Source organism: Meles meles, chromosome 9 (assembly GCF_922984935.1).
Source record: "Meles meles chromosome 9, mMelMel3.1 paternal haplotype, whole genome shotgun sequence".
Taxonomy (NCBI): Eukaryota; Metazoa; Chordata; class Mammalia; order Carnivora; family Mustelidae; genus Meles; species Meles meles.
This window is the reverse complement of record NC_060074.1, coordinates 37216943-37505300: the sequence shown is the minus strand read 5'-3', so window position 1 is coordinate 37505300 and position 288358 is coordinate 37216943. Positions and strand designations below refer to the sequence as shown.

At 37.8% G+C, this 288358-nt stretch overlaps 1 protein-coding gene and 1 pseudogene across 4 annotated transcripts; both read left to right on the top strand.

Annotated features, from left to right (window-relative positions):
- Positions 1–17194: 17194 nt before the first annotated feature.
- LOC123950602 lies at positions 17195–17669 on the top strand (annotated as a pseudogene).
- A 92479-nt stretch (positions 17670–110148) lies between these two features.
- On the top strand, positions 110149–285500 carry LOC123951053 (SPHK1 interactor, AKAP domain containing). Of its 4 annotated transcripts, none has more exons than XM_046019682.1 (13): positions 110149–110621; positions 146014–146119; positions 165493–165600; positions 237570–237629; positions 239234–239368; positions 250964–251219; positions 252533–256313; positions 270966–271151; positions 271482–271508; positions 272959–273045; positions 275178–275230; positions 275321–275505; positions 283615–285500. In XM_046019682.1, the coding sequence occupies exons 1-13, from the start codon at positions 110590–110592 to the stop codon at positions 283756–283758; spliced, it is 5160 nt and encodes a 1719-aa protein (XP_045875638.1). In that variant the 5' UTR covers positions 110149–110589; the 3' UTR covers positions 283759–285500. The 4 variants fall into 4 exon arrangements, with proteins under 4 accessions (XP_045875638.1, XP_045875639.1, XP_045875641.1 ...); XM_046019684.1 differs by lacking the exon at positions 110149–110621 and adding an exon at positions 110912–110953; XM_046019683.1 differs by lacking the exon at positions 271482–271508.
- Positions 285501–288358: the final 2858 nt, after the last annotated feature.

Sequence of the window (288358 nt, the reverse complement as noted above, 5' to 3'; positions counted from 1 at the left end):
AATTTAGCAGAAATAAACTTTCTTTTGATATTTGATTGGCATTCTAAACAATTAAACGAATCTAAATAATTAGTCAAAGATTTCAATTTACAAATTATGTTATCTTGAGTCTTTTGTTGAGAACATTTATCCCTCACCTCCCATTTCAATTTCTAGGCATTGAATGTTGCTCCCAAGGACTTCAGGACTGTAAAAGACTAAGTTTGTGTCCTCCCCAAAATTCCTATGTTGAAACTCTAACCCCCAGTGGCACCATTTATTTAGAGGTGGGGTCTTTCAGAAATTAGTATGCTTACGTGAACTCGTGAAGGTGGAGTCCATGTGATGGAGTTAGTGTCCTTACAAGAAGAGGAGGAGACTATAGAGCTCCTTCTCTTAGCCATGTGAGGACACAGGAAGAAGACAACCCTTCACAAGCCAGGAAGCAGGCTCTTACCACAACCAGACCATGCTGGCAACAGCTTCCAGAACTGTGTTGTGTAAGCCAACCATTACATACAGTATTATGTTACAGCAGCCTGAGCTGACTAAAAAAGTAAATGATGGAAAAACCACTTTTGATTTTTGCAAACAAGCAAAACTAATATACCATAAAACGTTGTTAAAGAAAATCCAATTTGCTGTGTTGGCTGAATCCCAAATAAACGTTCTATTTTAAGCAACAACTCAGTGAACCACTTCACCTGCAAGAAAAGAGACTCAAGTAAATTTTTGTGGTAAGCATAATTACAGTATCCTGTTGTTATAACTCAAAAAAGAAAAAAGAAGAAGAAGAAATAAAGAAAAAGAAGTTAACCACAAAATGCTACCATTACTGTATTCAGTCTGATAATTTTAGCTGCAGATTCAGTAATGATAACAGTATGACAGACAATTGCTGAATAAAAATAAATGGACTTCTTAGGTTAATGGAAGTTTCAAATTAAATACTATTTTTTGTCCAGATACATAAAAATGTAGAAATTTTGCTTTAAATAATCACATTAAATGTATAACAAATTTTCTTCCTAGAATGAGCATTTATGTTAACATTAAGTGAGGGGATGATATGGAATAAAAAATAAGATGAGGCACAGGAACAACTGAGACTCAAAAATGAGGTGATTTCAGGGGGAAAAAAGTGAGTCATAAATGGGGTGAGTTCCTCAGATAGGACAGGTGAGGTTAAGGGGTAGCATGGAGTTCCTGAAGGTGTAGTTCAGCCATGGTATGAAATTAGGGACCTGGAGAAAAAAAAAAAAAAGGGAAGCAAGAAGCTCTACCAAGAGGCAGGAGTAGTGTGGGAGAAATCCTCATTTAACTGTTTTCTCTTTTTACTCTCTGGACCTGTCCTGAGGCAAAGCCCAGGCATAACACTCGTGTGATGTCAGTGGTGGTTGTTCAGCCTTCTGAAACTCTCTCGCACAGACTGAGTTCTGGTCTGAATCTTAAGTTCTGAGAACTAGGAGAGCCAATGATGTAATTCTAGTCCAAAGATCAACAGGTTTGAGACACAGGAAGAGCCATATTTCAGTTCAAATCTAAATGTGGGCCGTGGGGGGGTGGGGTGGGGAGGAGTTGATGCCTCAGTTTGAAATTCTTTAGACAGGAAGAATTCTCTAATGTGAGGCAGGGTCAGCCTTTTGTTCAATTTGGCCCTTCAGCTGATTGGATGAAGCCCACTCTCATCATGAAGGACAATCTGCTTTATTCAGTCTATCCAATTTAATGTTAATTCACCCAAAACCTGCCTCATAGAAACACCAAGAATAATGTTTGATCAAATATCTGGACGCACCCTAGCCCAAAATGACACATAAAGTTAATCATCACAGGTATAGACCAATGTTCCAGTCCCAGAGAAGCCTGAGGACATGCAAATGAGGCAGGTGAGAACAACACTCTAAAGAGTTTTGTGAACTAAAATGACACAGGTATGCACAAGATATGTAGTCTGAACTGAAAGTATTCATTGCCTGCCAAAGAAAGAAACAATATTTTACAGAAGATTCAAAGGTGCCTGAGTTTCATTACATAACATTCACAATGTCCAACATTAAAACTTTTTAAATTAAAAGTTACTTGACATATAAAGAACCAGGAAAATATCTCAAGGGCGTAACTGTCAAGGGAAATGGCAATCAACAGACAGACATCAGGCCCAAAATAGCCCAGAGAGTGGAATTATCCAACAAAGACTTTGGAGTAGCTGCTATATCCAAGTCCCATGAAGTAAAGGTAAAGCATGATATGCATGTAAAATGGTGGCTCTCAAGAAAGAAATATAACTATAGAAAAACTGTTATAGAAAAAAACAAAATGACAATTTATGATTGGAAAAAGATACATGCTAGAAATTGAAAAATTCACTGAGAAGGATCTATAGCACACTGGAGATAACAGAGAAAGTACTCAGTGTCTTTAAAATATAGATCAATACAAATCATTTAACCTGAAAAAAAAAAAACAAAGTTTGGAGCATATTGGAAAGAGACTCAGAGACTTATAAGATAATATCAAAAGACCAAATGTGCATGTGGGCATCAGAGTCCCAGAAGAAGAGAAAGAGATTAGGATGGAAAAAATATATTTCATGAAATGATGTCTAAAAACTCCCCAAATTTGGCGAAAGACGTAACCCAGTGGATACAGGAAGCTCATCAAATGTCAAATAAATGAAACTCAAAGAAACCACACCCAGGTGTATCATGATTGAACTCCGGAAAATAAAATATAAGGAGAAATCTTAAAAGCAGACCAAAAACTGACACATACTACATGGAGAGAAATGAAGATTGGGAGATTTCTCCTCAGTCACCAAGGAGATTTCTTTAAAAAATAAAATAAATAAAATTTAAAAAAATAAAAAATAAAATTTCACCCAAAAGAAAGATGAAAATTTAAAATAACAATATGAAGTACAAACAAGGATCTGTAACAAATGGAATTCCATATATTGCTTTGGGAATACAAAATGTTACATTCACTGTGGGAAATAATCACTTTGACAAATTCATCATAAAATCTGTGCATATATATGACCTGGTAATCCCAGTGTTGGTTATTTACACTAGGGAAATGAAAACATGCTTTTACAAAACAATATACTCAAGAGCATAGTAGTATAAATATTTGGAAATAAACCAAATGTCCTTCAGTGGATCAATGGATAAACAAAATTTGGTACATTCATACAATGGAGTGCTACTCAGCAATAAAGAGGAACAAACCATTGATATATACAACAAAATAGATGTGAAATAAGTCAGACTTAAAAGGTTACTTACTATAGGTTTTCATTCTGGAAAAAAAAAATCTCTAATGATAAAAAACAGATCAATGGTTTCCAGGGGTAAGAGTTGCAGGTAAAATTTGAAGACCAAAGACTCCGTGAAGCAAACTTTTTGTTTGAAAGAACTGTTTTGTATCTGGATTGTATTGGTGATTACCTGACTCTATATTTTCATTAAATTTCATAGAACTCAACAACAAAAGTGTGAATTTTTAGTATGTGAATTTAAAAAGATTGAAATAAAATGTTAGTCATTAATACTAGATGTCAGCTTTTACCCACTAATGTCACACCAGGGCCTTTTCTCATACTTGATTATATTCCTGTGGGACTCTAAACTCGTTGGGTGGCCATGATCAGTAAAGAAGTTTTATATACACGCATCTTTACATATCAGAGAGTGGAGCCATTTAAAAAAAAGCTCCCTTATAAGGCTCACATGCCTGAGTTTGGAGGAATAAAGATTGACTCTTAAGCATAACAGCATGGACATTTCTAATCTATTTCTAATCTGCTATAATCTAGAGCATGCCAGAATGCAACAGTTATTAACATGCTGTTGTTAAACTATTTAAAACTTCTGTAACAATTGGCAAATACCATCTTCTCCTAATTCTTCAAGTGTTCCTCATCACCTGTCACCTGACTACTTCTCCAGATGCTCCTTGCAATCCAGCAACTAAGAAGCTAACTAATGTCTGACATAGTAAGGAACCCCTGACGACTGCTCCAGCAGAAAGGCTGAGTCTACTGGGTCAGTGCCCAAGCCAAGCCAGGTGTTAATTACTTTCATAATGACTCCTGGCTCAACCTCTGTCAGGTGTATCTTAAAGGTCCTAAAGCATGATAGATAGTTCTTTTTATATTGAGCAGTCTTTTCTACTGGACATGGTGCAGAATAATGTTAGCAGATGAAGCAAGTTGAGGTCATAATCTGCTATAATCCTGAAACACCATTCTCTCTGTAACAGTTTGGTTATGGTGGTGTCCTAAAAGGAGAGAAAGGTGCCCAGCAAATTCTGATTACTCCTCTGTCAAATTCAATACTATGCTGAGGATGACTGCCTTATTCTTCGTCTTCAGTCCACACCCATCAAGTATTCGGCTAATAATGCCTATTGAGTGAACTAATTGAAAAATATTGAATAGAAATATCTGTACTTTTGAAAATACAAAAACATTATAATAGAGACATTTATAAGTAGCAGAAACACACTGATCACTCAAAATATGCAAATATATAAAATTTTATTATATATACTATATATTACACAGAAAAATAAGTATCTTTGTGGTGCTACTAAGAAAAATTATTCAGCACATTATTTTTTAGTCTGTATCCTAAATCTGCTTTAGTAGAATAAAAGTTGTCATACAAGAGAATTTTACAAATATATTTTCATGTTCACCTGTGGTGTTTATATACAGAAAAATCTATTTGTTGTTTAAGATTCTTTTAACAGCTTTGTATAATTGATACACAAAGAACTGCATATATTTAATATGTACAATTTGATGAATTTGGGCATTTGCAAATACCCACAATACTATCATTAGAATCAAGGTAACAGACATAGCCAACATTTTCCAGAAGTTTTCTTGTGTCCTTTGCTGTTTTGGGGTGGGGTGGGGTGGTGGATTTCATCTTGTATGTGTGGTAAGGATACTTAACATGGGGATCTACACTCTTAAATTTTAAACTGTACAACATTGCATTGCTAACTGTAAGCACTATGTTGTACAGAAGACCTCTAGAAATTAGTCATCTAGTGTAACTGAAACTTTAAAACCATTAGGATTTAAAATGAATGCTCAATTTATTTGTTACAAATTCAAAAATTTAATTTTCTTTGAGCCTGGAGTGTACTGTGCATGTAGTATTCTATTTATAAATCTAGTAAATTTTAACTGTTAATTTCAATAGTGGTCCTTGGTTAATATTTATCAGTTCAAGTTAAATGAACTAAAGTTGCTTAACTAATTGTTTCCATTTATAACTAATTTACATTTCCTCCAACCTGAGTTGCCAAGCGAAATCTGTCAATATTAAAAAAGAAAAAAAATCATATTATCTCATAAATTAAATCAACTGTAAAATTCCAATTCTTCCATCATTCTAATATCATTTAAAAATTTAGTACAATTCTTACACAACTTTCAACTAAATGTCACAAACTTAAAAATCAGTCAGAGTTTACACTGGAACAGTAAAGCTAATTTATTAGACATTTTGTTAGGCCCATTTATCTCACCCATTTTAAATGCCAAATATATGCAAATTATTCCCAGACTTAGGGTAGACTCATTAATGCCAAGATTTTTAAGATTTTATTAACTACATTTACTTCTAGTACTTTGCCTGATTTGACATTCATTCACCCCCTAAGCAAAGTGTTATCATTTCAAATAAATTGATGTCACCATCCTAACAATTGGGAGCTATCATCTTAATTTGGCTAACTGCATATAATAGCCATATATATTCAGCAAAGTAACGAGGTTAAATAAAGGGTTTTTATCCAGAGATTCTTAAGACCCATCAGTGTTTGCCTCTATAGTTGCTATGAAAACATAAGATTTAATTTTAGATTCTTCAAGGGCGTTTGGTTCCGCAACTCATCTTCTTGTTCAATTTTTGCCATAATCTGATTTTTTATCTGACCTTTTAAAACAAAAATCTGTGACCTCCTACTCACGATGTTGAAAACTTCTTTCATCCATTCTCTAAACACACAGCCAAATATGGTGCTGGCATAATGATGGACATATAAGCAAAGGAATAGAATTGAGGGTCAAAAAATAAACCCATACATCTGTGGTCAAGATATTTTTAACAAGGATGCCAGACCATGCAATGGGAAGGGCAGTCTTTTCAACAAACTGTGTGAGGAAAATTAGGTAATCATATGTAAAAGAATGAAGGTATATTCCCTACTTCACAACATTTTTTTAAACTATCTCAAATTAATCAATAACATAAATGAAAACAGAGGCATAAATCTTTGTAACCTTGGATTATTCAATAGTTTCTTTTGACATCACCAAAAGCACAAGCCACCAAAAGAAAAATAAGTAAAGTAGATTTCGTCAAAATGTAAAGCTTTTGTGCTTCAAGGAATACTATCAAGAAAGTGGGAAGACAACAAAATGGGTGACAATGATAACATTTGCAAATCATATACCTTATAAGGTACTTGAATCTAGAGTATAAAAAGAATACTTCACTACTCAATAATAAAAAGCAATTAACCCACTTAAAAAGTGGACAAAGAATTTGAATAGTCATTCTTCTCAAAGAAGATATACAAACAGTAAATATATGAAAAGATATCTGACATCATTAGGCATTAGGGAAATGCAAACTGAAACCACTATGAGATACCACGGTACTATGAGGTACCATGAGATACCACCAGATACACCTGCAGCACTGGCTTTAATCAAAATGACGTACATTAATTGTTGGTGAAGATATGGAGAAATTAGAACCCTCCATCATGGCTGGTAAGAATGTAAAATTGCGCAGCTTCCTTGGTTTGACATTCCTCCAAAAGTTAAACATTGGAGTTACCATATGATCCAGTGGCTCCATTCCTAAGTATATACCCAAGAGACTGAAAAATATATGTCCACACAAAAATGTATACACATATGTTCTTAGCAAAATCACTCTTAAAAACACAAAGGTAGAAAAAAACCCCAAATGTCCATTAACAGACAAATGAATAAAGCAAAATGTGGTAAATCCATGAAACACAATAATATTTGGCAATAAAAAGAAATGTTGATGCATGTTACAGCACAGGTGAACCTTGAAAACTTCATGCTAGTAGGAAAAAAAACATGCAAAAAAGCTATATATTGAATTTATATTTATATAAATTTATATGAAATGCCCAGAATAGGGAAATCCATGGAGACAGAAATTAGATTTTTGATTGCCAGAGATGTGGGAAGAAGGTGGGGCATTACTCCTCATGGGTTACAGAGGGTCTTTTTTGGGTGATGGAATGTTCTGGAGTTAGATAGTGGTGATGGTTATAAAATTTTGTGAATATAAGGGGAAAAAAACACTGAATTGTACACTTTAAAAGGGTGGATTTTGTGGCATGTGAACCATATATTTCCATGGTAAAAGAAAAAAAAACCCATAAACTAAACTGAAGAAGTTTGAAGACCAAAGGATAAGAGAAGCCAACACTGCTTGAGTGGTTCAAGGTGACCAGGAGCAGAGTTATCCACGGCAAAAGGTAACTATTATACTGGCTCTACTTTTTGGAAGCACTGAGCTTCAGCATCATGGAAATGGAAATTTCTAGCTAAATATGTATCCCTCTGGCTGTCTGTACAAAGGAAACTTAGGTCCAAAGCAATTTTAAGTTCAGCAGACTACAGTTAACACTGAAATTTGGCCATTTGGAAGCAAACTGCTGTGACTTTAAAAATACCTCCGTGGGAGTGATTTGTAATTACACCCAAACATATTGTCATCAAGCCTGAGAAGAACTATAACACCTTATAACCTAAAGGTTAAGTTTAAGTTATGCTATAAATATTAAAGTACTTCCATTTTTTCCTGTGCACTAGTGCAGGCTTTACTTATTTTTTGGCACTTCAACGACCTAAATTATAGTAACTATTTTGTTCCAGTTGTCAAAGATATGCCTTTATGTCTATCTTCACTGAAATGTATTTAGACAATACAGTATTTCCACTAGCCACAATGTTAATTATATTTTTGTCTTCATGTAAATGTGGTTTGTCGACTTTTAATCAACCAGAATATTTTATCCTTATCTTAAAACCGGAATCTTAAGTTCAAACAACTACAAGAAACATCCGTATGCTAGTAAGGTTAAAAGAGAGATAGAGAAAGAGAGAGTAGGCAGAAGTTAAAGGTAGAGAAGGATGAGGTCTGTGATGGAAGGGAGAACTCAGGCCCATCCAGGGGAATTCCTTTACTCAGGTGCAGCTAAGTAAAATAAATTTTGCCGAGTATAACCAGATTTACACTTTTTTATTTTCAGGACGGAGGAAAGGAAATCCAGAATTATAGTGTTTTATATGAGAAATCTGCTTGTTTTTTTAACATTGGATACAGCTTTTGGAAACCGAGCTAAGAACCATAACTGTCGCATCTTATTTTTTATTTCAAAAAATATTTATTTTGTTTAAGGCTCTTATCCTTTCTCAGAGAAAACTGGTATTTGTCTCTGGTGCTCCAGATTCTAGATTACCATATTTCTGTATTAGACTTCAAAGACCTCTGCTCATATTGCTATATCATTCAAAGCGAAGTCATCTAACTCTAGATGACTGCTCAATTGTTTACCAGATCAGCATCAGGCTTTATATTTCCTATGTGATTAAATTTACCCAAACAAGATACTGTCAATTGGCTGTTATACTTTAAAGTTAATTCCTTTTTATTTTTCTTTCATTTATTTTTTTTATGGCAAGAGCTTAGAATATTTAAGAAGTAAATTGTTACTATCATTCTGAATTTCCAACTAACCAGTAATTCCCCTCTGGTAGTCTATGAAGTATCCCGAAATCAAAATGTATAAAGAATAATTAATGTCTTCATCAGCATGTTCCCCATTTCCGTTTGACTCAACATACGTCATAACCCCCTTTAACTTGCCTTACCCACAGTGCTGTTAGGTCCCATTTAATCAGCATGGTGACATTGTCAGTAGTATCACAATCCATGTTTTGTTTTGTTTTGTTTTCTAACCTTATATGTGAACAATTATAATAACCTTCACGATCTTCTTTCTAACCCCTATCCAGCTATCTACATTAGGAAGACTAATACTCCTGAATCATTACAGCAATTGGTTTACTCTCCTACTCTAAAAATTCAAGGAGTCTTCTTGTTCATAAAACAATTAAATTCTGTACATAGGGGAGAAACATATTCTATAGGTGTGGATAATAAATTAACCTCTGCAGTCTAGCAGATATGGGTTCAAATTCTGGTTTCACACTTCCTAGAATACCTTCATTGAGATACATCCCATAATCTCAAACTCCTTAACTATAAATATACACTTAACACCCCTCAGAAGAGGTGTTGTAAGCATCAAGTGACATAACCTCTGTGACATAGTTAACACATTTCTGGTTCTTCGAACTGAGCTTCCAGTAAGAAACCAGATCTTGAATCTTAGCTTCTTGCTTGGCTTGGTAGGGATGAGAGTCGGTTTTCTGGTTCCAGGGCACAAAGGTCAGAATCATGAACAAACGTCTACTGAAGACAAACCAACAAGATTCTGTATAATGTGGCATTCATCAGTGCAACAGTGTGGATGTCACTCCTCGCTTCATCTGGCAAACCTGAAAAACCACAAAGCAGTGCCCTCTTGCTCTGAGCATGCTTACAAATCATGTTCCAAAGGAGATACCTCTTTTGTGGAACCTGTTCACCTGGAAAGCAAACATTTTTAAAAGCAGAAATGGGGGGTGCCTGGGTGGCTCAGTGGGTTAAGCCGCTGCCTTCGGCTCAGGTCATGGTCTCAGGGTCCTGGGATCGAGCCCCGCATCGGGCTCTCTGTTCCGCGGGGAGCCTGCTTCCCCCTCTCTCTCTGCCTGCTGCTCTACTTGTGATCTCTCTCTCTCTCTCTCTGTCAAATAAATAAATAAATAAATAAAAAGAAAGAAAAAAAAAAGATTTAAAAGCAGAAATGGGGCGCCTGGCTGGTTCAGTCAGTTATGCATCTCCTTTCAACTCAGGTCATGATCCCGGGGTCTAGGATGCAGCCCCACGTCAGGCTCCCTCCTGAGCAGGGAGCCTGCTTCTCTCTCTCCTCTCCACTTGTGCTCTCTCTCACTATCACTGTGTGTGTCTCTCTCTCAAATAAATAAATAAATCTTAAAAAATAAAGTAGGAATAACTTCATAAGGGCACTAACAAGAACAAAGCAAATAATAAATACGTCATTAGAAGATGGAGTCCTAGAATATTGGCAAAGATTGTTGAGTTTAGCCTTTTTCCAATTTCTTAGTCTTTTATCTCTACTACACATTAAACTTACTACTTCACAACTTTTTCCCGAGTTTGCCCAACATATGGATGAAAAACTAAAATAGCAGTTTATTTTCTGCAGTTTCTATGTTGGAAACTTTCAGTAGGTGTTGGAATCTGCATTTGCATTTGCTGCACCAACAGTTTAAGATTACTTTTCCACATTTCTTTGCTGGCAAACAAATGCCGTGTGGTAATAATAATGTCAGATAATGTCTCATTGTTAATGTCCCTTGTATTATGTTATGGTGCAAGTAGAAGTTATGTTCTGTTCTCTTGCTCTGAGAAATATGCTAAATAGCCTGCCTGACTTTAGAGGAAGATGCCATGGCAGAAGACAAATGTGCAGCTCTCTCAGCTTTCATAAGAAAACTAGCCAAGCTTTTACAGATGTAGTTTGTGGCCATGTGACAGAACAATGATCATCAGGTCCTGTTTACTGCCTTAAGCTGGGTTTCCTAGAAACAGACCCTGAGAAAAGAACTATGCATAAATGGATTATTGGGGGAGGGGTGCTCTTGGATGTTACAAGGAAATAAGAAAGGTAAGACTGGGCAGACTGTAAAGCTGACTTGAACTTCTGTTGCAACCAAGGATTTAGCCAATTCTATGGGGAACTCTGAAGCTGGGATAGTATTGTCCCAAGTTAAAAAAATGTGGCTGGACCTTTGTATTTTTGCATTGGCCAGTAACTATCAGCAAGATACCTCCTGAAAGAACCTATAGCCCTGATTGAAGCAGCTCCTTATGGCTGAGGGAAGTTCCCAGTAAAAGATGATGTTGTATCAGGTGTTAATATTTCCAGAGGTTGGCAGGGAAAGGGTATAGGGAGGACGGGGAATGAGTGTGTCATCTCTGAAGAAGAGATCTGGAAGTTAATGTAAGTACCCGGAGAAATTAAACCATATGTTACCAACTCATTGGGTCTTGTCTACTGAGCTAACCAGTCATGAAACTTGATCACATTACAGAGGGAATGAAGTTAACCAGCTTGTTTTACTGCTCAGAGCACCACTTAATCTAGTTGAATTATACAATTCAGTGAGAAAAGAAAAACATGAAGAAAATTAAACTCTTGGGGCACCTGGGTGGCTCAGTGGGTTAAAGCCTCTGCCTTCGGCTTAGGTCATGGTCTCAGGGTCCTGGGATCAAGCCCCACATCCAGCTCTCTGCTCAGCAGGGAACCTGCTTCCTCCTCTCTCTCTCTGCCTGCCTCTCTGCCTACTTGTGATCTCTGTCAAATAAATAAATAAAATCTTTAAAAAAAAGAAAATGAAACTCTTGAATTTTTTACGGACATAAGGTGTTAGGGAGTAGCATCGGTCTGTCTTTAGGTAGTCTAAACACAACTTTGTTTGATAAAACAAGCAATCAATATGAATTAATCCAAAGTGCTTAGGCCTCACTTCAGTGTGGGGATTGATTTCAATATTTTGCTCACCAGTGATGCAGTATCAACTCTAATTTGAAGCATGTAAATAAACAAGATTGCTCTTACAACATATGATTATTTCAGATTTTGGTAAGCAGTTTCTTTGCATGGAAGAATCTTACAGATGAGTGTTCTCAGGAATAGCACATGTGAGGGACAGGAAGCTGGATTTCGCACGAGTAGAAGTTATACTTCAATGCAGTTGTAGCAAAGGCTTTGGCTGATACCAAGAGAAGCTTGTGGCTGAGATGCTATACAGAGATGTATTGAATTTAGTCAGAGGAGTAGGCCACATACACCGACCAGCCATCGTATATGGACTGTACTCAGCAAGAAAGTGTAACTTTGAATGAGGTATTTCCTTTAAGCCATAGACAATTTCTATGGATGGACTCAGCTGAGAGCCATCAGCATGCGATGCTTCTAGCAGCTGAGGAAATGAGTTCCTTAGACTTGGAAGAGGAATCTAGATAAAACAGGGTAGTGTCTGCTAGAATCACACTCGTATCACTTGGATCTACTTTTTTTCCTTCACCATCTTAAGGATTTTGGTTGACTGATTTTCCTGGAGAAACTTGCAAGAGTGTTAGTGATACTGGTCCTTCGGCTGGTACCAATCACTTTCTCTTCTGTACTTTTTAGGTCTCCCTCAACTTTAGCTAGCATTTCTGCTTTCCAGGTGAGACAATTCAAATCTTCAATGACTAAAAGGAATGAGCCCCTGCTCATAATCAGTACCCTATACAATTTTACCATCAAAATTTGTTAGGCAAGAACAAGAGATGTTCAAGTAGATGCCCTAGGTAAAATAATGACTCTTGTGTCCTTTGATCTCTTGGGAAACAGCTCAAATAAACCAGGTGGCATCCATAGCTTCTAGTTTGAGGAAACTCTTGCTACGTTCCTTGATGAAATCCTTCCAACTCTGAGAACAAAGAATACTAGACTTGCAAAGAATTGAGGACCTAGAATTAAAAAAGTAGGAAACACAAATTCCTTACATGGTTCTCTAGGAGTGATGATATCTGGAATACATCAGACTCCTTGCTCAGTGGGGAGCCTGCTTCTCCCTCTGCTCCTCCTCCCACTTGTGCTCTCTTTCTCTCTCTCATATAAATAAATAAAATATTTTAAAAAATGATAATTTATTATTATATGCCATGTTTATGAGGATTGACTGGGCCCAGCAGGGTGGTTCTCATTTGTGTCTGTCTTTCACTTCACACAGTTACAATCACATAACAGATGAAGCTGTGGTCATCTGAAAAGTAGACTAGGCTGAAGGTCTAAGAAGGTGCAATCACATGGCTGTCTGCTTTTGCTGGAGGTCTGTGATCTTAACTGGAGTTGTTGTCCAGAGATCCTACACACTGTCTCTTTATGAACTTGTGTTTCCAACAGTGGGGCAGATAGGTTCCAAGAGGGGGTATTCCAAGAGGCAGGGAGCTGAAGCTATCAGTCTTCTTAAGGGCTTTGAAATAACTGCATTGTTCACTTTATTCAATTCTTTTGCTCAAAGGAGTTGTGTGCCCAGATATCACAGGAGGTAGAGAATTAAACTCCATCTCTTAAAAGGGAACAGTAAGTTTACATCACTAGAGACCATGTGAATACAATCAGTAACAATCATTTAATTCAATAAAATCTGTGACAAATAGTACTTAAATTTCATGAGCTAATTTCATGCAAGAAGCAAATTTCATGACATTTGCAATCTGTTTGCACAGAGAAACACTTTTCTGGTATGGATTTTGACATATTTCACAAGAATCATGAAATTAATTGGTAGATAATTGAAAATGTTGTCATTTAAGAATTTAAAGAGCTATAGTTTCCTTTAAAATCAGTATATTTCAAATGCAGAAGCTCCATATTTAAATTTTTTCCCTGTGAAATGTTCTCTGAAACAAGCTAGGGCCTGAAATGACTATGAGAGGCAAAAGGCTACATAAGCTGAATAAATCACTCAATGAGTAGAAGATGCAAAAGTGCTGTTATCTTAGGGGCGCCTGGGTGGCTCAGTGGGTTGAGCCTCTGCCTTTCGTTCAGGTCATGATCCCAGGATCCTGGGATGGAGCCCCGCATCGGGCTCTCTGCTTGGCAGGGGGCCTGCTTCCTCCTCCTCTCTCTCTCTCTCTCTACGCCTGCCTCTCTCCCTACTTGTGATCTCTATCTGTCAAATAAATAAATAAAATTAAAAAAAAAAAAAAAGTGCTGTTATCTTAGAGAAAACACATAGATCATTACCAAAGCAGCACATTGTGGTTAGGAAAGCAGGCTTTGCAGTCATTCAGAATTGGTTTTGAATCTCTGTATGCCCTGAGACAATTCCCTCTTTTGAAAAATGTGTATATTACTTTAACATATCCTGGCAAGCAATAAATGACACCATTTTTCTTATTTACATCTTTTATTTGTAGGAGAGGAAAAAATCACCACTCCAAAATGAGTCTCTTTGGCATGTGGATTATCTTAGGCTAATTACGTTTAAGAAACAGAAGGCTCAGGAAGAACTTTTGACCCTTCCGCATAACTGCCTAAAATAATTTAGATGGAAGATCTGCTCCAGGAAAGGTGCTATCAGATTACGATAGTATATCAGAAACTAAGTGTCACAAATGGAGGAACTTAGCAAAGCCTATTTATAAAAAAAATTCCTCTCTATGTCTCATTATTTTTAAATTTTTTACTCTACCAAATTCTTTCAAAATTCTTTACTCTCCCAAATTTTTACTCTTTTGCATCTTCCTATGAATTGCTTTCACTCTCTTTTAAGTCCCAGACCACTATTCCCTTCTCCATAGTTCAAGATAAGATACCTCATTTTGCCTGTCCTTAGAATCTCTCATATTTGTGTGGATTCCCTATATACACATAATTATATGTTATTTACTCCAGTTAATCTAATGTATCTCATCTCGATTTAATTCTTAGACCAGCTAGAAGAATCTTGGATAGTCTAGAAAATTTTTTTCCTCCCAGACACATTATAATGCTTTTTTTCAAAAATTATGTTTTCCATCATCTTTAGTGAAGAAGTAGTTCACTCATACACAGAACACCATTTTGTCTATTCCTTATGTGCCTTTTTAAGCAGTTTCCTTGTGAAAACCATTTTTATGATTCTATAAATAGACGTCTATTTCTAAAGAGTTTATTTTAAAATGGAGAGTATAACATCATTGCATTTCTCTAACTAAAGCTAATATACTTATGAGATAACACATTCTATATTCTCTTTATTTCCAACACTGCAATACTTCTTAAGGCAGGACTCACAAGTACTTGGTAGATATTAGACCTTATATAAATATTTATTAATTTAATAAATTTTTAATACAATAACATTCATCACATCAAACTGTACACTTCAAGTGACCATTTTGTTGCTTCTAATGAAGGACAGAATTATGCTGCTAAAAGAGTCATTACATCTGAATCATTTTAATATCTTCTAATAATTCAAAGTTAATTTCATCTGTGTCATTAAATTACCTTAATGGTTTCAGTCACTAATTGCCTCACCCCTGTTCTGCTGTCATTCCTTAGCATTATCAATCAGGTAACTGACCTTACACTCAGACAGAAATAACACTTGCTAAAATTGTGACTGGCATGTCTTAGTGCTAATGAGGGTTCTATAGCCCTTTGGGGACAGCCAAATTTCAGTTCTTATTACTGAAGAAACAAATCCTATATTGGTCTGGCAAACTATATTTTGGTTTGAAATGAGAATCAATGGTTTTATTTATATAAGTATTAGCAAAATCTCTTTCAGCATATGGCAGGCAGACTAAGCTTGAAGAAAAATCCTCTCCTATGAAAACCTGGTACAAAATTAATAAGGTGAATTTCAATAGCATCATATGGATAATCCTTCATTCAGATTCAAAATAAATCCTACAAGATGATTTAAAAAGAGATCCTTTTTAAGATCAACTCATAGGAAAAAAATACACAGAAATTTAGCTACAGTCAAGATGTTATCAACACATTGAAAATTGAATTCTTAGGCCATATACCAAGAAATAGACCCTTGCTTGCCCAGCTTTTAAAAACTTAAGAATGTTAACATAACTTTATAACTTTATAATTTTATAATCATATTTTATATAGTATATAATGTATAATATATAAATAATAATATAAATTATATGTATAAATTATATATGTGCATGTGTGATATATAATATATTATAAAATTATAATTATAGATATAATTATAATTATATCTATAATTATAATTTTATTAATTAAACTTTATAATCTTATAATTTCATGAATACAGACACATAAACTTATGCAAAGGAGAACAAATGAGAATGATAAAGCCAGCAGTAGGAGGGTTTCCTTTCTGACCCTGATAGAATAGTTGATATCTGACCTGCCATGCTGCCACAAACAACTAATACACCTGACTATACACATGGCCCTTGAACAACACAGGATTAGGGGTGTTGAACCCTACACATATAGCTTTGACTCCCCTAAAATTAACTACTAATAACTTATTTTTGATTGGAAGTCTTACTGGTAACCCAAAGAGTCTATTAACACATGTTTTGTATGTTATAGGTACCACATACCATATTCTTATAGTAAAGAAGTTAGAGAAGATAAAACATTAAGAAAATCATAAAAAAAATGTAGTTATAATATTATATGATATTTATTGAAAAAATTGCACATAAGCACACCCATGCAATTCATATCTGTGCTGTTCAAGCATGAGTTATATATATTTGTGATACCATTTGAGTGTTTGAAGGCACTGGACAGTGATCAACACTAAGATCTTTGAGAGAGGAGACATGCAACAGGTGATCCACATTCATTTTGGCTTTTCCCCTCAAAATGTTTTTCAAAACTGTGGTGCAAGGAATTAGGACACAGACTAGAACATAGACTGAGCATAGAAATCTTTCAAGGCATTTGGGGGCAGATTACTACAGAGGACAGACCTGTAGAAAAGGAGCCCCGAATATTTCCTGAAAAATATTTAGTTCAGTCCTTTGGATGACTCCCACCTGCACATGCACAAGAAAAGGCTTCAGGAAGGCTTAGCAGGGAACAACCCCTGGGAAACTGGAGAGATGAAAATAGATTTCAGAGATCTCAGCAGGATGGGGAGATACTGAAATTTGGATATAGCTAGATGGGGAGACCTTGGTGAACATTCTGGACTTCCAATTGAGGTTCCAATGGAACAAGTAATGCCCTCCAAGAAAAACCATCATCTAGGGGAATAAAGTCTGTTGTGAAAGCACCAGGTGAAAAGCAAAAGCTATAATCTTGTACATTGAGCACTGAACACAGCAGCAAAATGTCCTTGACCATGGGGTCTAAGGAGGTTAGGTTGGGGTCTTTTGAGGAAGTATCTTATGGTGGCTAGTGTGGTTTACAATACATTATTTGGCTTTCCAGAAAAGGGAAATAAGACTTCAAACTATTGACTTTTATGAAGATGGTGCCTAAAGTTAAGAAGGAAACCCCTGCCCCTCCCAAAGCCTAAGTCAAAGCAAAGGCTCTGAATGCCAAGAAAGTGGTGCTGAAAGGCATCCACGGTCACAAAAAAAAGAAGATCCACACGTCACCTATGTTCCAATGACCCATGATTCTGAGGCTCCAAAGGAAGCCCAAATATCCCCAAAAGAGCACCCCTAGGAGAAACACGCTTGATCACTATGCCATCATCAAGTTCCCCCTGACTACTGAGTCAGCCATGAGGAAAATAGAAGACAACAACACACTTGTGTTCGTGTGGATCCAGTGAAGGCCAACAAGCACCAGATCAAATGGGCTGTGAAGAAGCTCTATGACTTTGATGTGGCCAAGGTCAACACCTTGATCACACCTGATGGAGAGAAGAAGGCAAGTGTTTTCGACTGGCTTCTGACTATGATGCTTTGGATATTGCCAACAAAATTGGGATCATCTAAACTGAGTCTAGCTGGTTAAATCTAAATATAAATTTTTTTCACTATAAAAAAAAAGACAGTGCTGTCGGTCAGTTCAGAGAGAATTTAAGGTTTTGCAAGCATTTTGATTGAGGCAAGGTTTGAGGGGCAAGTGGTTAGGATTTTAGAAAAAAATAGTACATTATTCTACTAGGGTACAAAGGATAGATTAATTTGAGACCTTTTTGCAAATTTTCCCCCAGGTTGACAGTCACCTTAGTCATTTCTCTTCTGGTGGGCAGGGAACCTGAGGCAGAGAGAGGAGGATTTGGAATATCTAGTAAGGTTGGGGTTCATTGTCTCCCTCATTGTTCTTTTGGGCTGGGGTGACAACATCTGAGACACTGGTGTACTTAGGGGTAGTGGAGGCCAGCCTAGGTTTGGGGGGCAATGTAGCCTTCCCAAATGGACACCCATGAAAGGCAGGAGTGGATGGATGGTGTTAGATTCTGAGCACATATGCTATAGACCTGGCTTTATGTTAGAATTACACAGAGGGGCTTTACTGGTAGTGGTCTGTAACTGAGTTTTATGGGGACACCATATGTATACATCCATAATATATACAAATTCTGAGAACATTGATGAGTTCATTATAAGGACATTTTTGTGGATGGCAGTTTTACAATCTTGAAATTACGTCATTAAAATTATAGTAGGATCATTAGCACACAAACCTGCCAGCCAGATGAGTCTGATTTGGTTACATTGGGAGGGCCATTCTGCCTGGGATATAATTTGAGGCATAATATAAGGAGGGAACAATTTATTTAAGCATCATTCCCATTTGCATCATTTAATGTAGAGGGAGGTGAGCTCTGGTACAGCGTCCACACCCAGTGATACTGTGGCTGAAATCCTTCTCATAGAGCCTGCCAACACCAGCCATCCTGCAGTCCAGTTATATACAGGCTGAGCTCCTTCCAGCACATCTCCTGGGACTGGATTAAGCCTGAGGGGTCTACTAGCAACCTTTTTAATCCAAGTTGTACACAATAACAGCAATAGCCACAACAAAGAATGACATTTGCATTTGACTAGCTTGCAAGGGCTACCTTCAGAGTTTGTAGCTGGATACTAACTAAGGCAGGAATGTGGTTGCTTCAGGGAAAGGGAGCATTTGGTAGGAATCTGGCAGCACCTCCTCATAGTGACACCAGATTCTGGGATAGGGGAGAAAAAGTAATTTTCCCTCTACCCTTCAGGCTCTTGGCTGAGACACCTTAGTAATAAAAGACAGATTAACAGAAGAAAAACAAGGGTAATAACATATATACTTCCTGTACCAATGAGGGATACCAAGAAAAACTCACAAAATGGCTCAAGCCACCACTTCCAATACCATCTCCAGCTAAGGACAAAAGATGTTGGGATTGGGAACCAGTTATGGGAGGTTTCCAGGAAAAACATCATAAATGAGTATATGGTTGTACAGGTTTAAGTCTCTCCCTTCCCCATTGATGATAGTTCCCAGACATGTAGTCATCTTTGCTGGGTCGGCGGCTCCGGGAATGCAAGAGGAACAATAAAAATGGGCGGTCATCTTCCAGGCCACCCTCTTCCTTAACCCATGACTCTCCCACCTGAAGGATGTATGTCAAGGACACATCACCATAAGTAATCCAATACCTATGTAAGAAACAGGAACATCAGGACTCCCCCAACCCTCCAATCCCCGAATACCTTACGTTACCTTATATGGCTGTGAACCTATGCCCTATCTTAACCCAGATAAAAGATCCACTTTACCCCAAAAATACAGATGTAGTGAAAAGAAGAGCCATCTGTACCCCAATGTTTATTGCAGCAATGGCCACAGTCGCCAAACTGTGGAAAGAACCAAGATGCCCTTCAACAGACGAATGGATAAGGAAGATGTGGTACATATACACAATGGAGTATTATGCCTCCATCAAAAAGGATGAATACCCAACTTTTGTAGCAACATGGACGGGACTGGAAGAGATTATGCTGAGCGAAGTAAGTCAAGCAGAGATAGTCAAGTATCATATAGTCTCACTTATTTGTGGAGCATAACAAAGAACAAGGAGGACATGGGGAGATGGAGAGGAGAGGGAGGGGAAGGAAACTGGAAGGGGAGATGAACCTTGAGAGACAATGCACTCTGAAAAACAACCAGAGGGTTTTGAAGGGGTGGGGGTGGGGCGGTGGGAGGTTGAGGAATGAGGTGGTGGGTAAAAGGGAGGGCACGTACTGCTTGGAGCACTGGGTGTGGTGCAAAAACAATGAACACTGTTACGCTGAAAATAAACAAACAAACAAAAAGAAAATCAGTTAAAAAAAAAAAAAAAGACCCACTCAACCCCCTTCCGGTGCCACTTCCCTGACTCTCCTCTCCTGGAGTTCCTGAACCTTGCCCGAGGGCGCCTTTAATAAACCTTGCCTTGCGCTGGCCTCGCCTGCTGTCCTGTTTATCTCGCCTGAAAAACCTTACAATCTTCTTCTTCCTAGTACAGAGGAAGACACCTTACAAATGGAGATTTCCTTCCTATGTAAATTTCTCTTACAAAAAGGTAACTTCTAGTCAGTTTTCAGAGCTCATCCTGTGTCTGCTGTTTCTTCAAAATAAGCCTAAATAGCCCTTATGCCAAAGGGGCATTATTTTGGGGTGGCAAATTCTGCTCACCTTCAGTGGATTTCATTTCTTAACCTGATGAACATCCTCCACTAGGCAGAGGACCTCTTTTCACCCTCTCTGAGATCCGCATAGTTCCACTAATGGGTTCTGGGGCTAGAATTCCAAACTCTTGCAAAATTTTTTGATGAACTTGGTTTAATTAACCAGGCTTTATAACCTGGTTAGTGAGGCAGAGCTGGTTGCTTAGTGGGCCATTGTCTGAGCCAATACAATCTGCATAATCATGCTTTCTAAGCAATTTGGAAGCTGTTTGTCATCCCCTTGAGCCATTATAAAGGGGTCATACTGCACAAAGACACAAGTCATAAAAGATGTGGTCTTTCAAATATAGATGATGTTCAGTGGGGTGAAGTCCAGAGACAATGACCAAGAAAGAACTCTTGAGGTATCTTTGGTGCAAAAGACGGTTTATTAAAGCATGGTGACTGGACCTGTGGGCAGAACCAGCTGCTGCATGGGACTGTGAGGGGTTATATACTATGCGAACTGATTATGTACTATGGGGTTGGAGGAAGTAAGAAAAAAGGGGGGTTTCAACAGAAGTTTCATATGTTAAAGAGAACCTACAAGATAATGGAGGCCTTGCCATTGTCAACTTCAGGTTGTTTTTCCTTCTAGTGAGGCATTTAAAGATAGTTGGAAGCTTCTTGGAGGAACATTACACTTTGGCTTGCTTTAATATCTGTGAATGGGCTACAGATTATAAGGATATTTAATTGTATTTACATTCCCTTCTGGAAGCTAGGCCATTGATAGAAACACTTTGTTCTTGTAAATTGCTAAGACTTTTGTAAACTGAGGGAGATTCATGAGCAGCAAGATTGTGATCTCTGTAAATGAACTATTTGTTTTTCCTTTAGGGCAGTCAGAAGTGCCTGAGGAATGTCACCTGTATCCCATTGGCTAGGGGGTGGGGGGAAAGTATCAGCTTCTGCCTGTCTTCAGCTAGTCTTCTTCTCCCTCATCACTAAATATCTATTGTAATAGTTTCCTTTTAATGTTATGCTGAATTACAACAAATTCAGTGGCTTAAAAATACACAAATCTACTATCTTACAGTTCTGTAGGTCAGAAGTCCTAAAATCAATAGGGCTAATATGCTAAGCAGTGAACACAGCAACAAAAGGTCCCTGGCCAGGGGATCTAAGCAGGTTCAAAATCAAAATCAAAAGCAATTAGCAGGGCTGTGTTGCTACTGGAGTCTCTAGGAAAGAATCCATTTTCTCACCTTTTCCAGCGTCTGGAGGCTCTCTTCATTCCTTGGCTCATGATCCACTTCTGTTAACACCAATTTCTGCTTCTGCCTTGGCATCTTTTAACATGCCTTGAACTCGACTGCCTTGCTCTTGTAGGACCCTTGTGATTATGATGGAGATATCTGGATAATCCAGGATAATCACCTTATTTCAATATCCTGAATATATTCACATCTGCAAGGTCTTTAGCTTATTCACACATATATATATATATATAGGCTCTGGAGAGCAGGACAGCAGGACATGAACTTTGCAGGCTGGTGGGGGGAGCATCATTCAGCCTGCCACACCTTGTAAGTCGAATAGTCATAAGAGACACAAATGATAGTGTAACAAAACAATCAGCAGGTTCTAAGTGTGGCAACATGAGGGTATACCACTAGGATCTCCCTTCAAGAAAGAACTTGCAAGATGGGCCCTGAGCTGGAAACCTCTAGTTCCATCTTCTCTGCAGCCATAACAGAAATAACATTTTGAGCAAACGTGAGGCTCCTCCTGGATGAACTCCAGGCAATGAGCACAGGGAGGATCCCAGAGCCTTGCCATTTCTGCCCAATGCAAAGTTCTTCTATCAGGCATTCTTTTTCCTGATTCCCTTTTCTGCTGGCTGACAGTGCCAGATCTGCACCACAGCCCGGATTTCCCTGTCCTCTTCTGATTCTCCCTCTTTCCTTTCAGAGATGTCAGCTCTACATCACAATCTGAGGGCTTTTCCTGCCCCACCTTGCGTTCTTCCTCCATTATCTTTTCCAGGCATAGCCCCATCCCTATGTTCTTCACCCTATCTCTGTCTTCTTGCTCAGCCAACAAAAATCAGTATAGTAGGAGCCCCTGATTGACCCCTGGACTTCATGTGGTTTAGAAGGTGAAGGAACAGAAACTTCTAGAATGGAGGAATCTGGTAGAACTTCATGGGGGGACACACTGGATGCATATGTAGAGGCTGAGAGAAGATGAAGCAATTTTAGTGGAGGAACACAAGAAAAAGTGGGGAAAACAAGATATTCTTGGAAGACAGGAAATAGGACCTTCCTGAGGTGTTCCATTGCTGAAAGTCAGAAGTGGATAGGCTTTACAGTAACTGTTATGGGAGTCCTGATACCATTGTCCAAGATGTGACAGACATCTTGGACTATGAGCATCATTACGGGATCATCCTCGGGTCCAAATACATTTATTTATTTGTATTTATTGCAACCTTTGATTTTGTTAATTCAAAAGAGGAAGCATACCTGTTTGTTTTTAGGCAAAAGTGAGTCTACCTTTTTCTTAGCTATTACCTTGACTGGAGAACATTATATAATGTCCTTTGAACTCCCTTTTCTATGGAGTCTTAGACTGAGACTTCATTGTGTGGTTATATATTTCCCTCTAGCAGGGCACAGGTAAAACTTTTTTTTTTCCATCTCTTTTCACTGAAGTAAGAACATAGCCAATCTAACCTGTAGGGCTTTAAACTGTGAGGGAAACAAAAATATCTCACTGGGCTAGGAATTCACTTCTTGGATATTCCTTTTAAATTCAGGAGTTAGGTTCACAGCTATGTTATAGATGTGGAGGAAATAGACACTTCTGTTTGAGTCTGAGCTTTCCTATTCATGGATTCCTCTCAGACTATATTTTCAAACCAGTATATTCCCTGCAGTAAAGCATCCTTTTTAATTGCTTTTTACTTTGTATAAGTGTCAAATGTTTGCATTCTATCATTCCCTGCAAGCATAACCAACCCCCCAAAAATGTAAAATTATCTTCTCACCCCAATAATTCTTACTGCTAGTGAAAAAGAGAAGGAATTCAGAGGCAAGCAGGAGAAGTCTTGGTGAGTTACAGATTTCATTTTAACCTTAAGAACAAGCCTGAAAATTATTCTCCAAGTGGATAAATCGAGTCCCAAAATAGTAACACACTTGTGCTGACAGATGGAGCTACAGATAGAGGAATGTGTACAGCAATTGCTGCTTGGAGCGCTTCCATCTGTCACCAGGTCTCTGCTCTGTCTGTATAATCAAAACGACTCTGTCCACTAACGGGCAACTGCACATGCTTTCTTCCTTCAGTTTGCTATGATGCAGACCAAATTGTTCACAAGGATCTCTGAAGCAATAATAATTAAACTATAGCTAGAGGGTTCTATCTCTATGGTACTAAAATGTTATCATTTAAAGACACCACCACCTCTTGCAGTTTTCCCCAAACAACACATCTAGGAAACAAGGAAGCAGAAGAGTGGAATGAGAAAGGGAAGGGGAAGGAGAGAAAAATCTCCCACTCAAGTGTCAAGAAACTTGCTTTCTTTCCTTAAAACAAAACAAAACAAACAAAGAAACAAAAAAACCAAAGTACTTTCCTCATTCTCTTCCTCTCTATCGAATAAAGAGTAGCCATATGCATGTTAAGACCTCATTTATTGTTTTGGTTTATAGGCAGCACAGTAAATATGAACCCAGAGTCTGAATCCAGACTATGTCAATCCAAGTTCTCCACCACCAGCACTGGAACTTGGGCAAATTTCTGAACACTTCTGTGCATCTATTTTTTTCTCCTGTAAAAATAAGGGTTAATAAGCAGAATTATCCCATTGGTTTGATGACAGTTAATATACATGTAAATCTCTCAAAGCAGTGCCTGCCACATGATAAGTTTTGACAAACCTAACCAGTGCAGACTTGTTTGGGCCCATAACCTTTACCGGGACTTGACATAAACACAGCTTCTAGTCCCTGTAACCTCAGGTCGCTCCCCATGACCACAACAGAGCATCTCCAGCCTTTCTGAACACAGGCCCTATTGTGGCCAGTTAATCAGCAGCCTCCTGCAGCTCTGCTTTCTTAATACAAGATTTTCATGGCCTTCCGACCTTGAAACACCCACTTCATTTCTCCTGCCTGGAACTTCATCCCCATGGTCTAAACTCTCTCTCCAGGCTCCAAAGTAAAACTGCTCCACTCAGCACTCAGGCTTTTAACCCCTTGGTATTTATTTACTTATTTTAAAACTAAATAAAGTGTTAGCTTTTATTATTTGAAGATCTATGGTGAAAAAAATTATTAGGATCAACAAAATTAAGAGTAACTGGAATAAGTAGATTTGAGTTTCTCACCTGGGAAACACTGATCACAACAAGTAGGTGGTGGAGAAAACACCAAGATATCTGTGCAATTCTCAATCTATTGAATTATATATAAATGAATAAACCCTATAGTAGTGTTTTGTATTTAAGAAATATTTTTAGGGGCTCCTGTGTGGCTCAGTGGGTTAAGCCTCTGCTTTCAGCTCAGGTTGTGGTCTTGGGGTCCTGGGATCAAGCCCCGCATCAGGCTCTTGGCTCAGCAGGGAGCCTGCTTCTCCCTCTCTCTCTGCCTGCTTCTCTGCCTACTTGTGATCTCTGTCTGTCAAATAAATAAATAAAATCTTTTTAAAAAAGAAATATTTTTAGAAATAAATTTGGTTTATTTATAATGTGTATTGGGTTTATTTCAAGAAATTTTTTTAAAGACTTATTTATTTATTTATTTATTTGAGAGAGAAAGAGTGCAAATTGGGGAGGGCCAGAGGGAGAAGGAGAGAGAGAATCTCAAGCAGACTCCACACTGAGCACAGAGCCCAACTCGGGGCTCAATCCCCCAACCCTGGGATCATAACCTGAGCCAAAGCCAAGAGTCAGACAATTAAAGGATTTCACCACCCAGGTGCCCCAAGAAAACATCTTAGAAGAAGCATTCCCACTGATTTCTTCCAATGAATATTAGATGTATTTTTTAATATTTGAGTTTTGATCACCTGTAATTTCTTTTAATGAATCAAATGCAATAAGAATTTTTTCTTATTTTTATAAATGGCTAGTTACATATACAAGTGTTAAAATTGATTAAATTCATGTTTCACCAATTATTTAAAATATCGGTCTTTATATGTAAAATTTTCATATAGTCATATAATGGTGAGAAGTTTCACTTTGTTCCACTGATTTGTTTTTGTTTCTTCTTTCCAAGTATCTTCATTAATGTAAAATTTTAATATACTTTAATATCTAATCAAACCAGGGCCCTGTGCCTATGGCTGCTTATTTTCAGAGCAATTTCAGACATTACTGAATGATTCTTTTTACAAAAAATTCTACCTTCAATGTCATTTTCTGAAATCCCACAAAGCAAATAAACCTCTATAGTCACTTTAATTGGGATGGCTTGAATTCCTAGGCCAATCTAAGGAAAATTACATCTTTACAAAAGAGAATTTTCTAGTCTATGATCGAATACATTTCCCTGTGATTTCCATAATTCAGTAAAAATACCATTTAAGGGGCACCTGGTGGCTCAGTCAGTTGAGACTGCCTTTTGCTCAGGTTGTGATCCGGGAGTTCCAGGATCAGGTCCCACGCTGGGCCCCCTGCTCAGTGGGTCTGCTTCTCCCTCTGCCTCTGCCCCACACCCCGCTCATGCTCTCTCTCACCCACTCTCTGTCTCTCTCAAATAAATAAATAAATAAATTCTTTTAAAAAATGCCATTTAACTACAGCCAAAGCGGACTTCCTTGTGTCCATCTCTGATTGTGTTTGGGGATGAAATGAGCAACAAGAGCCTGGAAATGTACCTACATATGAGATGCATTCTGTGAAGACGAAGTTGGTCAAGGACTTTTCTAGGGTTGGCAAAATAATTAATGAAAGTAGATTGAGAAATATTTCAAAGACAAATTGTGGTATAGGAAGACATGGTTTCTCTTCATGTGTAAAGCAGTTACTCAGTCCCATCCCTAAAGTGTGGGGAACTCCTCCCTTCACAGTTGGTTTGAATGTCACTGAATTATCCACACTTTGCCACTTGATTCCAATTAAGAACAAAATGCTGTTGTCAAGAGGCTGCTTGTGGCTTGCCTGGGCAGGCAGCTTGAGGCCATGGAACTGTTCCTAATGGAATGGCCACTAAGGAATTAAGCTGATGCCCTGGCCAGCAATAACTCTATTCTCTAAAAAGCTAAGCCAACCAGCCATAAGTACCTTCTATCTAATTTTCTTCTCATTATTTTGATACCACCTAGAATTTTCTAAAATAGGATGGATGCTGAACTCCTTTGATCCATATTCATGTTCATTCAGAAATGTAAAGGTCAGTAGATTTAGGAGGATGCACTGAAACATTTTTAAAATGCCACTCATCGGAATTAGAAAAGCAACACATGCTTATTTTAATAATTTAATCAATAATTTGAACAATGCCTTAATAATGAAGAAGCATCCAAATTAATGCCAGCCCTCTGAAGTAAGCATTACTATATACTTGATTTAGATGCCAAAAACATATAAACATATATGTAAAGCTGTGGATTTTCTGTGGATTTTATGGGGCAACTGCCTGGTTTCTCACCTCTGAACCCTCATTTTTGCACACAACTGAGGCAACCACCTTTATCCACTGCAGTGCTGGGCCAGCACCTCAACAGAACATTCAACATGAAGTCTTCTATGGCATTTTCAGAGTACAGAGGAAAGGTATGCATTCTCTTCTTTAAAAGAAATGACACAGTTGGGGCACCTGGGTGACTCAGTCATTTAAGCAGCTGCCTCTTGATTTCATCTCAGGTCGTGATCTTGGGGTCCTAAGATCAAGCCCAGCATGGGACTTCACACTCAGTATTGAATCTGCTTGAATATTCCCTCCCTTTCTGCCTCCCCCTGTTGTCTCTCCCTCCCAAATAAATAATTTTTTAAAAAAGAAAGAAAGAAAGAAAAAATAACACGGTCAATCAACAACAGCCTTTCTTTTTTTTTTTTTAAAGATTTTATTTGCTTATTTGACAGACAGAGATCACAAGTAGGCAGAGAGGCAGGAGGAAGCAGGCTCCCTGCGGAGCAGAGAGCCCGATGCGGGGCTCGATCCTGGGACCGTGACCTGAGCCGAAGGCAGAGGCTTTAACCCACTGAGCCACCCAGGCGCCCCAACAACAGCCTTTCTTATTGTAGAATCATTATTTTCCCTCCAGGTTGGGAAAGTACTGCAGAAAAGCAAAAGTATAATCCTTGCTAGTGAGAAAACTAAAACCCCCCTCTTGCTCCTTCCTTCTAGAAATTCAGGCGCAGTATTTCTGAAGTTTGACTTGATTCTTTCCACCCACAGGAACCCATGACCTTTATTGTCTCTCCCAACCATTTGACGTTTGTTCTCAGTCTTTTGGAACTGCCTGCATTATCAATTTTAATGTTATTTACTACTCTGCATATCTTGTCTCTTTAACTAGGATACAAATTCCCTGAGAAAAGGGACTTTGTATTTTATTCATTTCCTTATATCTATCACAAAGTCCAAGATGCCATTAGGATCATAACAGACACTCGATTAAAAGATGCAAACAAGTAAATGGTCTCAAAGTTTTACACACACACAGATACACAGCTAGGTTTGAGTACCACTTTGGCCAATTATGAGTTGTGGAATGTTGACAATTTCCTCCTGGATAATATTGGGATAAAATACCCACTTCGAAGAATTGTTGTCAAAGGTAAATAAATATTACATGTTTTTTACACTTTACTACTTATTATATAAATGTGAGGCACAAATAGTGTTGATAAATATTTGTTGAAAAAATACAGAGATCTTCGTTTGTAATTATTAATATAAAAAGAGAATGAGATTTGAAAGTGATTTTAGAGATTATCTATCCTAACCTTGCTTTAGAGACGAGAAAACACACAGAAGTGATGTGCTTCAAGACTGTTCAACCAGGCTATTACCATACAAACTTAAGAAAAAAAAAATTTTTTTTTTTTTATATTTTATTTATTTGACAGAGAGAAATCACAGCTAGGCAGAGAGGCAGGCAGAGAGAAAGGAGGAAGCAGGCTCCCCGCGGAGCAGAGAGCCCGATGTGGGGCTCGACCCCAGGACCCCGAGATCATGACCCGAGCTGAAGGCAGAGGCTTTAACCCACTGAGCCACCCAGGCGCCCCAAGAAAAAAAAAAATTTTGTTGAATAAAGCCTTACACCTTCAAGTGTAAGCATTGTTTGGATAACTAATATGCTTCAAGGAAATCTTTTATTCATAATTAGCCTATAGTTGATGATTATAATCACTTTAGTAATCTCTCTGGTTAAAAAAGACCTTTGTCTTTAAGCTGTTACATAAATACATCAGGCTAGGAAATACGAAGTTACCTGATAGTGAGTTGAAAACTGTGTTCTCATAACATCTAATTTATGCAGATTTAAACATGTATACTGTGAAATCAGCGGTATCTACCTGATGTTGAGGAAGAAATACACGAACAGGATTAACAATGCCCTATAGAATACCCAGCTCCTCGTTATATAATAATTACACAACTCATTATAATACTGAAGTGAAAAAAAAAATGAAGAAAACTAGTGTTCATTTCTTCTGAATTTGAGGCTGACAGCCCTAGGCAAGGCATGCCGGCCAAGTATGGAGATGCTAGGCCCACTGAAGGAGGGGCAACTGTCCACCCATCTTCACAATTATCTTCGTTCTCTTGCTTACCCTGTATTTAAATCTGTATGATTAAAGTACAAGCCTGACAATGGGAAAGGGGGGGCCAGGAGTTCTGACAACCTTGCTTTCAACCAGCCAGCAGTGATGGTGCATGCCACTGTTCCTGTCAGCAATGTCGCATTTGCCAAGAGAAAGGGCAAGAAAACTGCACTTTAAATACCAAGCTCAGAAATCATTAGGCCATCAGCCCATTTTAATAAAGAATAAGCATGCTTTTTCCAAGGAAAAACAAAGCCCTCATCTTTGAATTTGCATTTTAAAACTCTAATGGGATCTTTATAGGGAATCTGTTACAACACCTCATAATGCTGGCTTCTGAAATCAGACAGAAGGGAGTTACTGAGAGAATCACTACCATGTGAATAATCTTGCATAAACCATCTCTTCCTGGAGAGTGAGGCTGTATTCTTCAAACCCGTACACTTTGAACACAAAAGGCATAAATGCAGTTAAAATCCTCCAAAGGAGGGGCAGCTGGGTGGCTCAGTGGGTTAAAGCCTCTGCCTTCGGCTCAGGTCATGATCTCAGGGTCCTGGATCAAGCTCTGCATTGGACTCTCTGCTCAGCGGGAAGCCTGCTTCCTCCTCTCTCTTCGCCTGCCTCTCTGCCTTCTTGTGATCTCTGTCTGCCAAATAAATAAATAAAATGTTTAAAAAAAAAAAAAAAGAAAAAACTTCCAAAGGATGACCTTGAGGAAGAGTCTCCCAACCAAAATTTGCTTCCTACCCTAGCTTCCTGCTGCATGACTATGGAAACTTTTTGCTTTTTCTTTTCTTTGTTTGCATAATTGAACTTGAGTACACTCAAGTGATCTTTGGAGAAGAAAACAATCCAACTGTTGAACTGGAACTGGACTAAGGATATGAATAACTGATAGCCCATCTACCTCTCTCCCCCACCCCTTTTTTGAAAGACAGGGCAGTTAAGGAAGCACTTAGTGCTGGGAGCCTGGCAAGGAAGTAATGGTTTCCCAGACAGGAGAAACAGCTTCTGAAAAGAACCGCTGACAACCAACCCCACAGTCCAGTGTTGCCCTGTTTGGCTCACAATAACTCTCAGACCTGTTGATAATACTTACTTTCCTTCTATAGAAGAGTCTTCTTTTCTGTGTTGAACTGAGGCTGAAACGATCTAAAAAAAGTGGATAAAGGCAGCTGCCCTGTGTTTCAGTACCATGATTTCACCTTCCAAAAACAGGTGGTACTTACTAACTGCGGCAATCTCTCTTTCTTTAGCCAGAGACAAATCCGAAGTTCAACAGCCAAATCTAATTGAAAAACATAGACTTTCCTTCATTACAAATTTGACAGATTTATTACATAAGCAGGTAATCTTCCCTGTTGTAGTTAGAGTCATAAATATCCAGATGCTGATATTGTGAGACTTCCAAGTCAGAAGCTTAGGGGGTTATTTCTTATGGAAATAGCAGCACACCCGTTCCTTTCTGCATTTCACTCAATATGAATTATTTATAAGTATAAAATACTGAGATTTATTTTTCAACATGAACACACACACACAAAAAGAGGGAGGAGAATGTATCATAAGCCGTTGAATTTACATATTTACAAATAGCTTGAGATCTCAAAGGATTCTCAAGTGAGAAAAACAAGACAGTTTTAACATGATTTTTTTTATGGAATCTTTCTACAGAAACTTCTGGGCAGCTCATCGGTGTAAACAGATTCACAGAGGAAATTAGTTCTTTGTACCAGAAGTGAGATCAGACAAGTGTCAGAAAGCATGGCAGGGCTTTTCATGTTTGTGTGGATGAGAGAAATAGAAAAAAAAAAGAGCGTCTGAATCCTGTCACTCACTGTTAAACCAAATTCTTCTTTTTCCAGTTATTTCATAGGGTTTTGGTACAGGTCACATGAAAAATTCCTCCTTACCTGCCTACCACCTGAGATCCTGCCTCAATACTTCTGGAACTGTGCCTGGCAATGTGTTCCACAAGGGCCTCCAGTAATTTTGGTGCAGTGGACCCTGGACCAAATTCTCAACACCTCAATAGGCTAGGAAGAGCTTGAGACTTGGGTACTATTTGCCACAGTCTTTATTTTAACAAGACTTCCTGGAGGTTAACACAGATGGCACATTTTGGCAAAAGCCAGGATCAGATCCAACTAAAGTGAGGGGAAATAGCATCACAAAGTTCTCTGCTGGTTGCAGGGCCAGCCATGGTCATGGTGCTGGCATTGGCTGGGGGGAAGGTGCATCACTGATGACAGTGATTGTGAACTGAAACACCACTCCTCCTACCTCTCAACACTCTGTCACTCTGGCCAATGGCACACGTTGCCTTATGGGTAGAAATGCTTACATTGGTATAAAAATCCTTTATAAATGGAATTCTGCAAAGCACTGTAAAGCTGTCTTAGACTTTGTGTCTCTGAAGTACCAAGGTCAAGGGATCAAGCCTTAAAGTTTCAATATCTGATAATTCAGAAGTCAATCAGAAATGAATTTAGCATATTAAACACATGGGAAATTTATCTTGTAAAGTAGCAGGACAAACTTGCCTGGAGAGATTAGAGAGTTGAGAGGCACTTATTTGTAGGCTTAAGATTCACTTTATAGACTTCTATTTGCTGCTCAGGCAGTGACTACACTTCGAAGGAGATGCCAGTTACCTAAAGTTTTCCTTCATTCTGGCTTCTTTGAGCCATTTCTTTCCAAGATGCCTGTATTTCTAACCTGACAACTGTGTAACTCTACTTGGGATCTGAAATAATCAGATGAAGGTTAACAGTAAAATTTCTCTGCCTGGATTATTTCTTCTTAAACAGAAGCAAACAAGGTGGTCAAGAAGGTAGGTGGCACAGTCAATTAATGGCATTTCTGTCTTTGAGTTTTGTATTTAGGGTAAAAATGGAATGGTACCCCCATGAGAAAAATTTAGAGGAACATCATCTTTAGGTCATGGCTGTCTTATTAGGGGGGCATTTGAAAAATTCAAAAACCTGTTTAGCAAAGTAGGACGAGGACAATGGATGTCACTGTTCAAGAGCTGTGTGCAGCTGTGTGGAAGGTAAGGAATAATTGACACAGGTTTTGTTTTATGGTTAGATGGGACTTTCTCTCCTCTCCCTACAGTTTGATTTCCTGAATAAGAGTCGATATATAAGGTAGTAGAAAAAAGCACCAATTAAATTAATTAATGCTTTAGTACACTAAAGGTGCATTGGGTCCTTGCTACGAGCCAAGGACTTTCTAAGGACTAAGATTGTATCAGTGAAGAAAGCAAGAAAGAAGATATTCTTGCTTTTGTGAAATTTACATGTTAGTATAAGGATACAAAAAATACATATAGCAGGTACATGCTATGCTATGTGAGAATGTGGTTAAGTACCATGGAAAAAAATACAGCATAGTTATGGAGACTCCATTTAACCAATAATGCCTTTTGACATTCTCTGTCAGGTGCCGTGTTATATATAAGAGATCCAACAGAGTCCTGATCTCTAAGGAGTGAGAGCCCCATGTTGTGACTGTCATACTCCAGTGCTGGCCAAGAAGAGGACTTGTGGATTGCCATTCAGGCTTGCCTGGCTATGGAGTTTATTCTTCATAGACCATGGCACTATTTCTCACTGGGCTCTATAGTTCATCTCAATACAGTGTTCCAGGCAGTCTCTACTGGTGAATCAGAGCTGGCCCTCAAGGGGAACCAGTAATGGTATGAAATTAGACATGTAACCCAACTATACTTCAGCCCAGCTTGCTCCTCTTTAAAGGAAGTGAGACAATGTTTTGAAAAGTTCTTACTAATTCTGAAATATAGTACTTCTCAGGAAGCATATGATATCTACCAAATGAATCATATAGAAACTATCTAATATAGGACATCAGAATAAGGAAAAAAATCCTCATTTGCAGTTATAAAATTAGATTATCTCCTATCACTGTTGTTCTTATAATCTGTTTTCTAGAATATTCCTGCAAGATATTCCATGGAAAATGTCTAAATTTTATCTCTTAGGGTTCCACACAGCACTTTAGTACATAAACAAAAACAAAAACAAAAATAAAACTGTGCTTATTCTTATTCTTCAACTGGGTTTCCTGAATACAACATAGATAAGGTAGGATGTGATTAAGAAGAGGACATCAGGAAAAATCAAAGTACAACCTAGAGGTTCTCTAAAGACATCTGGGAATAAAGACTTAGAAAGCAGAATAGCGGAGAAGATGTAATGTTTCGTCCTCATGGCATTGTCATAGTCTGACCCCATAAGGCTAATACTTTGGTTTTTTTTTTTTCTTTTCATGTTTCACTGATGAGTTTTTATTAAAATTGTACCTTGTTCTCATACGTAAATTTAAAAAATTTTCTCTTCTCTTAGTATCCATATTGTTATCTTTTAAAAATACCTTAAAAGCTTTCCTACAATTATTTTGTTACATATTAAATATTCTCCCAAAAATCTCAGTAATTTCTCTATCTCTCTGTCCTAGATTCATGACTTGCCATCACTACCACTTTTTATGCATCTTTAATCCTTTATTCCAGAGAAGCATTAAGACCAAAAAAGATTTTCCTAGATCCACCATTTTAAAAAAAGATTTAAAAAGGAAAAGCCAGTGGCAATATTTGATATGATATCAAAGATTCTTACTAATGAGTCTTCCCTACAGTGGTACACATTTTTAGGTTAAAAAATAGACTGGAGGAGGCGCCTGGATGGCTCAGGCCATTAAGTGACCTTCAGCTCAGGTCATGATCCTAGAGTCCTGGGATTAAGCCCCACTTCAGGCTCCCTGCTCAGCAGGGGGCCTGCTTCTCCCTCTCTCTCTGCCACTTGTCCTGCTCTCTCTCAGTCAAATAAATAAATAGAATCTTAAAAAAAAATAGATTTATCCTCCTGCCTAAACTAACTAAAAAACAGGACAAAATATATAAAGCAATGGTTTCAAATATTGGTATGGGGCAAAGTAGGATAGGGGTCACTGAGGGGAAACACAGATGTTCTATAATTGCCCCAAATTACTGTCAAGTCATAGCATGGGGTTGAAGGGTGATGGGATCTCACCTAGTGGTTTCCCTGAGTTGAACAGGTGGAATAAGCAGTCAAAGGAGATGAAGGTGCTAAGAATCTGCCAGTGAGAGTACCTGAAAAGGAGAGAACTGCACAGAGAGGTCCAGGGGTCTTCAGTTTTCCCTTCAGTTTTCAGTTGAGTATGATTAAGTCCATGCCTGTGAGTGAAACCTCGTGTGGGCAGACAAAGAGCCACTCATAAGGACTAGGTGAAACAAGAGCCAGAGATCACATCTGCTGGAATAGTTAGCGTCCCCATCAGCCAGAGTGGGACAACTTCACAATTCTCAGGGCATGAGCTAAAGTGCTCAGGAAAGTAATGACCAAGCATTGGGGTAAAATTAGCTCCTGGATAAAGACAGTTCTAATCCCACCTGACAAATCCTTTAAAGCAAAAGATTAAGTTATTTGCATGTAGCTTAATTGCAGAAGAGTTAATGAAGAGCAGAAAAATATTTATAGTAGTAAAAAATTATCCAGCAAAGAATAAGGTAAATTTAACAACGTCCACAATCCAATAAAAAATTCTAGGCACACAGAGAAAGAGGAGAAAAGTCCATCAAAAATGATCCAAAAATGATGGGTGTGAGAATTAGAAAAGGACATTAAATGTTATAATAATTAGGGGCACCTGGGTGGCTTAGTTGGTTAAGCTCTGACTTCAGCTCAGGTCATGATCTCAGGGTTCTGGGATCAAGCTGGAGTTGGGCTCCCCACTGAGTGTGGAGTCTGCTTGTCCCTCTCCTTCTCCCTCTGCCCATCCCCCTGCTCATGTTCTCCCTCCCTCTCTCTTAAACAAATAAATAAATAAATAAATAAATAAATAAATCTTTACAAAAAAGCTATAATAATTGTATGTTATATGTTAAAGAAAGTAGATAAATTATGGAATATATTAAATAGAGACCTAGAATATTTTTGAATATTTTTATTTTGAGTTAAGTTTATATACAGTTGTAAAAAATAACACAGTGAGATCCCATAGAAATTTTATCCTATTTATCCCAATGGTAACATATTGCAACACTATAGTAAAATATCACAATCAGGGCATTTGAGATTAATGTGGTCAAGTCTATCACCACAGGGTTATAACAGCATGTTATAGGCACCTGTTAATAGTCACACCCATTTCCCTCCCAACACACCCTCTTTTAGCCCTAGTAACATCTGTTCTTCATATCTTTAATCCCATGTTTCAAGAATGTTATATCAACAGAATTCTATAGTTTTCACCTTTTAGAACTGGCTTTTCTCACCAAACCTGATTCTCTCAAGATTATCCAGAGTGTTGCTTATATCATTAGTTCATTCCTTTTCATTGCTGAGTAGTGTTCCATGGTATGATTGTTAGAACAACTTAACCACTCATCACTGAGGAGCATCTTGGTTGTTTCCAGTTTGGGGTTGTTATGAATAAAACTGCTACAAACATTCATGTAAGAATTTTGTGTGACTCTAAGTCTTCATTTTTCTGAGTTAGATGCCTGACAGTACAATTACAGCATCAGACGACCCAGCTGCCTGTTGTATGTTTAGTTATTTTAAAAACCTCCAAACTGCTTCCTGAAGAGGCAGTGCCATATTACATTTCTACTAGAAATAGGTGAGTGATCCAGTTCCTTCACAACCTTATCAACTTTTGGAGTATTGATAGGAATTGTATATCAATTTGGAGAGAAAATCTTTGCCATGTTGAGTCTTCCAATCTATGAACATGGTACGTCTCTTCATTTATTTAGATCTTTGATTTCTTTCACCATGATTTTATATTTTTCAAGATTCAAATTCCATACATGTTTTATTAGATGTACACCTATGTATTTCATTTTTGTGTGATTGTAAATGGTATTTTAATTTTAATCTTAGTTCATTGTTAAAATATAGAAATAAAATCCTGTAAATTTGCTGAAATTAATAGTTCTAAGAAAGGAGTTCTAGGATGTTTTTTGACAATTCCTTCTGATTTTTTATATAGAAAATCATGATATCTTGAAATAGAGATGATTTTATTTCTTCCTTTCTGATCTATATGCCTTCTCCCCCAATTTCTTTTCTTACTTTATTTCACTGGCTAGAACTTCCAGTCTCTTGATGAATAAGAGTGGTGAAAGCAGACACCAAAATTATGAGTTACAATCTTAGGGGAAAATATCAGTTTTTCATCTTTAAGTACAATCTTCTCCATAGGTTATTTATAGGCTTTTTATCAATTGAGGAAATTCGTCTCTATTCCCATTTTTCTGAGAGTCTTTACCATGAACATGTACAATTTTGTGGAATACTTTTCTTACATCAATTGATATATCACATAGTTTTTCCTCATTCGAGGGTTAAAATGTCTTCTTACACTGATCGGCTTCCAAATACTGAACCAGGCTTGTATTATCTGAACAAACCTTAGTTTGCCATGCTGTTTTTTCCTATTTTATATATTTCTCAGTTTTACCTGCTTAGATTTTGTTGAGGACTTTTCTGTCTTTTATTCATGAGGTATGTTATGGTTGTCTTTTTGTAAGGCATTTTGTTTTGGGGGGAAATACTAGCTTCATAAAATAAATATTCACTCCCTTTCTATTTTCTGAAAGAGATTGTATAGAGCTGGTGTTAATTTTTCTTTAAAAATTAAATAGAATTCTCCAATGAAACCATCAAGGTTTTGAGATTTCTTTTTTTTTTGAAGTTTATTTTTATTTTTAATCCACTTTCCTTAATATTTATAGAGATACTCAAATTATTTCATTTTTAATGAGTTGTGATAGTTTGTATTTTTGAGGAATTGTTTCATTTCATCTAAATTACCAAATTTACTTGTACTTAACTCTTTGTAATAATCCCTTATACCTAGAAAATGTAATAACCACAAATTAATACTAGAAAAGTAAAGAAACTAATAAAAATACAACGTCAAATTCCCTGAACAAACATTACACCAAAGAAGATCATTGGGTGGCAAAAAAACAAAAACAAAAACAAAAAAACATGAAATGATGTTCAAAATTCTCAGTCATTAAGAAAATACAAATTTAAATCACAGGGAGGCAGCATTTAACCCTCAGCAGCTGGCTAAAATCAAAAAGACTGACTACACAAAGCATTGGTAAGAATATGTAGGAGCTTAAGAGTGGGAATGCTCATTTACTCCTACTGAAAATGTAAGATGGTACAACTACTTTGGAAAACAGTTTGGCAGTTTCTTATAAATTTGAACATTTATCTATCATATGACTCAATTATTTTACTTATAGATATTCATCCATTAGAAATGAAAGCGTGTCTCCACACAAAACGTTGCACACAAATATTCATAGCAGCTTTGTGTGAAGCAACCCAAATATCCAGCAACAGAAGAATGGATAAACACAGAGTGATATGTATCTACACACTGGAACACTACTCACACACAAAAAATCCACTATTAGTCCATACATTAACAAAAATGCATTTCAAGTTAATTATGTCGTATAAAAGAAGCCGGTTTTAAAAAGTACATATTGTATAATATTATTTATATAGTGTTCTAAAATCCAAATTAATCTCTACAGACTGAAAGTACCTCAATGATGGTTTGTGGATGATGGCAGTGGGTGGGGGAGATTAGGGATGGAGGGATTACAAAAAGATACAAGAAATTTTGGGTGATGACTATGTTCATTAACTTGACTGTAATAATTATTTCCTCTGTGTGAAAATATTAAATTAAATTTTGTCAAACTGTGCACTTTTTAAGTGTATGCTAGTGGTGGTGAGGGGTGGAGGGGAGAAGGGTCAGGTGTAGAGGAAGAGAGAGAATCTGAAGCCAGCTCCATGCCCAGCACAGAGCCCATGTGGGCCTCTATCCCAGGACCCTGAGATCATGACCCAAGCCAAATTCAGGAGTTAGAAGCTCAACTGACTGAGCCTCTCAGGCACCTCAAACTGTACAATTTTAATATGTACAATTTATAACATTTTAATTATACCTCAATATAGCTGTTAAAAACACTAGAAATAAAGAAGAGTACTTCAGGAAGCTTGCATCAATTTGTCCTAGTAGCCGTTCATAGCCAGATTCTTTTCTTCATGGAAAATTTATGTAAATTAGGAGCTTCAAAAGTTATTAATAAAAAAATAAAATGCAAGTATTTGTCCTTAAAGATTAACACTCTAATCATCCTAAGACAAAACATCATGTAAGTAACACCTACAAGAGAGGCTGGTCATACTTTCGTTGAGTATTGTGATATTGTGATATTTGCTTTGTGGGTCTTTTTTTTTTTTTTTTAACTTGGATAACAGCAAGATACAAATATGAGGATGGAGGGTCTTGAAGAAAATTTTTACTGAAGATGATATTTTTATAGTCTGGCATCAGACATTGACACATATATTCTCTGTCAGCAACTTAACAAAGTTGGTAACATTCTTAACACACCATGAGTGCCTTGTCAATCAGTGTTTCAAAGTATAGGGAAGGCTGAAAAATTTCAGATGAGATAAAAAAAAATGCAACTGAACTTGTGAAAGCAGCATTATCACATTTTTATTTCAAAGATCAGCCACGAAAAAAAACTAGTCTGTATCCGAAGGGTTCTATTAACTAGGTTTCAAAATGATATATATTTTTAAATAGCCCATAAAACTTCTACCTTTAAAGGCTGATGGGGAGTCCATCTCACATTTCTATAGAGAATATTTTTCTTTTAAAAGGAAAGTTCTTTTGAAATTAGATATCATATTGTTAACTGAAAATATGAATATGTATTTTGAGTACCCATAAAATAAATAATAGAAGAAAAGCCCTGTTAGCCAAGCTCAATACTATTCATGCTTTTGAGGATAGACTTTAAACTAAATTTCTTTGGAATCATGTAGAATAAAGTGATTTCCTCTGCCAAACTGACCCCATATTCTCCCATAGTGCATTTCACTGGCTGTACATTAAAGCTGCCTAATAAATGTTTTTCCTTCAGTTATTAGCAACTTCACTTTCTTCCACAAAGATTTTCATAAGTCCCTAAATCACTGCCCTCACCTAATGGCTCCATCTCTTCCATTTCCAAATGGTCTCTGTATTAGACTGGAGGAATACAACCCTAGCAAATTAAATGAATCTTAGTTCCTGAAGAAGTGATTTTATGCATATCAGGACTCCCATAATCCATTCTCAAGGTGATAGCCCTCTTCATACATCAATGATTCAGTGGGATTCTCAGTTTTTTAACCCTGTGTAAACAAAACAAAACAAGGGGTGCCCAGCTAGCTCAGTTGTTAGAGCACTAGGCTCTTGATCTTGGGATTGTGAATTTGAATCCTATGCTGGGTGTAAAGATGACTTAAAACAAAACAAAACGAAACGAAAAGAAAAGCAAAAACAAAAACAAACAAACAAAAAACCCTCTCTAACATTTGATAGCTCCTTGCCCAAAGGCAGCATTTCTTAAAGTATACGCTAATCATCTACATCAGTCTTGATCATTTCTAATCACAATATGCTGATTTTGAGATCTATCACTGGTCTCAAAGTCATTGCCTATTTTTAAGTAGGATGGAGGTGATTATTGGGCATGCTCAGGTCTGTTGTCCTAGGAAGCCGAATTCATTTTCTCACGTTCTCACTCCCACCTGATTCTACTGTTGGCCACAATTACTAAGGGCATTTTAATGTCAGAGAGACCACTGTGCATTTCAGTGCCAAGGATATTAATTCAATTGAAAACAAACTTGAGAGGGGCCCTTGGATGGCTCAGTGGGTTAAGCATCCTACTCTTGATCTCAGTTCAGGTTCTTGGTCTCTCAGGGTCATGAGTTCAAGCCCCACATTGGGCTCCATGCTGGGCATGAAGTTTACTTAAAAAAATAAATAAGTAAAATGTGGCAGCAGGAAGGAAATCCATAGTTCTTAACATAGTTTTGAATGAAGTAAAACAAGAACATGATTCTTTAATGTCCATCACATTTTTGAATGTGTTCCAGATAAGTGTGAAATGATAGTAAAACAGTGCTGGACTATGAGTTGTCTCATGTATGAACTGGATAATGCTGTAACAAAGGAGAGAAAATGTGATAATGGGTGGAAAGATAATTTAGAATACTTTAAGACTTCCAAAATGACACATTTTCAAAGAGTGAGATTTAAAAATGTCCTTTTCCCTGTCTTATTCCAAAGATTAATTTTTAATCTTCATATTCATTTTTTTTTTTTAAACACAAATTCTGTTTCATTGATAAAATGGCAGGTCTCTGCACTCAGCCACTGTAGTTAACAAAAGCTTGGACTATGGATTAAGATTATGACTTAGTCTCAGCTCTTCCACTTAAAACCATATGAACTTTGGCTTTTTATTTCAACCAGTCTAGTTCTAACTTTTCACAATAGTAAAAGAAGGGTGTATATTGTTTCCTAGAGTCATGGTAAGGACGAGGTATGTTACTATAGAAAAGCAACTACAACAGCCCTTGGTATTGTAGACACTCATTCACTCTTAGTTCCTTGCAGAGCTGTTGTCTCTTCCTTTGTGCAGCATCCTCTAATGACAATGGAGAGAAGCCCTTCATGACTGCTACTTTTATCTTATATGAAAATCTGTGGTTGTGAATTAGATTTCAAAAGATAAACTGAAATAATGGCTTTTTTCCCCTCCTGATAATGATACTGAATATGCTGCAGATAAACATGAAATGATCGCAAAACTGTGCTTGACTATTGGTTGCTTCATGAGTAAGTACCCAGTGAATGATGGTGTCTCCATAACTTGTGTTATATATTCCAGGATCACAATTAGAGCTGAGGTTGAATATTTTAATTGGAGAATTTGGAGCTATTCTAGACTCTCTCTGATATTTAGTGAATAAAGATACATTAAGAAATGTTATGGTTTTTTTTTAAGATTTTATTTATTTATTTGACAGAGAGAGATCACAAGTAGGCAGAGAGGCAGGCAGAGAGAGTGAGAGGGAAGCAGGCTCCCTTCAGAGCAGAGAGCCGGACGTGGGACTCGATCCCAGGACCCTGAGATCGTGACCTGAGCTGAAAACAGCGGCTTAAACCACTGAGCCACTCAGGCGCCCCAGAAATGTTATGGGTTTAATTCATGTTCCTACAGTGCCCAATTTCAAACTCAACCCAGCAATCAGAGTTTATTATTTATACAATAATTCTCACACTTGATACCTAGAAGAAATAGCTTTTCTTCCACTGAATAGGGAAAAAAAATAATTTTTCTTTTAAGTATCCATGGCCTTTAGGCCTTGGCTAGACTTGATATAAGGATGTACAATTTGGAAAGTGGTTATACTAATTTAATTTTGTAAGCACCAGGTAAAATTTATCTTCTGCTTGTTAAGTGCATTCATTATTTTTGCAAATTGAGCAACACCCCCCTTAAAAAAAAAAAATAAAGGAAGCAGTAATTGCCTTTCCAACTTAAACATGAGGAGTCCTTACACCACGACTTTACAATATTAACCAGTTTTGTTTTAAAATAAAACAAAATACAAATTACATTACTGGCTTTCATCATAGCACTACCTCCATCTCCTTTTTTTTTTTTTTTTAGGATTTTATTTATGTATTTGACAGAGAGAGAGTCTAAGCAGGTAGGGGCAGAGGGAAAGGGAGAAGCAGGCTCCACACAAGGCAAGGAGCCCAACGTGATCCTTGGACCCTGGGATCATGACCCAAGCTGTAGACAGCTGCTCAGCTGATTGAGCCACTCAGGGGCCCTACTACCTCCATCTTCTGAAATACTTCACCTCAAGTTCTGACAATTTCATGTCCCTTTTCTATTAATGTTTTACTTTTCATTAGCCTCTTACACACAATGCTTTGGCCAAATGTCATGACCATCACCTCTTTACACTGATGCCAGGTAAAATAATGTTTCAGAATTAGCAAAATGAATATCGCTCCCTAAAGTTAATATATTGTTCTAGCTTTTTAGTGCTTCTCCAATGTCTGATAGAGATACTAAAGTTTTGTCAGTGTTTTGTCTTATTTATTATACAAGTCATAGTTCAATGACTTGTATAATACAAGTATAGTATCATGTTATATGTAATATATTATATATAATATAATGTATAATATAATATAAAATCACATACAAATCAACCTGAAATCATTACAAAATAAACTTGAAATATTTTGACAAACTAAATATGTAACATGTAAGAATCACCCTGGATAGTTTTATTATTTACATGGTAATCTACTGTTATTTACATGGAAATCTACAGAAAAAAAAACACAGCAAGCCTGGGCTGCTAAATTTCAAAGAGGTTTCTTTCAAGGTTGGCTCTTAGCTAACTCTTGGCTAGCTTCGGAACTTTCCCTAACTGATAAGGTTATTTTCTTATGCTTGTACATACAGCATGATTTATCATTAACATTTCCTGGAAGTCTGGAATTTTCCTAGTTGCTAGCAGAGAATATGGTATATGTGACCTGCCTCAACTGGGCTTCTCTGGGCAGAAACATCACACACACACACACACACACACTCTCTCTCTCTCTCTCTCTCTCTCTCTCTCTCTGCTACATTTTTGCTACTAGAGGCTAGAGGGAGAATATGCTCTGTGTGACTGCTTATAGGAAAGAGAGAACATGGGACTGTGACTGTGTATTTAACCAGACAACTCCTGTATTCTTTTCTTTTACAGAACCAGCTGTGTCTGTGTACTGTGTTGATGTAATTTTTACCTCCTTGCTGACTTCTGACTTTTTTCTAGCAAATCACTGAACACATGGGTAGTCTTGGAGACCCCCCAAAAGAGTCACCTAATTATATAAAATACTAATTGGTATGAAATAAAATAGTAAAATTTGCCTTTTTCAAACCCTCCAGAAACAACTTCTCTTTTCTCATAGCACATATATTACTTTGCGCTTAAAAATCTGTCATCACTATGCACTGTGTTTAAGATCCTAATTCTTCATAAACATCTACCAATTTCCTCCCCAAACTCCTCTAATTCCTTTGTTCCCTTGCTCCCTAGAATTTGGACATGTTCTCCACCCCAGAAGAGAATCATGCATTATATCCAGTCACCAAATGGGCTGCTTCTCTCCTCCATGCTCCTAATGCCATTACAAATCTATTGCTGGACCATAGCTCCTAAAAATCACTTAATCTGAGGCACAGAAATGTGGGCATTGGATAATCTCCAAATGTGGTACTTTCCTCATAATTATTTATGAGCCATTAGATGCCTAAAACTAAGTTGAGCTGGCAATTCCTTTATAAACCATTTAATTGGGTATGCTGTTTGCCAAAATTTCAGTATACACAGTTCTTATCACTTAAGGTGTGTTGACTGAAAATAAGGTCACCTTTGACTACCTATGACTGAAACTACAAGGATATTTATTACAACTTACCTACCAAGAGCTCTGGGATAGGCAACTTCCAGGTCTGCTCAGGAGCTCTGCAGGATCAGACCACTAAGGTGACATTTCTGCATTTCTCTTAGCCTTCCCCTTTTAGCTGCAATTTGGCAGCCGCTATCACAGACATCACACAACTAACTGCATTCACACAGAAATCAGGGGTTAGGTGATGTGTTGGTAGTAAAATAGATTTTTCTTCACAGGCTGGCTCTCTCTTTTATCAGAAAGCAGAGTGCTTCCCACAAAAGAACAGCTGGCTTCTCTTATAATGCATTATTGGCCAGAAGGAGTTGGCATGCCACCCCCTATAGAAATCCTGGTGAAAATAAATAGAAGTCGCAAGACCAGCTCAGACCAATCATAACTTGATCCCAATGACGGCAGGAAAGACTTCAGCAAGCTGCTACTAAATGAAGCAGGAATTAGTTAGCAGTAACTATTGCATAGGCCAGTGGTTAATCCAGAGTACTAATTAGAACACAGATCTGGAGGGCCAACCACCTATTTCCGCTTTAGTTAAGTCTCACGTGGAACCCGAGAACCTACATTTCTAATGACTTCCTAGGTGACAGCGCTGCTGCGTTGATAGGCAAACGTCAGCCTCTACCACACAGCTCCATGGGCTCCAGCTGTGGTCAAGTGTTACCAAGTTATTTACACAGTTAAGTAAGGATTAGTACTGGTATCATATACTGATAAAGACAAGGTTTACACTTTGATCTCCCATACTAATGTAGACAAGAGTTAGTACTAGCCCACCAATCAGAGTAAAAATATAAATTGCATCAATTCCCGTTTCATAGTTTTTAAAATCAATTTTGTGATGTCTTTCATCATGTCAAACATATAAGGGAATAACTATTAAAAAACCACACTCTTTCTTTGTGCAAAACAAATCAACTCTTTAAGTCAGAATATTGGCCAGTCCAGATCATTCAAAATAATAGGAATTCTCTTATGAAATTTAGATGTTACATAGTATTGTATTTTTCTCCAAACACATGAATGTATAAAAATGGGAAGGTTAAAAATGTTTTACATTTTCTAAAAATATTACATCCTAGGAAATAGAATCTTGACATGGATTAATGTCAAACCGGCTGGAAAATTAGCCTGTTGAATACATTTTTATTGGTGGAGTTTAAGAAAATTGACATATCATGTCGAAGAGACCACAGAACATATGCAAAAAAATGATTTGGATACATTATGTAGAATAAGTTTTGAATTACAATAGGCAGATATGGAGGTAGCAGGTAACATTATTGAAGAATGTCTATTGGTACCATATGCTATCAATATGGACTCGTTGATTTATTATGTATCTAGGGTGGCAATAATGTCCTGTTATATGTTTGTAAGCAATATATAGAGGCAAAAATTTTATCCACATGAAGTGTCTAAGCAATAAAGAAAGGTACAAGGAAAGGGATATTTCAATGGCCATAAGCCCAAACACTATGATAAAGAGTTTACACATGACCTGAAGTAGATGGGAAAGACTCCACAGAGGAAAGTTCTGTCTCAGGTTATTCAGCATTAAGGGAAAAGGAAGGATTTTTAAGTTAGGATAAAGGGGGGTGGGGGGGGTAAGATTATTAAAAAGAAAAAGTTGGAGAATAAGAAGGAAGTTTGATTCTAGGGTGAGAACTATAAACAATTAAGAAGTGTACTGGCTTTTGAACTCATTGCTTTATATTGGTGACCTTCAAATGTGAATAAACAAGCCTAGGGCAAAAACTGATTCAACTAAGCATTTTCACAGGGTAGATTTCTGAGGTTAGGATTTCAAGATTAAAGAGCTACTGAGTGTAAAAATAAGTTCTGTATAAAATAGAGAAATACTTTGCCATGCCATAAGGGATAATCTTATAAACACACATCACATTTTACGTGTATGAGGAGCCAAAAAGGCCCATCTGTGCTTCAGATATTATTTAACCATCTAGAAAGAACTCGGGCTCTTCCTGAGCCTTATATTTGGATCAACACTTATGATCTCATATAACTCATTGCTCTTTTGTCATGAGTACTTTCATCTTCCTCTTGATAAGTCCCATATTTTTGTTAATTTTTACCAGCACTTCCTACACATTGCCCGTATTCTTTATGTAAGAAATCTGGGCTAATATCATAAAATTGCTTTAAATGCTATTTCAAAGATAAGAATTTTTGGAAGAGTACAGTGAGGGGAAAATGCTTTCTCTTTTTACTTCATGCACCTCTGTTTTACTCAAAAATTTTAACAAGGATTTACCATTTTTGATAAATGTTTAAACTAATAACTTTTATTGTAGTAAAATATGGATAGCATAAATTTATCATGTAACAAATTTCAATGTACAATTCGCTGGCATTAAGTACATTCACTTTGTTGTGCAGTCATCATTCATGACTGCACATCCAGAACATTCTCATCATCCCAAACTGAAACCCATTAAATAATAGTCCTGCTCCCTTCTCTTCTCAGCAACTAGAAACCATTATTCTATTTTCTGTCTGTATGAATTTGACCACTCTAGGTATCATAAGTGAAATCATACACCATTTATCTTTTTTTGTCTGGTTTATTTCACTTAGCATAGTAGTTTCAAGATTCATCCATGTTGGAGCATGTTGCAGAATTCTATTCTTTTTTTAGGCTGAATATTCCACCGTATGTCTATACCACATTTTGTTTATTCATTCCTCCATCAGTCCATTCATCCATGCAAGCAACACCTGGTTCACTGCTATGAAATGGGTGTTCAAAAACGTTTATGTTCGGGACGCCTGGGTGGCTCAGTTGGTTAAGCGGCTGCCTTCGGCTCAGGTCATGATCCTAGTGTCCTGGGATAGAGTCCCATATCGGGCTCCTTGCTCGGCAGGGAGCCTGCTTCTCCCTCTGCCTCTGCCTACTTGTGATCTTTCTCTCTCTGTCTCTCTCTCTCTGACAAACAAATAAATAAAATCTTTAAAAAAAAAATGTTTATGTTCTTGCTTTCCATTCTTTTGAGTGTATATCCAGAAGTGGATCTTCTGGATCCTATGGTAATTCTATGTTTAAGTTTTTGAGGAAGTTTGAAGAAGTTTAAGTTTTGAGGAAGATCCATACTGTTTTCCATAGCAGCTGTACCATTTGACGTCCCCACCAGCTAGGCATAAAGTTCCAGTTATTCCACATCCTCACCAATATTAGCTATTTTCTGGTGTTTTTTTCTGTTTGTTTGTTTGTTTTTATCAGTAGCCATTCTAATGGAAGTGAAGTGGCATCTCATTGTGGCCTTGATTTGTATTTCATTAACAGTTAGTGAAGTTGAGCATCTTCTCAGGTGCTCATAGGGCCATTTTGTATATCTTCTTTGGAGACCTGTCTATTCAAATTTTTTGCATATTTTAAAATTGGATTGTTGGCTATTTTGTTGGTTTTCATCCTTTTGCCTGTGGCTGTTTGTTGACAAAATACTTGGCACCATTGTCAAAAATCATTTGACCATGTATGCAGACATTTATTTCTGCACTCTCTATCCTATTCCATTGGTCTGTAGGTATATCTTTATGTCATTACCACACTGATTTGATTACAGTAGGTTTGAGGTAAATTTTAAAAACAAGAAGTTTGAGTTCTCTTAGTTTGTCCTTTTTGAAGATAGCTTTGGAAAGTATATATTTCTGCCATTTTGCTATTTGTTTTCAATATACTTTATAGCTCTATCGTCCCTCATTTCCTGCATTACTTTCTTCTTAGAATTTATCTGATATTTTTATAGTGAAATTTTTAAGTTCCCTTCATATTTTCCTTTTAAGTATATTCTCTAGCTATTTTCTTTGTGGTCACACCAGGGATTGCATTCCTATTTGAATTTACCACAGCTTGATTTCAACCACATACACAAACTCTGCCCCTTCACAGCTCTGTCAGTTACTCCTTCTGTAACTGATGTCATTAAATTCTACCTTTATGCTTTCTATGTCCAAAGCATATAATAATAATTTTTAATCTGTCCTTTAAATCATGCGGGAAACAAAAAGTCAAATTACAAAAACCAAAATTATAATAACACTAGTTGACTCTAATATTTATGCTGAGGATAAATCTAAGCATCATTTATAAGTTTTCTAATTTAGAAAACATTGGTATGAATATATATATATATATTAACAATTAAATATGAGATGGCAGCTGGGTCTTATAGCTATTTATACATTTAGTGTTTCACTTGAAGTTATACATGTAATAGAAAAAAATTAAATTTTATTTACAGTATTTCCATAGAACATATTTTTATATAAATAATGGTTGGGCAAATCACTCTATTAAGGTAAATTGATATATTTTAGTTTTAAATCTCTTCTTACAGGGTAATTGATTTTTGTGTTTAAATTTAAGATTAAGACCTGCAAAATGTTTTCAATTCTGTGATAAATGTCTTCAATATGTTTTGAGGTCTTAGGAGCAAATAATAGAAAAATATATTAAATAAAAGTCATGAGGAAAGCAGAAACACTGAAATACATAACATATTAGAGCTCGAACTCAGAAGGACAGTTCTGCTTCAGGCCAAAGTATTTCCACCTAAAATAAGCATTTTTTTTTTAAAGAAGCCCTAGTTTTAATTTACTTGCACCTTTTGAAAAGCCAAAAAGCTTTGTTTCACAGTCTTTTCACTGTATTTTAAAACACAACAGTATCTATAACTTAAAGTGTTTTTATAGACTTCTGGTTGAAATATGTTTATTTAAACCATTTTTATTTTTGCAAACTGCATGGTTTGTGGCAAAGTAGAGAACTGAGTCCTAATTTTTATTCAAGCCTTCCTTACATGAGTAGAATTGAAAGTGAACTAGAAAGTAAAATCCTAATCCAGGATGAAAATATGAAAGGAAAAAGAAAAATATATAAATACATTTTTGAAGGGAAATGAAAACAAATGATTCTATCACCAAATCAAAATTTAAAAAATCAAAAAGCAGCTAAAAGTTAAATAATTTTCACACATAGTATTCAAATCATATTAAGATTGTTAATTTTAAAAATTCTTAAATTCAAAAAAAGAGAGCAAAATATTAGTGGCACATAGAAAAGATTATTACCCAGACCCACACTTAAATATAGTAAGTGGTATGCCAGCCACAACCACAACTGCTTTCTACAGCTGAGAATTTTGCATGAAGGGAGAAATACATAAATGCAGTTAAGGTTCTGGGACCAAATTCCACCATGAGTTAGGGAGGTTTCCACACACATCCAAGCAATTCTCTGGACACCAGCTAGATAGCCTATAATTCAAGTCAATTCTAATACTATCTAATTGAATATAGCATCAGATCCCAAAGGTTAAGGTCTCAGTCCTACAAGATTGACCCCCACTTCAGACAGGAGTCACAAATCCTGGTCATCATCTGTGCTTGTTTTTTTTTTTTTTTTTGTTTTGTTTTGTTTTGTTTTTTTGTTTGTTTGTTTTTTCCATTTTATTTATTTTTTCAGCGTAACAGTATTCATTCTTTTTGCACAACACCCAGTGCTCCATGCAAAACGTGCCCTCCCCATTACCCACCACCTGTTCCCCCAACCTCCCACCCCTGACCCTTCAAAACCCTCAGGTTGCCCAACCTCCCACCCCTGACCCTTCAAAACCCTCAGGTTGTTTTTCAGAGTCCATAGTCTCTTATGGTTCGCCTCCCTTCCCCAATGTCCATAGCCCCCTCCCCCTCTCCCAATCCCACCTCCCCCCAGCAACCCCCAGTTTGTTTTGTGAGATTAAGAGTCATTTATGGTTTGTCTCCCTCCCAATCCCATCTTGTTTCATTTTTTAATGGAGGTTTCATTACATAGACATGATTACTTAAATCATTGGCCAATGGTGATTGATTCAATCTCTAGCCCTCTCCCCTTCCTGGAAGTCAGGGTATGGGACTGAAAATTTCTACCCTCCATCAAAATGTTGATTCTTCTAGTAACCAAAAGCTGTGTTACAAAGTCACCTCATTAACATAACAATAAGCCTCACTTTCGAAATTGCAAGGGTTTTAGGAGCTCTGTGAGGGAAATGGAACAAAGACCAACTATGTATTCCTTATTATAAACCATGATATCATAGGGTTACTGAGTAGTAATTAAGAGCAATTAGCTGGAGCCATTGGCAAGTGTGGGCCTTTTTTGCTCTAAGACCTCAATCAAATTTCTTAACCATTTTGTGACTTAGGTTTCTTGTTTATCAAACAAACTTGACAATAGCACCTCAAAGATGCGAAAGGTATTGAGAATTCATTAGTCAATATATGTAACATACTTAGGTGTGTAGTACACATATTAATGTTTTAAAAATGTAATTTGTAGTGATGATCATGATGATGATGATGTCTGAGGTAGGGGAGAAACACTAAGAATGGAAGGGTATACACTGTTACAGGTTAAATTGTGTCCCCTAAAAATTCATATATTGAAGTCCTAACTCCTGTATGTCAGAATATGACCTTATATGGAAATAGGATCATTGCAGATAAAATGAATTCATTTGGTAAGTCATACTGGAGTAGGGTTGGATCTACTCCAGTATGACTGGTATCCTTTTAAAAAGGAGAGATGTGGACAGAGACATGTACACAGGAGAATGCCGTGTAAAGATGAAGGAAGACATTGGGTACTGTTCTGCAAGCCAAGTCATGCCAATTATTCATAGCAAACCACCAGAACCTGGGAGAGTCATGAAACAGATTCTCTCCCGCAGACCCTAGATGTCACCAACTTTCCAACACCTTGATCTTAGACTTTTAGCTTCCAAAACTGAGAGAGGAAATTTCTGTTGTTTAAGCCATCTAGTTTGTAGTACTTTGTTATGGCAGTTCTATTAAACTAATGTGCTGGTATGTTACTGGTAATATATAAATCCATCCATATTCTTGATTTTCTGAAGTAAGGGTATAGGGAACAAAAGGAAAAATCTCCCTGCCCTATTCCACCTGTGTTTTTACTGTTTGGTAAATTGTTGCACACAGCATGTTGTTTCATGAACCTCACAGAGCTGTTGAGAGGGTCTCTAAGTGAATCCTTGAAAGAGACTGTGATTACCAGGAGGAAATGAATATTGGCCTTTATCTACTGGCTGAAATCTGGAAGGACTGCAGAAGCACATCCACCCCTTGAAGCTGCTATGGACACAGCAGTAGGTGTGAGCCCTTCTGAGAAGCCAATAACACTTTCTGGAGTTTGAGGTTGCACGTGAACTGTAGATTCTTGTCTCTTTCTGTGGAGGACCCCCTGGTATTTTACTACTTTGACGTGTTTTTTATTTTTTATTTATTTTTTAATTTTTTTAAGATTTTTTTAATTTTTTTGACAGAGAGATCACAAGTAGGCAGAGAGGCAGACAGAGAGAGAGGGGGAAGCAGGCTCCCTGCTGAGCAGAGAGCCCGATATGGGGCTTGATCCCAGGACTCTGAGATCATGACCTGAGCAGAAGGCAGAGGCTTAATCCACTGAGCCACCCAGGTGCCCCACTTTAACGTGTTTTTTAGAGAGGCAGTGTATTAAAATGTTTAAGAAAAGCTGGTTCTGGGGTCAGATTCCCCCACATTGAAACTAGAGATGTTACTTTGGGCAAGATACTTAACATAAATTTCCACATTTTGCTTAAGTGGGGATTATAATGATTGCACTTCTTTAATAAATTTTTGGAAAAATTAAATATAATGTAAAATGTGTAGGATAGTGTCTGCATATAGGAAGCATTCAATAAATATTAATTATTATTATTATTCTGTAATATAATTTTTAAACATGTCTGTATTCAATAAAATGTGAAAAGAATCTCACAGTCAAAACTTAGTCAAATAATTCTCATGTAGATCTTTTGTGTTCAACATGATGGCTGAGTAGAAATACAGTCTCGTGGCAGAAAATATAGGATCTGCATAGTTTCAAAAGAGGTAAGAAAATTCTCCTCAAAACCTCCCCCTCACTTCATCATATCCATTTTTTTTTCCTAATATGATCTGGAATCAGATCAAGGAGTTGGGACTGAACAGTGAACAATCAGGGAAGCAGTGCTATCCTTAGGGAAATGACAACAGTACTTAATTATGGAAGAGCCCTAAGAGATAGTTTATAAGGAATTTGAGTCTTAGAATCCCATACTGTGTCACAGTAGAGAGGAAAGTAGAAAGAGACCCAGATTGAGGATGTTCCTTGTATTTACAGAGCACAGAAAGCACTTTTTAGAGAGGAGTCATCACAATTAAAGCTTACAAGTCTTCCACAAATGAAGTCCGAACCATAAGTCCACAAACATCAAGTACCAAGGAAGAAAAACTACTATACATGTGAGCTAACAGAAATATAAAATGATGTTCTTATTTCTTCAAAGATCACAGATATTGGAATTGCCAAGTTCAGCTATGTGTGCATATATTATGGAAATAAATGATTCAAAGATAAGCATCCAACAGGAGATCATCAAGAATATAATAAGAGGAGTTATTTAAAAATAGAATCTAGTGAAACAAAAAATTAAATTTTGAATTAAAAAATTCAATAGATAACCTAAATATCAGTTTAGAAATAGTTGAAACATTTAGTGAATTAGAAAATACAAAACTAGAAGATGTATCAGAAATTATACAGAAAGACAAATTCTGGATGATTTCTCTTATATGTGGGTGTAACATCCCATCCCCTCAAAAAAATAAGCACATAGAGAGAAAAGATTGAAGATTGCTAGAAGCAGGCTGTGGGGGTGGGAAAAATAGGTGAAGGGGGGCAAAAGGTAAAAGAAAAAAAAACTTCTAGTAGATAGAATAGAAAGCTTAGGAAAAGGAAAACTTAGCTACTGAGAACACATAGCAAATGTGATACTTAGTGGTGTAAAAGTAGTATTCCCACAAAGATAGGTGTCAGATGGTATTATCTTCTACCTCTTGCTATTCTGGGGACTACCTAAAGTGTTGCTAATTCAATAAATTTGATATAAAAAGGAATATAAATTTTGAAAGAAAAGGTTCGATTGAAATTGAATTGAACTCCAATTCAAATACAGTTATTTATTAACAATATCATTGTCTAGACAGAAAATGCAAGAAAGTCAAATGAGAAATTATCCATAAGTATTAGACTAACAAGTGAGATTAAAAAACAACACCAACACCACCCAGGATCCCATTCATCACTGACACACACAAAAATTCTAAAGTACTTAGGCATAAATTTCAAAAACATAAAAGATATAAAGAAAATTATAAAAGTTTATTGAAAAACTAAAAGAAGACCAAAAGAAATGGAAAGGCATTTCTGAATGAGGTTTGTTATTGTATAGATTTTCCCTCAAATTAATCCATAAATTCAATTCAATCTTAATCAAAATTTTAATGTAATATTTTGGTAGAACTTGATGAATTTGTTTTAAAGTTCATGATTATGGACTACTTAGAAGGGCAGATAAGAAACTGATAATATCAGTTGCCTCTCAAGGACAACTAAATCATTGACTATATGGGAGGAATACTTATTTAGTTATTCTTTACCCTCCTGTGTTTTTGTATATAATATCATGTATGTTTATTCCCTAGACAACAAACTAAATAAAATTTAACTATAGGCTTTGTGTGGGGCAAATCTATTTTTTTAAAAAAATAAGGCTTTTTAACAAAATGTAATAATGGCAAATAGGAAAATATATAACAAATAAACCCATAATTAAAGGTTTTGGTATTGAGGCAGAAATAGTTGAATATATCAGTGGAGCAGAATAGAGAGCTAAAAACAGAGTCATGTGTATATGGTGATTCTCATTATGATAGAGGTGGCATTTTAAATCAATGGGTAAAAGAATGGACTATTAAATAAATATTGAGCCTCTCAGTTCAACGAAGACAGTAACTTCATAGGATTCTTGGGAGAATTAGTTCAAATAATGTAAAAAAAAAAAAATGACAGAGAATGCATGACATACAGAGTCAAGAAAATGGCAAATGTGAATAAATCTTAAAAGATATGGAGGATAGACTGAGAATTAGGTACATATATCCAAGAGCAGTTTCATAAGAAAAGAAAAGATAATATTTGCAAAGAGAAGTAATATTTGAAAAGATAAAAAATGCAAATATTCTAAACTGATGAAAAACACAAATATATGTATGTGATAACTACACACCCATGATGATAAATTAAATCCTGAAACTAATGACATAAACATTGGAAAAGAACAATTGGAAGCTACTTAAACTTTTAATTTACAGATGATATAATTACCTACATAAACCTCCTAAAGTCTACAAGTTCTTAAAATAATAAATTTTATTTTAAAAGGTGGCTAAATATAGGATAAATATGTAAAAATTAATTACATTTCTAAATTCCAGCAATAAACAGAAACTTTATTTTATTTTATTTTATTTCTTTTTAGAGAGGAAGAGAGAGCAGGTAGGGTGGAGCAGAGGGAGAGGGAGAAAAAGAATCTTAAGCAGGCTCCATGCCCAGGGCAAGCCTGATGCCAATCTCCGCCTCACAAACCTGAGATTGTGACCTGAGCTGAAATCAGATTAGATGCTAACAGACTGAGCCACCCAGGCACCCTAACAAAGAGAAATTTTTAAAAAGATCCCATTTATAACAATAATAAATGAAATGAAATGAATCAAAGAGTTCATCAAATAAGTGATAGGCATCACTTATATCAAGAAAGTCATATAATTTTATTTAAATATATTTAAGAGACTTAAACAAATAGATATTTTATTAGAGAGGTAGAATGACTTTTCAATTCTCCCCAATTTGTCCAAAGCAATATAATTTCAATAAAAACTCAAATGCATTTTATGCAAAACTTGACAAAAATATTTGAAAATGTATTTGGAAAAACAAAGGGCAAAATATACTGAAAGCAATCCTAAAAAATAAAAATAACAAAATAGAACTTTCTCTACCAGACATAAAAATGTATATAGCCATTATAATTGATAGAGTTAATTTTGGTGTAGGGACTCACAAATGAATCACAGAGTCCAGGAAAGGAATTACAATATAAGATAAAAACAGCATTAAAGATCATTAAGAAATGAGTAGTTATTCAATACATGAAAAGTAGATAATAGGATGCACCATAGAAAAATACATAAAGGACATGAAACATGTCTTATGTAGAGGAATAAATACATATGGCTGACTATGAAAAGATGTTCAATCTCATTAGTGATCTAAGAAGTGCAAGTGAAGATCACAGTGGGATGCTATCTCACATCCATTAGCCTGATGAATACTTAGGAACCGGACAAACATCAAATGTTGCTATGCATATGGAGCAACAAGAGAAACATATACTCTTGTGGACGTTGTAACTGGTACAACCACTTTGGCAAACAGCTTACTTTCCATTTTGTGGAAAATGTAAAGAGAGACGTATCCATAACCCAGTAAATTCCTATCTTAAAGAAACCCCTGCATATTATACACCATGAGAAGTGTACAAGAATATCCAAATGTTTAGGGGAGATAAAAATCCATCTACTGGAAAAAGAGACAAGTCAATTTTTGTAAAATCAACATGTAGTATTATACAGCAGTGAAAAAAAATGAGTCTCATTTCCAAATGACTGAGATGAATTTTAGAAATATCAAATTGAGGGGTGCCTGGGTGGCTCAGTGGGTTAAAGCCTCTGCCTTCCGCTCAGGTCATGATCCCAGGGTCCTGGGATCGAGCCCCGCATCGGGCTCTCTGCTCTGCGGGGAGCCTGTTTCCTCCTCTCTCTCTGCCTGCCTCTCTGCCTGCTTGTGATCTCTGTCTGTCGAGTGAATAAATAAAATCTTTAAAAAAAAAAAAAAAAAGAAATATCAAATTGAGTTTAAAATATTACACCTGGAAGACAACATATGAATTTCACAAAACGTATACACACACACAAAAAAACCTAATTATTGTATTGTTAAGCATAGTTACATATGTGCTAAAATTATTTTTTAAAACAGGGAACTAATTAACATAAAATCAAAATATTATTACATGTAAGAAAGAGCCAAGGGAGTGAGATGAGGATCCCACACAGAGATGAAAGTTGTTATTCAAGCATATTGATTATATACTTATGACTTACCAGGAAAAAAAAAAAAGCCTCTCAGTTAAGAAAACTGCATATTGAATTCCTATCCCTCAACATAGAAAATAGAGTTAGTATTTGGTCCTTATTAGGCACCCTGGGAATCTCAGCCAAATGTTACAAAAACAAGAAACCATCCTATAAAGTGGATAAATCTGACCAGTCCCATTCCATTATATGGCAAATAATATAAAAATAACAAAAAATTCAGGGAAAAAAGTCTTTCCTTCCCAGAGAACCAACTTAAAATCATAGCATTTTCCTAGTGATTTGGTTGACTTTCTAATTGGAGGCCATATGGTTTTAAATGGCAGTTAGTTTTGTCAAAGTGTGCTGGTGCAAGGCTGGCATTATGAAGGATTACTTGAGGATATGTACATTGTGATGAAAGACAAATAGAAAAACATGTGGTGACTCACTGGGTTGGCCAGAAACATCTGTCACTGAAATAATAGAATGTGGGGATATGGAGTTCCTCCAGAGTTACAATTAAAGTTTTCTATGGCCTTAAACAGGAATGTGTTTAGAACGCAGTTGAAATGTCAATCTTTTTTTTTTTTTTGAGAAAAATTATTTAACCTATTAATCATTTCTGATTCAAGATCAGTATTAAAAACTAGGATTTCAGGGAGAGAAAGGGAACAAGGGTCTAAGTATATATGTGTTGAAGACACTGGTTGATCCAACTTCCTTGTATTTCTCTCATAGTTGAGGTCAATTTCTTCTTCCTCTGTTATTGCTCAGATAATCATCAGGGATTGTCCCTTAGTGAACATTTAGGCAGATATTTTGTTAAGCAAATAAAACAATAAAAAGTATTATTAGTCTCAAAAAAAGCACAAAATTTTTAACAGTCAACAGTAACCATAATACAGAACAACAATTTCTTTTTAACATAAATTGCTAAAATTAAGACTAAATTGTTGAAAGCTGGACACCTTACAGGTGGTGGATTTCTTACCTGTAAAATAGCACTTAGAAGTCATCCCACTTTATAGACAAGGTAACCCAAGCTCAGAAAGATAAACAACCTATGTTCAAAGAGTTTATGAGTATAAAAATGTGGTTCAAAACTTATTTGTTCCAAAATTTAGAATGGTTGTCTACATTACACATGCTCACCCAACATAAGCCTCTGTAGGACTCATTTCCAACTCTGCTCATTCCCTGTTCATTCATTTATTTGTTCCATAAATACTTATTCAGTACTTTCTCTCTGTAAGGTCTCCATGTCACGGATTGAGTTAGAGAATCAAAAATTATAGTCTTTAGGATTAGAGAGTAATTCTGGCTAACCACTGGAAAATTGCTACAGGAGGGAGACATCTGTACATATAGTTACCCAAAGACAATAGGCCATGGCTGCCCAACAGATGTCGGAGGACTGGAAGCAGGTATTCTCCAGGCAAGGCAATCAGCTTGAATAATGGCTGTATATACCAATAAACAATAACTAACTACTAAGAGCAGAGGGATAAGGAAGTTAGAATGGCTGTGTTTGGAATCAGAGCTCTGTCATTCACGACCTGTGCAAACTTGGGAAGTTTTCTGAACCTTCCTATGTTTGTTTCCTCAACTGCAAAGCAGGAAAATAATAATAACCAACTTCTTGTAAAAATTAGATGAAAACATATAAAGTGCCAAACATACAGAAGATACTCAAACACAACATTTACTACTATCATTTTCATGGTACTTAAACTTCCCCATCACATACACCAAACTTACTCTGATATAGAAAGACATCATCTATTAATTTAAAAGGACAAAAATTATAATAAATAGTAGCTACCAATTTAGAATTTTCATTTTGAAAATTTAACTGTAAATAAATATTAACTGTAAATAAATTTACAGTTTATTTAACTGTAAATAAATATTTCTTGAAAATTAGTTCTCTTTTAGAAGCTGCAAAGCACAATAAGCACATTCAAAGTGGGTTATTGTCTTTTAAAAAGTGTAAGAGCTCAACTAAGTTGGATTTTGTTCTTTCATTCTGCTGTCATCAGTCAGGTCCCATACATGGCTCACCTCCAAATTGATGTGAAGCTGAGGCCTCTCCCTTTCCTCTTGCCAGAAATCCTCACAATTGGCTTCTCAATGAAATCATCTGCTGAAGTTTAAAACCTACTGTTGTCTAGTTCCTCATTCCCAGATATTCTAATTAAATTGTCGGAGATGAAGGCTCAACATCAGGATCTTTAAATCTCCCCAAGCAATTCTATGTGCAGTCAGGGTTGAAGGTCACTGCCTTGCCCATCCCTAAATAGCTTCATGATACATCTACCACTGACTAATTAAAATTCGATGTGTGGGTTGGAGTAGAAGAGAAAATTAATGAACCATATAATATGGCTGAGGGAATTACCAGAATGAAGCACAGAAAGAGAGAGCAGAGAATGAACGCAAGATTAACAAACATGGAGGATAAAATGACAGGATCAACATGCTCTGTTTCAGAACAGGAAAGAAAAGATAGTAAGTAGGTATCAATATGGCTAAGACTTGTTCATTCTTGAAAGGAGAATAAAAACCCTCAATTTGGAGAAGCACATCAAGTTGGAAGGGGGAGGTGCTCAAAAGGACAGGATTTGGCATCCCAAGATACATTTATATCCAAGAGGGGTCAAGATCTAGATAATAAATGGAATATATTTGTAATTTAGTCATAAATGAATGATATACCATTAAATTCAGTAATAAAAATGGTAATAACATCTGTGACAGACACGGCATTAGATACTTATATTTTCATATCTAGTAAAAACACTATGATAAATTCATTATAATTCCCATATAAAGCTGAGAACACTGAGATTAAGAAACATTAAATATTGTAGAAGTTTGAGGTTCAACATGGCAGAGGCATCACTGAAGCCTATGATTATCTAGCTCCTGCAGCAAATGAACCAAAGAATTAACTTCACACTGAGTCAGGGAATGGACAATGTCCTTTGGGAGGCCATTGGTCACATGAAGCAAAGAAAAATTGTATTTTCTCATTAAGTCACCCACGCAACTCTTGGAAAGTGGGCAGAAAAGCAAGCTTCCACTCTTCTTGTCATATATGCTAATCTCATATATGATTGGCAGAACCCACATTAGGCAGATAATATCATGATGCAGTAAAATTAGGATTGCATATTTTACTCTGCTTATTTATTAGAAAGTTACATACCATTCAGGAAACACATGTGGGTTTTATTATGATTTTTTGGCAATTCTTGCAAGGAAGGTGACATGTAATAAAATGTTCTCATTTTAATACATCAAAAGAATTGAAAGTAAAGTGTGAATAAATAATCTCAACAAAAAAATACAAGAAAATAATTCAAAACATTACAGAGAGGCTGTCTGTTAGGTTGTAGGAGTGGTTGTGAGGTTGGTTTTATTTAGTTTTGAGAATCCACTACATCTAGATTCTTTGCATTTTTGTAGTCCTGAGGACTGGATTACATGCATAAATGTTTTTGCATGTGTTAAAGTAAGTCCATGTGTTGGAATTTCCTGTTGATAGCGATTGCTAATAATGTGTGCATCCAGAACAAACAGATCAACCACAAACAATGGTAAGCATGAAAACTTTGCCTGTAGTAGCTTAGCTATCTGTGAGATTTCTCTCACAACAAAATTCTTTTTCCCTCATTTCCTTGGGTACGGAGGCAACCTAGAGCTCTTCCTGCCTCTTCATCACCTGTCCCAGGGCTGCTGCACTACAGAGCCTAATCCGGAGGAGGGAGGGGCACTACTTACATTTGAGTTGTGCTCCAGAGGTTCCCTTTTTATATAAACCATGATGTGAAGGTCTTTTTTGGGATTGTGCCACCTATTAGCCCTGACCTGGCCACCGGCTTACCTTCCCAGCCTCTTCTGGTACCACACTAGCTTGTCAAACATTTGCCATATTGGCCTCCTTTTAGTTGTCCAAACATGCCATGCTTACTCTTCCCCATAGGTTCTGCACTTAAGCTCCCTCCCTCATTCATTCAACAAACACTTTATTTTTTTTTTCATTTTTTAATTTTTTTACTAGAATTCAACATCCATTCTTTATTAATATATAATGTATTATTTGCCCCAGGGGTAGAAGTCTGTAATTCATCAGTCTTACACAGTTCACAGCATTCACCATAACCCATACCCTCCCTGATGTCCATCACCCAAGCACCCCATCCCTCCGACCCCCTCCCTCCAGCAACTCTCAGTTTGTTTCCTGAGATTAAGAGTCACTTAGGGTGTCTCCCTCTCTGGTTTCACCCTGTTTCATTTTTCCCTCCCTTCCCATATGATCCTCTGTCTTATTTTTCAAATTCCTCATATCAGTGAGAACATATGATAATTGTCATTCTCTGATTGACTTATTTCGCTTAATGATACACTCTAGTTTCATCCATGTCATTGCAAATGGCAAGATTTCAGTTTTTTGATGTCTGCATAGTATTCCATTTATATATATATAATATATACATATATATATATATATATCAAGATACTATATATATGGTGTGTTTGTGTGTGTATGTGTGTGTGTGTGTGTGTATATATATATCTCACATCTTCCTTATCCACTCATCTTCAACAAACATTTTTTTTTTAAAAGACACATTTATTCAGCGTCATGATCAGACTATTACATTTAGCAATCAACAGCATGGGTGCAAAAAAAAATCTACATTAAAACCCTTTGTTGGAATGCTTTACACTTTCCACAGAACAGAAACTAAAATAACCTGTTATACAATTAGTCACAAATACAGTCCTCGAGTTTTTTTGCCCATACACATGAGTATTGTCTAAAACATGTCTTCTTTGTAGCAGCGAGGCCCTGCCACCACTGTGCTTGGCTGAGTTCACAAATCTGCTGTAACCTGTAGCTTCCCTGTCACTTCTCTGGCTCTCCTCTCCTGCTAAGCTTTGTTTCCTGGCAGTAATTAAAACCTTCTGCCACTGCCGTAGCAACTGCTACTGCTGGAACCACCATAGCCACCTTGGTTTAGTGGTTTGGCGAAGTATTGGCCTCCACCACCATAAGAGCCAGAGCTTCTGCCTCCAAAATTGCCTCCTTTCATGGGTCCAAAATTTGAGGATTGATTGTTGTAATTGCCAAAATCATTATAGCTTCCGCCACCTCCAAAGTTGCTTCCATCATTACCAAATCCGTTCTAGCCATCCCCACTGCCACCATATCCACCACCGCCTTGACTGCCACCAAAGCCACCTCGACCACTGAAGTTTCCTCCGCGACCAAAGTTGTCATGCTCACCAAAACCACCTCCACGACCACCACCAAAGTTTCCAGAACCACTTCAACCTCTTTGACTGGATGAAGCACCAGCCATCTCTTGCTTAGAGAGCGCTTTCCTTACTTCACAGTTGTGGCCATTCACAGTATGGTATTTTTGAATGACAATCTTGTCTACAGAATCATGGTCATCAAATGTTACAAAAGCAAAACCCCTCTTTTTGCCACTGCCTCGGTCAGTCATGCTCTCAGTCACTTCGATTTTCCCATACTGTTCACAATAATCTCTTAGATGATGTTCTTCAGTGTCTTCTTTAATGCCACCAACGAAAATATTTTTCACAGTTAAGTGGGCACCAGGTCTTTGAGAATCTTCTCTTGAGACAGCCCTCTTTGGTGCCACAACTCTTCCATCCACCTTGTGTGGCCTTGCGTTCATGGCTGCATCCACCTCCTCCACAGTGGCATATGGGACAAACCCAAAGCCTCTGGAGCGCTTGGTGTTTGGATCTCTCATGACCACACAGTCCATAAGTTTCCCCATGGCTCAAAATGGCTCCTCAGACTCTCATCGGTTGTTTCAAAGCTCAGACCTCCGACGAAGAGCTTCTGCAGCTGTTCAGGCTCTTTGAGACTCTGACTTAGACATAACGGCAGTGGGAGGGGAGACTTTAACGATGCTTACTCGGCAGTGTCCACAGGCAGAAAGCTCAACAAACATTTTTAAAGTGATTTTATTATGTTTTGGTCTGTGCTGAGTTGTAGTACAATAACCAGGCATTGATAAGTTTGAGAAGAATTATTATTCATTTCTTGCTTGTGTGGTAGAAGTATTGTCACCATGGAAAAGCAGAATACTTCAAATAAAATTAAACATCACTCATACCATAGAATGGAACATTGTGTACTTTTATATTTTCACCTGTGTCCACTGAAAAAGAAAGAGCATATATGATCATCAGAACTCTGAGTCTTTAGTAACAGAAATCCATCTTAAACTGGCTTGGCAAAAGTGTTGTGGTGAAATGTTTAGATAAGTGGGAAACCAAAGACCATATCTGAGACCCAAGAAGACCCAGAAGTTCAAACCTTACATTCTGAACTTCCCTCTTACTCTTCTTTCCTTTTTATCTATGAATTGCCCTTTGGGTTACCTTCCCTTTTCCTGTTGTATTATTCCTTTCTGCTTCAGGCAAGCTTTTGTGGTTTTTTGTTTTGTTTTGTTTTGTTTTGTTTTTTAGAACTCATGATCTGCATCGTCAGAGACCATGACCCAGAAAGAAGAGAAAGGCTGTCTGTCAGCAAGCATCTATCAAATGTATGGCTAGACTGCTTGATTCAATCACTGAGTGAAGGGGGATAGGATACCATGCTTAATCAGGCCCAGGCCACATGCTTACACCCCTAAACTAGAGGTTGACAGTTCTTTCAGAAAAACTGAGGTAGAACATGAGGGGCTTCCTTTCAGAAAGTGGATGTTTTATCAAAAGTAGGAAAAGGAAAATGTGTACTGGATAATGAAAACCATAGCTATCTGTCCTTATTCTAATTACCCTCAAAAAAGAATCTAAGACAAGGTCTTGGGTATGGACTGTACCAGGAAACACAAATGAGGAAATGTAGAAAGTAGGAGATGAAGGGAGAAAAGCTGTAAAAAATAAATTAATGACCAGGTTCCTGCTAATGTGATTAAGGCTTCATCCCACTTAAAACTCTCCAGAAACCAAGTGGAGTATACCTGAGAATTGGCCTCTAGAAGAAAGTGGGTGTGTTTATTCACTGATGAACATTCCCCTTTGATTGAAGTTTGTGCTGGTGGGGTGTTAACTCTTCTTACTTTCAGTGGAACAAGAAGACAAACAGGAGACAGGTGGGCCCTGCAGTGAGCAGCTGTTGCATACCAGGAATGGTGTTGCAGGCAGCCACAGGGATATGGGACAAAGTATCAGCAGTGCCCACTGTGCTACCACAAACCAATACAACATAGGAAGAAACATTCAAACTAGAGCAGGGTGTGTGAACATTTTAAATTTGCAATAAGATACGGGAAAAACAAAATGAGAAAATTTTAATGTTTTTCTTTTGGGGCCCACAGAAAAAAATAAATTTTCTTCTCTGTCCATTCTTTAAGAAAATAAGAAATAAACTAGTCTCTTCTAATATTTAATCTATAGGCTACCACTGTGGCATCCCTCAGTCTCCTGTGGTAAGCAAGGTCCACTGTGGGAGGAGAAAGGAATCACACAGAAACAGTTTCTCAAGGTGCCTGCTTATTTTCTCCATGCACTGGGCATTTGAAGTTATTGCAGTTTGCATGTGTCCAGCTAAGAGGATCTACAGATAATATTATTAACTAAATTGACACTCAAAAAATGGAAAGTGATTTATAGAGTTTGCTTTCTTGCTTTTTTGAAAGAACATCAGATGGAAGATCTCGACTATAACAATGTAACATAGGAGAGCAAGGAAATGCAGACGTGAGAATTCTCTGGAGTGAGACAACATATGCTAGCATACATATGATTTCATTCCCATGCAATTTATTTAAACTTATATTAAATGTGGTAGATTTTGAACCATTTTGTGGATGATTGAAAAAAAAAAGTTGTGAATTTCACCTTTGCTCATGGCACTATTCTGTTTACATATATTTACTCAATCAGATTTTCCAACCAGTTCAAACCAGTTTTAACTTCCTAATTTTTTGACCCTTAATTCTGTTGCCACTGAGAGAAAGCTTTTTAAAATCTCCCATTAAGTTTGTGGAAGAATGTGTGTGTGTATTTGTGTGTGTGTGTGTGTGTGTGTGTGTGTGTGTGTTGTGTGCATATGTGTGTGTATTCAGATTTTTGGCACATGGCCTAAAATATGATCTGATCCCTACCTCTTCTGACATGAAAATTAATTCATCTATTTGACTTCAAACATGCTAAATATGTCATGAGATATAATTACATTTATTTTTTCATTTAATTCTATTTCAAAATGATCTCCTGATCCAGTCTAGTAGATGGATACAGTCAATTCTCATTAAAAAAATGTTTCATCTTGGTAAACAAATTTCCTATAAATAGATGTTCTCAATGTATTTTTGTATGTAATATAATTGTTGATTCATCAAGTCTCAGTAGCAGGTTTAAAATAATCACCTTCAACAAAATGAAAAGTATCAAAGCACTTAAAGAATTATTGTGCATATTAAACTTACAATTTGAAAAGAACATAAGAATATAGCTTCTAGAAAGAAATATAAAGCAGAAGTGAGAGGGAACAGGTAGTAAGAAAATACATTGGAGGATAGATAATTATCTTCTAATTTTCCCCCAAATATATTCAAAGTTGTTTAGCTTCAGCATAAAAAAATCATTTTGCATTTTAAATTTGAAAACCTAGGAAAAAAAAATATTTCTTTTTTTTCTTTTAAGATTTTATTTATTTATCTGACAGACAGAGACCACAAGTAGGCAGAAAGGCAGGCAGAGAGAGGAAGGGAAGCAGGCTCCCTGCCAAGCAGAGAGCCTGAAGCAGGGCCTGATCCCAGGACCCCAGGACCACAACCCGAGCCGAAGGCAGAGGCCTCAACCCATTGAGCCACCCAGGCGCCCCTATATTTCTTTTATTATACAAAATATTTGATTATTCCAAATGCAGGTGTATTCATTAACTATGAGGCAAGACTAAATAGGCATTTAGTGGAATCATGATGACATAGAATGGGCACTCAATAAGCATTAGTTGAGTAAAAGAAGAGCCAGAATGAGAATAATCTGATGGTTGTAGTAAATAAAAATTGTTTGTAGTAAAATCCAGAAGTATCTGACTACATTTTGGTGAAAGTTCAAAATTTTAAATGTATGTCTAATATTTGGACAAATGTTTACCATCATTCATAGATAGGAACAGTGATACTCACTTCCAGTTTCTTTTTTTTAAGATATATATATATATATATATATATATATATATATATATATATATATATTTATTTATAGCACATGTGCACAAAGGGGGGAAGGGCACAGGAAGAGAGAGAATCCCAAGTGGACTCCAGGGAGCAGGGAGCCCAAAGTGGGGATCAATTCTATGACCTTGATATCATGACCTGAGCTGAAATGAAGAGTTAGATGCTCAACTGACTGAGCCACCCAGGCACTGCATCACTTCCAGTTTTGACATTCTACTCCAACTTTTTCAAATCATCAACATGTCTGTAAAATTATTGTACTTGGACATCCCAACTACATTTTACAAACTATTTTACTGTATAAAAATATTTATTTGGATACCCCCAGTATTTGTTTTTAAAAGGTTGATCATTGCTTGGATATCAAGAACAAAATCGTAAGCCCCTTAGTAGAAATATAGATGAATATCTGTTACATCTTAAGTAGAGAAAGATTTTTTAAGCAGGACACAAAAAAAATTGACTAAATGGAAAAGAGAAATTGTTTGTGTTAAAATTAACTTCTGCTCATTGAAAATGCTTTAAAGAAAATAAAAGCACAGTTTATAAACTTGTACTCACAACCGAGAAAGAAATAGCTGTAAGAACTCCAATACTCAATTTAAAAAGCATAGATGAACCAATAGAAAGGAAAGATACTTTGAAAAACAGTCTTTTCAACAAATGCTGTTGGCAAAATTGGACAGACACATAGAGAAGAATGAAACTGGACCACTTTCTTACACCATACACAAAAATAAATTCAAAATGGATGAAACACCTAAATATGAAACAGGACTCCATCAAAATCTTAAAGGAGAACACAAGCAGCAACTTCTTTGACCTCGACCACGGCAACCTTTTACTAGACAAGTCTCCAGACGCAAGAGAAAAAAAAGCAAAAATGAACCATCAGCTCTTCATCAGGATAAAAAGCTTCTGCACAGCAAAGAAAACCATCAACAAAACTAAAAGGCAACCTGTGAAATGGGAGAAGACATTCACAAATGACATACCAGATAAAGGTCTAGTATCCAAAACCTATAAAGAACTTACCAAACTCAACATCCAATAAAAGAGAATATCCATCAAGAAATGGGCAGAAGATATGAACAAATATTTTCCCAAATTAGACATAAAAATGGCTAACAGACACATGAAAAAATGCTCAGTATCCCTTGACATCAGGGAAATATGAATTAAAACTATGATGAGATACCACCTCACACCAGTCAGAATGGCTAAAACTAACAACTCAGGAAATAGGCGTTGACGGTGATGTGGAGAAAGGAGAACCCTCTTACAGTGTTGGTGGGAATGGCTGGAGCAGCCACTCTGGAAAACAGTATGGAGTTTCCTCAAGAAGTTGAAAATAGAGTTACCCTATGACCCAGCAATTACACTATTAGGTATTTTTTCAAAGCATACAAAATAGTGATTTGAAGGGCCCCTGTACCCCAATATTTATAACAGCAATGTCCACAATAGCCAAACTATGGAAAGAGCCCAAATGTCCATTGACAGATGAATGGATATAGAAGATGTGGAGTGTGTGTGTGTTTATATTTATATATAAAATGGAATGTATAATGTGTGTGTATATATATACACACACACATATATATACACATATATAATGGAATATTATTGAGCCTTCAAAAATAATGAAATCTTGGTATTTACAAGGGCGTGGTGGAACTAGAGGGTATCATACTAAGCGAAATAAGTCAGTCAGAGAAAGACAAATACCAAATGATTTCACTCATATGTGGAACTTAAGAAAGAAAAAGTGAACATACGGGAAGAGAAGGTATAATAAAATAAGATAAAAACAGAGAAGGAGACAAACCATAAAGAGATGCTGAACTCTAGAAAACTGAGGTTTGCTGGAAGGGAGGTGGGTAGGAGAATAGGTTAACTGGGTGACGGGCATTAAGGAGGACACGTGATGGGATGAGCACTGGGTGTTATATGCAAATGATGAATCACTAAATTTTACCCCTGAAAGTAACAATACACTATACACTAACTAAATTGAATTTTAATTTTTTTAAAAAATGAAAAATGTAAAATAAAATAAAAAATCAATTTCAGAAAAAAAATCATCCCACTATGCCAAGAAACGAGTGGATTTTTAACATCATTAGTGAAAAAAGACAATATAATTGCAATGACGTGTAGTCATTTTACCAGGTACAAGTCCATGCCATCTGATTGGCAAATTTTAAGTCTGAAAAAACACAAAGTTTGAATAGGATTTTGAAACACAGACTCTACTCAGTATTGCTATTAGAAGTGCTAATTGGTGCAAGCACTTTGGAAAACATGGCACCATTATCTCCTGAAGTTTCACATTCATATATCTGAGGCCCAGAAATTTCACTTTTAGGAATATCCCAAAAGAAACTCTTGCACAAGAACAGCAGGAGTCAATAAGAGATTATTGATAATAACACTGTTCACATTGGCAAAAAATCTGGAGACAACAAAAGTGTGCACCGAAAGAGGGTGAGTGAATAAACTATTCTTAAAATGGGATACTACAGAATGTTCACAATTAATGAAACATAACAATATGCAAAAACATGGAGGAATCTGGGAAAAATAAAAGTGGGTAAAAAATAAATGAATCCCAAAAGATCAAAAGATTTCATACCATTTTCATAAATTAACAAGTAAAATAGATATGCTTATTTCTTAAGGAGTGCATATAGATGCAATCAGACTAGACAAAAATGGAAGCAAAGCAATGATGAAAATGACACCCAGGGTGATGTTTGTATCAGATGGATGGAGGCAGGATGAACTAGAGGGTTACATGTAAATTTCATCAAGAACTCTGCTTCTATTTGAGTGGTGGGCTTAAGGATGCTGACTACGTAAATAAAAGGGGGCCATGTAGTGACCAAACAAGGAGAGGGTATCATGACCATGGAATATATGATTACCCAATTCCATGGACCTCATTCCAAAGAAGAACAACAAATCAACGTTATGGTCCCTGGAGGGGTGGAAGAGACTAAATCTATAAACAAAGAAATGGAGTAGCCGTTCCAAACTGAGGACAATGTAGGCTGCTGAGGATGGCTCTTCCAGGTTCTCTGTAGTAATATGACCAGACAGCCTTTTGTTCAGTATTGGTGAAGTACCAGCCATGCGAATTCACATGTTTACATACACTATCTCATTCGGTCCTTGTTATTAGATGTATTTTCCATTGGACAGAGAAGAAAACTGATGTTCCAAGAGTTTATCGTGTCTAAGGATCCAGCCCAATGTAGCAGAGTCGGCATCAGAGGGGCAGACAGGCAGAGCAGCCGTCTTGTAAAGGGATCGCTGAAAACAAACTAACAAACAAAAAGGGACTGAATTAGAGTCTCAGCAGGAGACAGAAGGCATTTTCAGCTGAGACTGTGGCTCAAACTTGATAAATGGGATACTAACAGAATTATGGGCAAGGTCAAGGAAAACAACAGGGGATGTGCCGGGGCCAGCCTCCGCAGGTCCAGGTATCCCCAAAGGAGGGGCATTTTTGGCGAGAGGATTGAGCCACACAGCGAGTTCTGGTCAGTAGTCAGGCATCTCCATCTTTATTCTTATTTTAGATCTTCTTATATAGGCAGTTTACTTGGGGTAGGGGGTTACATTCATGCAAAGGACATTAAAGGACTTAAGCACTCATCAAATAATTTCTCTTTGTTCAGCACATGTTATTCTAGTTAAGCTATAATGGGTACAGACTGGCGCCTGGGATGGGAGACAGGATCTTGCTTCTTGAGTAATCATGTCCCTCAGAAAGCCATGGGAGGTAGCACAAATATGTACCTTTTGGTAACTTATTCTGGGGTGTGCAGGAAAACAGGATATAGGTTAATGGAAAATGATAAGCTTTAGGGATAAACTAGATAGTAAAGAACTGTAAGAAAACAAGATATAGGTTAATGGAAAACAAGAAGCTTTCTGAAGAAACTGAGTATATCGGAGAGAAGTAGGAACTAGAAGGCGTTACCTTTGCAGGATGCAGGGTGAATTTTAATAGCTCGGCTTGTGAAAGCCTTGGACAAACATCAACCTAGGGAGGAAACGTCTATTGCAGTACACATCTAAAGTTCTCCATTGTCCTAGGTACAGAATACTTCATCTCCTTGAAGTTGCTCGGGCCCATAAGCCTGAGAGATGTTTGCAGCAGATTAGGAAAGGGCTCTTTATTTGAGAGAGATAAGGGGATCAGAGGAAAGGGCAAGAGACTGTCAGACCCTGCCTATCTGTGGGCTATCCTGCCCTCGGCAGGATTAGGCCTGCATTAGTTCAAACCTTAACCTAGTGGGGCAATGCCCTCCACCACGCCTCATGGCTCCCAACAGGGATGTTAAGTTTCTCCGGCCTTGCAAGTTCTCCCCCTGGGAGGGGGAAGAGGAGGAAACTCTGACAAGAGTAGGAGCCTTGGAAGGGTGGGGCCATCTGACTGGCCTTGTGGTCAAAGAGAGACAGCTACCACAGCAGGCACAGACCTCTCCCGGCAGCATCTCCTATTAGCTGAACGTAACATGAAGCAAGGTCCAGAGATGTGGATCCAGCAGTACATAGATGTCAGTCCCCTTGGGGTCCTGGTCTTTAGAGATCTCGGGAAGAGGGGAGAGCAAATGGAGAGGAACAGCACAAGCACCTTTACAAAGCGGCCATATAGACCATATTTCGAGATTCCTTTTTTGATGACTATGACAAACACATAATGTTTGTCCAGAAGTCAGTCATTGGTGAATCAGGCTTATTCCCTTTCTTTCTCCCAGGCACACACAAATAGCATGGTCTATTACTTGAAAATACATACTCAGTTCATAACACATATTTCAGCAATATTTTCCCTTTTACTTTTTTTTTTTTAAAGATTTTATTTATTTATTTGACAGAGAGAGATCACAAGTAGGCAGAGAGGCAGGCAGAGAGAGTGAGAGGGAAGCAGGCTCCTTGCCGAGCAGAGAGCCCGATGCGGGACTCGATCCTAGGACCCTGAGATCATGACCTGAGCCGAAGGCAGTGGCCTAAACCACTGAGCCACCCAGGTCCTGACTCTAAAGAGCTCTACCCCTTCTTAAGTTCTCTGATTATCCTATTACTAGACAACTACATGATGATTTACAGCATTGCACTAAAAAAGGGAAGACTAACGTGTGACAAAACATCATTGGTGTATTTTAATTTAGGCATTTATTTTATGCTTTGGGGGGGAGAGTAATTGATATGAAATTGGAAAATACTTTGCAGCTTTTGAAGCCATTGTGTTGAATAATGATCATTTATATGAAAAGGCATCATATTTTTCCATTCATTGGGTGCAGTCCTGCTCTGTCGTGTCTTTCTTTTCCATCTCTTGGTGAAATCTCCAGTGGATCCTTAGCTGCCGGTCACTTCATGTTACAGTGGTCTTCCTTTGTGATTATGCCACTTTTCAGATACAAAAAGGTGCATTCATCTAAATCAAAACTTTCTTTGCACATTCAGTTCAGCCTGGTAGAGGGCAGAGGCAGTGGAATATTCTGAGCAAGGAGATGGGAGCAGCCTGCCTGAGATGCGGGCAGTAATGAAATGAACTAAAGGACTATCACTGTCCATAGGCAAATTTAAACAATGTCAGCAGTGAAACAGTCCTCCCCTCCAAAAAATATTTTATGTAATCCAACTTGTAAACAATTTCCAAGGTTACTGTTAAATTTTAAGAATACCATCTAAGTTTCAAATGAGCACATTTATATTACTTTCCCTTTAATAAATGTGGTATTCTACACCAAGGCTAATTTTGGGAACTTCCAGTAATGGAGTTGACCCTAAACACACAACATTAGCCACACATTAATTTCAAGAGTAAGTTAGCAAAGTCTCCGAATCATTCGAACTTGATAAGGCACAATTCATGTTACCAGCCTCTACATACTCTTGGATGTACACAGGATGTAACAAACCAAAATGGTGAGCAAGCAGTGATACTGTATACAGTTTTTCCTTTCTGAGTTATTTTTTTTGTGATGTGAAGTCTTAGATGAAACTAATCAGACACAAATTTGCAAAACAACCGGAATCAAACTTGAACAATGTACAATGAATGATACACTGGGCTTTAAAATGGTTCATTCTAGAGAATGTCATTGACTATGCAAAAATAAAATGTAAGGAAATAGACTTTAAATAGTGAAAAAAATCAAAATTTAAGGAATACTATGAGAAATGACAGAAGACAATGGCTTTGTAATGCCAGAGACAATAAAAAGACAGTATTTGAGGGGCACCTGGGTGTCTCAGTGGGTTAAAGCCTCTGCCTTTAGTGTGGGTCATGATCCCAGGTTCCTGGAATCGAGCCCCACATCAGGCTCTTCTGCTCAGCAGGGAGACTGCTTCCTCCTCTCTCTCTGTCTGCCTCTCTGCCTACGTGTGATCTCTGTCTGACAAATAAATAAATAAAATCTTAAAAAAAAAAAGACAGTATTTGAATGTTTTGATCATTTTCACCAAGAAACACACTTTTAAAAAATAAATGAATCAAGTAAAGCTATTTGGCCATTTACTTTGACTTTTCCAGAAGAAATAAATTTCAAAATTTCTTCCAAATATAACAGAAGTCTGTGTTGAATTTTCTGGTGAAGATATTTTTGTGGAAATATTTCAACTGTAGAGCTATTTCATTGCCTCTAGAATCGACTCAAGAAATAAAGATCTAAACAGTGTTGCAATTTCTCGAATTTATTATGAAATGATATTTTTATGAATTTCTGCCAAACTTAACCTTATGTTTAAGACTTTAGTTAACTATATTTAGATCTGTTGCCACATGTGAAAGAAGCATTTCACAATTAAAATGAATAAAATTTTTCATCAATCAGATACGAGCATATCAATGCAAAGAACAAATTTAACAGTCACTGAAAAATTTGGAGAAAATTGAGATTATATTATTCATGGTTGTGGTAGAATAATATATTGGCATAGGTGTTTTCTTTTAGAAGTACAACAATGTAATTTAAAAGTATCAATCCATTATATTTTCTTCTTTTTACTTTAACATTTATGTTATTTTTTAAATATTAACTTTATTTTCATTTTAAATTTCTTTTAATCTTTTACTGGCATGAGTGTATATATATGTGTGTGTGTGTATACACACACACATATATATATAAGTTCAATTAACTTCATATATATATACATATATATATATGAAGTTCAATTAAAGAAAATTTCCACCATCTGTATTTCTTTTCTTGCCATAATAATTTTGTCAAGATGATTACTGAAAGTAATCTTTTCATATAAAGAATGGTGTTTAAAAAAAATGATCTGACCCAAGTGTTAGTATGCCAGTTACATCAAAGACAAGAGTGTGTCTTTCCATTCAAGAATTATTCCTCCTTGCTGTTTCTCCTTCCATCCTTTAATTTCTAGTTCCTCCAAGGGGTGAGAAAGAGGGCTAAAGAAAAGGGCCAAACATCACTGTCTGGATACCTGCACTGCAGTTGGAGTCCCTGCTTGATGTTTGATGTCCTCTGGAAAATAATGGTATTTTATGGGCTCCAGGACTTGGTATCCTTGAGGAGACCCTCTGGGAGCTCTACTCTGGAAAACTCCCTGATGTGGCTGTTGTGATTTTACCACTATCCCATCTTGGCTTGTATTTGGAAATAAATCCTACAGACTTGCGGAGTGGCATCTCCTTATGCTGGCAGACCACTCTTGGGGAAGGAACCAGTTGTATTTTATTGTGTCCATCAAACCCAAGGAAAACCCACCAATTCTTGCCATTCGAATCAGCAGGAACAAGGGCTGCCTAAAAGTTACCCACTTCTCTCTTACTTAACAGAATTCTCCAGAGCATCAGGTATGTGTCTTGCTGTTCATGCATATCCCAACCCAAGGATGTGCCCTACATTCCATACACAACACGTTTCCACAAGGCAGTCCCAATGGGCAGAGGTGATTTCCTATGGCTTGAATTTTTATGTGGAGTGCAATCCTTGTCTCCCATTCTTGCTTGCAATTCCAGTCTTGCTCAGTGTTCTGTTGTGACCTTAGCATTCAGAAGTGCAGAGAAGTCCCTTCCTCGGGGACAATAGTGGCAGTCTGGACTCAAGCAGACTTGCAGGTTTTTCTAGGCAGAAATAGAGAAACCCTACTTTCATTATTTCTATTTTGTCTATGAAATAAAAGATGAGACTATGAGAGGTACAAGAGAAGATAGAAAGGGAAAAATAAAATAAGACAAAAACAGAGAGGGAGGCAAACTATAAAAGACTCTTAACTATGGGGAACAAACTGAGGGTTTCTGGAGGGGACATAGGGGTGGGTGGGATAACTGGGTGATGGGCATTAAGGAGGGCACATGGTATACTGAGCACTGGGTGTTGTATGCAACTCATGAATCACTAAACTATGTCTGAAACTAATAATAGAGTATGTATTAACGAAATTGAATTTTAAAAAACATTTCTAAAAAAATAAAAAAAATAAAATGCGTAATACATTTACACATAAAATGTGTAAAAATGGGAGAGCAAGCTAATATGGGAGAACAGATCTAATTATATAAATTGTTGAGCATTTACCACATATAAAATACTATGCATCAGGGAGGGAGCACACAGGCTGAAGGATGACAAAGATAAACCAACATTGTCTGTATAGACGGGTTGATCATTCATGTAACCATATATGGAATTCCTGAGATTTTTCACTCAAATTATCTCCAGACACTTCATTTTTGAAATTAGAAAGATAGAACACACTGAGGACAATAAAATTAAGTTTTAGTGCTCACTTTCAATAACATAATTTTCTTTATCCTTCAATAATAATATGGGTTCTTAGATACCTTTATATATGTGTCTTTATATATTTGCATAAGTTTATGTTATACATTTATTTGTTCCTATGTGCGTATTTATATATGGTTCTCCTACACTACATTTAAAAATTAAAGTTTCATGGGCACCTGGTTGGCTTAGTGGATTAAGCCAGCAACTCTTGATTTCCACTCAGGTCATGATCTCAGGGTCAGAGTTTGAGCCTATCAGGCTCTGAGCTGGACGTGGGGTCTGCTTGAGATCCTCTCTCTCTCCCTCTGCCCCTCCCAACTCTACATCTCACTCATGCACACGTGCATATGCTCTCTGTTTCTCTCTAAAAAAAAACTTTAAAATAAATAAAAAATTAAAATTAAAGCCTCCAATATGTTTTAAAGAACATATCACATAGCTTAAAAACAGAAGTTAAATGGATCTTAGGCAGATAATTGGAAGAAAAGGCTCTAGATTTTCAAGTCCAAAGGATAATTTTCACATAGACCTTCCATTCTGCTGCCTCAGAGGTATTTACAGGATACATCATGATCTCTTCTTAAACGAAGCCCTTCGCCTCCGCTATTTTTAGTTCCCTAATTCTCCTTTCAGTTGCTCAGTCCACAGCTTGACACATCTTTGGAAATGATCCCTTGGTGGGCTCAGTATATTCTGTAAAGGAGCAAAAAAGGCCTGTGCTTTCTTGCTTCATGTGTGAGTTTCCCACATCTCACCTCCGAGCAAAGAACAACCACTTTGCATGCTTTCAATGCACATGATAGTCAGTGTTGTCCTCATTTGCTTTTCATTAACCATCAGCATGGCATGTTTTCGAAAGGAGAACTATCTTATTTTCACACACTAGGAAGGATACACAGAACTTTGATGTTGCTTTCTTAAGTGACAAACGTAACTGTTATAGAAAGGCTATTTGTTCTTGGTTGACTTCCTTTGATTTACAGGGAGAATTTTCCTCTGTGAGACATCTAAAATGCCCCGCACATTACTTTCATTTGACATCTCATGTAAAAGACTATAATTCCCATTTTCACAGAAATAATTTGACCTATCCTAAGGATAGGTCAGCAGTCTGCTTGTAAACCTCCTACTGACAGGTATGCTTTCTTTTACAGGGGGCAGGAGCATCATCACAATTGCCTGTGGTTTCTCTTTCTAAAATTGTCTGTTACATGGGTCTCCAAACAGGAATAGATAGAAATGAGAGAACCGACCTTCCTTTAAGGAAGGAAGGCAACCAGAGCTATTCAGTTGAAAGGAATGATATAATGTATGGTGGAATGAAGAAGTGGTGTCAGGGGTTAAGGCTGAGGAAACAAGTGCAAGAATATGGGCCCAGAATGCATAAAAAGGGGTATTGCTTCCTGGAGGCATTTAGGAGGAAAATGGCACCATGGCCTTCCACCAGATGGCCTTGCTTTGCCACTTGCTTTGAATCAAGGGGTGAGTCAGTGGGCAATTTGAAAGGGAAATGCCAGAGAAGAATTGTGTCAGCTTGGCTGGATTGGATCAACTACCACCCAAACATCCATGTCTCCATGTGGTTCCCAGAACCTACCTTCAGGGATTGAGCTCTGGTCCTGGATGGTATAGTAAAAAAAAATTAAAGATGAAAATCTACTTCTAATGTTTTAGATCTTGATTTGAGAGGTGGCTGGAGAGCTGTATATATTTGTTAATACTCATTGAATTTAACCCTTGAAAGGAGTCTATTCTTATTTGTGTATTAGAAACTCAATAAAGGTAATGTCAAACCTACTAACTATAAACATAACAGATTTTATGGAACATTTTTGTAATACAGTGCTATTTTATGACTTTTTATTAAGATACTATTTCACCTTTAGAGTGGAGAAGAGTTGCTTGAAAAAGTATACCTGAAAAATGCACCATATTCCTGATGTAATCTAGAGTAATAAATTTATCTCTTCTGGGGCACCTGAGTGGCTCAGTGGGTTAAGCCTCTGCCTTCAGCTCAGGTCATAATCTCAGGGTCCTGGGATTGAGTCCCAGTCGGACTCTCTGCTCAGCAAGGGAGCCTGCTTCCTTCTGTCTCTGCCTGTCTCTCTTCCTACTTGTGATCTCTGTCTCTGTCAAAAAAAATAAATAAAATCTTAAAAAACAATAAAATTATCTCTTCTGGTAATTAAAAAGTTTTAATATTAAGAATTTTTTAAAAAGCAAAACTAAAGCTTGATTCCAGTTTTGGTATCACCATTGAAGTTACTTTCTGACTTTTTCTTTCCCCATCCACAAAGATCACAAGGTGGTTGTGAATATAACAAAAAATAATATGTTATGAAACAACTTTATTAAGTGACTTATAAATGTTGAAGTTTAAGTTTGTAACCCATTTAATGCTCTACTTAGTCTCAAAGTCCTTCCTTGTTGTAGGCTGGATCTTATCCACATTGTAGCCTCCAACAGCTATCATAACACGGTGAGCATTCACGAGGTGCTTAATAAATATTTGTTGATTGAGTAAATTAGTGTGAGTATCAGCTATTACCAAAGGTTATAGCAGGCCCAAAAGAAAATACACATATTCATCAAATGAAGATCCAATGTGAAAAAAATAACACATATACACATAATTAACAAGGTAATTAGTCCTCCGAAGGAATGTCACTCGAACAACAACAAAAATTCATTAGCATGGAAAGGAACTGGATCTTCTTGGTTCTTGGGTAGAAAAATAATCTTTAGAGGAAAAATGTAATAATATAAAAGGAAAGAGGATTGAGTTACCCAAAATGAAAATCGATTATAAAGACCAGAATGACCATTCACTTGTTCAATACTAGGGATAAATCTCTTTCTCTCTTTCTCCATACATACACATACACTTATTTTCTCTGTATCACTGAATCTGTATATTTTCTTTGTATCTCTGAATAATACTGAGAAACATGGACAGGAAAAAACACTTAATTGAGAAAGTATTAGTAAACTATTGATTTAAAACCTTTTCGATTTGCCAGGGTCTTCAAATCTCATATAAATATTGTCAATAGGTTTTTTACAAATAGAACATCAAGAAAAAATTACCTTTCATTTCCATTAAAAAACAAAGCATCTGGGTGCCTGGGTGGCACAGTTGGTTAAGCACCTACCTTCGGCTCATGTCATGATTCTGGGGTTCTGGGATCGAGTCCCACATCAGGCTTCCTGCTCAGTGGGGAGCCTGCTTCTTCTTCCACCTACCACTCCCCCTGTTTGTGCTCTCTTTCTTTCTCTATCAAATAAATAAAGAAAATCCTTTTTAAAAAGCATCTTTTTCTTTTTCTGGGAAAGAAGGAAGTCCTTCTGGGACAGAAGGAACATTTGTCTTGTACCTAACGTGTCCAAATGTTGGGATCCTTTGCTAAGGAAGAGCTGAGGGCTTGCTGGATGTGGCTGAAGTCATCTCTGTTCTCTTGTGATTAGATTCAGAGAATGGCTTCCTTGAAGTCACCAGATAGGTTTCTACCAAGGAACTTACGATGGTTTAGAAACCACAGAAGAGTGTTCTGGCATACAGTAACAAATTTCAGGGGTCCATAAGCTCCTTTTTTTAGTGTATTTTCTAAACTTGAAAAAGTGTTATAATCACTCTAAATGTTGCTATACCCAGAGCAGTCACTCATTATGTCCTACGTTTGGTGCGGCCAATTAGTAAACCTAACCCATTATGCCCAGTGGGGACTCCAGGGCTAAAATTACTTCTCAAATCATGTGATGAGGTTGCTATATCTTTTCGATCTTTGTAAAGCTGATTCATTTTTCTCACTAAAGATCAATTTACCCGGTTACCCTATCAGTTTGGAGGAACCCTTAGATATATCTGCCTTTAAAGTACATAAAACTGTGTAGCATATGTTGCATTATATCAATAAAAAATGTTCCGGGGCACCTGGGTGGCTCAGTTAGTTAAGCGGCTGCCTTCGGCTTGGGTCATGATCCCAGGGTCCTGGGATAGAGCCCCACATTGGGCTCCCTGCTCGGCAGAGAGCTTGCTTCTCCCTCCCCTCTGCCTGCCTATCCACCTACTTGTGCTCTCTCTCTCCTCTGTCAAACAAATAAATTAAAAAAAAAATCTTAAAAAAAAATTCCCAAAACCAGTGGGAACATTTATCCATTTCCTCTGATTTTTTTCTACATAAACTGAGGAATGCCCTTATTACCAAGAAGATCTAACAGCAATTGTCCATGGTTAGCTGTGATATGAGCAAAACTTTTATGTGGATTACAAATGTTTGCATGCTGATCTTCTAACAATTGACTGCAGGGTGAAAAGTTCTATCACTGTTGTCTCAACAGACTACTATCTGTGCTGGAAGTTTTTTTTGTATTGGTCAGCAGGTTGTGTTCCCGAGACAACCTATTTATGTCAGCACAAATATTAGGAATATCTCAGACAGCTATTGAAAATCTGAAACTGTATGCAGGATGAGGCTATGTCATTTGGTCTATAACCCTCCTGCCTCATGGAAATTATTTTCCTTTGTCTTCTTTTCCTTTAGTCATAGAAGGCAGTTTTGAGGCTCTGGTATCATTTCTTTGTCAGAAAAGAAACTAAATCTGGGATTTCACAGGTTGTTCTCTGAAGCAAACCTGTATTGTAAATTAGGGAATGAAAGTGGTTTACAAATATGCTAGAGCTGACACTGGCCTTTTGGGTCCCCATCAGGGACCTTGGGCTTAAACATAAAAGCCTGAGTTGAATGAATTCTCTAGACTTCTATTACCAAGTATCCTGCTATTCATGGAGATTAACTCAGTATTTTGTAAAAACATTCTAGCATGATCACTCAGAAGACATTTTAAAGTGTCAAGTGTGGTGATTTACAAACACTTTTCACTTGAAGTCTCCTTTTCATCCCTCTCCTCCAACAAGAGACAAATGGCAGAAAAAAATGTGTATTGGGCATGCGGTTATCTCTTGGGAGTAAATTTGACTTGGTTAAATGTTCATGAAACTGAAAGTGTCACAAAATGAAATGTGTTTACAAATTAGGTTGGAAATCTTTCAAGGATAGAGTTTGAGCAAAGGCTTCTCACACCTCCTGATTTGAATAAATTGGGAAAATCTGCATGGGCTCACAAATCTCATATAAGAACGGTCTATTATACTCTCTTTTCTGTGGAGTCCATATTTCTTTACAGTGGACTATGTGAATTTCAGAGTGGTCAACACAACCTTCTACCTTGAGTGACCGAGAATAATACTCTCACTCAAGTTTCCATCTGAAGACTTTAACCTGCTTAATAGGTAATATCTTATTAATTTCCTTTGAAGGGGAAACCATTTCAAGGAATTTGAGAGATGTCTATTGTGATAATTTGGGGGGCAAAGAGTTGAAGAATCAACATTGTACTGACTGTTCCTTGAGACTCTTATTGTCTCCACGGTCTCTTCTAGTTGATTCTACTTGTGCTGGATATTCTGATAGTAACCCCAGCCTCATCTTCAGCCTCACAGAAATGCCTGTACCCTCTCTCATCCTGTCACTGACCACTAGGCTGTACAGTCCAGTGACACAGAAACATCATTACATATAAGGTGACTTATTTTCTTTTCTTTTTTTTTTTTTTAAAGATTTTATTTATTTATTTGACAGAGAGAGATACAAGTAGGCAGAGAGGCAGGCAGAGAGAGTGAGAGGGAAGCAGGCTCCCTGCCGAGCAGAGAGCCCGATGCGGGACTTGATCCCAGGACCCTGAGATCATGACCTGAGCCGAAGGCAGCGGCTTAAACCACTGAGCCACCCAGGCGCCCCAAGGTGACTTATTTTCTTATGTCCACTGTTTACCAGGTGCCAGAAAGTAGGTATTTCACCTAACCACTTTGATATTCAGTTTTCTCATTCATTCCTTTGTTCCTTTATCTATTAAACACATAGTCATTGAGTGTCTACTCCAGGCCAGGTACAATGTTAGGTAATTACAATAAAACAGCTACTCTAAATAGATTGTAGTTGCTGGCCCCGAAGATGGCCAATTTCTTCCCTCCCCATATGTTCTATCCTTTTTCTTATCGTAAGCAAGAGTTGATTTCCCCTCCCTTAATTTTAGGTAAGGGACTATTTGACCAATCAAATACAATGGACTTGATATGATGCCAGTTTCCAGGATGGCTTTGAGGGACCACAGGTTTCCATTTCCTGTCTCTTGGAACACTAGCTTGTGTGGAATCCTGAGTTCACCGTGCAAGAATTCCAACTATCCTGAAGCTGCCCTCCGTGAAGAAGCCCAAAGCTAGCCATGTGGAAAAGAAATGGGTGGGGTGGGGGGCAGGCAGTTCAGGCTTGGTCAGTCTCTCACAGTTCCAGCCCCGGCACCCTATTATATGACATCTTAAAAATGAGTCCAGTCTCACTTGACATATAGCTTTAATTATGTAAAGGACCCAGGTGTCAGTTTCCCAGTACAGCCCATCAATTCTCCAAACTACAGAGAATAAGAACAAATAGGTGTTCAAAGCAACTTAGCTTTAGGATGGTATTTACCTAACAATAGATATGGAATACATACTCACTGCCATCCGGGAGCCTAAAGTTTTATGCAAACAGAAGACTGAGCAAATGATCACAAAATGAGTATAAAGTTACCCTGCAATTAATGTCATTGAGGGAAGGTATATGGGGCTGTATATATAAGAGGGACGCAGAACCACATTTGGGGACAGGGAAAACTTCCATGGGCAGTGAAGTTGGGCTGCAATCCAAAAAAGGTACTATGTAACTGAGCAAGGAGAAGAGGATCTTATTTGTATGAGGATAGTGTTGTATGCAAAGGGAGTGCTATGTGCAATGGCCCTGACTTGGGGAAGGCCATGATGTATTCACTGGGCAGGAAGATGGCCAATGTAGCTAGCTAGCAGTGAGTGTCAGATGATAAAGTTAGCAAGAAAGGGTGGACCAATCATGCCCCAACTTCCACAGAGTTAGGAATGTTTCTGAAGCATCTGACTGATTTTTTTTTTAATATATATTTTATTTATTTGACAGAGAGAAATCACAACTAGGCAGAGGCAGGCAGAGAGAGAGGAGGAAGCAGGCTCCCCACGGAGCAGAGAGCCCGATGTGGGGCTCGATCCCAGGACCCTGGGATCATGACCCGAGCTGAAGGCAGAGGCTTTAACCCACTGAGCCACCCAGGCGCCCTGCATCTGACTGATTTTAATGGGAAAGTAATAAAATCTGTTTGGTCATTCATTGAAAAGTATACTTCCCTAGAAGGATTGCTGCTTGCCTCAAGTATTATAACATATGGAAACACTTTAAAAAACCAAAAGCATTATTAAAATGGAAAACATTGTAATTAATTATTACAAAAATAATTATGACAGAAAAATTTTAGTGAGTTCACAAAGAAAAAGCCAATCTAGAGGTTTTTGATCAGTACATTTTCAAGAAATATTCACAGTGAAGGAAAAGCCTAGTATTAACCTAATGGAGTATGTGGTTAAAATGTATTACAGGAAAAGTAAAACAAAACTACAAGTAAAACAGTTTAATAATATTTTCTATTTGGTATGGTATGATCAAGGAATTAGAAGTCACAAATTGTTGTTTGTCATGTCAACAATTATCCGTGTGACCTTGGGCCAGTCTTTAAACTCTATAGACATCAGTTTCCCATCTGAAATAAAGAGATCATATTAACTGATATTTTTCCAGCTCTATGATTCAAATTATATCTACTGTCTATAAATTTATTGCATGTCTAAAAATGTGTGAATATATAAAGAGAAAACTCTTGTATTATATATTTTAGAATTTCTGACAAATCTTAAGTCAAAATTGTATATTGATGACAGTATTTGCAATAGTTTATCACTCATAAACTGTTTCTTTCAAAGACTATCCTTAGCAAAGTTACCAAGTACTTTGTTCTTTTTTTTTTTTAAGATTTTATTTATTTATTTGACAGACAGAGATCACAAGCAGGCAGAGAGGCAGGCAGGCAGAGAGAGAGGAGGAAGCAGGCCTGCCCAGCAGAGAGCCCAATGTGGGGCTCGATCCCAGGACCCTGAGATCATGACCTGAGCCAAAGGCAGAGGCTTTAACCCCCTGAGCCACCCAGGCGTCCCTGTTCTTTATTTTTTAAGGAAACACATAAGAATAATTGATCACCCTGAGTCTTATTAGAGTAAAATGTTAATGCAGTTTATAAAGGGTTGGTTATTTCTGCTGAAACTAACTCAGTGTCACATTCTGGGGTTAATTAAAAAAAACTTTAAAATAATCTATTGTTTATATCTACTATTTGCAAGTCTCATACAAACTCTTTAGAGATCTTTTTGTGAAGGGAGATGAGAGTTAACAAGCTACATTATGTAGCTCAAAATTTTGTGCGTTTATAATATCCCCAGTTTAGGTGAAATTTCTGGCTCACAGAACTCCACCATTAGAATTCACATGAATATTTATGAATAAATAGAAATGAATTTCTGTAGCCGTCTATGTTCAAGTCTGCTAGCTAGATGAAAATGGGATATATATGAATACTTGGTCTTTGTCTCAAGTAATTTGTACTTCACTTAAAAAGCAAAAACCCACACAAATAAGTATACAGTAAATTTGATGGTATTATACCATGAAAAGAATGAAGTGGATTTCCCAGCAAGATAGCATATTAATGACAGACTTCCAAAGACTATTTCCCACGTATCACTTCTGAGTAATATCTTTAGACTAGGAAGTTATCAAAGCGGAAAAAAAACAATAGATCAAGGTGGTTTTTAAAAATATGTTTTGTGTTATACACAAGTAGGTTAGTTTTCCCACTTAATATCCCTGATAATAATAGTAGGTCATGTAAATATTCTATGTCTGACTTCACATCTGTAAAATGTGAATGATGGATATCTCCCTCACTGAGTTTTTGGGAGGTAGTTGTATTAAGAAAATAGCTGCATCACAGATATCACAATGCCTGGAACGTAGTAAGTACTACATAGATCTTAACTACCAGGATGCCAATATTGGTAAAATTTCTAACTGGTGAGAATTAACAGATGCCGGTGTCTGTAAGCCAGTGGCAACAGTACACATACATAGTCACTGTTTTCATTTCTCAGGCAATACATAAAGAAGCATGTTGTACAAGCAAGCCCAGGGATGCAAAATACCTCCTGAAATAGAGTCTCACAGGTAAATCATGAAAGAGTGAAGATTGTATTCCAGATCGCCACATTACTGATAAGGTAAAATTTTTCTCCCACTAGTTGTAGAACAACTTCTCTGATACCAAGTCTCTTCACAGGAATTCTACTTTTCTCCAATTAAAGCTTTCTCTCAGATATCAAATTGAGAGTACGTATAAAAACCTGCAAACACGTTATAGAGCTACCCTTTCACAGAGATTCCCTTTATAAAGGACTCCAAAATTCTGAACAAAATGAACAAATCTTTTGTAGGCACCAGTTACTGAGTGAATAAAGACTTTTCCATGCTGAGAGGAACGCAGATTCTCCTTCACATACAGAAAATTATGTCTATTTATCTATGACTAAAGCCAAACTTACTTTGAGACATTTGTTTACAATATCTGAAAAGTTAACTGTCAATAGGGTATAAAATATGGAGACTATAGAAGCTAATTGATGTATAATTAAAGTATAAAATTGTCTAGTTAATAAATATTCATTGATCATGCTCTTGTCATTGCGTGAATTCTTAGTTGAAGGGACATAATTATGCAAATAGTACAGGTTCCCAGGTTCTAAAACCAGTCTAAAAATAGAAATTCATGCACCTTCTGACATTTTGATTTATATCACTGTTTAGGTGAAATCCAAAAACCTGTACAACAAGGTGCTGTATTTCATATCTCTCTGCTTTTTTTTTAAGATTTTATTTATTTATTTGGCAGAGAGAGAGAGAGAGAGATCACAAATAGGCAGAGAGACAGGGGGAAGCATGCTCCCCACAAAGCAGAGAGCCCAATGCAGGGCTCGATCCCAGGGCCCCGAGATCATGACCTGAGCTGAAGGCAGAGGCTTAACCCACTGAGCCACTCAGGCGCCCCTCTCTTTGCTTTTTAATGTAAGTAGATTCTCAAAAAGCCTAATTCTTTATAAAAATGAGATAGGGGCACTTTGGTGGCTCAGTTGGTTAAGCATCTGCCTTCCACTCAGGTCATGATCCTGGGGTCCTGGGATGAGTCCTGCATCCAGCTTCCTACACAATAGGGAGTCTGCTTCTCCCTCTCCTTGCCCTTCTGTCCTTTCCCCCACTCATGTTTGCGCTTGCTCTCTCTCTCTCTCTCTCTCAAATAAAAAAAATAAAATAAAATGTTTTTTTAAAAATGAGAACTACACACTCAAATGCCAGAGAGAAGATACAAATGGGTGTCCTGCATGCTAAGTCATTCATCTGGTGGAGAACTAATAACTGAGTATGAGTGCACACAGAGCTGCATATAAAGGGGCACAAATGATTGTTAACCTAATGGTTGTGACAGTAGAAAAAAAAAATCCATTATTTATCTATTCCCTAACAGTTAGATGGCACTGATGTCAGCTATTTTGCATACATTTGTTCTCCACTTTACTAACCACCTGGAGAGGCAGATATGACCTAGAAAGGAACTGAGGGTGAGAGAAATTAATGAACTCCCCCCAAATCACACAGCTAATGGGGTCCATATCTATGACTCAAACCCAGGGTCTGAGTTAGTCTGGGCTGCTGTAACACACGATCAGCTGAGTGGGTTAAATAACAAAAGTACGTTTCTCACAGTTTTGGAAGGTGGTAGGTCCAAGATCAAGACAATGGCGGATTCAGTTCCTGATGAGGACCCTCTTCCAGGTTTGCAGACAGTCTCCTTCTCACTAGTTGTCCCAGGACAGGAGAGAGAATGAGAGAAAGAGAGGGCACTTGGTATCACTTCTTACAAGGACACCAATCCCATTCATGAGGGCTGTATGAGCTAATTACCCCCCAGAGGCCCCATCTCCAAATACGATCACATTGGGGATTAGGGCTCCAACATATGAATTTGGGGGAAAGGGGACACATTCAGTCCATAGCACCTAGTTTGAGTAATTCCATAGTCTGTCTCCTCCTCATTCTGCTATCCCTCCTCATTATTCCAATCTTTAACTACTTTGGTTATAAAAGAATAATTACATACTTTTTATTTATAAAATATACATTTCCTGTATGTTGCACTATCGTTTGAAATCTTAATGATAAGGTTTCACCTTGCTGTATTTTTAAAAGGTCAGGAATGATTTCCTTGTGTCTAGAAACAATGCTAATGTTGACGTTAAGAATCTGCCTCACATTCCTGGTTAACTTTCAGTCCTTTGTGTCTTATCTGATGAAAGATCGACATGAAAGCCATTGGGTGAGACTTAGCTTTGTTCAAGACAGAGCTAGAGCAGTAATTACATAATGTCTCATCTCAAATAAGACAACAATTTCAAATGTATCATGTCAAGGTTTTAATTTTTTTTTTCTAATGTGGTTTGTTTTACAATACAATTGACATATAACATTGTATTTGTTTTAGGCATGTGATATAATGATTTGATATATGTATGCACTGAGAATAATTGCCACTACAAGTCTAGTTAACACCCATCACCACACAGAGTTAATTTTGCTTGTGTGTGATGAGGATTCTTAAGGTTTACTATCTTAACAACTTAGAAATGTATAATATAAAACTGTTAACTTGAGTCATCATGCTGTGACTTCCTCATGCCCATTACATCCCCGGGATTTATTTATCTTATAACTGGAATTTTCTACCTTTTGCTGGTTGCTATTTCTGAGACAAGATTGAAAGTGGATTAAATAAAAATTGTGTGCTGACAGGTGAGAGCAATTTAGTAATGGTGTCAGGGTAACTATAGGAAAGCAAAGCCTGTGTAGGGTAAGACAATAGTAGTAATCACAAAGACTCCAAGAGGGGGCCATCATGCATGAACCATGAGGAGCCATGTTTCCTGTGAACCTTGCTGTTGGCTCTATCTATGTCTGTCCTGGAGCCTGATTCTTTAGGTGCTGTTTTCTTCTTTAATCCAAGCTGATTTTCACTCTTTCAGTCCAGAATAGATATTTATCTTTCAATACTGATTCTGATTGTTGAGGTTATGGATCATTTCTATTTTATTGCCCTATACTTTCTAAAGCATATTCCATATTTTATTTGATTCCTTTAAAGATCAGAAAAAATACAGAAAATCCTCGTGAAGGAATAGTTGACCATCAGTAATGAGCATAAAATCAATTTTCAGGGGTGCCTGTGTGGCTCAGTGGGTTAAAGCCTCTGCCTTCGGCTCAGGTCATGATCCCAGAGTCCTGGGATCGAGCCCCACATCGGGCTCTCTGCTCCGCGGGGAGCCTGCTTCCTCCTCTCTCTCTGCCTGCCTCTCTGCCTAGTTGTGATTTCTCTCTGTCAAATAAATAAAATATTTTTAAAAAAAATCAATTTTCAATCAGTACTCCTGAAAAATAACTGTGCTTACATTTGTTAGTTGCCATTTCTTACTTCCTCAAGTCTCCCATTTGCATCATTAAATAATAAATTTACATTTTAGGTAATATTTGTGTAAACTAAATGATTCATATATTTCAATCAAAACAGTTTTCTAGATTATTTTATTAAAAAAAAATCAATGGAAAAGAAGAAAGAGTGGAAACTCACAAGGAATGATGCTTTGTTTGTTAGTCCAGAGTGGTATGACTCAAGAGCCGTTAGGGTGTATTTTGTCAATAACTCCAATGTGAAAGACTTCTGAATAGCACGGATGATTGTTACTCATGATGGTACCTTGTGTATTTAGTAGCACTTTCCAAATCTCAGGTGGCTGAAGCTACATTTGGGGGAATTCCAAGAAGAGCTATAATCCAAGTTTCATTCTGAAGGTGTTGAAAGAAAATGGACTAAAGCAAATCTGTTTTTTGCATCAATGAGTCATAATTGGTTTTAAATTCAATTTTGTCTTTTTAGGTCCAGCTCGTAGCACTGAAATGTGTAAGGTATCTGGTGTGCCCACATGCTGAGCAGAACTGAGGTTTCTGATGGGCAGTTCCTCTTGTTGTGTTTGGTGTCAGCAGGCAAACTGGGCACCATGAACTTCTCAATGCCACCAACACCATCACTGTTTTAATATCAACAAAAACTAAAAGATAGGACCCTGCATGTTTTCCATTGCAGAGGAAAGCTAAAAGTGCCCTGCTTTTTTTTTCTGTTATATGCCCTCACTTTCTTTTCTGTCCTCTATTTTCTCAAAGGTTTGATGTGAAAAATAAATTCTGATTGTAGGACTTCCAGGAGCTGAAGAAATGAAACAAATCTTGTTATCAAGATGTCCATCTAATTGGAAATGTGGCAGAAACATAAAATCCCAGTTCTTTACCTCCAAGATTCAGTACCAGGAAATGTAAACCTAACTATTTTTTTGTTACAAGCTTCTGAGATGGACTCAGGCTTATTTTTTTCCCATAATATATTGTATTCCTCTTTGTATTTATATACATATCAATATTGATTTCTTTAATACTAATCCACTTTCTTTTGAAAATTTGTTTCAAGATGCTTATTTGTCATTTGGATTCCTGTGTTAAAGCTGCTTTCCCCATTTTCATTAGCATGTGCTGTATTCTCTAACAACTAAAGAATGTATACAGAGGTCCCATTATTCTGAAATCTATCCTTTACTTTGCATGTTTAAGAAAACACTCCTGTTATCAGTTTTCCAGAAAAAAAAAATTAATAATGTTTGGTATTCTCATTCTCCCTTTTACGTCAATCTACTCCAACTTCATAAGAAGCATATTTGGAGTTTGACTCCATTCTAGAACATTCTAATTCACAGCTGGAAAGCACCTTAAAGTATTTTCTATTTCTATTACTGGTTGTGGTCTATTTTATGTTCTATTTACTTTGTATTCCTCCTAAAGGGAGTCCTAATGTGCTATCTGTATCCTAAGGAATTGGAATTGAGTTCAAGAAACTTTTAAATCAATTGGTTTGGCAAGATATATAAATTTTTCACAGTAATTTCCCATTCTTCTCATGGATCAACTTAGATTCCTTCAGCTATTAATAGCAGAAAGATTACTTGTGCTAAACCAATCTTCATGGTATAGTGCAAGCAACTCACATTTTCCAATGGCACCTTATCTTCCTCCTCTATCTAGTGCTCTCACCAATAGTTTCAAAGAAAGTCAAAATCCTAGAGAAGAAAAACCTTTGAGTTTTTACCGAAGCAATCACCTTCATTTGAAACTGTTCGTTGAGACCCCACCTCTTTTTCTTTGAAGTTAAACTAGAACATGTTCCCTATTTTATTTTTTTTCATGTCACTTTAATATTTTATTCCAATAATGCATGGCATGGCATCAACAATCCATAGGGTACAATGATGGTCCCAAAACCCATACCTCTTGATACCCAAGGTAAATACTTCAAATTATTTTACAGTTTTTCCAGTACTTCCTCAATATTTTAAATGATAGGCTCGTCTTCTAATCCTTGATTCCTAGATCCCAAATATCAGGCCATGATTTATAATTCAGGTCACTGTGGATGAAATGTCATCCCCTCTCTACATCATCAACCTTTTCCCCTCCCCCATAGTTCTATCCCATGTTATGTTTGAGGACATGCATTGATAGCTTTCTTCCATCTCCTGGAATGTATTGTTTGCATATAAAATATATAACACTATTGTAAAACATGATGTCATTTTATATACATTACTGCATATATTTCTTCTCATATTACAATAATTTCTCTCAAGGAGAAATTAGAATATTGGTCTACCTGATATTGAGGATTATCAAGAAATTATTTTCAAGACAGTAATTAGTATTTTCTTTTTCTTTTAGTACCAGCAAAGTATTTATTTACTTTTTTAATAGACTTTATTTTTTTTAAATTTCTTTTCAGTCTTCCAGCATTTATTGTTTATGCACCACACCCAGTGCTCCATGCTATATGTGCCCTCCTTAATACCCACCACCAGGCTCACCCAACCCTTCACCCCCGCCCCTCCAAAACCCTCAAATAGTTTTTTTCAGAGTCCATAGTCTCTCATGGCTCATCTCCCCCTCCAATTTCCCCCAACTCCCTTCTCCTCTCCATCTTCCCATGTCCTCTGTGTTATTTCCTATGCTCCACCAATAAGTGAAACCATATGATAATTGACTCTCTCTGCTTGACTTATTTCACTCAGCATCATCTCCTCCAGTCCTGCCCACGTTGATACAAAATTTGGGTATTCACCCTTTCTGATGGAGGCATAATACTCCATAGTATATATGGACCACATCTTCCTTATCCATTCATACTTTGAAGGGCATCTTGGTTCTTTCCACAGTTTGGCAACTGTGGCCATTGCTGCTGTGAACATGTTCCCTATTTTAAAAGAGATTGTCCTGTTTGTTTTTGGGCTCTTTTCCAGAAGGCCATTTTGTTCTCCATTGCCTCCTTGGTTCATTTCTTTCTTTTTAGCCTGGCAGGGGATAGTATAATCATCTCCGCTGCCTCACCTCCATTTTGTAGAGAACCGGTTTCCTGCACGCCTATCCTCTTGTTTGTTGCTTTCATTTTCCCACTTCCAACATGTCTGACATCCTTGAACATTCCAGGTCCTTGCATGATTGCTTGCCTTTGCAGAGGTTGTTTTCTCTGACAAGAATGCTCATACTGTCCATCCTTACCCCAGTTTAATCACCTGAATGCCACTTCCTCAGGGATGCTTTATTGTCTCTTTCTAGTAAAATTCATTGTTACTTTTCCCACCTAACTCTTGATCTGCAACCTGGTTTGAAGCCCAACACATTGTACTGTGATGCAACTGCTTTCCTGGCTTTTCCCTCTTTAGTCTGGGAAGGGTAGTGGGAAAGAGGTACCCTGAAGGACCCTGTTCTGCATGCCTGCCTGTGTCCACATTGTATTAGGGTTCTCCAGAGAAACAGAACCAGTAGGATGCCCATATATATAGAAGAGATTTATTCCAAGGAATTTGCTTATATGATTGTGGAGGCTAGCAAGTCCAAAATCCACAGGGTGGACCAGCAGGTCTATGGAAACCCACAAAGAGCCAATGTTGCAGGTCCAATTTGGAGGCCTCTTGCTAGGAAGAAGTCAATCTTTTTCTGTTTAGGTCTTCCATTGCTTTGATGAGGTCTACGTACATTGTGGAAGGCAATCTGCTTTACTCGGAATCCACTGATTTAAATGTTAATCTCTTCCAAACATACCCTCACAGGAAATATCCAGAATGCTAAACCACAATATTTACAATGGTCCAGCCAAGTTGACACAAAAATTAACCGTCACACAGATTATTTTTTAAAGATTTTATTTATGTATTTAAGAGAGGGAGGGGAATGAGCGAGGGGAGGAGCAGAGGGAGAGGGATGAGCCGGCTCCATACTGACCATGGAGCCGGACTTGGGGCTCAATCCCAGGACCCTGAGATCATGACCTGAGCCAAAATCAAGACTTGGATGATTAACCAACTGAGCCACTCAGGTGACCCCATCACACAGATTATTTACATCTGTTCATGCACACCCTTGGCATCTTTCTGTGTGTCCTGATCCCCTCTTCTTATAAGGACATCAGATTGGATTAGAATATACCCTAATGGCCTTATTTTGCCCAATGAGCTCTTGAATAGTCCTATATCCTGGTCACAGTGATCCTAAGGTGGGTAGAACTATCTGACATACTGAACAACAGCTTCCAAGTGTTCACATCACCGTGTCTTCTGTTTGGGAAACCCACACCCAGAAGCAAGTGCAGCCTCAAGTATAGGGGCATGAAATGGTTAAATATTAAAGTCCTTGCCACTTCCAGGGGATTGAAAGATCATTTTCACCTTTCCAGGTTGGAAATAATCTTCCTGCTATAAAAGTGTAAATACTTTGGCATTTCCACAGGATCCAGAGAATGCCCAGACTATGTTGTTAGACACACAAACTAAGGACACACCAGGTACTAATTAAGGAGGAAGTAAAAGGCTGTGTGAGAATAATATCACATAGCATTATAGTGGCACAGAGTCTCATTCCAGAATTTGGGCTGAGTCATTCTTAAGAAGTCACATTAGGAAAGCCTTCTACTTGCCATCCTATGTCACGTGCAGATGCTGGTACTGGCAAGACCAGGCAAGATTCTTCACCAGTGGGAGCAACACCATGTAGACTTCATGCTGCCCCTCACAAAATCACATGCACCCATGCACACCCATATACACCTTCAAAAAAATTTGCCTTTTAAAGTCATATCTATGTGGTACACAGATCACCAAACAGCCATCCAGATGTGGTGAATCTTGAAGGATCACTCCATTAAAGAACATTGCATGTAAGGGGACTTCAAAGTCACATACTCTCATTCCCTCATTTTACACATGATTAAACTGGGAAGAACATATGAGGTCACTTGAGGCCACACAGTTTTCTTTAATTACCATTCCTAATGCGACTAAGACACATTATAAAATACAGTAAAGTTCATATTTACCATAAGATCTCTGGACTTTGTGTGTAGCTTTCTGGGGGAAAAAAGGAAAAGGAGAGAAAACTATGTGTAAAGTCAGATATGTTAATGATGTCCTCTGGAGTCCAGAACTGAAGAGTTTTTTGTTTTGTTTTGTTTTGTTTTACAAAATGCCCTAGGTAGATGGGAAGGAGTTTATGACAATGATATGATAATGTAGAGTAGTTAAACCATCAAAACCTTTTCTTTGAGCGGAAAAATAGGTACAGCTTATTCCTCAAGCAATCCAGACCTTTCTGCTGCTATTTATCTATACAAAGTTATTTCATCCTAAATCAAATCAATTGATCCTCCTCAGTCAGGAGCTTTGAGGGGAAGAGAAATTACAAACAGGAACTTGCTTCATGGGGTTTGGGGGGAAATCAATGGCAGTTAGGAAGTCCACTGCCAGCAAAGGCACCCATCACAGATTCTTGAAGTGTAGGCTGTAATGAAGTCCTGGAGGGGTTTAAAGAATGCTCTTTTCTGCTCATAAAAAGATGATCTCTAATAATAGTCATTGTTGTATTTAGCATTTCTTAAGCTTTTAATATATGTCAGGCACTGTGAGAAATTTCATGCAGCATCTCACTGAGTCTTCACGGAACTCCTATGAAGCAGCCACAGGGAAATTAAAACCCATGTCAAGAGGTTGGCAGTGGGAAACAATGACTCAGAAAAGAAAAGAAAATGAATAAGCTTGTTACAGCTGAAGCCATGTAACTAGCTGATTTGAGAAAAGGTTTCCATGAACATTATAAAGAAGAAAGAACACTCCATTCTCTATGAGACAAAGGATTCATAAGCAATGAGAGTTGCAAGGCATCCTGTTATCCATGACTAGGAAGAGACATTTCGTGAAAGTCTGTTATCCATATCAAAGTGGCCATTTTCATACATGTCATGAAAAGTCAAACTGTCCTGCCAACTCCCATGTACCTGTTAAAAATGTATAACATAGTAAGCTGATTTTTTTTCTTATCCCTTTTTTATCACAGTTTCTGCCGTACAAGGGCTCCTCTTTCTTGTGTGTTAGTAAGATCATATTTGTTTCTGAAGTTTGGTTCATTAGTTTTTATGTCCTCAGTTCTTTGAAAAACATATGGTTACATAAATTATTCAAGCTTGTTTTCGTTTTTAGACCAATAGCAGCATTCTCTTGCAATTTTCCTCATCAGGAGCAGAAACCCTTTCCCCCTCTACCATATTATTTTATGATACAATTACTCTGTATATTAGTATTTACTAAGTTTCTTTCTCTAGGTGTTGTCTCATCTTTCAACAAAAGATGTTTCAATGCTTCTAGGAAGTGGGGTTTCAAATGTCTAGGATGTGGGGTTTAGGAAAGTTTCTTTCTTCCTTTCTTCCTCTCTTTCTCTTCCTTCCTCTCTCTCTCTCTTCCTTCCTCTCCTCCTCTTTCTTTCTATCTTTCTTTCCCCTCCCCTCCCCTTTCCTCCCCTCCACTCCCCTCTCTTCTACTCTTCTTTCCTCTCCTCTTGTCTCCTCTCCTTTCCTTTCATCTTTCCTTCTTTCTATTCTGGTGGAAATATTTGTATTTAAACCTTTTATACTATCTTTCTTCTTTTTTCGTACATAATCTTTCACTCTCTGATTTGTCCTAGTATGATTTGACCCCCCCATCTGTTAACAGCCAAATACTCAATGATCTTATTTTACTTCCCCTTCACTTAACTTCTACTCCTATTTTTTACTTGCATTCATTCCACTTCTTCAGAACAAATAATGTTTATTTGCCTATTTGCCTTTTTCCCATTCCTGTTGCTGTTCTTATTTTAGTCATAATTATACAACTAAATACATTAAATGTTCGCCATCAATCTTCTGCTCAAGTTTCTCTGTTTATCTCTTAGTATAAGATGAAACATCATATGGAATGCTCAGGAAAGGTCACTGTTTCATATTCCATGAGTTATTGCATATTTAAAACTGCTCTTCTGTGACCTCGATATTTAAAATATAGGTTGGCAGGGAAGTACATTTTTGCCCTATGATCTCTTTCTTTGTGTTTCTTGAAAATTCTACTTTATTGTCCCCTTGCTCTACATTCAATTCTTATGAAGTCAGATGCCAGCCTAATTTTCTGACTTTTGTACCTTGATTTATTTATTTATTTATTTTTTTGTCTGAAGATTCTGGGATTAAAAAAATAATCCTTGAAGAATAACAGTTTTGCTAGAAGTCTTAGAGTTTATTGCGAAGCCAATTTTCTCAAATGGATTCTTTCAATACCTATTTCCAAAAAATGTTTTACTGGGGTATAATTTTGGATATTGGTTCTGATGGGCTTTTTAATACGCTCGCTTACATTTCTTTTTCAAGGACTCCAATTTCATGTATGTTGGAATATCTTTTCCTGGCTTCCTTCATAACTACTTCTTCTCTGACCTTTTTTGTTCCTCTTTTATCTAATTTTCATTCTCTGGGCTCTTTTCCTATCTTTCCTCAATATGTCTTATTAAATTTTTCTTGGAATCTCTTTCCCTTTGAGCATAGTGTTTCTGAGATAGTTTGTTTTCTTTTATTCTTTTCTCAAAGTTCTTCCCTACAGCCTCATTAAGAACACTCTGAAGCAAAGGGAAATATAAAATGAAGGTAATCAGATTGCAAAGAAATAGAGGACTTCAAAAATTGCATTTAAAATATTTTATTATTATGAATTTTGTCTAAAATATGACACGAACACCTTACTAAGACCTCTGCAAGGATGCATAAAGACCCATCAGTGTAAGGCTGCCTGAAGCCTAAGATTTACTAACATCACATTAATTCCACTTCTGGTAACAAATGGACACCCAACTGCATACAGAGTACTTTGCATACATTATCACCCCTGATAATTTTATCCAATATCTACAGAGCAATTCTTTAAGATAAGCAGTGTTTTAATGCTCATTTGATGATGAGGGAAATAAGACAATAAGTGGAAAATTCTAGACTAGAAGGTAGTCTCCCATCACTGGAGGTCTGTGTCTTCAGCCACTTGCCTTTGATGCCCCTCTGAATTACACACTGAGTACCCCCACTATATCCAAGTGCATCTCATTCAGTTGTTTCTGCCCAATTTGCTTCTAACTCCACTTCCCTTCCATCAATCTCTTCTTTAAAATTCTTTTTAAACATGTGCATTGCACTACCTCTTTGAAGTCTCTGGTCCTAGTTCAATTTCCTGCTTACTCATCCTATTGCAAGTCCTTAAACAAGAAACACACAGGACTTTCCCTACAGCCCTTGTAGCCATGGTAGATGTCCCTAGCACACTCACCGTAGAGCTTTAGGAAATGATGAGAACAGCATTAACACTATGAGCATTTTGGCATCTCTCCCCCTCTTGAACTTCCTGGCTTACAGACCACCCCCTATCTATGAGTATGAAGAATTAAAGAAGAGAGAGGGTGGGGCTCAAGGATGACCATTAAGATGTTATCTTGAACTTGTGGGTAACCGGGTAACTGTGGTATGATTTTCTGAGAGGTAGAAGATTGGTTGTTTGTAGTTTGGGAATCTTTAGTGACAGTAGGCCTCTTTTTAAAATGGAAGCATTAAAAATGGAGCTCAAAGTTAAGACAGGTATCTCGGAAGAATGAACACACCACAAGATTTAATTTCATGCCTATTGGATAAAAAAAAAAAATTTAAGTGTTGAATTGTAATGCCTTTAATAATCCTAACAACTCAATTTTTTTTTTTTTTACCCTGAGAGAATATGGCAACAGTTTTAATAATGGGACTTTAACCAACATATTTATTTGTATATACAGACCTTTATTTGATCATAGTTTGTTTTGGTTTATTTGTTTGTCTGCCTTTCAAACTAGGACATGAGCTCCATAGGGAAATGAATCATGACTTCCTTGTTCACTGATACATCCACAGTACCAGTTGTGATGTATTTGCACATATTAGGCAGTGATAAACTCATATTTAATGAGAGAATAAGACAATAACTTCAGCTATGAAATGCTGTAATTAATATAAAATATTTATCAAAAATGGATTGGATTCTGGATTATTTTAATATTGATATTGGTAAGCACTTTTATTACTGAAATTAATATTTAAATTAAAAAGTTCATTCCCAGCAATAAAGTGATCATTCTTTGCTACAGCTCCCTGTCCAATTACTTACCAATGCACCACCAGAGCAGCTGCTGAATTGCTTGGTGTCTACAATAATTCTAAAAATTCCTGTTTCTTTGCACATGGCTTCAGCTTTCATTTCTTGGGCTGTAGATGTGAAGAACAATAAGATAACAAATTGTTCTCACTGAATCCTGATGATGGCAGCATCTTTGGCACACACATATTAAACCACCTCCGGTCTGCTTGAGGATTTTTCTCCAGAAAGAATGAGTTGCATTGAAAAGATGTCAAAAATCCACAACATCTGCAGCACCATTGCTATGTTTCTATGGGAAGCACTTGTGCGTAGAGGAAATATAGCCCTTCTAGTACATTAATACAATAGCTTATGAAGTCTCCCAGAACATGTATAAGCTATTGTCAGATGCCATGTTTCCCTTTTCCAGAATGTCTAGAAATATCTGGAATATGCAAATATATATTTTAGTTCTATTTTTTAAATTACAATAAATTCTATAGTTATATTTTTAAAGTTTAGTTATATTTTTAAAATTACAATAAATTCTACAGAAATAACCTCCTGTGGCAGGCTAAATAATAGCTCTAAAGATTTTCTTGTTCTAATCCCTAGAATCTATGAATAAGTTACTATATGTGTCGAAAGGGACTTTACAGATGTGAGTTAGCTATGGAAATAATCTTGAGATGGAAAGATTATTCTAGATTATCTGGGTGAGCTCAAAGTGTAATCACTGGATTCTCATGAGAGAGAGGGAAGAATGTCAAAGGAAGGAGAGGGTGATGTGACATCGGAAAGTAGACATAGGAGTCACCTAGCCACAAATCAAGGAAAACTGGCAGCTTTTAGTGGTATATGGCGGGGAGTGGTATATCGTGGGAAGAAATAGGGAATGGATTCAGATTCTTCCCCTGGATCCTCCAGAAAGACAAGCCTTGCTGACACCATGTTTTTAGCCTCATGAGGATCTTATCACAGGGCTCCTGGGTGGCTCAGTGGATTAAAGCCTCTGCCTACAGCTCAGGTCATGATCCCAGGGTCCTGGGATGGAGCCCCACATCAGGCTCTCTGCTCAGCAGGGATCCTGCTTCCCTTCCTCTCTCTCTGCCTGCCTCTCTGCCTACTTGTGATCTCTGTCTGTCAAATAAATAAATAAAAAATCTTAAAAAAAAAGCATCTTATCACACTTCTGACCTTCAAAAGTCATTGTGTCTAAAACCTAACTAATGGCAGAAGTGGGACATGGAAAGGGGGTACAAAGGCATAGAGAAGAAAGAAGAATTGCTTAGACACTTCTTTATCTGTGTCATCTTGGTTTGATGTGCTTGTTGACTAAGTTTCTTCTTAATTTCTGCTTCCCAGGGGCCTCCTGCTTAGTGCACCTGAAGCAGGAAGAAACTGAGCCACACACACAGATCATGTTTCCACTAGTGGAAACCACTAGTCTTGGGGTAGGGATCAGACAGTTCCTCAGTTTTAAAATTAAACTGAATGGTTAATTAGTCTGTATGTCTGAGGAGCAGAATTTGATCATCTTATAAAATAGATTCATAGTCTTCCACTTAGCACTTTTTAAACTTTTGCATTAAAATAATGTTTTTTGGTCTCTTCTGATTAACAAAGTGATATCACTCAAGACAAAGTTTAGAATGCACAGATCAACACATAGAAGAAAATAGATTTTCTACAGTCCCTGTATCCAGGAATAACTATTGTTAGCATTTTTATAGAAATCAATCTAGTTTTTTTTTAAATCTAGTTTCATATTTTTTGCTTAGAAAGTAACAGCAGTTTTCCTACTTGGCATATAGTAAGCTGAAGAGATTCTCATCCCCACTCTAAGGACAGCAACAAAAACACACAGTGAGCTTATGGCTTTCTTTGAACCCATCAGAGATCTGAGGTCTCTCGGGGATGATCTGGCCTGAAATCTAGGTAGACAGAGGGACCTGAGAAAAAGATAGGGACAAAGCAGTTGTTTACCTACAAGACACATGTAGGAAAAAATCAGCTAGAATAGTTAGACATTGATGGAGGCTACGTGGGGTTTGACAACAGAGTGTACAACCCCGGCACTGCAGGTCAGTTGAGAGTTCTCGCATCTTATAGGATTTTTCTCCATGGATCCCACAAAAATGTTTTGTGAGGGTCCTGGGAACATATCCTTGTGGAACAGGCCTGGGTGACTGGAACAACAGCTGCTACAGGAGGGACATGAAATGGGTTCACCTCTCTCCCCATCTACTCTAAGGAACGAAAACCTTAATGCTGGGACAGGGAAGTGGGGAGGAGGCCAAACCCAGTATCACCTTTAGGAGACTGCTGAAGCCCATTGCAGCTAGGGAGTGAGCAGAAAAGGTATCTACCCTGGGGAAGGAGCTGGAATACCTTGGCCTGTATAGAGCTACAGCTGGGGGGAGCAAGGAGAAAGTCACATCGAAGAGATCCAGGCACACAACGTGTGCTTCAGTCTGAGGTTTAGCGAGAACTAAAAGAACACGATATACCACTCCCCACCATATACCAGCAGAATAGCAAGTGCAGAGTAACAGGTAACAGTGGAATGCTGCTTGGACAATGACCAGAGCCTCGAGACACATCCAACATAGGTAAGGAGACTTTTTAAGAGTGAATGTGGAACAGACACTGAATAAAACCTTCTGGCAAACCAGCCCACGTCCTAACCATACATCATCCTAGGGTTTTGAAGACTATAGGTTCTCCAGAAAGGGAGGAAGGCAGAGGATGGGGCCAGAGTCTGCAGGACAGGGCCAACTGCCCTTCAACTGATGAGAAGTTCTCTCACAGAACTGCTAGGAATACAAGAATCTGACCTCCTAGGCATTGTGAAGATACTTTAATCAAATAGGGCAATACAACCTGTTTGATTAAACAGCTTCTTAAACAACTTACCATCAGAACACAGGGTTTGTGAACTTCTGTTGGTACACTTGCCACAGGTCCCACAAATGTCATGGGTATACCTGGGTGAAAGGGCACTTGCCTCGTGTCCTTCAGCATTTTAGACATGGAAGGGAAAGATCTCCTGGCTTCTAATTTCTTGGTTCTTTTCCTGTGCTTTTCCTACAACACCATGTGCTCTCCCATAATTTACTTCATCTATTTTCAATGTCAGTAGAGAAATATTATTGAATTTCAGTAAAGATTCATACAGACTTCGCACATTAGAATCACCCCAGAAACTTCTATAAAATGCTGATGGCTTGGCACCCTGTCCAAAGATTCTAATTTAGTGCATCTTCCTGAGGCTCAAGTTTTGATATACAGACAGGAGGAAAGCACACTAACTCAAAGATCCTGGTTTAACCATGTTCAAGACCAATCTTCTACAGGTGTAAGTTAATGTGTTCAGGTATTTACTGACAAAGTGGAGAGTGGATTGAGAGTTGTCTTGCTGAGTTTATCAATATCACCAATGCTGCTGCAGACAGAAGGGAGGGATACTAAGAGGCTACCAGAAAGAGTTGCCATAGATGGGTTCTCTGCGTACTTCTTTCCATTTCATTGTTATTCCTGAGTTCATTATTGACCCTTGATTTCCAGACTCCTTAAGCAGATGAATAAACCTTATATCCCACTTCTCCTCTTCTATACCTATACCTTGCAAGCTAAGTAGGTCTTCGCTTAATGCCAACTGAGACAGATCTTGGTCATTGTCAAGCACTCAGGAATCATGCAGGTCCTACACAATATTCTTAAAATCCTATGACTACCATTGAATCTTTGATATGAAACTTCTGAGTCCTTACATTCTAGCTTCTCAGACTTGTTCCAGAAATCTGAACCAAACCAAATGATTTCTGACTCTGTTTTAAGACCAGATTAAAAGTATAGTACCTGGCACCCACTCACACCCTCAGGAGCTCAAATTCTGATGGCCACCATCCAGAAACATATGCCTAATGACACCTCCCTCTTCCTGCTCCCATAATTGGTAGAAGCCGACATTTTGGAGAGCAGTGCCACAGGCACCAGAGTTGAGAAGCCTGGCGAAGCTAAGAAATTGAAAATGAAAATTTTAGTCAAACTAATATTTTGGAGAGTTCCATGATGCCATATTCTCCATCTGCTTTTTTTTTTAATCTAAATTTCCCAACTGTTTATGTTAACATGATACATAAAAAGTTAGAAATATCCTCCGTTAATTTTTTTGAAGCATCGTGGCTTAGTTGTTTTGCAGTGTGCTGTAATCATTGCAATTGCGAAACACAAGAATGTTCTCCTATATTTTGTAAATTAAGTCTCTGAGTCTCAGGGGGTGCCTGGGTGGCTCAGTCAGCTAAGCATCTGGTCATGATCCCAGGGCCTTTGGATAGAGTCCTGCATCCGGCTCCTTGCCTAGCAGAGAGCCTGCTTCTCCCTCTCCCTCTGCCTGCTGCTCCTCTTTCTTATGCTCTCTCTTTCTCTGTCCAATAAAAAATCATATTTAAAAAAAAAGACTCTGAGTCTCAGTAATCAAGAAATTTTTAGGACTTTGAATGCACACAGATATTTTCTGTTTCTTAACAAGTACTATACCCTAATGTGTGACGTATAAATTACAAACTGAACCACTTCTCTGCAACAGTGATTTCTTCCTTGATACTTTAATTTTTTTCCCTTATTTTTAAATGGAGAAATATATTATCATGCCTGTCACATATCTTGGAAGAAAAACCTCAATGTTTTCAGTGATGGGTACAGTCAGTACAGATAGTTATGAGGACATGAAGAAACTGACAGGAGAAGGGAAGGAAGGGGAGAGGGAAATATTACGTTGCTTACTTCTTGGATTTGGCTTTGCCTTTGTACCCAGCCTGAGAATGAATTGCGAAGTACAAGCTTTAGCGGGCCAAATCCTACATAGAGTAGAGGGAAAGCCAGCACAATGCAGAAAGTGTGTTCCTAGATTCAGGAGCAATTTCAGTAACTGTTTCTTCTGTCTGTTGGCTGAGATCATTCCTCTAGATCTCTGCACGTTTAGCTCCTTCTGGCCTGGTATAAACTTAAATGTTCCCTTTTAAGAAATATGTTCCCTGAGGCACCTAGGTGGCTCAGTGGGTTAAGCCTCTGCCTTTGGCTCAGGTCATGATCTCAGGGTCCTGGGATTGAGCCCCGCATTGGACTCTCTGCTCAGCGGGGAGCCTGCTTCCTCCTCTCTGTCTCTGCCTGCCTCTCTGCATACTTGTGATCTCTATCTGTCAAATAAAAAAAAGAAAGAAAGAAAGAAAAAAGAAAAAAAAAAGAAATATGTTCCCCAATCATTAAATCCAAAGTTATCTTGTTGTATGTAATGTATATTGTGCCTTATCATCTAAAATATCTCATTTTGTCTGTTTCCTCCCTCAGAATGGAAACTCCATGGGAGCAAGCAGGAGTCTTGCTGTGTTGGTTTAGCTTGATTATGCCTAACACCTACAATTGTACCTGGGTCACAGGACCTGTTCATTGGTATTTATCAAATGATGAGAATGTGAAGAGTCAGAGGAGAGGAGTGAAAGGAAGTTAACAGGTACAAGTCTGACTTTCTGGCTGCCTCTCTGCCTACCTGTGATCTCTGTCTGTCAAATAAATAAATAAAATCTTAAAAAAAAAAAAGATAGAGAGAAAGAGCCATGATCCATGAAATACGGCAGCCTCTAGAATTGGGAACAGCCTTGGGTTTACAGCCAGAAGACAAAGAGGCACCTTGGCCCCATAACAATAAAGAACTGAATTGTACCAACAACCTGGATGGCCAGGAAATAGATTCTCCTCCAGAATCTCCAGGACAGAATGAAGCCTGCAGACACTTCAATTTTAACCTAATGAAACAGTAACTAATTTCTAACTGCCAGTACTGTAAGATAACATCTTTTTGTTATTTGAGGCTGCTAAGTGTGTAGTAATTTGTTACAGCTGCAGTAAAAAACTGATCGCAGAAGCCCTAGATCCGAAAAACAGAATAGAGTGAAATGCAGGTAAAATCAGTGTAAGTTGTGGTGATGGTGAATGCGCACCTGAGCCCTCACTCTGCCTGCCTGATGAGTCTTGTGATCTGTGGTTCTAGATACAGTGAAGCTGATCTTTCAGAGAGACCTGCTCCAACAAAATAGTCCAAAATCATTTTATTCAAGACCTACTGTAAAGTATTAAAAGCCTTTAAAAAGTGTCCCAGAATGTTTCCTTAGTGGCAAAGTCATGATAATGCATCTCTATTCCATTCTGGCTAAGACGGCTTTGTATCAGTCTCTCTTTTCTTCCCTCCCTCTCACTTCCCCTCTCTTCCTCCTTTCCTCCCTTTTTTTTGGTCTCTACTTATCCCTAAATTGCCATTGATTATGGACACTTAGAAGGCAATCATTTTCTTTCTTTAGTGGAGACAGTATAATCTTGAGAAAAATTTCTAAATTTGTCTATAGGTTCTATACTAATTACCCTATGGAATATACCAGATGATAATATTAAAACAATATTTTCTTTTTCTTTTTTAAACTAAACTTTTTTTTTTTTCATTTTGAGTCATTGTCATTTCACATGCAGTTGTAAGAAAGAAAAGAGAGTTAGCCTATATACTCTTTATCAGATTGTTTGTTCACACCTTCACACTCTCTGGAGCTTCTTGGGTGAAGTCAGAAACCAGCCCCCAAATACACAGAAAAAAGAGAGACTGAGGAAAGTAGCAGGCCATTCCAAATTGGTAGATGGCAGGTTTAATAAGCAAAGGAACTTACTTACAAAGTTTATCTTGCATGGCTGCTAAGTGAGTAGCTTTCCAAACTGGTCTCCAGAATCCTAAAAGTTTATATTGAGGTCTTAATGGGGTCCAGGTACATGTCTGTCCAGTTGGCCTCAACAACACATAATCTCAAGGCTAGGTCTCTGGGGCACCTTCTAGCACAAGGAAGACAAAGTGCCATGTACATCTCAAGGATATGGAGGGGATGGGAGCTTCCAATTGCCTGGGTCCAGTTGGCAGGTCAACCAACAGAGAGAAGCTCTCCATGACTACCTCCAACACCAATTTACCCAAATGATAACATGTTGCAAAATCTAGCATGCAATATCACAACTAAGATACTGACATATGTACAGGCAAGATCCACAATATTTCCATAACCACAAGGATCTCTCACGTTGTCATTTTGTATGTACACCCACTTCCTTCCTGCTCCCAGTCCCTCTCTGGCAACTGCGTTGTTTTTCTATAATTTTGTTATTTCAAGTTTATTATATAAACACAATCATACGAAAATGTAACATTGAAATTTCTTCTTTTACACAACATAATTCTCTGGAGAGTCATCTAAGTTGTTGCCTATACTAATAGTTTGTTCTTTTTTTAATTTATGAATAGTATTCCATGTTATGGATATGCCAGTTAGTTTAATCATTCACCCACTGAAGGACACTTGTATTGTTTCTAGTTTTTGTTATTATAAATAATCCTGCTATAAACATTCAAATAAGGGTGCTGTGTGAACATAAAATTTCATCTGCCTCTGAGATAAATACTCAGGAGTGAAATTCCTGGGTCATGTGGCTCCTAGAATATTTAGCTTTTTAAGAAACTGCTTAAAACTGCTTCCAGAGTGATTTTTACATTTTCCATTCCCACCAGCAATGGATAAATGATGAATGACTCATTTTCTCTGCATCCTCACCAGCACTTGGCCTTATCAGTATATTTTATTTTAGCCATTCTGCTAGGTATACAGTGAAATGGCATTGTGGTTTTAATTTGCATTTCTCTAATGGATAATAAAGTTGAACATCTTTTCGTGTGTTTGCCATCAGCAAATCCTGTTCATTGAAATGTTTATGTCTTTTGTCCAAGTTCTAGCAGATTTTGTTTGTTGGTTGTTGTTTTTTTTTTAAGATTATATTTATTCATTTGAGAGAGAGAGAGAGAGCAAGTGGGGGCAGGGTCAGAGGGAGAGGGAGAAGCAGACTCTGCACTGAGTGCAGAGCCTGATGCAGTGCTTGATCCTAGGACCCTGAGATCAGGACCTGAGCTGAAAGCAGAAGCCTAACCAACTGAGCTACGATGGTATCTCTGTTTGTTCCTTTGTTTGTTTGTTTATACTTGACTTTTGGGAGGTTTTAAAAATATATTCTAGGTACTAATCTTTTGTCAGATATCTGTTTTGCAAATATTTTCTCCCAATGGGGAGCTTGTCTGCATTCTTTTACCAGGGTCTTTCTCAGAGCAAAAGATTTTAAATTCAATGTGATTTTTCAAATTTTCTCTTTATAGATTGTGCTTTGCCAAGTCTAAGAACTTCTGTCTAACCACAGATCCCAAATATTTAGTCCTATGTTTTACAGTAAAAGCATTATTGTTTCATATTTTACATGTCAGTCTGAGATTAATTATAGGTTAATTTTTGTATATGGTGTAAGACTTCAAGGTCCATTCTTTTTTAACATAGCACTATTTTCCCAGCACTATTTGTTGAAAAGACTGTCTTTCCTCCATTAAATTCTTTTGCAAATTTGTTAAAAATCAGTTGCACATACTTGTGTGGGTCTATTTCTGGTTTCTCTATTCTGTTCCATTGATCTATCTATTCTTTCCCCCATACAAACACAGCTTTAATTAAAGTAACAACATGTTAAGTCTTGAATTCAAGTAGATTTATTTTTACTAAAAACAACTTAAACCATCCCAGTTCCTTTGCCTTTCTTTGTAAGATTTTACAATAATCTTGTCTATATTTGTCTGTATATACAAAATAAATGACAAAAAAAAACAACAACCCAAAACAAAAAACTAGCTGAGTTTTTTACAAGAACAGTGTTAAACCTAAATACAAATTTGGGGAGAACTGACATTTTTACTATGTTGAAACTTCTAATTCAAGAGCACAGTATGTATCTTAATTTATTTATAGTTTCTTTGATTTTTTCAGTATTTTGAATTTTCAGCTATAAGAGCTGTATATGTTTTATTAGATTTATAGCTAAGTGTTCCATTTCTTGTGTAAATTTAAATGACATTGTATTTCTAATTTTGATGTTTATGTTCTCATTACCAGTATATAGAAATTGATTTCTGCATGTTGACCTTGTATTTTGCAACCTAGAAATTTTTAAGCTCTTGGATCTGCAGAGTTAATTACATATTCTGAAGGCAGGAGCACTTTTATTTCTTCCTTTCCATTGTGAATGCTTTTATTTCCTTTTTCTGCCTATTACACTGGCCAGAAACTTCTAGCATGTATAGTTGAATAGAGCTCATCACATCTGTCAGGTTGCTTTGCCCAATGTAAGCTAACAATAGTCACAGGCATTTTGGGGACTGGAGCATGAATGAATTTGAGGGGCTCTCAGTCTGCCTATGAAAAGCTTACCTTGTTTCTAGCCCTAGGAGAAATAATTTAGTCTTTCACTATATATATAAGTACAATGTTAGCTGTAGGGTTTTGGTAGATGTTTTTAATCAAGTTGAGGAAGTTCCTATTTTTCTGAGTTTTCCTTATCATAAATGGTTGTTCGATTTTATTTGATACTTTTTCTGCACTCATTGATCTGATTTTTTTTAAATAGGTTAACATGGTGGTTTATATTGGTTTTCAAATACTGAACTACCCTTGGATCTCTGAAATAAACTCCAGTTGGTCATGGGTGTGTTATTTTGGTAAGGATTTTTGAATCTATATTCATGAATAATGCTTGTACATAGTTTTCTTTTCTTTTCTTGTTAAAGATTTATTTATTTATTCAACAGAGAGATCACAAGTAGGCAGAGAGGCAGGCAGAGAGAGGAGGAAGCAGGCTCCCTACTGAGCAGAAAGCCTGATGTGGGGCTCGATCCTAGGACCCTGGGATCATGACCCGAGCCGAAAGCAGAGACTTTAACCCATTGAGCCACCCAGGCGCCCCATAGTTTTCTTTTCATCTCTCTAGTTTTGCTATCAAGTAATAGGGACCTCAATAAATAAATCGGAGGAGTGTCTGGTTATGTTACCTCAGTTGCTTAAGATTACAACTCTTAATCATTAAGGTCAGGAACACGGCAGGGATGTCCATTATCACCACTGCTATTCAACATAGTATTAGAAGTCCTAGCCTCAGCAATCAGACAACAAAAAGAAATTAAAGGCATCCAAATTGGTAAAGAAGAAGTCAAACTATCACTCTTCGCAGATGATATGATACTATATGTGGAAAACCCAAAAGACTCCACTCCAAAACTGCTAGAACTTGTCCAGGAATTCAGTAAAGTGTCAGGATATAAAATCAATGCACAGAAATCAGTTGCATTTCTGTACACCAACAACAAGACTGAAGAAAGAGAAATTAAGGAGTCAATCCCATTTACAATTGTACCCAAAACTATAAGATACCTAGGAATAAACCTAACCAAAGAGACTAAGAATCTATACACAGAAAATTATAAAGTACTCATGAAAGAAATTGAGGAAGACACAAAAAAATGGAAAAATGTTCCATGCTCCTGGATTGGAAGAATAAATATTGTGAAAATGTCTATGCTACCTAAAGCAATCTACACATTTAATGCAATCCCTATCAAAATACCATCCATTTTTTTCAAAGAAATGGAACAAATAATCCTAAAATTTATATGGAACCAGAAAAGACCTCGAATAGCCAAAGGAATATTGAAGAACAAAGCCAAAGTTGGTGGCATCACAATTCCGGACTTCAAGCTCAGCTCCACTCTTGATCTCAGCTCAGGTGTTGATCTCAGGGTCGAGAGTTCAAACCCTATGTTGGGCTCCATGCTGGGTGTGGAGCCTACTCAAAACAAATAAATGAATAAATAAATGAATGAATAAATACATAAATAAATAAATATTCACTTCTCTTCTATTTTTTGGAAGAGACTGCATTGAACTGGTGTTAATTTTTTCTCTAAGTAATTACAGAATTCTCCAGAATTCTCCAGTGAAACCATCTGGGTCTGGAAAATGTTTTAGGAAGGGTTTTCTTCTACTGCAAATATCCTTAATAGTTATAGGGCTCTTCAAATGATTTGTTTCATTTGGTCACTTCAGATGGTGTCTTAGTTTCCTAGGGCTTCTATACCAAAATGCCACTAACTGAGTGGCTTTGAACAGAAATTTATTGTCATAGAGTTCCAGAAGCTAGACCTCCAAAATTAAGATGTTGGAAGAGTCCCTCTGAAACTTGTCAGAGAAGGATCCTTTCTTGGTTTTTCTAGTTTCTGATAGCGCCTTATGGTCCTTTGCTTACAGAAGTACAATTCCAATCTCTGATTCCTCATCACACGGCTTTCTCCCTGTCTCTTCATATCTCTTCGCTCCGTGTGTGTGTGTCCAAATTTCCCATTTTTATAAGGACATCTGTGATATTGGATTAGGGCTCACACCAGTGACCTCATCTTAACTTGCTTAAATCTACAATGGCTCTGTTTCCCAATGTATTCACATTCTGAAGTACTGGGGATTAGGAATTCAACACATCTTTTTTTTTTTTTTTTTTGAGATCACAATTCAAGACATAAGAAATATTTTGTATTTTTCAAGGAAATGGTCCTTTTCATCTGAGATGTCAAATTTATGTGTACAGAGTTGTTCATAGTATTCTCTTACTTACCTTTTGATGACTGCAGGATCTGTGGTGACACCCCCTATTTAATGACTAATTTAGTGATTTGTACCTTTTGACTTTTTGTTCATCTTGATAAAAGTAGGCCAATTTCACTGACCTTTTTAGAGGCATATCTGTTTCACTCAATTTTTGTTTTTCTGTTACAATTTCATTGATTTCTGCTTCTGTCTTTTTTATTTCCACCCTTGTTTTTTGTTTTTTATCCAGGTTTATTCTGTTCTTCTTTTTGCTAAGTGCTTGAGGTGGGACCTAAGATTATTGATCTGGGAGTTTTTCACTTTCTAGTATGTACATTTAGTGTGATAAATTTCCTCATCTGGCTAATTATGTCCCACGTATTGTGATAATGTTATATTTTCAACTTCATCGAATTCATTGTGTTTTAAATTATTTTTTGAGACTTCTTCTTTAGCCCACAGATTATTTATAATTGTGTTATTTGGTTTTTAGGTTTGGAATATCTTTCTTTTATTTTTCTGTTCTTGATTTCTATTGCAGTTAGGGAACACATTGGATATGATTTCAATTCTTTTAAATTTGTTGATATTTGCTTTGTGCTCCAGGTTATAGTCTATCTTGACATCTGTTCCATAGTTTCTTAAAAAAATATGTATTCTACTATTTTTAGGTGCAATGTTCTGTAAGCTCCATTAGATCCTACTGGTTTATGATGCCATTAAGCCCTTCTATATCCTTGATGAATTTCTGTCTAGCTTATCAATTGTTAAGAAAGAGTGGTTGAAGTCTGCAACTGTAATTGAGGACTTGCCTGTTTCTCCATTCTGTTCTACTAGTTTGTTGCTTCACATGTTTTACAGGTCTGTTGTTTGGCGTGTACATATTTAGGGTTGCTATGCCTTCTTTTGGGTTAAACTTTTTTACCCTATATAATCTCCCTCTCTTTCTCTGTCAATTTTCTTTGTTCTAATGTCTACTGTATCTAATGTTAATAGGGTCACTAATGCTTTCTCTTGAATAATATTTGCATGGCATATCTTTTTCTACATTTTTACTCTCAACCTTCTTATGTAGTCATATTTGAATTCCTTATAGACAGGATACAATTGGGTGAGTTTTTAATCTAGTCTGCCATTTTTTGTCTTTTATTTTTTGTGTTTAGACCATTTATATTTAAAGTAATCATCAATATATTGGGGCTTAAAATTGACATTTTATGGGGTTTTTTGTTTGTTTTTTCTTTTTTTCTTCTGTTTTCTTTTGTGTGCCTTACTGTAGTTGCTTAACATTCTTATTATTTTAATTTTATTCATCCATAATGTTTTGAGCATTATCTATTTACATAGCTTTTTTTAATGATTTCTCTATCTATTGCATGATATATGCATAACTTATAATAGTCTCCTGGTGTTGTCAATTTACCAGTTTGAGTAAAATGTAGAAATCTAAGATCACATATGTCCCTTTATATTCTTTCCTTTATAATATAATTGTCTGAAATGTTTTCTCTAAGTTTAGAAATACATCTGACTAGGGTGCCTGGGTGGCTCAGTGGGTCAAGCATTTGATTCTTGACTATGGCTCAGGTCAGGATCTCATGGTTGTCGAATTAAGCCCCGTGTCAGGCTCCATGCTCAAATGCGGAGTCTACTGGAGATTCTGTCTCTCTCTCTCTGCCTCTCCCCACCACTTGCACACCCTCTTATTATCTCTCTCTAAAATAAATGAGTAAATCTTTATTTTTCTTAAAGAGGCACATCTGACAATATTTATAATTTTTGCTTTAACTGTCAAATGTAATTTGTAAAATTCAAGAAGAGAAAAAAATTCTTATGTATTTGCCATAATACTGTTTATTGTGTTCTTTCTTCCTGATATTCTAAGATCCCTTCCTTATAACGTCCTTGGTGTTTAGAGAACCTTCTTCAGCCCTGCTTTCAGGGTAGGTCTATTGGTGACTGATTATCTTATTTTTCATTCATCTGAGAATGCTCTGATTCATTTTAATTTCCAAAGAATATTTTCACTGGGTAATAGATATTTTGTTGAGAGTTGTTTTCCTCAGCATTTGTTCTGGGCAGGTGAAACTTCTGACTCTCCACTCTGCCTCCTCTTACACTCCCCCAGAGCAGAATGGAAACAGCCTCATTACTGCTGTGCTGCAGGAAAATACAGGCTTCATTGACACCAAGGCTACAAATGGCTAGCTCCCTACTTAGTCTTCAAGGACACCAGCTAGGTTAGAGGGTGGGGGTGCTTTTTTAGAGCCTAGACATAGTAGAATCTGGGTTTCCCACTTGTCTTTTGATGGTGTAGGTAAGGTGGAACCACAGGAATTTTTTAGTGTTCTGAAATAGCATAGCCATTACTGTCTGTAAATTTTCCGTCTTGTTAGGTTGTCTCTTTTCTGATCCTATAGCTAGAAAGAGGAAGTTTTTCCTGTCTGCACCCATTGACATTTCCAGTTTGCCAGCTTCTTCAGCCCCAGGCTGGGATATGTGTGGCAAAAAGAAAACCCAGGAAGTCACTGCTATGTCAATCCTTGTGTCCCAAGGTCCCTAGTTTGTCTGCCTTCTTCTGTGTCCCTTCTTGTTTTCTCATACTTGTTTTATAATCTCCAGTTTTTAGTTGCCCAGGAGGAATAGGGCAAAATACAAATACTCCACCTTCCCATTTTGGGGAGTTCTATGGTTTTCTTTTATATAAATATGTAACATATATGTCTCTGTAATGAAAAAGGATCAGAGTCAGTAGTACACTCTTAAGAGTCATTTGCTACTACGAATGTCTTTCTTCTTTTTTTTTTTTTTAAAGATTTTATTTATTTAACAGAGAGAAATCACAACTAGGCAGAGAGGCAGGCAGAGAGAGAGAGGGAAGCAGGCTCCCTGCTGAGCAGAGAGCGGGATGCGGGACTTGATCAGGACCCTGAGATCATGACCTGAGCCAAGGCAGCGGCTTAACCCACTGAGCCACCCAGGTGCCCCCGAATGTCTTTCTTCTTAAAACAAATGTCATCTTTGCTCAAGGAGATATTGAAGCAGGCACTGAGGAATTTTTGTTACAGCCCTTCCTCCCAGGGCCTGGGGGCTGGTCTCTGATGGATGGCCAGTGTCATGGCTTTTGAGATCTCTGTGCACACAAACTTCTAACAAGCAAGGCATAAGTGAGTCACAATTAAGCAAAATGAGTTAGATGAATTGTAAGAACCCGAAACAGGAAAGAGAATCTATGTAAAAGGAAAATAGTTGGGGGATCAAGGAGAGCATTGCATTGCCCTGAGTTATCAGCCACTACATTGCGGAAGATAACAAAAAACTCCCCAGATCTAGAGAAGCAGCCAGAGCGCTGCTGAGCGACCAGTGGGGAATATGGGCATTGCCAGTAGAGCGTCAATGTGGGAAACTGGGTGAACAACTTCGGGGCTGAGACCTGTTATACCCCAGAGGTAGAGGGAAGAAGACGCTGCGGCGGGGCGGGGAGAGATTCTATCGGAGTCACCTCTGCTGGGCTCCAGGAGAGGCAGGAAAAGCTCAGAGGGAGCCTGCAGCAACCTTGCCTGGGGCTTCAGTGGAGAAGGGCAGGACAGGAGCAAGGCAAAGAACTGCAGCTTTGGCCCAGCTCTCCATCCAGATCTGAGGAGGAGACCTTCCAGCGGTCGTGGCGCGCAGCGCTTCCCGGCCGGGGCGGAGCGTGTCTCGACAGCTGTCCCAGCCTGCGCGCCTCTATCCCCGCGCGCGCCCGTCCGTGCGCTCCGGGAACCAGATCCTCGCGCCACAGACTTCCGTCCTTCGCCCGCGCTTTCCGCCTCTTCTCAGCGCGACCATCGACAATGGATGGCAACTCCCTGCTCTCCGTACCCAGGTAAGACCTGCTCTCCCCGATGCCCCACCCAGTGGCCCTCAAACTCCGCCTTGCGCCTCGGGTGCCTCTCGAGCTTGCGGGGCGCTAGGGTCTGCGCTTGGTAGGGTCTGGCCACCCGGGGGACGGGTGACCCCCGCCCACTGCCCCACAGGGCGCCGAGCTGGGTGCGGCCTGCGCGGCGGGGCGGCTCGGGGTTAGGGTACAGCTCGGGCCCGCTTCTGGGACCGGGGCTGGGGTGTCCGGGTGTGCTTTCCGCGGCGAGAGCCAGAAACCGCACTTTCCGTGGACGCAACCTGCACGGTTTAGCGCCTTGAGGGGAGACCCGCTTCAAGGTAGGGATGAGAATAGGAGGGAGCAAGACCAGGGCAAAGTACCCCCATCCCTGCCCATCTGGATCTGAGCGAGTGTCCGCTGTTGCCGGGGTAGCAAGTGGTTGGGGAGAAGGGTGGGGGAGTGGGGTGGTGAAATTGCCCCTAATCCCCGACGACACCTGGTCTGAGCCCCACTGAGACCTGGGACAGCAGGACCTGGGCCGCTCCAGTCCCACCCGCCTCATGCGCTCCCATATCCTAGACAACCCTGCGCTGGCCGAGCACGTCCCCTGCTCCGTCCCACCCTGGGGTCCACACGGGGTAATTCAGGGACGCCACCTTCCACTCAAGCCAGGTGGGAGCAGCGCGTTTCCCCGGTTTGCGTCTTCTTCTTCCCCCTTTGCCCCCGTTCCGCGCTCCTTCACACTCACTCCTTTGTGAATTTGAGAAACTGAGATTTTTATATTTTAACCCCCCACAAAACGTTTAGGGGTAAATTGAGGTTGTAGCACCGGTTGTGTTCCCTCAGCTGGGCAGGTGGCTTTTGTGTTCTTTGTGCAGGTCAGAGGGTCCACCCAGAGAGCGGGAAATGTTGAAGACCCTTGGGTGCGGGGGTCTTGCTCCTGCCCTCACAGCCCCACCTCTGCTGGGCGAGGGGCTTCCTGTTGCTCATGCTGTCATCCCTTCCTTCCCCCTTTCCTCAAGCTCCCATCTAGGCAGCTTCCCGCCGAGATCATCAGGCACAGGAATAAACATTTTTCAGCTCGCTTTCTTGGAGAGCAGCAAACCCCAACATCCACAGGCTAGGGCACACATGTAGCTGATACTATATTGCCAAGTAGCCAAGATGGGGGTGAGAGTGGAGTGGAGGTGGCAGAGGAGGACGAAACTGCTTTTCAAGCGCGTTGAAGGCTGCCATCTAGAGACTTGAAGTATTTATATTCTGTAATGAAATAGAGCTTTCCCAGCTCCAAAGACAATTTCCTCTTTAAGCATCCCTTCTCTGTGAGGGTAGCAAAGGGTTCTGAAAAGGCCCCTGGTGGTTTCTATGCCTGGCCTGAAGCTGCTCTCCAGCGCAAAATCTCTAACCCTGGGGCCAAACGTGGTCAAACTGCCACGAAATCTTCCCACCCTGCCCTAATGCCTGATAAGGACAATAAGAATCGCAGGAAGTTTTTTGTTTTGTTCTGATATGTGTGTGTGTGTGTGTGTGTGTGTGTGTGTGTGTGTGTGTGTGTGTTTTGTTTTAAAACTTAAAAAAATATTGTCACTGATTTTTAGGTAAAAGTGGAAAGAAAGAAAGCCCAGTGGGGCTTTACTTTCTACACCTCCTATTCTACTGCCCAAGATCTTTGGAATTGAAATGGTAAACTGTGATTCCAGCCTTCCCATAGAGACATCCCTCTAAGATAAGACATCTCTTGCCTTACACGCAGGTTTGCAGATCAATAGTGTGGTGCCTGTGTCAGGACTATATTCCTATTCAAAAACTGGGACATTTTCTAAAATACTAAAATTCATTATGCCAATAATTCCTTAAAATTATTTGTATTGCATTTCTGTAAAAATGATTTTATAAAGAGTCGACCAACTGCTATGATATTGCTGTGTCTTGTAGTATCCTATTAAAATATTAATACAGGTTTAGTAGCAGCTGCAACAGATTGAATTTAAATTTAAATAGTATTGTTTGTTTACCAGAACACATTTCCACAAATCAGCATAATTCAGCTATTTTATTAACATCTTTTCTTATATAGGACATATTCAGTTAAAGCTTATAGAATAGCTAATTTGATCCTCTATTTCAATGAATACAAGAAACATGATATTTTATTGGAAACCAGAAGCACTGATATGCAAAAAAGTAAACTAGAATTACCAAACAGTGTGTGGAAATATTATATTAGTCATACCACTTGTCCAAAGAACTTTGAACTTAAGGAATTGATGACTGAGAACTTTTACAGGTTTTTTTCAAGAAACTGGCAATCATCAGGAAAAATCAAGTTGTGTCCATCAATATTTGTGCTAAATCTGAATGTTTTCAGTATCTAATATAATTAAGTTGGTGATTATAAATCAGTTTCTCTTAAGAATTATAAAGCAGTTGAAGACATTCTATCACTTGGGTAGGAAAAACAAAGTGATTTAGTAATACATTGAGTTAATTATAGAATTTTTCATGTGTTGGCTTTTACAGTTTCTTAACATTTTCAGTGAATCAAAGATATAAATAAAATTTTATTCGAGCAGTGTTCTGCAATGATTGATCTCAAAATTGTTGATTCATACAGTTTAGATACTTGAAGCATGTTTTTTTTAAAAAAGGAATTGTTTTGTTTTGAGATGTATTACATTTCTTCTGTGAAAGCTCCAATTAGTTGTTAATATTTTCATTTTTAAATGCACAAAAAGCTATGTGGATTATAGTAGACAGTTCTTTCAGTCCAAGCTGGAAGGTGTTTCCAGACATGGGGCTGAGCTATGGAAAGACAAAATGTTCCCATGTTAGTTGCATTAAAAATCCAGAAGCCAAGTGTGTCCCGACTAGTACTCAAGTTCAAGAAAAAAAACATAAAAAAGGGGGAAATTTTTTAGTTATCTATTTTACAAAAAGTTCATTTGATTTGCTAAGGTCACACAAGTAGCTATTTTGAAAATAAAAGAGTATCTAAAGACTCCCACCCAGCCTGTTTTATTTCTGTAGTTCATGGAGCTACAATACAATAGCTACCCCTGAAGGAGGGAAAGTCTCACTTATATAGGTAAGTAGTATGTATAAAATAAAGTTTATATTTTATGAAGTATTAGTTTATTAAATTGTTTGATCATGACATCCTGGTGAGTTAATATGATGGCAATAATTATCTCTACTTCTTACTTGAAAAATTTGAAGCAAAAGGAAATTAAATGAGGAAAATAATTAGATTTAGAAAGTTACACAACAGTAGCAGAGCTGGGTCATCCACAGAGTTCTTCTGGCTTCAAGTGAGGCTTTCTTTCTTGTACTGACTGAAAATCCACACTTCCTTCCAAAAGAGATTTTGGTGCACAGTTTGGACAAACACTGATATCTTTGGAACACATGGGGGAAGCCTAAAAGCAAGATCATCTTTTAAAATCAACAAATACTGAAAATGCCATTTTTGTAAACAGAAATAATTTGTCAACTTTGTCAGATATCTAAGGTTCAATTTGAAGTTTAAGAAAGGCGCTGTCTCATTTCCTAAATCACTTGCATTTTTATATATTTTTGGTTTTTTTTTGCCTACTGGATTCTATTTTAGTAATTTAGTTTTTATATGACACTTTGAGAAAATTATCAAAGATGAACTTTTGAGAAAATAAAGTGTTTTGATATAGATTTCTTGTGGATTTATTTTAACAAACCCAAGATTAACCTAGCAACATTTCACCAAAATCTCAATATTTTTTCCTCTAAGAATCCTAGTTCTAGGGAAAAAGAAAACAACTGGATTTCCTTTCTTTTAATGGAGCAAACAACCCAGTACTGTAAACTAGACTATGGTCTTCTGTCAACAAGTTTTTATTGAAAGGTTACCTGTTTTCAGATTCGTATGAAAGGAAGTATTCAAGAGTATTACACTTATGTGTACTAAATTCATACAAAATTCCGGAAATATTCAAGAGTATTACACTTCTGTATCCTATTTATCTGAAACTCTCAGAAAAGATTAATCTATCACTTAACAAATAGAGGAGAAGGGACAAATGACAGATAATGTCTTAAGTATAAACCACAACCATTCTCTATCCTGAAAGTCATGCTGTCTTCAAAAAGCAGCTCTGACTTGACCACATTCTCCAACTCAGAATTCACAAGGAAATGTTGCCCAAGAGGTGCTGTTTCCTACAAAGAAAGAAAGTGAAAATTAGTCCTGGTGCCAAGCACTCTGAAATCCACATTGTCTCAAGGTAACAGGTATCTGGAGAGGAGATGGAAACTCTGAAGGCATTCTGGTCTCTCTCTCCATGTGGTTCCTGTGGTAAAATATGTATCTGATACCAAATAATCAATTTTTAAATGAACTGTTAGAGCTTGTCTCATTCACAAGGCGTTGGCTTTGTTTGGTACTAATTAATGGGGTACCATTTTAATGGGGTTTTATTCTGTGCATAAGAGTCAACAGCTACAGAGACTTGTAAAGTGAGAAGGAAGAAATAGTGATGTATTTGATGGCAGGAGACCTGGGGTTTAGTCCTGTGCTGAAAGTGATGGCTGTGAGTGTCTCAGCATGTTGCTTGACTCCTCTGTCATCTCTTAGATGTCATAACATCATATACCCTGAATATTCTGCTCTTCTAGGTCCCTTTTACTTCTAACTTCTACTGCTGTAGGCTTTATTGTAGCAGTGACCTTCGGTTGGGCAGGATACGGATGAACATCTCATTCTTCTGAAAGAGACACATGAAATTAAGGCATTTGAAAGAACAGAAGCAACACTCCACCCATCCGATTGAAAGCCCAGCTTAGAGAATGGGTTGGCTTGTTTTTAATTGTCCTGCCATAGGGAGAGGAGCATATGTTCATAGAAGGTACAATAAAATCTTATTTTCTGTAAAGAACACAGTACAGTATCTTGGTTTTACTACTTAGCAGTTTGCCCACACTGGGGCAAACATTGGAAGACTTGAGATACCATGTGTGAAGTACAAGGAGCAGTGAACTTTTAGCTGTTTCTGCTTATCATACTTGATAAACTCCTCCAAATTTAACTGTTACATGATAGATTTTTAAAATCAGTGCTGGTGAATAGCACACATAACTCAGACATGAAGCACACTTTAGCTGACCTTGGAATACCTACTGCGGCTTCCTCTTGGCTTAACTTTTTCCATTTTTTTTTCTCCTAACCTAAGTCTTCATGTTGAAAGTTGTTTCTTATAGATAGGGTTTTGTATCTTACTTTTTAAAAATCCCATCTGACAATCTCTTTCTTTTAATTGGTATGTTTAGACCATTCACATTTATTATGATTCTAGAAAGTCTGGATTAAAATTCACCAACTGACTAGTTATCTTCTGTTTGTGTTATGTGTTATTTGTTTCTTTTTTCCTCTTTTCTGCCTTCCTTTGGGTTGAGAATTTTTTTTAATGATTCCTTTTATCTTTATTAATTTATTTGTTTATACTTCTTTTTTAAAAAAATTGTGATAACCTTATGGTTTATAATTTATAGGGGTTTCTGTGTGGATTAATCAGTTAAGTGTCCGACTCCTGATTTCTAGTTGGGTCATGATCTCAGGGTCATGGGATCAAGCCCCACATTGGGCTCTGTATTGAGCATGGAGTCTGCTTGGACTCTCTCTCCTCTACCCCTCCCCTCCATGCTTTCTCTATCTCTCTGTAAGTTAAATAAATAAATCTTTTAAAAAAGAATTTATGTATATCATTACTCGCTTTCATTATTTACCTTCAAATTAAAACATACCACTTCATACCCAGTATAAATCTCCAAATAAATATCCAAATTCATGCTATTGTCATATATTTTGTTTTTGTGTATGCTATAAGCACTATTTATTGCTACTATGTTTGCTTTTATAAGTAAGATATTTCTTAGAGTAATTGGAAATAAGAAAATAATAAATTTCATTTTACCCTCATGTATTCCATTTCTGACACTTTATCTGTGTAGAGCCAAGCTTCTGTCCAAAAAAACTTCCTTTAACCTTTCCAATAAGGAATCTGCTGGCAATGAATTTTCTGTTTTTGTTTGCCTGAGAAAGGCTATTTTTCCTTTACTTTTTGAATCATATTGTTTGTACTATAGCTGTCTGTGTTGGCAAGATATTTTTTCTTTCATTGTTTTAGAGCTATCATTCCATTGTCTTTTGGTTTTTATGGTTTGTGCTAAGAAACTGTTTTCATTTTAATTTTTGCTCCTTTCTATGTTACATGACTTTTTTCCCTGCCTGCCTTCAAAATTTTCTTTTTAATCTTTTATTTAGAACAATTTAAATGTGATTTGCCAAGGGGTGTGTGTGTGTGTGTGTGTGTGTGTGTGTGTGTGTTGTATTTATCCCATGGTATTCTCTGAGCTTCTTAGGATCTGTGGTTTAGTGTCTGTTATTAACTCTGGTTAAAAAAAAAAAAAAAATCCATGATCTCTTAATATGTTTCCTATCCTGTTCTTATTCTCTCTTTTCCTTCAAGGGTTTCAATTGTGCATGTATCAGAATACAGTTCTTAAATACTCACTTCTGTTTTTGTTTAGTTAGTTGGTTTTTTATTCTATTTTTTCTCCTTTTGTTTCAGTTTAAGTACTTTGTATTGGCCAACTTCAAGTTCATTGATTTTTTTCCTGAGCTAACTTGATTCTACTGAAGAATTTATTAGAGGCGTTCTTCATTCCATTACACTGGTTTGCATTTCTAACATGTCCATTTGATTTTTCTTATAGTTTTATGTCTCTACAGAAATTACCCATGTCAGCTTGCATACAGTGTACTTTTTTCATCAGAGTCATTAAACTAATAATCATTTTGAATTCTTTGTCAGACAGTTTGAACATTGGTGACAGAGTCAAGTCTGGTTCTGTTGGTTGCTTTGTCCCTTGAAAGTGTTTTTTGTTTTTGTTTTTTAATTTTCTCATTGCCTTTTAACATGACTTATAACTTTTTATTAAAAGTCTGGTATCGTGTATAGGGTAATAGAGTTTCCTGCAGTGGAAACTCAGTGGAAACTGGAAGTCAGTGCAATTATTTTTTCCTATTTTAAAGATGAAGAAACTTAGGCTTAGAAAAGTTAAATGACTTGTCCAAGATGATTCGACTAGTGAGAGACGGAGTCAGAAATTGAACACTGCTTTTCAAATTCCAGTGTTTGAAGGTTGCCAAACTACATCATTGTCCTTTTCTGTTTCCTAATACATGCACCTTCCTACTCTGGAGGCCTCTAAGACACTTATTCATGTCACATGGCTTCATGTATTTCAGGTATTTTTGAACTTCTGTTCTAGGAAAGTTACTGAGGCATATATAATGGTGAATAAGAAATGATTCTTGCCCTCCATGACCATAGTGTATAATTTCAACATGTATTTCTTTTGTTAAATGTCTTTTGATTCAATTTTTCTCAAACTATGGCCCCTAAATCAAAAGCAACTGTGAAGACAGTTGCATGTTGCAAGAGATTTTGACACAACAACAAGAAAGCAGTGGAAACCCAGCACATGACTGCCAATAGAGTCAAGCACATTAATGAAAAAAAGTTTGTATCTGTTCCCAAAGAGGTGTAAGAATCCAGGCACCAAAAACTCTACCTGCATATCAAGCCACACTCTGTAGGAAATAGAAGAGAAGACATATTAGACCTATGGTTTGAGAGAATTTCTCTCTAAAGAAATAATATGCAGACCAGTGTGCTTCTTTTTATTCCTTTAATTTAAAATACATATTGCATGGCCAAATTATTGAAATAGTTAACAGAACTTCTTAGAGTAGCCATGGTTTTAGAAGTACAAGTTAGTTTAAAAAATAAAGGTATTATGTTAGTTTTTCTATTTTGCTTTAACAAATTGTTGCAAAATTAGTGGCTTAGATCAACATAAATTTATTATCTTACTATTCTCTACATTGGAAGTCTGCTGTGGGTCTCACTGGAATAAAATCAAGGTTTTCCCAGGTCTGTATTTTTTTCTGGAGACTTTATGGAGGAATTTGTTTTCTTGCCTTTTCCAACTTTCAAAGGCTGCTTATATTGTTTTCTTGATGACACCTTTACTCCATCTTCAAAGCCAGCAATGGTGGCTTGTGTTCTTACATCACATCCTTCTGGCTTCTGACCTCTTGTTCTGCCTCCCTTTTGCACTTGTAAAAATTATAAAATTGTAAAAATTACATTGGATCCTTCCAGATGATCCAGGATAATCTCCCTACATCAAGGTCAGCTGATTAATAACCGTAATTCCATCTTGAAACTTGATTCTACTTTGCCATATAACAACATATGCGCAGGTTCTGGGGATTTGAAAATGGAATCTTTGGGGGTCACCACAGGCATTAATTTAACTAAAAAATTCATCACGTTGACTCTGAAATGGCACTTGAGATTCTACTAAGAGTACCCTTTATCTCTCTCTCTCCCTCTCTCTTTTTCTCTCTCTCCTCCTTTTTCTTAAATAAAAGGGAAAAGTGACAGGATGATTTGTTTCTGCTATATGTGAGTTATTCATTGTAGCTGAACTGACATAATGACCCAGTTCCTGAAGTTCATTTAAGAACAAAAGAGCAGGGGGCACCTTGGTGGCTCAGTTGGTTAAGGATTAGACTCTTGGGTTTGGCTCAGGTCATGATCTCAGGATGTGAGATAGAGCCCCATGTCAGCTCCATGCTTAGCAGGAAGTCTGTCTGGGATTCTCTCTCTCTATCTGCCCCTCCCCCTGCTTGTACTCTGTCTCTCAGAAAAATTAAAAAAATAAAATAAAATCTTAAAAAAAAAAAGACCATGAAAGCAGTTCAGAGTAGAACTGGAGATCTTACAGAATTCATTCTTTGGTGCATCTGTTTGTTGCAATGGCTATTAATGTTTTTCAGCAAGTATTTCTAGTTGTGTTCCTAAGCATGGGGTAGGATTCCAGTTGCTCATGTCTGTGGTGCAAGCTATGGCCATATGACTTGCTTGGGCTGATGGTGAGTGTATAGAAGGGACATATGTCTTTTCCAAGAGGAAGGGTTAAAGAGGGCATTTATGATTGCTTCATTTCTCCTGCTTTCTGCCGTGATGAATAACAGATTTCACATACTGCATGCTCCACCAGCCTGAGTTTTAGAGTGACCACAGCTTGAAGCAGAGCTCTCAGCCAATCCATGATAGATACATAACATGAGCAGGACATAGACCTCTGAGATTTTAATTCTCCGGGATTTTGGAGTTGTTTGAAACTGCAATAAAACCTAGCACATTTTGCCTGATCTAACAGAATTCTCTCTTTGCTTTGGACTTCCAAAGATCCTCATCTCTAACATGCAGTGATGTGAGGATGGGAATGGAGAAAAGGAGAGATGGAACTCACCTCGACTAGTTGTTAAAGCAGTCAGGAAGCAGGCCCTATGCACCAGCTCCAGATAATAACAATGAATACTGTGGCCTGCAGGTCTCTCCTCCTGAGGACATGGAGTGTGAATGGGGAATCATACTCATCCTGATGTCAATTCACACCTTGCCCATTTCACAGTCCCCAGAGCTACTGCTATTTATGATATAATGGCATACCATAAGCACATTTAACCCATGCAAATTCAATGCTACACATTCATTTTCCTTTTTTCTTTTTATTCTTTCATTCTCCAGTTCTTTCTCATTATTAAAAACATGGTCAACTTATATTTATTTGTATTTTTATTTCATAGTATATATTTCTATATAGTATATACACACAAATAATGTTATAAGACTTTTTTTGCAAAAGCCAACATGCCATAATTTATAAATTTTTTAAGGAATTTTCAAAGGTTACTTTGACGCCACACCATTTTCAATTTAGTCAATCACATTGGACCTCAAACTCTGCGTTAGATGCTTCTAATTCTGCACAGTGATTCTGGTAGCATGTCAACAGAAGAAGAGGAAGACTAGTGAGTCAGATAACAAGCAACAATTATTGATCAGACACTCACTTCTGGCACCTTCAAGATTCTGTAAGACTGAGTTCCTGTCCTCCTTACATGTCATAGTGGGGGCAGGTGGCATTGCAGATGGAGGCAGACATACTAGGAGGTAGATACTGAGCACATGTTAACTCTAGTTTCTCCTCATTTCTAGGAGACTTCTCTCTGGCTAACCAAGCTGATTAGTTCTCTTATATGATTGAGATTGACAGATGACCCCTAACTTCTTTAAACAACCATTTAAAAACAACTTCTTAAAACAATTTCTTCCCTAGTAAGAAATTTACCTATAAAATATGTTTTTTTGGAAGGTCAAGTGTTTGCTTTCTGTGCTGGAGAGGTGGGAACCCATCAAACATGGGGTATTAGAACTACAAAGAACTTCTGTAAAGGTCATCTTGTTCAGTGCCCTTCCTTTACAGATAAAGAAATTGAAATCACAAAAAGTTAAATGAATTACTCAAATCATACAAATATTTAGATATGAGGCCAGTAATAAAACCCTGATTCTTATACTTCCCATTGCATGGGATTTATTTAAAATAATCCTAACAATAAGCTCCAAAACACAGAAGCTCTTGGTATTTTCTGGTGCAGCAGAATTTGTCTATCACCCACATCTAAATACCTTCTTTACGTTTCCTCAAGAAATAGAATATCTATAGAACAGCCCATGTCTCCACTTCAGCTGCCACAAAGCCCAGAAACAAATTCAAAGTTCATGTATAACAACCATGTAGGAGTTTATTACCTGAATATATGTGCTGTTTTTAACCATGATACTGATCTTTTGCTATAATTTCTCTTTTTTAAGTATTTTATTTATTTATTTGACAGGGAGAGAGAAAGCACAAGCAGGGGGAGCAGTAGAGAGAGAGGGAGAAGCAGGTTTCCCCCTAAGCAGGAACCCCATGCAGGGCTCCATTCCAGGGCCCTGGGATCATGACCTGAGCCAAAGGCAGACACATAACCATTTGAGCCACCCAGGTGCCCCATGATCTTTTGTTATAATTTCTATTTTCCTTAGCCTTGAGTTTTAACTTATGTTTTACCATTTTATTGTATATATCTTTTCTGTTAGCTGTTACAAATTCCTAGTGAAACAAGATGGAATATCCATTATTAAATGACTCACATAATCAGTTTCTTTATAAACAATGCAAAAAATAATTTTCCTTTGTATTGGAGGAATTAAATTGATCTGTGGCAAATTGGAACTCATATAAAATAATGGTCTATTCATATTTAATTAGACTTTTAGACTTTCTTTAATGATAGCCTGATTGTATCTGAAAAGTTAGAAGCAGTTTCTTTAAAATGATATTCAGATTTTTAAAAAAGATTTTATTTATTTATTTGATGGAGAGGTAGAGAACACATTAGGCAGAGTGGCAGGCAGAGGGAGAGGGAGAAGCAGGCTTTCCACTGAGCAGGAAGCCCAATGCGGGGCTCCATCCCAGGACCCTGGGATCATGACCTGAGCTGAAGCCAGCCGCTTAACCAACTGAGCCACCCAGGTGCCCAATGATTATTAGATTATTAACATTAAAGTAAAGCCAACTGCTTCAGAACAAACATAAAATAAAATAGAATGCTAAAGTTTTGTGAGATATATTTTTAAATTATTTATTATGATGTTATACATAAATTTTAAAAAGTATGTGTGTATATAATGCATATCAATTTGTGTCAAATATCTGTGCCTTAAAGTGCCCTTTTTGTTTGTAAATTTTACATTTCAGCATACTTTAAGTATTAAAATGTATTCAATAAAAGGAGAAGAATTTTAAAATATTTAATTTTGCTTCCATAAATACTAGAAGAATTGACAATTTTCTCTCTTTATACTTTATAGCATTAACATAAGTCAAGCAAAACACTTAATTGGTTTTTGTCCTAAAAATCTATCATTTTTAACATAATAATAACATAAGAATGCAAAACTAACTCTTGATAGATTATGCCTGTGAGTAGATTTATTCATTCATTTATAGTTTGAGTAGCCAGTACTTCCACTTATTTATACAAACAAATAAAGAAGGTATCTCATTTATTTAAACCAAAAAAAAAAATTTTAAGTAAAAAAGGACCAGTTAAGTCATTTTTGCATTGTGAAATCTTGGCCCCACCTGATGTGCTCATTGCTGGCTCATGCACTCAGTATAACCTGAAGATTTTTAATTTCTACTTTTTTTTTCTGAATGAATTAACAGTGCTTCAAAATAGCAATTAAAAAGGTGCACACACTTCACCCACCTAATTGTCAACAGGTCAGTGATCTGACCTGGCATTCTGTTAAACCATTAGCCTTCTTTTCTTGCAAAGGTGACAAAAGGTGGTGACGTCATTGCAACCTTGTTAGAAAATGAGCTATAATTTCGTCATATGAATCACTATTAAAAAAGTGTCCAAGAAGGTGATTCAGTATCCAGAGAACATGCTATCCAGAGAAGCTGTCATCCCAGACTTAATCACACCAGCCCTTGTAGATCATAGTCATCCTTCATGAAGGAGAAAACAGATCATGATACAAAATATTAACAATGGCACTTTTCTTAGTTTTTCCACTGGATCTGAGATATTTTCCATAGGATGGATAAGGGCATATATAAAGGGGAGGCAGAAAATGTGGAGATCTAATCCAAGTTTTAACCTTGAAGATTGTATGTGACTAGTATGGTTGGTTGGGAGAGGGGGAAAAAATAGCTGGGAGGACTTACTTGCTTTACTTGAGAGGAGAAAATGAAACCTAGTGACTTGAATGCCATCTTCATCATGGGAGAATGACAGGAACCTGAAAAAAGGCAAGTGAAGTAAATTCACTACAAAGAAGAGTAAATGTCATTAAATAATGAAGACAATATATTTGACTAGAAATTTATCTGAAAAATCATAAAATTTCTAAAAATTAGTTCATTTCATCAATATTTTTAAAATAACATGAGTTATATAATAAGACAGCAATGGGTTAGGTGTTGATTAGATTGGATGATCATAATTTTCCCTTCAAAATTGTCTGTTAATGTGGCACTTTTGGCCACAATATCATAAAGAATGTTAGTACTATATTCAGCAGCCTCATCCATTTTGCCAATGCTCCCTTTAATTCTTTGATTCTCAAGTCAGTCTCTTGTGAAAATATCTGTCACGTTATCCCACTTACTGATTTTCTCTTCTTCCAATGTTAACTGATCTCACTCTACCAGTTGCTGTTTGGAGATGGTTTGACATGTGATAAAGAGTTTCCCAATATCGCTTTCTTTTCCTTTCTGATCCCTGCATCCTTTGCAAGATTTATTTCAATCGATTAGCATTTGATTTAGATAAAAGTCACAGTCTTTGAACTCATCAACAGAAAACAGCCATCGAAGGTGTTGATGCAATGCACCGAGAAACACCCAAGTGGGAAGGATCTTCACTGGAGACTGATTGTTATCTGTCGGTTTGCTTTCTTACACAATTTTGAAGCTTCAGGGACTGGCTCATGAATAACTAGGACACCTGCTCTTTGGGGGGATAAGTTCCAATGACTTTAAGTTTACCAGATTTTCTCCAGGGAATGGCATTGCTGAAAACCTTTCCTATTTTCACAAATATTGTCTGCAGATGAGCAAATTATCTAATGAAGTCATGCAGGTACAATTGAATATTTCAAAAACTCAATCTTCTGGAATCTTCACTGTAGTTAAGATTACAGAAGTCTTTGTGTTTCCAAAATATCTCATAATTATTAGTCATTTTTAATGGGTAGGTAGTAATTTAGATTGAATATATGAGAAGGCATCAAGAAAGGTGAATATATTAAATATACATTTTACCTGATAATTCTTGAGCCAAGTTTACCTATGAGTTCAGAGAACATAGATGTTAATATCTCAAAGGGGAGACCAGGAAAGTCCATGTAAGGGAAGGGGAACTGAGTCTAGGACCCTGGATCCAAACATATATTACCTTACAAATATGCAAAGATTTAGAATATGTTGAAAAAGTGCACGGAAAAAAATATTCATTGTCCCATCAAAGTACCCTTGACCAGTATAACAAAAGTCTACTCTTAACCAAATAAATGTATCAAAGCATTTGATTGAGAGGGTTCACATAGTTCTAACTAAGATCATTTGAATATCCTTGTCGTTGAGAAGATTTACATTCCACAACATTGCACAACTCCTGCTTCTAGCCCACAAATGCCACTGACAACATCACCTCTCAGATTCATTCAAAACACTGAACTAAGCTGGAAATTCCAACTAACACCACAACCATCTCTGCTCTTAAAAACTGTCCTACTCTTTGTTTGAAGGGAGTTGAATTTAGACTACATTCTCTCCTTTTGCCCTGAATAAAGTCTTCCTTACCTGGTTAACTTTGGTATAATTTTTGCTTTCACATCATGTTTAGAAACCTGGACTATTTCCAAGTTGGTTAGCAAGACAGTGGTGGGAGAGCTCTGACCGGGGGTTCCCACAATCTAGACTAGAATCCTGATTCCACTGCTCCTCAAGGAAGTTGGTGGGCAATTGGTACAATAACTAGGAAGTTGTTCTAATGGGTGATCGACCCTGAACATCCACACTGATTAAATTCACTAGGTAATTGCTGCATTTTCCCTGTTGCTTGCAAAGTCATGGATGAAATGAACCTGTGAGTGTGGTGTCCATTCTGCTGTATTATTCCTGACTTTCTGCAAACATATCAGTCATAATTAGCGTCACTGAACTTGGCATGCTGTTTTGCCCCTGGCATTTGCACATCAGTCTTGTGCATTCTGAAGTAGGGGAATACAGCTTAATGAATAATAACATTATTAAAATTTTGGTTCCTTGTTTTTCTTGGTAACTTTACTTTCAAGAATCATAATTATTCAACTTAAGCAGAACAACTACTGAGCTTCTGTGGCCATCCAAATAATCCGTGAAAATATTGCAGCCGAGGTGTTCATTTTTGAGACTCTCCAAAGAAGGCTTTCCTAGCAATTGTAAAGCAGTCCAACTCTTCCAAATTCCAGTGGTCTCCGTGGGCTATCCCTGCCTTTAAGAACATGTACTGCCCTCTTTCTTCCATTGCCTTTCCACCAAAATGATGTCTCTTCATTTCTATATTAATAGGCCAAAGCTATAGAAACACCTGTAAGGAGGCAAATAGATTCTGAATCCCTCTGAAAGTAATTTCTATAAAAAACAAATAAGAAAAGGAAATAACAGGTGTTCCCTTGTTAATTATCCAGCTGCTTCATTCTATTCTCGTCAAGTCCTGCTCCCTCTGAGCCTGTGAGTGGAGAACCCGGAAATATTCAGATTGCGTATTTACTCTTTCAGATCATTTGGATATCTCATCTCCATGGTATTCAATACACAACTCTTTGGGAACATCTAATTTACTTTGGGTACTGTGTAGACAGTGCTTTGTAATGGAAAACAACCCTAAGGCATGGAATTGGAAGACCTGGGTGTAAGATGTTCTTCGATGTGCTATGTGATTTTGGCCAAATTATTTAACTATCCTGAACTTGTGTGTTAATGTTTCTTGACCCAATTCTCATTGGTTGTGTGCAAAGGAAACCAAACTACATGAAAATATTTAGCTTCATCAGAGTAATATTCAAGTATTATTTTCCTTAATCTTTTACATGTCCTACTTTTATATATTGTTTGTTTGTTTGTTTATTTCTCTCACCAATGCAACATAAATGCCATGAAGGCAGGGCTTTTGGTTTTATTCCTGTAGTGTCTTGACCGCTTCATACAATGCTTGGTGCTCAGTAGCTATTTATTGAAGGAAATTTAAAAAAAGAAAAAAAAGGTGCCTGCAGATTTCTATTTAGTTTTATAATTGCTTAGAAAGGCTTGTGTTCCATTCTGCCCTTTCTGCTTTTAGAACTTAACACATTGTTAGAAAGGAATGTCATTTTGATTGAGCATTTCAGGAAAAATTAAATGCTTGTGTGTTTCTCGAACATCTTGTCTAAGAAAATGAGAGGCTCAGAGGTAAATCTGAATTGGTGGGTCAAATGATTGGGATATATAACTGACTATTTATTGACATTAGCCCTAACTCTTGTAATTTTTTTGGAGACGTAAACTTCATTCATCTACAGGGGGAAAGAATTGAGCCCTTTAGGCAATCCTACAGTGCACATCAAGAACACTGATATAAGTCAGATTTCCTTGTGGTTGCTGTTTGTAGATCTGTCACAGTCAGGATGTAGCTACATTTGAGACACGCACATCAGATTCTCTGAGAAATCAAAATGTAGACACTGTGAAGCTATACATAACAGATAGTAATCTTATCTCAAAACCGGTGTTGAAGAGGAAAGAAAAAGTCTTGTTCTCTTAGTTGGCATATTTTAGCTTAAATCTTTCAAAAGGGAAGATCTTTCTAAGCGGGATGATCCCCTGTCTAGGACACATTCATTTCACTTTGCTGAGAACCAGTCTAATAAGCTGGACGGTCTGCTGCTTTCTCTCCCTGAGCTATAATTAACGGCAGCTCCTAAACTTTGAGCTTCTGTTTTCCCCTTTGCCTGTGCCGCATAGCTATTTGATTGCCTGTTTGCAACTGTAACTTGCCATTAAATATTAAATCACAGGATTTGTCTCAGAAGTATGTTTATTGTACTTTGAACACTTTGGAAATAAGAGGGTGAGTGTTTCAAGGAGCCAAACAGCCTGGAAATCTCTTTACATAATCTCCCTAGTTGGATTTGCTGACTGCTCTGGTTCACTTTTCTCAGTGGCATCTAATGAGGCAACAGCCTCAACCTGCTGTGACAATGGTTGTATTGTCCTAATAATGATGAAACATGTTCATTTGCTCAGCCTCAGTAAAATTCCGTGCTCCGTGTCCCCTAAAAGGATAAAATGTGATTTCCAAGAACAAGTCAAGGTGCTTGAATCTTGGCTATTTGGGAATCTGTGGAGTTATACAATGTGAAATGCATATTTGTATGCATTTTATGGTCTTTTTACTGGGTGAACTTTTAGGTTGCTGTAATTCATATATGGCATAATACTTGAGGTTTTCATCAATAAGAGTTGCATGTAGATTCTAACTATTTAATCATTTGTGTTCTGATTGCTCTGTTCTCATTTCTAGCTTTAGAAAGCAAATGTCAAATTTTGTCTCAGAGATAAGTACCACAGAATAAGTGACAAGAGTATTCATTGCCGACTTTCCAACAGAGATGCTGGACTTAGCTCTAGGCCTCGATTTCACCTCCCCAAAGCAGAAGGATTGGGCAAAGTTAGCTTTAAAGATGAAATAAGAAAAACGTATCATTTAAACTTCAATAATTGTGATTAATCTAGATGAAAAAATACAATTGGGACAGTTCAATGATGCCTCATGGTATCTGGTAGAAGCACTTGGAATCAGGAATATGATTTACACAAAAAATGAAGAATGTTGCTATACCATTAAAAAATGCTTTTTTAGGTGAGTAACCTTATAAATGGAGAGTTGACTTAAAAATAATTTATCTAAAATTGTGCAAAGATATAGGTTACCAGTAATATCAATTATTCCAATTTCTTATTTTTTTAGTTGCGTGAACCCCTGAGGAAAGAGTAGATGTTTGATTCTTTCTTGATGTCTACATCTCATTCTAAAACCTGATCATTTTAAAATTGCTTTTTTAAAAAAATTAAACCAGAGTACAGTGATAGAAAAATTGATCATTCTACCTGTCACTCTAACATATTGGATTGTGCTACTCAACTTCCATTAGGGTAAAAAATGCATTGTGGAGAAAGCAATTTAGATCTGGTAAGGAGATAGCATGCATCCTATCTGAATTCTGTATGTGAGTCACTTACTTAAGCTTTTTCTACAAAATGAAATCTATACACACAATGACAACATATTGTTACAATGAATTTATAACACAAAAATAGAATATTCAATGATTATCAGTAAATTCGGTTATTGTGTGTTCTGTGCCTTGGCATTTTGATATATTGTGTAGAGGTAAACTTGCTTTAAAGTATGCTTGCTTTCCTAGAAAAATATTGTGTGCTATATTTATCTATATATGAAGACCATATTTTTCAAACATTCCAAACTTTTCAACATTTAACCTGCCAAATATTGCTTTTGAAGTACAGTCCTATAAATGATTTGAAATCAGGTCCATCCTGAAAAATGTAAGTCACATCAGCTGTATATTAATCTTCATAAAAAATGAAGATGGTTTTATTTAACTTCTAAGGGGTTGACATATAATAAGCACTATTGCCATTGTTGTTTCTGCTTTTGTTATAGTGTGCTGCTCTTCCATGAAATTTCTGAGTGACTAGATATCTTTAGGTCACTTAATTATCTACTCCCTTCTCCATTCCACTGCTTCTAATTCTTCATGAAAATCTTTTCAGGAAATGGGTTAATTGTTTTTAACCTGCATTTTTCTCATCCTTAAAACCTGTTGGTACTATTTTCCTCTCTCTGTGTCCTTCCCCACACCATCAGATAAATTTGAAAGGCCTATGAGTTCTAATTCCAGGAATATAACAAAGTTATTCATCAATCCTCTTGCTGAAAATGACTGAATTTTAATATGACATTTAAAATTTACTAGGAGAATTTACAGGTTGATATAATCATAAGATTTTATTAGCTAAATATCACCAGCCCATCAAAGAAAAACAAAATCTTAAAAGTAGCTAGAAAAAAAGATACATTTCCTTTAAAAGCTAACAATTAGATTGAGAGCTGATATCAAAAAAGCAACAATGGAGCACTGGGTGTGGTGCAAAAACAATGAATACTGTTATGCTGAAAAGAAATAAAAAAAAAAAGCAACAGAGTGAAATAAGTCAAGCAGAGAGAGTCAAGTATCATATGGTTTCACTTATTTGTGGAGCATAACAAATGACATGGAGGACATTGGGAGATGGAGAGGAGAATGAAGTTGAGGGAAATTGGAAGGGGAGGCGAACCATAAGAGACTATGGACTCTGAAAAACAACCTGAGGGTTTTGAAGGGGCAGGAGTGGGAGGTTGGGGGGACCAGGTGGTGGGTAATAGGGAGGGCACGTATTGCATGGAGCACTGGGTGTTGTGCAAAAACAATGAATACTGTTACGCTGAAAAAAAAAAAAAGCAACAATGGGAACCAAAGATAATGAGGTGATGTCTTCACAATATGAGGGAAAGAGTTGCCAGTTTAAAAAATCTATGCTTTGTGAAAATATCTTGCAAGAATAAATAAAGATATTTTCTCACAGGCAAAAACTGGGAGTGTTATTAAGTAAAATTATAAAGGATTTTGTACATATCAGTAATTACATTAAAAGTAAATGGACTAAATGCTCCAGAGAAAATGCAAAGATTATCATTTGAATTTTGCAAAATCAAAGAAAGTAAGACATATTTAAAACATAAAATACTAAACGAATGGAAAAAATACAGAATTAAGTAGCTAACCCAAGAAAATTGATGTTGCTTTATCAGACAAAATAAGCTTTAAAACTAAAGAGGATTGCTGGAAGTTATCTATGTCACTGCATTATGAGAAGGGTTGAATAATCAGCATGGCATACCTGCATTTTAAATTTGTATTCATATAACAAAATATCCTTAAAATTAAAACAAAAAATGGACAGAAATACAAAATAATTTATCCAAAAAATACCAGTATGTACTTAGAAGATCTATCATAATCAACTTAACTTAATGTACATACCTAGACTATGATAACCCAAACCTGCAGACCACATATAACATTTACAGAAATTGGCTATATACCTGGATTACAAAGCAGTTTGTCATACCGAAGATCAGTGTTATCCACATCATGGTATCTGAGTTAAACGCAATTCTACTACAAGTCAGTAATGAAAGATAAATTGAAATTTTCCATATAAATAGAAACAAAATCAACAAAATTATAATGAAAATTATAGTCTTTGAAAGTCTTTGAATTGAAGGATAATAAACATACCACATTTCAATGCAGGTAAAGCCATCGTAAGAGAAAAAATTCATGTCCTTAAAGACATACATTTAAAAAAGGGGAAAGCCTAAAGATGATAGTAAATATTGATCTCTTGACATTTTAAAAAGGAACAACAAAATAACCTCAAAGAAAGTAAATAATAATAAGATCTGAAATTATATGATCGTAAATAAACATAGATTCTAAATCAAAAGATAGTTCTTTGAAAAGGCAAAAATCTCTGACACATTTAATTTAAAAAGGGGGTAGGTGAAGCACAAAACCATGATTTTAGGAATGACAAAAAAACAAATGAACAACAACAACAACAAAAAACTACAGATACTATAGACAAAATTATAGTAATAGTATAAAACATCATGTCAATATATACATATATTATGTGTATATATATATATATATATATATATATATATATACACATCTATACATACACATATATACAACTAGGATTAAAATGGCAATTTTAAATAAAAACAGAACCTACCAAAGTAACTGAAAAAAAAATAGGAACCATGATAAACATTAGAAATACTGATTTTAGTTAAAATCCAGCCAACAAGAGAGCTCCACTCCCAGATGGCCTCACTGGAATAGTTAATTCCTGTATCACGTGAACTCTTCCAGCAAATAGAAGAGAAATACCCTAAATCTCTTTTATGAAACTGGCATAATGTTGATACCAATCTGACAAGGGAAGAAAGGAAATACAGTCAATCTCATTCATGATCACAGAGGGAAAAAGAGTTTTCAACCAAATTTCTAGCAAGCTAGGTCCCACAACATATAAAAAGGATAATATATTTGTAATCAAATTGAGTTGATCTCTGGATTTAATATTACCAATCAATTATAATTCATCAAATTAACAATCTAAAGGAAGAGAGCAATATGGTTATATCAATAAATGTAAAAAGACTTTTGATAAAATGCAACATTCTTTTATGATTAATAGGATAAAAACACTAGGAAAATATGAAAAGAACTTCCTTAATAAAGAACTACAGGAAGCATAATACATAGTGGTGTAACTTTAAGGAATTTTGCATTACTCTATTCAACATTTCACTGAAGACCCTAGCCAATGCAGAAAGACAATAATGAGAGGCCAAAAGAAAAAACTGTCGCAAAGAAGAAACCAAAATTCTCAGCATTTGCAGTTTATTTGCTTATGTGCACGGAAAACCCAAAATAGCTGAAGATTAATTATTGGAATTAATAAATTAGTTTAGCATGCTTGCTGAACATAAAGCACACACATAGGCACATTTTTTTTTTCATATGAGCTACTAACAAAAAGTGAAATTTTAAAAAGGAAATTTTTATGCTTTCAATAAATTGGATTTTTTTTAGGACTAAGTCTAAAGAAAGCAGACAAAAATCTTGCCAGACTTTAGTGAATGGCATAGATTGGAAGTCTTATATGACCACATATGCCGCTACCCATGCCCCCACATCAGGTATCTCCTGTTTTTATAGCTCTGATATCTTACTGTCTTAGTCTTCTCTGGCATCTTTATCTGTACAATAAATTTCTTGAATTCTTTTCATGTACTGCTAACTACCAGCCATGGAGCTGCAAAGATAAGTTCACTGTCTCCTTATACATCTGTTATATATCTGATGCTCTTATAAATCTGATGTATTAGATATAGATATACATCGTATCTGATGTATAAGATATAGATATATTATTGTTTTTTCATAGTTATAGTGACTTTCTAGCTTTTGAGATTTGAAGTATTAACATATTAACTTGATTAAAAAGAAAAAAGGACTAGAGAATACCTACAGGTAAGCATTGTATAGAAACTTGATTACAAGGCATTCAATTTCCATAAAAATCGGTTGCCCTATTTTTCTCCTACTATTAATCTTAATATTAAAATATTAAACTTAAGAAGCACAAAATGCTCCTGACCTATAGATACCCAAAAACTAAGGAGGCTCTGAAATTCTTATCTACAAGATGTGGGTTACCCTTTGATGTATCAAAGACGTGAAGGCCAATCACACATCCAGCACATTACTCAAAACAGAGGCTATCTGGGGGCTCCTGGGTGGCTCAGTGGGTTAAGCCGCTGCTTTCGGCTCAGGTCATGATCTCAGGGTCCTGGGATCAAGTGCCATATCGGGCTCTCTGCTCAGCAGGGAGCCTGCTTCCCTCTCTCTCTCTCTCTCTCTGCCTGCCTCTCTATCTACTTGTGATCTCTCTCTGTCAAATAAATAAATAAAATATTAAAAAAACAAAAACAGAGGCTATCTGAAAATATGTATGCAATCTTTGAACCCTTTTCTGAGGTTTTTTTGTTTCGTTTTGAATTATTAACAACCTCATCATCTAGCTACTTTTGTTCTTTTTAAAGATAGTCTTCTTGAGTGTGCCTTTCTCCTTGAATGACACTAAAACTTCTGTTTCTTTTTTTCCCCACCCTGTTCCTCTCCTGCCTCCTCTTCAAATCTACTGGTGTTTGTAACTCCTTTATTGTGGGTGTGGTCCTCTCCATCAGCCATGTGGGTAGTTGAACCAAACTCATCTACCAGCCTCTCTGCTGCCTTGTCCACCAGGAGATACTCCCAGGAATCCAGGTTGGTTGTGGGATGTGGGGTCCAGGGGATGTATGCAGCCAAGTCATAACCAGGGCCTCCTCTTTCATTCCAGCATCCCATGGGTCCCCTGGGCTTCCAGCTCTCAGAGTTTGACCTGATTGCAGGCTTTCTGGATTGCAACACTATTTCTGCCAAACTCCAAACTGCAGTGCATGTGATCTCTTTCTTACCATCAAATTTTACCCTTTCTGTGTCCCATCCTTTTGGAGTCCTGCTCCTTTTTCCATTTAAATGACTCAAAGGCATTCACAGGGACTCCAGCATCCACATTTGCTAGGTGGCAGAAATTTTTGATTAGGCCGGAGCTTTCCTCATTCCTGAAATCACAAAAGGAGGTTGTTTTTCTATTCCACTTTCATGGAGGCCTGGAGCTGGCAACATGTTTGGCTGAAGTGCCCATCTCCCCTTGGGACTGGTCATCCAAGCTGGTGCAGCAGCCAGAGACATCCTCTCGGGCATACCCTCACCTCTTGTCTGCAGTTTTCTTCTCTGGGTCCAAAGATCCCTATAAAATGGGAGCATTGGAAAGAAAAACAGTTCTTAAGGCAGTTAGCATGTGACCAAAGCAAGTTATGCTACGTGAAGACAGCTGCAAAGACAGCCGGGCACCTGAGAGAGAGCATAGGCCAAGGTTCATCTAGATTTGCATGTCATATTGTGCCACTTAATTAACTGTGTAACTCTGAGAAAATTCTAAACCTCTGAATCTTAGTCTTATGAAGATAATGGGCTAATAGCCCCTCCCACTCTCCTGAGGCCCTGAGGCTATGAAGTGACAAAGGTAAAGGTCCTGTCATAATGACAGGGGTAGAGTGAATGTCAGTCCAGTGGATCTGCTACTATTGGCTGAGATTTTCTCCCTTCCACAGCAGCAAATCATGAAAAGTAACCAGTATTGGGCACCTGGGTGGCTCAGTTGTTAAGCGTCTACCTTCGTCTTGGGTCATGATCCCAGAGTCCTGGGATCAAGCCCCGCTTCTCCCTCTCTGGCTCCCCCTGCTTGTGTTTCCTCTCTCAGTGTGTTTCTCTCTGTCAAATAAATAAATACAATCTTAAAAAAAAAGAAAGAAAGAAAGAAAAGAAAAGTAACCAGTGTTGGTCTCATTTCACAGATGAAGAAACTGAGGCTCGGGAAGATGAAGTAGCTTTCCTAAGCTCAAATTAGTAAGCGTGACATTTGGGACCCAAACTCAGGTCTTCTGACTTCCACCACACAGTCACATTTTCCCTGTATCACACGGCATAAGAAGTTTTTCAGTTTGGGCATATTTGTATTAACTGCTTGTCTTCTCATCTGGCTTATTTGTTTAACGTGTGGGTGTTGTCACATCTCTTCATTTATTGGGGTGGTTTCAAATACTGCAATTATAATTTACACGAGTTTCATCTTGACAAAAACCATGATATTGCCCTTATGGTTTATATGGATTATTTCTAGCTATCTGATAGTTTCATTAGCATTTGTATTTCAGGACTGTAGACCATCAGAGACAAAAGCATGAAGTGAGAACTGAAAGCCTGTCTTTATTTTTATCTGACAAAGACAAATCACTAAGATTTTAAGTGGCACCGTTTATTGGCCCTACCATGTTTACTGAGCACTGACTAATTGTAGGTGTTGCGCTAAGCACATTCTGAGGTTCAGTAGTGAATTAGATGTTCTTTCTCACCTCAAGAGCTAAATAACAAATTGGGAAAGAAACTAGCAATTTTAATTGAACCTGAACTAGACTGTAGAACCCCTGTTCACTTGATATAAAAATATAGATGCGCCTTATAATGGAAATTGATACATATTAATATGATAGGTGAAGATTTGTTTCCTGAATTGTGATTTCCACAGATGTCGTATCATGAAAGACCAACAAAGAGCCCTGCATTTGTGCAGTGTATTGCCTGTGGGGTGTGTCGAGATTCATAACAAATAATGAACAGTAAAGAAATATGTTCTGTGGAATGTTAGAAGATGATACTGATACTGAGAAGAGCAGAGCAGGATAGGAAAGATCAGAAGCCAGGGACAGGGAGGACTGGTGGAAGTTGTAAACAGGATAGTCAGGGGAAGCCACATCCAGAAGAGGCCTTGGAGAAAGACCTGAAGGAGGTAAGGAAGGGAAGTGTGCAGGTCTCTGGGCAAAGAGTATTCCAGGCTAGGGAAGGCACTCAGACAGCAAAGCAAGTCGAGGGAGACCAGGAGAGCATGAAGGACATGAGGTCTCAGAGGCGACAGGGAGATCAGGCATTAGGGCCTTACAGCCCATGGCAATGACTTATGGCTTTCTTGGAAATAAACTGCAGTAATACTGCAAAATTTTGAGCGCAGAAATGGCCTAGAATAACATTTTGTGTTCAGCCATGTTCATTTAACAGAGCAACATTTTCCTGCACCTTTTTCTTTTGCGGGGGCGGGGTGGGGGGAGAAGAGACATTATCGTAATGTCTGCATACTAAATTCAGCAGTATATCTGCTGGTGAACATATTATTTGTTTTCAACTTTTTCTGTTAGTCATACTGAGCTGAATATCTCAGGACATACTTCATCTTGCTATCCGTGCCCTAGAACAGATTCCTGTAAAGGGCATTTCTGGGTGACAGGTGTGCATGGATAAAAAAAACTTGAAAAGCATGTGCAAATTGTTTCCCTTAGCAGTCATTACAATTTACATATTCCCAGAAGCAACATGCATTATATCACACATCGTTGTTTTTTTTTTTTTTTCAAAGATATTATTTATTTAAGAGAGAGCACACAGGGGGAAGGGTTGAGGGAGGGTTGACAGAGGGAGAGGGAGAAACAGACTCCCCACTGAGCGGGGAGCCTGACCTGTGGCTCACTGCAGGGCTCCATCCCAGGACCCCAAGATCATGACCTGAGCTGAAAGCATATACTGTAGTGACTTCACCACCCAGACACCCCTTCATATAATTGAATTTATATATAAATGTCCAGGGTGGTCTGGGTGGCACAGTGGGTTAAGCATCCACCTACAGTTCAGGTCATGATCCCAGGGTCCTGGGATTGAGCTCTGCATTGGGCTCCTTGCTCAGCAGAAAGTTTGCTTCTCCCTCTCTGTCTGCCCTACCCCTGCTCATGCTCTCTCTCATTCTCTCAAATAAATAGTCTTAAGATATATATATCCAGCATGCATGGTTCAAATCTGGATCCCACCCCCCTAGTAACAGTTCTTTAATTCAGATCCATGATGTGATGTTTGTGATAACTGAAGCAGGGCTCCATGAAAGCCTAACTTCCAGTATCTCCAGAAGAAAGTGTTTCCCAAGCAAATGAAGAGAGCAAACAGAAACACAGAGGGAAAATATAAAATGCCTTAGAAAAATTACTCCTGTATATTTATTATGGTGATCTTATTGAATTTTTTTTTCAACTAAAGTGGCATTTTGGCAATACAGCTACTTTTCCCTAGAAACACTTTCAAATCAAATTTTCAACAATATCAGATGAGTCTTTTGTGAGCTTTGTGACTTTGCTTCAATTTTCTGGATATTTTCCCATGTTGATAAATATAAAAGTTAGTAAATATAGAAACTATGCCTGAATGGGTCAAATCTTTGTACAGAGTTCAATGAATTCTGTGTTTTCTTGGATTTTAAAAAAGCCTTAATTATTCTTCATTTTATAATCTTGTGATAATAGTCAAGAGCCAGTGTAAGTATGGAAATCTTTATATATTTCCAAACCCACGTCTGAGAACAGGAAAGAGAAATGTCAATGCAAGAAGTATTTATGCATTTATTCAAAAGGTTTGTATATTTTTTTTTAAAGATTTTATTTATTTATTTGACACAGACAGAGATCTGGCAGGCAAAGAGGCAGGCAGAGAGAGAGAGGAGGAAGCAGGCTCCCTGCGAGCAGAGAGCCCGATGTGGGGCTCGATCCCAGGACCCTGAGATCATGACCTGAGCCGAAGGCAGAGGCTTTAACCACTGAGCCACCCAGGTGCCCCAAGGTTTGTATATGTTTAATTTAATATGAAAAAATGTACTGAGGGGTACCTGGATGGCACAGTTGGTTAGGCCTCCAACTCTTAGTTTCAGCTCAGCTCGTGATCTCAGGGTCGTGAGATTGAGCCCTGCATTGGATTCCACGCTGAGCTGAGCAGGGAGTCTCCTTCAGACTCTTTCCCTCTCCCTGTTGAGCTCGTCGTCTTTTTCTCTCTAAAATAATAAATAAATCTTTTTTTAAAAGTGCCAAAACTCCAATAGGGAAATTATCATGAATAAATTAGTTTATAGGGGTTAATGTGATATCATTTCTCAATTTTTTTTTTAAGATTTTATTTCTTTATTTGACAGAGACAGAGATCACAAGTAGGCAGAGAGGCAGGCAGAGAGAGAGAGAGGAGGAAGCAGGCTCCCTACTGAGCAGAGAGCCCAATGTGGGGCTTGATCCCAGGACCCTGGGATCATGACCTGAGCCGAAGGCAGAGCCTTTAACCCACTGAGCCAGCCAGGCACACCTCATTTCTCAATTTAATATTGAGTGCTAACCCTATGCCAACATCACATTACTGGTTTACAAGAATAACCCTATTTAACCACCAGAACAGTTCTGTGACAAAGCTTCTATTATAATCTGCATTTTACAGATGAGGAAACCAAGGCTTAGAGAGGTTTCAGTAACATGTCCTTTTCTTTTTTTCAGAGAGGGAGGAGGTATGTGGGAGGGCCAGAGAGACTCTTAAATAGGCTCCACGCCCAAAGTGGAGCCCAATGTCACAATCCTGTGGTCATGATCTGAGCTGAAATCAAGAGTCAGACACTCAGCTGCCAGCCACCCAGGAACCCCTCCAGCTCCATCCAGGGAGTAAGTGGTAGAGTGGAAACATGCATCTGGGTTTCTCAAATGCCAAAGCATTGGGCTGTGGCTGCATTAGAACTCATTTGTATGTCCTGATCATAGAAGCAAAGGATGAGATGGAATATGAGAGATCATAGTGCAGAAGAACATGGTAGAGTGCTAAGAGAAGCAGGTGAAATCTTAGATCAGTTATTTACAAGTAATATAGCCTTGGATCGACTATGTTAACCTCTAATTCTTTATTTCTCATCTATAAAAGGGGTATAATTAAAAGACTAAGTAAAATATTTCTTAGAGTTCTAAGCACCCACTGTATATTAAATGATAATAATTGTTGTTAAAGGTAACACAGAGAAGATTTTATAAAAATACTTGGCCAGGTGGTTTGGTGGAAGAACAGAAATCCTTGGGAGCTGAGGTGGTTCCTGAAACATACATTCTGAATGTATCTGAAAAGTCTAGATATAGTAGAATGCAGTGACATACATAAAGTGTTTTGATGATGGAAACAATAGATGCTTAACACTTTTTCTTTTTCTTTTTCTTTTTTTAAGAAACAGCACTTAGGGATTAATACTTCAGTAGGAAGCATCTACTAATCTTCATGGATAAATACATATTCATCCAACACTAAATTAGCAACGGTGATGTGTGTGATGTGTACTTTTTGCCTTACATTAAAATGGTCTTTTTTGCAAACACCATTTGCACAATATTTGCCTTGCAAAATTTCCTTATAGCCCTCATTATCAAAAAGAAAAAAAGAAGCTAAGTAAGCCATCATACTGTTTTGCTTGATCCTCTTTTCTGAACAAGAAGATATAATTTTAAAATGATTTCTTGGGGTCTTGGTGGAGCTTGAGATTGTGAAACAGCTTTTTAAGGTCCAAAGCTAATAAACCCCATATTAATGATTAGATTCATGAGGACATTACTTGCTGTCACCTCTTCTTAGAGATAATATGCAGACTTGCAAAGCATAGCATCTGACACACATATATTAATTTTCTATTTTATATATATATATAACCTATGTATATCTGTAGCTATATTTCTATTTTTTTATTATCTATATATATTATGTAATATATATAGATATAATCTTCAGTAACACTGTATTCAACAGTATATGCCTTTTCTTTTTTTTTTAAGATTTTATTTATTTATTTGAGAGAAAGAGATCACAAGTAGGCAGAGAGGCAGGCAGGGGTGTGGGGAAGCAGTCTCCCCACTGAGCAGTGAACCCAATGCAGGGCTCGATCCCAGGACCCTGAGATCATGACTTGAGCTGAAGGCAGAGGCTTAACCCACTGAGCCACCCAGGTGCCCCTGCCTTTTCTTATATAAAGAAGTTGTTTGTCTTTTCTATTGTAATCTACTTATTTTGCACAGAATCTACATATGATGAGATTTATGTGAGGATATATCTGACAGATTTTAGAGTTGTCAGAATAAAAAGTCTCTATTGAGTAATTTTCTATTTAATTTCTCAGGATAAAGACTTCAGCCTAACTAGTATCAAAATAGAGAAATCTCTAGCCATTGGTGTACAAATTGTATCCCAAACGTATTAACTATGCTATAGTCATGTGTCTTTTTTGTTTATTTTTATTTAAAAGATTTTACTTATTTATTTGAGAGAGAGAATGTGTGCACAGGTTTGCCTTTGGGAGAGAGAAAGAGAGAGAGAGGGAGAGTGAACACAAGCAGGGGGAAAAGCAGACTCCCTGTTGAGCAGGGATTCCCAACACTGGGCTTGATCTCAGTACTCTGGGATCATGACCTGAGCCAAAAGCAGACACTTAACCAACTGAGCCACCCAGGCACCCCTGTTTATTTTATTTATTTATTTTTTTAATAATCAAAATTAAGTCAGTATATCTAATTTGAAACCACTATTTTTGGTAAGAAGAAGCTACTTGTTTTATGATTAGTAATGAATGACTTGTTTATATTCTGCTTAATATCATTTGCTAGTACCCAGACTTAGGTCTTCAACTACAGTTTCACTGATTTGAAGGCAAAATGATTGTGAAATGTATGAACTATCTTTTCTTAAAAAGAAATATTCTTCATTCTTAAATAACCTATCATAGTTTTTTGTTACATTGTTAAGTGTCCTTTATTTGAAGAATTATGGTGAAAGCAGAGGTAGGAATTTATTTTTAAAGTTCTTATTGGGAATACAGGGATGATCGCTTCATAATGTTATTGCTGTTTTTATTGTTATTCCACTGGTCCAGGAGATGGGAAAATCTGAATTTCACCATTCTATAGTTACTAAGTTGCCTTTATTTTTTTTTTAAAGATGTTATTTATTTATTTATTTATTTTCCATTTTATTTATTTTTTTCAGCGTAACAGTATTCATTGTTTTTGCACAACACCCAGTGCTCCATGCAAAACGTGCCCTCCCTATTACCCACCACCTGTTCCCCCCAACCTCCCACCCCTGACCCTTCAAAACCCTCAGGTTGTTTTTCAGAGTCCATAGTCTCTTATGGTTCACCTCCCCTCCCCAATGTCCATAGCCCCCTCCCCCTCTCCCAATCCCACCTCCCCCCAGCAACCCCCAGTTTGTTTTGTGAGATTAAGAGTCATTTATGGTTTGTCTTATTTATTTATTTGACAGAGATCACAAGTAGGCAGAGAGGCAGGCAGAGAGAGAGGAAGGGAAGCAGGATCCCTGGTGAGCAGAGAGCCTGATGCGGACTTGATCCCAGGACACTGGGATCATGACCTGAGCTGAAGGCAGAGGCTATAACCCACTGAAGCCACCCAGGTGCCCACTAAGTTGCTTTAAATATTGAAATAAGACATTTAACAGTGTTTCCAAGTATTTTCAAAATTTGGATAGTTCTTCCCTCTGAAAAGCTTACTGAAGTCTCACAAAATTAATGAGGACCATTTCAATCTGCTGCTGATGAACTGGGGACATATTTAATTTGTATGGGTGGCATGATAAGAAAATCATGCTCTGAAATCTCCAACCTAGAAAAGAAAAATATGAGTATGGAAGAAAAAGAAAGAAAGAAAGAGAGACAGACGGAAGGAAGGGAGGGAGGAAGGGGAAGGAAGGAAGGAAGGAAGGAAGGAAGGAAGGAAGGAAGGAAGGAAATGAAAGAAGGAAGGAAAGAAAGAAGGGACTTCATACCTAGGAGATAAAACCAAAGAACGAGCAGAAAAATATAAGAGCATACATTGTAAACAAAAACTTTTGCACCAAACACTTGCTAAAAATGCGAGACAGATTTTATTTGAGTTACTGCAGTAGGGGAGAAAGACATCAGGATAGAATATTGAGCCCAGCTCCACATACAACAGGGACAAATGGGTACTTACAGCCAATAGGCAGAGTGAGGGGGTCAATGTACTAATTGGAAATACTGAGAATAGAGAGACTCTTGCCAAAATGGCCTAATGAATATTCTTGCTAAAGGTCAACCAAAGATGTAGCTATCAAGAGTGAGGCATGAGAACAGATGTCAGGGGTGGAGAGATTCTTGTTTAACTAACTTAGCAGGATTCCTTGCTGAAAACTGGGCTCAGTGGGCAAGGATAGAACTGCAGTTCAAGGTCAAGATCTAACTGAAAAGATGCTTGGGGGAGCCTGACTAAAGTTTGATCCAGAAGAGAGCCTTTGTTAACAGACTGGTCAGAAGGTGAAGGTAATGTTCACTGATTTGTTAGTTGCGTGTATCACCCAGGGCTCATCACATCACGTGACCTCCTTAATGTCCGTCATTGAACACTACCCCCAAAACTAATGATGTACTATATCTTGGCTAATTGAATTTAAAGAAAAAGGAAAAAATGATTTTTTTAAAAAGAAGATGAAAGCAAGAGAAACAAACATCATGTGATTTTAAAAACAAATGGGTTTTCGAAAGATTGACCTAAACCTCTGAGCTTCAAGTAACAAGTTAATCCGTTCGGGTGAGAGTAAAATAAGGACATCCACTTGAGCACACTTTCACTATGAACCACGTGAAATTGTGTTTTAAAGTCTTCTAAATTCTTAGTTGGCATGCCATTAAATTGAATTTAATGAGACCATCTCAATTCCTTTTTAAAGATCTCTTCTGATAGATGCAAGCCTTTATTTTTCTTCCAGTGTTGAGACGAAAGGATTTAGTATAAAGATCACGAATAAATATCCTTAATAGGAGAGAGATAATCAAAGGAATGGAAACTGCTCCATTTTACTGCAAATATTCTATAAGTGGGCAGGAGATAAGAACAAATCTTACCTTTAGGAATCTGCTAAATTTAATTTAACTTTACACTCTTGTTTACTTGAAATTTGAACGACAATAGCAGCAGGATCCCTTTTCATTAGAACTATCCTGGGAAACCCTTTAAAGGATCTCCTCAGATGTGGCTTATCTCACCATCTGTCACCACTGCAGAAAATTTAACATTGAATTCAAACACTCTTTTCTGCCTGATCTGTTAATGTGCACCAGGATGCTCAGAAAGGTAAGAACAAACAACATGAATAAGTACTAATTCAGCATCCACTCCTGCCTGGTGCTGTTCTCCATCCTCCTAACAGGTCTCTGTTCTTTTAGTATGTACAGCCTAAAGGGGAGATAAACAAATATTTAAAAATTATATGCCATTTGACAAGTGCTGTAACAGGACATGGTACAGGGTGCTGTTAGAACACATGAGAAGTGTGCCCGTCCCATTTCTTGGGTAGGGGTAAGGTTGGGAATAGGAGGAATGGTAAGAGTGTGAGTGTGTTTGTGTTTGCGTGAGGCACTGGTGAAACGCTGGAGAGAAATAGTGGACTCCTCGGGGAGGAGGGAGGTGCAAGAGGTGATTTATAAATGGAAAAGGTAGAGTAGGCATTATTCAGGAGGAAGGAGGGGGCCTGGGATGGGTGTTCTTCAAAGAAGAAACACCATGTGCCAAAGATTTAAGGGCCAATGGGAATGTGTATTTAATTTAACATGTCAGATAAATGATTCTCAAAGTTGAACAGACATGTGAATCCCCCAGGTTGAATGTTAAAATGCAGATTCTGATTCAGTAATTCTAGGGAGAGACCTGAATTCCTGGGTATACAGCTCCTAAGAGATAGCAATGCTGTTGGTTCACAGACCAAACTTTGAGCAGCAGCATACAGACAACTTCATTTCCCCTAACAGGACACTTCTCTCTCTGGAGAAGTTACTGACTATTCCCTAAGCCATTGTTACTACTGATGGTGACCTACTTATTCGCACTGCATGAATCCTTGATGATTGCCCTGTGGTGGTATCTCAGCACCTCATTCACAGAAGATATTTTCTGTAAGGGAGCCTACTTCTCGTCCCATAGTTTTGTTAAAGTCACTACTTCAAACTCTGCTTTTATACTTCTTTTCCACCTTGATCTACCTCCTCATTGAAACATATTTAGCAGTTTCACCATGAAACCGGCTCAAAAGGATGTGCTTAAGAAATATTGTCAACATTTGTCAAAATCAAAGAAAATGTCCCAGGGAAGAACTTGCAGCCTTCCTCATTAGGAGCAACTTATAAAGCTGTACTGTATCTTGACAGCAGTTCTTTTAATGCCAATTTGTACTCATTTTAATAAATGCATGAGTCTCATCTTACTGTCTTTGCCTCATCCTGTAGCAGACAATGTTCTGCTTCTCCAGAGAACCAAGGAGAGAATCTTTCAAATACTCTAAAAATCCCATCTCCCTCCCAAAGGCATGAGAACAGATTGGGCTGCATTATCGAGTTACTGGGAACTCACACCCATGTCACGTGGTCTAAATAAGAATCCTCTCTATGTATAGTTTTGTATATTAGGCATCACCAAATTGATTTTAATGTGTTTCTGGGGACTAGAAGTTGCTCTTGCTTTGAATATTGCTGCAGTGGTACTGTGTCAGCTTTATCAGCAAATGCACTGATTTCACTCCCACTAATATGAGCCTACTACCCTGTTTAATTTTCATAATAATAGATAAAATAAATTAATTCATAAATAAATACCCACATAGATGCAGATATATATTTAAAATCACTTTCTATATTAGTGCAATACAAACTTAGCATTAGGACAAAGGAGTGAAACTTACAGGCAAGCAACACTTTCAAGGTCCTTCCTCACCTTCATTTCCAGCTGGGATCTCAGAGTCATCTCAAAGGCAGTCGGGCTCTCTTATCAAGGTATATGTGGGTAGACTTGTCATTTTGTCCTTCCACTAGACTAACACAGGAGTCCTTAAACTTTTTTTTATGCAGAAGATTACCATAGCACCTTGTCTACTTGCAGTCATATACAACGTGCTTTATGGGGAAACAAGGAATTTCCATGGGTGATCTTTTACTTTTTTCTGTGTTCCCATTAACCCTTGCTTTGGACCTAGGTAACTCTCCCCAAGGTAGATGTCATTCCCCTCTAGAGCAATCAGAGATTGGTGAAGCTCTTTTCCTACCCTGTTTTATATTAGATCTGTCTCAATCTCACTTCTCAGTCACTTCCTTCTCAATCCTAAGTTTGTGAACCCTGTAAAGAGAAATGTGAGATGTCCTAACCCTGGAAAATATTATTTTTTTGACTCATGTGCCAAGTTATTGCAGACCCAAGTTAGCTTGGTCTTATCTTCCACACCTACCAATGATAAATGTTTGGCATTTGGGTAAAAGCTGAACTGTCCTCAGGTCAGGAAAGCATTCACAGGGCATCTGGGTTTGGGTGTGAGGCATAGTCACATTTAAGTGTCAGTTCAAAGTGACCAGCCCCACATTGTGAGACTCCCATAAAAATAAGGCCATGGGCTGTCCATGATGTTTTGCAAGTGATTTCTTATGCCAGAAAGGACCACAGACTTTACTCCCAAAATTCATTTAAAAATGAAGGGACAGATCCAGAGAAGAAGGAAGCAGAGCCCTAAGAATCTGGAGCCAAGTACAACCCTCCTTTCCTTTTTCCTTTCATGGCCTTTTCCTAGTTAAGCAAGGATTAATGTGAGTGCGCTCCTTTCACTTAAATTAGCTCACTCTAGTCCTCAAGGTAGCAATTACTCAGAAAATAATAACGAAAATTTAAAGTAAAACAGATTTTGCATGAATTAATCTGTGTAATTCTTAGCCAAAGCTGTGATCTGTTATACACACCATCCTCAGTTATTAAAAAAAAGCCATTCGTAGTAATTAATAATGTAAAAACTAATAGACTACATTTATGTATTTCTGACTTGTGTTTAATTCTAATGGAATGAAAATGGACTAATTTAGAACTTAAAATATGAGGGTTATATATTAGAAATGCATTAACTAATCTATTTGCTGTTTCTTTTAAGAGAAAATTGTTAAATGTTGGCCTGATAATTATGTAAAGAATTATTAGATCATATTCCAAAAAATGTATTTTGAGGAGTTGTTCATATTCTATGTGGTCAAGAACAACAAAAATAAAATGTGTAGACTTCAGATACCCATACCTTTTTTTTTTAAATTCTTAGTTTTCATAAGAGAGATATTTAGAAATCCATAAAATCCAGAGGGCTTTTTGTGTTATAATTGGGCCAAATTCAAAATCTCCCAGCCATATCATGAAAAGCAGGATTGACAATGATTTCAACTAGATATAGGGAGAAGGGAGATAAGTCTAAAATTTTGGAGACAGAGAATTTGAGGTAATGCTTCTAGCCAGAGAGATCTAAAGAGATGATGTGACTTTTTGTAAAGCCTACATTCTTTTCATGGTACTGCCCTGTCTCCTGATTAAAATTACGTTAATTTGGCACTCAAAACATTATTTGGCTTTTAAAACTGCTTGCTTAAGAAAAACTAGCAGGACTGGAAGTCAGACAGATGCACCTGTCCACATAAGCCATGAGAAGTCACTGGATTACAGTGTCCTGTTCCCAAGAGAATAGCTCACATTGGTTCTACCAATTACGGGAGCAAAGCCAACAGAAAGTGTCAGCAGGATTTGCAGTTTCTGTGCACTCTGAAAAGATGGCTTTTGCTAAACCACATTGTGTTTCTTCTCTTCTGAATATGGGGATGGCTCACCAAAATGTGTTCTCTTTTGTGTTTTGGGCACCAACAGCAACTTGGAGTCACCACTGATGTACGAGGTGTCAGAGGCACAGGAGGGCATTGCCAGCGGGAGCTTGAGAGGTGGCCTGGGGAGCTCCATCACAGCCTGTAAGAAGGTAACCTTGCCCTGTTGAACTTGACTGCTAGTGTAGTTTGACTCTCCAAGTACTTTTTCTAAAGCAGAAAACAACAACAACAATAACAAACAGTGGAGTGATCCACAGTTTGCTTGTCGGGTTAACCTCTGATGCTACTAAAAATGTAATTCATGAGAATGATCAGAAAACTCGAGCAGTTCAGATAGTTAGGACTTGAAAACTATAAGCCTCTGCTGTGGGTTCACCAAAGCGTCCAACTCTTCCCTTCACAAACTTGGCCATGGGTAACAGCTTCTCATTGCATCTCCTTTCAGAAAAAATCTTCCCAGGCTTTGAGTGGCTCCCCTTATAGGAAACACCTAGGTCTATATCTAAGAAACACTCTTGGCTGCTCTTCTGATACTTTCTTAAAGAGAAGAGTGTGCTTGGCTTATTTTATTATGAGACACAGAGTTACATTTCCTAGAATATAGACTTTAGAACTAATAGACAAGTCTTGCTTTAACACACTTGCTGAAAGTTGTCATTTGAAGAATATAAATTCATCTACTGTGTTTTTCCAGTCAATCTAAGGCCCAGAAACTTAAAAGGTCCACTTTCCCACCCAAAGCTTTTGTTACTATTTGCTGCAGAATTCCAGAGGAAGATTTGTTGAATCTCATCTAACCTTAGATGAAATCACACTGGATTATTTCATTAATTATTTTAAAAAGGTTAAATGATAAAAAATACTCATACTCATAGGGATAAATCAAGACAAATTCTCTTACCAAACATATTATATAGTGTGTGTGTGTGTGTGTGTGTGTGTATGCAATTATGTATACATATTGTAACATTATGTATGCATATTAATTGATTGATACTACACCCAGTTAAGCAGTCTTATTTATTCTCTGCTTGTATGGTGTTTATATCATTTTCAAGTACCAAAGAAAAAGAAACAAACATATCTGTGTTAGAGAAGATATGCTGATTATAGAAAAGTAGCATTAAACATAATTTTACAAAAGTATTTGCATGCATACGTTCATAGCCAGATATAAAAATAAACTGGTCTAATCAGTTCAAGGCTCTAATGTTCATGTGTTGTATGATCTATTATTCATTCTCCTCTAATAAAATTCTTATAGTAGAGTCAGTGCTATAAATGTCCATGTTTCATGCAGAAAACTGAGGTAGTATAATTCAAAATGATTTTGAGTTACTTGTATAAGAGAGCCCAAACTGCAGGTCTTCAAGCCTTGGTATATGTTCTGTTCAGCTCTGTAACTAAATGATAGTCTTCATCAGATGCTATACATTTCCCAAAGCTAAATGATTTTTCATTTATTTTAATTTTAAATAACTCCATTTCTATTGATTAGAGTCCATGTGGTATTTAAATTAAGGATTGAAACCAGACTGCTTGAATTTGACACCCAGTTCAATCATTACTAGTTGTGTTATCTTGAGCAAATTATCTTACCTCGTCATGTCTCAATTTGCTCATCTAAAAAAAGGAGGTGACGGGTGAGGATTCAGTGAGTTAATAGATGTGAAATGTTTAGAATGGTTCCTGGCTTACCATAAGCACTCAAAATGAAGACTGTCTATGAGTAACGTTATTCTACAGCATAATTTTTCAATAAGTACATGGTGCCAGAAAAGAATTCAATATATGCATTGCCATGCTGAGAGAGTTAGCATTTTATGCTCTGTTACCTCGACTACATTTTCCCCCCCCTGGGAAAAAAAGTAATCATATTTGTTTCTTAAAAATCATGTCTGGAAGCTACTGAATAGAGCTCTTTGGGGCTAATGTCTATTCAAAAAATAAAAACCCAAATGCAGTCATTTATTTTATATATCTATCTATATTTCTATATATATGTATATGAATTTAAAGTTTTAAATATAATTGTACTCTTACCACAGGTGTTTCTAGTACTGTTAGCAGGTTAAACCATATGAAGTTTTCTTTTTACAGATTAAAAATGATCAATTATAGGCAATTTCATATGGCCTGGTACAGATACATTCAGAATTCTGTTAGTCTTGGGGAGAGATACAAGAATGCATGTATATTTATAGGCTAGTTTGGGAGGTAATACTGGTTTCTCATGTGAAAAGTCAAATAGTAATTCATATGTGAGATAACTAGATAGTAATATCTGAAGATAGTCTCAATTATGGGAAAATGAGTATTGTGAGCATTTATAGTGAAGAACAGAGAGAAACTCTGGACATGAAACAGACAATAACAGTCTTCAGAAAGAGAATTGGATCTTAATTTGGGCTTCCAAGTATGATTGAGATTTGAATGAGTGAATTAGTTTGATTATCCAACCTAATTTAGGAAGGGTTGCTACAAATTAATGCAGAAGTTAAAACCTTTGTGTCCTGGAGTATTTTTCTAATGTTCAGAAGTGCATTCCTTTCATTTTAAATGTTCTCTTAAGCTTACTTAATAATTGCATTTAAAGAAAATTTAGTAGTCTTATATGCCACATGTTATATTCCATGTGGCTCTGTTTTCCTACCCTTCAGAAGAGTGGCTCACTATTGTTTCCTTTTTTTAAATCTGGAATGTAGGCCGTTAATAACAAGACATTGAATATCGAATGAGTTCATGCTTTCATTTTATTATTATATACTACTGCAAACTGATTTAAGTGATCATTGATCAATTTGAAAAAACAAATCCTGTTAATCACAGATAATGGGCTGGGCAAGTGAGAATCTATAAATGCACATATAGTGTGTACTTGAAGAGACAAAAATACAAGGAGAGCTCTATCTTAGAAATAGCAAGTCTGTCCAGCTGAATCACCACAGTTCACAATCAACCTTCAGTAAGAGTACCATGGATAATTGAAATCTATTGGTAATTCCCCAAACTGATTTTATGTAATAGCCTCATCTTCTTCCCCATCAAACCTTCTTATCAGAACTGACATATTGCTAAATTAACTGGTGGATGAAATAAAACAAGGGTCTGGAAGATAATGCACGAGTTGGATTATCAGCCTCTGAAAAATTGCAAATTGACTGAGTTTCTCTCCTGTGTGTCACATTGAATCTCCAAGGGTTTCAGGAATCCCACCCATGTGCAATTGCTTCAGTTCCTCTTTGCTGTTGGGGAAATACAGTTGCTGGGAGCCACAGCCGTGAAAAAGCCATGGCATCAGGAAAACGATTTGGGTGGACTTATTTGAAGAAAGAACTCCTTAAGGGACTGCCTTTCCCCAGAGCTAAGATGACTATACTACCTAGCCATAGTTTACATATATTGTCCTTGCATTTTGTTAATAGACCCCCTTTTGCTGTCAGAAATGCCACAATAAGTTATAGGATTCTATCAAATGAGCTCAAGCTTCGGAATGATCCTTTCTCAGTCTTCTTCCCGTCCTCTAAATGCTAGGAAAGTTATCAGATAAACTCTCACTAAGGTAGTAGTGATTGTGTAGGCTAATGTAGTTGTGACAAAATGAAACCTGTTTTTACTTAATTCTGCTACTGCTGAACTAGTTCTGTTGCCCCCTCCCTTAACTTCCATTGGTAATTAATCCTATTGAACCCGGAACTGAATTCAGAATTCTCCTCATCTTGAAGTTCCAAGCAGACACCATCCATCCATCCAAGTTGGAATGTGAGATCTCCTCTAGGTCACAGTAATTTACTGAGCTCCAAACTCAAAGAAAGTCTTAATGTGTGCAATGGGATGGTCCAAAATCATGTGTTTAAAAGGATGGGATTTCAAAATTTTACAGAAAAAAAAATGGGAGAGAAAGAGTAGTTGGTGGAGAGTGAATGCTAGAGCCCTGTGGGCTACCTCTTGAATCTTACCTCGCACAGATCTTGTCTGATGTTCTCTTCTCATAGGACTAGTCTTTCCTATAAGACCAATACGATCACTGTTGTTAAACTGAATCTTAAGGATTTTCCATTAAATGAGTTAAATGATTATAAATGTTATAATTTTATGTCTGTTAGATGCAAAGTGAAAAAAGCCTTTGTATTCTCTTTATAATAAATCAAAATTTCTTATCTCTAGGAAGCAGTAGGATGCCACATTAAAAAACAAAAACAAAAACAAACAAACAAAAAAACTGGACCTAGAATCCAAAGATCTGAGTTAGATTGCAGATTTCTCTTTTACTGTGTGATCTTAGGCTAGTGACATAACTTCTCTGACTCAGATATCTTAGGATTGGTGTGATGTTTATATACAAAAGAGTTTGTGGGGGCGCCTGGGTGGCTCAGTGGGTTAAAGCCTCTGCCTTCAGCTCAGGTCATGATCCCAGGGTCCTGGGATCGAGCCCACATCGGTCTCTCTGCTCAGCGGGGAGCCTGCTTCCCCCTCTCTTTCTGCCTGCCTCTCTGTCTACTTGTGATCTTTATCAAATAAATAAAATCTTAAAAAGCAAAAACAAAAGGGTTTGGGCAAGTTCTTTAAAAAAAATATATTTATTTATTTGAGAGAGAGAGAGAGAGAGCATGTGTGTGTGATTTGGGAGAGGTGCAGAGGGAGAGGGAGGGAGAATCTTCAAGTAGACTCCCCAGTGCAGGGCTCAATCTCTTGACCCATGATATGAGATCATAACCTGAGCCAAAACGAGGAGTTGGAGGCTTAATGGACCGAGCCACCCAGGTGCCCTGCTTTGTGTAAATTCTCAGTACACACAGCTGATGCTCAGTAAATATTAGCCGATTCCAAATAAATAATCTTTACACAGGGCAGATTTTATTTATGTAGAATTTAAAAGCTAATCTGAAGTAGCATGCACTGTCTGTTAGATGTTCTTCTGCTTTGAAAGCATCATACTCGATGTCACATTTTCATAGTAACTGGACATTTTCAGTCCTTGCTTCACTTCATGGGACTGAAGATTTGGTCTTTAGGGTATCATGGAATCAAGTCTCTGAATAGGATTCACGTGATGAAAGAATTGTTGGGGGAAAATGAACCCCCAAATATCCTTCTTTTTTTATGTCATGTTAATTAAATCCACATTAAACCTGGACCTACCAAAGGCAGCAGAGGGAAAAGACTTCAGTTTCCCAGAGGTGGAGTTTGATCTTCATAAGATACCTGGTATTCTCTTTGAAGTTTCAAGAACATTCTTTGCCATGACAGGCCTCCTTTAATCTGAGTTAAATTTGTTGTCAACAGTGACACAGAAACCTCTGAAGGATTGTCGGAATGGATGTCCCTGGATGCTCCATCTTACTCTGTAGAATACACTTTCATCTAAGCTCATATCGTCTTGATGGCATGTAATTAACAAAACCAATTCAATTAATGCATGTCGGCACAGACATATAAATTGGGAGGCTTCCTCGGGATCTGATCTCTATCTCCAAAGACATTTTTATTAGTCAGAATTGTATTGCTCTGGGCCAAACGCCCCATTAATACTTCTAGGAAACACATGATAGAAAATAGCTATAATATTCTGTGCTTCTAGAAGCTGATTCCTTACCAGAAGGAAGGACTTTAAAAAAAATGTAAATACATAAATAAAAACTTAAAAATCAGCATAATTGGGCATATTCACGTTCTATAGAAGGAGGATACCAGGCTTTTCATCCTGGAGTATGCCGTGCTCACAGCTTTATAAACACTCTCTTCTGATCAAGCAACCTGGCAGTGATCTTCAGATCCAGCTCCTTATACCATAATGGCCTAGTTAAGTTTTGTCAAATGGATAGGTGTCCTGTTTTATCATCATTCTGCAGGAGTCATAAGAGGCATTGAAGAAATAGAGAGCTCTTAAAGAAAACATAAGTAGAATTGTCTTCCTAAAAGTGATATTTGAAGAGAGCTCATTTATAAAGTTGTAAAAAGAATTCCTTAGAGCCAAGGGAGACTGGAATCTGGAATGCCAGGAGAGGCACACTTGAGGTAGGTAGGGGAGTGGGGAGGGGAGAGGCCGAACCTGTATCCAGGCAGTGGGAGGAGACACGTGCGGAAGTCAAGATCAGGACTCCCTGGCAGTGAGAGTTAAACAGGACCCTGAGCTCTGTCTATTTAAGCCAGAACATCCATGAGTGGTGGTACCGCTGAGGTCACTGGGAAGACGAGCGAGGGGACTAAGTAGCAAAAGTAGTCCTTGCATTCAGATTCAGCCAGCCACAAGATTCCTTGACCACCTGAGGAAACTTCTTTAGGCACTGACCACACTGACATCTGGGAAGTCACAGTTGCACCGAGACCAGAATGCAGCTAAGGAGGACTGTGGCGGGACGGATTTCCTCTGTCTTCAGCAAAAACAGGCCCGAATCTTGCACATCTCTTGGCATGAGAGCAGCCTGATTCACACTGAGATGAAGATGAATACTTCATGGACTACACACGCGAATTCCTTCTATGGAAAATATCAATTCGGTAATCTGTGGGAGACTTTGTGTAAAACTATCAATAATGCCTTATGTTGTAGTTTGAATGTGATTTAGCTTCTCATTCCTACGTTGGAAGATGTCTGTTCACATCTCTCTGTCTCCAGCAATTGCTCTGCTGTGCTTGAGATCCCAGTAGGCTAGTCTTCTGTCCTCTACAGCGTGGTTCCTTGAGCATCCTTTTTGCTATGTGTGAAGAACTCCTGGAAGGAGCTTGCAATGCCTTTTTCTTTTCTTTTCTTTTCTCTCTTCTTTTCTTTTTTCTTTTGCTTTTTTTGGAACCAAAAAGTATGACTCTGAAAACCCAATATAGCTTAGAACATTTTGTGGAGTTGAGGATGATGCTGCATGGTGGGAACTAGGCAAGTGATCCTTTTTTCCCTGAATTCTTGCAGTTTCTCCAAACCTTTATAGTATGTATTAAATATCCCAAGTTAAAGGGGTCTAAAGTTAAAAAAAAAACAAACAAAAAACCTCATATAGCATTCAAAAGTCTCTTCCTTTCTATTTTGGGGTGTTTAAAAAAACACCTGCCATCCCTGCTCCCTACTACTTACCTTAAGGGTTACCCTCCTTCCAGTCTCCCAGATAAGCAGTCCTCTTGATTTTGGAGTCTGGAGTAAATGGTGGATTCCCCACCAGCCCTAAGAGCTTCTGCTTTTCCTGTATCCTGCCAGGTTTGCTATTCTGATTGAAATGCCCAATTGTCACTTCCCCCAGTGTCAGAGAAGGAAAGAAGGATATGGCCTGGATAAATTTGAACCTTTGGCTCATGAATCCCAGAGAATGAGCCCCCTCATTTCTGTGTCCATATTTAGGAGACTTCTCTCTGCATTTCAAAAACGAGACCCACCCTGAAAGACCCTTGGGAGGGCTCATACTCTCCAGGATGGAGAGCATCCAAGAAACAGGTGTCTTCCTTAGCAAATTATGTGTCCATCTACTTACATCTTAGAAGGTAGATGTTTCCAGTAGCTTATTTCAAGCAAGAGAAGAGTCAAGAAATGAGAATTGCCCCTTTCTTATAATTGCCAAAGGCCAAAGGCATGCATCCATTCTCAAATAATAGATGACCAATAAATCCACTGTCCCTTTGACAATTGGTAAATTTTGCATTACCTATGCTTTGGAAGCCTATACAAAACAATCCAAAATCAATGATAAGCCTTGATGCATGTCATATTTTCTGACAGGTGTGTTTTTCTTAAATTTTGCTTCTCCTAACATTAAAAATCACATTCCCCTTTCTGATCATATCTACATTACTGCATTATACTGCTTCTAAATAGCAATTAAATAGCAATCAGCTGTCCTCTATTTATACATCTAACTTTATTCTGTTTAAAACATTGCTGACCATTCATAAATTATACTATATTTGCATTTCCTGAGCCTGTTTCTGTAACTCTTGCATTTTGTACTTGAGACTCAAACTCAGTTATCACTTTTATACAGAAAAAGCTCTGATCAACTTTCAAAGCATTCTTCAGCCAGCTGACATCTGTGTGATGTGGCAGAAGTAAACAAGTATGGCTTGATAGTTCTGAATTGTCTTCCATACTCTTAGAGTATTCCATGACTCCACAGAGATACAGTGTGGTTTGCAGGAAACAAGTAATTGTGTAGCCCAAGAAAAGCAGGGAGATATCCAGAACTGTCCCCGAGGCTCTGTCTAGTTCATTTCTTGCCACATTAGGATGCACTCTAGCCCAGGTCAACACACAGAGTCTCTAAATTACATACACGAGGACATGAATTTCGAAGAAGAGACCCCTGTTTGTTCATGAAAAAAATCTCCATTTTAGATTCAGACAGGTCCATCCATTTGTGACATTTGTCAGAGATGGACACTCCATAAATCAGTTTGTTCCATGTGTATTTATCAGAGGCAAGTTTAGTTAGACCAGGTACCTGTTGCTAAAAGCAATAGGGTAATGACTATCCTGCTATAAAAATACAGTTTATCAGGGCGCCTGGGTGGCTCAGTAGGTTAAAGCCTCTGCCTTTAGGTCATGATCCAAGGGTGCTGGGATCGAGCCCTGCATGGGGCTCTCTGCTCCGTGGGGAGCCTGCTTCCTCCTCTCTCTCTGCCTGCCTCTCTGCCTGCTTGTGACCTTTGTCTGTCAAATATATAAATGAAATCTTTTCAAAAAATACAGTTTATCTAGAGATACGTTTATGATGAGGTATGACAATGTTGCCTTCTTTCCAATCTCGGGGTACTGCCTCCCACCTCTTACACAGTAAAGACAGAGAAGGAGGTACAGATCTTGGGCTTATCATTTCCTTTTTTAACCTTCCCAACCGACTATGATCTGGTGCTTTCTAGGCACCCCCCTCCTCAATAATGGAGAATTGTTTTATTCCAGGTCCTGAAAGACTCCCTTATTTTCCAATGTTTTAAAAATAATTGTTGACCAAGAAGGAGAGGCTGCTGACCAACCAAAAGCCTGTATTTGGGGTCTTAGACGCACAGTGGACAGAAGTTGAATGTGCTCGGAATTGCACGTGTGGAGTACAGGCTTATAAAGGCAAAAGCCACCAGGTCATGTAACTCATTTTGAAGGAATCATGATTGGTGCTGACAAAGTTAAACTGACTGACTAATGTAGAACTGGCCATTTAGCCAATAGTGTTTCATCATTTCAGTCCAAAGCAGAAGGATGCATTTCAGGAGGTGGTCCAGTCACTATTGACAAAAAGTGAGAAGTTCATGGTGTTTCTAGAATTGAAACAAGGGAGGGCATAGGCCCTACTTCCTCCATGCCCTCACCACCTTATTTTGAAATGACGCTCTTAGCAATGCTTAGTTCACTTTGGAATCTTCTTTCATGTCATCAGTTACAAGATTTCCAAATGGTAGCAGTTGTCAGTGTTAAGTGGCAAGAACGCTTCACATTCAACCAGCAGATCATCGTATTACAGACTATGTCCAAGGGATAATCAAACATGCCTTGGATAACAGTTTCTCCTATTTGTCAAAGGACACTAAGTAGACAAGAACTCAGGCAGCTGGCCACTAGAATCATCATTAAAAGGAAAATGTTATCTTAACATTTAATGAAACCTTCAGAGAAATTAAGACTAAACCACTGAGTTTTCTATGCTAGCTTGTTTTTTTTCTTTCACACAGTTTGATTTCTAGTTTGTATACTGTCTCTTCTTAGATTCTCTGTGTGCTTTAAGTAAGCATTATAGTTGCTTCATGAAGAAATGCAAAGGCAATAATTTTCCAAGGTAGAAACAAAAGATTTCAGAATTCTCAGAAAGTTTGTTAAAACATAGATTAAATTAGGGGCGCCTGGGTGGCTCAGAGGTTAGGCCTCTGCCTTCAGCTCAGGTCATGATCTCAGGGTCCTGGGATCGAGCCCCCGCATCGGTCTCTCTGCTCAGCAGGGAGCCTGCTTCCTCCCTCTCTCTCTGCCTGCCTCTCTGCCTACCTGTGATCTCTGTCTCAGTCTCTCAAATAAATTAAAAAAAAATAGATTAAATTAACATGAAATTACATGTGTAAAATTATACAGAATCTTCTGACCTCGTGTGTGTAGGCGGTGTGTGTGTGTGTGTGTGTGTGTGTGTGTGTGTGTGGTGGGCCTTTAAGCTATTATAAAAATTTAAGTTAGCAGTTAAATGCTATTTAAGCCAGTGAGTAAGCGTTCCAAAATTATAATGAAATAATTTTATGGAATCTTAGAGTGTGTCGAGACAGTAAAGACCACGTGGCCAAGCTTAGCACTGGATTTCTTTTCAGTGAAAGCTGAAAGGTTCTTTCTCAGAACTTCCCTGCTTTCTCTGCGCAGCCATGATCGTGTGTCTGCTGTTTGTCCAGTGCAAGCAGCACACTCCCGCTTTCAGCCTTTGTCTTTGCTGACGTTCTCTGCCTGGGCTGCTCTGCCCCCTTGACCACCTGTGCCTCATTTCATTCAGCTCTCTGCTCAGCGTCACCCTCACCAAGGCCTGCCAGGAAATACTTTCCCACGTAGCATCCCTTACTTTGTGATCCATTTCTCTGGCTTTATTTGTCTTCACATTGCTTCACAATGATGTTCACATCATTCCCTCCCTCAATTTCTCTCTCTTTCTGTAAAATTTATTTGACTATGGTCTGCCTTCCCCCAACAACATGAGAACAAGATTGTGACTGTTTTGTCTTTATTCTTGTTTTGTTCATCCCCGATTTCCCGGGTAATTAAGCAGCACCTAGTAAAACCAGCAGGAGCGCCCCTCCTCCATGTCCTTGGCAGCATTATTTACAGCAACCAAGACATGGAACAACTGACGTGTGCATCCGTGGATGAATGGGTAAAGAAGAGGTAGCATATATACACAATGGAACACTCTTTACCTATAGAAAGGAATGAAATCTTGCCTTTCACAAGCACATGGATAGACCTTGACAGTATCAGTCTACGTGAATAAATCAAACACAGAGAGACAAATGCTAACATAGTGTTGCATCTCGGATAATTGTACTATACACTTCATGTACATAGCAAACAGAGAGAGACATAAATTTTGAGTATCTATGTATATACTTTAGAAGAGTTTAACAGATATAATATTATGACATCACTTCCTGGACTCCCATGTCTACACACTCTTAATTGGCTTCTCCATTGAATAAAAGCATTTTATGAAAAAAAAAATTTAAATAGCAAAACAACAAAACAAGACTTAAAAACCCTCAAACCCAGTATGTACTCCACAAGTAGTTGTGAAATGAAGGTGTGAATGAATGAAAACTTATGGTGGGTGACATTACCTTTCTCTTAGAGATGGCATCCAAAGTTAGCATCAAATATTGTCTAGGGGCATCTGGGTGGCTTAGCTGATTAAGCGTCTGCCTTCTGCTCAGGTCATGATCTCAGGGTCCTGGGATCCAGCCCTGCATCAGACTCCCTGCTCAGTGGGGAATCCTCTTCTCCCTCCCCCTCGAACCCCTTTCCCTGCTTGCTCTCTCAAATAAATAAATATTTTTTTAAAAACTTAAAAATAGGTAGTCTAATTTATTCATTATGGTTTTATGAATATGGTTTGCACCAAGATAGAATCTAAATTAAGATTTTAATTTTAGAAGAAACTTAAAAAGGAAGAAAAATCATATCCTTACAAATTAAAAGGAAAATAAGCCAAGACAGAATAGCACTACAAACCTGGTAGAATGTCTAAAATAAACTGAGAGCAGAAAATGACAACATCAGATAGTGTTGAGGATGTGGAGCAATTGGGGCTCTCATACCTTGCTGGTAGAATGGAAAGTGGTAAATCCAGGTTAGAAACCAGATTATCTGTTTCTTTTTTTAAAATTCTTTATTTAAATTCAGTTTAGTTAGCATATACTGTATTATTAGTTTCAGGGGTAGAATTTAGTGATTCATCAGTTTCATGTAACACCAGTGGTCATTACATCAAGTGCCCTCCTTAATGCCCATCACCTAGTTACCCCATCCCCCCACCGACCTCCCCTCCAGCAACCTTGTTTGTTCCATATAGTTAAGAGTCTCTTATGGTTTGCTTCAATCTCTGTTTTCATCTTATTTTATTTTTCCTTCCCTTTTCCTGGGTTCATCTGTTTTGCTTCTTAAATTCCACACACGAGTGAAATCATGTGGTATTTGTCTTTCTCTGACTGACTTCTAAAGTTATCATACTACCTATTAACTTCATTCTTGGGTACTTACCCAAGGCAAGACAAAAACCTTAATTTCTGACAAAAATCAGTAGGCATATGTTTATAGCAGCTTTATTGATATTTACCCAAAAATAAAAATAATCCGAATGCTCTTCTCCTGGTAAACGGGTTTTTATTAAAAAAATCTGTCTACATCCATACAGTGAAACACCACCCCACAATAAAAGAAGAAAAAAAAATGCTAACACGCAACAATGTTGATAACTGCCAAACACATTGTGCCAAGTGAAAGAAACAGGTCACAAAAAGGTACGTGCTACACGATTCCACCTATATGACATTCTAGAAAAGGCAACATTTTAGAGGATAGAAATCAAATCAATGGCTGCCAGGGGCTGGGACTTAGGAAGCATTTGACTACAAGGAGCAGGAAGGAATCTGGGGAGATGGTGGAGTTGCTTGTGTTCCCCCTCTCTCTTTCTCTGTCAAGTAAATAAATAAAATCTTAACAATTAATTTTAAAAAAGTCATAGAACTTTCCACCAAAAAGGGATGAATTGTGTGGGATCTCGCTATCTCCATGAAGCTACAGTAGAGATGTCATTAATTATACCACAGAGCACAGAGTTGACGCATCTATGAGCAGTTGCCTTCATCCTAATCAGCTCATTGCCGTCTCTCCCGCTTACTGTTCAAATCTGATGGACCTGCTCACACTATAGCCTGTTTCTGTAAGAAACATTTAATTAAGCTTCTTAGAGTCTACAACATCAATGGGGCCTGGAGATTCTTCTTGGAATGATGCCATGGCTCTTCCAATGGGCTTCTTTTGCTCCCTTTATTTTATAGCTCTTGCTTTTTCTTTCTTCCGTGAAAATTGTGCGTCACATTTGTAAGAACGATTTATTTGGACCGTCGTTTCCAAAATTTTTTTTGTAGTATGACTTATTTTAAAAATAGTATTTGTTTAAAACTCTTGAGTGAGCAGATGACCAGGCTTCCTTACCCTGGAACGGTCACCCAAGCCCCTGTTCACATTGATGTCTTAAAATTCCAGCACCCTTAACTTCTCTGAGTCTCCTTGTTTGGAGGGGCAGGTGAATGTCTGCTTTTGAAGAAAAATGAATCTATTTTTCTGATGACATTATTCAGTTAATTTTAAGCAGCATCCCATCATTAATCACAATGCATACATTAGGAAATTCCCTCTCTTAAAAGCTTCGCAGCTGCTTTACGTCTTTACACTTACAATTATCAGAAAATGAAATTTGATAATGTTTTGATAGCAGAGCACTACGAAAATGCAGATCATGCTCTAATTTAAAATTCTTTGTTACCTTGGCATAAAAACCTTGAGCGAAATAAAAGCCTTGCAGAAACATAAAATATCATTGTGTGCCTAGATTTAACTCTTAAATTTTCTTTGTATTGAATAACTCACTCACAGGTTTTCTTTCTGAAACACAATCATTGGAAAAGAAAATTACAAATCTACATTACATCAAATACAAAAATGTTCTGGTGCCAAGCAACAAGCAGTTTCTTAGTATCGGCTATATGTCAAGAGATAAGTGTGGAAAACAAATTGAGTAAGATACTCATGCACCTATATCAGAATCAGAAGGAAAAGACACACATGCACATTCTAAAATTCTCATAGAAATATCATTTTCATTATAGAGATTTCACCAGAAAAGGGAAACGCTTGCTATGGGGAGAGGAACCTTGGCTCAATTAGTTCTTGATGGCTGAGGAAGAACATTGATGGAAAAAAAATCAGGGGGCATATGAAAGGATATGAGGAAAACCCCATGCATCATAAAGACTGGGCTCTTTAGTAAACTGGTAAACTCTAGCAGGGTATGTGCAGGAAAGTAATTGGAGACAAAGCTTGGAAAACAGCTAAATAGGGTATAGGGCAATATCTTAAACATTGGAGCTTGATAGATGTCCATGAAATGATTAACAGGTGGGAGCTGAATTAGGATCTGTCTATATGTAATTATATTATATTTATATTTTATATAAATATGTATATATTTATATATTTAAATTCAGTTAGCGAACATACAGTACACCATTAGTTTCAGGTGTAGAGTTCAGAATTGAAGGCATTGCTTCAATGTGTCCAGGTTACTAAGAGTTTATTTCTCTTTCCCCATTTCATATCAAAATAAATTTATGTGAGTTGGATCTCTCTATAAGAAAGAGAAATTACTGTAAAATAGAGCGGACAGATCTTTATTGTTTAGAACACTTGTTCATTTTTAAGAGAATATATGTCATTATTACTTCAAGTTTGTGAATACACAGAATATTTATTATTAGCTCTTCATCTGAAATATATAAACCTACAACAAAAATAGCAGATGAATAGATGAGCTATTGAGAACCTGGTGAGTTTTTCTCTTTTCCCCCTCAGAAAGTGACTCAGCAGGGAGGTCATATTCATAAGGCTTCAAAATCATTAGATTTTCAAGTATGTATTCTTCCTTCTAGCATTCCTGTGTCTCTAATTGTTTGTCTAAAAGCTCTTCACAGGTTTAAATTGCCTAACATATGATGCTAAGTGGTTTATTGAAGGCTGCATTTTTATTCTCTTTGCTTATTTGGCCTTTCAAATATCTGGAAGAGGAGGAGGCAGAGGGAGGGCAAGCAGGAGGAGGAAGGGGAGAGTTATATGCTGCTTAGTGTAGAAGTTACATGCCTTCAGATCACATGAATTAATTACTTACAAAAACTGAGGCTGGAAGCTAGTGAGTGATTTAAGCAAACAGACAGTAGGTTTGGAACTGGGACTCAAACCTCCTTATCACCCAGACCAGAGCCCTGAGAGAGAGAGAGATGAATAAACGCATAGACTGGGATTCCTTAAAACACAAGGACAAGAAATGTATTTTACCAACTTGCAAAGGAGCACCAGCAAATGGGGGCTTTGGATTTGAAGATCCCGTCTCAAATCCTGGTTCACCACTAACTAGGTAAATTATTGACTCCTCTATCTACCTTGTATGTCTAGAGGTTTAATTCAGGTAGTATATATATTAGGGCCTTAGTCCAGAACATTCTCAGTAAATGTAGTATTATTTAGTCAATAGTTAAAGAATATAGGTATTATCTCTATTAATGAAATGTATGGGGCAACTTTATTTTCACTATTAACATAATCGAGTGTGCTATTTCTTTAATTATGATGAATAAAATTCAAATTTTAAGGTTACATAGTGAGTGAATACTTTCATCAAACAAAGCTCCTTCAAAATATTTCTTCTAAGGCTTTGAAAGATTTAGGTTTCATTTTTAAATGCGATTTCTTTTCTCCGACATTTCTCTTTCCTCTGAAGCAAAGATGTACCATAGAGAAGGCACTCGGTATCCCAGAGATATAGAATAGCCAAACAGGAAGTCTTTCTAGCATTTTCTACTGAGTAAGCAGATCCAAAAAGCTGTTTATTTTCCTCATATGGCTAGGATAGGACAGAGCAAGGTCTTTGCATATTTTTGGTTATTATTTACTTTAAAAATAGGTGCAAAAATACACTTAAAGTAGAAGACTTGACAGATTCATTGTTCTGCCCTCATTTCTCTGTTGAAGAAGTTAAATGCAGGAGAAATCCAGCACGTTAGCCAGCTCTGGTCTCCATCGGCCTCGTCATGAGACAGTGTGTATCATAGCTGTGGGCATCTCACAGTGGGAGGTGTCAAGCTGAGGCCTTTGAGTGTCTCCATCTCTGCCTCTCAGTGTTTCACCAGGAACACATGCCAACCCAGCTACCACTTACTGAAAGACCTGAGTGACTTGTGCCTGACTGAACTCTGTCCCCTTCCTGAGGCTGACCTTGGACAAAAATAGTTCATATGCTCTGATAAATGACAGTTGCTTTCATTTGTTGACATATTTTGTTGCAACCATAATTCTATGTTCTTTGAGTATATGGAAAGTAGAAGATGTCCAGTGTCAACTTTTTGAGGACTGAGCTTTGAAATGACTCAGCAGTGATTATAGTCGGAGCGCTTATTATACTGCACCGTGAAGTGTTATTAACTGGTATGTTCATTTGATGTCTCCATTTTAAGTCTCTAATGTTCTTATGGTTCAGAGTGAAAGACAGCTTTATTCTAAAACCATGGGTGTTGTAAATTTAAAGATCACAGAAAGGCAAAGAGCAGAAGCCTGACAATATGGATTTCTTTCAGTGTTAACACAAATAGATGTAAAGCCATGTTTTTTTTTTTTAATTTTTAATTTATTTTTTATTTTTTTTATATAATGTATTTTTATCCGCAGGGGCACAGGTCTGTGAATCGCCAAGTTTACACACTTCACAGCACTCACCATAGCACATACCCTCCCCAATGTCCATAACCCCACTCCTCCTCTACCAACCCCCCCTCCCCCCAGCAACCCTCAGTTTGTTTTGTGAGATTAAGAGTCACTTATGGTTTGTCTCCCTCCCAATCCCATCTTGTTTCATTTATTCTTCTCCTACTCCCCTAACCCCCCATGTTGCATCTCCACATCCTCATATCAGGGAGATCATATGATAGTTGTCTTTCTCTGATTGACTTATTTCACTAAGCATGATACCCTCTAGTTCCATCCACATCATCGTAAATGGCAAGATTTCATTTCTTTTGATGGCTGCATAGTATTCCATTGTGTATATATACCACTTCTTCTTTATCCATTCATCTGTTGATGGACATCTAGGTTCTTTCCATAGTTTGGCTATTGTAGACATTGCTGCTATAAACATTCGGGTACAGGTGCCCCTTTGGATCACGACGTTTGTATCTTTAGGGTAAATACCCAGTAGTGCAATTCCTGGGTCATAGGGTAGTTCTATTTTCAACATTTTGAGGAACCTCCATGCTGTTTTCCAGAGGGGTTGCACCAGCTTGCATTCCCACCAACAGTGGAGGAGGGTTCCCCTTTCTCCGCATCCTCGCCAGCATCTGTCATTTCCTGACTTGTTAATTTTAGCCATTCTGACTGGTGTGAGGTGATATCTCATTGTGGTTTTGATTTGTATTTCCCTGATGCCGAGTGACGTGGAGCACTTTTTCATGTGTCTGTTGGCCATCTGGATGTCTTCTTTGCAGAAATGTCTGTTCATGTCCTCTGCCCATTTCTTGATTGGATTGTTTGTTCTTTGGGTGTTGAGTTTGCTAAGTTCCTTATAGATTTTGGACACTAGCCCTTTATCTGATATGTCGTTTGCAAATATCTTCTCCCATTCTGTCAGTTGTCTTTTGGTTTTGGTAACTGTTTCCTTTGCTGTGCAAAAGCTTTTGATCTTGATGAAATCCCAAGAGTTCATTTTTGCCCTTGCTTCCCTTGCCTTTGCCGTTGTTCCTAGGAAGATGTTGCTGCGGCTGAGGTCGAAGAGGTTGCTGCCTGCGTTCTCCTCAAGGATTTTGATGGATTCCTTTCTCACATTGAGGTCCTTCATCCATTTGGAGTCTATTTTCATGTGTGGTGTAAGGAAATGGTCCAATTTCATTTTTCTGCATGTGGCTGTCCAATTTTCCCAGCACCATTTATTGAAGAGGCTGTCTTTTTTCCATTGGACATTCTTTCCTGCTTTGTCGAAGATTAGTTGACCATAGAGTTGAGGGTCTATTTCTGGGCTCTCTATTCTGTTCCATTGATCTATGTGTCTGTTTTTGTGCCAGTACCATACTGTCTTGATATGACAGCTTTGTAATAGACTTTGAAGTCCGGAATTGTGATGCCACCAACTTTGGCTTTCTTTTTCAATATTCCTTTGGCTATTCGAGGTCTTTTCTGGTTCCATATTCTTCTGCCATTTTTTGACATGATTATCTAGTGAGAAGAGGAGTGATTTCATTTTAGAATTTAGCAAATCGCCTTAATGTCTCACTTGACATAAGACAGCCAGACTCTGCTGTTGGCTTCTGCATGCGGCCAATTGTGCCCTTACACTGTCGTGGGTCCTGGAGAACTCCATGGGAAACTTAAGAGACAATGATGGTGAAATAGACAAATAAAGTCTTCCTGTTATTATAAATATAGTTTGATGGCTGGCCTCCTTGGAAGATCTCAGGGACCCCTGGGGGCCCAGTCTGCAGTTTGAGATCTACAGTTCAAGTAAAATGTGCAAGAGAACTGAGAAGGTCTGTTGTCAGTTTTAGTCCACAGTCATAGCCTAAGTTCATCATTCAAAATTACCTGCTTGTCCACTGCATGGCTCTTTGTATTCTTCTAGAAAAAGACAATGGAAATCTGTCATCTCTAGTAATAATAAACATTGAGTGGGAAAAGATTTAAAGGTAGTAATATTTCTCAGCGGGAAAAAAAAAGAAGAATTATGGAAAGATGTATGAGAATTATATTTGGTTAACTCGGACAAAAATTCACGTTTTTATCTATACAGCATAACAATCCTTTGTTATGCAGATGGAATGTAATTGAAGTGTCATTCTATTTTTGTGACAATAACCCAACTAATTAAATGTATTCTATTGTTTAAGTGAAGGTAGTGAGTCAAATATTAGCAGACGTGTACCTTAATAGAGTAGAGGGCACCAGGGCAGCATTGGAAATCTGGCATAAGTTGGGAAAAATCTTATACACTGTTTGGGTAGTGTTAAGACACATTAGAATTTGAATTGTTTGGTTATTCATGAGATTGCAACTTCAAAATGTCTTGTCACAGAAATAAAATTTTTCTTCCTTGCTTTAAAATCCAAGCCCAGAAACCAGTCATTTGTTAATCATACCTGTTTTTTTTTTTTTGACTCATGAATTCAAATTTGTTTTGCTTTACTGTGTTGTTTCAACATGGAAAATGACTGTCATGATGCACTTTACTTATTCTTAATAATTTTTGAACTTAACAAAGTACGTTAGGTATTCTGTAATAGTTGAACCCTATTAAAAAAAAAAGAATTGAACCCTGTTTTACAGACATGTTAGCAAAGCTGAAGCCGAAAGCATTATCATTTCAATAGCAGTACCACACCAAAAGGAAAAACACTACATTTTTTAAGATTAAAAATATTCCCAGAGTGCACCAACGCTACCACTAAAATGAACTTTGATCCCTATTGTCAATTGAACCATACCCCAAAATAATCATTTGAAATTTCCACAGGTTGGACATCATTGAAGTTTCCAGATACTGGATTTGGTGACAGAAGGAACATCAGTATTAACATCAATTTATTCCTCTAAAAACAACAACTGGCTGAATATTTTACACATTCTAGAGGTGCTTTTATCATGTACGTTTTTTTCCAGTATCCAGATGCTCTGAAGTGAAGAAAACACCTACAGATTCTTCAGAAAACAGCTGCTTGTTGAACTAGAAAATCTGCCGTGTAACACTAAGAAGGTTTTCTTGATTCCCTCCAGGTTCTTTGCAGCAACAGCCTGCTCGAGTCTACAGACTACTGGCTACAGAATCAGAGAACTCCCTGCCAGATCGGTTTTGTGGAAGACAAGTCTGAAAACTGTGCTTCTGTAAGTAAACACAACTCTCTCAGGGTATAATTTGAGAAAGCAGGAAGTCCGGCGCGTGTGTTCATGTTAAAGATGGAAGTTTCATAATTCATTAAATACAAGGTTAGGAAAGTATCGTTTTGAAAATGCATAATGGGTTTATAGGGACCATTAACAAAATGGCATGCTGAGCTCTTGTTTCTATTCTCATTTTGCTCATTTCAACGGGTAAATTAACCTGATCAGTTCTCTGAAAAGGAAAAAAGATGTTTATATTTTCAAAACTGACTAAAAAACAGATTCAGAAATAGAACTGGATGATGAGAAATAAGAGACCATTCAAGTGCTCTCTTGGATTCTTTTCAATATATTTTATGATTGCTGCTGGTAGGTTATTTTCTTACATGAAAATTGTATAGAAATTTTCTACCATTCTTATGTTATAGTCATTATCTGAAAACCTTTTCAACACAAGAACTATGAAGCCATGAATTTTAATATACCGGAGCTGAGCTTTACATACAAAACCTTCCTTTTCAAGGCACATTCTTATAAACAAATGTTTATAAGAAGAAATGTTCTTATAAACAAAATTATTATCTTAATATGTGGGTACATATTCTTGATAGGAGAAATCAATAATATGATTTATTTTTCCTGTTGAAAGATGCTCCTTCCTGTATGTTCTACAAAGTCACATATTTCATTTTAATTGAAATCACCTAGCCCTTATGGGGTCATAATTACAGAGACTGGGGTAGAGCATTTCCAGAGTGGAGAGAAATGTAATTCTCATGACTAAACTGAGAACTTCAGCTCTGAGCTATTCTTGGAGGTAAGTCGAATGCCAGAATTTCTGTTAAAAGAAAAAAAAATTAAAACAAAAAAAGAAGGAAGCTGAAAATGGGATGAAGAAGCTTTTTATATAAAATAGGCAGAACCAGTACTGGCAGACAGAGGATGTAAAACATTTCACACTGCAGAGTCTCATCGTGTAAGGAAAGCAGAGTCAATTCAACAGACTTATTTCAATCTCTGTTTAGGCAAATGATTTTAATCCCACTACTTCTAGAATGTTTAATCCTTTATCCAAGTAACTGGTTGCTGTCCAGAAATCTTTGGGGAAAACAAAGGGGATTAGGTGGCAGGTAATTTAATAGTGATAACCTCCCTTTACAAATTCACTTCTGAGGTAAGTTAGAAAATGCAGGCATTTGTGGATACAGGCTTCTAATCACACAGCTGTCCATTGTAAAAGGGAGAGAAATGGAGGGTAAAATCTCTCCAGCTACATTCTGGAAAAAACTGTCATCTGAGCAGCTCCTGTATTAAGAAGTCTCTCCGGGCCCCTGGGTGGCTCAGTGGGTTAAAGCCTCTGCCTTCGGCTCAGGTCATGATCCCAGGGTCCTGAGATCGAGCCCCGCATGGGGCTCTCTGCTCAGCAGGGAGCCTGCTTCCCTATGTCTCTCTCTGCCTGCCTCTCAGCCTACTTGTGATCTCTGTCTGTCAAATAAATAAAATCTTTAAAAAAGAAAAAAAGAAGTCTCCCACTCAGAGGGACACCTTGGCTGGCTCAGTCCGTTAAGCATCAGACACTTGATTTCCGCTCAAGTGGTGATCTCAGAGTTGTGAGATGGAGCCCTGAGTTGAGCTCCACACTCAGCTGGGTGTCTGCTTGAGATTCTCTTCCCCTACCCCCACGTCAATTAAATAAATAAATAAAACCTTTAAAAAAGTGAAGGCTCCCACTTGGAGAAAGCATGAAATTTGGGGCACTAAAAATTGTGCCGTGGAAGGTGAAGAGGTCTTGTTGAATCTTTTTATTTTGGGATCTGGTTTAAATATCTGTAATTAGAAATGCTAAATTTATAGCCAGATTAAAGATTACCATCGGATCTCCCTAAGTGAAGAGAATTGTCCTCCCACTCCCCACCAATCCCAGTGGATTCAAATTCGGGTTTAAAAACCATATGACTTCCTTTTAATTCTTTGTCCCTTTGTAGTGTCAGATGACAATAGTGAGGTTGAGCTGATTCATCCTGCCTTTACAGTTCTTTCTATTCTTTCCAAAAGGAGAAAAACCCAAACACTAATAAAAGGTATACTGGAAATTTTGTTTTCCCACATGTTTATAAAAATTACCTATGACTCTAAAGCTAAAAGAAATTTTGAAATCCCTATTTTGTAGTCCTAAATTGTCCTAATCTCTCAAAAGTATCCTTTAATTCCTTTTTCTTAAAGTGTGAATCCTTTCTTTTTGACTTGGCACAGATTTCTAGGATGAAAAGAGGAAACAGCGTCCAGAGCTGAAGGGAAGCAATTCTAGAGGGAAAACAGAGGTGAACCATGGAGATATCTGGTCAGGACCAGGACCTTTTAATCAAAACAATACATAGGAATGACCAAAATGGTCAGGATTTGGGGGGGGATGGGTTTTTTTTTTTTTTTCAAGATTTTTATTTATTTGACAGAGAGAGAGAGAGATCACAAGTAGGCAGAGAGGCAGGCAGAGAGAGAGGGGGAAGCAGGCTCCCTGCTGAGCAGAGAGCCTGATGTGGGGCTCGATCCCAGGACCCTGAGATCCTGACCTGAGCCGAAGGCAGAGGCTTAACCCACTGAGCCACCCAGGCGCCCCGGGATGGGTTTTTTTTTTAGGGTTTTATTAATTCATGTACTTTATTGCCTTTCAAAAACAAGTTCTCCATGGCAGGATGAAAATGAAAGGTATAATTTAAGGGAAAAATTACTGTATTTTAAAATAATGTCTTTATCCAAGTTTCATTTAAAAATTCAGTTTAATAAAATCATCCCAAAGCAAAATCTCTTTTCAAATAACCAGAACAGAATCTGAGAAACCTGTAGCAATGTTAGCTCATATTTTATCACTTTGTGCTCTATTCATAGCTGTGTTAATCATTGCTTCTTTAACTGCTTTCTTCCCGATCAAAATTAGCAGCAAACTTTTTCAGATCCAACTTCTATTGGCTTAGGATCCAACATACTTAAGTCCAAGTGTCTGGACTTGCAGTTTCTTAGAACTCAGAACCTCCGCATACCAACATTTTCTGAATTCAAGGTATCCACTTAAAATTTTTATTGAGGGACAAACTCAGACTTGGAAAACCTTCAGGGTGTGGTACTCATGGGTCAGTATGACTGCTCTCAAGCGTCAAGCAATGAGTTTTTTTTTCTTTTCTTTCTTTCTTTTTTTTTTTTTTTTTGTGTTACTATTTCAATAGAGAACGTCATTCATTTCACAGTTAAAATGAAGAGCCTTAATGAAAAGTAGTTTGAAGCAATCATATAGGCACACCAAACAGGAACAGCTTGGGAGGAAGTCTGGCTCGAGCAGCCCCCTAGAGGTCACCCTTGAAAGTTTTTCACTAGGTATCAATTATAAACAACTTGCTTGGGGTTTTGTTTTTGTTTTTTTAAGATTTTATTTATTTATTCGACAGAAATCACAAGTATGCGGAGAGGAGGGCGTGGAGAGAGCGAGAAGCAGGCTCCCTCCTGAGCAGAAAGCCTGATGCAGGGCTAAATCCCAGGACCTGGGATCATGACCTGAGCCGGAGGCAGAGGCTTTAACCCACTGAGCCACCCAGGCACCCCCTACTTATATTTTCCTAAATAGAATTCTCCTCTCAAACTACATAATTTCATTTTCTTTCTGATTTGTCTTCCTGGAAAAAACAAACAAACAAAAAAACAAAAAAAACCATACACCAAACTTAACCTTCAGAGTCTTCTTTTTAACCTGATTTTTAAAAAGATTTTATGTATTTATTTGAGAGAGAGAGAGAGAAAGCAGGGGAAGGGGGAGAGGGGGAGGGAGGGAGACAAAAAAACCCCGAGCTGAGTGTGGAGCCCAACGCTGGATTCCATTTCACAATCTCAAGACCATGATCTGAGCCAGAATCAGGAGTTGGATGCTTAGCTGACTGAGCTATCCAGGTGACCCTAACCTGATGATTTAAAAGAAGGAAATGTGGATGAGGTTAATGGAATTGGAAGCTAATTTCCAAACCCAACAGCTGAGACATTATCTTAATAGAGATCCTTAACACAAGGAGTAGGAATTGGACTTTTCAAGTCTCTTGACTTTTTTTTTTAATTTAAAACTAATTTAGTTACTTTTTAATCTGATATTACCCTTTGCTATTTACTCACATTTAATTTTTTTTATTTTTCAGAAATCTCTTTTGTTTTAATGCTTCATTAAAATTACCTTGACAATTCACATTATTTCTACTTATAGTTACTGTCAGAATCTTTCCTTACTAGTCATTTTAAGACTTGGCTATCGTCCTGCAAATAAATTACACCCTCCAGTGTGCATCTTAATTGACGAATCACAGTATTTGAAAATGTGTTACATTTGCCTTCAATTCTTTTTTTTTTTTTTAAAGATTTTATTTATTTATTTGACAGAGAGAGATCACAAGTAGGCAGAGAGGCAGGCAGAGAGAGAGAGGGGGAAGCAGGTTTCCTGCTGAGCAGAGAGCCCGATGCAGGGCTCGATCCCAGGACCCTGAGATCATGACCTGAGCCGAAGGCAGAGGTTTAACCCACTGAGCCACCCAGGTGCCCCTGCCTTCAATTCTTAAATAAACAAATTAAATTCTCAGGCAGGCTTCAACATCCCACACATGATATTGCAAAACTATGAAGATATTTGACAGCTGTTCAGCGAGTCTCTGATGTCAATGCAGCCCAGTGACCAAAATGACAAAATGGTATCTTGGATGACTGTTCTTTATTCTATATTATTTCTCAAAATATTTCTATACAGGGGCGCCTGGGTGGCTCAGTGGGTTAAGCCTCTGCCTTCAGCTCAGGTCATGATCTCAGGGTCCTGGGATCGAGCCCCATATCGGGCTCTCTGCTTGGCAGGGAGCCTGCTTCCTCCCCTCTCTGGCTGCTGCTCTGCTTACTTGTAATCTCTCTTTCTCTCTCAATCTGTAAAAAAGAAAAAAAAAAATTTAAAAAAAAATATTTCTATACCAAGTCTATTACAAAATTTTTAAAAAAGGTAAGTTAAGGAAGAGACAAACACTCCACTTGATATGTTGGTCTATGGAAAAATCTAGACTTCCATGATTCCGGAAAAATATAGTAGAACTATGAAGGGATATTTTACATTATCTAGTCCAGGTGTTTACCATGCTTTCTAGCAACTTTAATGTTTTTTTCCTTAAAAAATCAGGTTTGGAACTTATTTTTAAAATTCTTTAATTTTAGACTTATTGCAAGAATTCCTAGAATTCCCAGATTCCCTGCATACTTACATTTTACTGCCTTTGTTTATCATCCTTCCCTTTGCGTGTGTATATGCATCTATGTGTAAGTGTCCATATAGGACTTTTTTTTTTCTAAAACTTTTGAGAAGGATCTGCAGACACAATGTCCCTTTACCCCTACATACTTCAGTGTGGAATATAAATATTTATTTATTTTTTTTTTTAAATTTTTTTTTTAAGATTTTATTTATTTGACAGAGAGAAATCACAAGAGAGGCAGGCAGAGAGAGAGGAAGGGAAGCAGGCTCTCCGCTGAGCAGAGAGCCCGATGAGGAACTCAATCCCAGGACCCTGAGATCATGACCTGAGCCGAAGGCAGCGGCTTAACCCACTGAGCCACCCAGGCGCCCCGTGGAATATAAATATTTAAAACCAGGCTTGAACCCGGAGCTGCAGAAACCCTTGTTCAGGCTCATAATTTGGTACCAACTGCACAATAATGTTCTTTAAACATTTATTCAACAATTTTCAAGGAGAAATTAATGCTGCCCCCATAAAAGTGAAAAATCAAATGCTGAGTGGAAGTCAGCCAGACTGAGCAGAACAAAAGCCTTGTATTTAAGGGAACCCACTCTCAGGAGGCAGTGTAGGGACTCTCAGGGGTCACTTGCCCACCTGAGAGGGAGCTCTTGACCCTCAGCCCTGTAGGTTATTCCTGCCAATTTCATCCAGGACTGCTCTTGAGCAGAAGTTCTGGTAAGTTACATTTTGTCTATGTTGATTTCCAGGGGTTTTGGTACCCACCCCCCAAGCATGATTGATCCAGAAGAACTTTTTGGAGACTTGCTTCTTAATCCAGCCCTAGATGAAACAGAGAAAGCAAGGCATCTTGGGGTACAGTCGAGCAGATGCCCACAACTGGTCTGTGTGGCCTCACCTGGCCCTGGGCAGTAGTTCCTGAGGCTTTCTGGGAAATCCACAGGTCCCAGAGAAAAGTTTTGATTCTCAATGAAAAAAGTTCCACTAAACTTGACCAAGCTTCTAGAAGTCCATGAATAAGAAAGAACACTTTATGGTAAAGCATGACACAGAGGGGTGATAGATAAAAGAACCACCACCAAAGCAACCAGGTGGCTCTAAATCCGTAAGGTCACATGTGGGAAACTGACACTTAGAAACATGATAAATTGAACTGAGGTAGAGCTTTTCTTTTTCTTTTTTTTTTAGATTTTTAAATTTATTTATTTGACAGAGATCACAAGTAGGCAGAGAGGCAGAGAGAGAGGAGGAAGCAGGCTTCCTGCCAAGCAGAGAGCCCAATGCGGGGCTTGATCCCAGGACCCTGGGATCATGACCTGAGCCGAAGGCAGAGACTTTAACTCACTGAGCCACCCAGGTGCCCCTGAAGTAGAGCTTTGATGTAACTTGAGGTCTACACCTACAGTGTGTGGCCAAATAGTACAGTAGTAATATGGGTGTAGACGTTAGACCTAGTCCGTACATTTATCAACGCCATGGATCCTGAAACTAGGAGGGAGTTTTTACAAGTTTATTTGAATCGAAAATTGAGTTCATATTCTATCACTATGTTGTAGGTAAAATGGTGCACAATAAAAATTAAGATCCTTGATTATCTTTAGTGGCTCAAGGAATTACAGTGTATATCTAAGGATTAGTTAAACAGGTGGAATAAGACTTCCAATAATTCATAATATGAAAAGGAATTAAGAGGGAAATCTAGGTCATTATTTGTATGACTATTTAAGCTCAATGCAACTCCAGAAACCAGTTTTTAAATGCTTACACTTCAGTAAACAATAGAAACAAAATGAAAAACAAAGTAACAAATGTGTGTGTGTGTGTGTGTGTGTGTGTAGATAGCCTCATGGTGTTAGTCTCAATGCATAAAGAATGATAAAGAATGGCCAGAATTTATTATGAAAAAGTGATATATCCGATATCAAAGTTGGCAAAAAGCCAAACATAAGAAATTCACTGAAAGGGCATCTGGGTGGCTCATTGGATTAAGCAGCTGCCTTTGGCTCTGGTCATGATCCCAGGGTCCTGGGATCCAGCCCCACACTGGGTCCCTGCTCAGCAGGGAGTCTGCTTCTCCCTCTTCTTCTGCACTTCTCCCCAACTTGTGCTCTCTCTCTCTCTCAAATAAATAAATAAAATCTTTAAAAAGTTCACAGAATAATACAATTGTTAATTTAGACTTGAAAAAATAATTAACTGTTCTAATAACCAAGGATAATCAACTATAACTATTATAGAATTTGTTTCCAATAAGGTGGTTAAGATTGTAAAATTATTATATCGACTGTTGATGTAAGCACAGTTAAGAGGGCCCTTTCAACAGCTGACATAAGGAGTGGAAATTAACAGTTAGTATAATATTTCTGAAGAAAATCTTTGTAATGTGTACTATCTAAAACATTTTAAATATTTATGACTATCGATCCACTTCTGGAAATATATTCTAAAGAAATGACCAGAGTTACATGGGGACTGATGTAAAATACAGTCAACTTGCAAAGTAATGAACCTAGCACAACACACCAGACTGATTTAGAACATGGACTCTGGAGTCAGTTGCTTTGATTTGAATCCCACCTCCCTTTTCTAGCTGTATAATCTCAAGCAAGCTGTTTAGTCTCTCTGTGTCTCAGATTTCTCATTTGTCAAAGGGAGATGTTATAGTATTTCTCTTGTGGATTGTAAGGATTAGATGCATTAACATGTTTAAAGTTTTAGAACGGTGCCTGCACATAGTAAACATGATTAGGTATTCAGTGAACTCAACAACATGTGATGGCAAAAAATAGAAAAATCTTGCATGCCCCATAATATAGGAATGGTTAAATAAATGTTGGACATTTATACCATGAAAATCAATTCATTCTTTATAAAGGTTTGTGAATAAAAATATTTCAGCACATGAAAAGAAAGGCTCATGATATAATTATGTATAAAAAACGGCTCCAAAGTTGTATGTAATATATATTAAATAAGACAGGTTAATAAGTTGATTGAAGGAAAGAGAAGTCAAGAATAAGTACTATGGTGTGTCTGTTGGCCATCCGGATGTTTTCTTTGCAGAAATGTCTGTTCATGTCCTCTGCCCATTTCTTGATTGGATTGTTTGTTCTTTGGGTGTTGAGTTCCACATCACTTGGCATCAGGGAAATACAAATCAAAACCACAATGAGATATCACCTCACACCAGTCAGAATGGCTAAAATTAACAAGTCAGGAAATGACAGATGCTGGCAAGGATGTGGAGAAAGGGGAACCCTCCTCCACTGTTGGTGGGAATGCAAGCTGGTGCAACCACTCTGGAAAACAGCATGGAGGTTCCTCAAAATGTTGAAAATAGAACTACCCTATGACCCAGCAATTGCACTACTGGGTATTTACCCTAAAGATACAAACATAGTGATCCAAAGGGGCACCTGTACCTGAATGTTTATAGCAGCAATGTCTACAATAGCCAAACTATGGAAAGAACCTAGATGTCCATCAACAGATGAATGGATAAAGAAGAAGTGGTATATATACACAATGGAATACTATGCAGCCATCAAAAGAAATGAAATCTTGCCATTTGTGATGACGTGGATGGAACTAGAGGGTATCATGCTTAGTGAAATAAGTCAATTGGAGAAAGACAACTATCATATGATCTCCCTGATATGAGGATGTGGAGATGCAACATGGGGGGTTAGGGGGATAGGAGAAGAATAAATGAAACAAGATGGGATTGGGAGGGAGACAAACCATAAGTGACTCTTAATCTCACAAAACAAACTGGGGGTTGCTAGGGGGAGGTGGGGTTGGGAGAGGGGGAGGGGGTTATGGACATTGCGGAGGGTATGTGCTATCGTGAGTGCTGTGAAGTGTGTAAACCTGGTGATTCACAGACCTGTACCCCTGGGGATAAAAATACATTATATGTTTATAAAAAAGTAAGAAATAAATAAAAAATTAAAAAAAAAATAAGTACTATGGTTTGGGCTTGAGCTCCTGGAGGGATGGAGGTTTCATTGACTGTAATGGTGGAGCAATTTGGGGTGGAAGGAGGAGGATGGTGCTGAATGTCTTTCAGTCATCCAAGTAGAAATGTCAACTTGGTAGCTGGGTGTACAACTTAGTGTTGCTGGCAAGATCAGATTAAGAGATAGGAGTTGAGGGTCTTCTCGGGGACCCTCAGAGAGTAGAGAAGATCAGTTAAAACAGAGAGGGTGTGTAGGTAGAAAAAAGGATTTGCAACTGAGCATGGGGTATTCCAATAAGTTCTCAAATGGTGATCCCCATGTCCCAGGGTCCCCCCCAAAAGAAAGAGATTATTATTTAAGCATGTAAACCTGAGTTTCAAATACAAAATGGAGCGTTTTATGTATCCTGATATTTTTGTGCTTAAAGTACAGTCAGATGAATAAACCTGAGAGTACTTTTAAACCTTGATATTCATACCATTTCTTAACTGTTTCTCTAAAATTCATTTTGACAGAAGAATGCATTATTAAAATAGCTTAGAATAGCTTTCAGTTTCAAATTTCATACAATTCCTGCTATTATAGCAATTTTCCTCTGAGTGGAAAGCCTATCAATCAAGAGAAACTGAAAACAATAAACAATGTTCCTCATTAAATACCTTTCAGCTTCAAGGATATTGACTATATAATTTCTATTTCTTTTTAGTAGAATTGTTTGTTTGGATCAACATGTCTTTCTTAATCAGTTCTTCCAGAATCCCAAGAAAACTAGTTAGAAGTAATAGCATTTCTTTTTTTTACAACTTAGAGCATCAAGTTTAAAAAAAAAAAAAAGAATATTTAAAAAAACATTTTATTTATTAATTTGACAGAGACACAGCGAGATAGGGCACACAAGTAAGGGGAGTGGGAGAGGGAGAAGCAGGCTTTCCGCTGAGCAGGGAGCCCCATTCGGGACTGGATCGCAGGACCCTGGGATCATGACCTGAGCTGAAGGCAGACACTTAATGACTGAGCCACCTAGGTGCCCCAAGAAGAAGAAATTTAAAAAGTGGGCCTCACTAATGATTACAGTAGGAGGTAGGATGTCTGCTTTTTAGGTCAGAGCCTTTGGAATACTATTTCTCTCTTTTGTAACCACATAAGCTCAACCTCCAGGTTTATTAGGAAATACGAAAGTAGTAAGAGAAGAATTTCTGCCCTTCCGTATTTGAATATTACTCTTATTAAGACCAGAGACAACGCTTTCCTTACATTTCAGCAGTACCAAGCACAATGGCTGGTCCATAAAATCTGTCATGATGAAATTGGGTCGGATTACCTCAAGGCATTCAGTGTTCTTTTCAGAAGCATCTGAAGTGGCCAGAAGGGACTAAAGAAAGTTTGCCCCTTGCTAAGCTGTGCCTTAGGTTTCGTTTAAAACGATAATTCAGCAGACAACCTAAGTCAATAGTGGCTCTGGTAGCTTTATTAGGCGCACAGGGATGATTTCTTCTTAAGCAGGATCAATCAACTTTGACCCTATTGTTGGATTAGGCTGGATGATTCTTTGTTGTAGGGGCAGCTTTTCTGTGCATACAAGGGTATTTAACAGCATCCCTGGCCTCCATCCAGTAGATACCAGTAGCATCTACTCTCCAGTTGTAACAACCAAAAAATGCCTCCCGATGTTGCCAATCTCTCCTGGCTGGGGTGGTGGATGAAGGGCAAAATCTAACCTGGTTGCAATTGCTGCTCTAAAGTTTCTCCAACTTAACCCCTAGTCTCTCCTAAAGTATCTGCTATTCATAGGCTTCAACTTGAGTTGCCCCTCATGCCTGCAGAGCCACGGAGGGAAAGTAAAGCCTCCACTGCTCCCAAATGATCCTCGCTCACCTGTTACCCCCACCCCCATCAATGGCCATATGCACTGGGAGGGAGGACTGAAAAAGAAAATTCATGGAACAGTCAAAACCAGTTCAAAATACCTACCTGTGGATCAAGGTCCATTAATTTATGACTGCTGCTCTACCATACATAGAATCCAGTATCACTGGAATATCCCAGACAACCAATTTTTAGATCGAGGTGTATTACATTTATTTACAACATATCTTGCTTCTTTTATCAAATACAATGCAGTTACATAACAGATAACATGAAAGCAACAAGAAAGAAAAGCACCCTAATTCTGATGCCTAATGGATCCACTCTTGGTACCCAGATTATTTCTTTGCACCCTTTCCCACCACAAACCAAAAAGAACAAGCATGTCAGCCCATCTCAATTCCAAATGAGAATATGGACCCTGGGTTGAAGGTCTCATTTTCAAGAGAACTCAGAAATTTTGTTATCTACATGAAATCTGATTTCTAAAAATTAAGCAGTTATAAAATTTTCTTTCAACGTTGTATGAACAAGACAGAGCACATCTATGGGATAGAACGAACCGGTAGGACTCATTTCTGACAGCTGCCATTTCATCTGGTGAACACCTGGTGTCATTCTTGTTACCTGCCAGTTTCTATTTGCATTTGAATTGAGGACTTCCTTCACTGAACAATCCCTCAAATGCTTTCCAGCTCAAAAATTGTTAGTGTAGGACCAAGTACATTATTACAACCCTCTTTCTCACTACCTAAATTAGCTTGTCCAGGTTTTTACCACTCTCCATGAATAGACAACACCATCTTCTTTACTCTCTGAAAGATGATTTGGAAAATAAAGTCTTAACTAATCCGGAAAATAAAGGACAGTGGATGTCAATTACGTCAACTTATTTCCTTTATTCATATGTGTGCATATACGTGCATATATTCATGTATGCATATACATATAATATATACTATATATTTTATATATAATAATATTATATAGAATGTATTTCTGATGAAAGTGTTGTTCTAGTACATAAACAATTCACTTCATGAACACCCAACCAAAAAAGAGTGGTCCAAAAGAAAAAAATGAATCCAATAGGTATATTTGGGCCCAAGCATCCACTTCGAGACGCTTCACCATCTGCCCTGTCCAAATTTGTCTTTTGTTCAGCCCTCACTCCTGGCTACCATCTTTCCCCAAGTTCATTGGAATACTTGGCCATTCTTCAAACATCACTGTCCCTTTGCCCATGCTATTTCTTTGTGCTAGACTACCCTGGAGCCAGTCTCTTGCCTCAAAAATTCTTACAGACTTTTTTAGTCCAACTATGTTCATACAAAACAGTCATTTCAACTTTTAAGCATTGCTTATTCATGACAGCTTGGGAAAAAATGTTGCATTCTTCTTTCAGATTAATTCCTGGGAAACTCACTGTAATTTCCTGCATTCCTTACTTTATTAGGAACCGACAGCTAGTTTGTCAATTACTTCAATATTGCGTTCTTTCAAAATCACTTTCTCTTAAAGAGAACAGGTGGTCATCGTTCTTAATAAAAGTACTATTCACCACTGCACTGTTATTACTTAAATATACTTTCCACTCTTACATATACTTATGTTACTCCAAATCTTCCTTAAAAAGCACATATTAAGACAAGCAAAAGACACTTTCCTAGCCTCTCTCTGCCTGTGAAAACATCCCATCATATATTCCATGATCACCAAACTTAAAAACTAATAAAAAGTATACTACCTCTGCTATCTGTCTACTACCTGGCTGTCTCACCATTCTGTTGAAATTGCTCTTATCAATGTCACCAAATCCACTGATGTATTTTCACTATTTATATTACTTAGCAGAACATGCTGAGCTCATACCACCACCCAGATTCCGAAAACTAGCTCTTTTCTCCATGGCTTCAGGAACATTATTCTTCTAATTGTTTTCCTGCCTCTGGGGTCATTACTTCTTTGTTTTATTCTTGAACTTTTGCTCACCACCACTTGGCACTTGGTGGTGGCATTTTCCAAAGGTCTGTGCAAAAGCCTGGTCCCTTCTTGATGACTGCTTTCACTGGATGTTCATCCATACCTCATGACTTTAGTCAAATCTATATGCCAGTGAAGCTATCTGTGTACTATAGACTTATTTCTAGCTACTTGCTGGATACACCCACCTGAACATCTCGGAAATAACTCAAATTCAGTATAACTAGAGTTAAGTATCTAAAAATATGTTCTGCCCTCCAAATTTTCAATTTCCATTGATGGTTTTGTAACCTACACATTTCCCATGCTATGCTCCTTAGAATCACACTCACTTTGTGTTTCTCCTTTACTTTTCATTTCTAATTGGTTACCAAAATCTGTTTTGATTTTTCAAGTCTGGCTGTGCATTTTCATTCTCACTGTCACTAGTTTATTGCCTAATGCCCCACATATTTCTCCCAAAGATTTAAACATGCAAAAACCAAAAGCAAACACAGTGGGGGGGGGGGGCAAAAAACACCCTGGTATCTTTTTCTCCTGAAATCTTTTGCAGCAACAAATTCCTAGATTTATTTTAAGTTTCTGGTGGTAGGAATAAATTACATCTCCAGTCCCCACTACCACCCTCAGCATCACAGAATACCTCCAGGGGCTGGTGAATCAGTTCAGTGTCTAATTCAAGACCATGGCTCTAGTTTGCAATTGAAATGAATATGAATTCCAAAGGAGCTAATTCACCATCACTATCCTGATTTTTAAAGTGCTACACTAAATCACAGGCCAGGGAAGAAACACTTTGACGTTGGCTAACTTTGACATTGGAAACACAGTATTTATTTGCCAGAGCCGACTGGTAGCACCAAAATATAATATTAGCTGGAGCACATATTTACATCACATGCTAAGCAAACAGAATGCACTGGTGTTCTCCTATTATGCCCAACTAAGTAGCTAAGCTTCCATTAGCAACGTCATAGAATCCAATGGTTGGAATAAACCTAAGAAGATATATTGCCCATCCCTCTCACTTTTCAGGAGAGGAGAAAAATTTGCAATGAGGAGAAGGAATTACTCAGGGCTATGGAGTGAATTAGTAGCAAGGCCAAGTCTAAACCCCAAATCCACCAGCTCTTAGTGCAATAAGTCTACTTTTTCAATATTATGGTAGGTCCCCATCTCTGTAAAATATAATTATTGTATCAAAATGTCATAAAAAGTATAATTTCTTCATTATAGGATTGGCATAAGAGATTTGCATTAGTAATCCAAGCTGAAGACCTTAAATTAGTATTATTGAGAAGTTTCAAGATATTTATCTTTTTTGGTTGTTTTTAGTAAATTTAAGATTGTAACATGTTTGAATATAAATTACTGTCAATTATATCTGACATAGCTGGTTATATCATCATTCATAGGTATAAATGTCATTAAGATCTCATCTCAAGTGGCAGTTGCCTACACTTACTCATCCATCTGGCATTTATTGGGTCTTACTAGATGCAGAGTACTCTACCAGACCCTCCGAGGGGTATGGAAATACAAGCAAAGAATCTCTGCATCTTAAGAAGCTCAGAAAATTGGACATTTTAGATAATATAGCAACTCTGAATACTGATCCCCTCCCTCTCCTGGGCTTGTTGTGTTGTTATTTGACTTTTTGTACTTTGTTTTTGATTAGGCCAGGTTGCTTTAGTGAAATCTATTTCCCCATTACAGTGTAAAACCTTTGGTGTCACTCCTCAGAGATGCACAGCCTTGAACCTAGGCACAGTCACCTAGGATGACATGGTCTTAGCAAGTCTCTCTTTGACTGTCTTCTTCTGATCTTTCTTTTAAGCTGCCTGCTTCATTTGATATTATATCCCTGCCTGTTTGACTTTACTATTTTACCAGCTGACTGCTCTGTTGCTTTTAACAATGCTCTGGAGCATACATTGCTCAGCTGTCTGATCCAATTAAATTTAGGCAGGCATAATTTTTGAGACCAGTTTTGAGTTTTGCTCTGACCCCGTGAGGGATCTTCTTAGCTATTTCTTTTCCTGGTTCCCTCTAGTAAACTGGCTGGCCTGCAGTTTAGCTTGTTGCTTTTAATTAAGAGAAGCTCCTGTTTTTGAGAGTGCCCTTATCTTGAACTTCCACAGATTCCATTTCAGATAATCTCTGTTCCTTTGGGGAGAGCTTCTGAGCTCTCCTTGTTCACAGACTACATTTCCTCCAGGGTACAAACTCTCTGAGTCCATATTCTAAGTACTGGGTGGGGCAGTAGCCTCTAGAGCTCTGAGTTCGGGGTGCCCCTTGAACCTCGGTTCTGCAAGCAGGCTGAGTGAGGGTGGTCACGTCCCCAGTGTTGTCGGTCTGTCAGCTCTGGGGTAGTCCAGATGGAGTGGGGCCCATGGAGAAAAGAAGCCCCTGACTTCTTGGCTTTACTCCCCAAGAATTTAACCTCTTCAATTCAGAGTTAGGCGGGTTGAGAAATTCTGGCCATCACTGACTCTTGTTAAGAGACAGTAACCCTTGTTTGGGCGGGGAAGGGGAACCCAAATGGCCCTGTCAATTTGAACTGGGCGAAGGGGAGGCAGGGAAAGAAGAAAGTGAGCTGTGGTTTAAATCGGTTAAATGCTACAGACTCTCCCTGTTCTGAGTGTTAGATCTTAAAAAATATTTCTTTATTTTCTATATGTCCTGAGGACAATTTCTTGAGAATTAAGATGTTTGCTTTTATGGTTTTTGCCAGCTCTGTTTCACTGGGCAGTTGGTCCCTGGAGTTCCCCATCCTGTTACCCCTGGCCTGAAACTCACTGTGGCTTCTTTTTCTAGCCCATGTTACTCTATACCATGGAGGCTGGTAACCCAAGCAGGGTCTCTAACTCTAGAGTCAGGAGCTTCTGGTCTCCAGTGAAAGGTAGCTTAATATCCTTTCACACTCAGACTTGTTGAAGGTAGAGTTGATATTGTCCCTGAAGAAGAACATCTCATTTTTAAAAATTTATTTATTTTTATTTTATTATTTTGTTAGTGAAGCATAGTCGATACACAATGTGACGTTAGCTTCAGGTGTACAGCTTAGTGATGCGACCACTGTATACAAGTTCACCACAGGTGGAGCCGCCATCTGAGAGCATCTCATTTTTGTGTAAAGTTAACAAGCGAATGCTTGTCAAGAGAGAGCAAGATTTTCCTGGGGGTGTGGGGGGGAATGGGAGTTTCCTGTAATACATGGAGTCCAACTTCAGAAGACGCTTTTGTTTATTTTATTCTGAAAACATTTAACAGGGCTCACTCGATGTCCAGAGCAGCCATTAAAAACTTGTTAAATAGTATTGATTTTTTTTTTAATTTTAAGGAATATAATTTCAAAGTGAACCCACAAAATAAACATTGTTAAAATGTTCCCCTAGATATTACATGAGTAGATTTGCCATCTAGTTGTTGGCTGGAAGGTGATTAAACATTAAATGAGATCTGGCAAATGATGATAAATGTCAAATAGCTAAAACTGAGTCATTTCTCTGTAGTACTAATTGCACAGAAGGCCCAATTGTCTATTTATGCCACCGTTTGTTCCTATATAGTTGTTTTACCAACCTACAAGACTTTAGTCGTGTATTCTTGAAAGACACTAGAATTTTTTTTTCCAACCAGAAATTCATGGATAGATTTATCTGTAGCAAAGATAATTCTCTGGTCACTGCATTTTTTTAATCTAGGAGCATTGATAATAATATGAGGTAGGTGCAGGCTAAAAAGCTGATCAGAAAATTAAGGCTTGGACTTCATTTATCACCCCAAATTCCCATGTCACCTTGGTCGATGTGAGTTCAAAAGTTTCTTTCAGTTTTAAGACTTTTCAAATGCTTATTCATTGTTCTTGACAAGGAAGTATTGGAAGAAAGGGATATGTTGCTCAATTAGTGAGAGCAGCATAATGTTTCTGCCTTTATTTTATCTTACTTTTTTATTTTACACTGATCTTCACCATGGTATTCTGTTAATTTAGCAGATTTGCTGTTGCTATGATGCCTCATCTCTGAAAACACATTCTGTCTGAATGATCTAAGAGGCAAAAGAAATAGGGATATATATTTTTGGTTTACCTTAGTAACTGCAAAAGGAATTCATCAATCAAAGCCACTGACTTCAAGCTATTCTTAGGACAACTCCGTTTTATTGACTATTTTTCTTCCTTCAGTAAGCTTGTCGGCGAAGATGCCCTTTTTCCTCTGTCCATCATAACCCCTTCTGACTCGTCTTCTAGGCAGTGATTCCTTTGGTCTAAAGAGAAGTGATTTGAAAGAAGAAAAGCACAGAATTGGACTCAAGCCCTGTTTATGTGCCTGGAATCTGAAGGAGGAATTAATTTGTTTAAGCAAAGTCTACTTGGGTTACAGTTTTGAAAGCACTTTTCAAAATTAATCAAGGGTGAACATTTTAGAGATTGCCTAAAACAAAGCTTCACATCTAAGCTGGTACAGAAGTAATGGATTCCTATGGTGCATGAAAATTGATGTCAGCTCATTCGTTTGAAAACAAGATCAACGAAAAACTTGACTAACCTACAATAAACAATATTTATGTAGGAATATATAAAAATGGGAAATGAATGGACCTGATGTTTTCTTAGTGTATTGATAATGATGGGAAAAATTCATGCAGGTGTTAAGCTACTTTTGAATCTGTGTAGTCATTTATTTACCTTCCTATTTGTAAGGCTACTCTGTTATGAATATCATGCTTTGTTTAAAATTTTAAAAAAATTATATTGGGGGTGTGTGGGTGACTCCGTCAGTTAAGCGTCTGCCTTTGGCTCAGGTCATGATCTCAGGGTCCTGGGATCAAACCCCGTGTCACGCTCAGTGCTTAGGGTGAGTCTGCTTCTTCCTCTCCCTCCACCTCTCCCTCCTACTCATGCATGCTCACTTGCTCTCTTTCTTTCTCCCCACCATCCACTCAAATAAATAAATAATTTTTTTTAAAAAAAGAATACTAATTATCAATGTCAATTAATAACACACCCTGCCCTTACAAGATGAAATGAGCAGGGCTTTGCCAGCCAATCGTGGAGAGGCAGGTGAAGGAAGGTTTCCTAGCCGGTGTTGCATTCTATAGTCTACATCTGGCGGCAGCCATGCATTAAGGTGGTAAGACACTCTGTATTGTTTTAGGGCTTAGATGTGTGTAGGAGAAATGAAAAAAGGCACTAAATCTAAACACTGCTTTCTTTTTCCTGTGAAGAAATAAATTTCCTATAATAATGATAGAATTAAATTTGTTACCTATACTGAGTTCTGTGCAAAGTAATGAGCTTTCTCATAAGTGTTCAGAGATGGGATGAACACGGAGCCACAACATAATAAAGGTGATTCAGGCCTCTGGTAAATGACCTCTACAGGCTCTTCCATTCTAGACTTACATGACTTGGTGAAACTTTTCAATAAAAAAAGGACTGATATTTATCGAATACTTCTGGTCTGCCAGGCAGCTCTGCTAAGAACATTATGTGGATTCATTAATTCGTATAACATTTCTACAGAGTAGGGAGTATTATTTCCTCCAGGCGAGGCTGACGTGGGTGGTGTATCTGAGTCACACAGCCAGTAAAAGGTAGAGCCAGGAATAAGGCACAGGCAATCAAACCAAGAGTCTTTTCTTCCAGCACTTTCTGCATAGTCTCCATACTGTTTCAAGCCATTTCTAGCCCTCTAATTTCATGGCAACTAAACAATCTGTCTGTTGCATTTTATACAAAAACAGAGGGCTTCTGAAAGTGATTATTTAGTGATTCCATAAATTTGCATCTGTTTTATTCCTACAATCTTAGGTTCCTATCTAACAGTTTTTCTGCTCACTTATCCCCTGTAAGTAATGAGAACTTTATAATACTTTAGTTTAAAAAGTTTTTCCACTAGTAATACTATTTCCCTGAGTTTTTATAGACACTTTATGAAGTACCCAGAATAGGTATTGTTATGAAGGAGATGTACATGGGTGTTAAAAATTTTAATGCTAGTCCAGGATCATGAAGTGATGGAGTTGGTGCCTCAAACCAGATTTTCTAATTACATTTGCCCACCAGTCTCTTCCTGGCCATGTCTTTTGCCAACTAAAGGATTAATTAGGAAAGTAAAGTCTTATGATTTCATAAGTTTGATTTTCTAGAGCAGTAGTTGGCAAAATACAGTCTGGTTCACTTCCTGTTTTGTAAATAAGGTTTTATGGAGTCACAGTCACGCCCATGCACTTAGGTATATACTATGGCTGCTTCACCACCACAGTGGAGTTGAGTAAATGCAAACAAAAACTTTATGGCCTGCACACCTAAAATATTTACTATGTGTCCCTTTATAGAAAAAGTTTGCCAACCTGTATGCTAGAACAAAGAACTAACTCTTTGAAAGGTAAATACTACTACTCTGCCTTATTGTTTAGTATGGATAAAAACAAAACTATGTCTGTTCTATTTAAAGAAACTCCCAGGTCTTCTTTGCATCGAGTGTTTGAAGGAATTTATTTTCCACCATCAAGACATTAATTGCCTAATCTCTGCTTCTCATTGCATAAAGCCGTGGTATGATTTGGAATCTTTATCAACGTGACTTTTCGTAATAATTTCCCACAGATTTTTTATTCTTGTTTCATGTTAGTGACGTCTTTTTGTTTTACCTCTTAGCTTCTCCTTTTTTGCCCCCCTCTTAGCTTCTTCTAATTTAACTACTCAAACTGTCCTAAGAAATTACATGTTCCATAGCATTTCCCCTGACTTACATCTGAGAATTAGACAGAGATATACTGAGTTTTCTTTTTTAAGTGAAGAGTAATTGGGCATCTTTGGGAAGAACAATATTGCTTCCTGCATAAACCTAGACTTTGTTTTTCTCAAAGCTGTAATTACTAACAGTATTTTTAGTCCTGTAAGCCTTAATTTGCCATCCCATTTTACTGTCGCTTGTTAATCACAACCTACCAAAAATTGCAAAAGCCATGCTTCCAGTCATTGAAAAAATCTTTGATGTGTGATTTGCAATTCAGAGAGAGAATCAAACACTGATCAGCTCTTTAGAAAAGGAAAGTAAGTCCTTGATAATTCAAAGGGGGTTGGGATCAGAGGATATGTTTCTTCATTTGTGGGCCTCACATTTCAGGAAGTTAACAGGGCTATACACCTGAGCTCAAACTAAGTCATTATTAATTTTGAAAAACAGACACATCCGTGTATACCAGAAAACAATGTGCTAAAAAGGTATTACACACATGACACAAGAGAAAAATGTAGGTATTATAAAAATCCTTTCATTTTTGAAATCCATTTTTTGTGATAATATTCTGTAATTTTAATTTACTTCTATAATTATGTTCTTCCTACCTCCATAGGCCTTGTGCTACTCCCTGGAACAGACTGTGTCGTCTGTACTTTTGGACCCAAAATTTTCTTGGCTTTGAAATAGGATGACCTCATTTTATCTGTGATAACATTGGTTATCTCATGCTGAACAGAAATTTGATTGGCAGGAATGTATGTTGAGAGAGACTGAGAGAGATGTAAGGAGAAGGAAGGAGAGAAGGAAGAAACGAAGAAAGAAAAATAAGGAAGAAAAAGAAGGCAGACAGGCTGAAAAAAGTCATATACAATCAAGGGAATACTTCTAATGACTTCAATAATTCAAGATTAAGGGGCGCCTGGGTGGCTCAGTGGGTTAAAGCCTCTGCCTTCAGCTCAGGTCATGATCTCAGGGTCCTGGGATCGAGCCCTGCATCGGGCTCTCTGCTCAGCAGGGAGCCTGCTTCCCTTCCTCTCCCTCTGGCTGCCTCTCTGCCTACTTGTGATCTCTATCTGTCAAATAAATAAATAAAATTTTAAAAAAACTTAAAAAAATAATAATTCAAGATTAATTTTTCCATGGGTTTAATATAAAGTACACATAATGGTTAGATTATATCAGTTAAGTCCCATTACAGAACAGTTTTGTCTTTAAATACACTTTTTAATTATGGTATATATTTATAGTAACTTTTGAATTGCTTACACCTCTTTTCAAATTACCAAAAAATGCAACCTACCTTGCTTGGCTTAAGATCATAGGGACACATGATGGAAGTTTGACCTTGAGGTTAATTTCCAGAAGCTTATCTTTGCTCTCCTGTATGGGAATTTTTGCAAACTGAACATTGAAATGGCTTTGATATTTTTTAAAAATTTTGTCTCATATTTCACAGAGTGGTCCTATCCTACATTAACCATAGGGAGTCATTGGGAATGATTCTTTGGTCTTCCTCACAGCATCGTAGCTCTGGTAATCTCTGATTCAAAGTCTTTGATTTTATGCTCTAAAAAAAAAAGAAAAAGATATTAAATCATAACAGGAATAGCTGCTAAAGTAACTTTGAGCAAACTTAGTCACAGAGGGGCTGAGATATGTAAATCTTCAGTCCACACTGTCCTGAGGGCAGTAGTTTTGTCCCTTAGCAGACAGAGTGGAGTGACCAGGTGGCTATTTGTTAAAGAGTTCACAGTGCACCAGAAATTATGTGATTGCTGATGTGCTGCCTCAGTTTGGAGAGCACTGTGGTACAGCTGAAAGTATGGGCAACACACTCACATGTGAAGATCTCAGGAGGGTCATCTAATAATTCTAGGCATGCTCCCTTGGTGTCATACTTCTGAGTCAAATGAATCAGAGTTGGAAAGATTCCCATATCCCCTTAACCCCTATGTAGCACCTATATATTCACACATATGCATACAGTAAACAATTTATTTGGACTAGTTGCCTAGTATATTAGAAGGCACACAGTAACTTTTGGGAACCTCAGTGCCATTGGTCTTGCTTTATCACCCTGAGTATCTGGAGCTGTATGAACAATCATTTAAAGAGAAGACCTTATCCCAATTCACTAACTCATGTAGGGCATTCCCTACCAGACCAGGACTCTCCTCTCATCACAAGGTAGGAAAGACGATTCTTTGCCACAAATAAGGTGTTCGATGATGAGTTAATTATTCTGCCCCTCTGAGCTAGTTTTATTATACATAAAATAAACTTTTACTAGATTTTCTCAAAATTCTTTTCCATCTCTAACAGTCCATGATTCTCCAATTATCTGTTCCAGTTAATGTGGATGCACAGCCAATCATCCCAAAACTTAGTAGCACTAAACAAATTTTCAATATGCTCATAAATTCTGTGGGTCAAGAATTCAGACAGGGCACTGTCTGTTTCTCTGTTTCTGCCCTATACTGTCTGGGCTGGGACTCAGCAGGACGACTAGAAGTCTGGCTCCACTAGATATCAAATAAGTTGGCCAGAAGTCTGGAGACTAGAATCATCTAAAAGTTCACTTATTCACATGTCTAACATCTGGGCTTGAAGGCTCAAACAGCTGTGATCTCAAACAGTTGGGCCTTGCTGTGTATATCTCTTTATTTCAGTGTGTGTGTGTGTGTGTATGTGTGTGTGTGTTTAATCTCTCTATTTCTCCAAGTGATTTTTCCAGGATGAGGTTTTCAGAGTAGCCAGACTTTTTACATGGTGGTTCAGGGTTCCCAAGTCATATATCCCAGGAGCCAGATAGAAGCTATAATGTCTTTTTTGGCCTTCCTTCATATATCATCAGGGTCTCTTCTACTGTAGACATGGGCTAAAAAATAATAAAAGATTAAAAAAAGATAAAAGGTAAAAAAGGAAGAAATGACCCCACCATTGACTGGAGGAATGTTTGTGTTCTGTTGTAAAAAAGAGGATGTAAAGTGATATATATTGGTATAACTACCTCTGGAAGTTATAGTATCATGTCATGCAAAAGTAACTTTTTAGTATGTTTAGTATAGATAGAAGTAATATGCCATAGTTTCCAGTTTCTTGAATTCTCATAAAAACACTGCCATCTGACAATATGCTGCCTATACGTGACTCACTTCAGCCTTAAGGACACACAAAAGACTAAGAGTGAAGGGATGAAAAATATATTCCAAGTTAATGATAAAGGGAAAAGGGAGTAGCTATACTTAAATATTTAAAAAATAGAATTTAAGTTAAAATTAGTCACAAGAGACAGAGAAGTTCATTATAGAAATGATAAAGGAGTTAATTCGTCAAGGAGATATAACAAGTCTAAATATTTATGCACCCAACATTAGAGAACCTAAATATATAAAGCGAATACTTACTAAACTCAAAGGAGAAATAAACAACAATACAATAATAGATGGGAATTTAATACTCTACCCTCAACAATGGATAGATCATCCGGATAGAGGATCAATAAGAAAACAGCAGATTTGAAGGGCTACATCACCACACTGAGATCAATAAGAAGATCTGCAAGATTGTCCAGGGATACCTCCTCAAGGATGGCAAAATGATCAAGAACAATGCTTCCACTGATTATATCTGTCTGACAAGAACATTAACCCTCTGGGTGGCTTTGTCCACTATGATGAAGTGACCAGTGACTGTCATGCTGTAAGCCTGTGTGCTGGGAACCAAGAAGTGAGTGCTTGCTCTCTGCAAGTCCTCAGCAGACCCTGGAGAAGATTGACCTTAAGTTCTTTGATATCACCTCCAAGCTTGGCATAGCCAATTCCAGACTATGGAGGAAAAGAAAGCATTCATGGGACTACTTAGGAAAGAATGAATTGCAAGGAAGAAGCTTAATGCCCAGAGCAAATTGTGCAGCTGGTAGAATCTCAATAAAAATTCTTTTCTAGTGGGAAAAAAAAAAGAAAACAACAGATTTGTAAAACATCATAGACCAAACAAACATATACAGAACATTACATCCAACAGCAGCAGAACACATATTTCTCAAGTGCACATGCAACATTTTCTAGGATAGATACATGTGTTAGGCCATAAAACAAGTTGTAGCAAGTTCAAGAAGATAGCAATTATATGAATTATCTTTTCTACTAAGATGGTATGAAACTAGAAATCAATTAAAACAGGAAAGCTGGAAAAATCACAAATACACATAAATTAAATAACATACTTCTGAACAGCCAATGGATCAAAGAAGAAATCAAGAAAGAAATAAAAAAAAATTTGAGACAAACAAATATGGGGGAAAAAAAAACTTGTGGTATACAGCAAAAAAAAATTCTGAGAGGAAAGTTTGTAATTATAAATAATTGTATCAGGAACAAAGAGAGATTTCAGATAAACAGCCTAACTTTACATCTCAAGGAACTAGAAAAAAACAAACTAAGCCCGAAGTTAGAGAAAGAAGGAAATAATAAAGAGTAGAGCAGGAATAAATGATAAGGAAAATAGGAAAGCAATAGAAAAGATTAACAAAACTGAGGGTTGATTATTTGAAATAAAGATAAAAAAATTTACAAACATTTAGGTAGAGGTAACCAGGGGGGAAAAAAAAGAGAGGAGCCAAATAAATACAATTAGAAGTGAAAGAAAAGACATTACAACTGAAATCACAGAAATATGAAGGATCATAAGACACTACATGAATAATTTTATACCAACAAATTGGGCAAACTTGAAGAAATGGATAAATTCCTAGAAACATATCACCTACCCAGAGTGAATTATGAAAAAATAGAAAACTCAAACAGGCCAGTAATGAGTAAGGAGATTGAATCAGTAATCAAAAATCTTCCAACACAGAAAACCCAGGAAAAAAATGGTTTCCCTGGTGAATTCTACTAAGCATTTAAAGACTTGATGTCAACCCTTTCAAACTTCACCAAAAAATTGAAGAGGAGGGAACACTCTCAAATTCAGTTTCTGAGGCTAGGATTTAACTGATACAAAGGCCAAATAAAGACACTACATGAAAAGAAAATTACAAATTCCCTGATGAATATGGAGGCAAAAATTGTCTAAAGAATACTAGAAAACAAAATTGAGCAGCAGGCTACAAAGTTCATACACCATGATCAAGTGGGATTCATCCCTGAGATCCGAGATGGTCCAACACAAGCAAACCAATGATTGTGATACATAACATTAATAGAATGAAAGACAAATATCATATGATTAACTCAATAGATGCAGAAAAAGCATTTGAAAAAATTCAACATTCTTTCATGATAAAAACTCTCAAGAAATTGGGTATTGAAGGAATGTATTTGTATGTAATTAAAGCCATATACCACAAGCTTCCAGCTAACATCATACTCAGTGCTGAAAGTTTGAAAACTTTTCCTCTAAGATCAAGAACAAGTCGAGGGTGCCTACTGTCACCACTCCTATTCAACATAGTACTAGAAGTCCTAGCCAGAGTAATCAGACAAGAAAAAGAAATAAAATAATTTCAAATTAGAAAAAAAAAGTAAATGTGTATGTTTGCAGATGGCATGATATTATATATAGAAAACCTTAAAGTCTACCAAAAATTGTAGAACTAAAAAACAAAACCAGTAAATTTGTGGAATTCAAAATCAACATGCAAAAATCAGTTGCATTTTTAAATACTAGCAATGAACTATCAGAAAAAGAAATAAAGGAAACAATCCCACTCACATAGGATCAAAAATAACACAATACTTTGTAATAAATTTAATCAAGGAGGTGAAAGATCTATACTGAAAACTATAAGGCATTGATGAAAGAAATTGAAGAAGACACAAATAAATGGAAAGATATCTCTTATTCATTGATTAGAAGAATTGATACTGTTAAAATAGCTATACTGCTCAATGCCATCTACGGATTCAGTGTAATTCCTATCAAAATTCCAAAGGCATTTTTCACAGATATAGAAAGAACTATCCTAAAATTCAAAGAGAACCACAAAAAGCCCCTAATAGCCAATGCAAATATGAAAATGAAGAATAAAGCTAGAGATATCACACATCCTGTTTTTAAACTATACTAAAAAACTGTAGTAATCAAAAGAGTAGGGTATTGGCACAAAAACAAAAACCAAGACAAATGCAACAGAATAGACAGCCCAGAAATAAACCCACACATAAGTGGTAAACTAATAGTTGACAAACTATTTTTCTATCTGTTTTCTGGGGAAAACAGAGCCTCTTCAGTAAATGGTGTTGGAAAATGGCATATCCACATCCAAAAGGATGAAATTGCACCCCTGTCTTACACTAGTCACAAAAATTAATTTGAAGTGGATTAAAAACTTAAACACAAGACCTGAAATATAAAACTTATAGAAGAAAACAGAAAAAGCTTCTGGACATTGATCTTGGAAATGATTTTATTGATATGATACCCAAAGCACAAGCAAAAAAAGCAAAAATTAATAAATGGGACTACATCAAACTAAAAAGCTTCACACAGCAAAATAAATGATCAACATAATGAAAAGGCAACCTAAAAACTAGGAGAAAATATTTTCAAATCACATCTGTTAAGAGGTTAATAACCAAAATATATCAGGAACTCATACAACTCTATAGCAAGAAAATAAAATAATCTGGTTTAAAAAATGGGCAAAGGACCTAAAGAGACATTTATCAAAAGAATACATACAAATGGCCATCAAATATATGAAAAGGTGTTCACTATCATTCATCATCAGGGGAAATCAAAACAGTGATGAGAAATTAACATACACCTGTAAGAATGTCTGTAATTGAAAACACAAAATATTGCAAGTGCTGGTGAGGGTGAGAGAAAAGGGAATCTATGTATTCTGTTGGTAGGAATGTAAACTGTCAGTCACTATATAAAACAGTATGGAGGTGCCTCAAAAACTTAAACACAGAACTACCATATGACCCAATAATCCCACTCTGGGTGTATATCCAAAGGAAATGAAATCAGTGCCTTGAAGAGATACCTGCACCTCATGTTCATTGCAGCATTATTTATAATGGTCAAGACATGGAAACAATCAGCGCATCCATTTACAGATGAATGGATAAAGAAAAAAATATATATATATTATATATGTTTCAGTTATATATAATATATATTATATGTAATATATATAATATAGACAATATATAACATATACCACATATATGAATATGCATACTGTATATATACACACACATGATAGACTATTTTTCAGCCAAAAAAAATAAATTTTTTCATTTGCAACAACATAGATGAAACTTGAAGGCATTATGCTAAGTGAAATAAGTCAGAGAAAGACAAAAACTGTATGATCTCATTTATATGTAGGATCAACAACAACAAATTATAGAAACAGAATACATTGGTAGTTGCCAGAGAGTAGATATAGGAAATAGATTAAGGTAGTCAAAGAATACAAACTTTATTTTCTCAGGATCTAATGTACAGCATGGTGAATATAGTTAACAATACTGTAAAAGGGCAAAAATACTGTTTTATTATATAACAATGCTATGTTATATAATAATACAGTATTATATAATAATACAGTACTGCATTATATAACTGGAAGTTGCTAATCTCTTCTCGAAACACCCTCACAGACACATCCAGAAATAATGTTTAACTTGCTATCATGACCCAGTCAAGTTGACCATAAAATTAACCATCACACTGCTGTTGAAGTTTCTTTGGCTGCTTAGCGTATGAAATTCCTTCCTATATTTAGGGCATTTATTAATGGTTTAATTCTTTTAGAAACTGAAAAAGACAGAAAAGTACTCACTCTCCAGCTAGCACATGGGTGTCTGACTTAAGCTTGGCCAATAAACTTCTCTTGTTCCCAACTGGGACAGGAAGTGGGGACAGTTCAGAACTCGTGCCCTGCTGGTGGCACTCAATATTAAGTGGTAAGAGTGCAGGTCACAGCTGACTAATGAGACAGTGGCAGTAGCACCTAATCAATCTTCCAGTGGTCTGATCTGGAGTGGATCCAGCCACTTAGCTTCTTGTGGCTTCTGTATGTTTTCCAAGCTTGACTCGTTCAAACTGCTTCCCTCTGGTTCTGTAAGTTACTCAATATCTGTGCAGTAGATTTCTTTTCCGTTTGCGTCTGCCAAAATCCACTTCAGTTGCTTATCAACAAGAATTCCGTTAGTTACAGTAATGAAACATTAAATTATTTTAATAAGTTTAATAAACATCAATGGAGCACTTTCTATATACCAAGAACAATGCAAGGAGCTGGCAATCTAATGATGAATACAGATCAGAATATTCCCGGAATGAGGTGGCTTCATGGGTCCCACATCATTTTTGCACCCAGCTTTCTCTCTTCCATCCAGCTACTTCTCTTGAAAGGGAGACTCTGGGTTTCCTAGACTGACGAGGCTTGGACAGTACAGAGCACTTAAGGAAACCTACTCATAAGACAGAAATGAATTCTTAACATTGAAAACCATTCCTTTTTAAACTGAAGATTTCAAGAGATACGTTGAATGGAAGACAATTTCTATAAAGATTCAAATTTCTAGGCCAGGAGGAAAAGCAAAAGAAATATTCCAAACCGCTAATTTTGGAAAACAAAAACATTCAATAGCGAGAAGATAGATGTAGGAAAGTGAACAGGAGAATGACAAGCTTCTGAAGAAGAAAAAGAAATGTTAAAGAAATGAAAGGAAAACTCTAAATAATTTAAAAGAAAATGATTACTTGAACTTTAAAAAAAAAAAAAGACTTGAGTCTGCAGATTGCAATGGTTCACCAAGTAGCTGGAAAGATTAATAAAAATCGAAATAGCAAAATAAGGGCATGGGGACTAAATTCTTCCATTAAAAAAAGAGAATGAAAAGAAAAGGGAAAAAAAAATAAGAACAGAGGTGATCCATGAGCTTCATCAAGGCAACACATTCCAATTTTAGGCTTCTTAGTAATAAGAAAACCCTATATTACTGACATGGATGCAGGAAAAGAATGTTCTCCCGTACTGTTGAGGACATCTAAATTATTACAATGTGTTTAGATAAAAAACTGAAACATTTGTTAACATTTAAAATACATGTGGGCGCCTGGGTGGCTCAGTGGGTTGAGCCCCTGCCTTCGGCTTGGGTCATGATCTCAGGGTCCTGGGATCGAGCCCCGCATCAGGCTCTCTGCTTGGCGGGGAGCCTGCTTCCCTCTCTCTCTGCTGCCTCTCTGTCTACTTGTGATCTCTCTCTGTCAAATAAATAAATAAAATCTTTAAAAAAAATTTTTTAAATACATGTGTGCCCTTCAACACAGAAATCCCACTTTTGGTGTGAATCTGTTAAAGTAACTGAAAATGAGAATCTATATATGGCATTCTTCATAGTGACAACAACAGAAATAAACAAACCAACAAACCTGGAAGTAAAGCGACTCCCTTTAATAAGGGAGTGGTTGGATGGATTACACTCTGTTGGCCCAGAGAACAGAATGCAGTTAGTATAAAGAAGGCCCTAGAACTGTGTTGCTACACTTGGAGGGATTACCAAAATACACCAATGAACAGGAGAAGTCAAATATAAAGAAAGATGTATAATATGATCTCATTTTTATAAAACAATGTCCACATCCCCCGTATATATATGTACACACACAAACACATGTACACACATGAATACATATACCAGGTTCTTTACCATAGATCTGGGTGCGGAAGGAATAGGGATTTCACATGGAAATGACAAATAAAGGAGTACAGCAAATTAAGTAAAAAGGAAAAGAATAAGAGAAAGATCACACTTTTCCTCAGTAACCCTCTGAAATATATTCTCACATCCTGTGATGAAAAGCCCATCATGTAGTATATTATTATCCCATTTATTGAAAACTACAGTGCATGTATGCAAAATTAGAACAAATATATAGAGATATATGGGTGTCCATGTGAAAGGCATGTTGTAACACACATAGTAAAATTCTATTCTCACAAATAAAATCCTCTCATTTATGCATACATACATGTATATGTTGATAGAATTATATATCTAGATAATATAGATGGGTTGGAGAGAGATATGGAAGGACATACCTTATGCTGTTAAAATTTATTACTTCACTGGAGATCCATTTTGTCTTTACTTATTTTTTGTTTCACTTATTCTAGTGACCATCTAGTGACCAAATGGTCATAGTGACCATTTACAGACCTATCTGTAAAAATAAAAACATTTTTCGAACAAATTAAATAAAGCTAGGTAAGTCATGTCTATGAGGCACTCTGGAGATGGGGAAAGGTTGACATTCTCTCAGCTCCCCTTCAGGGTGATGTATTAGCAGCCAAGGTACTAATGAAGGGAAGTGGGATCACAGGGGAGGTAAGAGTTATTTCAGGTCAGAGAAGGTGATGGGAAAAAGCTACACCTGAAAAGTTGTTTCCAGCGGAGATGTGATTATGTTTTTAAATTGTAGCATGAAAAGTAGGAGAACATTATTTAGATAGAAAAAAAAAAAAATAGGGAAGAGAATTCTAGGCAGGGGCAGAAGTATGACCAAAGGCAAATACCTAGAATCATAAACTAGGTTTGATATTTACATTTAAGGAATATCCTAATGCATCTTTGAAGGAAAGGACTGTTTTAAGTTGCATGTTTTAAGACCAGAACTCACCACTTCATAGCTGTTTGGTGATTAATTTTCATCAAAAATGAAACTCTGTAATATTAAAATCCAAAGGAATAAAAACACAAAATGCTGAAGTGAGAGGAAATGTTTGAAACTAAATAATAACAAAGATGTTTTAAGAATAACTGAAGAACCAGTGCTGATCTACTTTAACCTCCTTTAGTTAACATTTTCAAAGTGTATTTGGTCCCAAAGACAAATGCAAATTTCTATCTCCTTATATATTTAGCAACTGAAGCCAAAATTTGTGACTATACATGTGTATTTGTAAGAAATTCATATGAATCCCCTGAATATCCCTAGCATCGTGGTCTCTTGTTTTTTTTTTTTTTTTAAGATTTTATTTATTTATTTGACAGACAGAGATCACAAGTAGGCAGAGAGGCAGGCAGAGAGAAGAAGAAGCAGTCTCCCTGCTGAGCAAAGAGCACGATGCAGGGCTCGATGTGGGGCTCGATGTGAGGCTTGATCCCAGGACCCTGGGATTATGACCTGAGCTGAAGGCAGAGGCTTTAACCCATTGAGCCACCCAGGTGTCCCAGTGGTCTTTTGTTTTTTTAAGCACAAGTCTTTTTCAAATGAGATCTCACCTGTCCCCCAGTATATAAAGAGAAAATAGAAATGTCGAAATGCTTATTTGAAGTCTTAGGGCCCTGATTGGAATCAAACTCACTCACAGCTCTGAACTAGAGACCCTTGAAAACCTGATCAAATGACAGTTTGTCTCTCTAACCATCTGTCTGTCTGTCTGTCTGATAAATGGCTGACTCAGCCTTCAAGAGGGCCTGTCAATCACAGAGTCAAAATGATTGTGCTAGAGCATATGAAATCTCAGCTTTCCCAGATTTCTGGCTCCACACGTGTAGTTCATAGTTTAATTCTTTGCAAATTGCAAGCTCGATATTGATCTTTATCAATTTTTATTTCATTGTGTGATTTTAAGAATAAATCATTTTTCACTGTGATTGGAAACACCCACTAGTATTTCCAACAGGTACTAGTGAGTCTCTTGATTTAAATTACTTGGCATCAGTAGTATACAAATAAAAAAGGCAAATACTCCTGCCACTCAGTTCTTTTATGGCAAGGCTGAAAGAGAGAGGCAAAAAAGCCAATGTCCTCAATGAAAAAAGCCAAGGTTATTGGGTCTTTCAACACATATTCAGTGGTTTGTGCTTTTCAAGTCATGTCTATGGTGCTGAATTTTCACGTCATGTGAAGGACTATCCTGAATATGTTTTGCAATAAGGAGTAAACACAATGAAGCAGGACAGATGAATAAAGAAGTGAAAGGAAGACTAATAGACAGGATAGTACATCAAAAACACATTTACAGCCTCTGAAGTATTACCGCTTTGGTCTACTGGCTTTGTTTAAAGGGGTGCTAAAAACAATGGGTGAATTTTAAGAGATTATCTGCTCCAGTAAGTTTGTGCTATGAGAATTTATTATGGAAGAGCGAATGCTCCTGTTGCTGCAAACAGCTCGACTAGCTGAGCAATGTGTTCCCTCTCTTATGGACACTGAAATGAGTGTGATTTGTCACCATCTGAGCAATTTGCAACCTGAAACTGTGTGCTCATCCCAGCCCTGGGCTCTGGCTCCACTGCCCCCACACAGCGGGGCTGCCAACTCTTTTGCTCTTTCTTCTCTCCGGAAGGTGAAGGGGAGCTTTGCATCTGCGGATTCAAACAGCTTGACTCTAACTTGAAAGGAGACAGAAGGTAATTGGATAACCTTTTGAAAAGAGGATAAACTTCAAAGAGGCACAAATTACCATTTTATAGAAAATGAATTACTTTGTGTCACTATGAGACCCGAAGGAGAGCAACAAGAAGGGGAGGTGCAGGAAGGGTGTAGCTGTGGCTGACGATGAGGTCAGACACAGACCCTGGCATCGCCAACCTTTGAAGTTTCTGAACACAGACGTATTTCAGCTGTAGTATAGACCACATTTTATTGGGAAATGAGAGGCAAATCCAAGGGAAAAATGAGAAAAAATAAACAACCACTTGGAGCTTCTCTGGCTCTTACTCAGTTGTCTAATCATTAGAAAAAGTGAAGCATACCTCTTTTCTTCTTTCTGGGACTTCTATGGTTTCAGTTATATTCTGGCCTCTGAAGGTGTATTTAAGTTCCACTGTGAATGATGCCCTTCCAGTCTGAACCACAGGGGCCCATGGGATCCATGCCATCTGAAGCTTCACTCCACTCTTCCTTAGCCCCTCCAATGTGGATCATTCCAACTCAAATCTGCACAAACAATTCTCACTCCTCCAACCTCTCTGCTCCCCACTTTGGTGGCTGATGGCTATTCGTTGTTCATGCCTCAGTGGTCAGTGTCTATTTCTCCCTGAAATGTTTCTGGAAACTTGAGGGCTGGAACCATGTCTTGGACACCCAGGTATCCTGACACTTAGTTGACTCATGATAAAGGCTTTGTTGAATGCAGACAGGGAAGCCATCTCTACAGCCTGAGAAAGCTCAGTGGCTGAGAAAGCTCAGACACTCGTCTGAGTGTCTCCTGAGGCAGCTTTGCTATACGTCCAAATGATGTGGTTTTTGGAATATAGGAGAGGTTTGCTGGGGTGGAGTCCAGAGCCAAGGACCAAGAAAGAATTCTTGAGACATCTTTGGTGCAAAATGGTGGTATATTAAAGCACAGGGACAGGACCGTTGGGCAGAAAGAGTTGCTGCCCTGAGGTTGTGAGGGGTGGCTGATTATATACTACGGGGCTGGGGGAGGTAAGATAAAATGGAGGTCTTCATGTTAAAGAAGATTCACAGGATCCTGGAGGCCTTGCCATCATCAAGGTAAGTTTGTTTTCCCTCTAGCAAGGCATCAACATGAAGATAGTTGGGAACTTCCTGGAGGAACATTACAGTCTACCTGCTTCAAGTATCTGTCAATGGACTGCAGACTATAAGGACATTTAATTGTATCTACATTTCCTTCTGGAAGCTAGGTTATTGGCAGAAATGCTTTATTCTTGTAGATTGCTAAGACGTTTCTAAACTTGGGGAGGCTCAGGTCCTGCAGGATTGTGATTCTACAATAACTATTTGTTTCACCCTTGCTTAGCTTTAGGGCAGCCAGAAGTGCCAGAGGAATGTCTTATATATCCCAAGGGTACAGGGGGAGCATTGTGAGGTGTCAGTTTCTGCTTTGTCCTCAGCTTGCCTTCTGTTCTCTCATCACAAAGAGCACAGCTTCTTCAAATCAACATACTACCTCCTTTCAGAAAACTGTTAAAATAACCCTGCAGTTCTACCTTGACTAGAAAGTAAATGGCACTCCCTAGAGTTATAATGGCTCACACTTGCGCAACCAAAGGAAGCAGTCATAAGTTGAGTGGGAAACCAAAGCCTGGGGCAAAAATGGGGAGGGAGGAAGACAGAATGAAATAATTGAACAGAATTCTCTTTTGACGCCATTGCTTCTTTCAGCTGTTACTCTTCTCTGTACCTTCATTTATAAACAAACTTTTGACAGCGACTAGGCTTGTCTTTTCAGCTCTCAGAACTCCATGGAAACTACTCTTACCAAGAGTATGGAGGACCATTAAGAGCCTTCTCCCTTCCTTATCTCTCTTGACCTCTCATCAACACTGATGCCTCCTTTACTGATTTAAGTGTCTGTCAAGGACTGTGAAGGAGCTGAGATTTTGCCCTGGGTTCAAGCTAATAATCTAGCCTGTTACTCTTAGGCCAATGCGGAGAAAAGGCATGACACTGCTGGGTCGGAAAAAAAGGACTTTACTCCTCAAACCCAGCAGTGGTCGGAGTCATTATGCTTCTGTCAGATTCTCTTGCCCTCCAAGAACCACAGGACCAACACTGGTGGATCCCAGGTATAGTTTATGCACAGTGTGCATTTGCAGCACAACCAAAGATGATGAGCTCGGAAAAACCATTGCTTTTACAGTGAGCCATAAACGAGCCTGTTCTTTTGTCAGTAAGGAGGGGAAACATTGTCTCACCATGTAAAAGCTTTTGAGTTTGACATAGTCCCATTTGTTGACTTTTGCTCTTGTTGTTTGTGTTTTTGGCATCATGTTCACAAAACTCATTGCTAAGACCAGTATTAAATTTCTTCCCTGTTTTTTTTTTTCTAGAATTTTTTAGGGTACAAAGTATTGTGTGTCAAGTCTTTGATACATTTTGAGTTAATTTTTATATGATATGAGATAGAGGTCGATTTCCTTGTTCTGCATGTGCTTCTCCACTTTTCCCAGAGCCATTTGTTAAAGAGACTGTCCTAACCCCATTGGGTATTCTTGACTCTTGTTGAATAATAGTTGGCTAAAACACCAGGATTTAATTTTGGGCTCTCTGTTCTGTTCTATTGGTTTATGTGTCTATTCTTGTGCCAATGCCATACTGCTTTTATTACTATGCCTTTATAGTATAGCTTGAAATCAGGAAAGGCAGAACCACAAAGGCCCTGAATAGCCAAAGCCATCTTGAGAAAAAAACACCTCATCCTTATCCTTTTTGCAAACTCAAGGATAGGAAATGACCCTGCTAAAGACTAGTCAGGGCCTTGTGTTTGTGGCATGCCCAGCAGGAATGTACAAGGATGCACAGAGTTCCTGGTGGATTGTCTCTGCCAATGCTGTCTTCTCTCAAGTTTCGCAGCACTGTATTTTCCTAGATTCCCATCTACTTCTCTGGCTATCCATGTCCTTTGTCAGTTCTCTTACTCTTCCCGCATGTCAGAATCTGAAGAGTTCTGTTTCCTCCTTTCTTCTTCTTTGACATTCTCTTTCCCTTCATGATCTCATTCTTAGTTAATATCTGTATCAGGGAATATAGACCCAAACGCTCATGGGGTAAGGCAGGTAATGTAATGAATGATGAACAGGAATAAAGCCAGCATCTGCCAGAAATATAATCATCTGTCATTCATTTTTACTAAACAGAGGCAAAAATACCTAATATAATACAAACATGATTGACACTGAAGATAATTTTAACTATATATTGTAAAAATAGAAACATCTTATTATTACAGTTTTATATGGTAACTCATTAGAACTTGGTCTGAAACTAAAAATCTGAAAGCTTTTCTTCTACACAAGATGTCAAAGGCAGATTTTATATTTTAATCTGCAATGTGTAACACTAAGTTCAACCATGAGTCCTCCAGTTGAGTGTGATACTTCCTTTTGTTACTTTCCGCAATAGAAAGCACCTAGTCTTAAATGCAGGTACTAACAAGGCTGAATAGATTCATCTTCTTATATTTAAGGTAGTTTATGTGGGAGAGAGAAAATTATGATATCCTGATGTTATCATTTTTAGATTAGTTATGGTTCTCTATTTCAGTAATCTCCACTGGTAGCTCTTTGTTCACAATTTTAATATCGAAAGAAAAATATTGAGAGAAAAATATTGAGAGAAATATTAAGCAATGTTAATTTTACTTGCAGTTTAACCAGAGACCAGAGAAAACTTCTTAAACCTCAACCTTCAAAGCCACAGTGTGGGTAATATGGTTCAGTCTTATTTGGAAAACTGAAGTTAGCATACAAAAGTGGAGTAAGTTATTTCTTCCCAGATGACATCTCCAAATGCATAATTTGAGGATTATTGGACCCATGAAGGTATGCATTCTGATAGCTATTCAGCGGTTAGATGAGTTGAACTGGTAACTGAAGTGGCCAGATCTTTAATGCAATGATGGATGATACATGAATAAGTTGATGTTTTTCAACAGTTGAAATCCTTTGTAGCATTTTGTGATACTGCAAGCACCAGCACTGTGCAGTATTTCATGTCCATGCATTCTGCAGTCTTATCTTGACTCAGGTGTATTGAGTTCATAGAGCGTATTAAGTTCATGTAGTTATTGGTATGTCCATAACATTGTCTAGTTTTAACTTTTTTTTTAAAGATTTTATTTATTTATTTGACAGACAGAGATCACAAGTAGGCAGAGAGGTAGGCAGAGAGAGAGGAGGAAGCAGGCTTCCTGCTGAGCAGAGAGCCCGATGCGGGACTTGATCCCAGGACCCTGGGATCATGACCTGAGCCGAAGGCAGAGGCTTTAACCCACTGAGCCACCCAGGTGCCCCTGTCTAGTTTTAACTTTTTAACCAAAACAGACAAAACCAGTTTATAATGAACCACATGCACTAAAATTATAATTCTTGAAAAATGTTGCCACTGTATATGTTAGTCGCATAATGAGTCTGACTTTAACACCAACTAGAGCAGCACTACTACCTCTTATTAATTTTAATGAGTTGACAATAAACTATTTGACCTCTCTCAAGAAACAATATCAGGCATTTCCTGACATTATGCCATCAGGAGCGCCATATCCAAAAGTTCTGAGTTAAAGCAAAATTATCATCAACACCAGGCACAAATATAATTAACAGGATGGTACTACATAGAACAATGATAGATTGTGGATAGATGGATGGATAAATAGATGGAAATCAATCTATGCTTTTGACAGATGGTGCAAATAATTTTCCATGTAAATTATATAGTAAAATTTTAGCAGTAACTTCAACATGCCAAACAACATTATTTCCAACTAGAATTTTGTTTGTAAAAGCTTGCTTCCATTCAGAGCACGATTCCTACAGCACTCAGTAGACATTATTTAATAAATATGCCATCTGTAAAAAGCAATTGTTCAGACAAGTTATTTTCCCTAATGCATAACTAATTCTGCAAAAACATCACATATTTCACTCGAATCCAAAACAAATGCTTTTAAAATTTCAGTTCTTTTTTACAGATCACGAATTGATTCACCATACATTTTTTCTTTATACTTGTAGAGTTTTTGATAGTGGATTGTTTCATAATGGTGTTTTATGATTATTTCTTTTAAAGAAAGATATACTTTATATATTAAGCATGTGGATCCAGTACTCACTGCCACAAAGTAATGGGATGGGCTCTCTCTAACCTTTTCTTAAAGCTCACAATCTTGGAGTTTTTATTTTCCCATTTTTAGTGAAGAGATGGGTTCAGAGACCTATTTTTCTACTGTTAAAAAAAATACTATGTGGGGCGCCTGGGTGGCTCAGTGGGTTAAGCCGCTGCCTTCTGCTCAGGTCATGATCTCGGGGTCCTGGGATCGAGTCCCACATCGGGCTCTCTGCTCAGCAGGGAGCCTGCTTCCCTCTCTCTCTCTCTCTGTGCCTGCCTCTCTATCTACTTGTGATCTCTCTCTGTCAAATAAATAAAAAAAATAAAAAATAAAAAAAAAATCTTTAAAAAAAAAAAAATACTATGCAAAACACAATGACAGATTACACTTACCATTAGACCTCAGTGTTCACCATGCGCTAGGAAGTGCATCGCCACTTCCTAGGTAAAGACTGGAGAACAGGGGAGTAAGCCACTTGAAAGGGTCTGCAGAATTGTTGCCATATGGAAATGAAGGCTTATTATCTCAGAGCTTTTATAAAGAAAATCCAGGTAATTTCTTTTATAAAGAAATCATGTGAAATCATCCAATTATTTATTTTTTTAATTTTTATTTAAATTTAATTTAGTTACCATATTGTGTATTATTAGTTTCAGGGGTAGAATTAAGTGATTCATCAGTTGCATTAAACACCCAGTGCTCATTCCATCACGTGTATACTTAATGCATATCACACAGTTACCCCATCCCCCACCCACCTCCTCTCCAACAGCCCTCAGTTTGTTTCCTAGAATTATAAGTCTGTTATGGTTTGCCTTCCTCTCTGTTCTCATCTTATTATGTAACGTTACCTCGATTTCACTCAAGACACTATCCGTTCCACACTGAACACATTTCTAGGCTGCAAATTGGCTACTTTGGACTCTGAGTGCCAGGTTGCAACCTCCGAACGGGATCTAGAAGGTACTGGACCTATGCATCACTCATTCATCACCCCTGCATCAGGTCCTGTAAGGCTGCAGTCCAAGGTTCATCACTACCAGATCCATTCATCTTTCAAGGAAAACAAGTATGTGTGTGTTTGGTTTGTTTTGAACTGGCCACAGCTAATGCTGCCTTCAAGGAAATACATTCCCTGGATATTCTGAATATAAATACTTCAGCTTAAACACCACAGCTCTACCACCAAGCAAAAATCCTTGTTTGAGCCAATACTGTAACATTTTACTTACCAGGTCACAGATAAAATTAAGAGTCCAACCCATAGTAATAGTAGTAATAGTGTTAATAATTACTAGTAGTAGTAACAATAATAATACAGTAATAAAGTAATAATAAAGTGAATAATAAATGATGTATATAAATAAAAAAAATAACAATAAAGTAATAAAGCTAGTTGACCTAAGCTTTCCGACTGTCTCTAGGTATGCGTACCTTCAGCCAGCGGTACCTTCCGCCTTGCCTGCTGCTTAATCCCCATATTTTGTTGTCATGGAGGAAGACTAACAGTAAGAAAAGAATATCCACACTTCCTATATTTGAAGCACACATATGGAGATATGGAAAATTGTTTTTTTTTTAAATCCCAAGTTTTTATTTAAATTCTAGTTAGTTGACATATAATATAATATTAGTTTCAGGTGTAGTATTTAGTGATTCATCATTGCATACAACATCTTCAAGAATTGTCCAAGGTTGGTCCCAAATCTAGTGTGATTCATGGAACTTTTGTCACCAACTTCGACATTTGCTCTTCTGGTAGAGATGACACCAGCACATTCTCCTCTCATGGGCTGCCTTTGGTAATGCCTTTTCTTCTCATGGTACTTTCTCAGTCACCCACCACACTCAGAGTATCTGAGTTCTCTAACCCTTTCCCTGGGGGACACCTCTTCCATGCTGTGCCACCCATCTTGACTCCTACTTCAAGTTCTTCGTGGATTTATCCAAACCACCAACTGAACCTAACATTGGATACCTCTTGAGGAGAAAAATCCTCAACAACCTTCATGGCTTCAGCAACAAATATATTAAAGCCCTGGAAGTAAATATCACATAGAGTAGTGTTTAGAATAAGTTATTTTGCAATGAAAACCATTAGTTCAGGTTTCTCCAGCCCCTGATAACAAGGTCTGAAGTTCTGGTTCTGCAAGATGAGTAAGTTCTAGAGATCTGCTGAATAACATAGTGCCTGTAATTAACAATGCTATAGTATGCACTTAAAATTGTGTTAAGAATATGGATCTTGGGGCACCTGGGTGGCTCAGTGGGTTAAAGCCTCTGCCTTCGGCTCAGGTCGTGATCCCAGGGTCCTGGGATCGAGCCCCACATCGGGCTCTCTGCTCAGCAAGGGAACCAGCTTCCTCCTCTCTCTCTGCCTGCCTCTCTGCTTACTTGTGATCTCTGTCTGTCAAATAAATAAATAAAATCTTTAAAAGAAAAAAAAAGAATGTGGATCTCATGGTAAGTGTTCTCACCACAATAACAAAAATAAACAAAATCATTAGTTCAGAGCAGTCCATCACTGATAGATCTATATAATCTTAAGCTATGGCAGATATTAACATTTCCCTTCACCCCACTCCATGTCCCCAAAAATGCATCCTGAGGGAAGAAACATTCCAAGGAATATCCTGGAATGTGAAACATCCCTATAGAAATAGATTGGACATGTCCAAGTCCATCTCCATTGAATGTAGATTAAAAGAAACATATAAATATTGGAAATTGTACCAGGAATAACTATCTTTCAAATTGTTAAAATTCCGAATTCGAGAGCAAACCTGAAAAACAGTTTTAGGTCCGTTTTTTAACCCACTTAACTTGGAAGCCCCAGAATGCCTGTGAACATCTTGATACATGTGGACTAACATTTCTTTTTGGTAAGACAACTTCCAAGTTCTCCTTGTACTCTGAAATCATGACATAGGCTCTGATTCCCCACTAAAGTCCCTGGTGTCCAGCGCTTATTATAACCACTAAGCTATAAACGAAAAGATTTGGAGCCCAGATTAGAAATGGGCTCTGAACCAAACCACAGCAGATGCCTTCAAATGTGATTGACCTTGGTCCCTAAGTATGGGATCCTTATTTCAATGAGGACACACTGGATCCAGCAAAATAGACAAGCATATTAGAATTTAATCTTCACTCTTATACATGGTGTTTGCCTGACTTTGCAGGATTTACTTAACCTATTTAAGTCCCAATTCTTCAGCTAGAAAACAGAAATCACAATAACCACATCTTTGGGTGTCCAGAGATTAAATTAAATAATGCATGGCACAGTGCCTAACACTCACTAACACAACCAGTACATGTAACCTCTACCTTCCCTTCTAGACCTTGGGTCTTTGGGTTGATATTTTTATGTCCCTTGATGACTTTTATTTTATTTATTATTTTTTTTCCCTTTTAGCATACAGTTTTACACGTTGTAGTTACCTTTCCTGTGTCTTGGTTTCCTGGCAATAATTAGAGTAATTGCTGCGCAAGATTGCTATGAAGAGTAAGTAAAATAATGACACAAAGTGTTTTGAATGGTGTTTGACTCAATAAATGTTAGTTACTGCCTTCAATCTCACTCAGTAGTCATTTTTGAATCCAAACTCGTTTATTTTAATTATTTACCTGCAGCAGCTTCCTCCTGCTTTCATAAATCTTTCCCCTTTCATGAAATGCTAACTCCTCTGTGGTGAAGACTCATTTGTAAAGCCAGAATATGGAGAAAAATAGATTATGTATAATTTTGGTGTTGTTCCTGTGAAAAATGGTGGAGGAGGGGAGAAAGAGAATCTGAACATAATACTGGCTCACATCTTTTACAACTGATTGGCCCAGGTAGAGAAAGCAAGTTGCTGTTGCTAACTGAAAATAAAAAGTCCTCAAAGATCACATTCAAGACATGGTTTTGTACTCTACTCGTCTGAGTGGCTAAAAAGCTGCTTAGGCACCTTAGCTAAAAGCTGTTTAGCTTTAATTTTTTTAGGCTGTATAGCTGAATATCTCATTACTGGTTACAAAAGCCATGGAGGCAGAGAGCAGTGAACTGTGAGATTAAATTAAAACTCTATATTTTAGTCATAACTTGGAAATTTTAACATGACACAACCTGACAAGATGTAAGAAAGACGTATGTAAATCTACACACGACATCAGAACATCTCCTACTCAACGAAAGTACAGCTATCAAATGATTTGGGAGGGATTTTCTAAAGAAAAAGGTGTTTTTAAGGTAATTCAAGAAAGAAAAGTTCTACATGCCAAATCCAAAGAACGGATATTTATGTTAATACTATTTTATTCTTTTCTTCTCATTTGGTTTACTTTATCTGAAATAAATTTGTCTCAGATCTGCTCATTTCTTGCCTGGTATGTGCAGATTTCTGCCTGCCAAAATAACACCTCCCATTTTTTTTTTTTTTTTTTTGGTTCTCTTTTTAAACCCACTGAAAACTTTAATTTACCTGTGTCTAAATAATGATTCTGTCCCTGTTTAGTTTGATGTAATTAGGCAAAAAATATTCAAGATTACTCTTTTTATTTTATTGTACATGTTTATGGCTTAAACAACAGAAATTTAGTTTTTTGCAGTTCAGAAGTCTAGAAAGTTGAACAGTAAGTTCCAACAGGGTTTCAGTTCTGGTGAGAACTCTCTCCCTGGTTTGTAGACTTCTTGCTATGCACACACAGTGGAAAGAGATCTCTTTTTTCCATATATATAAATATATGCCTTTACTCTTTTTTCCCTACACAAATCATAGCATTTTGTATACAATGCCTTGTTTCTTGCTTTCTACACTTACTATAAATGGAGCCCCTTCAATATTGGTATCTACTTCATTTCTTTCCAGTGTTAGCGTTGCATAGTATTCCATTGGAAAATAACATGATTTTATTGAACCAATCTTCTGTTGATGGACAGTAATTTCAAATCTAATTTTTTAAATAGAATTTTAAGTGATTCCAATTCAATTTTTATAATTTTTTTATAATTAAAAAAATACTTTTAGTCCAGAAATGTTTTTTTCTAATCCAATACTAATGGGCATTATTTCTGGTTATAACAATAATAAGTTTGTGTGTGTGTGTGTGCACACCCATCTGTGGTGAGAACAGTTAACATGTACTTTCTTAGCAAATTTCAAGCATATAATACAATATTGCTGACTATATTCACATTATTGTGCAGTAGATCTGAAGAACTTTTTCATCTTTCATAACTGAAGTCTTATACCTTAATATCTCCCCCAGGTCCTTCTCCCCACGGCCCCTATAAACCACCATTCTACAATCTGGTTCTATGAGTTTGACTATTTTAGATACCTCATATAGCTGAGATTATGCAGTATTTGTCTTTGTATCTGGCTTATTTTGCTTATCACAATGTCCTAAAAGTTTGTCCATATTATTGCAAATGGAAAGATTCTCTTCCTTTTTATGGCTGAAATGCCACATTTCTTTACAATTCACCCATAAATGGACATTTAGGTTGTTTTTCTATCTTGCAATTGTGAATAATGATAATGATGCAGTGAACATAGAAGTGCAGATATTCTTTGAAATTTTTATTTCCTTTAGATATATATCCAAAATTAAGATCACTATATCATAAGGAAGCTCTGTTTTTAGCTTTTGAGGACACTCCATATTGCTTCCATAATGGCTATGCCAATTTACATTCCCACCAGCAGTGTAAAAGGGGTCCCTTTTCTATATCCTTGCCAATACTCATCTTTTTTCTTTTTAATAAGAACAGTTCTAGCAGGTATGAGGTAATATCTCATTGTTACTCTGATTTGTGTTTCTCTGATAATCAATGAAGTTCAGCAAAAACCTGTACTGCTTTGGCCATTTGTATGTCTTCTTTTGAGATCTTTTTAGGTTTTTTAGTTGATTTTCATCTATAGTCTGAGGTAACAGTCCAGTTATATGCTTCGGCATGTGGATATACAGTTTTCCGAACGCTATCAGAGACACTACCCTTTCCCCATTGTGTCTTTTTGGCACCCTCATCAAATGTCAGTTAACTTTAGATGCATGGATTTATTTCGTGCTCTCTGTTTTCTTCCATTGGTCTATATGTCTGTTTTGATGCCAGTGCTATACGTTTTGATTACTTTAGCTTTGTAATATATTTTAAAATCAGGAAATGTGAAGCCACCACCTTTGCTCTTCTTTCTCGTATTGCTTTTGCTACTCGGGGTCTTTTGTGGTTCCATGTGAATTTAAGATTTTTTTTTCTATTTATGTGAAGAATGCCACTGGGATTTTGATGGAGATTACATTGAATCTGTAGATCACTTTGGGTAGTATAAACACTTTAATAATATTAATTCCTAAACCTTAAATCCTTGAAAATAAGATATCTTTCTATATATCAGTATCTTTAATTTTCTTCATCAGTGTTTTATTGCTTTTAGTGGATATGTTTTTCATATGATTGGTTATGTGTATTTCTAAGTATTTTGTTATTTCTCCTACTACAGCAAATGGGATTTTTAAAAATTCCTTTTAAAATATTTTGTTTTTTGTATAGAGAAACATAATTGATTTTGTGTATTGATTTTGTATCTTACAACTTTATTGAATTCACTTATTATTTCTAACAGTTTTGCTGTTGAGCCTTTAGGAAGTTCTCCATATATGACTATGTCAATTGAAAACAGATCATTTTGGGGCGCCTGGGTGGCTCAGTGGGTTAAGCCTCTGCCTTCGGCTCAGGTCATGATCTCGGGGTCCTGGGAATTGAGCCCCACATTGGGCTCTGTGCTCAGCAGGGAGCCTGCTTCCCCCTCTCTCTCTGACTGCCTCTCTATCTACTTGTGATCTCTCTATATATATCAAATAAATAAAATCTTAAAAAAAAAAAAGAAAACAGATCATTTTACTTCTTCTTTCACAATTTGAATGCCTTTTATTTCATTTTCTTATCTCATTGAGCTAGTAAGGACTTCTAGTACTATGTTAAATAGAAGTGTTGAGGGTGGGCATTGTTGCCTTGTACTGGATTATAAAAGGAAAGATTTCAGGTTTTCCCCAATGATTATGATATTAGCTGTGGGCTTTTGTGTATGTTCTTTATTGTGTTGAGCTATCTTTCTCTTCTACCTATTCTGTTGAGAGTTTTAATCATGAATGGATGTAAAACTTTGTCAAATAACTTTTTGTGCGTCTGTTGAGATGATCATGTTTTTTGTTTTTGTTTTTGTTTTTCTCTTTCAATATACCAACTTGGGGAATGGGAAGAAGCAGGTAAAATGTTCCTGACAAATTTCTATGCAGCCACCCTCCATTTTGGGGCTCCACAGGGGGTCTGCATCTTCTTAGTTATATACAAGAGTTCCCTCAGGGCTATTTTCATTATTGAGCGGTTATTAAATGGTTGTTTTGGTGGGGGGCAAGGTCTAGGATCTCCTAGTCTGCCATATTATTGATATCATTCCTGGTATTATTTCTTTTAAATATTAAAGTAAATTTTGTCACTGAGTCACAATTTTAGAAGATCAGCAATGAATTGTCATCCCTGGTGGAGTGAAAAGAATGTGGTGAGATTTTCTGTTGCCTTTTTTTTTTTTAACTTTAATTCATGTTAAATAATTCCCTGTTACAGATTTTTACCAGATAGAAGCCATGAATTCTGTATTGAATAAGGATCTTAAAAAATGTATTCAGTGATTTCCACAAAAATGAGTGTGCTCATTTTCTTAAAATCACTTGACTTTAATGGAGATTTTAGACACATCTTTTTGATACTGTTACATCTGTTCATTTACTTTTCAGACTCTTTTCTCATAGGGCAGGCATGGTGATTTAGTGGTTCAGACAACAAACCATAACATCACAGCTGTCTTCAAATTTCTTTTTTTTTTACTACCTATTAACTGTGTGACCATGAGAAATTAATTCTCTGCCCCTGAATATTTTCTTCTATAAATAAGTGTAGAATTTGTGCCACATTTATATGGTTGTTATGAAGTGAGCTAAATTATGTGTAAGCACTTAACATTGACTCAATAAATTTTGAAGACTATTACTGCTCTTACTATAATAATCAGCATAGATAGCACTAAAATAAGTAAATCACACTCACTGAAAGAAGGAATCCTTTGCTCTTTATTTGCTTAACCTGAATAACACCTAGTAGGGAGCCTTAACTATGGAGTGTGTTACCTATTAGTCTATACTGATAAGATAAAATTCATCACTAAGTCCATATATTAGCATCTGAACAGATGCTTTTTGCTGCATTTTAAGTTTCACATCACCTGAAAACTAGAATTGAAGAAAAAGGTACCAAATTCTTAAACCACATCTTGAAATCGACCTTTCAGATTCTATTTTTCAGGAGGAGAAATTTCTTTTCTGTTCCTCTGTCTCTCTCTTTCCCGTGTTATAACAATCTTTGTAGTCACTGACTGGAATATTTACCCAACACATGCAGTTTCCCCTTTCTTCTCCAAGACCACGACTGCAGTTCAGCCTTACCACTTGCAGAAATCCATTTAGAAAATGTTGTGGAGACCATTTTTCACAGGCACATGAAACCGTTACAAAGGTGAATAATCAGAGAATGAAAAATGTTACAGCCACTCTGGAAGACAGTCAGGCAGCTTCATAGAAGCTAAACGTCCACTTATCACCCAATTCAGTAATTTCACTCCTAGGTATTTGCCCGAGTGGAATGAAACCCATCAGCGGTGACTCAGTAAACAGGTGAATGGAGGGGCACCAGGGTGGCTTGGTTCAACATCTGACTCTTAGTTTCAGGTCAAGATCTCAGGGTGCATGACTAGTACAATGCTACGTAACAGCAGTTAAGAACAAATGTTTAGGGGAACACAGGACTTCAGAAAACCTGCAAATGAAGGTATTGAAGAAGACAGTGTATTAGTTGAGGTCTGAATTGATGTACGGAGGAGGGGTGGGGAGCACAAGTCCCATCCCCCCTAGTGCTAAAGGTGTGAGCAGAGGTGTGGAAGAAAACAAGCCCTGGGCATGTTCAGGCAATTTCACTGGTCTCATTTGGCTGGAATTTAAGGAGCAGAGTTACAAGTGAAGTGCATCAAGGTGGGAGTGCCTACCTTACCTGGGGGCAGCAAGGATTAAATGACATTATGTGATATAAGGCGTGCATAATGGTAGAACATACACGAGGATTAAAGTGTACAAAGTGTAACATAATGCATTTATAATGATATAATGTATATATAAGCTCTTAGCACATGGAGTGACTCACCCCTCTTGCCAGGGTTTCTCTAGACATTAAAGGAAAATGGAAGCTTTTTAGGCTGGGGAGAAGCAAGATACAGAATGGGCTAGAATGGAGATAGTTGGAGTTGGGGATGTCACTTGAAGGCTTTTGCTCCCAGTCACAGAGAATGAGGTCCTGGATCAGGCAGCCGCAGCAGGAACAAAATAAACGTAAGCCTATCTCTTCAGCTCTGTAGATTTACAAGGATCTAAGACTAATGTTAATCTGATTTAGAATTCAGGAACGGCAGAGTTCAGGGGAAAGAAACTGTCCACATAGGGTCTTTCCAAGATAGCCGAATAAAGTTATGGATTACATGTTTTTGTCCCTGCAGAATGCACATGTTAAAACCCTACCCCACAGTGTGATGGTATTAGGAAGTGGCCTCATTGGGGGGTAATTAGAATTAGATGTAGCTATTAAAGTGGGGCCCTCATGAATGGGATCAGTGCTCTTATGAGTCACCAGACAGCTTGCTTCTCTACTCTGCTCTCCATCACACAAGAGCACAGTGAGAATTGGGCAGTTTGCTGCTGGAACCCACGCTGGCCCACTTATCTCAGACCTCCAACCTCCAGAGCTATAAGAAAGAAATTTCTGTTATGACCTACCCAGTTCCTGGCTTTGTTATGGCTGCCCAAGCTACTAAGACACACAATGCTGTCATCTTCCCCTCCTCTGGGAGTCTTTCTCTTCCCTGGTTTTCCACTGCAGTCAAGATAAAGAGAACATCTGTAAACTCCCTCCAAAGTCTGTTATAATCTGAAACCTTCTCATCCTTCTGGCTTCATTATCCATCATCCATCTGTTAATTCCCTACCTTCCAACCACCTTCCTTTCAGTTTCCTAAATGCACTGCTTATCCCCTACCCAGAGCCCTTCTCTACTTTGCTGATTTTCCACCCATTTTCCATCCATGCCCCCACTTCACCTCTAACACTCCCAAACCTCCTTTCAAACTCCACCTCCTCAGGATGGCTTCTTCCACTCCTTTACCAGTTCAATGCCCTCTGGAGGCCCTGGGCTCTCCCTCATAGTGGTGATTGCACAGCTATTGTTCTCATAAATATTGCTACAGCAATCCACCTTAAAATACCCTTGAACACACACATATGCAGCCAATCAAAGGGAAAAAGCCCCTTCCCATACCAGCCACAGGAAGGGTGAAGGGGATTCTGCCTATCCATACATCAGAAGCTACATCAGATAATTATAAGCACACTTGTCAATACTTCATAAGCAGACTTTCATTTACTGTATTTACTCACTGGAAATAAGATGCCCTCTGGCTCATGCCCATATGTAATACTTCCTGAAGAGCAAAGTTTTTTTTTGTTTTTTTTTTTTTTTTTGCTTCTTTGCTTTAGCTCCTTGTTCATATTTAAAACAAAACAAAACAAAACAAACCTTTAAGATGCTCCCAAGTTTGAAGGAATGAGAATTGCTAGCTTAGTGCCTAGGGAAAGCAGATCCTACCAGACCATGCTAAAATTAATTACAACATTGTTTCCAATCAAACCTGGTAGAAAGCAGTAGTCCAAAACAATACAGATTTGGGCCAAAACAGAGCATTTGATATAGTCCATTCAAGACCTCTCTAGCTTCATCCATGACCTGGTCATTCTTCATTAATTTAGCAGCTATTTACTGAACATTTGTGGTGCCAGGAACTTTGATAGATGTTGGGTGCACACTGATAGACAGTATTCCTACTTTACATGAATCTACCTTCTACTGGGGGAAAAAAAAAAGGAAATAATTCAACAAAACTTATGCAGAATGTGATAACTGTCATGAAGAAGTGCTTGGTACCATAAGAGACAGTAGCAGGATGATTGTATGAGATTGTATGAGGAGGTAGCACTGAAGAAGTCTGAGTGATGAGAGGGAAAAATGCACTCCCATATCTGACCCTCATCCCATCCAATCCTTCAAGACTGAATGTGGAGGTCAGGTGTGCAAAAAACAAAAATCCATCCTGTGGACAGCATCAGAAATATCTCATCAAACTCACATTGCCTATTTCTCACATCTGGGGGCTCTAGGCTGTTGAAGATCCTGGCAACAATGGCCCAAAGGAACTAGAGTAGCAATTTGGAATCTTGGGGTCTCTAAGAACTGTGCTTAAGTCCTTAAATACTACTGTTGGCATTTTCAAGAGACAGAGGTTTGCCATAAAGCACAGCTTTCAAGAGAGTAATGGATTTAAGATGGCAACCTCATCTCCATCCCTGAATGCCATCAGCTGTCATCAGAGTGCACATAACTCTCCCTGAGGAAAGGCTCCTCTGCTGTCACCACTATTAATCCTCTCTACCCTCCAGGTATAAGAGAACCAATGCCATAGCAATGAACCTTCCCCAGTCAGGGGGAAGAAATCCCGGGAGCTGGTAGATGGTGCTATTAACTGCTTGAACTTTATTAGTCATATTATTACCTTTTTTCCATTCAGTTGTTGTTGTTTTCTATTACTTTTTGTTTTTAGTTTCAGGTGTAGTATTTAGTGATTCATCACTTACATACAACACACAGTGTTCATCACAACAGTGCCCTTCTTAATATTTATTTAACACATTCCCCTACCCACCTTCCCTCTAGTAGCCCTCAGTTTGTTCTCTGTACTTAGGAGTCTGTTTCTTGGTTTTTCCCCCACTGTGTTCATTTGTTTGTTTCTTAAATTCCACATAGGAGTGAAATCATATGGTATTTGTCTTTCTTTGACTGCCTTATTTTGCTTAGCCTAATACACACTAGCTCCATCCATATAATTGCAAATCTTGCAAAAGGCAAGTTTTCTTTCTTTTTGATGGCTGATTAATATTCTATTGTGTGGGGCACCTGGGTGGCTCAGCGGGTTAAAGCCTCTGCATTCGGCTCAGGTCATGATCCCAGGGTCCTGGGATCAAGCCCCGCATCGGGCTCTCTGCTTGGCTGGGAGCCTGCTTCCTCCTCTCTCTCTCTCTGCCTGCCTCTCTGCCTACTTGTAATCTCTATCTGTCAAAAAAATAAATCTTTAAAAAAAAAAAAAAAAATATTCTATTGTGTATGTATCCCATATCTTCTTTAACCATTAATCAGTCAATGGACATTTGGGCTGTTTCCATAATTTGGCTATTGTTGATAATACTGCTGTGAACATTAGGGTACATGCAGCCCTTCAGATCAGTATTTTTTATCCTTTGGGTAAATGCTTTGTAGTGCAATTGCTGTATCATAGTGTAGTTCTATTTTTAATATTTTGAGAAACCTCTGTACTGTTTTCCAGAGTAGTTGCGCCAGTTTGCATTCCCACCAACAATATAAAAGGGTTTCCTTTTTCTGCATCCTCACCAACAACTATTGTTTTCTGTGTTGTTAATTTTAGCCATTCTGACAGGTGTAAGGTGGTATCTCATTATAGTTTTGCTTTGTATTTCCTTGATGATGAGTGATGTCAAACATCTTTTCATGTGTCTGTTGTCCACCTGTATGTCTTCTTTGGAGAAATGTTGATTCATGTCTTCTGCCCATTTCTTAACTGGGTTATTTGGGTTTTGGGTGTTGAGTTTTTTTACATTCTTTATAGATTTTGCATACCAATGCTTTATCAGATATATCATTTGCAAATTTCCTTTTCCATTCAATAGGTTGCCTTTTAGTTTTGGTGATTGTTTCTTCCACTGTGTGGAAGCTTTTTTTTTTTTTTTTTTTTTTTAAAGATTTTATTTATTTATTTGACAGATAGAGATCACAAGTAGGGAGAGAGGCAGGCAGAGAGAGAGAGAGAGAGAGGAGGAAGCAGGCTCCCCGCCAAGCAGAGAGCCCGACGCGGGACTCGATCCCAGGACCCCGAGATCATGACCTGAGCTGAAGGCAGCAGCTTAAACCACTGAGCCACCCAGGCGCCCCTGTGTGGAAGCTTTTTATCTTGATGAAGTCCCAACAGTTTATTTTTGCTTTTGATTCCCTTTGCTTCAGGAGACCTATCTAGTAAGAATTTGCTATAGCAGGGCCTTAAAATAGAGTTATTCATTGAAACTTTGTGTCAAGAAGAGCTGGAAGTCGGGGCGCCTGGGTGGCTCAGTGGGTTAAAGCCTCTGCCTTCAGCTCAGGTCATGGTCCCAGGGTCCTGGGATGGAGCCCCGCATTAGGCTCTCTGCTCTGCAGGGAGCCTGCTTCCTCTTCTCTCTGCCTGCCTCTCTGCCTACTTGTGATCTCTGTCTGTCAAATAAATAAATAAAAATCTTAAAAAAAAAAAAAGAAAAGCTGGAAGTCTAAACTCTCCCTAATCGGACATAGGAGGCCACCATCCCCTCCTTTTCAGCAAGAAGTTTTTTCATTGCACTTCTAGCACTTCACACATTAGGTGGAGCATAGAATACTCAGCCAATGATTCTTCAGTAAGCCAATGGTTTTGAAGGTTTATCCCATAGTGACACTAAGCCAGTCTCCAGAGAAAGATAAGGGTAAATCACAGTATTAAAAACTGGGTATAAGTGAAAGTCCAAGTGCTAAGGGATAAGACACTCCTCCCAACTCCTGTATCACAAAGATGCCAAAATGCTGAAGTCAGACTTTTAACTCCAATGCCCCAAGCAATAAATTGAAGAATTCCTCTTTGGATAAACAGATTTATTGCAAGGAGTGGAAACTTTATGTACTGATAACAAGGGATTCTTCCAAAGATACAGGGCTGAGCCCCCATCCAGTCAACCAATAAAGAAATCCATTAGTTAGCAAACACTCAGTGACTTCCAATCTGATTTTTAGTTCATCATTCCTAAATATAAATATGCAATTAAAGACCAAAACTTGAAAAAAGCCTCTAACATAAAAGATAAAAAAAAAACAAAAAACAAATAAGACTCAAAAGAAATAGGCAAAGATATAGGGAACAAAAGTAATTCCTCCACAAATAAATATCTAGAATGTTTACTATCAGAGAAATAAGTAAGACAATGCATCCATAAAATAAGAATAGGACTTATTCTTTTAAACAATTATAAAAGGGAATGGAGTTTAAAATTGTGAGTGCTGAAATTTTTAAATTCCATAGACATATTGGCAGATAAATTCAAGAGCATCTTTCAGAAAGTATAAAAAGTCTCTTATGGAGGCGAACCATAAGAGACTATGGACTCTGAAAAACAACCTGAGGGTTTTGAAGGGTCAGGGGTGGGAGGTTGGGGCAACCTGAGGGTTTTGAAGGGTCAAGGGTGGGAGGTTGGGGGAACAGGTGGTGGGTAATGGGGAGGGCACGTTTTGCATGGAGCACTGGGTGTTGTGCAAAAAGAATGAATACTGTTACGCTGAAAAAATAAATAAAATGGAAAAAAAAAAAAAGAAAATGCAAGCAAAGAGGAAATAGTAAAAAAAAAATCTGAGGACCAAATCAAGAAATCCAGTATCTAACTAATGTAAGTGGTAGAATGAAAACAGAAAATGGAGGAGACAAAATGATCAAAAACATAATAAAATTTTTCAGATTTGAAAGAGTGTTTTGTTTAATAAAGCTCAGAAAATGGGCCAAAACCAGTAGGGGAAATCCACGGTAAGTCTTAACATCATGAAATTTTATAATGCCAGGGATAAAGAGGATTATAAAAGCTTTGAATAAGAAAAATTATCCATTAACACAAGGAAAGGAATCAGAACAGCATATCGCTGTTTGACAGCATTGCTGGAAGCTGAAAGACATCAGAGTAATGTCTTTAAACTTTTCAGTGGAAGGATTTAACCTAGAATTCTATACCCAGTCAACCTATCAATCAAAAGTGAGGATTAAAATAAGGCTTTCCCAAAAGGAGTGATGCGTAAAGCAGTCTTCCATGCACCCTGAGAAATCTACTTGGCAAATGTGCACATTCGAAACAAGAGAGTAAATCAGGAAGTAAGACATTGGATATTGAAAGCAGAAGATCCAAAATAGGTGAGCCTGGAAAGTCCCAGGAAGACAGCTGCAGATGAAAGCTGAAGGACAACCAACCTGTATGAGACTAGAGGGTAAGGGACTCAGTAAAACCTCTCTAGGTTAAAGGGGGAAACAAGTAAGTAAAAGTCCTATTGTTTTTAGTTATATGAAAAGCAATTTTGTAAATATATTAGAATTTTTAAGAAGATTACTAATTGCAAAAGAGAAAACCAATCAGAAAAAATAGGTGTAAGAACTAGCTTTTGTTATATGAGAGCCAACCACAATGTTTCAGTGGTAACCAAAGATATACTTCACCTGGGTCTTCAGGTTGTCATGGGGTTCCCAATTTGGGCTTGGCTGAGTCTGGCTTGAATGATATCTGCTAAGATCTCACTGGCCAAAGCAAGTCACAGAGCCATATTCAAAGTTAATGGGCAGAGAAGTAGATTCTTTCTATGGAGTTGGTAAAAGATGAATATTTGTGGAACAGTGATTCAATCTACTATGTAAGGCAAGAATTGAGTCCAGTAAGATTAAGTTTTATTGAAAACGGAAAATCACAGTGAACAACATGGCCCCTACTGATCACTAATTACTTGATTACAATAAGGCAAACATGAAATATTAATTTGTCAAAAATTGTGACATAAAAATATGGAGAAGAGAGAGTGGAATGGGGATTAACAGTCTAAGAGTGCTAAAACCTCATCTACTTAAGGATACAGTGTCTAATATTTGAAATCAGTGTAGCAATATCCTTGAAGAAATTGAAGAAGGAGTTTGGGAAATGGTCACAGTTTAAGAGGGGGAGCAGGGTAGATGACAGATATTTTTCAGTAAAAGACTACTAAACTGTGTATGTATTTTAAAGAGTTAAAAAAATTTAAATATATATTGGGAAGCATATGGAGAACTAATAATAATCATAAAATAAAAATATTCATTGAGGATTTCCTGTGCTAGGCTTTATAAGCTCTGTGTCTTAAACCCTTCCAAAAATCTGACAAGATGGGTACTGTTGTCTCCTTGTCTTATGGGTGAAGATATGGACGCTTTTAAGAGGTTGCTCAGGAGGACGAGAGCTGGGATTTGAGTCCAGCTCTCAAGTGCAGTCCTACACTCCCATTCCTGGCTTCTGCTGTGTCAAGACTTCAGCAAGGAAACAGTAGTGCATGATAGAGAATTTGAAGTTCAGGAATAACAAAGAGGGAGTAGACGAGGAGATGAGATGAAAGAAAAGGAATGAAAAGCACAGGGTTATGGCAAAGGGGTAAATATTCCCTACACACACACACACACACACACACACACACACACACACACACTATCTTCACCAAAAGATATTTACATATTCTACTAAACTCAAAACTCAAAGGGCTGGTGTGAATACTTTTTTTTTTTTTTTTCCTGTGAAAACCAAAGAAATGACTGAGTTCACACCAGAGTTGATCTCTAGTAAACTGGCCAACTTTGTAGAAATCTATAGAGGATGCTCCACTTTTTTTGCCAATGAATTGAAGCATTAAAGGTAATTGAAGGAGATTTGAGGGGCACCTATCCCCTGCTAACTATGCGGCAAAAATAAGATACAGCTTTGATTATCTTCCTGTTGTTTCCCAGTGCTTAAAATGGAAAGCACAGAATCCTATCAAGACAGTGGAACCTTCATCTACCATTTTTCCAGCTTTCTCTTCCAGTATATCTACCTCTCCACTTTGTTTCCTAGATGAATTTATTCAGAGCTCTCCATCTGGCCTTTCTAAACCTCCATGTCTCAAAGTCCACCCTCTTTTCTTGTCTAGATTTCATTATCATTTTAGCTTGACCTCTGTTGTAACATCCATTCCTCTCTGTCTTCATTTACAATGGTCTGATTTCTGGTAAGTAAATACTTTAGTATTTACTTACTAGATCATAAGGAAGTGAAGGATCTCAACCCTCTTACTGTTGTATATCTATCTTATTCCAACAAACATAGAAGAGTTGTCCACTAAGTTTTCTTTAAACGAATAAATGAATGAATAGGATGAGTAAAGTACATGCGGGAAGGGAGAGAGGAAGGAAGGAAGGCAGACAATCTAGCTTTGGAATTTTGCATGCTTTGTTTACCTGGGATTCAGTTTCCTTCCAGATGAAATGAAAGAGTTGAATGAGATTATTTTTTTTAAGATTTATTTATTTATTTTGAAAGAGATTAATTTGTTTTTTTTATTTATTTATTTATTTATTTTTATTTATTTTGAAAGATTTATTTATTTCCCCCAGAAAGGGGAAGAGGGAAAGGGAAAGAGAGAATACTGAGCAGACTCTGTGCTGAGTGTGGAACCTGATGTGGGAGTGGGGCCCATGATCCTGAGATCATGACCTGTAACCCACTGAGCCACCCAGGTGCCCCAAAACACATTTTCTTATATGTACTTGCACTTACATTTTAGAAGTAATTTGTTTTGATTGTTCTCTTATTATTTACTCCTAGTGAAATAAAAATTTGACAAAGCTATTTGAAACCCAAAATGTTTCTTTTGTATTACTCTGCTTCCCTTTCATGTGGTAAATATTAGCTGGCTACAGACATACTATGATGAGGTTTGGGCATTACAAAGGAATGATCTTCACGGCCTCATGGCCCAAGCAGGCCTTATCTGGACAGTGCTGTCTCTCTTTGCACAGAAAGATGTCTTTTGGAGGCTTTCCAAAAGGTACAAATATGCAATTCACAGTATTCTTTATTTGAAATCTGGAATTGTCAACCTCATACAGGAAACTATAATGATATTTATTTTTTAATTTTCCTTCTTTTTCTGTAAATGATGAGATCAGATTAATGGGCATTTTCATAATTGAAGTCAGAAGCATTAAAACATGAAGCTTAAAAAAGAAAAACAAAACAAAACAACAGCTCCTTGCCTTATTCATGTCCATGTTTTTTGGAGTGGTTAGAGAGTATAAAGTGCTTGCAGAGTTCCTGAGTCACCTATGTCTTTTGAATACTTGATTTCATAATCAGAATTGAAGGTTTATTTACCATATTTCTTATGAGCTTGAGTTAACTTGAATTAGCCCTTTCTCCAGAAGTCATTACCTAAAACAAATAAAGTTTAAGGAAGAAAACTGGATAAAGAAGCCTGAAATCAGGATATATGTAGTTTTACCAAGACACACACACACACACACACACACACACACACACACGCACACTCGCTGTATTCATTATGCAGAAAGTCCTTTGAAACATGGATATTTTAGTAATTAGAATCATTGTCAAAGGAAACAAATATGAAAGACTAGTCTTTATCCTTTTACTATGATTGATATTCTCTCTCATATTTTCTGTTTCTCTTTCATTATTTTACCTATCTAATTATTTATTCGTGATGTGCAAACTATAGTCTTCTAAATTCCAGTTTTCAAAGGCATAAGTTTAATAGGCATTTAATTGAAAAGCAAGGTTTTTTTTTTCAATTCCAACAATTTTTTCCTGTGGATTTTTTTATTATGTTGTTAGTCACCATACAGCACATCATTAGTTTTGGTATAGTATTCCATGAATCACTATTTGCATATAATATCCAGTGCTGAATGCAATCCATGGAAAAGCAAGTTACTTCTGAGGACTTGCCAATCCATTAGGATATTGTAAGTTGAGCCTCTAAAGGGCCCTCGGGATCCAAGCTATGGGACAATAATTGGGACACATGCCTTGAGCTAATGGCTTCATATGTAGACCTAGATCAGGCCAAAGAGAATGAGCCCAGTGACATGGAAGTGACAACTGTTTTCTGGTGCCATTCATCAATGTAGACAGTCGGTCTAGGTCTGTTCAAAGGAACAAAAGTTCCTTTCCCCCCTTACCAGCTGGACTGAAGGACTAACTTCTTTAGAGAGTTGCTCCACTTCCCTGCATTACCCCCCATTATGTGTGCTTAGAAGTTGCTTTTGAATGTTATGTTTCCACCATTTTTATCTATACTGGTGGACTACAGCATGAATTATTGGGGATACATAAAGTGTTTGTTCAAGTATACCTCAGGCATACTGGAGAGGTAAAGTTTGAAGTTATTCATGGGCTGTCAAAAATATGAGATGTGCTAGTTAAATGTCTAGTTTAGATCAGTTATTTGCATTTTAAAGTTAGATTCACTACCATTTATTCCTAGTAATTTTCATCACTTAAATTGCTTTTCATCTACTCTAAAATAATTGAGCTACTCAGACCACAAACATGCGTATCTACACTTTTACATTTTTTTGTGTAAATGTATATGACTCTAAGAAGTGGAGAAAGGTGATAGCTGGAAGTTTATTTGACTTTATTACATTAAAGGTGAAAAATCAGAAATAACCTTTAATGAAAGCTTAATTGAAATGTTAAAACATAAATTTCTACAAATTTTTTGTTTATTTCCAATTTTATTTAAATCTAGTTCACTAACATATAGTGTAATATTGGTTCCAGGAGTAGAATTTAGTGATTCTTTGCTCTTATGCAACACCCAGTGCTGATCACAAGCACCCTCTAATACCCATCACCTATTTAGCCCATCCCTGCCAACCTACCTCCATCAACCCTCAGTTTGTTCTCTATTATTAAGAGTCTCTTATGATTTGTTTCTCTCTCTCTCTTGCTCTCTCTTTAAAGATTTTTATTTATTTGAGAGAGGAAGAGCATGAGAAGGGAGTGGTCAGAGGGATAAACAGACTCCCTGCTGAGCATGGACCCCCCACCCACCCACCCACCCCACCCCTCCGACGCTGGACTCCATCCCAGGACTCCGGATCATGACCTGAGCCAAAGGCATTTGCTTAACCAACTGAGCCACCCAGGTGTCTCAGCTCTCTCCTCTCTCTCTTTCTCTCTCTCTCTCTTCTTCTCCTCTTTCCATTATGTTTATCTGTTTTGTTTCTTATATTTCACATATGAGTGAAATCATATGGTATTTGTTTTTCTCTGCTGAATTATTTCACTTAGCATAATACACTTTAGCTCCATCCACATCATTGCAAATGGCAAGATTTCATTCTTTTGACTGACTTAGTAATATTCCATTGTGTACGTATACCACATCTTCTTTATCCATTCATCAACTGGTGGACATTTGGGCTCTCTCCATAGTTTAACTATTGTTGATAATGCTGCTGTTAACATCAGGATGATGTAACCTTCAAATATGTATTTTTATATCCTTTGGGTATACACTCAGTAGTGCAGTTGCTGGGTCATAGGATGGTTCTATTTTTAACCTTTTGAGGAACCTCCATACTGTTTCCCAGAGTGGCTGTACACATTTGAATTCTCAACAGCAATGCAAAGTGTTCCCCTTTCTCTGCACTCTTGAACATCTATTGTTTCCTGTGTCTTTCATTTTAGCCATTTTGACAGGTGTGAGGTGGTATCTCATCATGGTTTTGACTTGTAGTTCCCTGATTATGAATGGTTGAGCATTTTTTCATGTGTCTGATAGCCATCTCTATGTCTTCTTTGGAAAATGTCCATTCCTGTCTTCTGCCCATTTTTTAACTGGATTATTTGGTTTTGGGTGTTGAGCTTAATAAGTTTTTTTTTAATTTATTTAGATTTATTTATTTACTTTAGACAGAGAGACAGAAAGAGCACCAGCAGGAGGGGTAGGGAGAGGGATAGAGAATCTCAAGCAGGTTCCATACAGAACACAGAGCTAAACTGGGGGCTCAGTCTCACAACCCTAAGACCATGACCTGAGCCAAAACCAAGAGTTGGATGCTTAACCAATTGTGCTGCACAGGTGCCCCTGATAAGTTCTTTATACATTTTGGATACTAACCTTTCATCAGATATGTCATTTGTAAATATCTTCTCTGATTTTGTAGGTTGCCTTTTAGTTTTGTTGATGGTTTCCTTCACTGTGCAGAAATTTTTTTTTTCTTGATGAGGTCCCAATAGATGCATTTTTGCTTTTGTTTCCCTTGCTTCAGGAGATGGATCAAGTTAGAGTTGCTATGGCCATGTCAAGGAGGTTACTGCCTGTGTTTAGCTCTAGGATTTTGATGGTTTTCTGTCTCATATTTAGGTCTCTCATCCATTTTTTATTTATTCTTATGAAAAATTCTATGCCAGCAAACTGGGCACTCTGGAAGAAAATGATAAATTCCTAGAAACATACAAATAACCAAAACCAAAACAGGAAGAAATAGAAAATTTAGCAGACCAGTAACCAGCAAATAAATTGAATCAGTAATAAAAAATCTCCCAACAGGGGCTCCAGGGTGGCTCAGTCAGTTAAGTGGCTACCCTTGACTCAGGTCATGATCCCAAGATTCTGGGATCAAGCCTCTCATTATCAGGCTCCCTGCTCAGTGGGGAGCCTGCTTATCCCTCTCCCTCTGCCTGCTGCTCCCCTGCTTTGGTCTTTCTCTCCATTTGTCAAACAAATCAATAAAATCTTTTTTAAAAACTCCCCAAAAAAGAACCAGCTGGCTTCCCAGGAGAATTCTACCAGACATTTAAAGAAGAGTTAATACCTATTCTTCTCAAATTGTTCCAAAAAATAGAAATGGAAGGAAAACTCCCAGACTCATTCCCAGCATTTGATTCCAAAACAAGACAGAGACTCACTAAAAACAAAAAGTACAAACCAATATCCCTGATGAACATAGATGCAAAATTCTCAAAAGATACTAGCACACTGGGCACCTGGGTCTGCCTTTGGCTCAAGTCATGATCCCAGGGTCCTGGGATCGAGTCCTACATTGGGCTCTCTGCTCAGCGGGGAGCCTGCTTCTCCGTCTCTCTCTGCCTGCCTCTCTGCCTACTTGTGATCTCTGTCTGTCAAATAAATAAATAAAATCTTTAAAAAAAATTCTTAAAAAAAAAAAGATACTAACAAACCAAATCCAACAGTACATTAAAAGAATTGTTCACCATGATCAAGTGGAATGTTTCCTGGGCTGCTAGAGTGGTTCAATATTGACAAATCAATCAACATGATACACTACATTAATAGAAGAAAAGATAAGAACCATATGATCCTCTCAACTGATGCAGAAAAAGCATTTGATGAAATACAGCATCTATAAACTGAGGGTTTTGGAGGGGAGAGGAGTGGGGGGTTAGGTGAGCCTGGTGGTGGGTATTAAGGAGGGCAAGTATTGCATGGAGCACTGGGTGTGGTGCATAAACAATGAATCTTGGAACGAGGAAAAAATAAAATTAGTTAAAAAAATAAAAATAAAATATTTAGAATTTAAAACAAAATTTATTTATTTAGTTGAAAGAGTGCGAGAAAGTGCATGTGAGCAGAGGGAAGGGCAGAAGGGGAGGAAGAGAGAATACTCAAACAGACTCCTTGCTGAGTACTGAAACTAAGAACCGGGTGCTCAACCAGCTGATCATCCAGGTGCCCATACAGCATCCATTCTTGATTTTAAAAAAAAATCCTCAACAAGTAGGAATAGATGAGATGTATCTCAACATCATAAAGGCCATATATGAAAGATCCACAGCTAATATCCTCATTGGGGAAAGACTGAGAGCTTTACCTCTGTGGTCAGGAAGAAGACAGGGATATCCACTCTCACCATTGTTATTTAACATAGTGTTGGAAGTCTTAACCTCAGCAATAGGACAACAAAAAGAAATAAAAGGCATCTAAATTGAAAAGAAATAAGTCAAACTTTCACTCTTTACAGATATGATATTCTATATAGAAAACCCCAAAGACTCAACCAAAAAATTGCTAGAACTATTATATGAAATCAGCAAAGTCATAGTATATAAAATCAACAGACAGAAATCTGTGGCATTTCTATACACCAATAATGAAGCACCAGAAAAAGAAATCAAGAAATCAATCCCATTTATAATTGCACCAAAACCAGTAAGATACCTAGGAATAAACCTAACCAAAGAAGTAAAATATCTTTACTCTGGAAACTATAAAACACTTATGAAAGAAACTGAAGAGAACACACAAAAAAATGGAAAAACATTCCATGTTGATGGACTGGAAGAACGAACATTGTTAAAATGTCTATACTACCCAAAACAATCTACACATTTAATTCAATCCCTGTCAAAATACTACCAGCACTTCTCACAGAACCAGAACCCAAGCAATCTTAAAATTTGTTTGGAACCACAAAAGACCCCAAATAACCAAAGCAATCCTGAAAAAGAAGAGCAAGGATAGAAGTGTCACAATTCCAGACTTGAAGCTCTATTACAAAGCTGTAGTCATCAAGACAGTATGATAATGGCATAAAAACAGACACATAGATCAACAGAATAGAATAGAAAACATCCATATGGACCCACAACTATATGGTTAACTAATATTTGAGAAAACAGGAAAGAATATCCAGTGGGAAAAAAAGACAGTCTTTTCAAAAACGACGCTGGGAAAAACTGGACAGCAATATGCAGAAGAATGAAACTTGACCACTTTCTTGTACCATACACAAAAGTTTCTAAAAATTTTGAGGCATCTGGGTGGCTCATTCAGTTGTAGTAAATGCTTTTGGCTCAGGACATGATCCCATGATCCCAGGATCCTGAGATTGAGTCATCCATCAAGCTCCCTGCTCAGCAGAGAGTCTGTTTCTCCCTCTCCCTCTGCCTGCCAGTTCACTTGCTTGTGCACTCTCTCTCTCTCTGTCAAATAAATAAATAAAATCTTTTTAAAACAATTTCTATAAAATTTAAAACCATGCAATATTTACAGTCAATTTATCAAATCTATAGTAGCATTTGGTTCTTTTTTTGGGGGGGGGAGTTCTTATGCCGTAGTCAAAGATGAGTTGCTTCATCATATGTGGAGGAGGATTTTTGTCAATTTAACTGATAAGCTTTTCTACACAGCTTAAAAAGTGCATTCCTGTCTGATATTTTTAGAGTTTAAAGTAAAACTAATCCATATATACTTTTATATACTGTATTAAGAAATTGAAATCATGCATTGGATCCTAGTGGTTGATTTGTACACATAAAAGTATTTACTCATTCTGATTCAAGATCTTTTTTCTAATAAGAGTCTCTGCTCTGTCTAGGTCTATAATTTCTCACAAATAGCACTATTCGTATTTAGTAATTTATATGATAATGATTAGACCGTGGTTGATGTTTTTAACTTGCCTACGTTCTGATTTAAATTACTTTTTACTTCTATATATGCACTTGCCTCCCTCTTTCATGTCTATTGGAATCATCCACTGGTTTTATGGGTGTGATACCAGGCAACACTCATACCCATGGTGTACATTTAGATGAAACACATCATAACTACTTCTGGGAACAAGAGGGAAGGTATTTCTTAATTAAATATTTGATGGCCCTAAAAAGCAAGGTGTCACTCTATACTTATATATACCCCAAAAATAAATAATAAAAATTTAGAAAAAACAACTTAATGTTTTTAATCAATAAATAATGTTTACATAATTAAATGGGAACTAAGATTTATACCAAGTAAATAAGATCTGGGTAGATGTTGGAGTAGTTACATGTAAGGACCCAAACTTTAATTGCTTTACATTCTCAGAAATAGCTGTACTTTATATATATTCCATGTCAAATTTTTAGACTGGCCCTTATGAAATTACCATTTTTGTGTGAACAAAGAGCAATAACTTCAAATAATTCACTCTTTAGACAATAACCCAGAAATCAATAAAATGGCATCCAACTTTCCCTGATGTTCTTTACTTTGTATTTCACTTAGTCTTCATGGAAATTCTGCACAGTATTTTATGATACCCTTTAGACTAGGATCTAGAAGCACAGATCCAGGCTTTGAAGCTCAGCTTGACTATAGGCAAAGCACAGCCTCCTGCCTCTTGCGCACTATCATACCTCAAAGGTGAGAGAATGTTTCAGACGTGTAAGGGGAGCACATTCTTCCAAGAGCCAGATGAAGAGTTTAAAGAGTCCATATGGATAAGTCATTTATTGTGTCTGGAATTTACTCCATTGTTCTAGGGTGAAACTTGCAGAACTTTAACACTCTGAACAATGATGTGTTCTGTCCATGGAAAAATAGGATTATTTTAAAATATTTGAAAACTAGGTGGTTTTGGTCACATAGATTTCTTGCTTCTCCACTTCTTTGCTGTTAGTCCTTTTATCCTCATCATTCATTCTTTGGGGGTCTGGGTTATTCACAGGTTCTATGGTTCAGGAATAGCCCCGTTTTCTCTGTCATGCTTTCATTTGAACATACTTACCCAGATTAAGCAGAGTTAAAGGTTTGAATTGAAACAATCCAAGAGAGTGGTAAGAGCTTACTTAAAAAAAAAAAAAAAAAAGAGTGTGACTACAATGAATTTTGAAGGATGATATGTATAGGATTATCATTTTTGACTTCATGATGGGAAAGCATTTCATGTTCTAGTCATGAGGGATTTAGGATCAGCAAACAAATCATCTCGACTACCACCTCCTGAGGTCCAGCTCATCTATTGGAAGACGTGAATCCTCTGCCTACTTCTCCCTGCTCGGTACATGCTCCAGAAAAAGATTTTCCCTATTATACTTGTTAGTGGATTACTGTGGCTCCCCAAAATTTGGCTTACTTGCTGTAATAAAAATGAAGAGTTGAAAAGTCATTTTGATTCAAAAAGAAACAAAGGTCAGCTGATGAATAAAAGGTGCCTCGCCATCATCTATGACATCTGAAATAATTCAGCTGCTTGATATTTGATCCACATTTGACTTTTCTTTGTCTGCACAACCCCAGAGCATGGCTCCTGAGAGTTCAGAAACATATCTCAGCTCTTTATGTATTAGAAATCTAAATAATTTATGTGAGAGAAAAAGTAAGCAAAGTGGAACCAAGTCTATCATATGTATTCCTTTTCCCTTCAATCTAAGATAAAAACAAGGTAAAACTCCCAGATAAATTGTCTTCCAAGGGGAATTTGACTCATCTCTGCCCCCACCGTCCTTGGGCATCATTTTTCCTTAATACTGTCCTTTTCACTGGGAGAAGATGACAGGAGAAAACTCTCACCACTAAGGAGATGAAAGATGACAAAATTATAGTCAAAAAGATTTTGTGTGTGCATGTGCGTGTGTGTGCATGCTCACGCAAGGGCCAGAGGGGAGGTGAGTGGGGGGATGGGCGAAATAGGTGAAGGAGATTAAAATGTACAAACTTCTAGTTACAAAGTAAGTCACAGAGGTGAAAATTACAACATAGGGGATATGGTCAATAACATTACAGTAAGTTGGAGGGTGACAGATGGTGACTGCACTTAGCATGATGAACATAGAGTCCTGTGCAGAATTATCAAATCAAAGTGCTGTAAAAAATTACATCAGTCACCAAAAAACACATATTGAGTGACTCTGATTATCTGAAATGTCCAAAATAGGCCAATGTGTAGAGACAGAAAGATGAGTGACTGCCTAGGGCTAGGGAGAGGGTTTTTGGAGAGAAATGGAAGACTGACTGCTTATAAATACATTTTCTTTTGTGGATGAAGGAATATTCTAACATCAATTGTGGCAATGGTTGCACAATCCTGTGCATATATTAAAAACCATCGAAGTACACTTTAAATGAGTAAGTCACATGACATGTGAATTATATCTCAATAAAGCACATCTTTAAAATGGCAATTAAAATAAATATAGTGTGTTCTTTCACTGGTAAATGTATATCAGATTTTATATATAAGTATACTCTTTTGTTCCAAAAGAAATGTCTTTAGAAACAACAGAATTAGTGGGAAAATAATTTCCCTGAGTAGCATACTTCTTTATTTTTTTAGGTTAGCGATAAAATTGGCTAGATGTATGGCTAGTTAAAATATCTGGCATAGTATAGAAATTTTGACACCTTTTACAGAGTCTCTCATCACAAACTGCTTAAACAGCTACCTCAAAACAGCAATTTGAAGATATTTTTAAAAATATTAACAGTTTAAAAAGCAGAGAGAATTGACAGTCTCCAGTGTGAGTAAAACTTTGCATTTCATTTTGTGTGATTACTGCAATCACGTTAAAGCAGTAATAACTGAACACAAAGGCAGTTATCCTTCCAAACGTTAAGTGTGTTCCAACAATGCCTGACAGCCCTATGGCATAGCAACATGGATGCATAAATTGCCATTTTAGTTGTCATTAGTCTAAAATACTAAGGGAAAATGTTATATCCTTTCAAAGATAATTTTGGTCCAGCGTCCTGAACCTAGTAGGAGCCTGTGGAGTGGGGCAAGAAAAGATGCAATTTTTTCTTCAGAAGATTTGTAGATCAGCATTTTAATACCACCAAATGAAGAGATCCCATCCTTTCCACATGGCCAGATGGCTGCATTGTTAGAAGCTGCCAGAGCAAAGGATTGTTTTTCTCCCAAGATAAAACTTAAGTATATATTTGGTAATAGTAAACATTCAAATGCCTGGATTTTAAAGGCAATTTGACATCATGCTTTTTGTTAACATTTTCTTCTTTCTTTCTTTCTTTCTTTCTTTTTCTTTCTTTTCTTTCTTTCTTTCTTTTCTTTTTATTTAATTTTATTTTTTCATTGTTCCAAGATTCATTGTTTATGCACCACACCCAGTGCTCCATGCAATCCATGCCCTCCTTAATACCCACCACCAGGTTCACCTAACCCCCCCACCCCTCTCCTGTCCAAAACCTCAGTCTGTTTCTCAGAGTCCACAATCTCTCATGGTTTGTCTCTCCCTCTGATTTCCCCCAATTCACTCTTCCTTTCCTTCTCCTAATGCCCTCCATGTTTTTCCTTATGCTCCACAAGTAAGTGAAACCATATGATAATTGACTCTCTCAGCTTGATTTACTTCATTTCCTAAGCAGGAATTCTGTATAGGATGATTGCCTTCATGGGTGTTAGCTGACTTCAGGAGAGATGAGAAAGTACCCAGCAAAAGTCAGAGGCCCCACACTCTGGGCTAAAAGCTTGCTGACATACAACCTTTGGCACCGAGATGTGCCCCTCCTGGACCCATAATGCAACAGCATTTCTCAACTATTTCATTAACTATCTGAAGAGTCCATGAAAAAATAAAACTGCCCAGCATAATGGGAGTTTGCCCTTGGCAATCATCATCGGTTCTTTGTGGTTTCAACTAAAAATGTCAGCCCTGAATTTTGTACATAACATAGAGTACTTCTGTCAGACACTTTTTTGTTTGACTTAAAATGGCTTTTGTCTGACTTCTACAATGAATACATAATATCTAAAACCATTTTTAAGTATAATTAATTCGTAAAAGATACTATAATTTTTTCTTATTTTTCTTATTTTTTTACTTATTTATTTACTTATTACTATTTTACTTACTTTTTCTTACTTATTTTTCTCACTCCATTTTAACATTAACCTTTTTCTCACAGTGGCTTGCACCAAAATATATCCCTTTTTTAAGATTTATTTGTTTGAGACAAAGAGCGAGCGAGTGCTTTGGGGGGCAGGGGCAGAAGGAGAAGGAGAGAATCTCAAGCAGACTCCATGCTGAGCAAGGAGACTGAGGCAGGCTTGACCTCAGGACCCTGAGATCATGACGTGAGCTGAAATCCAGAGTCAGATGCTGAGCCAACTTTGCCACCCAGGCACACCTGCATCAAAATGTATCTTAAATCATTATTTACTGAAACTTCATAGTGAAATATTACTTTTAAACATGTCTACATGGCCCTCTATTTATGAAAAGGGACTGATAGTGAAATAAATAATTGGTATTGTTTGGGTAAATAATCCATAATGGCAAGCAGAGAAAACAGCATATCGCCCATGGACATTAAAACGGTTAGGATGTACAAGTAATTTTTGAAGAGTGTTGTATTAGATTGCTTAAAAGCCAAAATCATAAAGTGACATCATTTTCTCAGTGACACTTGTTACTCCAACATTTTATTTTAAAACTGTAATAATGACAGAAGAGAGGCATTTGTCTTTGAAAGGTACATACAGCCACAAAATTGGCTTTGTTAAGTAGGCAAGAAAAGAGGTGCCTGTGTTCTCGCAGTGATGATTTGTGTTTCCATCTGCCTCGGCTGCGTACATCTGCAGATGGTCTAAACAAGGACACGTGTGGACACAACACGAAATGTAGTTGATGTGAAGAGAAAAGAACTTCCATTGCAAGAAAAGTGTTTGTACCTTTTTACGTGTGTTTATCACTCATTACGGTTCTCAACTTTTGCCTTTATGTTTTTTAGCAAATCCTTATTCACGGAACTTAGAAGGCAATCTAAGTACTTTAAACAGTTCCAACTGATGGATTAACATTAGCTCGGTAATTCTATAACTTCTGTATCTACTCTCTTATATCCTTGTTGGAAGAAACCTTTTATTGACAGCATCGGAATTGACAACATAAATAAGGAAGATAATTATTACAGGGTGATGCCCATAATAATTGAGACGGTGCTTCCACTCCATGCATGCAAATGCATTTATCAACATTTATTGAGCACCTACCAAGTACCACAAGTACCAGGCTTTGCTAAACATTAAGCTATCAGGGCCTGCCTTCATGAATAAACAATCTAGTGAAGGCTGAAGGGAAATAAACTATGTTTAAGATATTATTAAATAAATGCAAATACTTAAAAAAATTTCCCTGGATCACTTGGTATATTTGGATTTGCCCCTTTAGGCATTTTACACATAACCCAATAATATCACTCCAGACTGAGATGAAGAGTCAACACAGAGAAGTTACCTCTTATTCCCAACTGGCTGGTATCTCTGACATATAGCCTCATCCTCCCCACTCGAGGTGTTCTCTCCAGACCCTGAAGGACCCATTTTGACACACATAGAACCATAATGCAAAATCTCCCAGACTTTAATATTTTAGTCACATAGAACACACCCTAAGCCCCCAGAGGATTATTTTCAACTTCTGTTAGCAAAAGTTTCCTTACAACTGGCTGCAATAACACGGGGAACAGCCTCACTTGTTAGGAGGGAAATTCTAACCCTCAGGTCTTTCTCAACTTTCATGGCACAGGGAGCATAGCATAAAATGATGATGTCTTCTTTACTACAACTCTTTAAAAAGTCTGCTGAATTATGCCCAGAATCTTCACAGTATAGAAAGAAAGACATATTGCTCACAAACTTTGGACTCACTTCTAGAATTTCTCTAGGACGTAACTCTTGCCTTGGACTTCACAGCCTCTGTGTCCTCCTACTCTTTACCTTGTGCTTAATCCAGAGCCTCTTACTGCCACTCATCAGGTGCTGATCAGGAGGAAGTCATCTGTTCATTGCTTGGGCCATTTTAAATGTGTCCTGCCTGCTCACCTTGAATCCAGCCTTCCCTGCAATGCTATTTGTGATTGACCCCCTCCTCCCAACTTCATCTCCAGCACGTAGGCCTGTCACTTCTGTAATACTTAATAATGTGCTTCATAGATTTGAGAAGTGTGTTCTAACTCCAGACCATAACTCCCTGAGAGTAAACAGAGTACTTCGTATTGCTTGTCTTCTCAGAACCCAGCATCAAAACCATACCCCTTGGAAACACAGAGCTCTTTATCCTCTCCTCAGCTTGCACAAATCTCCTACCCCACACCCAACCATTCCTCAGCTCTTCTGGACACAAACTTGTCACATTCTCCATTTGGAGTTCAGTGTTAGTGGATGCCTAAATCTCAGTAATGATCCCAAGGTCACAGAAAGTGAAAATACGAAGAGATCAACACCATTACACGGACCACTTTAGCATGATGTGGATTTACTATAAAACCATCAAAGCTGAAAATTCAGGGGTCCGCAGGACCTTACATGGTTACATGTTTTTGTGAAATTTTCAAAAGGAACACATAGTAATTAAAATTATCTCCTTCCAATCAGACTCCCACTACATCTTGTTGTGTTAAGAATCATTGGATTGACCACAAATGTGTGGGGTCGGACATAAGGCAAATTGAGTGGGGGTGTATTTACATGAGATAAATTTATGTGGCTTGATAAATTTAGTGTATAGTTAAGCAATTGCTAGCCATGCACATGTAGTAATGGCTCTCAGGAATATTTTTACCATTGACAGTGGGAACTCAATCAGACATTGAGACATGAAGTTATCAGGTCAGAGATGGTTTCACAATATAAGGTATGTTCTACTGTTTCCAACATTAGAAATATGTAGATAGGGAGAGAAAACAAGATTTATGTGCTGGCAACTAGTCTGTGGAGAATTCTTTCAGTCATCAGATGTATGAACTTATAATACAAGACTAAGTCTCACTGATGCCTGGTCAACAGAGAAGTTCTCACCTGGAGGAAATTTATTTGAAAGCATTGAAAATCATAATTGCACCATGCATTTTTTTCTTTTTTAATGGGAATCAAACAAAAGAGAATTTATTCAAATTCTCATGTTTGTAGAGCACAAACTTGTAATAGTATTATAAACAGTGAGTACACCTAGAAAAACTCACACATGAAAGAAATTTTAGAGTGGTTTCCCACTGAATTTGACAACAGCTTGGAAAATGTATAAGAAATTATCAGTAAAAGTTTGTGAAGCTGAAAAAAAAATCAATGAACAAAGAATGGGAGAAGGAGCAGAGGGAGAGACTATTCAAGCAGATTCCTCCTGAGCGTGAATCCCGACTTGAGACTTGATCTCACAACCCATGAGATCAAGACCTGAGCTAAAATCAAGAGTTGGAGGCTTAACTGACCAAGCCATCCAGGTGCCCTTTGTCGTTCCTTTTCTTTTTTTCTTTTCTCTTTTTCTAGAATATTTTATTTATTTATTGGACAGAGAGAGATCATAAGTAGACGGAAAGGCAGAGAGAGAGAGAAGGAAGGGAGAAGCAGGTTCCCCACGGACCAGAGAACCCAATGCAGGGCTTGATCCCAGGACCCTGAGATCACGACCCGAGCCAAAGGAAGAGGCTTAACCCACTGAGCCACCCAGGTGCCCCTGTTGCTCCTTTTCTTATAAAAGTTCTTCCCGGGGCGCCTGGGTGGCTCAGTGGGTTAAAGCCTCTGCCTTCGGCTCAGGTCACGATCCCAGGATGCTGGGATTGAGCCCTGCATCAGGCTCTCTGCTCCGCGGGGAGCCTGCTTCCTCCTCTCTTTCTGCCTGCCTCTCTGCCTAGTTGTGATTTCTCTCTGTCAAATAAATAAAATATTAAAAAAAAAAAAGGTTCTTCCAACAGGATGGGACTGGAAGAGATTATGCTAAGTGAAATAATTCAAGAAGTGAAAGTCAGTTATCTTATGGTTTCACTTATTTGTGGAACATAAGGTATAGCATAGAAGACATTAGGAGAAGAAGGGAAAAATGAAAGGGGGGGAATTGAAGGGGAGGGTGAACCATGAGAGACTGTGAACCCTGAGAAACAAACAGAGGCTTTTGGTGGGGGGTAAGGAGGTGGGTTAACCCAGTGATGAGTATTAAGGGGGTCAGGTATTGCATGGAGCACTGAGTGTTATTCACAAACAATGAATCTTGGAACACTACATCAAAAACTGATGATATACTGTATGGTGACTAACATAACACAATAAAATGAATGAATGAATGAATCTCGAGAAAGAATAAAGTAGGAAATATATTCGACATACAAAAAGTGGAGGCAAAATTTTCAATGGAAATTTTATAATAAAGAGTAATTTGGAGAGGAAAAAAAAGTTCTTCCCAAATTGTATGTCCATCAGGCCCTTAAAACCTGGATCATCCTCTATCACCAAGGTATGGAAAGATACATGTGTCAAGTATAAGTAGGTTATTGGTTTGTCTGCCTTTGTTCTAGTCTTGGCCCAGCTAGCAAGTGTGGAGGGTTTCTTCCAAACATAGGCAGAATTTCACATCGCAGCCCGAAATGAAAAAAGAGGAAGTTCATCTTCAGAGAACAAAAGATAGTATCAGAGGGCAGAGAAGTAGTTACTAGAGATGCCTTTCCTTGGTCTCTGTGTTATCTTCTCCCACTGTGATAGAAGATAAGAGTCTTGCAGTGCCAGGTCAAGGTAATACACCTTTCTTTAAGATGAATGGAAAACTATCGAATCAGTTCAGTAAAAGCAGTCCCAGCTGCATGTTATTCAAAGTCCCTGAGTATGAACAGATACTGAACCAATTTTCCAAGGGCAAAGTTCCAGTTATTATATGAATATTCACAAACTGCTCTAAACCATGAACTCCTTCCAAGTACCATCTCCTATTCATGCCTCTCTTTGTGCTGTCCCTGAAGGAGCTCATGCCTGGTTCCAATTTAGTCATCCTATTAAGCCAATGGAGGAGAACCTCTGAGTAAGAGCGTGGATGGCAGTTTGTGCCCCTTCTTCCCGCAAATGCCCATCAGGTTATTCTTAACAAGGAGATACTGTACCCTAGAGATGCTGCAAGGATGTTGTGTTTTCAGAAATCCAGAAAACTTTCCATTGGGGGGAATAAAAGAGTAGTGAGCTTTACACCATAGCACTGTAAAACTATTGCAGTTCTTAAAGACTTACCCCAAATCTTTCAATAATGTTTTTTTCAATTATGTAAAAAAGAGAAAGGATAGATTCTGAGAAACCATAACCCAAACAACTGAAATCAGAAGGCCCCATGTGTTTCCAAGCATCTACATAAGTCCAAATATCTGACTAAATATTCAGATAATTAATGCTATCACTTTTATATGGGCAAATTAAATTGTTGAGAGTAAAAAACCTAAATCACTATATACACCTGAAACTGATGTAACATTGTGTGCCAACCCCACTCAATAAACAAATAAATAAATAAGATTCTAATTAAATTAATTTATTTATTTAAGGGAAAAGAAAAAGAATATATCTCACCTCTTTATGTTTTAAGTTTTCTTCTACCTATTTCCACGCAAATGTCCTTAACAGATTTTTTCCTATGTTCTGTGAGATTTAAACTACAACAATTCTCTTCTTGTTGTTCTGAGTTATTTTTTAAGATTGTTGCTACTGGTTTCACAGTCTAACTTATTCAGACATTTATTTAGGATGGCCAAAAAGAGGCAAACTATACAACAGGTTTAACTCAATGAATGAAAACTACGAAACAAAGAGAAAGCTTCTTATCATGTACTGGATTAAAAATGAGAGGAGAAAGTGGGGGAAGGAGAAAAAAAGATAAATGAAGAGAATTGTCCATTGCAGTTAAAAATAGAAGTTTAGAATTTTGCAGATCTTTTCTCCATTTCATGAGATTTGATAACCCTTTGTAAGTGTGAAGACTTGTTGTGACTTGAATTGAGTTGAATACATAGAGACGGTTTTGTTTGTTGGACCATGAATGGAAGATGGAATCAGGTCAATTGTGCCTAGGGTGTTAGGGGTTTGCACAGAAGCCCTAAGGTACAGTGACTGTTTTTGTGCCAGGCCAACTATACTAAATGTGCAGGATTCTCAAGTCATTTGCCCAAAATGGATTCCATGCTTTTGTTTTGTTTTGTTTTGTTTTTTTTTTTTTTTTTTCAAAGAACTGCCAGGTTTTTCACTTACTTTCTTGTTTTTGGGCTTTTTCCCAGGTTTGCTTTGTGAACCTGGATGTGAACAAGGATGCTTGCAGCACAGAGCACCTGCAGCAGGTAATACTGGGAGCACAAGCTTGGGCACCGGAAGCTCGGTACAAAGGCTGGCTCCACTGACCGGAGAGCCAACAGGACTTCATCTATAAATGGCGCTCATTCAGTTGGAAAGTCTTTAGTAGGATAGTTTCTTCAAAACCCATTCCCTGACCCTTCCCCTGCTATTTCCCATGCAGGTTGCCTTCCTTATACTTGTGAAACTTGCTTTCCCAAGATAACAGAGCTGCTCTCCAAAGAGGTCCTTTCCGCTGCCCACAGGCCCTGATAGTAGCTTTCTCTGCCCCCGCCTCTTCTGTTTTCAAACTCCCTGCCTGAGATGATGTTTCCAAGGTTTTTCCAAACCCTCTTGATATCAGCCAACCCTTCTCTGAGGCTCTCAGGTCTGCTCCTTCCTGCTGTTTTGATCAAATTTTTGTCTCTAGCTTTGGTTTCTACACTCTAACTACAGTCCTACACTCAACTGGAACTCTAACTCCTTGCATTCTGCACCAGCTACATATTCCAAGCGTATCCAAGTTTGGGAGGATCCTGATGTAAACCCTTGACAATGCACAAGAACTTAAAGGACCCCTCAGTCCTTTAAGGGGGTCAATAGAAAGAATTAATTTGCATGATATAATGATCCATTCATACACAAAGCTGAAGATGGATTGAGTTCACTATTTGGTATAATACAGTGGTGTAACAGACACCATATTTGTAGCTTGACAATCAGAACAGTAGGCCCTGTATTACTCAGTTATCCCTGTAATGTTTTTTCTTAACAATGCTGCACCTGGGTTTGAAGCTTCTCAAACCCAGTTGCTCAAACAGATTATCCATTATAGATTTCCACAGAGCTCCAAGTGTCATTCATCTGTGTAGTTTTGGAGGAATTTTTGGGAAAAAAAAATTTATACATATGATTTCATTTAATGGACTTACGGTACAGACAGAGTCTGTCAAATAGAGAGCAGGAGAGACAAAAGCAAGTTGGCAAGAAGATTTACATGAGTGATTTGAGACAATCTTCTGCTATGGTTAAGAGCAGAAACTTGGCACTGATTTAGCTGCATAAGCTTGTGTAAACTAATCTCTGGACCTCAGGCTACTTATGTATAAAAAGAAAGTAATAATGGTATCTAATCCATTTGGGGGTTTGTGGAGATTAAGTGTACTAAGATGTAACATGTATACAGTCTTTAGCGTAGCACCTAGTACACAGAGTAAAATCAATATTGGAAATTATTTTATTATTGTTATTATTATTGACTATTAGAACAGATGATTATTAATCAATAAATCTCTTATTACAAGAGTTAGAAGAAAAATTTTTTTTAAAAATCCCTACAATATATACCTGTGGTGTGACATCAATTATTAAATACTTACTTTGGAAAATTTAGAACTAAAAGTTTTTAAAGCTTTATGTTTAAGTAATTTTCTACTCCAATCTAAACTTTCATGTTTCAATTTTGCATAGTCTCTTCTAGTAATAATCTTAATAGATTAAGTAATCTATTGTTTGCATAAGTTATGTATGATTTTTGCAAGTAAATAATTTTGGAGTAGTGTTTTCGACGTGAAAAGAAGTCTTCTAAACTAACTTATTTCTTCCACTACAGAAATTGGTCAATGTTTCACCAGATCTTCCAAAACTCATCAGCTCCATGAACGTCCAACAGCCAAAAGAAAATGAAATCGTCCTTCTAAGTGGGTTAACATCTGGAAATCTCCAGGCAGATTTTGAAGTTTCACAGGTAAGAGATGTAAGCTCTTAACAAAATATTCACTAGTAATAAATTATCTATGGTCAGCTCTTGGCACAAGTCAGTATGAACTTCATACTGCTACACATAAGCTCCAAAATCTCTTTGTAATCAAGAACAGTCTTCATATGTGTTTCTTCTAAATATGTACTCAGAGTTTGACAGATACAAGAGTGAATGTCTTCCCTTACCTCAATTACAAACATTTATTATCTTATCAAGTTCATGATGCTAACTTGCACTTAAATTAGAACCGACAAACTGGGCATTGACTGGTTAGCTTGGTTTTCTTCAAATCTATTAGAGAATCAAAAACAGACTCGTCTTCTGTTTCATAAACAGTATCAAAATTCTAGTTCATCATATATGTTCCCAGAATCCTAGCATTTCTTCACTCTTCTTATATTTATTTCTTAGGATACACCAAATGAGCCAGGCAAAGAAATACAAAGGATAGCAACCTTATGGCTGTTAAGTGAGTTTCCTAGAAAGAGTAAGGTGATTGAGTGAGTCCTTAAAGAGTTAGTTTTCCTTAAAAAGCAAAACTCTTAGAAGAACATTACTAAACACAGAGCAGGAAATCAGTGCATTGATGTTCGTTGTTATTAGATAAATCATTATAGCATTCTTTATTTGAAGACAAGGTTTTACAACTATGAATTGTTTAGTCAACTTACAGAAACAAATATGATTTCAAAAGAGACACTGTATTGAAGATCGTGGGTATCCCCAAATAAGACATGTTGACAGGGACACATAACATAGCTACAGATTAAAATGATGAAAATTTGTTTCCCTTCAGTTGTTCTTTCTTGGATTTTAGTTTTGCTGTAAAATTTTAAAACATTCTCTTAGTCTTTAGTCCTTCAAAATTTCAAAAAACTCAGAAATCCACCCACAATTTCTTGCATCTAGTCCAGATGCTTTGTAAAAATCTGCACACAACTTATTACAATGGAAAAGGGGAACCTGGGTGGTGCAGTCAGTTATGCTTCCAACTCTTGGTTTCAGCTCAGGCCGTGATCTCGGTGTGGTGATCTTGATGTCATGAGATCAAGTCTGGTGTCTGTCCATACTCAGTGAAGAGTCAGCTTAGGATTTTCTCTCCCTTGCCCTCTGCCCATCCTTTCCTGCTCATGCTCTCTTTCTCTCTCTAAAATAAATAAATAAAACTTAAAAAAAAAAAAAAGACCAGAACAAAATTTCTCCTGGTCAATCTAATAACACATTTTCTTAGTGAGAAAATTAGTCACCTGGAAAGAGAAAACAGAAATGGTTCTAAGCGCCCTCTCTTCATATTGGGCAAAACTATGATGACCAAAAGTAATTTTCGAATCTGAGTTTTAACAGTATTTTGGCACCAGGCCTATTAGGATTTGTAATTAAACATGGCAGAAAACTGGATTATGTATAAAAGGATTGTACCATCTCATGTAACTAAAAAGTATAGTGGGTAGATTACCGGGACTTGAACAGTGTATTCAGGCATGGATTTCCCCTTGGGATCTCTTCCATCCAGCTTTTTCTCTCTTTATCCACTATCAGAGAGTCTCTTTCTAGGAGGTGGCACTGTCCCTTTGGGTTCAAGTTGAGCAAGAACAAATGTCCCCTCCCGGTGGCTCACAGCAAAAGTCTAACTGTTTTACTGACTCTTATGTGTCATGTGCCCATTTCACTATGGCCTGAGGATTGCAGTGTTCCAATTGGCCAGGCTGGATCACATGATCACCTCAGAGTTTGAGGTCAGTTAACTCTGTGTAAACCACTGGGGCTGTGAGTAAAACAGAAAATGGTGCCACACAGAATATGTAAATTGGAAGAATATTGAACGATGTTGTGTCACAAAAGCAACACAGGTGTTAATTGGGGTCAGGGAAAGTCAAAATTCCCAGGACTCATTAAATATCATCCATTAAAAACATACTTAATTCTGCATAATTTTCCTAAGAGCTGTCCAGAATTGCCTGTGAGCTGTAGCACTCTCTCCCTCTCCTTTATTTTTTTTTTTTTTAACATATAATGTATTATTTGCTTCAGGGGTACTGGTCTGTGATTCATCAGTCTTAAGCAGTTCACAGCACTCACCATAACACATATCCTCCCCAAGGTCCATCACCCAGCCACCCCATCCCTCCCACCCGCTCCAGCAACCTTCAGTTTGTTTCCTGAGATTAAGAGTCTCTTACGGTTTCTCTCCCTCCTGATCCCATCTTGTTTTATTTTTTCCCTCCCTTCCCCCATGACTCCCCCTTGCCTCTCAAATTCCTCATATCAGAGAGATCATATGATAATTGTCTTTCTCTGATTGACTTATTTCATTTAGCATAATACCCTCTAGTTCCCATCCACATTATTGCAAATGGCAAGATTTCTTTTTTTTTTTTTTTTTGGATGGGTGCATTTTATTCTTCTCTATCCAGAGTCCCCCTTGTTTCCTGCACACCATTTCACTCTTCCTCAGTCTTCCAAAGGTCTACCTCATTTTCTAGGTACCACAGTCCATGCGTTTTAATAGATCAGCAATGTTGAGCAGCATATCAATATGGAATCCCATGTTAGCCAACCACAGCCAGTACCTAATTGATTAGGAGTAGTCTCAGTTTGGCTATCCTGCCTCAGGAGAATTAGTTACCTGTTAATCCACAAGTAGTCATGGAGATATTGGCACAGGCAACTTGAGCTGGGTTAAGTGGGGGGAGTCTAAATCAGTCCCCAGAGCATAGCTATTGTTCCCAGTGACCCTGTGAAAAAGGGAATCAACAAGCCACTTGGCACATTTGAGGCAGAGAATTGCAATCCCAAGGATTTTTTTTTAACCATTTTATTTATTTCTTGAGTGTAACAGTATTCATTGTTTTTGCACAACACCCAGTGCTCCATGCAAAACGTGCCCTCCCTATTACCCACCACCTGTTCCCCCAACCTCCCACCCCTGACCCTTCAAAACCCTCGGGTTGTTTTTCAGAGTTCATAGTCTCTTATGGTTCGCCTCCCCTTCCAATTTTTTTTTTTTTATAAACATATAATGTATTTTTATCCCCAGGGGTACAGGTCTGTGAATCGCCAAGTTTACACACTTCACAGCACTCACGATAGCACATAACCTCCCCAATGTCCATAACCCCCTCCCCCTCTCCCAATCCCACCTCCCCCAGCAACCCCCAGTTTGTTTTGTGAGATTAAGAGTCATTTATGGTTTGTCTCCCTCCCAATCCCATCTTGTTTCATTTATTCTTCTCCTATCCCCCTAACCCCCATGCATCTCCATGTCCTCATATCAGGGAGATCATATGATAGTTGTCTTTCTCTGATTGACTTATTTCACTAAGCATGATACCCTCTAGTTCCATCCACATCATCGTAAATGGCAAGATTTCATTTCTTTTGATGGCTGCATAGTATTCCATTGTGTATATATACCACTTCTTCTTTATCCATTCATCTGTTGATGGACATCTAGGTTCTTTCCACAGTTTGGCTATTGTAGACATTGCTGCTATAAACATTCAGGTACAGGTGCCCCTTTGGATCACTACGTTTGTATCTTTAGGGTAAATACCCAGTAGTACAATTGCTGGGTCATAGGGTAGTTTTATTTTCAACATTTTGAGGAACCTCCATGCTGTTTTCCAGAGTGGTTGCACCAGCTTGCATTCCCACCAACAGTGGAGGAGGGTTCCCCTTTCTCCGCATCCTCGCCAGCATCTGTCATTTCCTGACTTGTTAATTTTAGCCATTCTGACTGGTGTGAGGTGATATCTCATTGTGGTTTTGATTTGTATTTCCCTGATGCTGAGGGACGTGGAGCACTTTTTCATGTGTCTGTTGGCCATCTGGATGTCTTCTTTGCAGAAATGTCTGTTCATGTCCTCTGCCCATTTCTTGATTGGATTGTTTGTTCTTTGGGTGTTGAGTTTGCTAAGTTCCTTATAGATTTTGAATACTAGCCCTTTATCTGATATGTCGTTTGCAAATATCTTCTCCCATTCTGTCAGTTGTCTTTTGGTTTTGGTAACTGTTTCCTTTGCTGTGCAAAAGCTTTTGATCTTGATGAAATCCCAAGAGTTCATTTTTGCCCTTGCTTCCCTTGCCTTTGCCGTTGTTCCTAGGAAGATGTTGCTGCGGCTGAGGTCGAAGAGGTTGCTGCCTGCGTTCTTCTCAAGGATTTTGATGGATTCCTTTCACACATTGAGGTCCTTCATCCATTTGGAGTCTATTTTCATGTGTGGTGTAAGGAAGTGGTCCAATTTCATTTTTCTGCATGTGGCCATCCAATTTTCCCAGCACCATTTATTGAAGAGGCTGTCTTTTTTCCATTGGACATTCTTTCCTGCTTTGTCAAAGATTAGTTGACCATAGAGTTGAGGGTCTATTTCTGGGCTCTCTATTCTGTTCCACTATTCGATGTGTCTGTTTTTGTGCCAGTACCATGCTGTCTTGATGATGACAGCTTTGTAATAGAGCTTGAAGTCCGGAATTGTGATGCCACCCACTTTGGCTTTCTTTTTCAATATTCCTTTGGCTATTCGAGGTCTTTTCTGGTTCCATATAAATTTGAGGATTATTTGTTCCATTTCTTCGAAAAAAATGGATGGTATTTTGATAGGGATTGCATTAAATGTGTAGATTGCTTTAGGTAGCATAGACATTTTCACAATATTTATTCTTCCAATCCAGGAGCATGGAACATTTTTCCATTTTTTTGTGTCTTCCTCAATTTCTTTCATGAGTACTTTATAATTTTCTGCATATAGATTCTTAGCCTCTTTGGTTAGGTTTATTCCTAGGTATCTTATAGTTTTGGGTGCAATTGTAAATGGGATTGACTCCTTCATTTCTCTTTATTCTGTCTTGTTGTTGGTGTACAGAAATGCAACTGATTTCTGTGCATTGATTTTATATCCTGACACTTTACTGAATTCCTGTACAAGTTCTAGCAGTTTTGGAGTGGAGTCTTTTGGGTTTTCCACATATAGTATCATATCATCTGCGAAGAGTGATAGTTTGACTTCTTCTTTGCCAATTTGGATGCCTTTAATTTCTTTTTGTTGTCTGATTGCTGAGGCTAGGACTTCTAGTACTATGTTGAATAACAGTGGTGATAATGGACATCCCTGCCGTGTTCCTGACCTTAGCGGAAAAGCTTTCAGTTTTTCTCCATTGAGAATGATATTTACGGTGGGTTTTTCATAGATGGCTTTGATAATATTGAGGTATGTGCCCTCTATCCCTACACTTTGAAGAGTTTTGATCAGGAACGGATGCTGTACTTTGTCAAATGCTTTTTCAGCATCTATTGAGAGTATCATATGGTTCTTGTTCTTTCTTTTATTAATATGTTCTGTCACATTGATTGATTTGTGGATGTTGAACCAACCCTGCAGCCCTGCCTGGAATAAATCCCACTTGATCGTGGTGAATAATCCTTTTAATGTACTGTTGAATCCTATTGGCTAGTATTTTGGCGAGAATTTTTGCATCTGTGTTCATCAAGGATATTGGTCTGTAGTTCTCTTTTTTGGTGGGATCCTTGTCTGGTTTTGGGATCAAGGTGATGCTGGCCTCATAAAATGAGTTTGGAAGTTTTCCTTCCATTTCTATTTTGTGGAACAGTTTCAGGAGAATAGGAATTAGTTCTTATTTAAATGTTTGGTAGAATTCCCCTGGGAAGCCGTTTTCTATTTCTTCCTGGTTCAGTTGTGGTAGTTTATATGTCTCTAGGAATGCATCCATTTCTTCCAGATTGTCAAATTTGTTGGTGTAGAGTTGCTCATAGTATGTTCTTATAATTGTCTGTATTTCTTTGGTGTTAGTTGTGATCTCTCCTCTTTCATTCATGATTTTATTTATTTGGGTCCTTTCTCTTTTCTTTTTGATGAGTCTGGCCAGGGGTTTATCAATCTTATTGAGTCTTTCAAAGAACCAGCTCCTAGTTTCATTGATTTTTTTCTATTGTTTTTTTTTTTTTTTTTGGTTTCTATTTCGTTGATTTCTGCTCTGATCTTTATGATTTCTCTTCTCCTGCTGGGTTTAGGGTTTCTTTCTTGTTCTTTCTCCAGCTCCTTTACGTATAGGGTTAGGTTGTGTACTTGAGACCTTTCTTGTTTCTTGAGAAAGGCTTGTACCGCTATATATTTTCCTCTCAGGACTGCCTTTGCTGTGTCCCACAGATTTTGAACCATTGTGTTTTCATTATCATTTGTTTCCATGAATTTTTTCAATTCTTCTTTAATTTCCTGGTTGACCCATTCATTCTTTAGTAGGATGCTGTTTAGTCTCCATGTATTTGGTTTCTTTCCAGCTTTCCTCTTGTGATTGAGTTCTAGCTTCAGAGCATTGTGGTCTGAAAATATGCAGGGAATGATCCTAATCTTTTGATACCAGTTGAGACCTGATTTGTGACCCAGGATGTGATCTATTCTGGAGAAGGTTCCATGTGCACTAGAGAAGAATGTGTATTCTGTTGCTTTGGGATGAAATGTTCTGAATATATCTGTGATGTCCATCTGGTCCAGTGTGTCATTTAAGGCCTTTATTTCCTTGTTGATCTTTTGCTTGGATGATCTGTCCATTTCAGTGAGGGGAGTGTTCAAGTCCCCTACTATTATTGTATTATTATTGATGTGTTTCTTTGATTTTGTTATTAATTGGTTGATATAGTTGGCTGCTCCCACGTTAGGGGCATAGATACTTAAAATTGTTAGATCTTCTTGTTGGACAGACCCTTTGAGTCCAAGGATTTTTGGTAGTCTGATAGCAAGTTACCTTGCTTCTCTCAACTATAATTTCCTATTCTATAAAATGGAGATTAAAAAAATACATCTTTTCTCCATTCTCAGAGACTAAACATAGTGATTTAATAAAATAATAAGAAGGCAGCTTGAGGACTATTCAAATGCAGTGTTTTCTTTCCATGTCCAAAAAATTGAAGAAAGGCGAACTAGAAAGAAAACGTTATTTAAATCAAAATAAGGGGTACCTGTGTGGCTCAGTCTGTTAAGCATCCAACTCTCGATTTCAGCTCAGGTCATGATCTCAGGGTCATGAGATTGAGTGTCACATGGGGCTCTGTGCTGGATGTGGAGCCTGCTTAAGATTCTTTCTCTCCCTCTCCCTCTGCCCTTCCCCACTTCTATCCGAAATCAATCAATCCATCAGTCAATCAAAATAAGATACCAGGGTGGACGACTATGTACAGTAAGAGTAATCATCCATTAACAATCTGAGCAGGCTCCTTTGGGGAAGAGAAATAGAATACTGTCACAAGGATAATGTAGAGAGTGCTTCTTCTGACTTCAGAGGAGTTTCTTTATTTATGAACAGTTTTCTCTTTACTTATACATGCCTTCATCTTTCCAGTTCACAAATGACCCTATTGCTTTTTTATATTCCCACATTACTTGACAATTAAATTGTACAACTGAAAAAAATGTAAGAAAATATTTATAATATGCCTTATTCATTCATACATAAATATTATAAACATAGTCAACTTTGGTTGAATGAATGAATATATTATATACCATAAGTGTTTGGCACTTTTCTAGTGTTGAGGATACAATGGTAAATAAGCTAGACATCTTGCTTTTAGGGAGCAGCTTACATAGTCTGACATTCTCTTTGACCTTATTTATTATGGATATTATTAAATTTATATAAACTCATGCACAACTATCCATACTTATGTGTTGCAAAAGACTAATGAATAGAGGGGTACCTGGGTAACTCAGTTGGATAAGGGTCCCACTCTTGATTTCAGCTCAGGTCATGATGTCTCTCTCTCCCTCTGCTCATCTCCTGCCTTGCTCGTGCTCTCTCTCTCTGTCTTTCTTGACTAATGAATATACACCAGTGAGCATTAAATGAGAAGTTGGCATGACAGTTACATTTTCCTTCCTCCAACCATCCTTAGTAGAGCCTTAGGATAAGTCTCTAAAATATCTTAAGAAAAATCATCGTGACAACAACCAATAGTCAAGTAAAATATTAAATGGAAAATGCAAATAAGATCAATTACTTTTACAGAGGAAAATTTTTTCTGAGATGCACATTATGTATAATAGTAAGATCTACTCCAGGGCATGCATTAGTTCAAGGAGGTCCAGGTGCAAACCACCCTCCTTTCCAAATTGCACATTGATTAGACCAGGAAGCCATGGGGTGAATTGGAAGGGACACAGGAATTGGAGTCCAACAGGCCTGGCCTGCAATGCTGGCTCTTCCCCTTTATATTTGTGTAATCTTGAAAGGATCAGTTAGCGCTTCTGTGCATGATGTATCCTATGTAAAAGAGTAAAGCCACCACCAACCTCACAGAAATAACGTTTACATTAAAGGTAATAGGATAGTCAAAGCACCTAATAGATGACAATAAACATTATATAATTATACCTGTCATTATTTTACAGGATGTATATTGTTTGGCCTTCATTTACCTAAGACTCCTAGGATGTTTATTTTCTTTCAAGAAGAGAGTTAAAAAAACATATTTTCTGTCTATGAATGCAATAGCCATGGAACATTGCACATGCATTACAATCCATTCTCTAAGTTTATTCTGAGGAATTACTTAACAACTCATGTTGATCTATTAATACCTCTTTTGATTCCTGCCACAATATATAAAACCTTATGTTGTATATATTTAATCTAAATGGTATGAAATGGCCAATACGGAACAATTTTTACCTATAAATATGGTAACTTCACTTGGTTCAACTTTATAATTATTTTTGTTCATGCCTGTCCACAGACAGTATTTTGTGGCCCACCCCCTGGTCCCTATCCCCCATCTAATTTATGTTTGTATCTCCCAGCATACCTTGCATATAATAGACACCCAAAAAGTATCTTGTAAATTTCAGGTTAGTTTAGGATGTCTGAATTCAGTAGAAATAAAATTAATGAAGCCAGCTACTGTTACTGTACAGAAGTAGTTCCTCGTCATTGTGGGGAAACTCAGACCCTTTGTGAATTTCATAAAAGCTACAGACCAGTGCTTCTCAAATATTAATACATGTAGGAATCACCAAGAGATTTTTCTTGAAAATACAGATTCTGATTTACTGGATCTGAGGTGACTTCCAAGATTACAGATTTCTAACCAGCTGCCAAGTGATGCCAAGGCTGCTAGTCTACAACCCATACTTTGAAAAGTAAGGTTATGAACCCCTTCTTTGAAAACAGACCTAATTACATAAGCACATAGATCAATTCTATTTCTGAGCCCCCTAGACCCCTTGGAGAATGACTGGATTTTACATTTTATAATTACTCTAATTATAATATTAAACCAAAAAGATTAATAAATGATATTTAAATAAGAAAAAGGTATACTACTTTCAGAAATACTATGTGGATGTCTACATGTCGATATTTCTCTGAATGTACACATACTTACCCCTTACACACACACGTATTCAGACTCAAGGATTCCAAAATGGCAAGTTAACTAGGATTAGACCCAGTGAACTCTAACTGCAGGTAAGCATACGACTTAAATAATCCTTTTTATGAGACACACATTTATACATAAATTACTTCCTCCAAACATTTCAAATTCCACCTTGATATAAATTTATTTAGGTTTCTCCTGACTACTAACTCCTATTTCCATTCAAAGAATTTTCTATTAAAAATTACTATGATCAGCATATTGTTGTTCCCTTCATAAAAATAAAAATAAAGGGACCCCTGGGTGACTCAGTAAGTTAAGCCTCGTGGGCCTAGGTCATGATGTCAGGGTCCTGGGATCGAGTCCCGCATCGGGATCTCTGCTCAGCGGGGAGCCTGCTTCTCTCTCTCTCTCTGCCTGCCTCTCTGCCTACTTGTGATCTCTCTGTCAAAAAATCTTTTAAAAAATAAATAAATAAATAAAAATAAAAAATAAAAATCCCAATGCACAGATATGTTTATAATTTACTAGTCATCTGTGAAGGAGTAATTGAAATTTTTTGTTATTCTAATGAACAACAATATGGATAGCAAAAAGTGTGTAGTGGAGAATAAGGATATGATCTGTCGGGGTGCCTGGGTGGCTCAGTGGGTTAAAGCCTCTGCCTTTGGCTCAGGTCATGATCCCAGGGTCCTGGGATGGAGCTCCACGTGGGCTCTCTGCTCAGCAGGGAGCCTGTTTCCTCCTCTCTCTCTGCCTGCTTCTCTGCCTACTTGTGATCTCTGTCTGTCAAATAAATAAATAAAATCTTAAAAAAAAAAAGGATATAGTCTGTCACCCTAGAACAGAAGAAAATTAATAGGTCTCACAGGGACACCATCCAATGATTTGGGCCTCCTCATCACTGCTTTCTTCATATGCTTGCCTTTTCAAGATAATCAGAGCTCTTCCAGTGAATTTCTTTATACCTCATTGTGTCTGCTTCTTCAGATGAGCAACACACATCATAAATTCTAACTGTGGTTAATAGAAACTCTGAAATACTGACACAGGCTTTGCTGAATATCACCAAGGCAGAAAAGGATCTTGGTCTGAGAAACTGGAACGTACGTTAATCAAGAAGGGTGACCAAGACAGCCTTAACATTCCCCTCAGCTTGACTAGACTTCCGGCAGGCTTCTCCCAGACTGAAAGCACTGATGCCCTTTTCTCAGAACATTTACTCTAGAAAACATAGTTAGGAAACTCTGCCCCTTTGAGATGTAAACCATTTGAAAAGCCTCATCCCAGATTTATAGCTCAGGAATGTCTTTTTCTTTTTTTTTTTCTTTTTTTTTTAGGTGTTGATTCTTTTTTTTTTTTTAATTTTTAAGATTTTATTTATTTATTTGACAGACAGAGATCACAAGTAGGCAGAGAGGCAGGCAGAGAGGCTGGCAGAGAGAGAGAGGGAAACACGCTCCCTGCTGAGCAGAGACCCCCCTGATGGGGGGCTCGATCCCCAGATCCCATGATCCCAGATCATGACCTGAGCCCAAAGCAGAGGCTTAACCCAATGAGCCACCCAGGCACCCTAGGAGTGTCTTTACCAAAGACCTGAGAACCATCTCTGAAGTAAGATCATCATGGAAGATAGTGTCCCTTTCTCCATGGAAGAATGGGAGCCTAAGGTCAGCAGGAGCCTGACTCCAAGTTCCAAAGCCACTTCCTCCCATGCAGATAAGCCAATCAGCAAGTCCAGATGGCCTGCAGCCGTCTGACACCAGCTCTTAAAAAGCCCGTGGGCCTTTTGTTTCAGTGGAGTTGTGATCCAGCTCGGTTCTGGTCCTTTTTCCTACTTTAAGAGCTTTGAAGAAAAGCTTCCTTAACCTGTTTAACTTTGCCCGGAGCCACTTTTACTTTAGCAGGAGACCACAAAATATGTGATGCAACTGGTCTAGTTTCCCCGAAGTCAAACTTTCTCCTGGGTACCTTGTGTGCTTTATTTTCCCATTTATTTATGCTATTTATTTTTGAATAGCACTTGAATTTTTTTTCAAGCAATGCGTCCATCGAAGCCCAGAAGATATTCCAAATATTTTAAATGTCCCCCATTCCTTGTAACAAGAAGGACTGGTGGAAGAAGAAAGGTCAGAAGTGATGGTTTTTTATTCTCGCTTTCAATAAATACATTTTTTCCTCTCTGCTTTCAGTGCCCTTGGCTGCCAGATATCTGCTTGGTCCAGTGTGCGAGAGGGAACAGGGCAAACAGTACCAACTGCATCATCTTTGAAATCAACAAATTTTTGATCGGTCTGGAGCTGGTGCAGGAGCGGCAACTCCATCTGGAAACAAATATCTTAAAAGTGGAGGATGACACCAACTGCTCCCTGTCTTCAATCGAGGAGGACTTTCTCACCGCCTCTGAGCACTTGGAGGAGGAAAACGAGGTGGAAGACTATAGGAGCGGTGAGAACTGCCCCATGAAACAAATGTGCCGTAGTCACCCTCTAAAAATGACTAGGATTTCAGGAAAGTTTCAGGCCATGTCGGTTTGGCTAACACACCACAATCTTCACTTACAGAGTTTAGGGAGGACAGGAGGATAACAGACCATGAGTGAAGCTGCCGACTCAAGCACTTCAACACAATGGTTGGATGGCCCCATTTCCCTAAAGATGCCTTGGGGATGCTGAAGGACATCCTCCTGCCTGCCAAGAGACTAAGACTATCACAGGGAAGAAAGTTACCTTCCCTGAGACTTCCATAAAGCCACCATTAGCTGATGCCAACTTAAACTGGCCTAATTCTTGCACTGTCTCTTAGAGGCTGTGAAGCCTGGTTTGGTTACCTAGTCCTTCTGAGCCCCAGTTTCTTTATCCAGTATTTGGGAGTATAATAGTGCCTCTTAGCACGGCTACACTTACTGTATTGAGCTATATGTATTTATAATATTTACCTGTTATTTATGGTAAGGACAGAAGGAAATAAGGCAGGAGAGTACTTAGCCCTTAGCCTTTATTCAGTTTTGAATGACAGATTCAAAGAGCTCAGTGAACGATGTGCTCCTCTTCCCCACTCTTAGCCACAGAGGAAGGGATCCTGCCAATGCTGTTGTCAATCCCTGGGACAAGTCCTACCCAAACTTCAGAGCAAATTTTTGCAGCAAGGCTTACTATGGAGGTTGGTGTAAACATTCTTCCTCCTCCTTCCATGTGCACTGGGAAGCTCTGAGATGCAACTATCTGGGTTACTTTTCCCACGGAGCCATGGGGAAAGATAATTAAGGGCATCCAGGTGACTCTGTCAGTTAAGCATCTGCCTCCAGCTTAGGTCATGATCTCAGGGTCCTAGAATCAAGCCCCCAAATCAGTCGGCTTGTCCCTTTCCCTCTGTCCCTCCTTCACCCGCCTCGTGCTCTTTCTCCCTCTGCTCACTCGCTCTCTCTCAAATAAATAAATAAAAATCTTTAAAGAAAGAAAGGAAGGATTAGCACTCAGCTCCCACTGCCATCTTCTCCCACTCTAGTGCGGACATTTATATCCCACATCGAAAGACATTTTGTTGAGTGTGGTTCTATAATGAAACTCAAAAACATTTTTGGATTCGTTTGTCTTTCTAAATGCTGTTTATTTGGGGGGAGGGGGGAACACCCCTGGTTCTATCAGGCATTTTAAAAAAGTAATTGTTACTTTTTTTTCAATAAGGCATTTTTAAAAAGTAATCTCATGAGATCCTGCTATAGAAAAAGTAATGGTGAGCCCTCATTTTGTCTTCAATAGGTTATGAGAATATAAATGTCTCAGCTACTCTTTTGGAAAGTAAAAGACCAAAGGAAGCCACTCAGGAGGAATGGACTAACAACAAGGAAACGTTGCTTTGTGCTTTGGAAGACAAATATACTGGCAAATATTATCCGATGACGAAAGCAGAAGGATCGCTGGAAAAAGTAGAAGACACCCCTTTGCAGAGCCTTGGTGCATCAGTCGAGCCATCGGAATGGAAAGGTGACGCTGTGCAGAATAAGAGGCCAGCCACAAATTATTATTATTTAGAAAATGTTAAAGGTCACGTGGAAAAATCACAGGCACCATATATTCCTGGGGATGCTTACTTCTCCAGGATGGTTGAGAACGGTGGGCCTCCCATATATAGTGCCCTCACTAAGCATGACAACAGCTTGGATCCCGGGGACCGTGAAGATGGCACAAATGCCTTTCCCCCCAAGCAGGACGGAGAAGCCACTGCTGGCGAGTATGCTACAAACTTAGCAGAATCCGTGCTGCAAGATGCATTTATTCGGTTGTCCCAGTCTCAGCCTGCACCGCCCCACGGTTCCGCAGTCAGTGTTTCTGTCGGAAATGCTCTGCTACCCAGTGGCTGCTCCGCAAAAGGTATAGTGGTCCCTCAGTCATGGAACAAGCTCCCCAAAATTGTCATTGTTCAGAGTCCAGATGGCAGTGAGGCTGCACCTGAGGCGGGCATCCCCTCATGGTCTGAGGTGGAGGTCTCCGTCGAAACCTCAGGTGTCCCCTCTGGAGAGAACTCCAGCAGTCACCCTCAGAGTGCTCTCGAAGTTGCACTGGCTTGCGCGGCCACTGTGATTGGAACCATTTCCAGTCCTCAGGCCACAGAAAGGCTCAAAATGGAGCAAGAATCTTTGGTTTCAACTCCTCCACTGGGAGGCCATGAACCACTGCAAACTCAAATACCACAAGTACTCAAGGAGCCTTCCACCAGTGAATACTCCTTTCCATCTGCTCTGTGTGGCATGACTCAGGTGGCAAGTGCCGTTGCTGTGTGTGGCCTGGGTGAACCTGGAGAGGCGAAGGCTCCGAGTGGCCTCTCGTGTGCAGCTGAGGCCTGTGCGGCTGTCCCCCCGCTCTGTGGTCTGGCCACAGCAGGGACCCTGGAGCTGGGAAATGAGGCCATTGCTTGGGCATTGCTCAGGGAGGCTGCTCTGGTTTTAACAAGGTCCGGTGCCTGTAGCAGCGTTGGAGACCTCATGGAATCCATGAGCGAGAGAATCATAGAAACTGCTTCAAAGCCTCAGGTCTTTGAAAATGTCAGCTCAGAAAATGTCCTCAGGAATGAGCTGGCACAGACCCTGTCCAGTGTTATCCTGAAGCATTCCATTGATGAAGCTCACCAAAAAAACAAAATGCTTGGTCGCAACGACAGCAGGCATTCACCCGAAACCCTCGACACCTTGATGGAGAGTGCCAGTCAGCTGCTCTTCCGTGTGATATGCTTTACATTCAAGAAGATGAGTCGTTTTGTACAGCTTGGGGAATGCCCCGCCGTCCTCGCTGATGAGACCATCAGCTGGACGGAAACGGAATTAGGCTACCGGCCACCTGACCAGGCTGGCAGTCTAGCCTGGACCAAAGCCCTTGAGTATTCCAGCAGCTCTCCACTCAGCAATCCATGCAGTGCTAGTCTTGTGATCAATAATCTTGTAGATGATGTTTGTCCGAAGCAAGATAGCAAGGGCCCGGTGAAGCCAGGCCTCTTCCAGAACCCTATGCTGCAATCTCACTGGCCCTGTAGACCCAGAGAGCCTCATTCTTCAACTGCTAAAACAGCCCCCAGAGAAATATATCAAAAAGCAATGGCAGGAGAAGATCCAAACAACCCTCATCAGATGCGCAGGCACAGTGAGAGTGAGTACAGAGCAGCTTCGGAGGGAGATTGGACACTGGCAGTGGGCAAGGGCAGCAGAGGTTCCCACGACGCAGAGGACGGCGCCAGTGCAAATGTGCAGGAGAAGTATAATCGTGCCTCCCCTCTAAACAATGAAGTTCAAGTGAACCTGTCTTCGTTAGGGAATGACTTGCTGCTTCCTGCTCAACCTGTGCTACAGGCAAAACACGCAGATATATACTGCATTACGGACTTCGCGGAAGAATTAGCAGAGATGATTGTCTCCATGGCAACTGAAATCGCAGCAATTTGCCTTGACAACTCAAATGGAAAACAACCCTGGTTCTGTGCGTGGAAGAGAGGGAATGAGTTTCCGGTTTCCCCGAACGTATCCTGCCGGTCTTTGAAGAGGAAGAAGGAAAGCCAGACCAGTGGGGCCGCAGTGAGGAAACACAAGCCACCAAGGCTCAGCGAGATCAAGAGGAAAACCGATGAGCACCCGGAGCTTAAGGAGAAGCTGATGAACAGGGTCATGGATGAGTCGATGAACCTTGAGGACGTCCCGGATTCTGTCAGTATTTTTGCAAACGAAGTGGCAGCCAAGATCATGAACCTAACAGAGTTCTCCATGGTGGATGGTGTCTGGCAAGCCCAGAGTCATCCCCGGAACCGGTTACTCAGTGGAGACAGGTGGAACCGGCCGAAGGCCTCCAGCTGTGAAAGCATCCCAGAGGAGGACTCGAATGCCCAGGCTTATGTAAACAGCCTGGGTTTAATGAGTACCCTAAGTCAGCCAGTTAGCAGGGCCAGCTCTGTCTCCAAGCAGTCCAGCTGTGAGAGCATCACTGAGGAGTTTTCCAGGTTCATGGTGAACCAGATGGAAAATGAAGGAAGAGGGTTTGAGTTACTGCTGGATTACTATGCGGGCAAGAACGCCAGCAGCATCCTGAACTCAGCCATGCAACAGGCATGCCGTAAAAATGACCATCTCAGTGTGAGGCCAAGCTGTCCCTCTAAGCAGTCCAGCACCGAGAGCATAACCGAGGAGTTTTATAGGTACATGCTGAGGGACATTGAGAGAGAAAGCAGAGACAGCACCTCCTCCAGACGAAGCAGCCAGGATTGGACGGTTGGCTTACTGTCACCTTCTCTGCGATCCCCATTGTGTTACAGACAGTCGTCCGTGCCAGATAGCAGATCCCTGGGCGCCAGGCTGACAGTGAACGCACCCATCAAAGCCAACTCTTTAGATGGCTTCGCTCAAAACAGCCAGCAAGACTTCCTAAGTGTACATCCAGTCAGTAGCGCTTCCTCCTCAGGTCTCTGCAAATCTGACTCTTGCTTGTATTGGAGAGGGGGAACTGACCAGATCACCAACATGTTAATTCACGAGACGTGGGCAAACTCAATCAAAGCCCTCATGCAGAAGAACAAAATTATAGTGGATGATGCCGAGGCAGCTGAGGCTGATCCTGCCTCTGGTGGCTCTCCCATGCAAGTGGAGAAATGTGCAGACAGACCAGCTTCAAGCAGAGTGCAAAGTGGGCCAACTCTTCCTGTTCAGGAGTCCGTTGATAACCCAAGGAAAGGCTCCATTACTGAAAGCAAACAGCCCTTGGTGGCATCTCAGAGCAAAGCTGCTCCTCTTACAAACCACAACAGTTTAGATTCTTTTAAAAAGGAAACTTCTTCGTGCCAGGGGACTATGCCTGTAAACCGCACCAGGAGGTCACTTTGCTCAAGAGAAGTGCCTTTAATTCACATCGAAACGGATCAGAGAGAAGAGTGTGTTGGAGAACCTGAACATTCCCCCTCTGAAACCAGGCCCCTACAAGAAGCAGAGGAGCATTTGAAAGAAGAAAACGTCCCAGACGTGGTGAAGGGTGGAGACACTGCCGGGAGTGCCTGCCAAAACCCCAGGTGAGTGAATGACCCCTTAGACTAGATAGGGTGTTTGGGACTGGAGTTGGCCTCTTAATTCGTATTTATTCCAAATCCTAGGGCCTTCACTGATGCAAGAACTGAAATCTGAGACAATAAATGACCTTCGTGGGTTAATATACATTTACAATAGAAAGTTGGAAGTAATTTTTTTAAATTTCTTAAACAAATTGTGTTCATCTATGTAATGGAGGAAATAGAGTTTTATTTTTCCCATGAAAATTAATATCCCATACTATGTTACCTCTTAAAATTAAGTCACGAAAATTTTCAAGCAAAAAGGAAAATTACATCAACTTATTTGAAAAAAACCCAAATTTAAATTTTAATATTGAAATGTGACACTAAATACTTTGGTATCATTTTTCTCTATCATCTGTTAAGGTTTTCTGTTTTGTTTTGTTCTAAAAATCTTTGAAAGGACACCATGCCCCACAAATGCTGGACCTTTAGACGCTTGGTCTAATCCTGGCAGTGTTACAAAGTAAAATTAGAATTTTGCTATTTCAATAGTTCCTTTCCAGAAAATTGTAGTGTAGGTGATAATGCATTCTGAATCTGAGACAAAGAAATTATTTCATTCCAGGTGCTTAAGGAAGAATCCATCCTTTTACATCTCCCCTTTTCTGTAGAAATTCATATTCTTGAATATGAGACCATTGTACCATTTAAAAATTTATTATTGAAGTTTGGTTGACAAACTATATTTGTCAAGTGTACAGCACAGTGATTGAACAGTTCTACTATATGTTACTCAGTGCTCACTAATGTAGTCACCATCAGTCACCATACATTATTATAGTATTACTGACTATAATCCCTATGCTGTACTTTTCATCTCCATGCTTATTTGTTTTATACTTTTTTTGTCTCTAGCTACATAAGACAGAAAAAAAAAAAAACCTCAGAAATTAAGCTACTACCCTTGGAAAACATAAGTTGGAGAAAGAGCCTATGTAGTCTTTTCAGGGACATATGCCTATTGTACAAAGAACCCGTTATTTAGGTGCAATAAACAAGTTGAACACAGTCTTTATCAAATTTCAGCTGCTCTAGAAAATCCTTAATACTTCCCCACCCTCCCAGGGAAGCAGAAGGGTGCTCCCTATCACTATAGAGCATCATTACAAGGTGTGGGTGGTGGTGGTGGTGGTGGTGGTCCAGGTGCACGTGAGTATTTCTTTCTTAGCCACTTAGTACTGGGAACTTTCCAATTGAATTAAATCCTGAAAGAAAGGGGGGCTAATAAATTCACAAGCAAAAGAACATAAAGTTTAAAAAAAATGAAATATAGGCCAAACTGACCAAAACAAGTTCAGTAATTCTCCAGCTCTAGAAAATACTTATCAAAGTCTTACAGAAGTACCATACCTCACTTTAGAACTCACCACCTCCAGGAAGTAGAGAAACTCCAGAAACAAGTTTTTTAAAGTGATCAGAGTTGAAGAAACAAAATAACCAAATGTGAGATATATGAAAATGGAAAAGTTTTATTTTAGATTCCAGGTGTCTGACATGGCATCTTCTTCAATGTCATCATAAACCAGCCAAGATTCTTAGCCAAAGAAAGTTACCCTGTTAGGGAGCATTCATGAACAAGTAGTTCAACAAGATTCATGGCTGCAGGCTCAAATCAAATACTGGTTGCCCCTGAAGTGAAATAATGTTCATTATACAATTTTGAGTGAAATGCCACTAATATGATGCTTAAAATACATACAACCTGGATACTTCCAAAAATTGGGGAAATGTGCATAAATAAAGCCTCCCACTGATTTAGATTCATATTCCATATAAGGACCCAAGCACATATTCTTTCTACTCAAAATATAGACTTCTGATTTGGTTTTCCAACAACCAAAGAAAAAAGAATATAGAATCATCAGTCTTAGAAATTCAAGAGCTGACTCTGTTTCCAAAACATAACATTGAATTTATTTTTCTTTGTGAAGCAGTATACGGAATTATCGAATGCCACTAACTAACCTTGAGCAAGTTCCCTAATCTCTCTGTGTCAGTTTACTCACCTGTAGGGATAAAGCTCTTAACTCAGTGCCTAGCCCATCACAGGTACCCAGTAAATGTTTACTTTATGGTTGTTGTTGGTGGTGTTCAGAGTTAGGGTATATGATTGCCTTTGTTTTAAGAGATGTTTTTTCCCAAGAGAAAACTGTTATGAACAGTGTGAAAATTTTGTTAAAACAGAAATACTAAGATTTACAAGGAGGGAATTAGTTATATTTAGATGACATTTTCTAAGCTCAAGGTTGTTATTAGGGGATTTGATATGTCAAAATACAGAGCTCAGTACTCTGTGGAATAGTTCCTAACTACTTACACATGGAAGGAGGTTACACAGACACTCTTGATTCTGTTTGGCCATAGGGAGATGTCACGTCCTGAAGATATTTCTAGGCTACTCTTTGAAGGACGTTTTCATAATTCTGCTAAAAACTTCATAAAAACCCAACATACTGAAATAAAATCACTTTCTTACTTTTCTTTTATTTGAAAAAGGAATAACAGTTTCAGAATTCATTATGGAAGCCATGTTCAAATGGAAATAGCTATTGTACTTGAAGCTGCCACATTTGTCCAGATACCTGAATAACCCCTCAATTATAAAGAAGGTAAATGACTTATGATAGCCCAATTCTTGATTTCTGGAAAAAAGAGTATCCTGTTGGTAGGCAATAATATGTTCTTAACTCAGCTGCCCTCTCTGAGATTATTGAAGAGCAATAACTTTTTGACAATTTGATATCACAAGTTATAAACACCAAACTGAGAATTCTGAGCATTCGTATGTTGTCCTCATTGGCATAATCTAGTTTTTTAAAGTGTATTTTATGTTCTGTTTTGATTTCTATTTGCTTCAAGAAAACAATTATTCATCCAACAAATATTTGGACATCCATCCTGTGATACACACTGTCCTTAGGGCTAAATAAACAGTAGAGAATAGGGATTTAGTACCTCCTGTCATAGCTCCTACACACCCAGTGGGAGACAAGACAATATGCATGGGAAGACCCTTTGGGAAAAGATTATTACAGTGTGTTAGGAGAGGAAAATAAAAGGAATAATGTGATGGAGAGCAACTGGTTGGGGAATGCAGTTACTTAAGATAGAATGTGGGCATTTGGATGAGACCTAGGGCAAGAGAGTGTGCCAACCATGTAAAGAATTGAAGTGGAAGATGTACATTTGTGTTTCAAACAGTACTGGTGTTCTATCTAGCCTAAAAAAATCCTCCCACCACAGATCACCTAGAAATCCCACATTAAATATCATACATATCCCTTTTGAATACAGAGCTGCCCTTAACAGTATTAAATAAATAATGATAATGAAAATCTTGGAGGCAGAAAATGAAGGATATAGAAATGAAAGTAGTAAACAAAAGTAGTAATTCTGTGCTTGCTCTTGAGGACTTTCCAGTCTCCCTAACCTACTAGTTCACTTTCTAAAAACTAGTGAAAAGTGGGAAATAAGACTGTGGATCCATGAATGATGAAGACGTAGAAATGACACCAACCTCCATATCCTCAAGTGTTATGCCCTCAGAAAAAGTACAAAGAGTAAAAAGGTTCATTCACCAGAAAAGGAGTTGATAAGAACAGTTACCTTTGAGGGTTAGCGCTCTAGATAGGAGGGGAAAAGTCCTCCAAGAATTATACCATGGCTTCCCTAATGTATATGTGAGGTTTTAATTTACACCATCTGTCTGGTCCAGAAAACCCCAAGCTGGTAAATTAATAAAGCAATTTCAGGTTAACAACACTGTGAGATCTTTGCAAAGACAACAATAAATCTCTGGGTATTGTAGCCCAAGTCTTAAAGGCTTTCAGTAGATAAAGCCCCATCAAATAAGGTGTCAGAACCTCAAATCACAGGATACACAAGGAATCAAAGCACTGTGAGCAAAACTCAGTACAAACACCAGATAGTAGGATTAGCCCTAATAAGGATTTCAGATATAAGAATTATTAGCTACAGAATATAATATAAATATTTTTAAAATATTTTTAAATAAGGTATATAAGCTAGGAATAAAGAATAAACTACAATTAAAATAGAATGAAGGAGGCTTAAAAATTAAATACTACAAGAGATGACAAATATAATCACTGAAATTAAAATGTCTATTATAAAAATAATTACTAAGAAATAAAACCATTGCAATAAAGCGTTAATGGCATACTTGCAGAGAGAACTATAGTAAAAGATCAATGTGTAAGGAATTTTGTTTCCATTCATGATGGAATACCCAAAGCTAAGTTTACTCTGCTACTGTAAACAATCAGAAAAATGGGCAAAATATATGAAACAATTCTTGTCAGACATTGTACAAGAAGCCATTTGAAAGAGGGAAACAAACATGGTGACCCCGATAATTGCCAAAAATCTCTGCTTAAATTCTTTTCAGACAACAGTGCAAAGTGAACAAACCTAAGCAGAGCTCAGTAGTCACTTCAAGTTAAGAAGTCAGAGATTACCCACCACCAGGTGGTGGGTAATAGGGAGGGCACGTACTGCATGGAGCACTGGGTGTGGTGCAAAAACAATGAACACTGTTATGCTGAAAATAAACCAATTAAAAAAAAAAAAAAAAAGAAGTCAGAGATTAGGGGGTGCTGCACCGAGAAAGAATTCCAGTAGCCTACAGAGTGATCCCCCTGAGCCTGTTGCTGAATGTTAAACCGTGCATATGTAGGTGAAACCCCATGAAGTCAAAGAGCTGTAAGCTGAAGAATTCCACACATTCACAGGGGACCTGGAGAAGTTTATTTCCAACCAGAGTAGAGAATCCATGTGAAACACATGTACCATTTGTCAGAGACCCTAAAAGCATCACATTATAGATTTAAGGCTACATTACCCTTAAAAAATAAAAGCTAATCTAAACTTGCTCTAAAAAAACTTGACAATAAACATTGAAAAGATCAAACTGAACTGAAACTAGTTTAACCTAGAGTGAATCTGACACACTTTAAAGAAATAGAGCAAAAGCCAGCATAAATTTACAACATAAGATCCGATCAAAAAATGTTTCACATATACCATAAAAGATCCTGAACTCTAGGAAACAAACTGAGGATTGCTAAAAGGGAGGTGGGTGAGGGGAAGAGATAACTGGGTGATGGGCATTAAGGAGGGCACCTGATATAATGAGCACTGGGTGTTATATGCAACTGATGAATCGCTAAATTCTACTTCTGAAACTAACAAAAAAATGTTAAAAATTTGAAGTAAAAAAAAAAGCAGAAAAATTTCACTCATAACCAATAGGATAATCAGTCAATATAAATATATTCGAGAAGTAGAAAGATGATGAAATTAGCAAAGACTTTAAATAGTTATTACAAATGTGCTCCAATATTTGAAGGTACACATGAATATATAATTTGGTGAAAATTATAAACTCACAAATCATGAAGTACAGTGAATCCTAAGCAAGAGAAACAAAAAGAAAACCATACCAAGGCACATCATAATCAAATTATTATAAGCCAAAGACAAAGAAATAGTCCTAAAAGCAGCTCAGAGGAAAACACAACTTACACACTGAGGAACATAATAAAGATTTCAGGTTTCTCATCAGAAAAAAATGAAAGCTAAAGGACGAAGAATGACATCTTTCCTGTGCAGAAGGAAAAAACTGCCAACTCAGTAGTCTTCACTTAGCAAAAAATAAAGGCTATCAAAGGATAAGAAGACTCAATATTGTCAGGATGTCAGTTTATCTGAACTTGATTTATAAATTTAGTGCAATCCCATTCAAAATCCCAGCTTGTTATTTTGTGGATATGAATAAGATGATTCCAAAGTTTATACAAGACTGTATTAAAGGAGAATGTCCAGGACAATATTAAAGAAGAACAAAGTCAGACTGCCACTACCTGGCTTCAAGACTTACTATAAAGCTACAGTAATCAAGACAGTGTGACATTGGCAAAAGAATGATGAATGGATCAATGGCACAGAATAGAAATCCCAGAACTAGATCCACACAAATATATCAATTGATTTTTGGTAAAGAATCAAAGGCAATACAATGGAAAAGGATAGTCTTTTCAAGAAATATTGGTAGAACAGCTTGATATTCACAAGCCAAAAAATGAGTCTAGAAACAAAACCTACACTCTTCACGAAAATTAACTCAAAATGGATTCTATATCTAAATGTAAAATTTGATAAAACTGTAAAACCCTAGGAGATGAGATGATATATGAGAATATTCAGGTGACCTTGGGTTTGGCAATGACTTTTTAGATAAAATATCAAAGACATGATTCATGAGAAACATAATTAATAAACTTGACTTTATTAAAATTAAAACCTATTGCTCCCTGAGAGACACCTGTCAACCAGACCAGACAACAAGCTGAAGACTGGAATAAAATACTCCCCAAAACATATCTGATATAGGACTGTTTTTCAAAATATATAAAGAACTCTAAAAAAATTCCATAATAAGAAAATAAACAACCTGACTTTAAAAGTGGGCAAAAGGCTTCAACAGACACCTCATCAAAGAAGATATACAGGAGACAAATAAGCATATGAAAAGATGCTCAATATCATGTGTTTTTAGGCAATTTAAAATTGAAACAACAAAGAGATGCCACTACACACTTACTAGAATGGCCAAAATAATTTAAAAATATATATATTGGCAACACAAAATGCTGAGAAAAATGTGGAACAATAGGAATTCATATTTATTGCTGGTAGGAATGCAGGGATGGCACAACCACTTTGAAAGACAGTTTGGCAGCTTCTTACAAAAATAAGCATACACTTATCATATGATCCAAAAGTCATGCCCCTAGGTATTTATCAGAATGAGTGGAAAATCTATGTCTACATGAAACACCACCCCACAGGATTTTATAGCAGCTTTACTCGTAATTGACATAACTTGGAAACAACCAAGATTTCCTCCAGAAGGTTAATGGAGAAACAAACACTGCTACATCCAGGCAATGGAAAGTTATCAGCATTAAAAATAAATGAGTTATTAAAAAAAATGAGCTATTAAGCCATGAAAAAAACATGGAGGAAACTCAAATGCATATTATTATGGGAAAGAAGCCAATCCAAAATGTTACATACCATATGATTCCAACTGTATGACTTTCAGGGGAAAGGCAGCAAAAAGATCAGTGGTTGCCAGAGGTTAGGAGGGAAGGAAGGATGACCAGGCGGAACCCAAAAGTTTTTTAGAACAATGAAATCATTCTGTGTGATACTAAAATTGTGAATACATATCATTATAAATTTGTCCAAATCCATAAAATGCACAGTACCAGAGGGAACCCTAATGTAAGCTATGGATTTGGGGTGTTACATTGATTGTAACAAATACATCACTCTAGTGCAAGATGTTGATAGCAGAGGCTGTGCATGTGCGGGGCCAGCGGCACATAGGAACTCTCTGTTCTCTCCACTCAGTTATAGAACCCAAAGCAGCTCTAAAAAGTAAATAAATAAATAAAGCCTATTGAAATTTTTTAAAATAAGAGCAGCATAGTAACGTAGTAAACAAAATCTCCGAGAACATGCCACTAGGAGATCTGCACAAAAGGAAGTGCTAATGGAAGTCATTAGGCTGAAGGAAAATAATACTGGTGGGATCTTGGACGATGTAAAGGAACCAAGAATTCCACAAATACTAAGTATGTGGGTAAATACAAAACACTTTTTCTTTGTTTAAATTTTCTTTAAAATTATTTAAATTTTCTTTAAAATTTAATTATATTAAAAATATAATTATTTAAAATTATATTTAAAATATAATTATTTAAAATATAATTATTTAAAATATAATTATGATATATGTAGAGCTAAAATATATGTTGGTTATGATGCAAAGAAGGGAAGGAGAAATGGAAGTACACTGTTGTAAAAATCTTCCATTCTATGTGACTTGGTTATGTAATCTAAGGTGGACTAAGAAATTGGATGCATACTATAAACCCTGGAATGACTACTAAAAATATAAGACAAAGACCTATGCTAATAACTAATAGGGGAGATAAAGTGGAATGCTAAAATATTTCAGTTAATCTGGAGAAATGCAGGAAAAGAGGAGAATAAAAACAAAGGACAGATGACACTAATAGTAAATAATTATCAAGGTAATATTTAAACACAATCCTATTGATAACTGCACTAATTCTTAATGGTCTAAACACTTCAGTTAGAAAAAAATTAAAATTAAAAAAAAACACTTCAGTTAAAAGAGATTGTCAGACTGAGTATAAAAGCAAACCTCTACTATAAAACTCTATAAGAAATGTGCTTCAAATATAAAGACATATATGGGTAAAAAAATAAAAGAATGGAAAAAGAAATATCAAATGTGAAATAAGATAGGATAAAAATAAATATGGAGTAGCTATATTAATATCAGACTGGGTAGCTTTCAAAACATGGAATTTTATCAGAGATAAAGAGGGATATTTTATAATGATAGAGGGCTTGGTTCAGTAAGAAAACTGTAATTCTAAATATGAAATCACCTAAATAACAAAAATTCAAACTACATGAAACAAAATCTGATAGAGCCAGAGCTGGAAGACTGGAAGGCAAAATAGACAAATCCACAATCAGAGTTGGAAATTTTTGCACCCTTCTATCAGTAACTAGCAGAATAGTAGAGATAACTGGATAAGGATATTTAAGATTTGAACGTTTTCAGTCAAGTTGACCTAATTAACAGTTATTAAACCCTCCACCAACAATAGCAGTAAATACATTTTTTTCAAGTGTACTTGAAACATTAACCAGGGTAGGCCATGAGACCATAAAATAAGTCTTAATTAAAAAAATAACCTAGAATATCATGGAGCATTTTCTCTGATCACAGTGAAATTAAACATAATCAAAACATCTAGGAAGTCTTCCCAAATATTTGGAAATTAACAACACACTTCTAAAGTACTCATTGGTCAAATAAAAAATCACAGGGGAAATTAAGATAAACTTTAAAGTTAATGAAAATGGGGATGCCTTGGTAGCTCAGTCAGTTAAGCATCTGCCTCTCGTGTAGGCCATGATCCCAGGGTCCTGGGATGGAGCCCCACATCTGACTCCCTGTTCAGTGGGGAGCCTGTTTCTCCTTCTCTCTATCCTCCTGCTCATGCTCTCTCTCTGGTTCACTCTTTCTCTCAAATAAATAAATAAAATCTTTTTTTTTTAAGTGAATGAAAACAAAAACACAATATATCAAAATTTGCAGAGATTTTTTTTTTAAGAAGAATTGTCTAACATCAGCAATCTGAACTTCCACCTTAAGAAACTAAGAGAAGATGGTCAAATTAAATCTAAGGTAATATAAGGAAAGAAGTAATAAAAATAAGAGCAAAGATCAACAATTAACAGAAATAGAAAAGAATAGAGAAAAATCAATGAAAGAAAGTTTTTTAGTTGAAATATTAGTGAATAAAGACATGTTTATGCATTTAAAGTTAAAATAAAATATTTAAAATGTGCATGTTTAATAAAATCAAGTTAAAATGGATGAAAGACCTAAGTATGAGACAGAAACCATCAAAATCCTAGAGACCACAGGCAGAAACCTCTTGGACCTCAGCAGTAACAACCTCCTATAAATATGTCTCCAGAGGCAAGGGGGAAAAAAGCAAAAATGAACTATTGGGACTTTATCAAAGAGCTTCTGCACAGTGAAGGAAACAATCAACAAAGCTAAAAAGCAGCCTATGGAATGGGAGAAGATATTTGCAACATACCTGATAAAGGGTTCGTATCCAAAATCTATAAAGAACTTAACAAACCCACACCCAAGAAATAAATAATTAGCTAAGAAATGAGCATAAGACATAGACACTTTTCCAAAGAAGATACCCAGATGACTAACACACATGAAAAAGATACTCAACATCACTCATCATCATGGAAATACAAATCCAAACCCGGATGACATACAATCTCACTCCTGTCAGAATGGCTAAAATGAGCAAACCAAGAAACAACAGGTTTCTTCAGAATGCAGAGAAAGGGGAATCCTCTTGCGCTTTTGGTGGGAATGCAAGCTGGCACACCCACTCTAAAGAATGTATGGAGGTTCTTCAAAACGTTAAAAATAGAACTAGCCTGCAATCCAGCAATTGAACCACTAGGTATTTACCCAAAGGATATAAAAATACAGATTCCAAGGATACATGTGCCTTGATATTTATAATAGCTTTATCAACAATAGCCAAACTATGGAGAGAGTTCAAATATCCATCCTTCTTTATCCATGGATAAAGAAGATGTGGCATATATATACAGACAATGGACTATTGCTCAACCATCAGAAAGAATGAAATCTTGCCATTTGCACTGACATGGATGGAATGAGGTGGTATTATGCTGAATGAAGTAAGACAGAGAAAGAAAAATACCATATGATTTCGCTCATATGTGGAATTTAAAAAACAAGACAGGTGAATATATGGGAAGAGGGGGAGGAAAAAAAGGAAGAAGCTATGAGAGACTCTTAAAGACAGAGAACAAAGTGAGAGTTGATTGAGGGAGGTGGGCAGGGATGGGTTAGATAGGTGATGGGTATGAAAAAGATCACTTGTTGTGATGAGCACTGGGTGTTATATATAAATGATGAATCACTGAATTCTACTCCAGAAACCAATATTGCCCTATAAGTTAACTAACTAAAATTTAAATTAAAAAAAATGTGTATGTGTATGTTTGTTAGGATTTCCCTCTTCAATGAACTTTTTTTATAACTGAACAACTAGATGAACCATTGGAAAGAGGGCTCTTACTGTAGTTCTATATATTTTTTGTTGTTACCTCCTACCTATGGCAAGAGATTTCTATTTTTCATTTATAGTGATAATTCAAAATTTCTTTATTAAAATAAACATTTAGTTTACCTAAACAAATTTTTACAATATTTACAAAATACAGAGGGAATTCAGGTATGGCAAAAATTATGACAGTGGTCTGCTAGTAAATTAAGTTGGGGGAACATTAGGCTAGATGATTTCTGAGGTCCTGGCTAACTCAGAAATTCTACAATTGAATTTGATATCATATGAGAAAACGGTCCTCTGAAGCTCTGTATGGGAACTATGAAATCAGAAGTGGAAAAAGGCCATCTACATATATCTGCATAACACATCTGTGCATTATTCATAAATAAATGAGCAAAGCTATCCATTTATCTCAAAAAAAAATGAAAACCAGTGTTTTAATCATTATTCATTTTGAATTCCCAGTTATGTGACAAGAATATGAGATTTACTGTAAATAGAGCATGAAATTAGATAAAATAAAATATGCCGACAGACTCATTTTTAACCTGAATATCCAATGTCAATCACTGAGATTTAACTTCTGCTTTAGTGAGAAATACCCTGGAATGAGTTTTTCTCATAATGTAAGGTTCTAATTTAGTAAAGAATTAGTCTAGGAAATTTCTTTTTACCTAAGCAAACAGATAGTTGTAGAAGCCTCTTCTTTGTGTTCAGTACTTGGCTTATTTATCTCTTCAGGGGGATTATTTGTGTTTTCAATAAACTTTTCTTTCATTTGAACTTAACTAAATTCACCCAATTTCTTCTTGGTTGCAGCTGTTCTCTCACTTTCTCCCTGCTCAATTTGGAAATATCTCAACATTTTAGAAAGGAAAATCAAACTTATTCAGGACTTTTTTTTTTTTTTCATTAAGTGTTAGTAGCACAGAATGCTAGAAACAGCCACACCTTAATACTGTATCTATCCAGAATGCTGTGGGAAGGATTCTTAGAAGCCAGGCTCCAAAGCTTTTGTGAAATTTTCTAGGTAACCAGGTCACATATCAAAAAGGAAAATTTTCATCAAACCCCAAAATTTATACATTTGAAACTCTACTCTCTATATTAGAACAGATTTTAAAAGTTTTCAAGTGTAACTATTTTTGGAGAAAGGATAGTGGTACTAATCCTAAGACTGAAGAGAATTACCTAGAATTTTCTGCAGCCAATATATTATTTTCATCGAAGGAGACTGAGTGCCTTAGAATGCATTCCCTGGGAACAGAGAGTTCCCTTAAGAGGGAGAGTTTCAGGTTGATAATCTGATAGGAGGTGCTCTCCAGAGATATGTGTGCATACATCTGTAAGCAGGTAAGAAAGGCAGGATTGTACGGAGAGAAGGTTCCCCTAAATATGTTTGCAACTGAGGCTTCAGCACATCCTACAGGAACCCCTGAAGAGGAAATGGTCTGTCAGGTTTAGTGCCAAGTGAGGCAAGACCTGGCCTTTTGTGTCTTTGTGTCACCTGGTTGTTGGGATGTTCACTGAGACAGGGTATGATCTTGGCCAGACAATTCTCTGCCTGCTGGTTATTCCCAGTATGCACTGTCAATATTCTCTGCAGTCAGTGTGCAATGGCCCAGAAAAGCATTTTCGTATCCACTACACCAGGTTGTCGCATTTTTTGTTGTCACTTCAGAGATACAGTCTTACTTTTTGCTTGCGTTATTAAGGTGCTTCTCTCCTATACTATTAATTTTGATGACTGTCAGTGTCAGGAGAAAGGTTGCATGAATATGTTCATATTTCTGTACATTTGGCTTTCTGAACAAAAGCGTTGGCACCTGGATCAAAGAATGATTGAATACTAACCCTAAAGATAGAGACTTTTAGAGAGATATAGATTTATGTTTCTGAAGCTATTTGTTTATCATCTAGGGTGGTATAGTATAGACCATTTCCTTCTCTTTTCAGGGAACATTTGCATTTGTTCATAAGTGATCTCTCTCAATCTCTTTCACTTTCTGTCAGTCTGTCTCTCTCTTTCTCTCCCTCCCTGGCGAAGAGATAAAATTTAAAATCATATGGTATTTGTCTTTCTCTGTTTGACTTATTTCACTTAACATAATACCGCCTAGTTCCATCCATGCTGTCGCAAATGGCAAGATTGTGGTTTTTTAATGACTGAGTAGTATTCCATTATATATATTTATTATATTTTTTTAAGATTTTCTTTTTTTAAGATTTTTTTTAATTTATTTGACAGAAAGAGAGATCACAAGTTGGCAGAGAGGGAGGCAGAGAGAGAGGGGGAACAGGCTCCCTGCTGAGCAGAGAACCCCATGTGGGACTTGATCCCAGCATCCTGAGATCATAACCTGAGCTGAAGGCAGAGGCTTAACCCGCTGAGCCACCCAGGTGCCCCTATTTATTATATATTCTTTATCCACTCATCCACTGATGGACATTTAGGTTCTTTCCATATCTTGGTTATTATTAATAGAGCTGAAATAAATAGGCATGTGTATGTCCTTTCAAATTAGTGTTTTTGTTTGGAGGAGATGAATTCCTAGAAATGGAATTTCTGGATCATATGAAAGAGGAGAAATAGTTGGGGCTCAACTGTTAGGAGGCCAATACAATATAGTCCAGCCAAGGAGTAATGATGCAATAGCCATGAGTCTCAAAACTTGAGGTCTAATGTCTGGTACTAACTCTTGCTGCACCTTGGACAAATCATATAACCTCACCAGGCTTCTGCATCCTGATCTACAGGAAATCTCTGAGGTTCCTTCCAAATCTAAATTCAAGCAATTTAGAAGGATCTAAATTAAGATAATTTCATGAGCATAGAGGCAGAAAGGTCAATGGAAATAAAAAACACAGGAAGAGGATGGGAGGGCAATCAGAATTTGTTTAAGATATGTTGATTTTAAAATGTTAATGAGACAGATTGAATATGTTTCAGAAGACCAGCTGAAAAGAGAGCCACAGAAGCAGGAAGACAGGCCCTGGCTAGAGTTCAGATTTAGAAGCTATTTCCATAGACAGGAGAAGAGATGAAATTGTTAGGGACAGACTGGAAAAGAGGGCAGGGAACCATCAGAGATGAAGACAACAGCCCTGAGAGGCAAGCAGGTTCTTAGCAAAGTGTGACCAAAGATCCAGAAAGTCCTGGGAGGCCAGGGACCAAAACAAAGTTTGCAAGGAGAAAAGCCCGTCGGATCAAGGGTTAAATGCTTTGGAGAGCAACTTAACCTAAAAAAGCACTCATCTAGAAAGGTGGTGCCGATATAAATCAGAGATTTCAGAGGGAGAGGATGGTGTAAAAGTGTAGCTACAAATGCAAATTATGTTCAGAGGCATTTTCAAGCAATTTGATTCTGTAAACCTCCAGAATCTGATGGGCATATTTCTTCCAACATGGTTCACATCCCACTTGGATCAAAATTACCTGGCGTGGTTGTTCAGAAGGCAGGTTTCTTGGTCTTCTGCAAAACCAATGATTCATAATCTATGGAAAGGAGACTCTGGGTCTCTTCATTAGAAACACTACTGCCCCATATTTATGCTTATGTGTGCAGCTCAGGGTGCTTCAGTGTGTTTTTGAAATGAATGGAGGGAGTCCATAGAAAGACATAAAATGAAGGTTGGGGAAACTGATGGACAGCAATCTTGAAAAGGCAAAATGGGACCTAGGGACCAGGAGAAGGAATAACCTGGAAGAAAGACTCCATCCATCTCCAAGGATATCATGCTCCCTGTGGCAGAGACGCATGCTCAACAGAGCAGCCAGCAAGGTCTCCTTGAAAAGTTCTGTCTTACGTCTCCACTCTTGGTAATGATATCTTGCCATCTACAGTGACAGTCTTGATGCCAAAGATGTAACAGGGGCTGAAGTCTCGGCAGAAGGCAGAGCCCCCGATGAGTTCCCCAACCTTTCCAGCAGCAGTGGGGAGAGCATGGACAGCTGGTCCCAGCTTGCCAATGAGGAGGACAATCCAGATGACACGAGTAGCTTCCTGCAGCTCAGTGAGCGATCCATGAGGTACCGGCTCTTTACTTGACTTCCCAGGGAAATAGGTCTCAACACAGATTCTAAAATACTTTATAAATGGTTCTTTACAAAGGGTCCCTAATACAGCAAGAAGGAGAGCTCCTGCTAAGTCAAGGTGCTTGCCTGTCATGATTTATGCTGAGAGGTTTCCTAATATTCAGTTGTGCCTTTAATTACCTTGGCCAAGGTTTAGAGTCAGCTGTATTCTTTTCTCTGCAAGCCCCAGCTAGTGCATTCAGTAACAACTGGGAAATTTTAAATAAGAGCTGCTGTTACACCTGGTGTGTTTGATACTTTCTCTCTGGTTCATTTGTATTTCAGATGCAACCCAGGCTGGGTTTACATGAGGCAAGTGTTTCCACATTGTGTCGTGTTGTTTGGCCTAATTGTTTCTCCCCTTTCTCTCCCCTGCCCTGTGTATTGTTGACTCTGAGAAAGCAAGAGAGAAGTTAATGAAAGATCAGATTTGGAAGGACCCAAGCCCATCAAGAGACATAAACTAAACACTGTCCCTCTGTGAGGTGGAAATGAAAACAATCTCCACATTTCTGCCTTATTTGATACTGGACAAAATCTGCAGATTTTCCAGAAAGGCCAGTGGGAAAATGGGATTCAAATGCATCTGGGTGTAATGGCTCGTTGGGGGTCTTATTTCTCGCAGTTCATTCTGCTTAGACTTAGAAAAAATTCACAGTGTTAAACACTTGGTCTAAAATCCCCCAAACTAGTGGGAAATATTACAATATGGAGATAAAAAACAAAGAGAATTTAAGTTTATACAGTTAATTGCCTTCAGCACAATGTTTGAGTCATCAGATTTCAATCAGTAAATATATTCAATGCTCCACATGAAATCCAAAGCAATTGAAGGAGTCCAGTTTGTTACTCATGGTAGTCCCCAGGGAAGACTGTCCCATTACATGACACACCAGCACTCACCCTTTGGAAACCTGACTTGGAAGAGACATCACTGGGAAGTAGTGGGAATATGAGGAAACTCAATGGGTTTGCTGAAATTGGAGGCATTCCATTCTGCAAGTACAGACAGAGCCTAAAAATTGGCTCAAGTCTACTATGTTTCAGCAACTAAGTTCCAAGCTAGTAACTAGACCATATGTCGATTGTGTAACCTATGAAAATGATTCAGCAGCTCTCCTTCTCCATGATACACAAGGTATCAGGTGCTGCTTCTCATAGATTTTACAATAAAGGAGATAATAAAACTTGGACATTGCACAACTTCATATTTGTAAATTCTGCAGTCCCACAGGAAAACAATCAGCCAGGTGCATATTCTGTGGAATGTCCCTCAGAAAAATCCCTTGAATGGAAAAAAGAGAACATGTGTCTACTGGTTTCTGTCAGAAGTCAAAAAGCAGACAAGTGAGCATTCCGATATCTCCCCAGCCAGCATTCTCAGAAGTATGTCAATCTCCATGGGTATGCCAAAGAGTCTCTTGCTGACAGATAAACATCCTCACTGTAACTAGAATGAGGAAGACAAAAGTCATGCTGATTGTCACCCGCTAGGTGTGGCTCACTAGGTCTGACACCAGAAATTCAAAAACAGTAATGATGATGATGATGATGACAATTATGATTGGCTGGAGCCAAAACTGTCTTTTGTTACGTCTTTCCCTAATTTGTCCAGAAATAAATATTAATTTAGGAGTCCCCCAACAATATTCTTCAGGGGACCAGAAGAAGGAGTTCTTAGAAAGAAAGATGGAACATCAGTGTTGGCCGTGTGGTCAGGTGGTGGAGACAGGCATTAATATGTAAACTTTTGCTTTGTCAGCAATGGCCACAGTAGTGCCACTAGCAGTCTTGGCACTATGGACCTGGACATTTATCAGGAAAGCATGCCATCTTCTCCCATGATTAAGTAAGTAGCCACTGAGATGCAGTGATTGTGAGACCACTACTCTAATTTCATCCGGCAATCCATCTTGATCATTCAGATTGTACCCAACCACTGAATCATCATGTCTATACTGCCGTGGGTCCATGTCACTGGAGCAAAAACTGGGGCTTAGAATAGTCCTAGCTAGCACCACTGCTTTCTGGATTTCAAATCTAACCCCTCTGATAGAATCATCCCAGAAAAAGTTGATCCATATAATTGGAAATGATATGTCATTTTACTTAATTAGACACAGAGAAGCAAAAATCCTTTTAAATCATACCATGTCAACCAACAAAGACTATTTTTCAATAGAATATAATGTGAATGGTTTTCCTCTGCTTGTAGACACCTGGGGTAATCACTACTAAATGTGTCTAATACCAAATGGTGCCACAAGGCAGATATGTCATTGCCACACGGTGACTCTGCTTCCCAAGACATTGGTCCTTCCAAAAGACCAAGGGGAAATAAATAGCACTCAGAGAAGTGCAACATAATAAATAACACAAAATACAGGGCAGGAAAGGAGGACAACATGAAGTCAGGGCTACATCCAGAATTTGTGATTATTCTGGAAAAGTAAATGAATTTAAATCAATTTTTGACCATTACGACTTAGCTTATTACTATTTGCAGTTCTCTGAAATCTCAGAAAGAAAAAAATGAAAGATAAGACTAAAGCTGCTCCCTGATCTACTTCCTCAGTTACTCTCTCTAGCTCAGTCATTTTTGCTTCAGTATGTAATGAGGTATCTTGCCTGTGGGAGTATTCCTCAGAGATTGAAGGAATCAGTCCTTCGTTTTTCCTTACTGCCATTATTCACAAGTAGAGATGAATGTACACATGACCTTGGGTTTGTTTTGTTTCGTTTTTTTAAAGGAGAACCAAAATACAAACAAAAAATTTTGGGGGGGTACATTTATTTTTATCCTTCAGGAAACATTTACTTAGCTACTTTTTTCCATCTTTCTCCAGGGTTAGAGTCTAGGACCCTATACACGTAGATACATTCAGGGAGAACAAAAATGGCCACCACCCATATCAGCGTCCTGAAGTTCAACAATGGCAGAAACTGTCCCTACCATATGTCATTTCACTTATATCACTTGCAAAGACCCTTGGGAAATTGGCGATTCTTCTAAAGATAATTCTGTATGCATGACAGAACAGCTAAACTTTCTCTCAACATCAGGAATACAATGGAATTTACAGCCAGTAAATCTTAGCAGTAATACAAAATATAAGAGAATACTCTCTCATAAAAATACACATTTTTTAAGAGCTCTGTGTCCTAATTTCCAACCCGTACAAAAATATAGGACAACCACAAGCTTCCCAAGATGGTCAACTCCTTTCAGCTATTGGGACATATGCTCTCCTTTTGGAAGCATTTACTGAGTCCTGCCATTACATCAGGCTTCCTTACAAGTACTCACTGTATGAAAACACCTCAAACATCGAACATGAATGTATCTAATGAAATACTTCAGTTATGTCTCTATAGTTCTTTATCACCTCCAACCTACTCCATTCTCCCGATTGAAAAAGAAAAATTTCAATTTTAATTAAGATATTTTGTTGTACAATTTAGGTTCTGCAACTCATTGGTTGTTTTTTTCCCTTATTCCAGATCAAGGAACCACAAACATTAGAAAAAATATTAGAAAAATAGACTAAATGCAAATCATTGTGTCAGGATGGCAATATATGGTCCTTTAAATGACAAGTAAAATACAGAAGGAGGATAAGTCCCCAAATAAGATCTAGTTGCCTACAAGATATTTCCTTGATTGTTCAAACCAGTGAAGGTTTATGGAAGAGAAGTTGAGAAAAGAAAGATGCATTTCTTAGTCTCCCACACCAATTATCCCAACTAAAACTACATAGTTTATCTGGCCCTTTTTAAGGTCCAGGGCTATTTATTGCAGACCCAATGATTCTATGTAATACCCACATTGATATTTCCCCGTGTTACTTCCCTCTATGAAAATGATAAATCTAGAATGAACTTCAGAAGTTTTTAGGTCAATAAATTCCATTGCCTCATCGTCCATGTGCAGCTTACTCTTCCTAAACATTACCAACCATATACTGTTGTTTTCTCCCAAAGTGAATTAGTAGAAGAAAAGGAGATTCTTAAAGGACAGTCAGAAAACGTAGAGGGTAAGCCACATTCCCATAATTTTGACACACAATTTGTCTGTGATGTCCCCATGGAAAACGTAGTAAGTCTGGGCTTATGTCTGTGTTCAGAAGGTGCCTCTGGAATGCAAGTGGGAGCGGCCAGCCCCCAGGGGAGCCTGCTGGTGATCAACTTTGACCTGGAGCCAGAGCGTCCTGATGCTGAACTTCGAGCCACGCTGCAGTGGATAGCTGCATCTGAACTTGGGATCCCTACCATCTACTTTAAGAAATCTCAGGAAAACAGAATCGAAAAGGTACACCATCTTGCGTTGGGATGTGAATAAGTTGTGCTTTCATTACTCTTTAAATTCCCGTCAATTCATTTAAATTTGAAGTATTTATCCTTTTCACCTAAAAATTGTGACTAGAACTTTGAAACCTTCCACCTGCATCAACATATAACCATGATAACTGTTTCTTTGGCCCTCAGTTGGTCTCAGCTCATTGGTGACAATGAGAAAGTGAAGTGAGGAGATGGGAACTTTGTCAGAGTCTGGTGTTTTATTTCTGTGTTTGTTTTTGTTTTGATGTTTCCTTGCTCTGCAACCAACCTCCTCATCCCACTCATTTAAATAAAAGGTAGATGGGAAAGGCTTGATAGGTATGAGAAACTAAAGTGAGGCCATACTGATATTTAAAACAGACTGTGGCATGGTGTCAGTGGGAGGCATGTGTAATCCCCTACTAAATAGATTTGCATTAGACAAACTTCCTCATTGTCATTCATGGCTTACCAGAAACATAAAGTTGGGGAACAGATCCCTTGCCAACCTCTAAATTAACAGCAACTATCACTCTAACTCCCAATCTCTAAAACTGCCCACTAACTGTTCTAGAAAGTTAATTATTAAGATTTAAGCACAAATCCACCTGCCAATGTCTTCAAGCTCAAATTCCCATAACTTAAAGGCATGCTCCTTCTAAAGATGTTTAAATCAATAATAATGTTGCTGTGTGAGTTTCCCATTGGTGTGTAACAAACTGCCATGAATTTTCTAGGTTAAAACAAGACCACCTAGCTGTGTTGTCAGAAGCTGGGTGAACTCTAATTTGCTCTCTGCTTAGGGATTCAAAAAGGCAGAAATCAAGATGCCAGCCTCGCTGGGAACTTGTCTGAAAACTGTGGGGAAAAACAAGCTTCCAAGTTTGTTCAGGTTGTTGTCTTAATTCAGTGCCTTGTGGTTGTAGGACTGATGACCCATTTCTTTGCTGCGCCCCTTCTAAAAACTTCCAGCATTCCTTGTCATACGGGCCCCTCCATGTTCTCATGCAGTCAATCTCTCTTACTTCTGCTACCAGCCAGAGAAAATGGTTTGTAAAGGGTTTATGCAATGAGATTAGATTCACCAGATAGTCTCCCTTCTGAGTAACGCATTATTAATTAAAGAATCCCTTTTACCATGTACTTAACAAGGGCACAATTTTCTCATCCTAGTCATGGTAATGAGGATTAGGGCAGAAATTTTGGGAGCTGTTTTAGGATCCTACCTATCACTGCTACAGTGCATTTTGTAATGTCTTATTGTCACAAAGTACACCCACATATACATTATACTTCTTCCTCAGTAACTCATCCATAACCCCCACTCATCAATAGCCATTGGCTATTATCATCCTTTTTTAATTAGCAAGTCAGAACTTAGAGAGGCCGGCCCATGAGTCCTCAGGTAGTGATGGCTGAGTCTGGTACTGGAAATTTCTCAGTAGTGTCTCTCTCAGGTTAAATTGTCTTGGAGTTATGATCTGGATTTTTTAAAAATATGTAGTTGTGTTATAATTCTCATTGTCAAAATCTAGTGGCCTGAGATGAAAAATCCTTTGCCATGTTGCTCATGCACATAGAAATTAGAACAGCTTCCCCATTTCTGCATCACCAGCCAATGGCATTAGCTACTGGAAAAACTCAGAAGGAGACCTAATGTATACTACCTTCTCCCACACCAGCCTCTCTTTCCAACCAGTAACTTATATTTCTCTTCATGTCTAAGACTTCTACCCTTCCATATCACCTAAAACTAGATACTATCCTATACTTGTCATCACTTTGTTGGCAAGGTAATGAGAGGTTCACTATTTGATAAATTCTCCTTTCACCTCACCACCCAGCCTGCCCAGTGCAAAGAGTGGAGTGAAAGAACACTCTACATTGGACCCCCTCCTTCTCATCATACACAATCCTGATGGCTCTCTGCCATGGGGAGGAGAACAAGAACATTCTCAGGCAAAGTGCATCCTCAAATTCCTGGAAAAATGAAAGACAGGCTTGTTTCCAATTTTATCTCCAGAGCATTATTTGGTGCATTTTTGGATGGCCTTTTAATGATGTTGATTTTTATATAATCCACCATTTCAAAGAAACAACATCGTACTCTCTATGAATATGTGTCTCATAAATCCTTATCAGGTGAAAAAACAAATGGTGTGTCACTAACTTGATTACTAACTTGATTATGTAAATTAGGCCCTGACTTCATATTTATTTATCCTCACTACTTTTCAATTCTCAGAGGGATACCTGCCTTGTGCTCCTAGCAGTTTTTCTGAGAGAATAAATGCTCCACTAGTGTTATCAAGAAAAACAAGAACTAATGTTTTACTCATTCAATGTGTCATCAGGTCAAGGAGCATATTTCTAAGTACTGTAACATTAGAGACTAAATATTCTAATATTTTTCAGAGTCAGTTAAAGTTCACTACATAGGGTGTCTTCTCCATAAATGGGCACTGTTTGTTATCTGAGACGAAACTGGTCAAATAAAGCAAACCCATAAGCAACACGCTGACATCCTTTCTTTTATCAATGCTGTATCTGGAAACCTCTTTCTGATTGTCTTTTCTCAATTAATTTAGTAGTTATTCAAGAGTGGAAGAGAGATTGTGGCCTCCCATGAGGCTGTGTCACATGTAAAGGCAGCAGTGTTTCACGTGCACCTTCTCAGTTTAGAAAGGATTAAAGAAGCATCTCTTTTAAGGTTGGAAATGTCATTTTCCCACCACCACCCAAGTATTAAACATCACTCACAGATCTGTGCCCTGAGTCCCTGTTTGTGTGAATTCTGGATTTTTGAAATATATCGATTTAGTTAACAATTTTCGCACTAGGGGTTCCACACTCATCAACCCACCTGCCTTATGACAATACAAGCATGAGCTAAAGGGGAGAGGGTATCATGAGTAAATAGTGAAGCAGCTTATCTTTCCACCCCTGACCTAGGAGTTGAAGGGCACTTAATTAAAGTTAGCTTATAATGAATTTCAGTCCCATTTCAACCCAAAAGGCAAATTCCAAACAGTTTTAGTGCCCAATGTAGTGTCACTCTTTTCTGGTAAAATGACTTTAATTTTAAAGCTTTCTCTTTAATGGTGGTTTTTTTTTTTACTCATTAAAATGTTATGTTCACTTGAAAGTCATACACTCAGAACACTCATCAAGTGTTTATCAAGCATGTACAATATACCAGGCACTGTTCTAGGTCCCGAGAATATAGGAAACAAAAGAGACAAACTTCCGACTCATGGAGTTTCATTCTAGTTCAGGAGGGACCCAGAGTAGAGTGAATATAAACTAGGAGAAACTCAGATTCTAAAGAGAAATCTTGAAATGTGATGGAAACTTATTTTAGAAGTGGGAGACGATAAACACATGGAAAATGGGATTTATCACACCTCCACTATGAGCCAAATGCACAGAATTACCTAGGATAATCATTTACAATTCATATGCCTAGACCCTTCTTTGGCCCTGATCACTTCCAGTGGGGCCCAGAAATACACATTTTTTAACAACTTCCCTCAAGTGAAGTCATTTTGATGAGTACTAAAGTTTGAGACCTCCTCCCACAAGAAATATCCAGAAAGAGTGGCAGAATTTGATGTACAATTTTTTTTAAGATTTATTTATTTATTTGACAGAGAGAGATCACAAGTAGGCAGAGAGGCAGGCAGAGAGTGGGGGGAAGCAGGATCCCTGCTGAGCAGAGAGCCCAATGCGGGGCTCGATCCCAGGACCCTGAGACCATGACCTGGGCCGAAGGCAGAGGCTTCACCCACTGAGCCACCCAGGTGCCCCTGATGTACAATTTAAGTATTCTAAATTCCAGGGCAAAGATTGCTGAGAATCCTAATGTCTGATGATCTAAAACAGTTTGTAAACATCATTCACAATGGTTGACACTATGTGCAACTGATGAATCACTAAATTCTACCTCTGAAACTAATAATGTCGTGTATGTTAACTAAATTGAATGTAAGTCAGAATTTTTTTTTTAAATTTGGTCTACTTAAAGTGAACAAAATCATGAAGATAATTGTTTGTTTTTTTTTTAATAACATAAATCGGCCAATTATTCTGTCTTTTGGTTACAAGGTATCATTGCCCTCTAGCTCCCTTTCTAAATCTAATGAGCTTCTGTGAGCTGGAATGGCCTGATGACTGGCTTCACTGTATATCAGTGCCTTTCTCATCTTTATGCATTTGAGAATTACTTCCTTTTCTAGGAGACAATACAAAGAGCAAAGGAAAGAGAGGAAACAGGTGTATGCATACCTCCTCAAGAAAGTGAGGATCAGAAGACATATGACCTCACCTCTAATTTCTCATCCCATTCTACATGAAAAGTGGTGGAAGGACAATAAGAGAAAAAAAGGAAGGAATAATATATTGTCTTAACTTAGACAACCTTAACAAAATACCATAGACTGAGTTGCTTATACAAGACATGTACTGCTCACAGTTCTGCAAGTTGTGAAGTCCAAGATCAAGGTACAAGCAGATTCCATTCCTGGTGAGGGCCCTCTCCTTCCTTCTGTCATCACATGGTACAAAGAGAGAGAGAACTCTGGTGTCTCTTCCTTTTCCTATAAGGTCGTAAATCTTATCACAGGAGCCCCATCCTCATGACCTCATCTAAACCTAATTATCACCCAAAGGCCCCACCTTGCAATACCATCACATTGGGATTTGGGGTTTCAATACATGAATTTGGTGAAGAACACTGACATTAAGTGCATAATAGACACTAAATCTCCTCATTTATAAACATAAGAAATTGTCTTGAATTGAATCCTTTAGTCAAGGTTCTCAAATTCAGTGTGCACCAGAATTACCTGGGGAGATTTAGAGGCCCAGATGCTCTGGCCAATTAAAACAGAATCTCCTCTTGGTATGAAGCCCAGGCATTGGAGTTTACTAAAGGTCTCTGGTGGTTCCAGGGTACAGCCAACACTGATAATCATAGCTCTACATGCTATAATTGCAGGAGTAATATCAAACCAACTCACTTGTGCTTAATAAAATGGAATTCTGCCCTGGAGCAAAAGAAGGTAGTTACTTTAGAAATCCAAGCTGTTTTTTAAAAATCTCATAGCTTGCAAACAACTCCCATAGATTCTAACATAGGATTTTTGTAAACAATTATCTAATTTAGTAAATGTGTCTGTGAATATAAAAGTCCTCTACCATGTGACACTCTTCTTCAAATGAGTCTGTCAGTGATGTACCATCACAGGATGTAAATCCTTCTGGCTTCCTAAGACAAAATATTTGCTCAAGGAAATGCCAATTATGATCTATAGAAAGGGAACCTAAGTATTATTGACTATGAAATGGCAGGAAATGAAAATATTTGATTTTTAATTTTCAATGCGTTGAAATAAAAAAACTCAGATCCTTGATGTACTGAAGCTGATTCTAAAATTACCAGAGCAAACACATGGTTAGGCAAAAGGAAAGATCTAGGGCCAGCTGCTAAATCGAATATGGTTTTGAAGCCTATAGTAACAAGCTGGGAGTGTCTTTCTTGGCTTCTTCACAACCTTAGCCTCATTTTTTATTTAGAAATTTGTTGTAGTCAAGGAAGAAAAGAAAGTGTAAGACCTTCTTGCTCATCAGACCCACAGATGTTTCAAGGTCTTGATGTCTGAGATTAAGTCATCACAGCCTCAGAGTAGGCTATATTTAGTGGGGCTGGATCATTTTTAAAAGCTGCTTTATTGGGATATCAGAGTGAATTTAGAAATCATGAGACAGATCCTAGCCTGTTACCATTTCACAAACTACTGGCAGATGGCAACCTGGTGGGGCATTTTGACAACTTTTGGTCAGTCAACATCATCCCGTAGTCATCCCCACAGTGAGAGATCCTCTTTCAGCAAGTCCTAAATAAATGGAAAGATGCTTGTAATTGAGCTTCTAAAGAGGTCTAGACCGAGAACCTTCTGGGAAACACTTAGCGAATATTGACATCTGCCCCAGAGTTTTGATTGTCTCTTAGAGAAATGACTCAGGGATAGAAGTTGGGAACAAAATGGTAGCCCAGTGAGCCAGAGTTTACAGGGAAAAAAAAAAAGGAGCTGAGGCTAATTTTATATTTCTGTGTATTTTATGTTGACTGCGTCTTTGTAAGACATGTTAAGGGAGAAGAGACAACCTCCAGGGATGGGCCTGGCCTAAGGTTATTTATGACCTTGAAATCGTAAAGAAAGGTCACCAACCTATGAACATCTCACAATGAGACCTCAGACCCTTGATGTTCAAGCCTTGTCCACTGGTAACACCTACTTTCTAGACTTCCAATAAGAGCTGGAAAAGTCTGATTTGTCAAATCATGCAAAGACATACTAGACTTTCTCTCTTTTTTTTCTCTGATGCTTCATGTTTTTATCATTTGTCTGACAGAAAACATGCCTCAGATCATTCATACATGCCAAGATATAAGTAATAGCTCACAGTTATTTTTATGCATCTCCATAAATTACTAATAGTTGCTAAGAATGTTCCCCTATCTGGACGTATTTGCCTTTTTAGCAAAGTCTTAACACAAAACATTAAGCTCTCTAAAATTTCAAGAATCTGATAGACAGGAAGCTACGCGGAAGTTGCAAAGTCCCAAACAACTAGTAGTCTCTGAAACTCTATCACTGAGAGCAAGGGAGCTGAATAGAGCTAACATTCCATTGCTGTTCTAGTAAATAGTGAAGAGAGGTCCTGGCATCCTACCCCACAATATACATGACACCGTCAGTCACAATGCAATAAGACAGATGCCCCATGACTAGCTTTTACTGTACTTGTTGCCCACAGCCATTTTCCCAACCTAGGCTCTGTTCAGCTTCAGCCTACAACCACTTTTGTGGAGCAGCCTATCAATAGAAAATTACTGACTAAACAGCCTCAAGATATGCATGTTTAAGTTACATATGTGTAAATTAAAACTTAAGAATGAATACTTAGACGAGGTTAATCCTCAGTGGTTCTGGATGCCATCCCATATTTCAAAAAGTCTTCTTGTTCATTTTAAATGTATTTGAGTCACATTTGATCATTTGTTCCTTCTCTCATTTGGCCAATTTTATTGAACACCTATCAGGTACAGGCACAAGATAGTAAGATAGGGCTTAGGCATTGTCCTTCCCTGGAGAATTGTTATCTATAACCTAGTTGCTATTGACCTCCTATCTGTCTCTTTTTTTTGCATCACCCCATGGGCTCACGCCCAGGAGTTCATCTCTTAAGACCTCAATTTTTCATCTGTAAATGCCTGCTTCACAGTGTTGTTGACAGAATTAAATGAGATTATATGCACAAATGTACTTCCTACAGGTTTTGGCCCTTAATAATTGTCACTTTTCTTTAAAAGTGTCTGCCTAAGGAATATGGAGAGGTCTTCACTTTGGGCTTCATCTCACAGTGTCATGAAAAGAACAATCTACAGTAATTTCCCATCTTCCAACACTTCAGCTCACAATTCACCTGCAGCCAAAAACATTATCTCTAAATTGTGGTACTTGTTGAAGCTGGTACCAACAACTGGGACAAACCTAGGGTGTTTCTTCAATCTTTCCTTTTCCTTTTATAATGGAAAGTCAATGTCTCTTGAAATGTGGTGATGGGGGAAGAGATTTTTCAAGATTTTAAGCCAGTAAGTGACCACACTCTAAAGTTTAGCCCTTGATTTATTTACCCTAAATGTGTACATCCAATGAGAGATTATTTGAGACAGGTAGAAAGTCCTGGGAGCTATGCTGTACAGTCTTGCCAGAGAGAGTCCAACCCAGAGAAAAGCAGACCTGAAGAAACTCTTGAAATATCTAAAAGACAGACTCTTGAAAGAAGAATTCCATCTAGTCTCTGGCAATCAATGGATGACAACTGCTCTGAAGAAGAAAATTCCAGCTCACTTGAAAGAACTTTCTAACAATCTGAGTTGTCTAAAAAGAAAATAGACTGTCCTGGAAAATAGCTCCCTGTCACTAGAGATTAAAGATATAGCCTTGAGAGTTTTTGGCTTTGGAAGAATGGTTGAATGAAATGACTTTGAATCTCATTTGTGATACCTGAGTCCTAATTCTGTGCTTTATTTTAGTTTTTAGATGTCGTGCGGCTGGTTCAGCAGAAGTCCTGGAAAGTGGGAGATATCTTTCATGCAGTCGTTCAGTATTGCAAAGTGCATGAGGAGCAGAAGGAGGGGACCCCAAGTCTCTTTGACTGGCTCTTGGAACTGGGATAAGACAGCTATGCCCTTAGAGTATCCCTTTCCTTTATTCCAGCTTAGATTACAGTGGTTTGCTCTAAATGCTCTAAACTTTCTCAAAACATCCATCACATTGGCAGAGCTATAAAAAATCTGCTATTCAAGTCTACGGCACATAGAATACATCTGAGGAAAAGCAATAGGTCTGTACAAATCAATACAACCTATGAACGAGTTCTAAAAAGCTTGTATTAGAAAGGCTGGAAAAACAAAAATTTTAATGGGTCCTAAACTAAAGGCTTACAACTAGGCCCAAAATCCAGGAAAGCTGTTCTTAACTATTTTTAATAACATAAAATGATGTGTAATGTCTCCAACTATGTGATTCAACTGGAAGTCAAGTCACTAGTCAATATAATTTTGTAAACTATGATGTAACCTTTATTTTACTTTTTCGAGCTGATTATGGGGCTCTCAGCCCATATCAACACTTAAGATATGGGTGAGAAATTTCCAGAATTTTGATACAAGGGATTTTCACTATCAGACCAGTATCAGTGGATAGTAACAGAAATGCAGGAGTATTATTGACGTCCTCTACTGAGGTGATTTCATTGATTCACTGCAACTCACTGATAAATGCTCAGCCCCTCCCCAACAATATCTGTGTTCCCAGCTAACCAGAAAACTCTTGGTTTTCAGTCAAAAGAGAGAAAGACTGAAGGTTGTCTTGTTTCCATCTCTGTATTACTTGCATAACATGTTTGCAGAATTCTTACCATAAGAAAAAACTTTCTTACCAAAAAAAAAAAAAAAACCAACAACAACAGTCTTTTGAGATAAAATCTGCTTGTGTATTAAATTATATAAGATATAAACTTTCATTTTATTTTTATTGTAAATTATGAAGAGATTACTGTCAAATAATATATTGAGTTATCTTAGAGGTTCATAAAATATGAGGGGATTGTAGTCTTAAGTGTCATATCTTGACATGCAATATCAGTACTTTTATTAAAAATGTGTTGGTTCTAGCATGGTAGACCCTACCTGGTGACATTTTTGATGACAGACACAGGATTTGACATAACCCGCTAGGATCATACACTCTTCCTGATTCAAAGATATTGACATTTAATTAGGGAGGAAGAAAACCTTATCATATTTAATTTATTTAAATAACAGGGATTTACTCTTCTGAAAAATAAAAAGTATGTAACTTCTCTTCTCCCTTCAATTAAATGAGATACCCTGGCTTTTATTTTCTTCACCAAAGAAGGTGTTTACTAAGATTCCCTGAAATACCATGCTTTTATTCTATTTTTTAAAATTGTGAATTAATTCTAAGTATGAAAAAGGCCCCATGCCATCAATGCTGGCCTTATGTGTCATCCACATCTTGAAATGTCAAGAAAGCTTCCTTGTAAGCCTTACTTCCCTCTTCACCACATACCGAGGACTCCTCCCCAGTACTCACTAGACAGTTATTATATTAATAGTCCAAATTTAGGGTATGTGTTTAATTTGTCACATTAACAAGATGTCAAATTTTAAAATGTATCCATTATCTCAAGCTGAAAGTTCTTTGTGCTACTAAATCAAAAAGGATCTATTTATTTTTTAAACAATCCCAGAATATTATGTGTAGACGTTTGTTGTGCTCAAATGAATGTTTACTTACCCTAAAAAGCACAAATACTGGATTGTAACCATGTGATAAAGTTATATACATGTTGTACCTAATGTTGCAAACTAATCAATAAATTTTTGTTCCCGCATTGTTGATCCTTTTTTTTTTTCCCAGAAGTCGTAAGTGCCTCATAGAACACAAGAGCCACAGTATGATCGGATGAAGGAAGATTATCCTTTTAGACAAGATTTACTGTTACACTTTCAACTTTTGAATAGGCCAATGTTCTTTGACTAAATTAGTTGGCATCAGTGATATTCATGTAAATTAGCATTTCTCAACCTTGGCACAATTGACATTTGGGGCTAAATAATTCTCTGTTGCAGGGGGTTGTACTGTGACTTCTGGAATGTTAGCAGCACCCCTAGCCCTTATCCAGTAGATGCCAGTAACCAATTCCTCCTGTTGTGACAACAAAAGATGGGTCTCCCAACATTGCCAAACATCCCGTAGGTGACAAATTCACCACCAGTTAGAGGCTGCTCGTATAAATACATGCACTGAATGAGCAGAGCCTGAGGCTCTAGTGTTAGGGTAAAAAGCAAGGGGAGCCTGTAGTCTCTAGTCTAGGGAATCCCAATAGGAACCTGACAACCCGGCATTCCCCTCTCCCCTTCCCATGGCCCATGAGCTGTGGCTTTTACAGCAAGTCTGGGGGATGGGAGAAGGAAGCACAAGGCAAACAGGGCTTGGACAAAAACTGACCTGGACTCCAGTAAACTAGAGGTAAAATTGTCAGGCTTAGAGGTAAATGGATCAGTGCTCTCTGAAATCAGGAAATAGATTAGTAGAATTTGTGCAAATAAAGCTCTGAGACTTCTGAGCACTTTATATTATTCCCTAATAAGAAGGCATAAATATGCCATGTAAAGGATTGTCCAGTCAGCCACAGGGTAATGTCGAATAAAATAAACTCTGGACATTGGCAAAGAGAGATTTTATTTGACAGGATTATAATAAGAAGGAGAAAGGAGTTGTTGCAATGGTCACAGAGGTAATGGTAACAGAGTGCTCCCACTGGAAGACAAGCCAGCATCTCAGGGCCAAGCAAAGAGGGTTTTGTTTTACTATTAGAGTAAACAAGAAAGGGCCAGGTGTGGACAGTGGGATGGACCAGCCGAGCTAGTGGAAGTGGCGGGGGTGGCGGGGTGGAACAGTAAGGGAGAGCTCCTTGTATCCCGAGCTCAACCTGTTCTTAGGAGGGGTTTCTTCCTTTTTTTTTTTTTTAATTTTTTTTTAAGATTGTATTTATTTATTTGACAGAGATCTCAAGTAGGCAGAGAGACAGGCAGAGAGAGAGGAGGAAGAAGGCTCCCTGCTGAGCAGAGAGCCCGATGTGGGGCTCGATCCCAGGATCCTGGGATCATGACCTGAGCTGAAGGCAGAGGCTTTAACCCACTGAGCCACCCAGGCACCCCCCCTTTTTTTTAAAGATTGATTGATTGATTTGATAGAAAGAGAGATTGAGACGGATGGACGGAGGCAGCGGCAGAGAGAGTCTTCAGCAGACTTTGTACTGAGTACAGAATCTGACGAGAGCTCGATCTCACAACCCTGAGATCATGACCCTGAAATCATGAGCTCAGGTGAAACCAGTATTTGGTCGCTTAACCAACAGAGCCACCCATGCACCCCCTCAGGAGGGGCTGCTTAAACAGGGCTGTAGGCTGGAGCAGGCTGAGGACAGGTCAACATTCAGGGGCCTAGAGAAAGGACAGAAGCACCTGAATTTGGGTGAACTGAATTTATGAACAAGCCCCTTGCTCCAGTTGGTCCTGGGGTGTGAGCCTTTCAACTAATCACTTATGAGGCAAAGAATGGGAATTTGGGGGTTCCCCTCTGAGGCAAATAAGGGGGGGCATCCAGGAGTCCAAGGTTCAGAGCTTAGCTCTTAGGAACCAACCTGAGGCAAGACCCGAAAATGAGCTTCTTTTAGGGACCTGCAGGGTTTGAGCAAGCCAGGCCTCCTGACACCCTTCCCACCCCTGGCTTCTAGTGTGGTGCGTGGAATTCCTGCATCTCCGGGCATTGATAATAGTGACCACTGTAAGCTCCTTGAGGGCAGAGCCACCGTTGACTCCGCGGGTCCTGCCCTAGTTCCCGCACAAAGACTTGCCCACTGGGAAAGCTAGTAGGCTGTAACTTCTGCTTCCAACAAACGATGTTTAACCACTACTTCCAGAAACACAATTCTACCAAAATCTTCTTCTTAGCTTACCAGAGACTTCTACCTGCTCTATTAAGTTTCTTGAGATTTTTTTTTTTTTTTATGAAATTGCTTTTGGATGTAAGTGAAACTTTCTATAAAAACTACCTTTTATTTTAGTTGCATAAGAGCATTTGATCACAGAACTGAGAATGTTTTCATGGCATTGGGATGCATTTAAATTATATTCAGGACATTATCAGCAGGACTTTGAGGCCAGTTGAGAATAGACATCTTTGAATACTGTGGACAGGGCAAAAAGCATCTGAGTTTCCCTTCCATCAGCAAAATTGTGCTTGAGAAAAACCAACAAAATGCAGTCCACTGCTATTGCTGCAAAAACCCTTCAACCATCTAAACTTTCCATTTCCTGTAATAGTGCCCTTAAAATGCTTCCCCTCGTTAAAGCCCCATATCCAGTTTCATATGCTTCTTTTCAGTTTTCACATCTCCTTCCTGTTTCCTCCCCATCTGTCCTTCAGAGACGGCCTTTAGTTAAATTCTTATCAACAGTCATTTATTTGCCTTTGGAAGGTTCTCACTGCTTTGTTGAACTCTGTCCCATTTACTGCTTCAGTCTCTACTGTGCCTGTTTCTGGCCAGAATGTGGCAGGGACCCCAGATTCTACCACGATGCTCGAAGCACCACAGAACCCAGGTGCAGAGATGGTTTTCTGGCAGGTTGTGTGGTCCCTGGGCTGAACGCCTGGCCCAAGACTTTTTTTTTTTTTTTTAATAGA

What these genes read in the sequence shown, in the direction of transcription:
- LOC123951053 (XM_046019682.1), top strand. Translation starts at nt 110,590, where the DNA reads ATGGATGGCAACTCCCTGCTCTCCGTACCCAG. An exon ending in CCATCACAGCCTGTAAGAAG is followed by an intron (nt 146,120 to 165,492) that starts GTAACCTTGCCC and finishes GATTCCCTCCAG; the next exon opens with GTTCTTTGCAGCAACAGCCT. An exon ending in GGTGGAAGACTATAGGAGCG is followed by an intron (nt 251,220 to 252,532) that starts GTGAGAACTGCC and finishes TGTCTTCAATAG; the next exon opens with GTTATGAGAATATAAATGTC.